General features: G+C 35.5%; 12 protein-coding genes and 3 long non-coding RNA genes across 16 annotated transcripts; 10 read left to right on the top strand and 5 right to left on the bottom strand.

Annotated features, from left to right (window-relative positions):
* Positions 1-1,217: 1,217 nt before the first annotated feature.
* On the top strand, positions 1,218-19,316 carry LOC119074943. Its single transcript, XR_005087277.1, has 4 exons — positions 1,218-1,228; positions 7,732-7,739; positions 10,573-10,825; positions 19,306-19,316. It is a non-coding gene; the product is annotated as an uncharacterized LOC119074943 (long non-coding RNA).
* A 40,588-nt stretch (positions 19,317-59,904) lies between these two features.
* On the top strand, positions 59,905-61,072 carry LOC119074940 (beta-xylosidase-like). The gene is made up of 2 exons (XM_037181331.1): positions 59,905-60,298; positions 60,352-61,072. Exons 1-2 carry the CDS (start codon positions 59,980-59,982, stop codon positions 61,059-61,061), a joined length of 1,029 nt encoding a protein of 342 aa, XP_037037226.1. The 5' UTR covers positions 59,905-59,979; the 3' UTR covers positions 61,062-61,072.
* Positions 61,073-82,598: 21,526 nt separating this feature from the next.
* Positions 82,599-84,400, bottom strand: LOC119074939 (cytochrome P450 3A24-like). Its single transcript, XM_037181330.1, has 3 exons — positions 84,035-84,400; positions 82,901-83,955; positions 82,599-82,840 (listed from the first exon to the last, which is right to left on the bottom strand). Exons 1-3 carry the CDS (start codon positions 84,338-84,340, stop codon positions 82,654-82,656), a joined length of 1,548 nt encoding a protein of 515 aa, XP_037037225.1. The 5' UTR covers positions 84,341-84,400; the 3' UTR covers positions 82,599-82,653.
* Positions 84,401-122,239: 37,839 nt separating this feature from the next.
* LOC119074935 (connectin) lies at positions 122,240-232,202 on the bottom strand. Of its 2 annotated transcripts, XM_037181327.1 has the most exons (7): positions 231,143-232,202; positions 168,756-168,782; positions 134,993-135,205; positions 133,430-134,041; positions 131,646-131,862; positions 122,494-122,894; positions 122,240-122,427 (listed from the first exon to the last, which is right to left on the bottom strand). In XM_037181327.1, exons 3-7 carry the CDS (start codon positions 135,197-135,199, stop codon positions 122,422-122,424), a joined length of 1,443 nt encoding a protein of 480 aa, XP_037037222.1. In that variant the 5' UTR covers positions 135,200-135,205; positions 168,756-168,782; positions 231,143-232,202; the 3' UTR covers positions 122,240-122,421. The 2 variants fall into 2 exon arrangements, with proteins under 2 accessions (XP_037037222.1, XP_037037221.1); XM_037181326.1 differs by having other exon boundaries at positions 122,240-122,894; positions 231,143-232,201.
* LOC119074937 (tubulin polymerization-promoting protein homolog) lies at positions 157,220-157,988 on the top strand. The gene is made up of 3 exons (XM_037181329.1): positions 157,220-157,477; positions 157,548-157,677; positions 157,765-157,988. Exons 1-3 carry the CDS (start codon positions 157,314-157,316, stop codon positions 157,945-157,947), a joined length of 477 nt encoding a protein of 158 aa, XP_037037224.1. The 5' UTR covers positions 157,220-157,313; the 3' UTR covers positions 157,948-157,988.
* LOC119074938 lies at positions 175,492-175,958 on the top strand. The gene is made up of 2 exons (XR_005087275.1): positions 175,492-175,677; positions 175,747-175,958. It is a non-coding gene; the product is annotated as an uncharacterized LOC119074938 (long non-coding RNA).
* Positions 186,944-189,232, top strand: LOC119074997. The gene has a single exon (XM_037181400.1). It carries the CDS (start codon positions 186,944-186,946, stop codon positions 189,230-189,232), a length of 2,289 nt encoding a protein of 762 aa, XP_037037295.1.
* On the top strand, positions 209,066-210,090 carry LOC119074936 (high choriolytic enzyme 1-like). Its single transcript, XM_037181328.1, has 2 exons — positions 209,066-209,475; positions 209,535-210,090. Exons 1-2 carry the CDS (start codon positions 209,211-209,213, stop codon positions 210,056-210,058), a joined length of 789 nt encoding a protein of 262 aa, XP_037037223.1. The 5' UTR covers positions 209,066-209,210; the 3' UTR covers positions 210,059-210,090.
* A 3,210-nt stretch (positions 232,203-235,412) lies between the features above and the next one.
* On the top strand, positions 235,413-239,379 carry LOC119074933 (nuclear RNA export factor 2). The gene is made up of 12 exons (XM_037181323.1): positions 235,413-235,679; positions 235,748-235,881; positions 235,947-236,039; positions 236,093-236,242; positions 236,294-236,599; positions 236,670-236,804; positions 236,862-237,557; positions 237,624-238,157; positions 238,658-238,780; positions 238,842-238,967; positions 239,049-239,131; positions 239,190-239,379. Exons 1-12 carry the CDS (start codon positions 235,619-235,621, stop codon positions 239,302-239,304), a joined length of 2,556 nt encoding a protein of 851 aa, XP_037037218.1. The 5' UTR covers positions 235,413-235,618; the 3' UTR covers positions 239,305-239,379.
* LOC119074934 (membrane-bound alkaline phosphatase-like) lies at positions 239,366-242,030 on the bottom strand. The gene is made up of 4 exons (XM_037181324.1): positions 240,723-242,030; positions 240,102-240,452; positions 239,781-240,026; positions 239,366-239,611 (listed from the first exon to the last, which is right to left on the bottom strand). The coding sequence occupies exons 1-4, from the start codon at positions 241,587-241,589 to the stop codon at positions 239,417-239,419; spliced, it is 1,659 nt and encodes a 552-aa protein (XP_037037219.1). The 5' UTR covers positions 241,590-242,030; the 3' UTR covers positions 239,366-239,416.
* Positions 242,031-243,339: 1,309 nt separating this feature from the next.
* Positions 243,340-248,815, bottom strand: LOC119074924 (odorant receptor 67d-like). Its single transcript, XM_037181318.1, has 8 exons — positions 248,786-248,815; positions 248,478-248,714; positions 247,906-248,420; positions 244,061-244,160; positions 243,913-244,002; positions 243,686-243,841; positions 243,544-243,619; positions 243,340-243,494 (listed from the first exon to the last, which is right to left on the bottom strand). Exons 1-7 carry the CDS (start codon positions 248,813-248,815, stop codon positions 243,563-243,565), a joined length of 1,185 nt encoding a protein of 394 aa, XP_037037213.1. The 3' UTR covers positions 243,340-243,494; positions 243,544-243,562.
* Positions 248,816-250,750: 1,935 nt separating this feature from the next.
* LOC119074919 (60 kDa SS-A/Ro ribonucleoprotein) lies at positions 250,751-259,650 on the bottom strand. Its single transcript, XM_037181310.1, has 7 exons — positions 259,489-259,650; positions 258,840-259,426; positions 258,267-258,780; positions 253,445-253,607; positions 253,196-253,383; positions 252,964-253,130; positions 250,751-251,163 (listed from the first exon to the last, which is right to left on the bottom strand). Exons 2-7 carry the CDS (start codon positions 259,406-259,408, stop codon positions 251,028-251,030), a joined length of 1,737 nt encoding a protein of 578 aa, XP_037037205.1. The 5' UTR covers positions 259,409-259,426; positions 259,489-259,650; the 3' UTR covers positions 250,751-251,027.
* LOC119074930 lies at positions 254,928-255,646 on the top strand. Its single transcript, XR_005087272.1, has 2 exons — positions 254,928-254,981; positions 255,304-255,646. It is a non-coding gene; the product is annotated as an uncharacterized LOC119074930 (long non-coding RNA).
* A 1,386-nt stretch (positions 259,651-261,036) lies between the features above and the next one.
* Positions 261,037-262,965, top strand: LOC119074920 (mitochondrial ribonuclease P catalytic subunit). Its single transcript, XM_037181311.1, has 5 exons — positions 261,037-261,516; positions 261,588-262,019; positions 262,079-262,328; positions 262,384-262,520; positions 262,580-262,965. The coding sequence occupies exons 1-5, from the start codon at positions 261,125-261,127 to the stop codon at positions 262,911-262,913; spliced, it is 1,545 nt and encodes a 514-aa protein (XP_037037206.1). The 5' UTR covers positions 261,037-261,124; the 3' UTR covers positions 262,914-262,965.
* Positions 262,966-278,210: 15,245 nt separating this feature from the next.
* LOC119074921 (protein hunchback) lies at positions 278,211-287,606 on the top strand. Its single transcript, XM_037181312.1, has 2 exons — positions 278,211-278,558; positions 285,539-287,606. The coding sequence occupies exon 2, from the start codon at positions 285,566-285,568 to the stop codon at positions 287,108-287,110; it is 1,545 nt and encodes a 514-aa protein (XP_037037207.1). The 5' UTR covers positions 278,211-278,558; positions 285,539-285,565; the 3' UTR covers positions 287,111-287,606.
* Positions 287,607-288,358: the final 752 nt, after the last annotated feature.

Here is a 288,358-nt window from a genome sequence, read left to right as displayed (position 1 = left end):
TTTTTAAATGCCTAAAATATTAACAAGGGTCAAATGGGAACGTGGGAAAGGGAGTCTGACAATATAATAAGGACACACTGCTACATGTATATGAAATGATACTTAAAAAACAAGGAAAACTCGAAGGCAATATGCTTAATGTTGTACTTACTTTTGAATTATTAAAATGAATTTGTCCTACCAATTTCTATCTATATACCAACCGTGTGCCTACATATCTGTCTATCTGTGTGTATATGGCATACAGGATGAGTTCTAACTCTTATGGAATTCCCTTGATATATTCTATTTTCCATTACTTTCATTCCCATCTCTTTTTTTTCAACTCGAAATATCTTTTATAAATATTTGAGTTATTTTCTTATCATTCTTTAATAATATTTTGTCATACTATTAAGCATGGCGGAGGTGGTTACATAAAACGTAGATATGGAAAGATTATATTTTGTTTGTTTTTTTTGTTCGGTATTTGTGTTGGTTTTATGGGCTATATGGTATGGAGGTATTTTAGATTAGTTTTCTGTTCCTCTTCGTTTTCACGGGTAGAAAAAGATATCCGTGTAACATGAGTGTGTGCTCGATGGAAGGTGGTATACTCGGCAAACGGATAAAAAGAAACGAGAGAAACTTGTTAAAATATAAAAGCAACAGAAAGACGCGACTTCGTTTACATATATGGAACATAATAAAATTGCATAATTTATGGCATGCAAAATTTTCGGAATATATATTGGTAACTAATGTAGTAGGAGCATTATTGATCTCGTCGCCACTTAGCTGGGTAGTTTTTAGATTCAAAAATGTAATTCGTTCATGAATTTTATTTGGACGTCTACTTCTCGAACGACTTTTCGAATACATTATAGAAAGCTGTAAATGTATTTCAGTTAAATGGGATAATATTTCAAATGATTCATTTACGATGAAAGTTGTGCTGACAAATTGCAATAAAACGAAAGACGGGGGAATTATTTAAAATGAATTTACTCTTCTACTTACCATTTCAATTTTCTAATAAATCGTGCAAGTTGATGATGTAGTAAATCACAAATCATATAAACATTACGACTTCCAGTCGAGGCATTCGATAATAAGTAGATTACATCAGTAAAATTCATGTAAACGGCATGAATAAGTGCCAATTATTGCGGTGTCCGAGCCGAAGGCGAAATTTTTAATGTTACCCTTTGATAGGTGTAAAAGGTTTGAGGTGTTAATCGTTTGAGGTGTGCTTGCGGAGTCCACAATGTGGACATGTAATTGAATCGAAAAAAATACCGAAATCACAATCTTCACCTTTCCCGTAAATGCCCTTATCGTGTAAAAGTTTTGTATTTTCGTAGAGACTTACATGGAAATGCATACTCGATGTAAACTCAACACACCGGTGGCCTCACGTTAATTATACGATTTGATTTGATTTGCTTGAAGACCACACTAACAACCTTTAATGGCTAATAACAAGTGTAGTCAGGACCACCAAACCTAACGTGACTTCTTAACCTTCTGAACCACACCTCAAAGTATGCATATCCTCCTCTGAGGAATGTTAGATGCTGCTAATTGACATCTCTTCTAAGTATAGGCTAGACAGACATATTATGAATCAAAAAATATTTATAAAATACGAAAAACGTCTCCATTTGTCAGTCAGATTTTTAAGCAGGCCATGTTTAGTGTCAATTGAATAGTAATTTCAGTGGCTTTGAATCAAGCCCCATCGTGGGGCTGCGACTTCCCTCTGCCCTGTGTTTTGTCAAATTTGATGTCATTTTAAAGCCATGAAAATTACCTTTCTAACAAGCCTAATATCGTTATATACAGTCGTATTTACAGGCAATACAAGACAATTTAATAAAATTTTAAAACATTAAATTTTTTACCAAACAAATAAAATTGGTCATATCTCCTGATGTGTAGACTTGATAAGATAGCGACATTAGAATTGTGAGAAAGGTAATTTTAGAAGCTTTCGATAGACATCAAATTTGACCATATTTCTAACTGCAACTGGACTTGAAGAATAATTTTCGGATGTTAAACCTCTGACTTTGAACGGGCATAAAAAACATAGCTAACGCCGACCCGTACGAAACACCTATTCGTATCAAAAGCCTTTAATGTGAAACTCTTCATTTCTCTTACTTCATTTTATTCTCTGCTGAAAAAATATTCTTCCTTTTAAATCACTTACATTATCCACTCTTTGCCTTGTTATCATATCCAATTAAATTGCCGGAGGCAATATAGACAGCCCCGTACGAAGTCAAATTTCATAAATTCCTATTTAAACAGCTATATACCGCTATATTTACCTATATTTCACTGTAAATAAACATTTCACAGAGGAATATGCTATTATATAGCTCTATATGCCTGTATATAGCTCAATATAGATGTCCATATATGGAATCCCTGAAACCCCTCACACTTAACACATTATTTCCATGTTAACAGAAACTCTCTAAGCATCATTTTTCCCACTTTAATCCACTAAAATCCAATATGGCCGCCGGCAGCCATTTTGTTAGGAGACCGGAAATAGTACTGACGCTTTACATTCGTTAATACCTTTCAAACAAAAAAAAATTCATGAAATTCGGTCAAAATTTACTCGAGATATTGTCAAAATACACCACGTTCACTGTTTTTTTTTTTTTTTTTTTTTTTTAAGTAGCCGTTCTACCGTGGTAGAACACGCACGGGGGCCTCTGTTTGGGCCCATTGTGCTGGCTATGACTTATTAGTGCAGTTGCTGGTTATTGGAACCTTCCTGTACTAGTAATGTAGTTTAGGATGTCCCTTGGGTGAATGTTTTTGATCAGGTTATACCTGATGATGTAGTTGCCTAAGTGCTTTCGCCTTTTCATGATGAAAGCTGGGCAATGGCAGAGGTAATGTTCGGCTGTGTCAGTGTGATGGCCACACAGATCACACCCTGGATCCGTTCGTTTTCCTATAGTTGTGAGGTGTTTGTTAAATCCGTAGTGTCCAGTTGTTACGCCGGTGAAGATTTTCAGTCTTGTTCTGCTTACGTTTAGTAGAAACTTTGAGTTTCTGTCGCATATGTTGATGCAGTTTTTGGATTGTCTGCAGCTTGTAATGCTGTCCCAATAATTTTTGGATCTTTTTGTCCTTATTATTTTAATTATACTTTTACTGTATGAGTGGGGCGTGCCCATTATTGGTTCTGGTCCAATTGGTGTGCTTAGAGCCGCAATTCTGGCTAGCTCGTCTGCGATTTCGTTACCTTCAATACCTTGGTGACCTGGCACCCATATTAGGTTGATGTGGTTGATAGTGGTAGCACTGTTCAAAGTTTCCCAGCATTCTAGCGTTACTGCTGACTTAAAGCTGATTGATGCTAGCGCCTTTAGTGCCGCCTGACTGTCCGAGCAAATAGATACGTCTTGGCCAGTAATATTGTTATCGATGAGAGCGTGACAGCCCTCCATGATTGCTCTTATCTCAGCTAGAAATATTGACGAGCATTTTCCTAGTGGAATAGAATTTTTGATCTTAGGGTGATTGCAGTATACTCCGGCTCCTGCCGATTTCGAGATCAGTGAGCCGTCTGTGTAGAAGACAATTCCTTTTGGTGGTAATTTCCCATTGAACCAGTCCTCCCTTGATGGGATCTGGATGTTGAACCTTCTGTCAAATTTGTGCTTTGTTATGATTTTGTCTGAGGGCATTAATAGATCAGGTTCGTCAATAATCGTGTTGAACCATATGCTTGAATGGTTGGTGTTCTTGAACTGATTGTCTTGTTGCTTGGTTAGCCTGCTCATTGTAATAATGGCTTCGGTTTCTATAAAAATGTGCAATGGAGTGAGGTTCAAAAGTGCCTCCATGGCAGCTGTTGGAGTTGATCTCCAAGATCCTGTTATTGCTTTGCAGGCCATTCTCTGGAATTTATCTAGTTTGTAGCGTACTTGTTGATATTTACATATGTGATTCCAAAGGAAGCATCCGTATGTTAAGATTGGTCTGATGACTGTCGTGTAAATCCAGAACATTACTTTGGGAGAGAGACCCCATGATTTGCCGTACGCTCTCCTACATTGCCACAGAGAGATAGTGGCTTTTTGTATTCGTTCATCCAGATTGTCATTCCAGGACAGCTTGCTGTCCAGGGTAATACCCAGATATCTTACCGAGTTGACCAGAAGTATTGGTGTTCCTTTAATTAGTGGTATATTCATAACTTCTGTTTTCCTTTTATTAGTGAATAATATCATCTTTGTCTTACTCGGGTTAATAGTTAGTTCGTTTCCATCGCACCATTCACTAACAATATCGAGAGCCGTTTGAAGTAAATCACACAGGACGCTGATGAATTTTCCTCTAAGTAGAATTGCTAAATCGTCTGAGAAACCCTCTGTTTGGAAGTTCCTGTCGCTGAGAATGGTTAGAAGTTCATTCAGTACTAGACACCATAGCAGTGGTGGCAGAACTCCTCCTTGTGGGCAACCTTTAGATACTGTCGTTATAATTATTGATGTGCCGAAGTGGACAAAGATTAATCTACTGTGTAACATAGCTAGGATCCACCCTATGATACCCGGATCTATGTTGTGTTTGTAGCAAGCATTTTTTATGGCTAAATACGTTAGGTAGTTGAAAGCGCCAGATATATCTATAAAGCATCCTAGTGCGAATTCACCATAGGCTAATGATAGCTCTATGCTTTGAACGATATTTTGTAGAGCATTTTCGGTAGACTTTCCGCTCTGGTAGGCATGTTGTTTTGGGTGTATTTTAAATTGTCTTAAAGGCTCGTCTCTAAGGTACCTGTCTATTATTTTTTCGAGAGTTTTCAACATAAATGACGACAAGCTTATTGGTCTGTAGTTTTCGGCTAATGAGTAATTACTTTTGCCTGGCTTTTGTATGAAGATTACTTTTACTCTCCTCCAGCTTCTAGGTATGTATTTTAGCCCTAGTGATGCTTTGAATAATCTATTCATGAGATGTAAGACGCCCGTGTTGCTGTTTTGCATCATAGCTGGAAAAATGTTGTCTGGACCTGGTGATTTCAACGGTATGAAAGTTTTCATGGCCCAGTCAATGCGGTCTATTGTTACCATTCTGTTAATCAAATCTGGGTTTGCTTCCCCATCGAATGAGTGTGTGATTCTGCTGTGCTCGTCTTCATTGGTTTCCTTGCAGTTTGGGAAGTGGAAGTCTAGCAGATGCTTATACGTCTCCTCGTGGTTCTTAGTGTATTCTCCGTTTGGCAATAGTAAAGAGCCCGCCATTTGTGTGGGGTCCTTGGATATTATTTTTAGTAACTTTGAAGCATCGTGTACCTTGTTGATAGCGCTGCATTGATTTTGCCAGCCAGCTCTTTCTCTGCTTCTCAGATTTTTGTTATAGATACCTAATTCCTTGTAGTAAGGGTGAAAGTCACCTGTTATTTTACAGTTGTTGAAAAGCCTCCGAACTTTCTGTCTCTGTTTTTTGTCTGCCGTAGAGTAGTAAGGTACTGAGTTGCCTGCCTTGTGTTTTAGAATCGGGCATGATTTTTCATATGCGTTAACTAAGATATTTTGTAGGTAAAGTGCATCTTCATCTAGTTCTTGCTCTGTTAAGATTGGGGAGGAGTGATTATTCCCATCGTCTAATGATTCTAAGAGTATGTTTCTGAATAAAGTCCAATTTGTGGAAGCTGGGTTCCTAAAGAGGAGAGGAGGTATTGGATCTAAAGACATTTTGAATGTGATGCATCTGTGATCAGATGTGAGAATATGATCAGAGACATGCCAGTCAGTAATGTGTGGAAAAAGGTTTTCTGAGCATAGAGAAATATCGAGTACTTCTTGCCTTAGTTTGTTCCTGAATGTTGGTTCGTTCCCTATGTTCACAATTCTCAAGTCTGTTGTTAGAATGAAGTCAAACAGGTTTCCTCCCCGTATGTTTATATTCGTGCTTCCCCATGCAAAGTGGTGAGCGTTAGCATCTATGCTCGCAAGCATTTGTATATTGTTGGATTTACAGTACTCTACCAGGACGATGAATTCAGGGCTAGGAGGACCGTCTGCGGCTTCGTATGGAAAGTAGCTTGAACAGATTATTATATTCTTGTCACTGCAATTCACTTTAACAGTTAGCATTGCCACCGCCTGGTCTGGTGTGCTCAAGTTGTACATTGGGTGCATTGTTAAGTTTTTGGAGCAGTATATCGCAGCTCTAGGTCTACTGTTACCCCCTGAATGGATGACATTACCTATTCTCCTGTTTAAGCCTGTTATTTTACCTAATCTAACTGTTGGTTCCTGTACTAAAGCAATGAAGGATGTTTTGTTACTGACTAGTGTATTCAGTTCTGATGTGGGCGCGTACGCTCTATGTAGATTAATCTGATAAAAATCTAGCTCTTTATCCATGGTCAAAATGGAATTCCTGTTCGATGAGATCTTTAGAGTGGGGCTTGGAGCTCACAGACTTACGTGGTGAGGTGGTTTCTGCTTGGTGCCAAAAGAAACTCAATTTGCTTGTTGATGAAAGTTTATTTATGGAAGTACTTAGAGATTTGTTACATTTTGAATAGCCCAACATCGTAGTAAATTTGCGCACTGAAGCCATTATTTGCTGTTTTTGCTCTCTTCTATGGAGATTCGTATGCGACTACTCCCAAAGTACGGCTTGAAACCGATGGCTTTTAGATCCTTGACTGATTTTTCGTCGATTCCGAAGAAGATGATTGTTCTATCACCTTGGATCTTTTTCTTGTTGAATGGACGCCAGTGGTTTGTGTCGATGCTATCATTCTTCAGCTCAATGTCGTCGAAGAAATCCAAAGTCTCTGGGGCCGGATTCTCAACGATAGTCGTAGCTCGAATTAGACGCGGAACGGCTCCGCAGTCGATTGCTTTTATTTTAGCGTCCTTCCAGAGGTCCTTCAAGATGGGAACAACCATTAGTGCCCATTCCTTTGCAGTTTGATTGGGACAGACGAACTTGTAGTGTCCTCTCTCGAAATCACAATAATCAAATTTGACTTCCGGATCGTCGACCTTTTTCAGTTGATTTTTGACACTGTTGTGTATGATCTTGCCGTGCGCCTTAGAGAACAGGTGAGCTTCATCCATGTCTGGTACCAACTTGACAACGTGCTTAGCTGGTTTTGCTGGCAGTTCCTCAGCCACAGGCGGGCTCATAATGACTCTCCTTATCTTTTTCGTTGGTGGTTGTGTGCCCCCTGTAGACGACGTGGTGCTGGATTCTCGTAACCTTTTAGCGCGTATCTGCTCCTCCTCGTTGATCTCTATGCTAGCTGCTATGGCACTGATGTCGTTGATGTCTTTATCTGATACCGTAATTTGTAGCACCGAATCGATGTTTCCTAGAGCGCTTTCTACAGTTTCCTCGTCGATAGGATCAACTTCGATTGGCTCGTCTACGTCGCTCTTAGTGCTGTCCTCCAGATTGGGTTGAATGTCCTTATCCTTAAGTGTTGAATTGAATAGTTTCAGGCCGAATGCTGCGCGATGCATTACCTTCTTTGAGACCTTAGTATGGTGCGGGCGCCCTTGCCTTACCGGAGAATTGGAATCGATGCGCACTACTAAGAAGTTGTTTTGTTCCAGTTGAGCTACTAGATAGCTGTGATTCTGTGCGCGTACTATTGCTATGAAGTAACCGTAGTTGAGGTTATGAGCTCTGCTGCACTGTGTGATTGAAATTTTTACCCGATCGTTGTGCTCGAGTGCAAATAATGGAATCGAGCTGCTGCAGTGTTGATGACTTCTCGCTGAATGTGAGTCGTCGCTTAGGTTGGCCGATTGTACTACTGAACCACTATGACGGTGTGCCCGTGCTATTGCTACAACATAATAATAGTTGAGGTTAGGAGTACCGATGTATTGCACGCTGTAAGCTTTTACCTGATCGTTGTATTTATGTGCGAATATCTTCCGACACGAGATTATGTTTGCGTGGCGTAGAAGTCTGCCCGATGAACGTGAATCGTTCCTTGTGCTGGCTAATTGTTTTTCTTGTCGAGACCGGTAGCTATCGTGTTGATAGAATGGGTTGGAATCTACAGTTCCGAGCTTCGTTCCGTTTGCAAGATTCGTTGTTCCTTTGATAGCTGTCTGCTTATAATTATACACGGGATCAGTTATATTGTTAGTTGCTGTTGGTGAACTTGTTTTTACCTTAACCCTAATGTGGGCACTGCTTAGTATAGACGTAGAAGTCCAGATGGAAAATATCCTGTTGAGCACGCGGTTTTCGATTGCGGTTTCCTTTATCCAGCGAATAAAGCAGTTTTTTACTGTGTACCAAGTTGTACGCCCAGAATACACCGACACCGATAATCCTGTTAGGTAGGTACGATTCACCAAGCACGATTCTGATAAATTACTGTTGTATGACAGCGTCGGTTTGCAGTTATTGAAAGATCCGGAATGTTCGGGAAATAATGATCGAATGGCGTTGATTTTGCCGGTATGAGATGACGGTAAGAGCTTTACGTAGTCGTTTAATTTTGGGAGCAAATTATTTCCGCGAGAGTTGCCGATAATCGGTTTACAGTCGAATGTTGTTATGCTCTTCTCGGTCAATATTGTAGTGACTGTAGTTGCATTGATTGTATGCTTCTCTATACACTGTGTACTTCTAATGTGTTGCGATAGATCGTGCTGAATGGTCCTATAATGTGTGTGTGATGTCGTGCTTGATGTGTTTAGTTTAAAGAGAGAGCTCGTTGAGCAATATTTAGAGCCAGATGGCAATCGTAAATCTAGAGAGTTCGATATAATCGATCCCAGAGAGCCGTTAGGCGAGAGAGTAATTTCAACGAAATTACTCCTGTGGTTGTGATTTTGATTTACACAACGTTGCTTACAAATTGCCCAATTTACAATTCGTACATGAGATGGGGCGCCATTTTGGTTGCCCTCAGCTATGCTTTTTTTCTTGAATTTTGGTAGATTTGCTGTGTGCTTCATTATCACTACACCCCAGATGGAGTCCTGGGCCTTTATAGAAACACTGACAGGGTTTTTATTTCACCGTTTCACTATTTTACTGTAGGAAAATCTTATTTAAATACGGAGCTATCTTAAGCGCGTCCGTTCGTTCTTCTTCTCTCTCTCTCGCACTGTACTGTACTTCACTGTACTTCCGAGTAGCCAGATAAGAGCTCACTCCAAGAGACCTAGCTCACGCTCCGGAGAACATAATTTCATAAAAAAACATAGCTAACGCCGACCCGTACGAAACACCTATTCGTATCAAAAGCCTTTAATGTGAAACTCTTCATTTCTCTTACTTCATTTTCTTCTCTGCTGAAAAACTATTCTCCCTTTAAAATCACTTACATTATCCACTCTTTGCCTTGTTATCATATACAACTAAATTGCCGGAGGCAATATAGACAGCCCCGTACGAAGACAAATTTCATAAATTCCTATTTAAACAGCTATATACCGCTATATTTAACTATATTTCACTATAAATAAACATTTCACAGATAAATATATGCTATTATATAGCTCTATATGCCTGTATATAGCTCAATATAGCTGTATATAGGTATATATAGATGTCCGTATATGGAATCCCTGAAACCCCACACACATAACAAATTATTTCTATGTTAACAGAAACTCTCTAAGCATCATTTTTCCCACTTTATATCGTTTTACTAAAATCCAATATGGCCGCCGGCAGCCATTTTGTTAGGAGACCGGAAATAGTACCGACGCTTTACATTCGTTAATACCTTTCAAACAAACAAAAATTCATGAAATTCGGTCAAAATTTACTCGAGATATCTGTCTTTTGACATTACCAAACGGGAAAAAAAAGAATTTTCAAAATCGGATGCGTTTTACTCAAGTTATCGTGCAGACAGACAGACGGACATTTTTTTTCGCGGATTTGGCATCTCTAGACAACCACAATAGGTTTCCCCTTACTCAGGGAGTCCAATTCGACGTGTTACAAACGTATGCGTAAACCTATAAGACCCCAGTACTTCGTACGGGTCTAAAAATTTCCCTGATTGGTACGGTCAATACCTATCTAATAAAGCTAAAACAGACGAAATATGTTCAAATGTGGCCGACCTACAAGCAAAAACTGCTTGCCGCCCTGTGCCTGTTCCACACCAAGGGGTCTAACTCACGAGTCGGTCATCCGATTTCCATAAACTTTTTTTTTGTCGATCGGTATTGTAAATACCTTTTATTTGACGTATCACTTACAAGTTTAACGTTTAAATGTCCGGAGATATATTCGAAAAACCGTAAAGCACTTATTGGGCCACAGCTCGGGAGGGGTCGATCCAAAATCACTCATCTTCGAACTTAGCCTGTCTTTTGACATTACCAAACGGGAAAAAAAAGAATTTTCAAAATCGGATGCGTTTTACTCAAGTTATCGTGCAGACAGACAGACGGACAGACGGACATTTTTTTTTTCGCGGATTTGGCATCTCTAGACAACCACAATAGGTTTCCCCTTACTCAGGAAGTCCAATTCGACGTGTTACAAACGTATGCGTAAACCTATAAGACCCCAGTACTTCGTACGAATGCGGCTCGCTTCAAAGCCACTGAGATTACCTTAAAATTGACACTAAACATGACCTGCTTAAAAGTCCGACTGACAAATAGGGACGTTTTTCGTATTTTCTAAATATTTTTTGACTTTGGACCAGTGCCGGCGCTGTGACGTGAAGAGTATGGAACTTCATTGTACTCTATCTTATACTCCCATCTATTCCTTACACAACAACAAAAAGAATCACGAAAATCGGTTGATTTTTCACTGAGATTTTACTCACGCCGTTTTTTCGGATTTTTGAAACACTGTTCAATGCGATACAATCGCTAGAAAAATTCAATGTGGAATTGTCTGACACGGAAATTGAGCCCGGATCATTTTTATGGAAGGATAGTAATTAACCACTGAGCCATGCCGTTTTTTTTACCACAATATAAATTTCAATTAGCTTATTTCCTCAAGCAATCTTACCATTTTTTCCGTTGTCTAAGTTTGTTTACGAATTTTTCGATAAAACTTGTTCGTTCAAGTAAACTTATTCTTCTTGGGCTTCTTGCCACACACTTCCACGCTTGAGTAATTGGTTATCAGAAAACTTGCGTAAAAACTTAACTGATTTTTATACAGTGTGTCCATTCCACTCAACAAAAAGTACTCCGTGAGAGAGCAAGCTGTCAAAAAAAACTAAGAAGAATTCGCTAAGGGATTTTTAAATTTTTTGCCAAAATATCGTAACCTGGAAACACTTTATTGACTGGGAACTTAGACGACTTTCAAAACTCTAAAAAATCTCAAATATGTTCCGAACCAACTCTAAATGGGGTACTGAAACTGGACGTGTGTCATACAACTGTAAAACTGTAATTGTCGACTACAATCACTTTTGCTTGAAGTGCGTTGTCCGAACTAAAAGAAACGCACTGTAATCTAATGCCATTCTAAATTCGAAGTTTAGCAAAATCGTTGGTGGGTCCACAGATAAGGTCAGAAAAGTGCTCCATTATAGGGCTTCAGACGACACCAATCATGTACCATGCAGAGGGTTTTTCTTCAATGAGTAAATTTCACCCAATTTTCCTGAATCCCAAAGGTTGTATGAAATGTTAGGAAAAACGGAATTGTTTGACCCAATATTTTGCTTGATAACTTGAGTAATTATCAACCAATTACTAATTTTCTTTTTCTTTAATCGAGGGATTTAAGATCTGGAAGTTATTCCAGAAAAACAGCATTTTACACTCTTAAAAATTCAATCAATCGAAAAAAATTACTTTGATGAAATTTGATTTATCACATGATAGTCAACTATTACGGTGATAGTCAGCTATCACGGGCAAAAGTAGCAGATTTCACGCCATGGTATAAAAAATGTAGAAAATTTTAAAACTTTAAAACTCACACGAGTTTGAAATTTGCGGCTAGAGCGAAGCGAGGGCCGTAATTCGCACGAGTCGTTATATTTAATTCACGTTTAAAGGTTTTGTGAATGTAGTAAGTTTTGGGTTACTTCCTTTTGTACATAAAAGCAAGAGAAGAACATCTATCGTACTTTTTTATTTTGTATCAAAGTGAAAGAGTCCTCTAATCGTTCTACATTCGCATCACTTACTTCTGATTAACGTTAGCAATAAAACTATGAAACAGAATAATATACAACTCATACGAATGGGAAGTTTGTGGCCAGAGCGAAGCGAGGGCTGTAATTCACACGAGTCATTGTATTTAATTTATGATTTAGGGTCAATTAAAAATCTTGCCGCAAATTTTCAAGAAAATAGAGAACAAAAAAAGTACTTTTCCAAAGAAGTACTCAAGCGAAGGTTTTAATATCAGTTATTTGTGATGTTTCGGAAGTTTAACAACGGAAAATAAAATGAAATTGATTAAAGATATATTAATGAAATTGTCAGTCAATGAACCTGACCAGCCCAATAGGTGGGGCCTAGTTTGTATAAGGTAAGGACTGTAAAGCGTAATAAAATGGTCGACAGCAGCCATATTGGATTTTAGTAAAAATTTAACTTCTCGGTAAAAATGATGCTTAGAGATTAGCTGAAAAAATAGAAGTTAGTGTAGGCCGATCTGACATTTACCTAAACAAAAGTTTAGTTTAGTCCTGGAACGGCTAATGACAATCGTAATAACGTTGATGTTAAATTGACGAAAACAACTAAGAATTCAGCTTCCTCAAAAGCATAGAAAATATTACAACGATTGACCCAGAAATTAATAGTTGTGTTATTCGTACGCTTTGAATGGCATGAGAGTTAAAAAAAAAACTCAAAGACATTGATCACTTTCTTCTAACATCTCCAATATTTCAGATTGTCGGAAACACTTACTACACATGTAGCCCGCATTACCACTAGTAATTTGTCTGATAACTGAAATAATTAATTTTCATGCTTGCCAAGGGAATGATTTCCACAATATGTGTTATCTTAGCAATAAAATATACACTTACCATCATTGGAGCGTTACTCGTCGGTTATGGTGTAGCAAACATATTTCGGGATAGTTCTACTGTATATCGTCTATGGACCGCACACATAGTTAAAGCAACAAATTTAATAATTCACCGAAAACCAAACATAATATATGAACAATGTAAATCGAAGTGCAATATTCCAGGGACATTTAAGTAATTTCGAATGCATTATTGAATAGGGTTACACATAATATCCATGTGCATAAGCATGGCAAAGGTGCATACATTGTACATAGGGACGACACACTATATCTGGCATACACACCAAACGTATTCCAGCTTCAGTTTAGATGCATTTTCGTAATATTCTGGCAAAATATTGTCCATAGTTTGAGATTTATCGTTTTATCACATATACGCTAGCGCTCATTTTTGCATTATATTGCATTAAATGGAAGACAAGGCGATATACATATGTTGCGCTATATGCCAAAACAATTATAATTGCACCATGTGGTTCGTTGAACAAATTGTATAGTTTACAAACACTATATATATACAAGCACCTCCAACCCTGTGCTTCCAACGTATGCAGTGTGTTCAGCTGACGAAATTTAACATTGCTGACCGCAAGAGCGAATAGTTAAGTCCCTTATTCTCACATTATATAGACAAAGCTTGTTACATTGTTCAAGCACACTGTGTAGACTGGGGGCATAGATATGGTGGTAGAATAAACGCCATAATACAGCACAGTTTAACCCATCTAAGTGATAGGACATACTTAATAACAGAAACCAACCAAATGATGTTACGAACAAGATATTTGGTTTGTCGTAGGTCAGACGCTCATGTTTCAGCCAGTATGATGCTGAATTGGATGCAACCGTAAGCCATTTGATTAGGTCGTGAAGTGACAGTGCAGTGAGGATACAATGAAATAATTGCATTTTGTGTGAAATGACCAAGCGTAGATCTTGTGCGAATAATTCGGTTATGTTTTTTAATCCTACTGACTGACGAATTATGAGATAATCAGATCACTGCTGGCTGGCAGCTTATTGCTTGTTTATTTACTGCGTATAATATAGTGGAGTTAAAACAGCTTCATAATACATCATGTCAAAAGTCGACTTTAAATAAACGAAAATTAAATGAATGCATAAATGAATGAATATGCTTTTTGTAATGTCGATTAATTCTATTATCCGATATAAACAACGGATCATTAGAGTATATATGGTGTTCCCGCAAATTTTCAAGTAAAACATTCTTGCCGTCATACTAAACACTCGGGAAATAATTTGATATTTCAGGCTAAAACCCTGGGACACTTTTACTCATCTGGATACGAAATATTAAATTCCTTCCCTTGTATAGGAATATACTATTTCATTCAGGCGGATCAAAAACGTCACCAGATAGAGCACCAAAACAACAACATTTTCTCTCAATATTTCTCTCACTTCTTCTACACTTTTCGTTTGCAATCACGTCACTTTTCGTGTCCAGTTGTGTATTTACGTCACTTTTCGTTCCCAGTTATGTCAACTACATTAGGGAATTTGTTACATTTTATTTTGTTTCTGTACGAAATACAAATTGAACATTGGAACGATTTCGGTTTTCATTTGTTATGAAGAATTGAGTTAACATTTGCGTAACATTGATTAGATTACTTTGATTGACGACGTAATCATATTATAGTGATATCACACTTACTGATCACTAGGTCAAAAACTACTTGTTTCTAGTAGCATAATATATTTTATTACATACGCGCGGTGTTCGTATGTCAAAATTACTTAACTAGAAGATTAGTTCAAAAATTACACTTCAGGTCTATGTTGTTGTCTCGTTTTCGCTTATGTGATAAAATAGAGTACACACTTGTCACTATCAGTCTCGGCAAGCCTCGACTTCTTCGTGACAAGTGTGTAATATATAAGTTCGAACGCACATGTCTCTATATAATCACTACTTTGAACGAACTTTTCAGTGCAGTGACGAAAAACGCAAGGGGGACCGCACTGAAAAGAGTTGCAAAGGGTTGCAATCTGAAAAAAAAAGAGTTGTAAAAGAGTTGCACGCAGAAAAAAGAGTTGTAAAAGAGTTGCACGCGGAGGAAAAAAGTTGCAAAAGAGTTGCACGCGGAAAAAAATAGTTGAGAAAGAGTTGCACGCAAAAATAAAGACTTGCAAAAGAGTTGCACGCGGAAAAAAAGAGTGGCAAAAGAGCTGCATGCCGAAAAAAAGAGTTGCGAAAGAGTTGCACGCAAAAATAAAGAGTTGCAAAAGAGTTACACGCAAAAAAAATAGTTGCAAGGGAGTTGCACGCGCAAAAAAAGAGTTGCAAATCCATTGCGGTCCCCCTCGGAAAAACGTCGAAAAACGTGTCCTACGGCACAAAAAATAATATTGTTTTGAATGAAGCTCTAGAGAATCCTCTTTTTAATTTAAATATTTAAAATGTGACCTCGAAACTTCAAAAACATCCATGGGCTACGGTAGGGAAATTGGTGAATTTTCTGAGGTTGGATCCTTCACTAAAGTAACCAAACAGAAGTCCGTTCCTTTCCTTTTAAAATGACTCCAAACACGTTTTTTTTTTTTAAATTAGTTTCAATTTTTGCAAATCTAATAGTCTTACAAGACACAGCAAGACAAGATCTTTAAATTTGTAAATAAAAAACCAACAAATTCTCCAGAGCTTTATCCACAGCTACAATATTTTGTGGCTAGCTAAACACAAGAACATTTTACGTGTAAAAATTGCGGGAACACCCTTGAGTACGTATCAGTGTAAATGATGGATGCGGTGTGCTAGTGGAGAAATTTGAAATGGAAAATGGCTCGGCAGAGTAAAGTAAGCCAGGCAGCAGCGCTTGATTTGAGTAGGCGCCTGAATTATCTAATAGCCTTACTTCCTGCGAGTAAAATTGATCCAATTTACACACACGGAATTTTAAAAACCGACACATTTTTCTGTGTTTTACTTCAGTTTCTGATTTCTCCATATAAAAATACATGCAAAATTCTCAAAAAACCGGTGAAAAGCGAAACAGAAAATGTGTCGGTTTTCAAAATTCTGAGAGTGTATGTCAGTGTTCACTTGAGTTCATCTTCTTACAGTGTTGGGTTCCTTATTTGACGTTTCAACGATGAACCGCTACTGCCTGGTTAATTTTACTCTGCCGTGAAAATATGGGGACACGTTGGAATCGAACCCACAATCTTCACCTTACCGGCACATGCTCTAAGAAATTGAGTGTACACTTCCCATTTCGAATTATGTTGATCTAGGCCTTAGAAGACGTTTAAACATACTTTGTGAGAGTGAGATCAATGAGATTTAGAAGAAAATCTGTCTTTTGACTTCAATTATTTGAGAGAAAAGCTGGCCCAATTATATTAACAGATATTGGGAGAAGTGATGAAAATAAATTCCAACGCCCTGGGTGAAATGACTTTAAAAAAAATTAGAAACAATCACGCAAAAACGAGGCATGAAATTTTTATTTTTTTAAATTTGGAATGAAGAAAAGCCCATCAACAGACATTTTTTTAGATATATCATCCTATCATCCGTCCATCCATCCACCCACCAAGCAACACCAAGCTCAACATAATATGCACATAACATAGAACAAACAGAAATGTTTCTCCATATTTCTGCAATCAATCTTGTTCACGTCAAAAAATACTTGAATGTATGTAAAAATTTTCTAGTAATGGTTCCGGCCGTGTACAACCAGCGATATGAAAAACTTTTTCGTTTCCTAAACAATGTTTTATCCACAACATAAATACCTACCATATGAGAGTATTATATATGTGGTAACGTATGATGATGTGTGGCTCCGGTCGCATTCACTGCCATGAGACGAACATACGAAATTACTTGAATATTTTATACGGTCTCACAAGTACACAAATACCTTTATTGTATACCATTTTTGCAAAATATTTTATTCCCAGGTGAATGTGGCTATCGTCGTTATGTGGTGTACTGGATGTTAAATTATCCATAATATTTTGCGCGACAGATCATACATGTCGTTCCAAATTTTAAAACATTAGACGCTATACTTAAGTGTGATGCATAACATACCGCTATGTTTGTGTAGCATACAACGTGTTGATTATCTCGTACGATATTGCATGCGAACGTATATATAGAGTGGCAGTGAAATTCTTTGGTCATAGTGGAGTACCTTAATGTATAGTGTGCGGAAAGTGGTGATTCACAATCCCAGTTGCTTGTATTTCGTTGGTACATTTGGGTGAGCGAGGAACTATCCAAAATCGGTAGGTATTTCTAGACATTTGCAGCTCAAAGTTCCCGAATGAAATTTACGAGAAAAGCGTCGTAAAAACATCCCTTATTCAATAGGGGAATGTGTAGACTAACAATGTTTATGGCCGTATATGTCAACAGTCGACATACGTATGGATTATGAGAATGGTAGGGTTATAGCGTCGTAGAGACGTCGTAGATCCTAGTACATAGAAATATGAATTTAGTGGTCTGAGGTGACTACGTGAAATGTTTGGGAAACAGGTAGACGTATAGGGTATACACATACTTGGGACACACGAGCGAAAAAAAAGAGTTTTCCTCATCATTTTATCAAATATGCATGAACGCACGAACGACGAATACGACAAATAGAAATATATCTTTCTATACCTGAGGGACATTTAGTTCCTTTTTTATACAATTTTTTTTTTAAACATTTTGTTGTGTGATGGAGTATGTACGAAAATATGCAGAGTGTGTTGTATTTTCTTAAAAAAACATTACTTGCACGTTTGAACGGTATACACACATGTAAATAGAAAAGCATTCACAATTTCCAAAGTGTTGAATAATATTTTCGCTTTCTAATATATTGTCAAATCATCGAACACATTACTTTAAATGGCAACCCTTACATATACGTATTCTGAATATCCAGTCGTGGAGACATATCTAACGGCTTTGAATAATTGAACAATTCTGTTTTCGAAAAAAAAGCACTTTTAGGATATTGAATCGCGCATATTTTATGATACCAACTCACATAGGTATATGTGCAACATGTACGGTGAAAACTTCCGCAATTCTGAGTCTATTCAATGGTTGCACAAAATACGAAATTCTAACAAGAGCGAAGCGAGGGCGATCGAATTGGAGGTGATTTCTATATTTTCTCCGAGGTATTTGTCGGAAATGTTCCAATGTTCGACGTTTTAGGTGTTTGTCCGATATGTCAGAAAATTTCTTCAAGATTTGACTGAGGTTATATTTCAATCGTAAAAATCGCCTCATATACGAGTTTATATCCACAATTTGTGTCAATAAAATTATTGTCCCGGAGTAATCATGTTCGTTCTTCTTTGAAATACAATTCGAGTTTCCTGAAGCTAAAGCTTAAAACAGATCGTTCAAAATGGGTTTCCTTGAAGCGTAGCTCAGGCAGTTTTACAAAAAAAAACTGGCCACCTTTAAAAACTATTCATTAAAAGCTGCGCGACGAACATTTACGACATAATGGTCGAGTAAATTACTGATATGCGGCCTTGAAATATTCAATAAATAATTTTTGACAAAAATAGTATAAATGTGTCCGAAATATTCGTAGAAAAAGTCCGAAATTTTCGAAATTCGGTCAAGGCAAAATTTTATCATATAGCTGCACGAATGTTTTTCGTATAAATTTGAATTAAAATTATAAATCTCGACTTTTTATCCATAGTTATGTATGCAATAAGTTGCGAAATAGAGCTATATTTAACTAAATGTGATATTACCAAACGAGCGAAGCGAGTGCCAGGCTCATTATGACAACGACCTACTTTTGAGAATTACGAAAAAATTCAAAAACAAAAAGGCATAAGTGCGCTTCAGATTTGATTGAATCAGTGGATGAACAAGTGAATTGAAAAATAAATTTTTACACCTTCAATATTAGAATTAGGGAATGCAATCCCGGACCGTTTTTACAAAACCGGGATTCGGGATTTGATTCAGTATCAATACCGGGAATACCGGTATTTTCGGGATTGGAAAGAAAAATCGAAATGACTTATTTCTTGATAAAAATTTGGATTTCTAAGAAGAAATTTTAAAAAGCAGAATTCAAAAAACTTATCGTCGTTTTGTTTGAAACTTTACAATGTAGTCTGTACTCTGGGTCCTGTAGTCAGGGTGGTTTTACAAGACGGGCTGTGTGCAATATTATGAAACTACATGAGTTTTCAAAAGCAAAGAAATTTTCGTTTCAACTTACACAAATGTTAAGACTAACATTGCTTATTATTAGATTTTCTTTGATTAGTAACTTATGCAAGATAAATGAAGAGTTAGAAATATGCCAGTGAGGCAAGTAAAGAATTTTTTGAATTTAAAAAATTTTTTGGCCTATTAGTTTAAAATTTTTATTTTCTTTCTAAATCCCAAAAGGATCACAGCAAATTTCCTCCTAACTACGGGCTTGACAAATTCTTAAATTTAACGTACAAACCTTAATATACTCATTTCTAATGACATTAGCAACGTCAATTTTCTCTCTGAAAAACGCTCAACGAAAGCACAAGTGTTGCAGCGTCTCACCGTTAAATCTTGAACGACACAAATAACCGCAATCAGAAAAAGCCATCTCTTCTCTACTTTACTCAACTCTACGCACGCTAGTCGGTTTGAGGAGTAGTTTACACTCATGAATATGTATGAACATTAAATCATGTACATTAAGACCATTTCATGATGCGACTTTTTTAAAAAGTGATCCAGTATCTCTGGACTTTATTCCGATGTTTGTATAAGATTCTCAGGACAGAAGGCGTGAATCAATCCTTGTGTAGGCAAATACCTGGAACCTTATCTATTGATATGTACAACATCTGCTCGCTTAAATGTATGTAGCCATGCCAAATCAAAGCTCAGGCACCTTATGATGCGTTGTAAACGCGTAGTTAACACGTTGTCATTTTGTCATATGCTTTTGATCACTAGATTCTCACCATTTTCGAAAAAATTCAACTCCTGTCTAATCATCAAAAGCTGTTGCCAAAATGCTAAAAATCCGACTAAAAATTTTCAATTTATTTAATTTTAATCTTTCGGGATAAATCCCGGTATTTTTTGGTGAAAACCGGTTTTCGGTACTGGAGTTTTCCGGGATTAGTACCGGGATTAATCCCGGGATTGCAGTCCCTAATTAGAATAGGTTTCCTCCAAGGCCATTCGAATTTGTCAACGTTTTGTGAACATTCTGTCATCAATATTTTTTTGGTTATGGCTCTGTGGATAAAATTTGACAATTCTTTGATGCACTTGGAACGAACCAATCAAGGAACCTATATCACGAATCACCCTCAAACTTGCATTTGATTTGTGTTTGACACTTTAAGTTTTGAAGTTTCAGTGGATTTGCGGGGTGAATTTAGTTGTACAAAGTCGATTTTTGTAGCACAATTAAGTAACTTAATGCAACGGGTTGAATGAAACTTTAATCCGTAAAATTCCATAAAATTGAATTGAAAATGTATTCGAACTGTGTGAGGTGCTGAGGTGTGATCATGCCAATCCAATAACGTCAAAGATTTGAGTCTATCTATCTAAAAGATCTATTTTCATTATGATTTCTAAGTTCATCAATCCGTATGTCCTATTTTCGCCCTATGAAGTCCCACAAAAAACTTTACCCTCTGATGCCAGCTGCACCATGCCACGATTAGGATAAATTTATTTTCCATCGTAGAAATGTTTTCGAGAATATTTTACAGTTAATCTACTCCAATTAAGCGGAAAATAGTAGTTTTCACTTGTTGAACGAAAGTGATTTTTCAATTTCACTTCTTTCAATTTCAATTTTCACTGAATCTAAGCATTATTGTTACGTCGAGTTGAAATTAAATGTTGAATATCATTTGGAATGTATATGTGCTTGCGAAACGGACGTTAAATTTAAAATATTACTTAAACGTATACATTAAATTAGCGTGCAACTTTTCTTTTGTTATTCGTGGTTCTTGAAAGAATTTAATGTTTCTAGCGTGATGTGCAGAAATTTTAATTAGAAAGGAAGTTTATTGTCGACAAAATAAAGTTTTTTTTTCGTAAAACGTTTTCTTTATGATTTTTCAGTTTGAATTAATTTTTATTTCGCGGAACTCGAAACATATTGTTTTTTTCGAGCTTTTTAATGTTCGAGTGAAATTAATTAAAATTTACATTCATGCACTAAAACATTCCTTTTCGTTGAGTTTAGCAGAGTGCATATTTAATGCGGCCTTACTCATTCAAAAAAAAAAGAAGTTCGCCATTTCGAAGCAAGATAATTATATAATGGAGGTTTCCTCAGATCACAAGAGGCATACAAAGGATAAGTTTTGCCGTAATTTTCATAAATTTCATTTCAGTTCAGTTGAAATTTTGTAGTTACAAAAATGCTGGAAAAATTGCTTGCATTTTTGTTCGTTTATTTCAAAAGTTATATGGAAATTCTTTCGATTCATTGTTTGTTTCGAACATGCCATTCCAAATACACCTATTTGACGATACAATTTCTCTTTGTATTCCATTTTTCCATATGTAGTTCGAAATTGGAGCGATTTATGTATGGCGACGGTTTGAAACCGATTGGAAAATTATAAATCGGAAACGGAAAATTTTTACATGCATGCATGCATGTGTCGTACTTTCTAGTGGTCTGCATAACCTCATGTATATTATAAAACCAGCGATGTTAATTGGTCGTCTTTTTTTTCAATTATTTATACTCTTAATATATATTAGCTCTTATTGCAAGTCTTGCTGCACCATCACCATCGAGATTTTTTGTAAGAATTTTTAAATTTAGTCCAAAACTTTTCTCTTACCAAATTGTATCAATTGTGTCGGAGCAACGCACTTCAAGCAAAAGTGCTATTTATGACAGCTGCCAAATAGAGTACTTTTTGTATGAAATTTTATCCCCACTATTTTTACAGTGTAAAATTTTGTATGGAGCACTGTCAAGTTTCAGTACCCTATTTAGAGTACCACTTTTGCTGGAAGTGTGTTGGTCCGAGTAAAACGTTTTCATACACGTTGTAAACAACAGAGGTGTGTTTCATAATTCATAATTCATATTCAGTATTGCCTAGAGAATTATTTTTTTCTCATTGTTTTTGAGATGTCTTACTGCAGTCCAGTGTTGCTGAAAATATTCCAATATTCCCATTATGTGCTGAATGGCTTCTTACTTTTGTGATTATATGAACAAAATGCTATTTACTTCACTTGGTGTAACGGTTTCAAATCAAACATACGAAATCATGACCACGCGTTAGTAGGGCGGGCGTGATTCGAGCATTCAAGGTCAATTACAAGAAATTTTTGTCAATGACGCAACCATATGTACAGTAAATTCTTCCCATTTGCTCCAAATGATCCTGGGCCCAAATTGCATTCTGGGCATCAATAACCGGTGAACGAATTATAACTTGTCAAAATCGAAAGCTCTGTGACTAGAGGTGTGCGCCGCCGAGATTTTAGCCGGCGGCGCGGCTGAGCCGAGAAACAACCGACGCCGCCGCTAATACAAAAATGTCAGCCAGCCGCCGACCGCCGCCGATGCTTACCGCTGAGAAATAAAGTGAATTCTACCTGTAACTTGATCAAATTTTGATGATACTACGAGTCGTATCGACTTCTGGGCGGTAATGTCTTGAAGAAAATGATGCATATATTAGAAAATTCAACTAATTCTTAAAAAATTCTGGAAAGTTTCCTTCGTTCAGCTCGCAATCACGCTCGGGAATTGGAACAAATATATATAATTAAAACGAGGATTGTTGGCGTGCGTTAAATGTATAAAAATGGTGCTTAGACCGACCACGGTGCTGGAAATGATAAACCGTGCGAATTGTAAAGTAAGGTCACACTTTTGCGATTCCGTTATTAAATGCTAAAGTTAAATGTTTTCTGAAAACTATACAGAAACACTTTGCAATTTCAGCAACATTTAATTTCTCATTTAGCTCTAAACTATTGCATAGTGAATTTGCAAGAAATATAAAACTAACACTTGTTGATTTTATTTAACTCTTGCTACATTCGGCAGTCTTTTAATGACTTATGTTGAACGTCCAATCTTATTGATAAAACCATTCGCATCCCTAACTAGTGTTTTTCTATTTTATACTGAAAACTATCGGCGCGCCGCGACTGAGCCGCGCCGCCGATAAATGTCTCTGCCGGCGCGCAGCCGCTGGTACTCTGACACTCGGCTGGCCGCCGCCGAAATTTTTCGGTCGGCGCACACCTCTATCTGTGACTGATATAAAAATCTTTAAAGTTACATCCTTTGAATTCCTAATTTTAGAATTCAGAATTTCGAGCGAAATAAAAAATCCTTCGTAACTTTGTGTTCATTTATTTCCAAAAAGGTTCGAAAAAAAAAGATTTTTTTAAATTTTCAGAGTAGGTTCAGGTTCAGGAATATTCAGGTGAGGTCAGGTTTTTGCTTTGAAGCAAAATGACTTGACCTGACCTGACCCTGAATCTCTGAAATGAGGTTTTAGAACATATAGGGTCAGGTCGAAATCCACTTAATCAGGTTTTAAATCAGTCAGATTTCCTGTTCGAACTGCATTGCTGAGGTCAGGAAGAATGGCGAAAAAGTTTTCCTCATCTACCGCTTCCACCTGTAGAACTCTAGGATTTTGAAAGCATTTAACTGGTCTGTCTGGTTTTTTCTTCCCGTATGGACTGTTTATTCAAATGGCAAAAGAGAACAATCAGAGAAACGAAGTAGATACGCTTAATGTCATGTGTGCAAAACAACAGGTTAGTTACTACAATTCTACAGCTCCACATGGTCCATATTTATCCTGTTTTTTTGTCAACTGCTGGACTTATGGGATTATTAATTAGTGGGTTGGTTTATCCAATTCACCACTCATCATGCTCAACCATCTTTCCAGTTCTAGAGCTTTGTGTCCCAATCCTGTTTGGTAAAATGATCTTTTTAAAAGTTTTTCTCGATACAATGTCTGCGTTCAGGGCAGAATTCGTCACCTAAAACTATATTAAGCTGTTTTTTAGGTATACACAAGGACCTGCGTCACATTTCCCCTGATTAGGGATTTTTTAACGGATAGCATTTTGCAGTGGTATCACTCTCCATGTACATCATCTAATTATTAAATTAGATAGTTCAAATATTCCGTTGCCTGTTTACTTTACATTAGCATTCATCACCCTTGTTTGCTTTTCAAATAAATAGAGCAAAACACATGGACCTATGGATTTGAATGTGCAAAGAACATTTTACAAAAGATATTGTTGACTACAGCCATAAGCGAATAGGGTTGCACACCGCACACGTATGAATATGGGTTCCTTTCAACTTACATGACATGACACCAAAAAGTTTTTTTTTTATTTTCTTTTAGCGTGAGAGGGAAAATAATTTTTAATTGGCTTTAGTACAGTAGACGCAAATGAATGGAATGGAAATTAGCATATTGATAATGCTACTCTTTGCATAACAGCTGAAGGAATGGAAACAAAAGAATCTTACAGACACAAATTAGGTCGGCAAAAATCACCATCAATTACGTTAAGCCGTATGCTCTCAGCTGGCAGGCTGAAAGATCTGCTGCTAATTGTCTTATTCACTATATCAGGTCCATTAATATTTTTTGTGCCGACAGTTCACACATTAAACTAGACATAATTTCAGTACCGTCGTCAGATAAATCTGCTGGAGTGTGAGACTGTTATTAGGTTGTCGAGGTAAAACTTATGAAATCGTCAAACCGTTCAAATGCCAAATGTATCTTAGGTCTTAGCACACACATTCTAGGTACACGGTATATATGTGATGTTTGGTTCGGCTTAAGTAAACACCGTAAAATGTGTACCACCGCTCTTCATATGCATTAAAATGGGGTTCCCGAAATAACAATTTAATACACGATGAAACGATGAAGACGAAAATTGTTTGAGAATTTTCGCCTCTGGGGGGATGAGTATATTTGTACATTTAGACATTTATACGTGTACGCATACGTATATGTGACATTCATCTTGTGTATGGAAGCAAATATCTACATTTGTGCGGAATAGAAATTGAAGAACATACAAAAGAGGATCAACAGTCGACCCAAAACAACTTGGGGATGTTTGCGATAGTATAGTAGCTGGGAAATTTGGTTCTGATTTTTGTGAGCATGGAACGGGGGGAGGTTTTATATGAGTGTGGCATTGTTTGTTTTCAGATGTTTTATGTGATGGTGCATAGCAAACAATGGCTTGTCGTAATGGTAAGGAAACCTAGCCATAGATTCTTAAATTTTGTAGAAATTTGTTTCTGAAATGTTTTGAATGGCAGCAAGAATCGTTCAATGTGAAACTATTGGTTACGATAAATTCGGTAGACTTTCATCGCAAATGTTGCTATAACAAATAATCTTAGTCCCTGCGTTCACTTGAGCAGTTCCAGTGAAAGAAAAATTACCGTCCATGGAGAGTAAGTTCAAATTGTGGGTAGAAGTTTTCTTATAATCTAGCTCTTGCTGTTCTTAAGAGTGATATCGCCAAAACTTGAACCAATTTTGGTGAAAATGAATACCATGGTTCGGCGATCCGGGCAAGCTATAGCTCGTTTGAATCGTCTTTCAATTCTGAGAAATAGGGATCTTTTACTTTTTCTGTTAGTTTCCCATTTTCGGAGTGAACACGTGAAAGAAATAGCATGTCAATGGGTCGTGAAAACAGTTTTTCGGTGACAGCTCGAGATAGAAATCTTTCTAAAATGTGAAATGTTGTAGGAATATAGGCCTCTAGCAGACCTTCAAAACGAGTATAATCATCGGTAAGGACAGCTACCCGTTCTGGACTTATGACTCAAAATATGGTGAATGTTTGGACAGTGCTGCTGGCTTGCAACAGAACTTTTCCGCGGAACTGACTATAGGGTGTTGCAGCTGGACTTACCCTCTTTCGTTCCACGTATAATACACCCCAGAAAAATTGTGTTGCAAGCCACAAAGTTAGTCGAAGTAAAATGTCGCTCCAATAGACCCATATTTTTCAGTGTTTTCAACTTGTTTTTGGTGTTCAAACAGGCTGGAGCGATAGGAATGAAATAAACTAAATCAAAATTACATGTTCAGCTCGAAATTGTGCTGAACCGTGCGATCATTGTCCTTGAAAATGTTGCTTTCTTCTTACTTCGTAGTAGGTGGAAAACATCATTTATTTGACTTCATAAAAATATCAGGAACTCAATTGCTTTCACCGAATATGGGCTTATTGTAAAGCAGAGATGCGCATCGTTCATTTGCAGTCAATAAATGGTCACCCAAGATGTAATTTGTACTTCACAAGAGGTCACGACCGTTCCCAGCTATGGAAAATGTATGAAAAATCGAGTAAGTAAAAGTAAAAGTAAAAGATCCCTATTTCTCAGAATTGAATGACGATTCAAACGAGCTATAGCTTGCCCGAATCGCTGAGGCGTTGTTTTGAAATTGGTTCAAGTTTTGGCGATATCACTCTTAAAGACAAATCCATTTTTTTACTAAAGGCTTATAGACTAATAAAACTTGAAGACTTGGTTATTATGCTGTGATGTACAGTGAAAACCGTTCGACTGTCCCGGCGCTGTTGCAGGGCAAAATTCCACTACTAATTCATTTCTTCATTATTGTAGTTGGTGTCGGCAGAGGGTCTCACATCGATAAATAAAAAATGTATTTCCGCAAGTTCTAATATTTAGAGCTGTACAAAGTACAGGCTTATAGGCTTACCACAACGTTTGTAACACGTCTAGTTCGACTGTTTATAAGTGTCCCGAGTTGGCGTTCAATAAGCGCTTTAGGGTTTGTCGACGTTATCTACAATACTGATCGGCAAATAAAAAGTTTGTAGAAATCGGATGACCGATTTGTGAATCAGGTACAGGACGCCAAGCAGTTTTTGCGTAAAGGTCGGCCAAATTTGAACGGATTTTGACTCCTTTCGCGTTATTAGACAGGTATTGCCCGGTACAAATCAGGGAAAAAAAAGTTTATGAAATTCGGTTCACTGGAACATGAGGTCCTTTGGAGTGAGCTCATATCCAACTAATCGGTTGTACACCTTCACTGTACAACCGATTAGTTTTTGTGCCATAATCTCGAAACTTTGACCGAATTTCATGATTTTTTTTTGAAAGGTATGACAACCGTAGAGCGGCCGTACGTCTTTCCATTTCCTAAGAAAATGGCCGCCATTCGCCATATTGGATTTTAGCTGGACTTACAATATGTTGGGGAAATGGTACTTAAAGAGTTTCTGTTAACATGGTATAGGCATGTAGAACTATTTTCAGCTACATGTTAGCATATTTATCTGTAAAATGTTTATTTATAATAGTGAAATATAGAGGTATGCAGCTGCTTATTAAATTTGACCTTGTACAGGGCTGTCGATATTGCCTTCGGCAATTTCGTTGTCCGTGATAACAAGGAAAAGAGTTGATAATGAAAGTGATTTTAAAGGGCTCATATAGTAGAGAAGAGAATGAAGTGAGAGATGAAATGTTCCACTTTAAAGCGGTTTGAAACAAATATAGGTGTTTCATACGGGTCGTCTTGTTTTTTTTTAATGTGTAGGCATCCTGTACGTTGTAATTAGCAATAGGAGAATAAGGTTTAAAAACTAAGGGTAAAATCTATTACAATTTAGTACTTTTCTTCATCAAAAGTCTGCTGTCACTGAATTATTTTTTCATGAATAAACTTCACTGCAGTGACATTTCATGGGAATGAATCAATGTGAAGTTGTTACACAAAAAAAAAATAGTACAGTGAGAATGAAGTACTATAAAAAAATGTGGCGCCTCTACAGGCCAATCGACTAGGCGAATCATGACAAACAGACATTTAAAAATGGATGAAAACCTTAGAAAAATCGACAATTTTTTTACACTATCATATCTGAAATGTGTAAAATGTGTACAATGAAAATATTTTACCGACGAAGTGAACATAGCAAACATTCATTCTAGTACTTATAATAGCGGAGTGTCACAGTTGTGTCGAAATATTTTCTGCGGTTTTGTCGCGACAAAACAAAAAAAATCTTTTTGTTCTTGCATCGAGTAAAAAGTGTTTAGTGTTCAAATATGCCAAATACGGCATTTTCACGGCCGTGCCTTTTTGCCCACAAATGTTCTCAGTGATAGTTTGACCAAAATATCCGATCAATCTTCACCAAACTTTAGAGAATGAAAGTTTCCCACGACTTTTAGCGGTATTCCTCAAAAAAAGTTCAAAAAGTTTTGTTTTTGTTCCCGTACGGACTCTCTCAAAAGGGCAATTGGGGTGCTATATAGCACCCCAATTGCCCTTTTGAGAGAGTTCGTTTTCATAGTAAATATTAACTTTTTGATTTGTTTTTTGGGAATATCGTTAAAAGTCGTGGGGAACTTTCATTCCCTAAAGTTTTGTGAAGATTGATCGGATATTTTGGTCAAAATATCGCTGAGAACATTTGTGGGCAAAAAGGTACGGTCGTAAAAATGCCGCAAAAAGCACTGTGCAATGTATAAATCTGAAACGTTTGGAATGCGCACACTTTAATCATTCAATTTGCATTGTTGGCGCGCATTTTTGTGCATAATTTTGATTTTGAATGATTATTGGTCACAGAATCGAAATTTTGTCTTCTTTATTTAGACTGGCAGCTGGTAGGTTTAATTTTAAATTATTAAAACGAAAAACATTGCGTGATAGGCTCGTATAATAAAATGGATTTTTTGGTTTAATTGCAAAAAGCGCTTGTTACGTAGATGGGAATATTGAGATTTCATATCTCACAGAACTTCGTTCTTATTTTTCGAGTTATCGTTAACAGCATCATTGTACTTAATTCGTTCTTCAAAGAACAACAATGCAAAAAGTTAGCATTGATTCGTGTAATTTTAAATACACTTTCAATGACTGGAATTAGATGTTTTAAGTATTAGCCAAAGATTGTGAGGCCTATCTACGAGCAAATTCCCGCAGCTTCTTGGCGACCTAAAGAAACTTTGCCCGAATACAATCGAAAGCATAAGAGGTGAGTTTCTTTGAATTTTTTCGGGAAACTGTCCTGTCATTTCCCAATGACGGGTCTTAAATTTAGGAGCAACTGTCGCTAGAATTACGATTTGTTTCTTTCAATTGTTTGTTTCTGTGTATCTTCTTGCAATTATTCGTTGCAACTGAATCGTCTACTGTCCGTAATATGGTACATTCATAAATTACGAAGGCACCTAAGTTGTGGGGGGACCTAAGGAAAGAGAAAGACATAGGTTTCAGAAGTCGACCGCATGCGTAATTTATGAACGGCCCCCATGTTGAAAAAGTTGGTTCCTTAGTCCGGTTCCGGTCTCATGTCTCAATATATAATTGATTTTTGGATAAATATATTTGTCCGTTTCATTTTTCTACTCAATGAAATTCGTAATTGAAAAGTAGAAGACAGATTCATTTCTGTGATTGATACTAAGTGCTCTGATTGACAAATCAATGATTGGAAAATAAGTGAATGACAATGACACTCTCAGTCTGTGTGAAAATGGAAATAAAAGAGGAAGCAGAGATCAATAATTTCTCCAGTAGTTTGGTGTTGATTGAAGTAGCCGAATCAACCAATATCTTCTTCTGAAATGAATCGATACCAAGAAGTGAACAAATGGGGACGTAGCCATGAACGTTCAATAATTGATATTTTATGACAACAAATGATGTACGATAGAACCTATCATTATACGAATAGACATTACAGTAGATAAAATTATCGATTTCGATTCGAAATGCTGCAATAAACAATAAATATCAGCGTAAAGTAGGGTCATTGTCAGTATTGAATTCCATTCAACCAACAAGGAATATATAGAAATAGTAATAATAAAAATACAAAAAAAAAACGTCAACCGAAAACCACTATCCAAACATAACATTATTTCCATTCATACAACCGAATCAAACAATACAAATCCAATTTTTTGTCATCACATTCCCTTCAGACTTCTTGAAAATTTATGATCTGAGATATAATGTAAAAATCAATTCATTTCATTCTATACACCATTGAACGGGGGGATGACATGTGTACATTCCAGAAAGAACGAAAGGAAAGAAAAAAAAACAGGCCTTGGCAATGTTATAAAAACATCCACTGAATTAAAACATTATTTTTTATCCCAAACACACGATAGCACCACGCAAATCATGTGGAACGTACTATAAACCAATTCGTTTCTATTTGATCTTTGCATGTTTTTTCCATCACGGGTGATTGGTTGATTTATTTTGGGGATGTTAGAATTTTCAATTTATTCGAATCTGCAATTGATTCTTGATTTTTCTGTGTAGTTGACAAAACACTCTCGCATTGTTATCCTATTACAGAGATGAATAACAGTTGAAGTTGGGTGATAAATTAATGAATTTCATTAACGTAAAAATTGACTGTAACGATTTCCTACAGCAAAATGACTCATCTACATCATGAATGATGACATAAGATTCCAGTACAAATAAAAATTTATCCATAAATAAACACTTGCGTCCATTACCATAATACCACTGTAATACGCCAATTTGTAAATGTTGTTACTCTTTTTTTTTAAGTCCATTTGCATACTAAACTAACAACTAGACAGAGTGCCTCTCATTTGCGTTGAAATTCAAAGACAATACAACAGTGTATTATATGCACGCGATACACACAGGACTCTCGATACAAGAAGAAATAGTACATTAAGGTACCGGTGAATATACCTCGTTACACTCGTGTTTGTGTAATAATACAGAAGAGTATTCGTTCTTGGTATATGCACTGGAACCTTATAATGTTTTATTGTATTGGCGCAAACGATCAACTTATCGACATATTAATGTAGGATTTATTTACCTAGATAAATAATAATGACGTATCAATGGAATAATTGAGAGAAATAATGTTTGGTATAATACTCCGAAAAACAGTGTTTAACGTCGATATATACACGCCAATGCAATAAAGATTGATAAATGAATAAGCGTCAGCTGGTTGAAAATGATTTTCGCTAAATAAATATTGAGCGATCAATCAGGTGAAATGGAAAGTATTGCGATTGTACGTGCCCGAATTGAATGGACATTTTTATTTATTAACCGTGGTTTTTTCGTGTAAAATAGTGAAAGTTTTGAGGTTTTTTTGTGTGTAGGGTAAAAAACGATTTTATTCGACATAAATATCCAGTATTTTGGAACCGTACGAAGTACGTGGTTTTATGCGTTTACTACGACGTTTGTAACACTTCGAGTTCGACTCCCTAAGTAAGGGGAAGTCTATTGTGGTTTCCCAGAGCGGCAAAATCAGCGAAAAAAATGTTTGTCTGCCAACACTAACCGGTGCTGCTTTTTGCCTTTCGGGTGCCATGCCACGGGCACTTTGAAATATGCGCCAAAGTTTTACTTATTTTTCTTCAGTTATCACTTTTTTTAGAATGGAAAAAATAGTTTTTATTACAACTCGGAGCACAAACGTAATTGAACTATCTTTTCCTATTTAATAGCCAATTATAAGGAGCAATCTTCGCTGTGATCCGGAAAAAAACTGTTTGAAAAAGGTAGTAACATTGTTCAATGTCAAAATATATATGGGCTCGCATGGCAACTGTCAACTGTTCGGATTGATGTAGTCGACTCCGAAATAAGTCAAAAGTTCGCATATTAAAATTATCATCGAAATTTTATTCAACATGTACTGTACTGTGAAGATTACGAGCGGAGCGAGCGAAAAATTTAAAAGTCAACGTTGAGAAGTGGGTAAAGGCAAACATATTTTGCGGTTCGTAGATTCTGAACAAGTAGTTTTTTTCATCTAACTCATAGCTTTTGAAACTGGAGTAAGCGATTTTTCTTGTTCTATACGTTTCCAAAGGGTAAAGAACGGAAACGTGTTGTTTTAATACAACAATTTCAAAATTTTTTGTACTAAAATACAACAATGCAACACTTTTGGCTTACCGTTAGTAACCAATGTTTTCCCCAGTGAGTAAAAAAACAAAACAAAAAATGTTTTAATGATAGCCTCAAAGATAATGCGCCAATATTAGATTTCAATGCAAATTCTCTATCACAATTCGACATCCAGCACACAAAAGTTCAGTGAGTGGACATATTTCGATCGAAGTTAAAGTCTATCCTATAGGCAGACGTATTTCATGTGAATATGTATCTCAAAAATCAGTTATTAGATGGCATGAAAATTGTCACGAAGTCGACCAACTCAAAAAGGCGATACATTCGTAGCTAAATAGTAGTTTTTAAAAATTCAAACTTCAAAATTTCATGAAAAGAAAAATTTCGTATGGGAAAGGAACCTGATTGATTTTATTGAATGTTTTTCTGAGCTCCCAATAAGTCCCTGAATCGATGTGCGTTCTTAGTTTTTGAATTTCAGAAAAACTTCTTTTTTGTTGAGGAGAGGTGTGAAAAATTATATATCCAATTCGACGTCTTAATCTTATGACCTCGACTTCATATAGAAATCTCTAACACATTTCACATAGGTACGAATATATTGATTTTGGCTGATTAAGTTGCGCCGGTACTCAAAACATTTAAAATGTTAATTCTAAGAAACATGTTTGAAACGATCGATTATTATCAATATTTCATCCTTACGCCGCGTTGAAGTTAATCTTGTGGGATTCACAGTACATAAAGTGAGTGTTTGTAACAAATATCGATAATAATTAACATTTCGAATTATCATAGTCTTATCACATGAAAACTATGCGTTGAGATCAGCGTAATAGCTGGAGTGAAACAATTTTTTTTTACTTGAATCGTGCCCATATGGAAAAGCCGACACTGCAACACTCTCATTCGAATTCAACCAACACACTTCAAGCAAAAGTGATCAGAGTCGACAACAGGAGAGGAGACCCAGTGCTTTCATAACAACAAGAATTGGAATTTTTAGCCTGTGAAGTCGGCGGTTAGTTGCGTTACACGTTCGTGACCTTTCCAAATATTTTCACCAAATGTAAACTGATTTCGGTTTTTTTCCCTGAAAACTATGGTCAAAACGCGCAGTTTTTAAGCCCAATATGAGATTGGTAGCCCAAAATTTGCGGGAGACATGTCTACAAAAGTGCTATTTTTCGGGGGTCAATAATAGCCAGAAATATATTTTTTCGAAATTGGTGGTTGTTACCCCACAGAAAATGTTTCTTTGGCTCAAAACCATTTAAAAAAATTGTTACAAAATTTTTCGAAATAACCTCGACGAGTTAACATTTGAGGGTGACACTGGGAAGCTGTTTTCATCTAATTCACTCACCCAACTAACCTGATCGACCCAAAGTTATTTTTCTCGTGAAATCATATACTGTAGCTTTCGAATGACACCGATCTTCAGTTTTTATATGCAAAAAAAATGTAATTTCGGTAACGTTTGGGTCGAGGCGATTTCACCTTGCTTCGAAGCAGAATGAACCAAAAATCTTCTAAAAATTTAATTTCGTGTCATTTCGTGCAATTATAGCGTTCGTTTCTACAGGGAAACAAGTTTACAGAAATCATTTGAGATTTATTGAGAATATCTCGGAATGTCGAATACAAACAAACACTTTTTGGTCATATTTCCCCGAAACGTTTTGCCAATGACCAATTTTGGTGTCAAACTACTAGTCTTGTCAATAGCGTTCAGCAAAAAAAAAAGTTTAATGAAATCGGTTCGAAAAGTCTCAAATTAGCTGGAATTACCCATATATGGATACGTATGGTGATAGTATAGCACAAGGCACTGAATTATTGGATTTTATTTATAGACGCTGACATGCAGCACTAAGAGTTAATTTAAGTCCCCTCAAGTGACATTTCTGTTCAACAATTAAAACGGAAGATCTAAATTATGTAACTCACCGCCATATAAATATAAAACAGCGAACGTTCGGATTATTGTAATTAAATAATGTCGCATCGACATTGAAATATATATGTGTGTCCTATATAGTAGTATCACATCCACAATACTACCCATACCCATCCATTCAAGCACATAAAGTAATGTGAACATATAAAGTGCAATTTAATTCAATAGGAAGCAAGCACGAAACGCATAAGCCAGACTAAAATATTTATAATGGCAGTAAAATAAACATGAAATGGTTTAGCTTAGCGTCTGGGGGCTTGTATTGTCTACGTCGCATAACCGGTAAAACTATAACAAAGGAGCTCCGTGTGTATGCACTGCTCGTTGCAAAGAAAATTCAGTTGTACCTATATACTGAGCAGAGTACGTTTTATTGATGTTATATACGGCAGCAACTAATGGCTAAGGAATTTTGCACATTATTATGTTTTTGCAATGTTCCGGCATATCCGCTGGTTTATTTCATATTTTGTAAAACAAATTTGCGATGGAAATGTTTTCCTGACCTCAATTAAATCAAACATTCGATGTTAATTGAGGCATTACTGATAGAACTATATTGTGGGTCCGGTTGTATGCTGGATACAAGTGAAACAATTCTGGGTAGTACACCCATGTAAAGAAGTATGGGACGTTCTGGCATTTCACAAAAATCGTCCGGACTCGACTCCCGTGTCAGACAATTCCACATTGAATTTGTCTACCGATTATATCGGTAACGTCCCAAAGTTCACTCAAGCTTCGTAATTTGGGTAATTGTAGAGAGTTTGGTGACTGTAACGATGTACACTGTGTGACTCGTATGCTGTAACATAAATACGATTAATTTTTGTGCCTACATTTAGGCGATATATCAATTAAGCATTTGAGAGCAATCTTCACATGGCAAATTTGTAGCCTACATTTGGGCACAAAAATGTTACATTTTTGACGATAATATTGCCCTCGCATCCTTTTTGGAAAAATTAAAAACATCGTTTGGTGCTGAAATGTGTTAGCTTTGAATAAAAAATAGAAAGTTTTGTGATGCTGTAACCTAAGTTGGAGAAAACTCAATAGCTCATGAAACTTGACACAAATTTCGAGTTTTCTCGGACCTAGGTTACATCACCACACACCTTTCTATTTTTTATTCAAAGCTAACACATTTCAACACCAAACGATGTTTTTACTTTTTCCAAAAAAGATGCGAGGGTAATATTATCGTCAAAAATGTAATATTTTTGTGCCCAAATGTAGGCTACAAATTTGCAATGTGAAGATTGCTATTAAGTTTCCTCAGAGAGTATTTACATATTTCGTAGGCCCATATTTCGTGGTCCAGATTTAAACTTTGATTTAAAATTAAGAGCGCTCACCCCTTGGCAATTTTCTAGCCTACATTTGTGCGCAAAAATATTCGTTTTTTGATGATTTCTCTGAACGAAAATCTTTTTTTTGAAAAAGTAAAACCATTAAGCATGCAAAAATGTGTTACTTTTAAGGGAAAAATTGGTTTGTGGTCTATAACTTAACCCACTTGGAGAAACCTTTGCAAATGTGTAAATTTATGTGTTTTGCAAGGGTTTCTCCAAGTGTAATAAGTTGTCATCCACAAACCAATTTTTCCCAATTTCAATTTCAATTGACTTTAGTTGAAAATTGCGTTATGATCCACCGACAAAATAATTCTAACCCAAAAATTTTAAAATATTCTGAAAGTTAATAGTAGTCGCCATGTCTAGAGAATCTAGTTATGCAGAAAAAACATATAGGCCATATCTTTTTTGACCATCTCACCACAAAGTTTTAGTGAAAATAGAAGTTTCAAAAGTTCGAAAATAGTACAACCGCTAAACCGAACTGGTGTGCATACATTATTTTGCACCAGCTGGTCCCATTTGGAATTGTATGTGACCAGCTGGTGCAAGATAACGTATGCACACCAGTTCGGTTTAGCACAATAATCCAGTCTTAGCATTCGTACGTTGAAAGGAAAATGTTGCCAACACCTGAGGAAGCTGAGGTTTCCAATTATCCGACCATGAAAAGACTAGCTTAATTTATGGCAAATTACGAGCATAGCGGTTTCAATATTTGTTTAAAAAAAAAAAGTAAAAAATCTTCGACTTTAGCATAATATCAAATATTTATGTCTGAGTTCACTTATTAGGCGCTCATCAAATTGAATGAAGCTCTCAACAGAGTTGGAGATTATTTATATTATTCTCTATTGTATGCCGACACCACAATTACAAATAATGTAACATGTAACGAAAGTAATTGCATGTACTAGCTTACCATTAATGCATATTGCATTACAACGTATCCATATGTACGATATAAACATGAATATCGTTCTAACCGTTTCACATAAACCGTAGCAGACATTTCCTGGAAAGAAAAATGTTTAGATAAAAGCGTTCAGTCAGTCATGTATCATTCGAACGACAGTAAAGGATAGTAACAGTAACCATTGCACCTAAGTGCTTTTATGTCATTTAGTTTTCCGGCTGTTCTACCAATCCATACAGAACCAAGGTTCTGCGAGAAAAAAAAATAATCGTACGTTCGTTGCGGCGCGGCGTACATAGCCATTAAGAAGCGCTATGGCATTGCCTACTCGAACATTTATACGCGTCTACAAACAATTTCGTGTTATTATGTTGCAACATACATGGATGGTGAATGAGGAAGTATTATAATGCATCGCTTCGTACATATCCTTTCTGCATTAACTATGAACCACACAGAACAAGGAGTCGAAAATGTATACCTGGAAAAACATAAAATTCAATTCCTGTGTGAATTGATACGAAAGCATTTTTTCCCCAACATGTTTCCATAAAGTGTTGTTAGTAGGAATATGTATACAATAGGGTGGGTCGTATTTTAATTATTTTTTTGTTTAATTATAAAAAGCCTGACCGGAGGTTGTACTTAGAATTGAACAATCTAAAATCACATTTAACTCTTTATCCAAAAACTTTTTTGCACTGGATTCTCTATGAGATTACTAGTTCAGTCATACCTCACACGACATTTTGTGCCCTGATTACACTAACAGAGCCAATCTGCCCGAGTGAAGACCTCCCGAGTAAAAACAAAAGTCTCAAAGGTTCGAAAAGAGACGTCAAATCCTTTGTATTGTGAGACGTGAGACGTCTCTTTTCTAACCTTTGAGACTTTTATTTTTACTCGGGATAGATCGCAAACGAATTCCTCAGCTATTAACTACAGTTGGCAGTAACGTCTTCTGTTCCCAAAATTCCAGATACATCAGTCAGCAATGTGTATACAACCATCACGCTACGATCAGCCTAGAAGCTTTGGAAAAATCAATTTTTGAGATTTTTTTTTTTGCTGTTTCTTGTTCAATTCTAAGTACAACCTGTGGTCAAGCTTTCTATAACTTAAAAACAAAAGTAAAATACGACCCATCTTAGTATACAACTACAATATTCTACATAAATAGTTCCCCACCTCCCGTAAAATCGTAGGACATCCGAAAACTGTACACACGTAAACGTTGAAAGTAATAGCATATCAAAAAACAGCATCATTGAAATTGACTTTAAGCACCGAATAGGATATGAACTGAATGTAAATGGTGAAAGACATGTGAAATTTATGTTGCATGGTTGAGGTGAAACATTGGACAACATCAAACAGGTAGCATTAAAATATGTTCGGTTACATTATGTGCATTGAACTAAGTGCTGAATAAATTATAACGAAGAAACGATATTGTCATGTATTGGGGAATTATAATGAGCCACAGTCACGCATATAATGGGCCAATGTTTTCAGTTCAATGTAACCGAATAGGATACATACATAGGAGATACGTTGTTGCCACGATATACTACGGTGGATACCATAAATTTTCATTGCTTATTGTGTGTTGTTTGCGACAAAATTTACAGGTCCGTTTGGGAATAGAAAATTGACTCATAAATGCTACATTAAATTTGTCAAAATGTTGCCAGCTATTCGATAAACTATTATTAGCAATATTACATGGCTTTTGTCGTAGTACTCTACTCGAACTCTCCCTCTCTCTTTCTCTCACCCCCTTTTGTCTCCATCAACTAAACATGCACACGCACACATGTTAGGCATATTGTTATAAGCACAGCTACAATAATTCTCACATAACCTGTGTGCACAAAGAGAATCAATTTTCGTAAGTTTTCCTATATGTTATAAAACAAACTTACACAACTCTCTAGCTATATATTTCCATAAAACATTCGTAAAAGCTAGCACACACAGGTAAAAAGCAAACGTGGATATGACAACGTGCTGTTATCATTGCAATTGAAAGATACTTACTTATGTGTGGTTATTCGGGTCATTCCAAAGTTATACTAATATCCGTCGCGAAGTGTTTTAATTTTTAAGTTGCGGTATAAGCGTGACGCCACCGCCGCCTCCATGTAATTTTGTCCTGTAGAATCATTAATGTATTGTATATTATACAATTGAGGACGCCAGCTTTTTTGGACAAAAACGATAATGTCCAACAATAACAATAATTCCCAACAATAATGCCCGTCAAAAATGGCGACCATTGTGAATGTATACACACACATGGACAAGTCAATTTTCTATTTATTTTTGATTTTTATTCTAAAAGTGCGTCCGGATCTGCATTTTATTACTGCAATCCGTAGATCTAATTTGTAGGAAGCTAACGACATTGAGCTGGAAAAAACTGTCGTTAGCTTCCTACAAATTGGATCTACGGATTGCAGTAATAAAATATAGATCCGGCCGCACTTTTAGAATAAAAATCAAAAATAAATAGAAAATTGACTTGTCCATGTGTATGCATTCACAATGGTCGCCATTTTTGACGGGGCATTATTGTTGGGAATTATTGTTATTGTTGGACATTATCGTTTTTGTCCAAAAAAGCTGGCGTCCTCTAATGTATAATACGTTATACGTACAATACCGTAATCAGATTTCATTCATCGTCGGTGGGTATATAGGAAAAGCACCAGCAAAAGAAGTTTCTTTCTTTTTTTTTTTGATGAAAATCCATCTGATAGAATAATAAATTATATATGTGACTCCATGACAGTGAATTATTTCGTTTTTTATTGGTCACGTCGCAACGGTAGAGTATCCGTTCCGTATGCGTTCTGCATATATTCCCATACAACTTAAATATCAAATGGTGAGTATGTTAAATTACCACTTTGCGTGTGCTAGTCGTTCTCCGTTCTTGCTGACCATAAAAAAAAGCCATCTATCCATGTCCTGCCACACAATGTGTGTAGAACATTTTACACATCGCTTTCGTTTGTATCATCAAGACAATGTTAAAAACCTAAAAGACCAGAAAATGTCATTTTAACCACTTTGAGAGATGAGTTCTGTGTGTGTATAAATGCGGAAATTGTTCAGGTTTCCTTTTTTATGTGGATGTGGTGGCTGATTTTGGGTAGAAAATGTAACAATAATGGTTAGATTATTTGTGTTTGTGTCGCTATAAATGGGACATAGTTTCCGGGTTATGTTTTTATTGTTTGTACAAATTTGCCAGCCGCACAAATCTCAAGTATTTGTACTCTCAGCACTTCCAGTGATTGGTATTTTCAGTTTACGATATGAGTATATGCTCACACTTTACCAACGTGAGACCACTACCACACTTGTAATTATTTTAACGAAGCTTAGAACTAGTAGGCTAGAAAACAAAATAAAGATTTCTGGATATTTCAACTTTTCATCTCTAGTTATGCTAAAACGACTGTTGCGGAAAGCCGGAAAAGCAGAAGCGGTAGTATTTGGGGCAAATGTATTCGATGTGACCTTAACTGATCTTAACGTCTAAGACAGCACTAAAAAAGCTTTATTTAATTTTTGAATGAGCACCTACAGCTGCTAATGTAAATTACCTGGAGACAAAGTTACTCGCCCCAGGTAAGATTTTCAACTCTTTTTGTCCTTGTAGCATGCGTCAGGAAAAGTACTGTTTTGCAATTATCATCTCTACAATAGGGAAATACTGTCCCGAAACTAAAGCTCAAGCGTAATAGATTTTCGTATAATACTTTTACGTTTCTAGTACATTTCATCATAAAATTACTAATTTCATAAATCTGTTTTTTTGTCAACCATTTCATTGATATTTTACCAAAGTGAAGTTATATCACCTGAAAATAGAGCGCAAAGAAAGAAAAAATTTGTGGCGCCTCTTCAGGCCATCCGAGGTTTCTCAGAGATACATTCCGAAATATTACTTAAGAGTTTCCATTCCTTTAGTTTTTTCACCCACCAAAATATTCAAATTCACTCTGCCACCTGGCGTTACGTAGCAGAAATTGTGAAAAATTCCATAGAAATCTCAAAATGAACTGACAAAAATGGCTGCCGCCATTTTGAATATTCGCTTCAATAAAAATGGATTTTATTAGTTTGTGCAAATTACAAAACGAAATTTAAAAAAGTGGAACCATTAATTTGTAAGTTTCGACGGCAGAAATGTTTTGTGTGAATATTTATTATAGTGAAAATTATTGTGTGACGAGATAAACGTGCAGTTTGTGGAAAAATTCAGTCAAAAAGACGCACTTTTAAATATCAAAAAAATAACAAATTTAATTGTTTTTTCAAAAATGTGGAACCATTATTTTGAATTAATAGTGTAAATAGGCCATAAGCCGTGTAGTGCGTCCACCGAAGCGCTAGGGCTGCAGTTTTCAGGCCGTTTTTTCGGGTTTTGTGCTAGGAAAAAGGGGTGATTCCTCTTAAATTGAGTTATAACCAAAGCGAAGTACGGATAAGTATCTCAAATAATTGGCGTTGCCGAGGGCGTTGCCGTCGGTTCTGACACTATCGAGAACGGTTCAACGGAAATATCACTTATCATCATTGATATCACAATCTGTCATATTGCAGTTGTCAATTGCAAAAAAATGATTTTTATTCAATTGAAGTGAATATGAACAAGTAGATTTTATGTTCGAACAGTTAATGAGTTCAACAACGTAGATATATTGGATTCTGTGATACGCTAATTAGTTTTGGGGTGGGGGTAGTTACCACAAACAGATTGAATTGGGCTACTATACAAATCAAGCATCAATTAAAGTTTTAGAGTATCTGTTCGAACATATATGTGAGAGCGAACTTTTTTTTTCATTGCTACAATATTCATTATTTGATTGAACCGAAAATCGAAAACTTTTGTTAATTTTTTATTTTAAAATTTATTTAAAAAGGAACCTCTGATGGTCTGTAGAGGCGCCACGATTGTTTTCACTACTTCATTCTTTGCGCTCTTTTTTCTGGTGATAAGAAACTTCACCCTGGTAAAACACCCACGAAATGTCATAGCGTCAAAATATAGAGCGTTAGTGTAATTCTATTCTACAACAATCTATTACATTTGAGTTTCAGTTTCCAAACAGTGCTTCCATACCCCCGTTAAATTGTCTATTTCGGACAAAAGTATGAATTCTGGAAAATCTGGAGACGAGACTGCAATCGTAGTTTTTAAAATGTCGCGCTATTTTTTCAGGATTCTAGTGAATAATCGTCAAAGTCAGATCGCCAAGACAGACTTTGGCGTTTCTTCGTACTTTAGCAGTTTTTCTGTGCCATGTGGAAATGGAGAGTATTTCTGACAAGGCAAGGATTTTGTTAATTTTGTTGAAAATACGAATACTGTATAATGACATCTTGCCTGAAATAGCGACGCGACGGTAGAATAGAAAAAGAAAAGAGTTTGGAACATTGAAAATTTATGCCGCAATACCGCTCTAGACTATACCGCTTCCATGTAGTTATCGTTATAGTAATTTATGAAACTAGTCGCAAAAAGTGGTAGTTTTTGTCACTAGATGTGATGTGACAAAAACTACCACTTTCGCAACGTGTTGCATACAACGCTTTCAGCAACCATCTGCGAAAAATGAAGTTTTCAAATGCAAAACATAACTCTACCCTTAACATGCATTTAACTGTATCAACGAAATATTGTATAAACGATGAAGTAGACTGCAATTGTAATCTTCAAAACTTAGTTCGTTGCGACTATATTTTATGTATCTCAATCGCCGAATGGTTTGAATGGTGTAAATCGATGAGCATTGGGTTTTGGTGTCGGGGGTTCGAAATTTGGTCAGGGCTGAGTCTTTATTTACGGGTAATAGAACAGAAGGAGTGGTGAAAAGTAAATCCATTTCACCACTAAAGACAAAAAGTATATATGAAAATCCATGTCACTAGTGCGAAAAATAAAATATAGAAAAAGGAGAAAAAAAGGCCCTTCGATCGCCACCCAAAGTTCAGTTTTCGCATCGCAGTTGCAGAATAGTTATTTGTGTATCTGTTTTGGACGATTGTTTTTAGGCAATTTCGCTTGTTGTAGCCCGAACGAAGTGAGACTCCCTCATTTTCGGCCCCGCCACATGAAAAAGCACTTTTTTATGCCAAATACTGCGAAAGTTTGTATTTTCGGTCAAATGGTGACCGAAAGTAAAAAAATTCAGGCCTTGGGCCGAAAGTAAATGTCACTGTCATCATTTTACTTTCGCCCCGTGGGCTTGCGTATTTGCGGGCCGAAAGTAAATGTCACTGTCATCATTTTACTTTCGGTCCTCACATGTCTCGAAAACACATGTTCACTTGATTGAAAGTACGCATTGAGTGTAGTGTTGTGTCGACGATAGCCAAATGTTTTGTGAGCAAGTGAATGTATGTTTACAGTAATTTCATTTGTTAAATTGTTTTTATTTTTATACCAGGGGCCTGCCGCCCCCTGGACCCCCGCGCTTTTCGGCATTTTGGTGTTTCTACAGCAAATTTTGTTGATAACTCAACAGTTTAATTAAAATTATGTTTTGTTTCGGACCGAAAATACAGATCTTCCGCAGTATTTGGCATAAAAAATAGTATGCATCACTCGGGGTAAAAGTAAAAAAATTTAAATCGTGTGATTGCCGCCCTTGCCTGCAATTTAGTCGCAAACTTCACACGTTTGAATTTTTTTACTTTCGCCCCTTGTTATGCAAAATACTATTGAATTCTGACAATAGATAAACATTGTTTGATGGATCTCTCCAAATCATCAGTGCACAGCATAGAGATAGACTGCCTAGATGAATTATGACCCGAAATTCATTGAAAAATTATATCAAATACACCACCAACACGAAAACATCATCTTTGCTTTATTTTGACGTTATGAGTCCCTTTACTTTTGACATTAGGAGCCCCTTTTTTCTGTCTGTACACGAAGCTGTCACACACCCATTTAAATTTCATTTTAATTTGTCAGTTTTTTCTATTGAGATGGGGTGCACAGTTCTCGCAGTATCCCTTTCATTCTCTTCAAGAGAAACAATTTTAGGAATTTAGTTCTTAATAATTCCATGAAATTTCTAAAAGTTCTTACAAAATTATGTTAAGCTCCTTAATTTAGGCATTTCATGGAATTTCGAGAATCAAATTCTTAAAAACAGGCTCTGGTTCTATAAGAATTTATTTACAATAAGGACCTAAATAGAAGGATTTGTTGACACCGTCTAGGGCAATTATAGCAGAGCCTGAGGCTTTTCTTGACCATCGCTCCCTAAATTCTCGCCCCTTTTTCTACCACACCACACTCAATTATATCGCATAGAGTGTAAATGTTTCTTCTCTTTAAAGTGTCTCACAATAAAAACGCAAAATTGTGTCAGTGAAAGTTCAATTTCTTTGAAACATCGGATTTCCCATTGAATTATAATTCTTAAGAATTTTCACGATGCAAAAAAAATGTCAACTAAATTCAGTAACTGAAATTTATGGAAATTTAATCAATCATTTAAATGGCTGCAAAAAAATACTTTCTCGATTTAATATTCCCTACATTGAGTGTACACCTACATTTAATATCTAAATTCTTATCACCGTTCGTTATTTATTGAAATTATTTCTTTGCTGGATGCAAAATAAAGAACTTTTCTGTCTAAAAATTTGAAATATTTTATAAAGCATTCGCAAAGTATTGCGAAAAGTACGGTAAAATATGCCAACCTGCATTACATATTATTTAAGTTTCACGAAATGCGGGAAAAAAATTCGCTAAACAAAAAGTGTGTGTGGGTCTGTGTATCGTACAAAATGTATACTAAAATGTGATTCCTAAAGAATATTTTCATCGTTTTCATATTGATTTCACTCCATTTGCTACAACCATCGCTGCAAATAGATTCTCTGTTATAAAATATTTATACAAAAATATGATTTATGTACAATATTTTCAATCTGTGTTTTTGAAATATTTCCTGTACGTGTGTATACCGTCGAATATGTCTAAATCAAAAGCAGTCGTGGAATATGATACCTATCCACTCTATGCTTCTGATTTAGTTTTTCGTTTTTTTTTTCTTCCTTCCTTCTATTTATGAAAATGGCATGACAGAGACTATTGATTTTTCTTAATGTTTTGATATTACTTTTCTTATCTAGATAAAATCAATCTATAATGGATAATATCGGAAATGTGTATTTCCGTCTTGATGTTATTATATGTTTGAAATCATGTTTTGGATTTAGATTTAGTTTGGCGAAGCGAATATAATGCCAAAGTTCATTTAAAAGACACTTTAACTCTCATACGTATCGGAAGCATACCGATGTCGAACTTTACCATAGAGTGTTCAAGTTCGAATTTCGAACAGCTTTCAAAAATGGATGTCACTGGTACGTAGCTGTTAAAAGCAGTACAAACACGGAAAAAGCGTAATAGACAGTTGCGTACCCGCGGCATCCATTTTGTAAAGCTGTTCGAAATTCGAACTGGAATAATCTATTGTTCCATAATGGAACTTCCATTTGTTGGTGGCACTTCTTAGAAACAATGTCAATTGGAAATGTAAGTTCGAAGATATTGCCGGAAAGGTCGATTTAAAGTATAGTTTCCACTTAAAAAGAGCACTCCGTTTAGCCTCCGTCTACATGACAGTTGTAAAATAGAACAAAGGAACTGTCACGTAAACGGAGTAAAAAATTGAAATAAATTCAATTTCCACTTCGTTTGCCTGACAGTTCTTTTGTTCTATTTTACAACTGTCATGTAGACGGAGGCTAAACGGAGTGCTCTTTTTAAGTGGAAACTATACTTAAGAGGACTGGTCTAGAGAACGCGTTTGAGTTTTTTGAAATGAGCACCTGACTCGGACGAGATCGGGTCGGCATTCAATTAAAATTCTCGATTCGGGTTCGATTCAACTTAAATACGGGTTGGACTGGGTATACGTCGGCCAGTGCTTTAAGCTGGTCTGCTGGTCAAGGTTTTTCGCTTATACTAGAGTACTAGAGTTGAACGAGTTGAGCCGTATATAGTTTGTCTGTTGAAAATTTTTTCGAGCCAGAGCCCGTACACGACCCGATATTCTTTTTTCAAACCCAAAAGATTAATACGAATGCATCACTTACTTACTTTACTTTTCCGGCGCTACAGCCACTTGTCGGCCTTGGGCTTGTCGAGAAACCGTTTCTCTATTAGAGAACGTCAATTTTTTTTTTCCATTAAACCGTAAAGAACGTTGTCTAGTGATTAATATTAAATATTTTAAAATTTCAAAGTACATTTCATGCACATACTTTGCCAACAAACTAAAACATTGAAAGCTTCCCATCTTTATCTCTTATAATGTCTGTCGATGCCATAAAACGTGAATTCCCTAACATTGCGTTGCGATGTAATTTATCTGGCGAACGAATTTAAATTATTTGATACACAATCTGTACCATAAAGACGGTAAGTAATTATATCTGAAATTGCATTCTGACGTACTTCAAACACACACATTCGGTCGATACTTTGATATTTAGTGCAGAGGCGTCCAGCTTGAATTTCATCCATGCCGGGATCGAAAATTACGAGTCGAATATTCTTGTTACTTTCTCACTTTTTGCATTTTGCATTTCTGCATTTTGCCCCGTAGAAAGTAAAATTTCTTTTCAAAATCTGAGACAGACGCTGCCCTATATTTAGTCGGCGTCTCTGATTCAATGCATACTTTACTATCGAAGTAAAGTTCATGAATATTTACGTCGATGCCTTTTGATGTTTTATTAAAGATTGAACATTATCAGTTACTCTCTCATTTCAACAGACGCTTGTCGAGACTTGCAGGTCGCATTCGTTCAATAAAATAAAATCAGCATTCCATGAACATACTCTCGTAAATAAACAATCGACGAACCATACGATGACAAATTTTGCCATTGAGTGTACCTTGCCAGTACTAGAACTTATCGTAATTGGTTCTTCCGTTTGCAAGCACCCTTACAACGGATTTTGTAATGCCAATGCTCGCTGTAAATTTTATGTCTCGCCCACCACGTAAACAAATCTACATCGGACAAGTACTACGCAATCCGGAACACATCATCTGACGATATTTAAATTAGATAAATCTGCTGGGCAAGAAGTAATTACAAACGGACATTTTATTCAACGGATCGTAATTAACTTTGCGAATTGGTGACCAAATATTTTTTATGAATCCTTCCAATTATGCCAATAAAATGAATTGAAACTATCAGTTGACAATAGTGTTTTACTCGAGATGTAACATTGGAACGTTTAAAGAAAACCACACAACCATAATGGCAAACCAGGCATGTTAAAATGACAATGCGCCACCGTGTCACCTCTCAAGTGTAACTGTATGCCAGTAACTTCTGGTTTGCTATCCGTTTCTGTATGTTATGCATATAAGGTTTACCTTAAAAATTGATGGCGCGATAAATATTAAATGAAAATCCATTGTGACACTAGTGTGTCTGCCATGCGAAATAGATTTTCCACTTTTTAACTCACAGTCACACTGATGCGGAAAATCGCAGTCGTTGCCAAATTTATGTTTTCAACTTTCTTTTGGTTCGGTTCGGTTCGCCTAATGGGTGGGTCAGGTCCCTTGACTGAAAGGAGTTATCGAAAGACTTTTGGTTTTTATTTTAACTTCAGAACTAGATTCTCTAATTTAATGTCAAAAGGCTTGAACGCCGCTACAATGATTTGAAAATTTATTTACTGTGTCTACTGATGTGAATTTGATGGCTTGAAACACAAAGTGCGAATAGCCAAATAAAGACTATTCGCACAAAGTTCCGTTAGTCTTTATTTGACTATTCGCACAAAGTGCGATTAGTCTTAATTTCACTATTCGCACTTTTCGAGTAAACTGAAAAGCTTCGAATGATGTAGTTAATGAAGCCTGGCATTGACATAAATCATTAAAATGTAACCGTTTTAAAAACATGATTCTCTTCTAAAAACACTTTGTAAAAATAACCATCACTCTCCTCTACAAACACTTTTTAAAAGGAAGTATCAGTCTCCCCTACAAACACTTTGTAAAAAGAAGTAATCACTCTCTTCTACAAACACTTTGTAGAAGGAAGCAACACTCTCTTCTACAAACACTTTGTGAAAGGAAGACACACTCTAATATACAAACACTTTGTAAAGGAAGCAACACTCTCTTCTACAAACATTTTGTAAGAGGAAGCAACATTCTCTTCTACAAACCCTTTGTAAAAGGAAGCAACACTCTGTTCTACAAACACTTTGTAAAAGGAAGTAGCACTCTACTCTACAAACACCTTGTAAAAGAAAGCAATCAGTCTCCCCTACAAACAATTTTTAAAAATGAAGTATTATCAAAGTTCTGAAAGAACAGGTTAAGACAACCAAAAGAAGGCGGGTGACACCAAATTTTATAAACAGATTGTGCGAGAAATCAACTTAAAGAAAATATTTTTCTCGAAAATTCAAAATTTTGTTTTTGTTAAGTTCCATTTTACATATAATCTTCGCAGCCGTTGACGCAATTGTGTGTCACCGCCTCCGTGATCAATTCAGAGTTGTCTGAACCTGTTCTTTCAGAACCTTGAGTATTACCTGCCTTCTTCACAGTGCTTGTAGAAGGAAGTGATACTTCCGTTTACAAAATGTTTGTAGAAGATGACGATGCTACCTCTTACAATATGTCAAAACGTAATACGAAACATTACCAGTTAAATTTTCATGTTTTAAGTTAATGCTGGCTTTATAAATAACATAATAAAAAACTTTTCATTTTAGTGAAAAAGTGCGAATAGACAAAAAAAAGTCTAATCACACTCTCTGCGAATAGTGAAATAAGGACCAATGGCACTTTGTTCGAATAGTCAAATGAAGACTATTCGCACAAAGTGCCATTAGTCTTTATTTGACTATTCGCACAAAGTGCCATTGGTCTTTATTTCACTATTCGCAGAGAGTGTGATTAGTCTTTATTTCACTATTCGCACAAAGTGCGATTAGTCAAATAAAGACTAATCGCACTTTGTGCGAATAGTCTTTTCGTTTAATTAATTAATTAAAAATTGGTTAACCTCAAGTCCTAGACAACACTTTCCACGCTTTTAATGTTCAAATTTTGAAAACTCGTAGATGTGATCTCGGCCGAGGCCGGCGAATTGTCGCAATGTACACGGTATATGTAGGCTGGAGCACAGGCTACTTGATGCTTGACAATTTAATGGCAAACTGTGATCACCACAATCTCAAACTACCTTGCACGTTCGCAAAAGAGCGGTAGTATGTGCATTGCAATTAAACAAAAGGATTCAACTGACTCTCCGTAGCTCAGATAAATCTTTGCTCACTATATCGTACCGTACGCCTGTTCCGACAGTATTACTTCATGATTCTTGTCATAGCAAGCACTAGAACAGATTTTAACGGAAAATTAGCCTCTCTAATATGATCCGCGACAAAATAAACAACATTTTTTGATCCGCCACAAGTATAAATTTAATGAGAGCCTCTAAAGTGGCACAAATTTAAAATGTTTAGTTCACTTTAAAACGCAGGCAAGTTGGTCATTTTAAACAGATTTATAGAAATTCGCACAAATAATTGTCAAATATTGTTATTTGATGAAAATTTGTCAATAAACAATTAGATGAAACATTTATTTATCGAAACCAAAATACTGTCAACAACTAGGGCATGTGTGTCCAAAATATAGTACACCGGCAACTCTCTTCATTTATAATGACAACATAGTAGGGTTGCATACGCAGGCACCTCTTGGAAAATCTGTTCTATGCTATGTTCTTATCGTTGAAACGTTTGGCAGTTATAGCGACACGAAGGAAACGCGAAGGAGATGTGGTATGTGGCCTAGAATGACTGTTGCATAAAGTAAGTCAGACAATGACACTATTTTGATTATGAAGTAATGAGAACACGAAAGTGCAACATAAACGAATATTATTAATTACAATGTTAAACTTCCGTGAAAAGAGTTTTTAAACATGAAAGTGTAACATGAGTTCCACTTGCATAATATCAGAAAAGTTAAGTGTATAAAAGACTGTTTTATTGTAATGATTTTAGTTCCTAATAAAGCGTTGATTGACAACGAAGTCTCCGTTCGGCGTTTTATTATACTCATCAGGATCCCTGGGTAACCAGGCAAATCCCACATGGGGGCTCTAAACCGGTCGAATTCCATACAGGGGTTCGATTGGGCCAAAGTTTTTCGAAAGTAGTGAATAAATTAAAGTAGTTCTGTGATTTTAAGTGTGGTTCCGAGAAAAATGACGTGCAAATTACCGACGGTACGAGAATGACGAGAATATTGTTGGCAATGGTGATATTTACAACAGATTACGATGATTACGATGATGATGGTGGATATTTACCAATTCAAGTGCGAGTCACAAACGCACACAAGATGGAATATCAAAACGGAGATTTTGATGCTAGTTTCTGGCTACACTAAATTCACACGCAACGGGAAAAATTCACAAAAACAACGATGGCAAGATATGAATATGGACATGATTAACATGAACGATTCCATATTGATAAAACTACGAGTACGAGACGGTTTGCAATGAGCTGGGTTTAAAGGATGAAGAGCTGCTCACACGATGGAAATCTCAAAGAACAGTTCAAATGATGAAGAGCTGCTCACACGATGGAAATTTTTGGTGGAATCATGATGATAACGAAGAGCAGACGAATCACAACACAACAAGAACTTCAATGCCAATTCTACATACGACGACACGACTATGGTATTTGAACAACGATGGTGATTCACAACACGGAGCGAGGTAATTGATTCTTATCGTTCTTTGAGTAGAGAAGTGAAAATTTGATTTGATTGAAGAAAAACGATGAATTATAATTTGAATTTATTTGTTTAACGTAAAGTAAAAATATGAACATTGTTTACGAAAATAATTACCACACGATTTATAAAATATTTCTTGTTGACGATGAAATTTTTGATGCAACAACATAACATATTTAATATGTGAAATTGAAATTTGATGAGAAAGAAAATATGACGACGTGATATTGAACTATACAAAGAAAATTTTTTACGAGTGACACAAATTTTAGTTTTTGATGTTTTGATTACGATTATATAATTAATGATGCAAATTTATATGATTATAACGAGTATTGTTTTGCTGAGGTTAATGAGTTCAAAATTTTAATTGAATATTATGAAGTAATTTGAAAATGTTGTAAATGAATTGAGAATTTGATATTATGATGATAGATTTTAGTCTAAATTTGTAAAAAAATTTATGAGGAAATGAGACTTTTGATTGTTTTGATGAATCCCACTTCTGACACCAAAGATGAACGAGAATTTGATTTTGATTTTTTGATTTTATTTTGATGTAATTGATTTTTTGTGTCTGTCGAGGGCGACTACACAGTCGAGTGGCCGAGTGTGGTATGTGGCCTAGAATGACTGTTGCATAAAGTAAGTCAGACAATGACACTATTTTGATTATGAAGTAATGAGAACACGAAAGTGCAACATAAACGAATATTATTAATTACAATGTTAAACTTCCGTGAAAAGAGTTTTTAAACATGAAAGTGTAACATGAGTTCCACTTGCATAATATCAGAAAAGTTAAGTGTATAAAAGACTGTTTTATTGTAATGATTTTAGTTCCTAATAAAGCGTTGATTGACAACGAAGTCTCCGTTCGGCGTTTTATTATACTCATCAGGATCCCTGGGTAACCAGGCAAATCCCACAGAGACCTAATTCAATTTAGGTATTATTCAGATATATATTGTCTTTGACAAAAGAACAAAAGATAAAACTGAATTAGGTCTTCTTTCGCGTCGCTATGTGTGGCTTAGTAACAATCCAATGTAAAGCTACAGTAACTTATAATCCTACCTCGGTAGATGTGTGAAATTCAGCAAATGCAAGATATTCCAAATTTCAACAAAAAAGTTTTTGTTTTTATTTTCGACGGTTCTCACGCCTCAACTAGAAATGATTCATGACATAAAGGATTTGCAAATTAAATACGAGCAGTGGAGTGATGAGTTAAATCTCTTTAGATTAGAAAATGTTTTGTAACTGTTCACACACAGGAGGGGGATGGAAACCAGCATCGTATCTCATTCCACCGTTATAATGCTGTACAAGTGGAATCGTGGGGCAGATATATATCTATCCCCGATTCAACATAATTAATTACAAAAACCGGAAAACCGTGTAAAATCAAATTTGTTTAATTCCCAATTTCAAATTAACAAATTCTACAAGAATGGGATCGCAATATGTTTTTGTACTGTGTGTACATGTACATGGTGATGCGCAGGGATATAGTATGATTTTACGTTTACATCATTTTACTGATTATATTATATACACTCAACAAAATGTACAAAATGAAATTCTAAATTTAATAGAAAATTACATTAGCCCGCAGGTTCAAACACCCATAGCTAAACTAAATTTATATAAATTTCGTTTCCACTCTAGAAGTTATTACACGGAATATACATTGTGAGTTCATGTTCACTTTAAACCTAATATTTCCTGATGGTGTGTTGTGTGTATGTGCGATGATTAACTTAATAAAATTATGGGTTTATTTAGTTTCAGCCACTTTTTTTTAACATGCTGAATTTTCACTGCTTTCTAATTGAGTAACAGTGTTACGGCGCGATAATTTTAATTTTTACAGTACAGTCAATTTCACTGTAGCGAATAACCGTAGGCCATCAATTAAATTTGCATGAACGTTAGCCGTTACATTTCATTAAACAATAAAATAATTTGTTGTGTTGCATTTACAAACAACTCTCTTTTTTTACTGTACTTCACATGCAATTTTCCTTTTAACTCCGGTTCAAATGAATTTGCTAGAAGCTGTAGCTTTTACCAACGTGAAATGGAGCATTATACACTCTGTCGTCCGTATTGTGTGTGCTACAGCATCCACAACAATAACAAAGCCCGCACTGAAAAGAAAATATTTTATAAACAGTCCCCTTTGTATCGTCTCATCAAATTCCAATATAATATGGAAAGTTTTGCTATTACATTCACCCAACAGTCACATAATTTTCGCATAAATATTTAACAATGTTTTTGATCATAAAAATTTATGGTTTTTTGATTCCATTTTTTATGCGTTATTACGGCATGTAGCCACGCACAGACACACAGATTTTCTTTTCTTTTCCCGAAAAAAAGAGAAGAAAGAAAAAATCGTAATAAATATCTAAGTCAGGAAATTGGTTTTTTATAGTAAGACTAAGTAACAATATGAGACACAATAATAGATTTTTTAATTTGATTATGTTGTTAGGATTTAGTCTCGTGCGAAGTATTCGGTTATACAGTGTATTCTATACATGGAATCGATTTGCTATTATTGTTGTAATGTAAGCTGGTGAATAGAAGGGGATGATATTCTTACGGAAATTACTGGGAACGTTGTAGAAAGTCTTTTTGCGTCATGTTTTACGGAGTGGATGTACGTAAACACTATAAATAGAGAAGACGAAGATCATGATAGATAAATCCGATTTTTTTTATGTTTTTCTTTGAAATTCAAGTTCGGTAGCTAGTGCAGATCTACACAGCACTGATTGAAATGGAATAAAACGGTTTTATAGGTATTAGATAGACGTGTGTATAAAAACGGTTCACGTCGACCTGTCGCTGCCGCCGAATGCATTTCTCTAGAAACTCCCATTTTACCGCTTTAAATTTCAATTTTATTCAATGGAAAGTGTTTTTCGTCTACTTGATGCTCAAGAATGCCTAAGACTCGCGAATCTTACATATCGGAACTTTGCTGGTTAGATGGATTGTTAATTAAATTGTGGCATTCCGACAAGTTATTTATAATCGACATAAAACATTCTAACCAAACGAGTGTTCTTCAGTGAGTCTCCGAAATGCGCCGATTTTTTTATAAATTAGCAGGGCAGCTTAAACAAATTTATATTTATCGAGGCTTCAAATGGTCTTAGTCCTATTTAGGACGGACGGCTCTTAGGAGCAAAATATTTTTTTCATAAAAAAATTATTAGGAGCAATAGACCCTTTGCTTTGTAGTCTACATTTAGGCGAAAAAATATTCATGTTATCATTAACGACTTTAACGACGATTTCTTAGTTAAACCATATTCGACTAAGTTCAAGGTGGATGTGATTTGGGTGGGAAATTGGGTGGGAAGTGTGTTTTTCCATTCATACCATTCACACGCGCGACCTTGCACATAAGTTCGATGCCACTGACATCTTTTTTTTAATGGTTGCATACGATTTACTTGTGTTTTACAAAATGTTTTTACTATCCCACAATAGATGGCCCGACTTTCTATACCCTTTTTTGCTTTTGACGAAGGGATGAGATGGCGTTTGCATCGAACTTTCGTGCCACCGCACATCTGATTCGGTTATAGTTGGCATTACCTCCTCACTATATTTACCTTGGGCATTACCTCCATACTATATTTACCTTGAGTTTTTCGTAGATTTTCGTTTTGTAAAATCTTTTAAATATGACAATATTTTAATCGAATGCCCGATGTGCGAAGTTCTTATTTTCCGTATTTCTGCCTGATATTTGACAAAACATCGATTATTCAACTTTGTACTATTCGTTGCTCCGTCAAACTTCCGTTTCAAAGCTTTTCAATTTTGTCTTTCTTTTTGTTTAAATTTTGAATTTTGTTTCCTTTACGTCGACAAATACTTGTCGATTAAAAGTACAAACAAAAATAAGAGCTCATATCCTGTCAGTGCTGCTAAATTCAACAACTGTTAGTTAACGGAGCCGATAAATTTAACTCTATAAATCATCTTCTAGGCCGTTTGAAATGCCATCCACGTTAAGAACCTTAAGAACTGCCATCCACGTTAAAAAATAATATCATTTGAACGAAAAATTTTGAACCGCCGCCTACTGTTCGTTCTCTTTTTTACACAGGATTTTAAATTTAGTGCTCAAATGGCAGCTTCTTTTTGACATAAAATTTTGGGTTAAACAAAACAGAACGAAAAAATCTGAGGTTCACATTTTCGTTTTCAACAGATTCTACATGTTCTACATAATTTCTGGATCCACAGATTTGACAGTCTTGATATTGAATGGTTTTTTGGTGTGTATCCCATTAAACTGGTCGTTACATGTATGCGACAAAAATTTCGACTGGGAAAAAATTCAAATATTTCATTCAATATAACAGCTGTCAGAATGTTTGGGACATGAAATATCAGATCCTACATAAAACAAAAATGTGATAATACCTAATTTTTGATAGCTGTATAGATTGTTAATTTGATCACTATTTCAGAAAGATTTTCGGCCCTTTACATAAAAAATAATGTGCGTATCTGGCTTGGTCGGCGGTTTTTAGGCATTTTCGTTTATAAAAGCCTAAAATCCGACGGCCAAGACACATACGTAAATTACTATTGTAGCTCCGACCTTATGCTAAGTGGGTATTACTATTTAGTCTAAGGCTCCGACCCTTCTTCTTTGATCGGATAAATTTAAATGCTGACGGGAATTGGGCTATAAATATTTTACTTTGCATAAATTTTGTGCATAGAAGTAGAGCGTGCTTGTGTGTTTATATTTGAAGTGTCATTTCAAAATAATCTGCTTTTTGTTTGCAAATGAAACTATTAAGAATAAATTTACCAATTGTACCTTTCGAATTTAAATCGATTCTGAGCTCTGACACAATAAATTTTCAATATTGCTTCAAGAAGTCAACATTCCGATGCAATTTTCGATCCATTCAGATGTAGTGCGGATTGTTGTCAAACACGTTTTTATTATGCAAAAACCAATGTCTTCGAGAACAATATTTCACGTTCGTGTTTATTGACTACATTTTTTGTTGTACAGTTTGTTCATTTTTACACAGTTTCTAAAGATTGTCGATATGTCAGAGTTTTTAATGTACCCAGTCAATTAAGTTCTTCCCAAATTGCGCAATATTTGAATTCGCGATAGAAATTTTAAATTTTGCGCCAAAAATTCATAATTTGGGAAGAACTTAATTGACTGGGTACATTTAAAACTCTGACATATCTAAAACTGTGTAAAAATGAAATGAACAAACTGTAACATTAAACGTTTGAAATATTAGAAACGTGAAACGGTTGAATGTACATAACCTAAAATTTGAATAAATTGAAAGGCTTTTAGGTTATGTAAATTCGACTGTGTGACAGATGACATTCCGAACAACTACACGAAGATTATGCATCCCTAATGGTGCGTCTTCAATTGTATTCCGGTATTTACCACAGGCTAAACAATGCACTTGAACCGATGCAATTATCGATACATCCACAACGGCAGTTTGAAGAAAAAATATTATTGCTTTTAAGGATAAATGATTGTCTAGTACGTAAGAAAAGAAGAAGAATGCGACTACATAACATACAGTTATCACCGGATGTTATATACCTAGCATAATACTCACGAGGAACCTTTATAAAATGAATCAAATACATAATCAGATCGTGTATATAAATTCAACAGCAAAATAAAGTATCGGATTTATGTCTTTGCAAAGCGAATAAAAGTGATTTCATCCTTTTTCGAAGGATATTACACACATAAATTTGTAGAGTCGAGTGGATGGATAATAGTTTATGTGAAGACTACACTTGACTGTGTATACATATACTTCTACGCGTTACGTATGTACAATAGAACAGACAAAGCATAATCGAGTAGATCTATCCATTATACTATACCCTTTTCAGATTTTAAATTTTATATCAAATTTCTCTACGACGATGGAGCGATTGTGGGAGGGTTAAAGGCAAAATCGATTGAATTTACTGTTTATACTGTAATCAGTAATGGCCAATTTCGTTCCACACTTGAAAGTGAATCAGATTTATTTCCTTTAATTATTATCGCCTTACTAGATCTCTATGGGTGACATTAAAGTAATGTAATTTCGGCTGATCGTCTTGTAATGGGACGATACATAAAACACCAAGCTCTATTTAATAATCATATCAACAATACTCAACGCAAGTCATTAAACACGCTATCACTCAATCACTACTCATTTTGTGAACGCCTTTTGCATTTAAGTTTTCGCCGCTGGAAAATATCCCTTAAATGGTTTCATCAATTTAACTACCTGCGAACGTAAATATATTTTGTGGATAAAAGCGCCCTATTTTCTAGAGTCTAATATGTGTGTAAGTGAACTTTAATCACAGCGATTATGTTGCCACGGCAGTTAATCCATACATTTTCGGGGGGTTCACATACGAATCAAGTTGGAATGTGCTCTTGTGTGCAGCATAAACCGTATAGAAATGTTGTAAGCTTAAAAGGATCACAGAAACAAACATTCAGAATGTTCCATAAGATATAAGGCATAATCTCTGGGTATAAATGGCGGAGGTATTCATTTTTGAATTGGGATACAAGTCTATGTATTGTGTATAGATAAAATATACGATTTGGGAACAGGCGGGCGAAATAGTTGGGTGTGGGCAAATAAAAGTAAACGAAGAAGTGATAAAGACGCGATTGAAATTCCCGTTTTATTTTACGCGATTTACCATACCGTTTGAGGTGAGAAGAAATTTACAACCAGAAAAAGAAAACTCACACAATACTCTGGGTATGTGTAAAATTCATAGGAAGGGTATGATATACATCATTGACGTATATGATACATGGACAATGTTTTCCATACGTGCGTGGGACACTTTGAAACCGTAGTTACGTATTTCGATGGTCAGATTTAAATATTCATGTGTTGCGTATTGTATTGATGTACCATGTACGTGTAATACGAATAACTTACGAGTGGGACGGAAGTTAAACACATATCACGTATGTCAAGCGTATAAAGTGGATGTTGGTCTGAACCATTGAATTTGGATCATATTTATATTTCCCAACAAAGTATTTTAGTAAATTAGAAAAGTTCTCGTCAAAATACTTTCATTTTTTATGAAGAGGTTGCATTTCGTAATAATATCAGAAAGTTGTTTAAGTTGAAATTGTCTATAGCGTCAAGTCGTAGCTAATTTCTCGTGCTTTATAAATTTAAATTCAATTATGTCTAAACACGACATATTATTCATTATTTAGGTGCGTTACGTTTTAAAGTGCGCAAATTAACTTATACGCCACACTCGTTTATAGCTTCCAAAGTACGCTTCAACAACAAGAAATGTCAAGCAACACTACTGTACTGCGACATTTGAAAGTTGTTTGGCTCATGATCCAGAGGTCCATGGTTCAATTCCCGAAGAAGTCAGTTTTAAATTTGAAGTATTTTTCACCAATAACTGCTAAAATGTATAATAACTACTATAAATTGGTTAATATGGTGTAATCGTTGGTGAATTCAAAAAAATTCATATTCTTAAATCTATGTCAAAGCGAAATACGTCTCGGACGTATTATATTCGAGCCCACTGTATAACCACCTTACCACACTTTTTAATATGAAGCACGAATGACATACGCATAGCACGTAGGAAATTTCGCTCAGTATAGGTGTCTGTTTCTAATCGGAAAATGATCCCATGATTAAAGAAGGAATATTTAAGTAAATGACACGATTCTACCCTTTCATTCGGAGTACAGTTTTTTTTTGAAGTTCATAGGGTCGATCCACATGTATTGTGCTAGCATGATAGGTTGTAATTTCTGGGGAGCTAAAAATCTCCAGGTTGGTATAGTTGATGAAGTTGTTTACACTGTCTATTCCTTCTGCCAACGGGTGTTCAAAGGAATTTATGTAAATTTCCGTATATTGAGCTGGCATTTGCGGAATTTTTCAGAAAATTCATTCTTCCTGTTCAGATTAAAGACGTCACATGATCACCGAGTCAACGGGGACACGGAAACGTCATATTAGACGAAGGGATAAAAAAATGCTAACGCTCTACACTACAACACATAATAAACTTAGCCCAAAAGAGATGCAAGTTTTGATAGAGAAATGAAATTCTCTCACAAACTCGTACTGTCCTACAACGCAACGCATGATTAGTGCACGATTTTGTAAGAGAATTTCATACGTTTTCTCTATCAAAATTTTGACTTTCTTTTGCACTAAGCTTTTTATGTGTTGTAGCAACGCACTCCAAGAACAGGCAAAAGAATTGATTTTATTATAGTTATTTAGGGTTCCCATTTTTCAATTTTGAAAAAGAGGACATTTCGGCGTCAAAAAAGAGGACAAAAAGAGGACGTCTTTACATTCAAAAAGAGGACGAAAAGTGAATTTCTGACGCGGAATTACAACGACTGTTCATTCACTTTGTGCAACTATTGTGTAATTTACACCACAGTTCATGCTGAAAACAAAAAATTCAAAAATGCTCTGTGCAATATGCACTGAAATAGTCCTGATATTCTTTTGGATTCCTTCTCAGTGATAACATGCACTACATATTACCTGAATACAGAATTCGTTTTACCTTATCATTGCGTGATCTTTGGTATTTCACACAACGATACACTATTTTCTTTCTTGTAAAATTACTAACTTTTGTTTTAATGTAAGGAAAGAATTAGGTAAAGAATGCGAGCGGAGCGAGCGAATTTTTTTTTTATGTAAAGAGTTTGTTGTATTACCTTTTAGAGATTCTCTGACAGAGAAGATGATTAGTTAATGCCGCGCAGCGAAAATTTTTCGTTTTTTAGGTATTAAATTTACTTAAAAAAAAGAAGACCTGAAAAAAGAGGACAAAGAGGACGTTTTCATCAAAAAAGTGATGTTCTTAGAATTTTTGTAAAAAAGAAGAACGAGACGAAAAAAGAGGACATGTCCTCTAAAAAGAGGACGAATGGGAACCCTAAGTTATTTATCTACCAAGGTAGGTATGAAGGTATTTTTTCGCACTAGATGTCGATTGTCGATCCGAGGCGAAGCCGAGGTCGACAGGACGTCGTGTGCGAAAAAATACCGGCATACCTACCGTGGTAGATACAACGTTTTTCGCAATTTCGGGCCATAATCACCTTTCCAATGCAAAATTTTGTACCAAAATTCTTGTGTATACAGAAATTCATTTGAACGATCAAGAAGGCTGCATTATAATACACATTCCAATGTGATGTGAAGAGACGCGTTGAATGAAATCGAGTAGTCAATGCTTAGTATATACGCTTCAACAATACGTTCGGTATAATTGTGTGACTCTATAGCCGAATGGCTATAGTCGCTGCTTTGTGTTCAAAAACCTTTTGGTGTCGGGGGTTCGATTTCTGGTCAATGCAAGATTTTTATTTATAAAAATTTAGCCTTCGTTGAAGGTAATAGGTTCTTTAGCGTGCGAAAAAAAGTTGATATCGCACTGCGTGCGAAAAAAAGTTAATATCGCACTGTGTCCAGAAATACAGTGAAATAAATACCTTCAAAACGACATTAAATGGATGCATGGAAAGGTGATGATTATGGACCGGAATTGCGAAAACTGTCATTTGGCCTCTTTTTTTGTATGAACAGTGGCTTATACAAACATAGAAAGCTGAATTCATGTGAGAGAATTTTGGACTACCACGTCGTGTAGGCCCCCACTGATCTTTTATAATTTACGTATACGTCTTTCATACAAGCTTCGAAACTAATTTTAGATTTCAATACGGTACGAGTACGACACTGTGTTTTTGCTGAGATAACAGTGGTGTTCTGCTAGTCCTAATCTTCGACTAACCTGTAATCATCGTCGATAATTTTATTGTTGTTGCCTGATACTTTACCGAGTGCAAGTTGTTAATACAGTAGACTTTTCAATCGTTTTCGGTTATCACAAACACATAAAATGATTCTAATTTTCCTAATTTTGAGTTGTCTCCAATTCAGCTTCGCAGAGAATCCCGTCTTCCCTGGATATTATGCCGATCCCGAGGGAATTGTGTATGGTGATAAATACTGGATTTTTCCAACATATTCTGCCGAATACGAAGACCAAACGTTTTTCGATGCTTTCTCGTCGTATGACATGGTCAACTGGACTAAACACTCTCGAATCATTGATTCGAATGAGGTTGCTTGGGCCGAAAGGGCCATGTGGGCACCTGCCGTTTTAGAAAAGTCTGGAAAATATTATTTATTTTTCGCAGCCAACGACGTGTATGAAGGTACTATTAAAAAAATATCGAGACCAGCATGATATTGTTACTGCATCATTTAGGTGACATTGGTGGCATTGGAGTGGCCGTTGCCGATCAGCCCGAAGGGCCATATAAGGATCTAATTGGCAAGCCATTAATCAACGACATTGTTAATGGGGCACAACCCATTGATCAATACGTTTTCACAGACATGGATGGTCAAATGTACATGTACTATGGTGGATGGGGACATTGTAACATGGTGAAAATGAATGAAAACCTTACAGCAATCGTACCGTTTCCAGACGGTCAACTGTTCAAAGAAGTAACACCACAAAACTACATCGAAGGTCCGTTCATGTTTATTCGTAACGAAAAATATTACTTCATGTGGTCGGAGGGCGGATGGGGCGGACCTAATTACAAAGTGGCTTATGCAATTGCTACGTCACCATTCGGCCCTTTCGAAAGAATTGCTACGATTTTGGAACAAGATGAAAATATAGCAACTGGAGCTGGTCATCATTCGGTCATTAAAGTGCCCGGTCAAGACAAGTACTATATTGTGTATCATAGGCGGCCGTTAGGTGACAATGGAAGAGACAGCCGTGTTACTTGCGTTGATGAAATGAAGTTCAATGAGGACGGAACGATCATTCCAGTAAAGATGACATTCGATGGTGTCGTCGCTCCGCTTCTTAGTGGAGGATCGAAAATCTATTGGAGCAATTCAATTTGGATATTGTTCATACTTGCGTCATCGACGATTTTTGTTCACTTTACATTATAGAAATCAACTTACAAAACGAGTTTTAATTCGGAAAACCCACATCTAACACAAAAAAGGTGTATTTGACGTTCTTCCCTACTGAAATGTCTTAGGCCTGCCACATCTTCTTCTTTCCCCCATTATTTTAGAGAAATGAAGTAGAAGATTTCAAATCGATTTCGTGAAAATATTGAGCTAAAATGAAGTAATAGATATGATAGTAAAACTGCTGATATGCTTGCGTCCTGTGAAAGATTACCTATAAAATTCATAGACAATCGAAACAAGAAAATTTTATGATTCAGATAGCATTTGTTTCTGAAATCTGATAGGTCAAACTTCAATTATTTATTAGTTTTTTAGGGCAATTAATTCCATGCTTGCATCGACAGTGCGTACTTTGCGTATTGCTTTACAATTCTTGGAAATAATAAGTTGAAAATGTACCGGACACGAATAGCCTGGCTGGTGACCACATTACGAGGAAGGAACAGAAAACCTTTTTTATCAAAATAATTAGAAGTTAAAAGTTGTTTCATCATCCTAACATAATATCATAAGCCTTCAGATATTCATACAGAAATCCGAGTAAGTTGAAAACTTGCGATAAATTAGTATTTTACTGGAACTCTCAACATAGAGAATCATAGGAGTCATATGATATGAAACTTTCTCTTGGGTTGAACATACGGAAATCAAAATGTATGTTTGTCGTAATTGGCTGAAAGATGGTTCAAACATGTAATTGCCTTGACATGTGACATTTGAGCAAAATCTTGATTGGTCGAAAAACCACACAAAATTGTTTTCTAAAATTTAGTTATACAACTGGAAACGATCGATGTGCTACGCAATTTCCTCAAAATTAATAAAGTTTCCTATTAACCATGGCTATCGCTTTTATACGGTTTATTCACGCCGTAAGTTCGCCTAATATTTGAATTTCTAGTGAACGAGTCGATGAAGAAGTGAACTGGAAAATACATTTCAACGCACTTACGGTGTGAATGAATTAACCTGACACAGACGGTATTGATACTATTAAACTATTAATAGTTTTGCTGTTGAAACTATTACTTCCTTTGATCGAAGATTTTCAGAGTTTGATTTCAGAAATCTTTTATTTCGTTTGTTGTAGACATGCTTTTTGCTATATAAAGCCTCATTACTCAGAGCTTGTCGCTTATTATTGCTGTTGTTGTCGATAACAGATGACAGCCGTCTGTAACAGGTTAATATGAAGGAAATTACGTAGCACGTCGATTGTGCCCTGTAGCTCCTAGAAAAAGCCTTAAAAATTTGACGCTTATTAGTTCTGTGTTAATGCTAAGCAGCGCTATGCTTGAATGGGCTAAAAATGGCTGACATAAAATAATCAAATCCACCATCGAGATCAACCAGGACAAATTACGCTAAGCTACAAGAAATATAAACCATGTGCCGCCTATAAATTAATATGAATATGCTGTGGAGAACTAATTGTTCTTTTTCCTTAGTAAAGAATCCTTATGTTCTCTGCTTAATTAAAAACACTGTGTACGATCACAAAACGAAACTAAAATCACTGCATAGTCCGTAAGCATATTACTTATGCATTATACTAATTCAACGCGCCGTTATGTATAGGTCTACTACAACTTTTGTGATATTTCCCTTCTCTGCAAGTATCGTAAACTTTCGTATATAAACCATCACATCGTAAACTACATGAAGAATAAGTGTGGATTGAATGCTTTTCTACATAAAACTTCTCTATTTGTATTATTCGTTTTCGACGAGGAAGTGAAGAAATTCGAAAAAGTTTTCCCATTTTGTCTTTGTTTGGATGGGCAATTTCAGTTATTTTTGCCGAGATGATTCGTATTTATTTAATAAAGTTTTCCAAACGAATATACATACACAATCTGAAGTGAAACGAAATTCTTTACGGGAAAGTCTTAAGGAAAGTGCATACCACACTTTTGTGTATAAATAAATATTTTTCCATTTCATATCACAAACAATAGAGTGCGATATTTACAACAATAAAAATAGAAAAAGCCGAAGACTAGAATAAACAAGTTGTATTGTTTTGCCTTTGATTGTACTCGCTTTATAATGAATAGAATGGAATGAACCCCTTACAAGGCACGTAAATAAAAAAAGGTGTAGCCTTGGAATACATCTCATATATCTACATAATACCTGAACGTACATGGGATACCTGAAATACAACCAACACATAACCAAACGTTTCCATCTTCACAAAAATTCTCTGAGAATCATTTTTAGAGAAATATTTCACGTTTACTATTTGGGCACTGAAAATTAGGACAGTTGTACAGTCTTCATTGTCTTTCAAACAAAAAAAATGAAGAAAATCGGTTAAAATGTCCTCGTGATACAGCCAAATAGGAACTCGACGTGTTAACGTAAGCGTAAATGAATAAGGCAAGACCCTTGTACTTCAAAGGGTCTAAAAAGTCTGAAATAATCAAGTACTAAAATTTCTTCTCCCGTTCGAGTCGTATTGGCTATTTTTCATCTATTAGTTGTATGGAATTACATGTGTAGTGTAGCATCCCCCAATTCATGAGTACAAAAAGAATCGTATAAATGCGGAAATGGTTGAATTTACTGTAGATTTGAGTGATTAGATTTGACCTTTTCATTCAAACATGTTACGCGGTCAAAATTAGACGGAAGCGAATGCCGATAATTCTAAATCGATGGCGAGGTAGTCAGTAGGTCACATAAAATTTTACTATATTTTTAATTGTCCTAGCAATATCACGCCGTTTTTCTTAGTGTGTTTGGTGTTGTGCCGTAAATGTAAAAAACTTGGTAGATACCAGCTCCAATAATTATGGAAGAGCAACAAAAACACTAACCTTTTGACCGGAAAATACAGTCATTGAGTGTAACTCTATGAATACAGTCGTTGATGGCAACATCGGCGGCAAAAACGGCGGCTAACATGTCTGCATTCATTTGTCGTTTTTGATTAAGAACACAACTTTGAAATGGGTTTTCCACTAGTGAAGTAATTATACTGTGCTGTTGAACTACCTGAATGTGTTCCAACCATCGATATAATATACTTTATTGCATTGCGGTCTATATAACGACATTAAACACTGTTTTTCGGAGTATTATACCAAACATTATTTTCTCAATTATTCCATTGATATAACGTCATTATTATTTATCTAGGTAAATATATCCTACATTAATATATCGATAAGTTGATCGTTTCCGCAATACAATAAAACATTATAAGGTACCAGTGAATATACCACGCACTAATACTCTTCTGTATATTACACGTACACTCGTTACACTCGTGTTTGTGCAATATACAGAAGAGTATTAATTCTCGGTATATTCACCGGTACCTTAATGTACTAGTATTATTATTATTTCGTATGGAAGTACACAAATGAATACCAGGTTACATCACGATTTGACAAAGGAAACAAAAAAAAGAAAAACAAACAAGATTCAAAGTGAATCTTTTAGTCAGAAAATCACAAAACACTAAGGACACATCCAGTGTCACAATTCGATATCCAGGTGTTGAAGCCATTGTATCGCAGCGGGGGTAACTTCATGGATTTCTTTGAGGCCGCCAGGAAAGCGTCTCAGGGTACAGTCATTCGCAATGTGGTTGGTTGTTTGTACGACATCACTGCACTCGCATATCGGTGAGATGTTCGCATTCCAGGTATGAAGCGTGCTGGCACAGCGACCGTGACCACTTCTGAGTCGGTTAAGGCGACACCAAATCTGACGTGATTGATCCATGCCGCGAAGTTTTTCCGTCGGGTCGTCGATAATGTGTTTATTCCGGAGGTCATCGGCTCTCCAAGATTCTCTCCATATTTCATTCGGATCATAAGTGTGGGCTGCGTTGGTGAGAAACCGCTCTTTCCAAATTGGATGTCTACTTTTCAGCCTTGAAGTTGATGGAGCGTCATCCAGGTCTGAATGAATTGGAAGGGCTGGATTATCCGATATTTTCGACCACTCCCGAAACAGAGCGCATTCACGACGGATGTGCGACGGCATGATATTCGCTAGGACCGGAAGCCATGGGAGAGGAGTCGATTTCAGCGTGCCTGTGACTGTTCGAAGGCAGGCGTTCAATTGTACGTCGATTTTGTTGACGTGAGGGCTGCGCAGCCATACTGGACAGCAATACTCTGCCGTCGAGTAAACAAGACCGAGAGACGCCGTACGTAGCGTGTTTCCATCGCTGCCCCAAGACGAGCCTGCCAGTTTCGATATGATATTGTTGCGGGACTTCAGTTTTTGAGCGACACTCTCCAAGTGGGCTTTGTGAGTCATCGTACGGTCCATCTTGTAGCCAAGATATTTCGGGTTGGGGTTAAATTTCACCGATTTACCACAGAACGTTACGGTCAGTTTTTCGTTCGCTTCTCTATTAGCTAATGTACTAGTAGATAATGAGACACGACGAACGACATTTCGGAAATATAGAACACATACAAGTGCAAAAAATACGAATCGCAACACAAAACGAAGAGAAAAAGGAAAATGAGAAATGCAGTTTCAATAATTTTCAAATATTTGTATGACATTATTTTGCGCGCTTTCTCAAAACGTCAAAACGTAAGTTACGTTACTCATACATCCATGTGATCTTTCCGCATAAAGTTGCTTTGACATTACTTATCTACCCTATATTATATCGATGGTTCCAACATAATAGTAGAATCAGTATCAGTAGAATTCATTGGACGCGGTCCTACAGAATTATTTATTATAATTCAAAGTTTTTGTCTCAGTTAATTGCAGAATAAAGCAACACTGGCGAAACCCCGTTTCATTCCTTCTTCCGCTTTTACTCCTCAACAATAAATACACACAAAAAACGTAAAACGAGAGAGAAAAGAAAAGATTTCTTTTTATAGACCTACCACATATTGACATTACATAAATAAACAATATCATTGAATAGAACGTGTGATACCAAATGATAAGCACGGAATGTTGTCGTTGTTATAATTAAAATAAATAACAAAACACATGTACAATGCTCGTCGTATCGCTAAAATAAAGCTGGAAAATTTGAAGGGGAAACACACAAAACGCAAACACACTTATTGTGTAAGTGTTGAGTCAAGTTCGAAAGACAAGTGGAAAATTCTGAAGAAATGTGTTCTTATGCATGAGACAATATGGTTTCATATATGTACAGTATAGTCGTTGGGCTTGTCTTTACATTGTGTGTATTGATTTAAGTGGATTATGAATGGAACGTTTGAAAAGATGTTGTCTGTGATAAATCATAAGTCGTTGACTCAGAAACACACTTTTTTCCAACGACTTTGCGTTTATAATATCATTTTAAAGTTGTCGATATGGAATTAGAACAGAGCTGAGCATAAATGCCGACTTGACAGATTTTTTCGAGATAATATTGGCGTTTGTTGATGGTATCGGAAAATGTTGCACGGTAAAAAAGATTGCATACTTCGCAATCACAAAGGAATAATGTCTCAGCCATAAAAAAATGGATATCCAGAAAAAACAATTTTTTCTTTTGGTATTTTCCGATAATATATTGTCATCGAATATAATGACCTGGGGGGCAATCCATCATAATATCATCGGTTCATTTTTCGGTATATTTATTTTGCCATCAATGTATATGTGTGTATAATGCAATGAAAAATGGCAGAAAAAATTGCCAAATTTGTCACAAAAGGAAAACATACGCACACGAAAATCGAAAAGAAACGTTTCATTACATCTTTGACACGTTAATGGATATGACGAAAATACTAAATCAACCATTTTATCGCATGGAAATTTACGGAAATTGATGGGAAAATGAATTTTGTTTTAAAGAAAAAAAAAACAGAGAAAATCTTTCGATTTAAAAATGCAGAATTTTCAGACAGGTTAAGGTTGGAAAATCTGGATGGAATGTGAAGCTATATTCCCTTAAATGTTGTGCAAAATTTTATTGGAGCTATCAAATTTATGTGTTGATCTTTTCAATTAAAAGGAATTCCGAAAGTTGGAATTTATTATTTCCATCATTGTATCAACCTTATGCGAGCTTAGTTTATATGAGAAATTTTTACTACTACGTCGCGTCGCTTCGAGAAGGCCCCCTTGAAAATTCTGTTCTCGTGTTATGCCGAAATCCGACGAAATTGGACGATGACGGTGATGGACATCAAACTTTCGGAAAGAAATGCCTTCATTTTTTATCTTCCGAGAAACGGCTTCGGGAATAAAATTTTAATTTTCTGGACTAGTTTGTTGTGAACGTGTTGTTAACTCGTTCAATTTTTCTTTTCTTTACTTTTGTCCTACAAATATTTATCATTATGTGTCAGAGAAATGATAACAGATGGCGTTGCTGCCGCCTCACCGGAGCCACAAATGGACATATAAAGGCAAAGTGGGAAATTTATATTTAAAAAATGCAATGTCAAGTACCTCCACTCTAGGCAAGTGATAAGTACCTGGTCTTCGGAACTCTTGATCTGATCGACCATAACAGTCTATAGATCGATTTAAAGAGACGATTCGCTCAGTTCCGCTGTATATTTCACTTTTGTCGCTGTAGGGTATTGTTTAAATTTCCATTTAACGCAATGGACCAGAATATTCTTTTTGACGTACATAAGCCGACACGCATGCATATTTACGAAAATAACTCTCTTTTTATCGATCTATAGAGTGTTAACGGAGAGTGAAGATAAATTCTTAAATATTGAATTTTGAATGTTTAGCTTCTTTCGTTTTAACATTGCCCTCGAGCCGAAATTTCCCACTGTTAACACTGTATTGTTTGACGTAATTTTGAGAAGTAATGGCAGATGAATTGCGTCCTGTCTTATATGAATATTTTTAAGGAAATGTTGTTTGAAAACTATACAGCTCAAATGCATAATTGATTAAAATTGATCAACCACCATAAGTAGTAGCTGCTAAAAATGATGAATAGTATAGGAAATTGAAAAAAAAACGCATCCGATGTCATGTTACACCATATGTGACGCTGTACAAATTTTCATATTCTTGTTATCAATGCACTCAACAAGTGTGCAACCAAAGCATATCAGACACGCAAGAACATCTATTTTATGTACTTTTCTAAATTTTCCTTCATATTGTTCCGTCAGATGTTCTCACGTTGCCTTATTATGTCAAAAAGTTCACAAAAACTATAACTACATGACCAAATGGAAATGTGCAAGTACTTGGAGAGATGACATAGCGTTTCATTGCTTTATGGTGATTATCTTGTTCCATTTGAGTACAATTTGCCTTTGTGATATGCAAGTGGGTCAATTTTACTTGTGGACGAAATTTATGTAAATTCCTTAGTTTTTGCACAGTTGATATCTTTTGAACTAAACCGTACAACTTTCGAAAGTTTGTGTTTCATTTATTTGCATAATTATCTGTAACAAACGTTGTCTTTCAACAATTTTAAAACAATTATTGTTCTTTGTCGGTTGGCGTGTACTTCTTTCAATTAGAACGAGTTTCTTTGGACTTGTTTTACAGTCACAGTCACAGAGAGTTTGTTAAAACAGTTTGAGAGATTAATTTAGGTAACGTGATGATTGCTGATAATTACCGTGTTCTTTTAAATAAATAAATCGTAATTCAGGTGTAGCTTCGAGAATAGTACATTCTCTTATTTTCTTTTTCATATTTGGTTAACGTGTGGTCAGGGAAAAAAATGTATCTAAGAACGAGATCATCAGAATTATAAGTCAATTGTGAGTCGCTAATTTTTTTAACAAAATTTTCTACATGAAATCAACTGTTTGCGCGTAGAGCTGAAGTGACACCTCCAGCAATATCATTTATTTTCGAAGTTACGCAAGGCTTCTTCAAAAGTCAAAAATTTGACGAAAAAAATCGAAAATTTGACTTAAGGCCCGTCATTGGGACATGACAGGACAGTTTCCCGAAAATGTATGGAAAATCACAAAAATTTACCGAAAAAATTCAAAGAAACTCACCTCTTATGCTTTCCATTGTATTCGGGCATAGTCTCTTTAATTCGCCTTTAGGCATATTTGAACACTTTTTTGAATGAAAATATTTTACAGACGAAGTGAACACAGCAAACATTCATTCTAGTACTTATAATAGCGGAGTGTCACAGTTGTGTCGAAATATTTTCTGTGTTTTTGTCGCGACAAAACAAAAAAAACTTTTTGTTTTTGCATCGAGTAAAAAGTGTTTAGTGTTCAAATATGCCTTGGCGACCTAAAGAGACTATGCCCGAATACAATGGAAAGCATAAGAGGTGAGTTTCTTTGAATCTTTTGGGTGTATTTTTGTGATAAAATTTTCCATACATTTTCGGCAAACTCTTCTGTCATTTCCCAATGACGGGCCATCGAAAATTAACGAAATTTGACGAAATTCGAAAATTGAACGAAATTATCAAATTTTATACGAAAATTCGTAAAATTCATTTTTTTATACATATAGAGAGCTAAAAAAAATCAAAAATAATAATTGGTTTGGATACGTCAAAGTTTGTAGGGAAATTAAAATGAGTTTGATGGGTGCCACTCTTTTCGACATTCTTTTTATACACTCTATAGGTAAAAACAATAATTGGTGGAGTCTGCTCCCGTCTTCATCCTCTATTCCTGAACCATATGACACTCGATCTCGACTCAGCCAAAATTTAGTGACAACGAAAAGGACATAAAATGATGAAAATTTATTTTGTGATCGCTGTTCATATGTAAGCAAAATGTTTAATATTTTATTAGGGACAATTCATGTTAAGGCAGGGCATTCGTTTTAATCCATCAACAAGAATTATTGTCATAGAAATGAATTTCATGTGTTAACGTCTATACCGAAGTAATGGACATTTGGTAGGATTAAGCAAATGTGCTGAAAAATGATAACACACGCTTATCCACAGCACAAACAATTTTAAATAGTTTATGTTGTCCGTTCAGAATTACAGTTCAACGATAAGCTTTTAGTTTTAGTTTTCATAGATAAATCATAAACAGTAGAAATGTACCACTGTCCTATTGACGCATCATTTGAGATAAAGTGTCAAAGTATCAAAATGAATGTGTGTGTGTATGTCTAAGAAATACGTTACTTTTAGCCTAAAAGTTTTAGGCCAGTCTGGAGAGCAATATCATGAAATCATTTGGACACATGCCATAAAATAAACATTTGAATAAATGAACCGTTACCATAATTCTTAATATTATAACAGTAGTAGAAAACAAGTGAATGTTATTTTTTAGCAATCGTAAAGTTATTCCCTTGAATATTAGGTCGCGGGTCTTACGTCAGAAAATACGACCTACGTTCATTACTATAGTGATCGATTTTGTCAAATGTATGAAATGTTAGCATAAAACGGAAAATACTGAAATGTCTGTATAACGCTTGATAGCACAATAACTTAAGTAATTCTGAACCGATTTTCAAAAATTTTGTTTCAGTAGACTAAAAGAGAAGACCGTTAACAGTCTAATTTGGTTTAGAAGGTCACTTGCTCTATATACAGATAAAATGAAACAGAAACTGAAAAAGAGCATAAATGCAACTCAAAGATCAAGACCGTCGATCGTAGCGCTATTACTGAACATGCTGTTACACTAAATTATGAACCAAAGTGGGACGATGTGTAATAATCCTCGATTTCCACTTTTTAGACATTTTCCTTTGTCCTAACCTCGTTATCCAGAAAATCTCTAAACACTAGAGCTCAACAGTATTCCCAATAATTGTTTCTGACATCAAACCTTGGACCTCGTACATGAAGTCTGTTGCTAGAAAGGAAGTGACTTCGTAGGCGTCTGCCATCTGTAAAGATGTAAAGACAATATTCGCAGGCGCATCGTTGGGAAGGTATTGTAAGTGACTTTCTGACGAGGCAATACACAGTGTGTATTACACACCTAATTCCGAGCTACCGTGTTTACCCTACTTCGCGACCCAATAGTAGCTCTTCAGCCTGAAGAGACACGTTTTTCTAAAAAAGCCTCTTCATATGTGACTTATTGCGATGTAGTTTAGACCTAGCTCTAAAAAACAAGTCCAATGTGATTCCGGTGTTATAAAATAGTCGTGAAATTGACAAAAAAAAATACGTCCTGAAACAAAGGAAAAACGAAAAATCATCCGAATCATCTTTGTGACTTTGTGACGCAAAATTTCGTCAAGAGAACCTATTTTTAGGAATTTAACTCTTAAAAATTCCATTTAATTCTAAAAAAATCCTACAAATTCCAAATTCAGAAATTTTTAGGAATTATTAAAGAATTAAATTCCTAAAAATAGGCCCTCGTTAATTTAGGACCTAGTTTGTGATAATTTAAGAGCAATTTACTCTTTGCAAATTTGTAGCCTACATTTAGGCGGAAAAATGTTTGTTTGAATTTAGACAATCTGCAAAGGTTTCTCTAAGTAGAGGAAGTTATTACCCACAAACCAATTTTTCCTTTAAAAGTAACTCATTTTTGCGTGCTTTAATGGTTTCACTTTTTCAAAGAGAGATTTTGGTTCAGAGAAATCATCAAAATAATATTTTCCGCCTAAATGTGGAATACAAATTTGCAAAGGATCCAATTCTCTTAAATAGAACTTAGTAAAAGAAATAAGAACCGGAGACAAGTTATTTAGAAAATACCAGCAACGCTAAATACCACAATTACAATGTGTTTTGTTGTTTAACAACGAACACAATAGGTTGCTTGGAACCACTTTGATAATCCTATTGTAGGTGCCACAATAGTGCTCCTCATATGAACGATGTAAACCAAGTTTTAGTGAAATTTACTTTCTCGTTCAAATTTTATTTATTTTGGCTGAGAATGTATGTGCTTGTGCCCTACATCAAACGTGTGTATTTATTTACATTAAATCTGTGATGTTTTGACAAATTATTCGACAAATTAAAGGTGTTTCATAGTTTAACATTAGCATAAAACCGAGGCAATTTTAATTAAAGATATATACTAGAGAACGCATGACATGACAATTATCTTAATGTAATGTGGTGGAAAACAATTCCACCTATAGAACGTATCATCCTATTCTAGAGATAATGTTCATTAGAGGGAAGCATACGGTTAATGACAGTCGAGATTCAAATATTAATTTGACTCATTACGTATTATACGCCAGGTAGAGCTTGGTAATGATATACCAACGGAACGGCATTACTTATATGTGGGTAAATATTTTAATGCCAACTTAGCTTCCAAACTTTGTTTAGAAGAGCTTAAAATTAACATTTTGAGTTTAACAATGTTCATACGTAATACTGTTGACGATGTATGCATAATATTCTGTCTGATTCATATAATTTGTACACAATTGATCAATTGAACATTCTCATTATTCGGTATAATTTAACAACAAATACAAAACGATTTACACCAACGGATTATTATTTTTGTTACTATGCTACGCACAGTGAGTCGTTACTTTTGCAATGTATCAAAGTTCAGAAAGCTTAAACATATGTGAAAGAGTGATATATACGACAAAGTCGAATATTCGTGGAACAAAAAAACAAGAATAGACCGGCTATAAGCCTAGTGAGGTATTTTTTCTTTCTCTAAATTTTCTCAATTCTGGAGCTACCAACTACCGAATACGTGAGTTATAAATAGGCAAGCAGGAAGAATAGTTTCATCAGTCAATATCCAGCTGTTGAACAGCAAACATCTCCACCAACTTTCTATCAGTTTCGTAATCAACTACCAGTTTGATAGTCAACTACCAGTTTGGTAGTCAACTACCAGTTTGGTAGTCAACTACCAGTTTGGTAGTCAACTACCAGTTTGGTAGTCAACTACCAGTTTGGTAGTCAACTACCAGTTTGGTAGTCAACTACCAGTTTGGTAGTCAACTACCAGTTTGGTAGTCAACTACCAAAAATTCAAGCTTTAAATAGGCAAGCAGGCAGAATAATCTAGTGAGTCAGTGCGAAGTTCTCGAATAGTAAACATCTCTGCCGAAAGTTACGTTTGGTAGTCAATTATAAATTTTCGATTGCAATGCCAACTATGAGCGATTGGTTATCAGATAACAAATAATTATTATTTGCCTGGTGTTGATTTGCTCATAGTAGCATTGTAATTGGACGGACAGACAGACAGACGGACAGACAGACGGACAGATGAAGTGTCCACAATAGGGTTTTTTTTCTAAAAGAAAAAGACCTAAAAACTGTGTTGGTAACACTGATTTTGAGCTAGTGTTATATGGGGACAATCTAGCGTCATCTAGCGTCGCTTCATTTAACTATGAAATTTAACAAGGAATACTGGCTGAAAATCAGTGTGACCAACTGAGGTTTTTTTGACCTATGTTTTTCTTCTACATGTCATGTCGTATATATCTCTCATTCATATATGGCTTAAACTTAAAAGTCTGCATCAAGTTTGGTACGATATAAATTTCAACCTAAACTCTACAGTCTACAATAATCTTTCCACAACAGTGTGCCATTCAAGATCTTTGCAATAGTTATTTGTTTACCTTGAGAAGAAAATAGGAAATTCAAAAGGGAGCGAAGTTAGAATTTCCTATTTTACCCTTACAGAAAGAACTAACCAAATTTGAGGAATAGAATTTTTATGTACAAATGGTGGTTTAAAGTTCAGAGACTCCAAATATAACATATAAAATGTACTTGTTTCCACTTCGACTGCACCGATTTTTTTCAAATTAAGTTGTATTATGTTTGTTTCAGTCTATTACAGCCTCTGCAGGGCTATCAAATAAGGAAAGGAAAGGAAATACAAGGTGCCTGACAAACCCATTCAAACGAAAAAGTAATGATATAGTTTGTTCACATATGACGTCACGCTATTTTACGGAATTTTCGTCACGCAAAAAGGGTAAAATTTGACCCAAATTTGTTACAACCGTCACGTTTCGCTCCAAAAACTGTTATAAAAAAGTTTGGCTGATTGTAACGAGGCTTCATCATCAGATTATCGTAATACCTCTTCAATTCACGCCGTAAGTGTGCCTAAAATTTGAATTTTGAGTGAACAATTTGATGAAAAAGTGAACCGAAAAATACATTTCAACGCTTCACTGTATGAAAATGACGCTACGTCAGAAAGACATCCGCACTTTCCATTTTGAATTTCGACCGCACTTACGGCGTGAATAGTCAGAATCCGTTAGAAACACAGACGAACGATAATATCAGCAATTTTACTACATTAGAAACGAATTGATTAATTAGCCAAGTAATGCTCCTAAAAATCAAGCTCGTCATTTCACAGAAAATAATTGAATTTTACGATTCTTCACGTAGTTCGAATTCACTTTCTATCAGAACCTAAAACAATGCTCCAAGTGACAACTCACCAAAGTAAAAATGCTAAATATAAAAACTGCACACTTGAATTAGGCTGTGTTCCGCATAATATAGCTGGAGAATTATATTTCGGTAGCAACGCTTCAAAATAAGAACGTGTTAAAGTAAAAGTAAAATTAGCACAACAGCAGTATAGGTAACACAAAATTCATGAAAGTTTACAGCTAAAATATAAAGTACACAGCTATTTTAACGGTATCGGGGAATCTGGCACACGGTGCCAAAAGAACGCACTTTTAAACTACGTAAAAGGTGGACTCGCACACGCAACTTTATTTCTGCAGATGTTATTTAACCATGTCATCGACTTAATGACTCATTTTACAAAATTGAAATCGTATTCCATTTGATTGATTAGATTTTCAGAGAATCGAAGTGACAAAAACTCAAAAAAACAATTGGAGAGATGCAAGGTGTAAAATGTTTAGTTTGTACCGATATATCGTCACTGAATTTCACCAACAAATTCAGTTTTTCCTACAAAATCTCCATTATTCACGAAATCCTGTACAAAACACCGTATCACGGAAATATTTTATTGTCAAGTGCTTTTAAAGGCTAATGAACGCAAATCGGCTCCATTAATTTTGTCTGTTAATTTTTTGCGTGACTGCTGTTTTGCATTTAAATTTTATTACAAACTTTTGCTAAACTCAATCGACAAAAAAAAATCCTTGGAAAAACGAAATTGCAAAATTCCAAAAGCGAAGGGAAAAAAGCACATAAAATCCACAGTAATAAATGGGAAAATTTTGAACGATTTCCTATCCTCTATATATATTCCCTCTTTATTCAAAAAATGCTCTATTTACTTTTAAATTATTAAAATGAATTTTACCTATTAATTCACCATCCTGAACGGCACAAAATCCCAATGGGACGTTTTTCTTCATATTATTTCGCTTCCAGTTTCATTCTTAACATTTTCTTTATAAATATTTGAACACATTTTTTATCATTCTTTTACATTATCTTGTTTTCTGGATTATAGTAAAAAGTTTTTTTCTGTTCACTTGGCTGTAATAATATTACGTTTTTTTTCTTATTCTTTCTTCCTTTTGTGTATCCATGTCGTACTGAAATGAATACGAGAGAAAAAAAACGAGATCAGTAATTCTTAGATGTATTCGCATAGCTCGGCATAGTAAGTGTTAAATATATAATTTTCTTACTGGTGCTATTACACATCCACCTAGCTGCTACAAAAAGGTTATGGCTCACCATTACCCACTAACAAAATAAAGTCTATTTTTCAAGGACATTTTATATGTATGAACGGAATTACGGAGAAGCACTGTGCTTGTTTTTATCCTCTCTATTATCATTCCAATGGATGAATATCACATTGGAATGAAAACATGTAAGACGAATGTAATGAAGTGGGTCTTACATATTGACGACCAGAAACCGCCTCATTTCTTCACCGAATAGTGAACGAAAAATCGCTCTTTTCATCACGCCACATTGAATACTTCCTCCATATCATGACTTATTGCTTACTGCTCGGTTTCTCTGATTTCATTCATTTCGTATGCTTTTTTCAAATGACAAATTAGAGATATCAGAGAAACCAAGAGCCTAAGAAAGTGAGATTTTTTGGCGTGTATAAAACAGTAAAGTTTTTTGTTTCAAACTTGTACAACACTTACACCGCGATGACGTGGATTTGGCTCAGTGCTTATGTACTAATGGGATTTTCTAGCGAATCTATCACATTGGTAACGTCATAAAGTTCAATCGTATGACGTAGCCCAAAAATACGGCGAATTTACGTACACATGCCCAGCCTACATCAACTATGCGCCGCGCCTAACTTTCCGCATAGAGGTTTTGCATATTTCGAGGCGTAGTTATACTCAATCGAAAATGTACGTTTTCAACCCTGTAACATAATTTACTGTTATACGGATGGCTATTTGGCGCTACATGTATAAATACAGTCAAATTGTGAGTTTTGTTTCGTTTTTGGTTTTTCTTTGATGTTTTTTTTTCTGTCGACAAAGTGCTCTATTTGGATTCTGGTTGTCTCATCCCGCTGAACAATGTTACGTTGAGGTAAATCTAAATGGAAAGATGAGTTGTTTTTTTTTGTGAGGAATACATGGAAATGATAATAATTCGAAAATGCTCACAAACGAAATTATAATTTTCTTGCCAATTAGGTTTTGTTTTTGCCTAATATTTTGCGAGGCTTCAAAGTTATATTTTTGATTGGTCAAAATTACGAACTTCATTAGAAGAATTGTTGCTTTTAAGGGCATTTGAAGCAGACAAACCGTGATACTATGTGAAAGTAAATTAAGAGTGAAATCTTGAATGCTTAGAACAATGTCTATGAAGGTTAATTTCATGTCAGGTGCAGGTCTGGAATATTGAAGAGCGTCCTACCAATAGAATACTCGTGGAGCATTCCACGAAGCCACAGCAGCGCTACGACGAAATGCTCTACCTCTGCATTTTATGTTACATACGTTACATACAACCAATCCTTACCAAAAATGTAATGTGGATGACCCTTCAATTACATCATAAAACGTTGAAAGGTTTCTAGTGTTGAATTACGTCAAGAGAATTTAAAATTTTTCATTCATAAATCTACCGAAAATACTGAATTTGCGCTACAACACAAAGTATACGTCGGAAAAATTGAAAAAAAAAAACAATTTTGTCGTTGCGAAAGTGACAACTCACCTGATTTAATGAATGAAATTTAGGAATTACTAGATGTATCAGGTAGTAACGATCAATGAAGATCCCGAAACACGGTCAGATCCCGGTCATCGTGTAAATTATGGTAGCCTTTCTGTCGCCTCTAGGAGGTCCTATTGCAGCAATTTCTGAAGGAACCACCTCGCAGTCTCCCAGCATCCTGCGTCGGAGTTGAAAACAGTTAGGTCAATCACATTTTAGGTGTGCACCCATTTCTTCTGCTAGATCACAGGTTTGCCCGAAAGCCTCAACTTGTTCATGTGCCGATTCAGTCCGCAACGTCCGGTAATCGCTCCTACCTAATGCGACTCAGGAGTTGCCATAACAGAAAACTTTGGCTTCTTTCTTGTTGTTGTGGCGAATTTTTTCGCATACATCGTTGTGTGTAGTCAGTAGTTTGGCTCAGTTTTCATTGCAACAACGAGCAACGCACTCCAATATCAGGCTCAAAAACAGATTTTTTAACGGTCATTTGGCCTATTATTTTGTATGGAACGTCCGTAACGCAGTGGCCTATACCAACATAAAAATAAATAAATTTATATGTGAATTTTATGCTTGATTTCCTTTTACGCCGCGCCGTTTACACTCCGTTTACTCTTTAAACAATAAAAAAGAGGCGTGGTTTAGCTAAACGGAGCATAAACGGCGTAAGAGTAAATCAAGCATTAGACTTCTGCGTCGTGGGGGCCTCTTATTAAATTTTGTTCTCGTGCCTGTTCTTGGAGTGCGTTGAAACGAGTCATTTAATTGAAGAAGAGCATCACAACTTTTGGTAGATAGGTGTAAATCTGACTTATGCGCTTTCCAGAACATGTATTTTTCCAATCGAAGGCGTTAGTTCGTGCTTGATGTGTTAATCTAGTAATAACAAAGCGATTTGCGCCACAGCATTCAAAAAAAAAAAGTATTTTGCAAGGATTTGAAGCAGAGGAAGTTTCTCCCGACAATGTTGTAAGTTCCCCTAAAATTATCTACCAGTTTGATTTTAATAATTAAATGGACGACGAAACTTTGTTCCAGTATAAATTCTTTATGAATTTGAACAGGTACCGTTTGTAGAGGTATACAGCGCGAAAGCATGAAGACAAAGTTAGAGTTGATGAAAATGTTTGCACGAAATGTTGATAGTTTTGCTCCATTTGTGGTTTGTATGAAAAGTTTCGATTTGAATTAGATATTTGCGTTTAACTACAATAAACACCGTAATGTATTCTTGTTGCCGGCATAGTAAGTGCACATCGATGTATAGCTGTACAGATACTTTGAAAATTTGCAAATAAAATTTTTGAATTAAAATTTCAAATTGAAATGCTCTTGGAACGGAAATACTATTTTATTAATGGAAAAGAAATGTTCTATATCCAATCATAACATGCCGTAATAACCGGCTGTATAGCAACATTTTCCTTTCACCCCACAGTTTATCAGAGAGTAATATTTCCTTATCATCTAAGTTGATTGTTTGACCACAGACCACTCCGTTTTGCAGTTTTGCTATGAAACATTAAAACACAATGAATTCAATTTTCTACATCGATAGAAAACCTCAAAACCCCCTCAACGACTTAATTCATTTTGACGTCAATATAATGTGAAAATGTTTTTGTCATCTGAATTGAATTTATATTCCCGGACGTAATTATGAATGGACAGAGCCTCGGCATTGCTGCGGTAATTGATTTTTCAATTTTACATTATTTTGTGTGCAACATTAAGAATGTGTATAAAATGTGAGTAGTGTGGACATCACATCAAGCTATGTCAGGAATTTTTATTTGATTAAAAAATCATGGGAAATATATACGACTCCGGATGTGCAAAATCTAACGAACCTTTGAAAATTTCCATGCATAATTTAATATCAAAAATTTTCCGCACATCGACTCTTCCAAACGATTATATAACTTACTATAACAACGTAACTACTCAATTTTGCTGCAAAGCATAAAACCGTTTCAGAAAATTGAATCATCGCATACTTTGTACACAATGCAATTGCACTGACCGCTACACAACTAATTGCAATTACTGAATGTGGAACACTTGACCAACCATCCTTTCTTACTAATTAGTGACGCATGTAGTAGAGTCCAGTGTACGTTTACGTATTAGGGGCCGTTCATAAAGGACACACATTATGGAAATGGGCGTCTAACGTCTCCCCAAGGCTATTCACTTTGGGGAGGTCACACAGTTCGCCTGTTTTATTGGATACGCGGGAACATACCACGTCTGGTGATTTCACACACAACAAAATTCACCACTCATCACAGCGACGAGAATCATCACGGAAGATGAAATTTTGTATGAAATCCGCCGTTTTATCGTCAAGTGTGGTGTGTCACCCGCGTATCTACATCTGCGTGACCTCCCCAAAGTCTACAGCCTTGCGTCTACCAACGATTAACAAACTCACCACACGAATTGTTTCCATGAAAATTACCGAAATCTACCAAAAATGTACTTGCTCAATTCCTGTCAGTAGTGCCAAATTTAACACCTATCAGTTAAATTTATCCGATCAAAAACGTAGTGTGTAGAAGCTGCAATAAAATTTTAACGATTCATTTAACCGAATTTTACAAAAGAGTTTAATTTGTCAGCTTCGTTAAATGCTGACAGTAATTGGGCTACTGAACCTGCCCAAAATTTATCGAAATTTCAGTAATTCGGTAAATTGCAGTAAATTTTCGATAAATTTCGGAATTTTCATTAATTTTAGTAGAGGAAATCACCAACAATGAACCATGTTCCGAATTTCATTTCAAACCCCTTGGGAAGCTTCATTTTGCTAATTTTTATTCTGATTTTGTAGGAATTTTCAAAGTTAAACTTTCCAAAAATAAGTCCTGACCTTTAGCTTTGATCCACCTCTAAGTGGTTACAACCTTCCCTCCCCTTTTTCAAATGCACGTCATTATTGCATGACCTCTGCACCACTAACTGGTGAAGTTGACGACGGAAACTGGTGTAATAATGAAATTGCAATGAATAATTTAGTGTTGCCAGTGGTTAATGTTTTCATATAAAATATCCTTTTAGCGAAAACAAAATTTAAAAACGCGCTGTGTAATACTTACAAAACGTGATATGTTTGAAGAAGGCAAAAAAAAGCGCGCCCCCATGCATTGTATGTAATACGAGCACATTTTAATAAAATAAACCCATTCATGCATGATTTGATTTTTCTCGAATTTTTTTTTGTTGCTTTTTATCGTTTGTTATTACATGAATGAATGGAAGCATAATAATATTACACATAACACGAAGGAACATATATCGCATTTTTTTCTGTTATAGTAGCAAAGAACGCTGTTCATGTTCATACATATTACCTTGTATCCCGTTGAATGTTTGGAATAAGGTAAAGTTAAAAAGGAACATATGCTTGCTGGATGTAATATTTCCTTCTTATGCTACTTTAGCTGTGATGCCGCACATATATATAAAACTGTTCCGCATGTGAGTATCGAGGGATTGTGCATAAAGTGTGTAAAAGTTTGTTTTGTATTTGGTGTATTTTTTTCTTTCTTTCATTGAAAATTAAATTCATATTACGGGCGCTGCAAAGTGGGGTGTATGAGTGAGTTTTTTTTTATTATTGTTGTTCTTAGAGAAAAAACATCACATTACACATGTATCCTAGATAGAGTATTATGGCAGATACAAAAAGAAACATGAAAGAGAGTTGTAACGAAATTGCTTTTTATAATTTAATATGAAAAGTTATACTCCACTGATGCGGAACAACTTTTAATGTTTAGACGATGTATGCGGGAGCAAATTTTATGAGTTTTTCTATTGTAGTTTTTTGGATCACAAACGGTCTTACATCGACGATATTCGTCATGTGACTCATGCATCACATGTTTGGCTTTGTTTTACACTAAATGCACTCTAAACCTCGTTCATTCATTTTAAATTTAAATTCATTTATTCACCGTAAAATAGTATCAGCTGAATACAGTCGTGAAGTACAGAGTTAAAAATTCAAACTAAAGGTTACAATCATTTTTCCACAGACACCCTCCGTCCTTTTTGATAAAAGTACAAACAAAAAACAAATTAAATCTAATTCCACTCACTCAATTGTTCGTCACCTACGATCTCAGTCTCTTTTCCTTCAGTTTCTTCTTCGCCTTCGTTTTAAATTCATTCCGACTCCATATAAGATCACTGTACTCGCTTCAAACCGACATCAGTACAGCATAACAATGATTTTAAATAATTATTTCTTGAGTAATTGCCGAAAAACTGTTCACGGGACCCTCTGACAAGCCTTCACTTTTGAATGCTTTGCACCGAACTCTCCAACTTCTCTCATTTCTCCATAACGAGTATATGGAGAAATGAGAGAAGTAAGCAAAATAAGAAATGTATAATATGTCGATACTTTTGAATGTTAAAAACTGTAAACAAAATTTATCGAAAAGATTAAAGATGCGTCTTCTCTAGAATTGAAAGACGAATCCAACGACCGATCACTCATTTCAATGGAAGAACCCGTGTTCCCAAAGTTAATGAAATCAATTGAAGTTTTTGCGATATAACGAAACGCTAAAAAATACACTGAAATGTCACTTTGCAATCTGTTGACAAATGAACAATGAAAATTTTATGAAAAGAATCTTGTATATGTCATGTATACCAAGAAGGCGGATCTCAAAAACGGTAGAGATACAGCCGATTGCCATTTGGTTACACAACCTCTTATGATTGGTATTTTACTATTTTCTCCAATTTAAACTCAGAAATCAACATACGTTTTTACCGCTTTTGTTGGTTTTTTTCATTCAATTCGTTCCATTCATACTATACATGCATTTCATTAGCGTTTTACATTTCTCCCATTTCACAAGAACTTGCTTCTCACGTTTGAAAGATCAGAAAAGCATTTGTATTTTACATTTCTTGGGATAAAAAGATGAAAAGTAGAGTTTTCGTGTGAAATTTGTTGATCCGAGGCGCAGCCGAGGTCAATAAACTCACAAAAACGAGACATTTTATCTTTTTATTCCGAGTTATGTAATGGATGTTACATGCTTTGGGCGTCAAAAGTCGTCCGTGAAACATAAAAAGTACGGTTTTCGACGCCTGTAGCACGTAAAATACATATAGTACACAAAAAAATCTCTTCTAAATTGGTTACTGCCTTTGTGATCAAGTCAGATGTGAGCTAAACTGTCCTTACAGAATTTTCATTGACGCTACCTAGTGGTTCTTTAACTGCTTGGACACGCAAAATATATGGTGCAGATAATGAGAACTAACCACTTGTATGTCAATGATGTCAATCCACATAATCAAAAATGAAATTGAATTCGTTGGTTCAATTGAATGTGGGAAGTATGTAGGATGTAAAAGTAATGCAACCTACAATACTATAGTCATAATGTAATTGGTTAACTGTATAATATGTCGATACTTTTGAATGTAGAAAACTGTAGATAATTTTTCTAATATCTAGCTTGTTTTAAAGAAGATTTCAAAGATTGCTTTGCTAGGTGATGCCAGTTCCAATCTCATTTAGAAGCAAATTTATTCTTCGAGTTTAGTTACTTTACAGAATACACCATTCTTCGGTGATAAAGTTGCGTACAATTCCTTAGTCTCAATCTTTTTTTCCGTTGATGGTCCAGGTTCCAATCGATACATTAAGATTAGTTTTGCGAGAGTCAATTGAAGCTCCATATAAGCAAATCGCAATCCAAGGCAATTTTTTGGGCTTGGTAAATGGACAAAAATATCAAACAAAGTTGAAACCAATACTGAGCACACCACTTACCCTATGCCAAATGCCAAAAACGACATTTTTTCGAAAGAACTTTCAAATCTCGCCGGTCGAAATTCTTCGGGATCTGGCCACAATGTCGGATCATTGTGGATTGAAGAAACTGCTATACATACGGGCATTCCTTTCGGTATGACTGTACCTTGATATTCGTAATTCTCATTGGCTACTCTTGTCAAAAACGGTGATACAGGTGGAAACATCCTAAGCGTTTCCATGACAATGCGATTCAGCAGTGGGACTTCAGAAAGAGTAGATAAACTGACGGTTCCATTGACCACAGCTTTTCGAAGTTTGGTTCTCAATTCGTCTTGAATGTTTTGATGATTCACCAAATTGTGCACGCAAAATTGGAAAGTTACTGCTGTTGTTTCATAAGAAGCGAGAAGAAGAACCATTGCATTTGTCACAATCTCTTCGTTTGACAAATTTTCACCATGCAATCCTCGGCTCATTAAATTATTATTTGACTTAACAGCCTCGGATGTCATCTCTAAATCCGAATGACCAGATGCCTTAATTCTCTTTGTTTTCATTAATAATTGCAAAAAATCAAAAGAATGAATTTTTGTAACTTTTCGATTTTGGATTATCCTTTTTGTGAAATCGTAGACAAAACCTTCTGGTGACCATAGCATATAAAAACGGATTTGTTCCCACAAAACCCTCAGCGGATAAGCTATAAATGACAGCGGCGGAAAGAAGATCATTATGCTTGCTAATATTGATCTATCCAAGCGTGGACTAGAAGCTTCGAAGAAGTTTTTAGTTTCATGTTTTAATTTAAGATCAAGCCCAAAAACGCATTTGGTCGCACAAGAAAACATGAACTCATAAATCAAAGATTTCAAATTTATCTCTTCGCCACTGTTCGCTTTATCACCAATTTTGGTGACGAATTTGTCTATTGAATCCATCATCAATGGCTCCATAGCATTCAGTTTGGAGGGTGAAAACAATGGTGTCATCGCGGCACGTATATTTTTCCAAGCGTTGTAATTAGCCCAAATAATCATATTTTGTAATACTGGAACCGGATGAACACCGCCCTTTTGTATTAAAATCAAAGTTATCTGTTAACCAGTTCCTGTAGAAGTGAATTTGTTCATTGAACTGATATGTATTTACCGGTATGAGCTTATTTCTATCCGTGAATTTGTGAAAATCTTTAATCAACACATGGCGTATCAATTCAATGTCGCTGACTAATAATTGAGGTCTGCTACCAAAAAAGAATCCGACGATAGGTCCATATTCCTTAGTCCACTTGGGAAATAAAGAGTGGGACCCTTCACGACTAATATCAATTAAATTGCCAAAAACAAAATTTGGTTCCGGACCGGGAATGCGCAATCTTTTAAATATTGTCAATTGTCGTTGCCGTTGGTAAAATAAAACAAACAACAGAACAAACGCCAAAGTTAAAATCAGCATGTTGCACAAATGATATTAATTTCAGATGTTAAGCTAAAGCAGCTTTTACGTGTAACGAACCGAGCGGCAAACTGAACTTATTATTAAATGTTGAGTATAATATATTCAATCATTGGCAAGTATTTTCAAGTAAAATACACATTCTCTTAGAGGCGATTCATAAACTACAATTTAACTCTTTTATCATTCCCCGTCTACTTATGTTTCACTAATAATTAAACATTGTGTGTCAATCTTGCTTCCATTATAGAGTAAAAGTTCAATTGTGAACGGATGCGGCCTTGACTGTTAATCAACACATCTGGTGCCTAAAAAAGCATTTATGCAACTCAGCTTCATAATGTGCAAAATTTGATAACTTTAGTAGAGGCCTCTGTTGCATAAATCGTTGTATGAATCTCGGTACAAAGTAATTTATAAGGCTCACTTTGTACTTTGCACTCGATGTCATAAATAACCATTATCACTCGGAGGCATAAATATCTATTTTCAATATTAAATAAATTAGGTGCAATTTACTTAAAGAGTAATATTATTAATCATAATGACGTCATTAATCAGCCCATTCATAAATTTCGCATGCTAAAAATTATGAATTTTCGACCACCTTTCCCCGTTACACGCAAAAATGTTTTTAATTTTTTTTTCCAAAATGTACGCCTCACCATCTTTGAAGAGTGCGTTCTTTGTGAATGACCCCTAACAAGAAATTATTATTTTTTTGCGCGAGTAATTTAAGTTTAAACTGCTTGTCTTCTTAAGCTGGTTATGCAAACATGTGTCAATCACCATAAGATTGCAGTAGAAAATTAGAAAATGTAAATTTTTAGTAGACGGATAAAATAACATAATTCATTGCATACACATACAATAAGACCATAGGATCATTAATATTGGATGAGTAACACACAATTCAACCATGAACTAACAATTGGATTATTAATTATAAAAATGTGCATACGAAATCGATTTAATGATAATTACTTGACTTGATTTGCATATTGGCTTTCAATAGCCAATGTAGTCAAAACTGGTGTCAGCTATAGCTGTAGAGTCGATTTTTATCGAAATAATGACATCACCGATCTCATATGGAAAAGCCGATCGAGTAACTTTAGTAGAGTATGAATGATACAACTTTTCTATTCACTTAAGATGGCACTCACTATATTCGGCGAAGAAAAATTTATTTACAAAAATTGTATACGCAATATAAGTTCGTCATATATGGTCAGAGACTGGAAACATACTGCAAACTTATAAGAAACCTTAAGTGAATAAGCTGTTGGTCGTCCCTTGGTATAAAACTTCCATGAATTCCTTTGTTGTGGATAGAAATAAGAAATGTGTTCAACTAGATAATAAAAGTGAAAGTTGTGTAGCAGGTCTTCCCAAGACCGACATCAGTACAGCATAACAATGATTTTAAATAATTATTTCTTGAATAATTGCCGAAAAACTGTTCACGGGACCCTCTGACAAGCCTTCACTTTTGAATGTTTTGCACCGAAAATATAACATACGTTTTTACCAGGGCCTATTTTAAGGAAATTAAATTTCCAAAAATTCTCAAATGTTTCCATCACTTTTAGTCATTTCATCTAAAAACACAACAGATTGCATCGTAAATGTTGTTTTATTGCCTTTTTAGTTGTTTTTCATGTCTTTGAGCTTATCTGATTACTTCGGAATGAGATTTAACAGAAAACAAAATTTGGATTTTTTAAGAATTTTTGTGAACATTTGGAAATTTTTGGAAATTAAATTCCTTAAAATAGGCCCTGGTTTTTACCGCTTTTGTTGGTTTTTTTTCATCCAATTCGTTCCATTCATTCTATACATGTATTTCATTAGCGTTTTACATTTCTCCCATTTCACGCGAACTTGCTTCTCACGTTTGAAAGATCAGAAAAGCATTTGCATTTCACATTTCTTGGGATAAAAAGATGAAAAGTAGAGTTTTCGTGTGAATTTTGTTGATCCAAGGCGCAGCCGAGGTCAATAAACTCACAAAAACGAGACATTTCATCTTTTTATCCCGAGTTATGTAATGGATGTTACATGCTTTGGGCGTCAAAAGTCGTGCGTGAAACATGAAAAGTACGGTTTTCGACGCATGTAGCACGTAAAATACATAAATATAGTACACAAAAAAAATCTCTTCTAAATTGGTTACTGCCTTTGTGATCAAGTCAGATGTGAGCTAAACTGTCCTTTCAGAATTTTCATTGACGCTACCTAGTGCTTCTTTAACTGCTTGAACACGCAAAATATATGGTGCAGATAATGAGAACTAACCACTTGTATGATACAAGTGGTTAGTTCTCATTATATGCACCTCTTGTATGTCAATGATGTCAATCCACATAATCAAAAATGAAATTGAATTCGTTGGTTCAATTGAATGTGGGAAGTGTGTAGGATGTAAAAGTAATGCATCCTACAATCCTATAGTCATAATATAATTGGTTAACTGTAACACATTGATGAAAGAATCTTTTTCATCAAAATAGTATTGTCAATTTACCGTTGTTCATACAGAGTGAAGGTATATACATAGCAACGTGAAAAAGAGCTAATTCAAATTTTTGTGTTATGCTCTTAAACTTGACAGGAGAACAAAAGAAAAATTTGAACTAGGTATCCTTCGAGTGGCATTGTGTAGCTAGACCTATACCTATGGTTGATGAACTTAATAGTGTAAATGAAATTCTTTTTTTTTTTTCGAAATCACCCCAACCCCAGATTTCAGAAATGTTGCAGAACCTTTACACTTGCACGTGTATTATACAAATACTAAGTCAAAAATTCACAACATACCCTAAATTCTTTGCTAAGAATCTCTTTGATAGTGTTTCAGCTACGCTGTAGAATCTGCTTTCATTTGAAAATGAAAATTTAATTTCCCCAGTCCACTTCAGCGTAATTTATGAGCAACTACTTTGTACATTATGTAAATATCAAGTGCTGGGAAGTTTCCCCGAGAAAAGACACCGATATATCCAAATATTACGGTAATCCGATATAAAATTGTATTCACCCTATGATTCGTATAATTAAGTACACTCGTCTCCAATTTAAAGAGTCATACTCCTCTCGAGGGACTTGGAACCGAATTATATCCTTCAATTCATTTAATTTAAATGTAGAAAGCAGGGAATCATTAAGCGAAGCCTTTTAACATTAACTATGTATGTTGCGCTATAAACTTTCATATCAATTTGTGTTCTTGGAGCAGCAACACAAAAAAAAAACATTGGAAATTTGTGAAACCTTTATAAATTTTTCAAAAAGAATGTCAGAACTGTGGCTAAGATATTTTCCGCCGGTTACTGTCTTATAAGAAGTTTTCTATTTTTGTTACCAAGAACATAAAATTCAAAAATTACTTCACTGAAATACATTCTCTTTCACCTGCATGACTTTTTACTTCCCATCGTTTAGATAAAATAAAATAAAAGTCCTCCCTAAGAGCATCCCATATATCCCATATTCAATTTGATATTATACTCCCTTGAGGCAACCATGTCTCAGACAACAGATCTTTACAGCGATGTGTATTGTACAAAATTTTAGTTTTGTGAAAGATTCGAGCATTCGTGTTTAATATCCAGCACATAACCATTTCATAAATCTTTAAATAAACTATACCATTGCTGCAAGGATATTAAATTCGCAGAATGTCAACGAAAATGTGTCTTACATCTTACAACCGTTCAGGTAAATGCAATGCATTTTGATTTTAAATTAATTTGATGTGTTCTATTCTCCGACTATTTGCTTTAAGCCTCTTACGTCCAAACGTCTTGAAATTCGAAGGAAAATTTCAAAGAGATAATAATGTAACAATATCACTTGTAGTATCCATTCCGCTTATATCCAAATGATATAGTATTTTACATGACTAGGGATAAAAAGATGAAAAATAGAGTTTTCGTGTGAATTTTGTTGATCCGAGGCGAAGCCGAGGTCAATAAACACACTAAAACGAGACTTTTCACGTTTATTCCGAGTTATGTAATGGATTTTACGTGTTACGACATGTTTCATTTACATTGCCTAATCACGTAAAGCATTGTACTTACGAGGTTCCAAGTTGTGTATTTGACAAGTGGGGTATACAGCCTTCCCCTTCGGGTCGGGCTGTAACACCACACTTATCAAATACACAACTTGGAACCTCGGAAGTGATATACTATTACATGCTGAGGTCGTCGAAAGACATGCTTCAAACATGAAAAGTACGGTATTCGACGCATGTTGCATGTAAAAGCTATTTTCATAACATTTAATGCTGCACCGTGCATATAATCATAATATCAAAAAATTTAATCAAAACTTCAAATTTCCTCCTAAGATTCTACTAGAAGCTCTATTAACTTCATCTTAAAATATTCTCACTGCTCCCGACATCGAAATAAACTGTATCAGTCCCCTGTGGAATAGCGAATTATGCTTGGTCTTTCTGCACGTGAACCAAAATTTTTGTCTTCTTCTTGTTCACATCCGGTCCACATCTGTATAAATCCCAACGTTGTTTCCGGTACAGGGAGAGAAATTCGACATGTTCTCTGATGTGGTAGTTATTGTGGGTTGTAAATGATTCTATACAAATCTAGATTCCAAAAAATTAATTACAAACAATTACAAACCACAACGACTCCCACATCAGAAACAAGACTTACTATCGGGTTAGACTCGACCAGGTCAATATCGAGTGGAATGTCAATCACAGGCTTTGTTAATCTCAATGACAAGGTCAGTGATTCGGGCGACAATGTTGCCTTAATCATTAGTGTAAGGCCTAAGGGGTGCGATGTAGCTGTCCTCCTAGTGGCTTTTTGGCAATTACATTCTAATGAAGCGAGGTTGACTCCAAACACTCTTTGCTTTCTGTCCTAAATATTAGCTGATCATTTTGGTAACTAATCTTAGGGATCAGTTTGCTCGCCTGGAGTGGCTCATGTAGATAGTAAGGCAATAGGTTGAGAAGGAGATGAGGTCCTGAAAAGGACTTCAAGATTTTAATGATGACAATCCCATGATGATCTCTATGCATTAATCAGGAATGATCAACCTAACTGATGAAATCTGAATTTCAGTTCAGTTTGTAGTCGCTCGAATGAGGTTCCTTCCATCCCTCAGACACAATATTCAGTAGTTAAAATGTGTTACGATGATTGATTTGTAAAAACTAACATCACTCCCAGAACAATTCATCAGTAAATCATGTCATTAGTCCGCTATATTTGTTTGTTCAGCTATTAGACATTGAAGGTGCCAATCGCGAAAATATCCTAGTTCTATGTTGATCTGTATATTTAGCTATGAAAATCAGTGAATCGACTGTTATATTTGTAAGCAAAACAGAATAATTGAACTCTCAGCGCCTCGGAGAGGTACAATTTTCGATCATTTGGCAAGTTACTGTTACGAGTAGAGTAAGAGTAGAAATCGTTTCATATTTTTGTGCTTTGTCTGTTAGGCTGCAATTTGCTACGATCTCCAACCAGTGATTTTGCATTAAAAATGTAAATTTTTTGTATTAGTAATTACCTGAACGAAATAAACTAACACATCAGTTTTGTACTTCACGCGGTTCTGTGTGCTTATTTAAAAATGCCATCAGATTGCAAATGACAATGTCAGTTTTTTATCGCATCGTCCCTGATGATGGAAAAAGTATACACACAAAAAAGTCACAGAAATAAATATAAATATTGCATTAACATTGGCAGTTCTCATTTGAATATTCGTTTATTTTTCAATCTAAGTAAAATTTACTAACACAATGTTTATGGGCAGTGATTTCCAGTTTTATGTTTTATTTTGTGATTTTATTGCATTGTAAAAAATAATGGAAAATGCATTACATATCCCCGGCAAAATGATGCATTTTTCGTAACTGGTATACGCCATTTTATGTATTTTATCTTGTCGGTTGATTTTATGACTTTCGACAACATAAAATAATGGCTAGCAAATGCAATAATTGTATGTGGACTTTACTATGTTTTGACAACATATATTATGTGTACACCTAAAACAGATCACAACCGTCAGCTTTAATTTAAATTAATGGATGGCCTGTAGTACAGTAAATTTTGGGGTAAATTTCCTCTAACATGTAGCGAAATCAGCTTTAACCGACTACAGATACACGTAATTAATGTAAGAAATGCTTCAAATATTTTAAACCACTTATTTATGAAGAATGGATAACAATACCACTCATCTTAAAGGAACGGGCACTTGAAGATGGATGATAAATTGAAAATTTCGTCGTAGAGTGACCTTGCTGCAAACGAAATGTCGTAACAGATACTTGTTGTGAGGCTGGTATGGTAAGTTTGGTATCGTTGTAAAGCTAGGACTGCAGGCATTATTGTTTTGATACAAGAAGGGTCTACCGGTGTATTACAGATGAGTTGAAGTTTCGCCGAGGATGGTGAAAAATTTTTTTTTTCAAATATTGTACAATTCAGACAAATTTTGTAAAATCCATTCATGGCGTTTAATGGAGCATGGAATCCTCTACCATTATCGCCATTCAAAGAGTTTCAAACTTTTTTTGACTTAGACATATCACAATTCAAATATGTCGAAATTTCGACTCTAGCTGGCTGTGGCTCCGTGGCCGGGTTGTTGAGAGAAGCAATTTTTGGCACGAATTAACTTACAATTAGTCCCTCTATCCGTTGCTATAACAATCTGTATTTAAATTGACTCGTGGGTCCCGCACGGCCACGTGTGCCGGTTCTCCGAAACGGCTGGACAGATACGGAAACTGAATACAGTTTCGTGTAATACCCTCAACCAGAACATGAAAAAAAAATCATAGGTGGTGTCGCGACTCTATTTAAGTTTTGTTCAACTCCACCGTGTAATGGTTAAAATTTGCTCAACAGAACATTTAAAAATTTTAAAAATCTGAGGAGCTTGTTAATGTGGTGAGGGGACATAGAAATATATCCTAATAGTAGGTGAATAAAAACAGACAAAGATATGTTCTACTAATATCCATTCATTGTAAAACTTTTAGAAACCGAAAATTTGATTAAAATCTATTACCTATTTTATTCAAAGTGTAACCAATTGAGTGTTTGACATAAAATCTATAACGTCATTAGTATAAATATACAAAAAATAATACTATTTGCACCTCCGTAAATATGATCTTAGAAATACACTCGGTTCTAAATAGCCTAAAATGCCCAAATGTGCACACTTTTCACAGAAGGTTGCAAATAGTCTATGAATCTCTGAATTTTCGAGAAAAATATTTTCTTTAAGTTGATTCGAGTTGATTTCTCACACTATCTGTTTGGTGTCACCCGCCTTCGTGGTTGTCTTAACCTGTTCTTTCAGAACTTTGATAACAAGCATGAAAAACTTGATACGTCACGCGAAAGTGAACGGTCTTTGTGACGTTAATAACAATTTCATTGTACAAAGTGACCTGACTATTGCGTGCTTCTTTATTGTCAAAAGAAACTTAAATCTGTCTTGCACCATACTATCCTATCAATTCGGTGTTTCGAAAATAGCAGATTGAAACTTCCTTGTACAAACTGGCCTAGCAATATTGGATTTTTCGATAGTGTAAATAGCGTTATCCGGGTGCAAATAGCCTTCATCTACTGCAAGTTGAAAATATGTATAATTTTCAGCAACATTCTAGTTAGTAAAGGCAGTTTTCGTGCGCAAATATATGTAACACCAACGCACTTCAAGCAAAAGTGATACTCTAAATAGGGTACTGAAACCTGACAGTGCTCCATACAAAATTTTACACTGTAAAAATAGTGGGGATAAAATTTCATACGAATTAGTACTCTATTTGGCAGCTGTCATTAATAGCACTTTTGCTTGAAGTGCGTTGGTAACACACATAACCAATATGTGGCAATTTCCACTGTTTGCTACCCACGGTACATTATTTTCAAACTTTGATAACTTTAGATCCCAGACACCTCTATCAGAGATAACACAACGTTTTTCATGCAACACATATATACCAACATTTTAAAACATGCAAAAAGCTCTAGAAAGCGAAGGAACCGAGAAAAACCTGGTAAACAGAGAGATACTAATATGACGGTTGGGACGTCGAAACAGCTTCCCAGCCGTCCTATTAGCATCTCTCTGCTGGTGAAGTGAATGTAATGTGTACAGCAATTTCCACTTTTCGCCTGGAATTGTCCATATAATTTTTTGCGCACGCAATTGATAGAATCTTACTGTGATCATGTGTTGAAGGATTCTGTGTTAGTTACGGGTTGATGCCGTTTTGCATGAAAATTTCGAATATTTTCACTGCCAGTAGATAAAATCTTGTTGCTGACATGTTAGTAAATGGTGGTTTTGTGCTCGCTTCGCTCATATCGGAAAACTCACATCTAGTGCGCAAAACAACTCAATTTACTAACTAGTTAGCAATATAGCTATTGTGCAGCTCCAGAATAGTAGAATCAATTGAAGAAGCTACAAAAGCAGCATTATTTGAAAACATTATTTGAAAAATTAACTGAATAGAAACATTTATAGAAACAAACAGCCGGCTCATAAAAATTAAATTTCGAAAAATGAAGAAAAAAACTCAAGACAATAAATAATATTGGAAAAAATTAACCTGTTACAGACGGAAAGCATATAACCAGTATGATTATCTGGTCTATTACTTCCATCGATCAAAGTATTTTTAATCGGTTGCCTTCAAATCTTGTACTTCAATTTTTTTAACATATATTTTACTACATATATAACTATATTACCCAGATTGTTTCGTTTTTGTCGTCGTTATCGATAACAGTAACAGATGAATAAACGTATGTAAAAGTAAAAGCAAGGATGAGGAATGAAGGATGGATCGTGCGAGATTTATAATTAAACAAATAGGAAGTCAAAAATTGACAATATGTGCTCAGTTACAATCAATCGTAGTAAAAGGTTTCTAATGCAATTAAGCTCTACCAGGGTCAACACACAAATAATAAAAATAAATTAAAATACAAATTAAGTTAAAACGACCAATCATCCAAAGGTCAACTAGTTAAAGTCATTTGAAATTGTTCCGATGCAAAACAAATAAATCCTAAGCTAGCGCGAGAGCTAGGGTGTACTAAATAGCGTACTTGAGTGCAAGTAACATCTACCATCTAACATCTTTTTGTGAAAACATAGGGCAATTTTTTCCGAAAAACAAAAAAACGCTTTCCGGAAAATGTTTTCCCAAAAATAGTCCATGCAGTATTAGCGTCCACCTTTAACAATATTTTCTTTCTCTGAATTGAATACATTGTCTCTGTGTGCTAAATAAAATTTCGTCGGGTTACCAGTTGTTACGCGTAAAGAGTTTGTATACACTATACAAGTTGCGGTTCAGTGACGTGACAGTTGCATTGTTTTTAAGCTATTTTTTCTTAGCTTAAAAAATTGTCCGTCCCTACAATTTCCAAAAAAAGTATTTCCGTCGTTAAGAAAATATGTTAAGCGCGTCAGCTGAATACCGGCACATGTTTTCGATATTCAATATTCGCTTTATTTAACAACAAAAATTCTTTCGAAAAATGAACGATTTCAACGAACACCGTTCCTAATCTTATCCCCTTATGCCGATCGATGTATTTATGTGTTCATGAAATATTTATGTCGAAATGATTTATTTAGAGATATTTCAATCTGTGCGTTTGCAATATATTTTGCGAACGTGAACCAGCCGAAATCTGAGCTACGCAGCCAACCCATTTTTTATAAAAACGATGGAAACTTTTGTGAATAAATTCGGTTTCATTGATAGTTCTGAATGGAAATCGAAGAAAATGCGTTATTCATTTAAATGTTAATACGATACAATACAATGCATACGTAGTTCGTTATCAAGTCAGTGCACGGCTTTAGGGATTTTTTTCTTGTTTTACTCGATTTTATTTTTTCGCCGAATTTCATCTTTATCTCCAGCCCTACGTTAAATTGTTCGATGAGGTGCGTGTAAAATCGCATTTTTGCCAGTGAATGTACACAAATTGATTCGAATTATGACATCCGCAAACATTGAGTTTACGTTTCTGTTTATAAATACGTGTTTCTGTATAAGGTCTGCCAGACAGCTATACGCCCATTCAATTATATTTCGGTAACAACAGTGCCAATAACTGTGTTCTACAAATCCCTGCGTAGATTTTCATACTCACAGTTTTTAATGTGAAATAAACCGCGAGAACCGTATTGTGAAAGAGCCGGGTATGTTGCTTTGGAGTCGCTCGGTCCGTGATCTACGTTACTCGTTCCAAAAGGACTTCGCTGGCCATTCAGAGGGGTAATGCAATTTTTGTCAACCTAGCATTCCGCGCTGGACGAGATCTACCAATCATGTCCGGAGCGATAGCGGAGGACTTGACGCAGTCTAACTTCCAAAAAAAGGACGAAGAAATTTTTTTGAGACGCGGCAACTATATTAGGCGAGAATTTAAGTTTCTTTCCTTTGGCCTGTATCACCACAAATCCTCTTCTATCTTATTCGCGCTTCAAATACGAGCTATCACTCGACTATGTAACTTTAAAATTGCCGGAGATACATCGTTTTGAAATTGGTCACTTTTCATACAAAATACACCAAATTGACTTTTCCCAAACAATCAAAATCTTTCAACTTACTCTGTATGTTTCTATCTATCTGTCTATCTATCTGTCTATCTATCTGTCTATCTATCTGTCTATCTATCTGTCTATCTATCTGTCTATCTATCGACGGTCGATCTCGGAAACTAGTCAGCCAATCTCCATGAAATTTTGCAGGAACCTCAGGGTGGGCATAAAAATGAAAATGTGATACGCCATTACCCCAGGAAAAACCAGAATTTTGTTTTATTGGCCTCGAAGTGGTTTCTGAGTGTGGTTTTCGAGGGTCGGGAACGCGTTTTCGGCTGTAGCTTAGCTGTATTGAAACCTACAGAGGCGTGCGACCCATCAAAAGAAAGGTATTCGTAACACGATTCGAACAAAAAAATAATTTAAAAAATCGGGGCAGATTCGTCTGAGCTAGAGTGATTAGAGTGACCAAATTTTGAGCTACTCGAGCGTAGGATGAAAGGACTAATATTTTTTTGGGTTATGAGAGATAGAAAGTTTACTTTCTTCGGCAAAGTCTCAGAGTTTTACAAGTAGAACAGAGGGGCATATGTGAAAAATGTCGAAAGTTGGAAATGGGTGGGTCAATTATGTTTTTAGAGGTATTTCTTGAATGGTGACAGATAGAGAGTTACTTTCTTCGGCAAAGTCTCAGAGTTTTACGAGTAGAACAGAGGGGCGTGAAAAATGTCGAAAGTTGGAAATGGGTGGGTCAATTAGGGTTTTAGAGATATTTCTTGAATGGTGGCAGATAGAGAATTACTTTCGTCAAATTTCCGATTTTCGTCAAATTTTATGAATTTCGTCAGATTTTGGAATTTCGTCAAATTTTCGATTTTCGTCAAATTTTCGAATTTCGTCAAATTTCGTCAAATTTCGTCAAATTTTCGAATTTCGTCAAATTTTCGAATTTCGTCAAATTTCGTCAAATTTTCGAATTGCGTCAAATTTTCGAATTTCGTCAAATTTTCGAATTTCGTCAAATTTTCGAATTTCGTCAAATTTTCGAATTTCGTCAAATTTTTGAATTAAAACTGTAAACTGTTATAAAAAGCAGTGTTGACTACACTTCTAAAACGACTGATATCCCAACAAAAATCTCTTCGAGAAAAGTGTGACGCAGTCTTTGAAATACAATTTCTAAAATGAATGATATCGCTAGAGTTGACCAAAAAAATCTGCGTCGCATGTGGCAGATAAATTTTCTTGCTGGTCTGTTCCTGAACATCTGCCACTTTGCGACGCAGATTTTTTTGGTAAAATTTTGGGTGTTTCCAGTCTAATTTTTTTTTGAAAAAATTATTTGGCAGATGATGAGAAAACCTAAGCCAGCGTGTTTGAACTAATTGGGTGTAAAATTTAATTTTTGCGTAACGAAGCTGAAAGCGTCAACTCAAGCGATATCATTCATTTTAGAAATTGTATTTCAAAGACTGCGTCACACTTTTCTCGAAGAGATTTTTGTTGGGATCTGTATTAATGTGATTTTTCGTTTCCTTTTTATCTTTCTACATGTTTTAGCACTTTGGTGCTATGTAACGGAATAAATCCCCCTTCAATTGTGACTTCTGATTTTCTTTGCCTCAACATTCAAACTGAACTCATTTAAGTCGACCGAGGGGCAAATAACAACAAAAAAAACCTGTCCCATCATTAGCCTATCACTCATATTCTCAAATTATCCAGTCATTCGCTCACATTCTCTCTTCATTGGCTCCATTCATTCGCTTATATTTTCCTATCATTTGCTCATATTTCCCTTCATTCGCTCCAACGGCGAATGGGAAATTTAAAGGGAACTGCTGCTTCCTTTTACAAACTGTTGTGAAAAGTATCCGCTTCTTACTTTTAAACTTTTACATTGTCGGCGAATAATGTCTTTATAATACTTCGGCTATTCGCGAACAGCACTAACCCTATATTTATGACAGGGAATAAGACTGATATTCACAATACGCACATGCTATATCGAGATACAGTAAGACGGAATAAATCGAAGTAAAACTTCTTATTCGATTCTAAAACACACTCCAATTGGATTAGAATATTGACTACACTACAATCTTGCTTCGTACGCTTTGGGAGTATGGAGTAGGCAACCAAATAATTTCTTAAAAGTTTTTCTTTTATCACCAGTAGATACGATGGTGTTTATTAGACTAATCTAATACGAAATAAAAGTGCAGGAAATCCCATAAATTGCACACACAATGTGGTGTACATAAGTAACATTATACCTACCGACATAAAATTGTTAGAATCGAACGAACACCTTTTATTTGACACAAATTGTTTCTTTTTGTACTTTCTTTTTTGTACATATTTTATCGACTCTTTCAAGTGCGAAACAAAATGTTGTGTACAATACTAAATTGATGTACTCCAGTGGAGTATGTAGAGAGAACGAAAAAGAAACGAAACTACAACAACTTCCACAAAGAGACACCTAGTGTTGGTACGGTTGAGAAAACATTCAACGTAATCGTTTCAATTCTGTAGCAAAGACCGTTTGGGAGACAAAGTGAAAATAAAAATTGCTCAAAGAAACAGATAAATATGCGGAAATGCAGGAAACATTTAAAGGATATTAAAACTGGGTTTTTGTATGGATATTCGAGCTATACATACATGGTTGTTGATAGTGTGACGCCATTACGTAAATGAAAATTGTTTTTCATTGGAGTCTGGTTCTATTCAGGAAATGTTTTTGTTAGACTATTGAAAGTGAAGTTTTTTTTGCTTGGATTTTGCCAAGGTACCAGGGCCTATTTTAGAGAAATTTAATTCCCGAAATTCACTAATTTTTTCGTCTCGTTTAATCTGTTTCTCTAAAATGACAAAAGATCGAAGTGCATCCAATATAACCTTTTCAATTGAAACAAAAATAACTTTTTCTACCCTGCATCTCGTCGTTTCGCCTCCGCTAACTGTTTTAACCAATTTGAGATAAAATACTCGATGCGCTTACCGAAAATATTCATAAAGGAAACAAATAGGCCACCTTTGAATTCTTACTCATTGCAAATATGTTAATAGCTAACCTAATCTATGTATCTCATTAAGAAGACAAAATGTATGCTTCTGTACAGTGTAGCTTTCAAAATAATTCATAAAAGCAAACATTTTACAAGTTAAAAGCCTCGCTAATTGCATCAGACGATATTTGATATTTTAATAGACTTTGAAATGCACATTTTGCTGTGTAAACAACAAGGAACCAAGATTTTTTTTAGAAGGAAAAGCAGTACTGAACATCGCTGCTGTGGAACTTAAAATGGTTTTTAGCTAGCACTATGATAATTAGAGTGGTCCACAGTTTGATTCACTTTCTTCTTAGGTGCCCTAGCGATTCTAACAGGGCTGGAAGAGAGTTTTCTTGAAATTTGTGGCAAATGATGGTCAATGTCGATTGGAGATTTTATTAATAGTTTTTAAACACTTTTATAGTTCTCAGTGAACCTGTAGTTCTGAGTGAATTTAGTGTCAGCAGTGGTGTATGATTGCTTCCAAATGTTATCTTCTGGTGAGCGATACTAAGTTCTACTCACTTAAACACGTCCACACAAAACGAGATATTTATTGAGAATATAATGCATTGACACTCTTCTACATGATTGAATCTGAATTGAATGGAATTCAATGACTCATTGACTCTAATTTTTAGTATAGATTGTCGTTAGCTGTAGCTTAAGATATCACCCAGCGTAGGTAGATAGATTGTTTTAAAAAGAATTACTGTAAAGTACCTTCACCACAAATTTCGAGGATATTTTTTGGAGGACATTTCTCTTACCACATTCTGCGCTACCCTAACAGACCGCTTACTTTAATTTTTTTTTTTTTTTTGCAATCTTCGTTTCTCTTCAAACCCTTTCAGACTCGCTAGGGGACCAAACAAAGTTAATTTAGATAGTGAAGTACTGCCGTAAATATAAAAAAGCGCTTGCGCCAGCAAATTCTTTGTCCCCCTAGACAAGGCCTTAATTACTCGATTACGTCGTGGAATTGGTCGAATGAAACACCAATACATACAAATTGGGACCACCCTAATCCATCAGCCAAAGAAAGTTAAGAATACTTCGAAATATAAGCGTCATGAAATTTCTATGATCTCATCAGAATTGAAAGTGGCCTAATTACGCACGCATTAATAGTCATACTGAAATGTAATGTATACCGTCAACCGTTGCATATATATCCGTATAAGAACCAGATCTCAAACCGAATAATTGAAAGCACTAACAATCTCCGCACAACCCCAAGCATTTATTTATGTGTTATATATACAGAGTGTCGGACCTGTAATTAAGGATTAAATAAATAATTCACTAATTAACAACCATTTGTTTATCAAAATAATTCCTCCGATGAAACACAAAGAGTTTGGGAGAAACTTCTCAACACAATTCGTTTCATGGGTCCCAGATAAACACAATGTTGGGTTTTTGCTAAGGGTCGACTTTAATGAGCTGGCTGAAACTTCAAATAAGGTGTGAGTAATTGGTTTTGCCGCACCTTTAACGGGATTTCTTTTCACGTGTACCGGATTATTTGGGACGGTATGATTAAACACTAGGAAATACATCAAAGTTATCTTCCCAAATTTTGTTATTTCATTTATGTGCTTGCGGCCAGTAAATCCGCGTGGTTACTGTCAGAGTTTTGATTTAAATGAAGCAAATCTTTACATGATTCTGTTATAAGAGCTGGATTAACGAGCAAGGAGTTGCGGGAAGTAGTGCAATCATCAGACCAAAATTATTTCCTGTAGGACAATAACAGTAGAGTACAACAAAAATCACGTTCATCCTACAAATTCCGAAACAAAATATGGAAATTACAAACTTTAATAAACATGTTCGTGCAAGTAAATGTACGGGAAACGATTCCCGCAACTCCCAAAGTCTGAAAGGCATTAAATTCAACTGTAATAACATCAAAGGATGATGTTGATTAGGGTGTAGTAATTTTTCGAAAATGACAAGCTGGGCCACAGGATCCACCTTGTCCAAGTCTACAAGCTCTATCGAGAATTTTAAGGCCAAAATAGTCATCAGTCTCATCGCGTTTTGTAATGGATTTTACTTGAACTTCAAGAAATAACTTCATCAAGTTGAAAATCCACACCCAGCTATGTTCGTAGCTTGGAAAGAAGCTAGTTGGATCAATTTCGATGTCAAGCGACGTTGATCGTTGTTTGTAATTAATTCCACTGCATCTCGAGTAGCGGGATAGGGGGAATCAAGGAAATACAATTTGATTTTTAGGAAAAGAGTAAGGAATTTGTTTTTTCGTTGTTCGTTCGTCAAGCGAGTCGCCACCGGTCAGCGAAGTGTTTTGATTTTTCATTTCTACAAGTGGGCACACATGCGTACCCACTTTATGAATGGCCCCTAAGCCCATTAAGGCCAGATTAAAGCTGTTTACTATAGCAATGTTTACATGCGATGTAAGGCGTTTTAACCTAGCCTTTAAATACAGCAATCAAAATGATGGTTCAACCCAAAAATGAACATTACAATTTGGAATGGCAATTGTGAATGACCGTGACCGATGCTTATTTTGTTTTTATTAATTATTATTGGTGTTGTACGATTGCACTCGGCTATGAAATTAGCTCGTTATGATATCGGTTCCATTTCACACGCTTATATTAATTGATGTAATTGACTAGATATATTAGTGTGTCTGGCATTATATGGTTAAAATACACGATTCGCATGACATGCACGGAAATATTTTTATCATCCGAAAATCACAACACAGAACATATCCACCTAATTTGTCGTATCCGCATAAATCTCCATGCCATTATTTTCCACCTACCACATCGACGTGTGGCCTACAAGAATACATTAGACGAACATATACATATATTTCACCTCTCCGTTTGCGTTAAGCAACAACAATGTCGGTGTAAACATACGGCTGCCGTTGCAAAAACCAATTACTCATTCCACATTCATCATCAGTTTAAGGGCTCATTAAAAATCTTCCGAAAATATGGTATAGGAAAGGGTGCGCTTTAATTCATAGCTCAATGTGTAGTAACTTAAATATAATGTTAAATGATGACAGAATGTAGTTACATTATTAAGACGGGACTCACATCTTACACTTGGCAAACATATTATATTATAATGTCATCCATTTCAATACACACCGTGCAGCCGTGTACACATTTATATATAGATATATGGGTTGGCATGAATATACATATAGTACGGTATATAAATGGTGGCTCCTTCGTTTTGTTGTTCCGTTACACACCAGAATTCATAACGTAAGACAGTTGCGAAAATCTTTGCAACGGTAAAAGGAGAAGACATAACACACAGAAGAAGATATATCCTACAATTCTGGAGAGAATGATTTTTATTATTCATCCGTTGTGCTATGTTTCTTGCATGTATCTAGGACATCTTAATGATGATGATGACAACTTGAAATCTCTCTGAAGGATTGCGTTGCCAACTTTATATGTCATGCTTAAAATGGGAATGATAAATGGTGAAGTGGACATAAGTTAAATATTAAATACGTTACGGGGCGGAAACTGGATGTATTCGTTGAGCCTTTATGGGGATTTGTGATGAGGAAGAAGAAATGGTTAGCACTTTGCATCGTATACGTTTCATTATTTTGTTTAAAAAAAGGTGTTTTCAAGAGGCCTCATTTATCTATTTTCTAGTCCTTTGGACTTAGCATTTTAGAATTATTGTTTGAAATCAAAAACCAGTCAACCTTTTCCGGGGCTTGTCGTTTTTAAAATTGTATTATATAGAGGTCCCGTTTCGCTGAGCATTTACGGATTAACGCATGATCGAATTTCGAATATTAAATTTATTTTATGCAAATCAGATGCACGGTCGAACCATATTTTTGAAACGGATATCCGAGACTCAGAAGGACATTAGCGTGGACATACATTATTCACAAACCAATAAATGCACGATTTTAATGAAATGCAAACACTGTCCACTCCGCGTATTTAATTCGTATAACGAATACATATCAAACAATAAATATGCTGATTATGATTGAATTTATGGCCATCATGTTTGAGCTTAGCCCAATTTGAAATTGTGTAAGCGGGAAAAATTATTCTCGATTCCAATTTAGCTCTTTAGTCGAATAATTTTCATAAATTCTGTCAAACAATTTGTACCGAAAAGGGTTCACGACATTATTGCAACGCTCTTCCTTATATCACGTTGCAAAATGGGCCTAAACATTAATGCTATCATCATAATAACAGATACACTGATGGCGGCAAAATAAATGCTTTTTTTATACGCGTGACCACCGAAATTACGTTTGTGGTCGCATGCAATCGTTGGTAACATCGAACTAAGAATATTAAACTATGTAGGCACAGTACATATTGCTAATTATCGATACGCACGACGGAAGAGAACGTAGATTTTGGTTGGTTGGTTTATTATGGAAACTTTGATCTAACATTTTACAATTATTATTAACTAACAAAATTCAAATACCGATAAGCAAAATTGAACAATGTCTTAATTGGAAAATCTTGTGATCAAAAACACCGAGGACAGTCTTTGTTGGGCCCATTGTGTTACATCTCCGTTTTATTACATTTTTATATACCCTCTTCAGGTCCGAGTAGCCACTTGCTTCCTGTAATAAAAGAAAGCACGTTAGCCAAGTCTAGCTTTAACTGTTCTTCAGGAGTCAAATAAAAGTCTCCTAGATATTTCGTCCTCAAATTTTTTAGAGCTGGGCAAGTGCATATGAAATGTCTTGCAGTTTCCGGTTCTAGACCACATCCTCTACAAGTTGGATCATTTATGATACCTATCTTGTTGAGGTGATAACCCAGGCTGTTGTATCCTGTTAGGATTCCAATCAGCCCTCGCAACTTCTCTCTACCGAGACTTAAAAGAAATTTGGTGTTATTTGCGTTGCATCCCGCCAAAAATTCTTTTGACTGTCTACAGGTTGTAAGCGAATCCCATCTTTCCTGATGGTATCGTTTCGTCCTGTCCTTCACCAAAGATTTGATCAGACCAGCGTACCTACCTACGGCGGGCTCTGGTCCGATAAAATCTGAACTACTACCGTCTCTCGCTAGTTCATCGGCCTTCTCGTTACCCAGTATTCCGGAATGGCCTGGCACCCAAATCAATGCGACTTCATTGTCTCTTGACAGGGTTTCAAGCATCTCGAAGCACTGGAGAACTATCCTGGACGAGATTTTCACTGAAGACAGTGATCCGATAGAGGATTCACTGTCTGAACAGATCAAAATCCTCTTATTTCTGATGCCATCTCGTAGCATCTCTCTCGAGCTTTCACAGACAGCAACTACTTCCGACTGAAAAACGGTGGTATGTACGCCCAAAGGTATGGATATTTTATAATCCAGATCCTCTGAGTATACTCCCGAACCCGTTCCCTCATTCGTTTTCGATCCATCTGTGTAACATCTGCCACTATCGGCGGTACACCCAGTTCCCAGTCAGACCTCTTTGGCAGACATGTTTCAAAGTTTCTTTTAAAACAGAAACATGCCTGCATATTGTCTTCCGGCATTTCTACTTCGCTGAACTCCTCTTTGAGTCGCATCAAAATCTTCGCATGACCAAAATTTCGGTCTTGCCCCATCCAATATCCTCCTTTGTACAGCCGGTAAGCTATCAACTCGGCTTCTTGTCTTACGAACAGATCTAGCGGTGGCAGTGACAGTAGAATTTCCATCGTCGCCGTTGGCGTCGAGGTCATAACTCCCGTTATGCTTAGACACGCTAGTCGTTGGACTCTGTCGACCCGTTTTCGCATTGTGTTCAGTTCCAATCGTGTTGCCCACACCATACATCCGTAGATAAGTACAGGCCTAATAATGGCTCTGTACATCCAATACAGAACAGATGGTTTGAGACCCCACTTTTTACCGAACGTAGTGCGACATTGCCAGAAGACCCTTAGTGCTTTTTTGGTTCTTTCTTCAATATGCTCTCTCCAGTCTAGCTTACTGTCGAGAATGACTCCGAGGTATTTAACCTTGTCTGTCAGCTTGAGATGAACCCCAAAAAGCACCGGCATCCTTAGTGCAACCAATTTCCGCTTTCTCGTGAAGAGAATAAGCCCGGTCTTATCCGGATTAACGGACAGCCCGGGAACGTAGATTTTACTGTTGGTAGTGGCATACGGGTTAAAAAGACGAAAATTTAGTAATTCCTTTATTAAGTAAAGCGGGTCCTTATTAACCAAACTTTCTAGTTATATAAGCCGCTAGTGATGTATGTGTCTTGTGTGCAAAAAATTTCCAAACAAGGACGAATGACGTAATCTAGCATTTTATCCAACAGCCGAAGATAATTCACACAAATGAAGTAATAGATTTATAGTACATTACTGCTATAAGGCTGTATATAAGAGACGTGTACGTATACGAGCGCTTGCGCGAGTTTTAGTACGAGTAAACAAGAAACTTCTGCTGATTTCAATCTTCGTTGTATTAAGTTGTTGAAGTTTCGATGTCGTGGTAGTGTTCCTGAAGCTTTGGAGCAAGATAAACCATGTCTACCGTATTTGTCTACTTTCTATCCATACCACATACACATTTATGGGGCTGTACTATTGGCAAACCAAGACGTAATGCGATAGCTGCTCTAAATTCGTCGTTGTTTAAATGTGTACAATTTACTGATGAGTGGTTTTGGGAGTTTTATCCGTACATCGATGTACACTTGATCCGAGCACTGCTGTACGATTAACCCGTACTTATCAGGTGGCAGCTGTGATTTCTATATTTGACACGTAAGACGCCTACGACACTGTATATCCTCAAACAAGTTAATTTTGATAGGGTTAGATAATGCTTACATTTGTTAAGTAAAAACTATTTGCTGGCGGAAGACTGCCAAAACGATACATAGTGTCGTGTCAGTTATCAATATGAACGTTCCTTTTTATAGATTTGGCCGACCTCGATCGGAAATTATATGTTTGATTAGTTGGGAAAAATTCAATTGCAGATCGACGAACATTTTGATAACTATAATTAGGAATTGAAACTTAAAAAACACAACCATGTTACTGGCTCAATCAATGGTTAACTTTGCTTTTCAACCGTACATTATAAGCTGTTCGAAATTACATTCACTCTTCTCAGCAGCCAGTTAGTTCAGCTAGTACGCCTGAGACTGGCAAGTAGGAGGCGCCGGGTTCAAATCTAGTGCAAACCATTTTTTTTGCTTGTTTTCTCGTCAAAAACCATAAAAGCAGATGATGTGATATCATTGTATCATTACGAATCATCAATTAAGTTGCATTTATTCTTAAATAAACATTTAAACGTCATTGCCTGTCTGACATTTACTGCACGTTTTAAATGTACATAGTGTACGGATGTCTTATCGTGTTTTTGGGCGATTGAAACGTAGAACTTTTTTTTGGGTGCAGGAAGAAAATATGCACTTCCTATCAGCCAGTTAGAGATTGAGCTATTTTCTAGCTTAAGGAAAAAAGTCACAATCGAAATTTTGGTGCATGATATGGATGGTAATGTGGTGAAAGGTGTGTTGTTTTTGGATGTGTTTCTTGTTGGAAATTGTGTGGATTATTAAATATTAACTTCCACCAGGTCGATTCCCAAATTTTAGGATGACAGATGATTTCTCTGGTACTTTCTAACTTCCAACTAACTAACTTGATGGATTTGGGGTATTTCCGATATAAGTGAGTTGTTCCAAGGTTGATTCCTAAATTTTGGGATGAGAGATGATTCCTCTGGCACTTCCTAATTTCCATCGGATTTTTCGATGGATTTGGGTTATTTTCGATATAAATGAGATGTTCCAAGGTTGGTTCCAAAATTTTGGTATGACAGATGATTCCTCTGGCACTTCCTAAGTTCCCTCGGATTTTTCGATGGATTTGGTTTATTTTCTGGCACTTCCTAACTTCCATCAGATTTTTTTATTGATTTGGGTTATTTTCGACATGAGTGGGATGTTCCAAGGTTGAGGAACGGATTTTTAGGAAAATGGTTGAAAAATGTACTGAAAGAATTTAAACGGAAAAAACCGAATCATCTGCCACTTGTGACGCAAACTTCTTTTTGTTAATTTTTTTTTTCACAAATTTTTTGTCGATAAAACTTTTGCGTACGACGCACAATGCGTCACCCTCAGCGATATCAGTTATTTTGTAAGTAAAATAAAGGACTTGCGTCACATTTACCCTTTAAGGGTTTTTTGACTGATTGCACAATAACGGTGTTAACGATAACTCGAAAAATTAAAACGAAGTTCTGTGAGATATGAAGTCTCAATATTCCCATTTGCGTAACAAGAGCTTCTTGCAAGAACATTGTACTTAATTCGTTCTTCAAACAACAACAATGTAAAAAGTTAGCATTGATTTCGTGGAATTTTAGATACACTTTCAATGACTGAAATTAGATGTTTTGAGTATTAGCCAAAAATTCCATTAAGCTGTTTGGTTGTGAGGCATATCTAAGAGCAAATTCCCGCAGCTTCCTGGAATACAGTCAAGTACTATAACGACTGCACTACGTTCATCCGTAGATAGACGAAAATTTGCTACAAGGTTCGTAAAAGTATTTATTTTATGAACTTCGAAGATAAGATAAATATGATTTGCTTATGTTTGACGTTGATGAGAGAATATAAATACAATCTTTGACATAAGGGAGTGAGTATGGAACTGATGCGCAATTTGATGTAAACTCATCTTAAAATAATTTATTCGAAAACTTAGTATAAATCAAGTAATATCATAATTATTCAACGTGTGTGTGTGTATAACGTGTTCGAACGAAAAACTATTCCGCATACACAGCAAACACACTCTCATATTACATGCCATATGCTTCAAAGTACACAATTCTATTTAATATTAATGCTTCCTCGTACCACCATTATTTCTGTTAGATAACATTATTCGAAATATTCCGTGTATAGTTTTATGAGCTCAAACGTGTGGTGGATGAAATATATATTGAAACAAGTTTGTATAGATGGGTGGTTTGTTACTGCCTGGTGGTAATAATTTTCAATTGCATGCGCAACAGTTGATAATATTTTAATAGCTAGGACCGGAGAAATATTAAGGCGTGATAGTATACAGCTAGCAAACTATACAATAATAACCCTTTGTACGAGGAAAATAATGGGTTTTAAGGTGGCACAGGTTCAGATATTGAGGATATGCGGTGTGTGGAGGCTTCCAGAGAAACCAATTTAATACACACTTTTCTAACGAACTAATTCCCTCTTGATAATCATTCCGATTTTGTGTTATATAACCTATAAATACATAGTCTGTCACAATGTGCTAAGTATAGTTATGTGAGCAAAGTTGAAACTTGAAATCGGTTTTTGCATTCACAAACATTGAATATACTCCCAACCCCATATATAATACACAACGTCCATTCATGCGAATGTATATAAGTACGAAAACTTTAATATTATATTGGAGTCATTCATTTGAATACCACTGAACTGGTATATATATCAGAGGGACTTCAACACAGTACCAGTCTGTCACAGTTTGTGTGTCTGGCGCACATATTTTCCATAAGCTTATCGGAAAAGTTTTACGATATGGGAATGTTGTAAATTTCAAATTAATTTCCAAATATTTTGTTTGGCTCTGGATGATTCAATGATGCACACATGTTGCAACGCAAAAGAATTAACTTTACCAAACAGTAAATATTGATATCGATTGAATTCGCTGCAAATTAAACGATGCTAAATAAATATTGATGACATTGCAGGCAAATTGATTAAGTTGTCGATGTGGGGCTGCAGATAAACTACATTGAACTGTTAGAACAACAAAATTTAGTCGTTTTTTAGCGCTATTTTCTCAAAATATTAAATGAAAAATGTGAAAATGTGAAAGTACTTAAAAATCTATTAAAAAGTTTTTCCTTGCTTTGACAAAATCCTGACATTTTGCTAAAGCCCAAATGTCAGCCCTTCCAAGTGAATGCGATAATGTTGTCGGTTTCCAACTACATTTCCATTTCATCGCTTCAGTTTTATTTAGCACAAAGAAAATCAGAGTTGGATCGGTTATCCGAAAAACCGAAAATTTCGGTTCGGATTGAACCGAACCGAGAATTTCGGTTCGGATTGAACCGAACCGAAATTTTCGGTTCGGTTTGGACGGAACCGAAAACTTTGGTTTTGTCGTAAAACAATATGAAATGAAGGCAGACTCGTCAAAATTGATTGATTTCATTATGAACTAACCAAAAAGAAGTAAATGAAGCAATTGCATGTGATATTTACTGAGAATTGAAAATCTCATAAGCTCTTGTCAAATTCGTTTTCTCACAAAAATCGCATGCAATTGCTTCATTTACCTCTTTTTGGTTAGTTCATAATGAAATCAATCAATTTTGACGAGTCTGCCTTCATTTCATATTGTTTTACGACAAAACCAAAGTTTTCGGTTCGGTCCAAACCGAACCGAAAATTTCGGTTCGGTTCAATCCGAACCGAAATTCTCGGTTCGGTTCAATCCGAACCGAAATTTTCGGTTTTTCGGATAACCGATCCAACTCTGAAGAAAATTATATCGAAATGGACTTCTTGGATGTCTAAAACTTGCTACGGCAACCGTGACAAAAGACGACGAAGTTAAATATATATTTTGTCAGAAATTAAAAACAGAAACTATAAAAGGAAAAAGCGGAATATGGCAACAAGTTCCTTTGTGAAAAACAAAAAAAAGATTTCGCAAACCACGTGTACACCATCACCATCACCTCACCATTAACATTTTCGTATTTTTTTCCACCCCCGAAAACAATGGCAAAATTTATTCAACTTGAGTAAAAGTTTTCTTTCAAAAAAACATTATCGTACACCCCGTCATATTTTCGAAATCAAAGTGGGTTTTTAAATAGAAAGAATCGCATTTCCCGAAGAGAAAAATTTCTGTTGCATTACTCCAGTGAAACTGGATGTGAAGCTGATGCGAATATTTATGATGGTATAAAGAAGAACTTCAACTTTTGTCATTGTGCTCTACAACACTTCAACTTTATTCCATTGAATATATCATCAATTTTATTTTTGTTCAGGAAAATGTAAATTACGGCCATATCAACCAATGAACGTCAACACAAGACATGGTCGAATGTCAAACTTTGTATGAACAGACCATACCTGGTTTCATTGCTATCAACCAATATTCGAATGGGCTAGTTTTGTAGACTGTCTAGTTTAAAATGTAGCATTTTCGAATATTTTATTGGAGCATAAATGTAAATATAAAATTATCGAGAAGCCAGCACAATTCAGAAAAGTTTTTCTTAATCGATTCATTTTTATGTTTCTCTTAATCTACTATTCGTATTCACTGAGCCTCGACGTGTTTTTAATTATTTATTTCTCGCTTAAAAAACACATTTTACTTCAACGAAAATCTCAAGAAAAGGAAGGCTTTGCAATAGATTAAGATTGGCTCGTTACGTACGGGTTTTGTATGTATATGGAAGCACGGAGTTTCGGTGGGTTTTGAAATTCAGTCTCTCTATGTTGCCCACGCCACAACATTGCAATGTCAAACATATGTCCAAGGTCTGTAATTTGTGCTAGGTGAAGTTCTTTTTCACCAAGCGATCAGCGTAACCTCCCAACTAAAATATCTTGAAATTTTCAGTAACGTGTGGCAACGTATAAAAAAAAATGAAAACACACCAGAAACCGATGGCGATCCACTTGTCAACGAACATTACATAACAAATGAGCACTCACTACTGCTGTGTCGCCTAGTTGAGCTTTCACCATTCTTGTTTGGCTAAGTGTCGCTCAAGCACTTCTTTTTGTTTACAAATTCCTTAATCTATTCACAAATAAAGAGAGCGCAGTATATAAGCCAGTATATAACGCAGTTCACTTGATTTCATTTTATTCGTCGAAACGATCACTTTACCATCGAAAAATTCATTTTGTCGTAGAAATGAAAAAGTACATAAGCCTGAGTTACATTAGATTTGTATGATTGAAATGCGATGTGTTTTGTTCGTAAAATGCGTGTTTAAGCGTGTTCAAAAAATTGGGAGGGGTTTTTTCAATTTTTTCAAAAAATCTTAAAGAACTTTCTTACGGGTGCCCAAATTCCTGAGATTTTTGAATGGAAATGCATGGAAAGTTCGACTAAAAATGAAATAAATTGCTTTTTGTGGTTGTTTCTGGTCTACCAAACAATTATATGCACTCACAAGAAATTTAAAATTTTTACTTTGTGAATGTGAACAACTTTCACTGATTTCTTCACCATCGGGAAGCTTTCTGGTCATGTCTAGCTCATCCACTGACGGGTAGAGTTTCAGTTGCTACTATATCGCATAGCCTGAGACCGCACCTTTCCAAAAATACCAAACCTATTCGCTATCTGGCTTGTATTCTTTTCGATGTCAAATACGTGGGTAAGTCAACCTACTCGAAAGATTTTTGAGGCAGTTTTTTATTTCCAATTTTAACCGAATACAAATTATGTCAAATAAGGTGATATTTTTTGCCAAAGTTAAGGTCTATAGACATACAGATCATTGAGTACTTCTGGTCACCGAATGACTACTCATAGTGTTAAGTCTGACAACACTGTAGTCAAGGCTATATTTTAGGCTAAATACTTTTTTTGCAACTACTTAATACAACTGCTTCAGGATTTGGACTACAAATCTGAAGTAGCTGCAAAAAGATGTATTTGCCACTACTTTTGTAACTAGTCTTACAACAATTTTTTCAACTAATTTTGCTGAAGTAGTTCAGAAAGCAGCTCTAAAAGTTTCACAGATACTTTTGCAATTACTTTTACAACTAATTGGGTCGGTACTCCGGGATTTCGCATGGCGTGACACGTTCGTACAATTGTATATTTGAATCAACCATCACAACACGTTGGTCAGGCAGTAAAGCAAGCAGAAATCCCAACAAAAATCTCTTCGAGAAAAGTGTGACGCAGTCTTTGAAATACAATTTCTAAAATGAATGATATCGCTAGAGTTGACGCTTTCAGCTTCGTTACGAAAAAATTAAATTTTACACCCAATTAGTTCAAACAAGCTGGCTTAGGTTTTCTCATCATCTGCCAAATAATTTTTACAAAAAAAAATTTGACTTGAAACAACCAAAATTTTACCAAAAAAATCTGCGTCGCAAAGTGGCAGATAAATTTTCTTGCAGGTCTGTTCCTGAACATCTGCCACTTTGCGACGCAGATTTTTTTGGTAAAATTTTGGTTGTTTCCAGTCAAATTTTTTTTGTAAAAATTATTTGGCAGATGATGAGAAAACCTAAGCCAGCTTGTTTGAACTAATTGGGTGTAAAATTTAATTTTTTCGTAACGAAGCTGAAAGCGTCAACTCTAGCGATATCATTCATTTTAGAAATTGTATTTCAAAGACTGCGTCACACTTTTCTCGAAGAGATTTTTGTTGGGATATCAGTTGTTTTAGAAGTGTAGTCAACACTGCTTTTTATAACAGTTTACAGTTTTAATTCAAAAATTTTACGAAAATCGAAAATTTGACAAAATTCGAAAATTTGACGATATTTGACAAAATTCGAAAATTTGACGAAATTTGACTAAATTCGAAAATTTGACGAAATTTGACGAAATTCGAAAATTTGACAAAATTGGAAAATTTGACGAAATTGGAAAATTTGACGAAATTTAACGAAATTCGAAAATTTGACGAAATTTGACGAAATTCGAAAATTTGACGAAATTTGACGAAATTCGAAAATTTGACGAAATTCGAAAATTTGTCGAAATTCGAAAATTTGTCGAAATTCGAAAATTTGACGAAATTCAAAAATTTGACGAAATTTGAAAATTTGACGAAATTCGAAAATTTGACGAAATTCGAAAATTTGACAAAATTTGACGAAATTCGAAAATTTGACGAAATTTGACGAAATTCGAAAATTTGACAAAATTCAAAAATTTGACAAAATTGGACGAAATTAGAAAATTTGACGAAATTAGAAAATTTGACGAAATTCGAAAATTTAACGAAATTTGACGAAATTAGAAAATTTGACGAAATTCGAAAATTTGACGAAATTTGACGAAATTCGAAAATTTGACGAAATTTGACGAAATTCGAAAATTTGACGAAATTCGAAAATTTGACGAAATTTGACGAAATTCGAAAATTTGACGAAATTCGAAAATTTGACGAAATTTGACGAAATTCGAAAATTTGACGAAATTCGAAAATTTGACGAAATTCGAAAATTTGACGAAATTCGAAAATTTGACGAAATTTGACGAAAATCGAAAATTTGACGAAATTCGAAATTTGACGAAATTCGAAAATTTGACGAAATTCGAAAATTTGACGAAGAAAGTAATTCTCTATCTGCCAGCATTCAAGAAATATCTCCAAAATCCCAATTTACCCACCCATTTCCAACTTTCGACATTTTTCACAAATGCCCTTCTTTTCTACTCGTAAAACTCTAAGACTTTGCCGAAGAAAATAACTCTCTATCTGCCACCATTCACAAAATAACTCTAAAAACATAATTGACCCACCCATTTCCAACTTTCGACATTTTTCACATATGCCCCTCTGTTCTACTCGTAAAACTCTGAGACTTTGCCGAAGAAAGTAATTCTCTATCTCTCATAACCCAAAAAAATATTAGTCCTTTCATCCTACGCTCGAGTAACTCAAAATTTGGTCACTCTAATCACTCTAGCTCAAACGAACCTGCCCCGATTTTTTTAATTATTTTTTTGTTCGAATCGTGTTACGAATACCTTTCATTTGATGGGTCGCACGCCTCTGTAGGTATCAATACAGCTAAGCTACAGCCGAAAACGCGTTCCCGACCCTCGAAAACCACACTCAGAAACCACTTCGAGGCCAATAAAACAAAATTCTGGTTTTTCCTGGGGTAATGGCGTATCACATTTTCATTTTTATGCCCACCCTGAGGTTCCTGCAAAATTTCATGGAGATTGGCTGACTAGTTTCCGAGATCGACCGTCGATAGATAGACAGATAGACAGATAGACAGATAGACAGATAGACAGATAGGCAGATAGACAGGTAGACAGATAGACAGATAGAAACATACAGAGTAAGTTGAAAGATTTTGATTGTTTGGAAAACGTTAATTTGGTGCATTTTCTATCAAAATGACCAACTTCAAAACGATGTATCTCCGGCAATTTTAAAGTTACGCAGTCGAGTGATAGCTCGTTTTGCTCGTATTTGAAGCGCGAATAAGATAGAATAGGATTTGTGGTGATAAAGGCCAAAGGAAAGAAACTTAAATTCTCGCCTATATATAGTTGCCGAGTCTCAAAAAAATTTCTTCGTTCTTTTTTTGGAAGTTAGACTGCGTCAAGTCCTCCGCTATCGCTCCGGACATGATTCTCGCCTATATATAGTTGCCGAGTCTCAAAAAAATTTCTTCGTTCTTTTTTTGGAAGTTAGACTGCGTCAAGTCCTCCGCTATCGCTCCGGACATGATAAAGGAAATTTGCCAATGCAGTGAAACACCTGGGGTAATTTAAAATTTCATTAAAAATAGGCAGCTGCGGAGGTAACAAACGAAAAGCCTTCAAAGGCATAGTTGATACAGTGGATAAGTGTAGCTATCCGTAAGGGTAACGTCGCAACGATCATGGGAAGAAGTTCCCATTGGGATACCTCCATCCACAAATTTAAATAATAAGTTTAATTTCTAAAAAACAATCACTCTGTTAACACTGTCCTAATTTCATGAAGTAAATAATCAAACAAATGTTACAACTACTTTTCACAATACTTTTGTAATTTGTTGAACCAAAGGGAATCCATTCCGTTACGAAATGCATCGTACGAAGCGAACTGTTCAACCTTACGGAATTCACCCTTTTACGAAATGTTTCGAGATGTGTACGTACGCGCAGTCGAAGACCAAGCGAAAGGCCACATCGAGTGTGTGTTGGGGTATCATGAACGATATTTTACTGTAATAGCTGATAGTGCCTAGAGATGGGAAAGTTACACCAACACACTATCAGCAGCACAGTAAAATTACTGTGAATATAAACTCTGTAAACGTTTAAAATAAATTATTTTTGTGCCTTAGAATCATAATTCGACGTTTTTTGTCACTGGACCTACGAAAGTAACTTTGTCGGCCGATAAACAGAGCCAACAATGGAATTTCATAATAATTTTTTTCGGACTCAATCGAGTATGCCAAGTAAAAGTAAAATTGTTGTAGAGTGATTTCCTTGTTATTGTTTGTGTGTTCCGTCTCATTATGATTCTTACGGCACATAAAACGTAGTTCGTCACTCGTGATGTAAGCAGAACTTTTCAGAACACGTCGACTAGACCTGAAAAATTCAACTTTCATCACTCGTAACGAGTAATACTATTTTGGAACAGCATCTCTTCATTTAATTTCACATCTCACAAAGAAGTACAATACAGAAAACCACACTCATATCCGTCGAAACTTCACTTAAAGTTATCGCGGTTTCGAAACTCATGACAGTTTCATTTTCCGTGTTTGATTACGGGAACGTTAATTAAAATCTTTTATGAGTATGTTACAATGATGATGTGTTCAACAAGGATGTAACCGGATACATTGATTAAGTTTGCATCAGCATCTTATCTTCAAACTAACTAATTTATTCTTGATTAAAGCGTCTAAACGAATCAAATTTAGGAGGCACGATAATGAGATGATCAAAGGTAAATAGTGTCAAGAGTCTTGACTCAAGTCAAACTGCCATCAGCCCGTTGCAACGTCGTATTTATAGTGTAAAAGATTTGTATTATTGCAGAACAAATTTGAACGGCGTAACATGAAAATCGCTTACCACCTACCATCACACAAAATTATATGTTTAGCATAAACAGACTTCAATGATAATTGTTACATTCCACTTCATACAGTATCTCAAATCATAAATAATATTGAATAAAGAAGTAAATTGTTGCCACGCCAACTAAAAAGCTCAATCAACTCTAAAAAGTCTCCTTTTTGTGTGTTTATTGACCTCGGCTTCGCCTCGGATCAAGAGACTTCACACGAAAATCTACTTTTCAACTTTTTATCCATAGTCATGTAATAGTATTTTACATGACTAGGGATAAAAAGATGAAAAGTAGAGTTTTCGTGTGAATTTTGTTGATCCGAGGCGAAGCCGAGGTCAATAAACACACGAAAACGAGACTTTTCATTTTTATCCTGAGTTATGTAATGGATTTTACGTGCTGAGGGCGTCGAAAGAAGTGCTTAAAACACGAAAAGTACGGTTTTCGACGCATGTAGCATGTAAAATACTATTTCTTAGTTCCACATTTCCTTTATGTGTGTGTAACGTAACATGCTGTGAGAATTGGAATTTAAGACGAATTGACGCAGCGCTAAATTGAAGCCTAAATATATGGGCAAAAATAATATATTTATCTACTGTAATGTCGTAATATTCACAATTTGGTGGCACTTTTAGAATCGAAATGAGCGAGATTTAAACACGCACTCTCAGAACGTCAATTTATGAACTGAAAATTTCGATAATGTTTCATTTGCGTACGGCTACAGTCGAAGAAAAAAAGATTTCGGGATTTTACGAGACATCATCGTTTTCATCATTTTTCTGTATTCTCTCATTTCGCATGTTATGGCAAATGGCAATTGAGAGAATTAGAGAAATGATGATATCTCTTAAAAAAACGAAATCTATATTTCTCCGACTGTAACTTCGATAATTTCTCATTTATTCACGGCGAACTTCGATAATTTTACATTTATTCACTGAAAATTGGCAGATTCTTGACTGTGTACTAGATCTGAGATTTGTTTGTGGGGAATATGAATATTTAACGGTGTCATGGCGTGTCGATGTTTCAGTTCGATTTTTTAAATTAGTTTTTAATTGTGATTAAGACATTACAGTAGATAAAACCTTGTTCCTAACACGGTAGTAACACGCTTCGCTCGTATCGGCAATCTCACATCTTGTGCGCAAAACACTCCCATTTACTCCCTTATTATGAAAATAGCTATTTCAATATCCGCGTCCTTTCTGGAAAAAGGATGATCATCGTTTTGTGTCAAGAAGGGTTGGCTTTCAGTAACGATAACAACTGTTTGTGGTGATGTGGCCTTATATGAGAAAACTCTGCATTTGTGCAAATTTTAGTGAAATATTTCGTTTTCTCACCACCACAAACATTTATTATTTTTACTTAAAGCCAACACATTTTCACAAGAAACGATGGTCCTATATTTTCCAGAAAGGACGCGGATACGAAGTTATCATGGAAAATATATTATTTAAATTTAAATTTTTTGTATTCGTCTTAAGAAAAACCGCCAAATACATGAGTTTATTGCTAACTATTTTGAGGTTATTGTAGGTACTACTATTATGTAACACTGAGAGAAATGGGTCCATAAATAATTTCATTACTCACCTTAATTCACTTGCCTCGGACGCCAAAATGTCTATACTATTTCCGATTTATATACGTAGATGGCTGGACTCCGCAAACATTAAAGGTTTTGTTGCATTTGATTTTCAGATGACTAATGAAGAATTTTGGTTTTCACATTTATTGAGCAAGTCTAGTTTTCGTGTGTTTATTGACCTCGACTTCGCCTCGGATCAACACAAAAACTCAACTTTTCATCTTTTTATCCCTAGTATAACTGTGAAACAGTATGGAGAATGGAGAATGAAGATGGAGCTTTCGCAGTAAAAGACGAAAATTTTCACTGAATTTTATTTTTATTTTTTAAGAAATTCATTTCCGGTGATACTTCAAAGCAAAAGTTTTCTTTTTGTTTCTGTTCCATGTTTATCCTTTCCTTCTTTTTTTTCTTTAATATTTATTTAAATATTTAAACATATATTTTATATTGAATCACTTATATAGAGTAAAAACAGTCATTCCCTTACATTTATTTTATATGGAAAAGAAAAATGTTTATTAAAATTGCAAAAAGTGAACCAACTATGAACTATCTAAAAAAAAATTATTTACTTCTACAACCAATCTTCTTGTTTGTAGTTGTTGAAAATGTTGAATATTTCAATGAAATAAAAAATGGAGTCAAAAACTTACGTAAAAGCATTCTGTATACCAAACGAACATAAGAAAATGTTTTTTTTTAAATGAAAATATTTATGTAATGCAAAATGGTGTATAAATAGTAAAAATGATAAAAAAAAGAAAACTGTGTCTGAATTCATGAAAATAGAAAACACTTTAGATTCATTTTTTTATATATTCTGTTTTCATAGACATAAGAAATCTTTTAGGTACATTCATATAATTTTTATTTTATTTTTTATTTATTTAGGTTTCATTATATAGTTTTATCATTTTGGTTTATTTATTTATTTTAGAGCAAGAGTTTGGTAAGAAATCGGAAAGTTTTATTTTTGTATCTTAAAAATTTTTCATTTCCTTTTTCACTTCTTTCATTTTATTTTATTTTTTGTTTAATTTCGTAAAATATCATAAACTGGAAAAGTTTGTCTTTCTTTTAATTTTCTTAATTTATTTACACTAAATGGTTAAACTTGAAACTATATTATAAAATGGTAGAGATATTTTTCTTATATAGTTCTTACTTATTAAAACAGTTTTTTTTTTACAGCAGCCGAACACAGCGGACAAACCAAAAATAATATAGGAAAATTCAGACAGCAAATTTCTTTTTAATTAGCTTCTCGTTTCACCTCAATCTCAGCGAATGGACTTCGTATTCAAATGGAATCATTCTTTTATGTTTAAATGAAATACAAGAAGGCTTGATGTACCAAGTTATTGAAGCATTTTCTTTCAAAACAAATCAACAATGAGGAAAACTTGACGAGTTTGTCTAAATAAACTATGAGTTGTCGTGACCACTTTTCGAAATTTAAATAAAAGCTGCGGCTGTGGAAAGTTCGTCAGACTAAACACAATTGAAAAATCTTATAAAATATATCAAATAATTGTGACGTTAAACACTACTCTTCGGGGATGAAAAAATGCTAGAAATTGTGCATCACTTTCAGTCGTAAGAGATCTTATATAACAATAATCCGCCTTAAAAACCCATGAGACAATGAGGCTAGATTATTTTACTGCATTCCCACAGAATATGTCTCTACTCTTTGAAATGCTTTGGTTACAGGAAAGTTCTTATCAATCCAGTCAGTAGTAAGCTCCGCGACTAGGAGCGAAGCAAGTAGATTTTGAGACTCGAAAACATTGTACTCTATCTAGTACTAGCTCAAACTCTGAAACAGTTCCAAAACATTACTAAAAAAAATCGAAACTGTCGACCAGTGCCAATTTTTAGAAAATAATATTTTTGAACTTCAAGGACGTTCGAGAATTCTCACAGCTTTTCAAGAATTTCAATACTTGAAAATGTACACTGAAAACAACTCAATCGTTTATTATCAACCCCACGTGTTAAATAAATTCTGCCATGGTGCAACATCTCATTTATATCTGATTTCCAAACGACTTAGCACCGAGTTGAAACGCTAAGTAAAAAAAAAAGTTTCCCGTTAATGTACTCGCAATATCATGCAAAAATATTTGAGTTGCATCCATAAATAATTGAAAAAAATATTTTCTTCTTCAATTTTCTTTGAACTTAACGTCGGAGTGGGAAATGAGGTCACGTCCCATTTTCAAGTGGATAAATGGTATGGGCAAAAAAAAATTAATTCAACCATTGAAGGAGGCCTTTCATTCAGATGGAGTGTAATTGTGTAGTGCAATTGAGAGGAGAACGAAGTGATTCGAAATTTTCACCCATTATTAGAGTTTGCAATTTGTTAATGGAAATTTGAAATCAAAGGAAGTAAAAATCATGTTATTTGCTTACAACCTTCAATACCCTAACTAGAATACTGGGATTGTTTAGTTAGAACATTATTTACTATTACTGTTAAATGATGTCTTATTCCGTCATAAACTTTATGTCAACGATCGAAAACTTCCTTATTTTGAGCGTCTGAATGGGATGGAAAGAAATTAGCTCATACTGCACTGCACACACACAATCAATTAAAAATTGAATGACCAGATGTCTGCTAACTTTTCAGAAATTCATGATATTCAATGATGCACACATGGAAGTATAGAAGGTGAGGAATGTCGATGAACGAATTTTTCTACGGAAGTTCATTTGCACAATACTTAATAATCATAAACATTAGGTTAAATCTATCTAGATAAGGACCACTTTCAGAGCCTCTTTGAGCGCGAAATTTCGAATTTCAATATAAAACAAAAACAGTGAGCGTCGGTTTGTTCATTTGTCGAATGAATTTTTGAGTGAACTATTTATGTCGGAACATAAACAAATGGTTCATCGGCATTCATCACCTCCCATTTCAATGGATACATGTTCTAGAGAAATTCTAACTGAGCTCGCTCAAATAATTATCTTGTCAGTTTACAGTGACTCCAATTCACGCTGTAATCACGCCTAAAATTTAAACGTGAGAAGGGCTTAACTAAAGCAGCTTTGAATCAAGTCTGCTCTCGTGTAAAAGGAAGAGTTCACAATTATTTCTCGTTCTATTTGTTCACCCAGTCATTCATTCGAAATTCTGAGGCGCATTTACAGCTTGAATTAAGACTATGTGGGTACGCCTTACAACTTCACTTCGATGACTATGTTCTCTCAGTATAAATTATGTTACAGACTCTCGAAATGTCCATATATAGTCATTGTAAATAGTCCATTTCATTGCAATTTTTTTTTTTTTTTGATGTAATCGAATTGTGAAACTGCGAAAGTATTATATGGGTTAAGACTTACCACGACAAAACTTTGCCAAATTGTTGAACAAAAGTTTAGAAGAATCGATGAACTTTCGCTACTAGCTTTTTGTCGAATGAATTTATTTAGTCCCGGCATTGCACGTTTTTGTTTATTTTCTTTTCTTTTCTTCACAAAATGAAATTGATTTTCGATCAAAAAATATCACTAAAAACTTCCAACATGGTAGATGTCGGCGGATACTGATGACTTAATTCCTTTACGATAATAAATGGTGTAATAAAAATATTTTTCTTTTCATTTTTCACTTCAATTTTATCAATATTTATCAAGCTATCACAAGCTCATTTCGTTAATAACTACAAAAAATTTGTCAATTTTTTTTAAAACGCGTTTTCATTGCTATTTACACAATAGTCTTAAATTTAGTTGAATTCTTTTTTTAATTAATTAATTAATTAACTTTCCGATTTCATACCAATTGGTCGCAGAAATACTTAATCGTTACATTTATAAAACTAAGCCATTTATTCCCCATTAACGATAACTATATGTTTTTTTAGAGTGCCATCTACTGGTTTTTTTTTAATTTATTTTTTTTCCTGTTCTAATTTTTAGTTTTTTTTTTCTTAACATCTTACATCAATATTCCGTTTAATATTAATTCATTAAACATTACGAAAATAGTGTAAGCCATTTATAATATATATCCTTATAGCAATATTCGCATCTTTGAGAGATGTTTCAATAAATTCTTAATATTTTTTTTTGGTTTCACAACATTTTTCAAACTCATTTTATTCCGAATAATTCTGTAAAAAGCAACCATTCATTTGTCCAATTAATTTTTAAGAAAAATTCGGAACACTATTCAATAAAATGGGTGCACATTAATTGATATTATTCATTGTGAATGTATTAATGGGTGGTTTTGTGATGGAGTATGAGTGTTTGTTTGTGTGAGTGTATGTCTTTCAATTTTTTTAAAAATATGAATGTAATAATAACCTAGCTAATGATTGATCGTCCACAACGTGTGCACAGTGAAATTAAAAATCCATCAAATCGCTGACTTCATTTTTTTTTTCATTTTTTATCGCGATCATTTTGACTGATCGGCAAAATGTTTCCGGTGAAAATTTTAATCGTATTCGCGATCTGCTGGTATATACGTAAGCTTAAATAATGTGTGCATATAATCAACTAAATAACTTTTCTTGCCGCAGTCTGCGAAAATGAAATTTTCGCAAGGGGCACACCCTTGACACTTGCGATAATTTTCATTTTCGCAGGGCCTCGCAAGTAAAGTACTTTATGTAATGGTTTGGAGATTGTTATTTTGCCACGAAGGATTATAGCCCTCGCCTTCGGCTCCCTATCGGCAAAATAAAAAACTCCAAACAAGGACGTAATGTACTATTAATTGGGAATCTTTCCATAAGTTATTATTAATCGACGTAAAATACTTATTTGAAAAAATAAATAAATTTTTACTCGAAACAGACAGCCGCCGAACATTTTACGGGGCCCAAATGTATTATCAACAAACATCAATGCTCTTACAAGTTGACGACGTAAATTTATTGCTAAATAATAAGCTGGCAGAGCAATTAAAATTATTGCAATGATCGAAAAACTGAATCTTTCTCACCACCCCTGTTTAATATTTCAATTTTAACGGCTGAACTGTCTACATTTTAAAGAGTTTTCTTTTGTTCAGAATGTTTTACGGCGATTAAAAATACCCTGGAAAAATTTCAATCTTAAAACCCCCCTTCCCCTCCCTTTGGAATAATAATTTTGCGTACAGTCTCACAATAATTGCAAAAAATATTAAACAATTTTCGTGAGACATCGCGACAAACTAAATAAAAAAAAAAAAAAACCAACACTGTTGTGGTGTTAGATAAGTTCTATCGAAAATGTATTTATTCATAGCACTCTCAAGCAACAGTACTATGATTTGATCCAATTCATTCCGACATGGAATATCAATAGACCTGTTATAGAATGAATTGGATTGAAATCGATGGAACTTATACATCCCACAGCAGTGTCACTTATCGATTTATATTTTGAACGGAGCTTAAATGATTGAATCAGCTGAACCCGGTATTGTATTGTATGTGTGCATAGGTTTTGTATGTCATGTCATGATATGCTCTTCAACCTTTCATTAAAAAGACAAACAAAGTTCAACTGAATCAGATGATTGAAACTTTGTCCAAAATAAAGATTCCGCGTCAGTTATTCAATTTCGTTCGTTTTTCGTCAATTTTTCATTTTGGAAATGCTCAACGCAAAGCACTGCACCACAATGAAAGTAGATAAGTAGGTATGGCCAGTCCATACAAGTCGGAGCACATACGGATTTGCATGACGCCACCTCAAACGAACTCATTTCTAGTGCAAATTTCCACTAGAAATGAGTTCGTTTGAGGTGGCGTCATGCAAATCCGTATGTGCTCCGGCTAGAACAAATTTGAACGTTTGGCCATACCTATCTATTTACTTTCATTGCTGCACCAAGCACTAGAACAGATTTTTTTTAAACAGAAAACCGGCTACTTGTCATTTATAAAATTGCGACGCAATACAATCCTTACAAACCTAATGACAAATTTTGAGAGTTGCGTCGAGTAGACTCATCTTGAAAATTCGGTCCTAGTGGTTGGTTCAGTGCTATGTTAAACCGCGTTTATATATTTACGCGACCAATAAGCAAACCGTAAGTCCGACAATACTAACCCATAATCCAAAATCACAAGTTCCTGCGCCAGACAACCAGCTCAAATCCATGCCAATCGATTCTCGTGACAACGGCAATTCAGTCGGATCACTCAGGTCTTCAGTGCACGGCAAATGTTCAACGTTAATGTTACGCAATTCAATCATAGCATTTCCATCAATTGATTTCTGTAGATCGTCGAAGGGGCCCAGTTCATTTTCATAGTTGTCCGAATCGTCATTGTAGTTGCGGTGATTGAAGTTGTATTTGTTATTGGAGCGAGTATGCTTGCTTGGGTCGTATTGCGATTTGTCCAATGAACAGACCATTTTGTCGAGGGAACGGCGTAAATCGATGTTTTTGGTGCGGTTGCGTAGATCGTACATCCAGTTCAAGCGGCAGTCACAAACAAAGGTATTTCCTGGAACGGATGAATAAAAGAATGAAGTTTCAATAAGCGCAACGAATCGGATTATAGAGTCCTTGTGTCAAGCGAACGGCTTAAGTTGAACAACAACCGGTTCTATGCACCAGACAAATTCTATTGTTAATACAAAATCTGCGATAGCTCAATAACAGGATGGTATGGATGAAAATACATAATCAGATCAACAATATCCGGGCCTATATTAATATATGTATTAATATACAGAGCCGTTGGTCCAGCTAATAAATTTTCAAGATAAATCCCGACCAAAAGTTTTCATTTTTCATAATCGGTTTTTATGAGTTCAGTTTATTCGGCCATAGAAAGTGGATTTGCTTAATTTCCTACAAACTTCCTGACTTTCCAAATAATTCGAAATTCAACAAGAGCAATCGTCAAGTGCACTTTAAAGCACAATCGACGGAATTTTTATACGAATTTTCAATATTTTCATTGCGACAAGTGGCTTTAGCATCAACAATAAAACAACGGTATGTATACCTATACCAGACAAAGCCATTTTTTCTCTATCGACAATTGGATAACCAATTGAGAGTTAATAGAACTTTTTATTTCGTAAATCAAGAGTAATGTTCCAGGTTAGTATTTAATACTTTAATCTACATTTTCTATCTCGTGAACGGTTATAGCATCAGATATGTATATATATGGGAACGGTATTACACGACCCCGGGAACAAGCATCATTAAAAAAAATATATTTAGTTTTGTTGTTGGGATTAACCTGTTGCATTAATACTAGAAATCCCTTGGGACTTATTTTATGTTCGAAGCGCTATTAATATATTAAATTAATCTTTAAGAAAATTCGAAGAAGATGGAAATGAAGATGAAGAGGCACATTAAATAATTATGAAAAAGATAGATACACACGTCGAACTGGCGAACGAATTGTAAACATTATTAGAATATTCTAATTCTAATTATTAGAATTTAGAACATTATTACCGAGTGCGAGTAGCCAAAATACTGTAAAAAGACCTCGAAAAAGACTATTCGCACACATATTTAGTCTTGTTTATCACACGAAAGATCTTGCTTCGTGTATTTTTGATGCGAGATTTGGGTGTAATGCTCGACACTAAGTTGGACTTTTCAATTCATATAGAACACAGAAAAAGCAAAGCATCAGCAATGCTCGGCTTTTTGAAACGAATTTGCTACGAATTCCATTCCGTCAAAGCTTTAAAAAGTATATACTGCGCTCATGTAGGGTCGTATTCAGAATATGCCAGCACCGTTTGGCTACCACACTGTACCACGAAAATGCACGAGATCGAGTCCATACAAAAGCAATTCATACTTTATGCCTTTAGACGAACTGTACGACGCGACAGCACCTTCAGACTGCCGTCATATGAATCGCGATCAACATAACTGTTCGTCAACCTACCTCTTCAGTTTTTTTTGCAAATTAATAGACATCGAACTGACCGATCGACCGATCAGTGTCTAGGGGCGCATTTCGCAGCGGTGTTCGTTCCGTCGAGATACCTGAGAACTATTCATTTGCAAATTACAGAACTTACTGAGTTTTAAAGTTTTCCTTATTCTGTTTTTGTTGCTTCGCTTTTCGTTCTTTTTTCTTCTTTTTCTTTTTAATTTTTCAATCTTCTTTGGTTTTTTCTTTGACCGCTGATAAATAATAAAGGAATAAATACATTTTTCACACATTCATATCGGCGGAGGAATGTTTGGCCAGAAGTTACTGATTATATAAAAGAATTATTGTTAATTCTACGTGATTTCGTAAGTTCTATAATGGAAAACTGAACAACTTTTCAGCTTTTTGCAACAACGGATGAAAGGCGGAGACTATTCATCCATTAATGTGGAATGGAAATTAGTCCATACAAATCCCTTACTTCTGGTACCTAAAGCAGTTCCGACCAATGACCATAATTGATTGAGATTTCGTCTTTACAACCCCCTTCACTCTACTTGTACTAAACTTAAACGACTGACTGACTGAACTTAAACGACTGACTGGCTGAACTTAAACGACTGACTGACCAAAGATTTTTATGAATGCATTGGACTACAATTATTAAAAAATTTGTATGTGCAGAATAAGCACACCAGCTAAATATCAGCTGGTGTACAAACAAAAACACTTTGTATTGTAAACAATTCAAAATCAACCTACACGCAGGGTATATTTCTACGTGAACGTCATCAATGCGCGCACATAACACGTATGATTGAAGTAAACACATCGTTAAGAACGTGTGTTGATTGTTAATACAAGAAGTGTGTGTTAGTAGATCTGCTGTTGATATTCAGCTGGTGCTTATTCTGCACATAAAAATCTTTTAATAATTGTAGCACAATAAAAAGTTACATTTTCTGATATAAAACGTTCAAAGTTTTCCGATTATATTTGTTGGAATTACAAGAATGTGTACGCTATATTGGATAAGGCATCACGAACACACTTTTGAAAAATGCAAAGCTTTTTTTCCCCTTTGAACTTATCAAGATCTCAGAAAAATTGATGAAGTGCAATGAATTTTATTCATTTTTTTTTACATTCCATTCAATCATTACGTCTTATGAAGTTTTCCAATCTTTCATTCACATTGCATGCAATCGAAAACGGGAAATTAGAAAAGAAAAATTGTAATAATTTGAAAGGGAAAAATAAAAAAAACGTAAGAGAATTTCCTGGCCCGTCTACCATACTAGCCATATCTTACATTCCATAGGCATACTGGCATACTATGAAGTATACACGCTAATACAGGCATACACGCTAATTTAAAATTTAGTTTCATTTTCTATTGAAATGCTTCTGTGTGGTATTGAATACAAATATGTTTAACCGCACTAAACAGGCTGAACACGAAGGTGGTCTAAGTCCATTTGAGTAAAAACCATAATAAATAACAACCCTTTCAGCTAGTTGATTAGAAATATGCAAATATTTTTATTAAAGGGAAAAGGAAATTGCAAGATGTATTGTTTGGTTATATGTTTTATGAAAGCACACCATACTTTCCTCTATAATATTAAACATACACCGATTACTTTCAAAGATTTATGAGCCTATAACGCATTATGCTGGGGAGATTTTGTAAGCAATTTTTATTGCATTGACGGTCGCTGAAGGCTTAAGCACAATGCCACAAATTTACTTATATTTCGTACGATTACTTCGTTCGAAAACGGGCATAGTCGAAATCGGACATATCGGCCTCAGGGTTGATTTATCTATGCCTGGTTCTGGTTAGGTCTCAGAACCGACTTCGAAGGTTAAAGCTTGTTAGGTCGCTAGTGATGTGCCTTCAAATTTTGACAACGCCGCAAACCTGAACGTGAAAGTCTGTTATGTGCCTGTTGTTTTATAACTTATTTCAAGAGCTTTTTTCGTAGAGCCATGATTTGAATGACCGACGAGAACCACACGAACGTGTTCCTGTATCAGAAGGAGCGTTTTATGACTGGGACAAACTTCTTTCAAATCGAAAATCATTTACATCTATGGTAACAAACTTATCGTTGAGTTAAAGTCATTCAGATTTGGTCAAAATCTCTAATTCTCCGCAGAAGCTATCGTACCTTGCCATCAATTTGAAAGACTTGAAGAAATTTATCAAAAAATGTATCCTGCAGACCTTTGACAAAAATTTCATTCCAAACATTCGATTCGAGGTGGGAAACGTATTTAATGAAAGCTACGTATTGTCCTGTCTTATAGGTAACATTTCATCGTTTTACTTTGGCGTGCTATAACACTGCTCCTAGCATGGAACAATTTTATTTTAAATAAGTCAAAAACCCTTTCAAATATTTGTATTCGCTTGCGTGTATCCGCTTAAATTCGTTGTGTGCTTTCATTCACTAACTGCAAGAAAACATTACTCCTGTCTTCACAAAAAAGGGCAAAACCTGTTTTTCTTGCACAACTTTCCGATTATTTATTCTTATTCTTGCTTATGCGAGGAGAAGTGTTTTATGCTTCCGACGATCTATCTCTGTAATCAATCTAATACGAAATCGAACTTTTTATTGATTCTGTATAGAAGCTGTACAGGAAAAGTTTAACGCATTCACTTGGAAGGGCTGACATTTGGGGTCTAGCAAAATGTCAGGATTTCGCCCATTTCAAGGGAATGCGTAAAGAGAAAGACTTTGATGACATTGAGGCAAGAAAGGAAGTCGTTGCCGCTTTCCGCAGATTCCGGGATGCCAAATCTAAACAGCCAAAATAAAAATTGCACTTTTGAAGTTGATTGAAATAAAAATGAACGAATTGAGATCTTATTGTATTTCTTTTCAAGATACAACGCTAATTTGTAGGTCAGAGGAATTTGCAATCGGTTTTAAAGTGTAATGGAATCAGATGCGATTCTGTTCAAAACCGATTCTGTGAAGAATCAGCTACGATTCTGTTCAGAATCAGCTGCGATTCCGTTCAGAATCAGCTGGGATTCCGTTCATAATCAGCTGCGATTCTGTTAAGATACAGCTGCGATTCTGTTCAGAATCAGCTGCGATTCTGTTCAGAATCTGATGCGATTTTGGATTTGATCGTAGTTGACTACTTATAGTGAGAAGTCAAACAAAATTTTCTAAATTATCATTGATGTGATGCTTTAATAAACCTGTTATTCCAATTAAATACAAAAAATCAGGCGGCGAACTAATTAAATAACAAATTTGGTCTTACTTTGCTATCTCTATTTAGCCGCTCCGCGAGTTAAGACATACATACGTTTTAAACGTGGCTCCTAACCTCAATCTAAGACTCAATTGTTCGAACGAATTAGCCGGCTAGTAAATTACAATTTGTTTAAACGTTTTACCTCAGCACTATTGCATGCTCAGCTTTTCCCTGGATGGAGCTTAGATCAAAGATTCAGGTGCATGGAAGTCTAAATGAACAAATTTACGATAATGAGAACCACCTGTCACACAGATGCGAAAATGTGCACATTTTTACCACAACAAATGATACCAGGGCCTTCAACATTCACGTATGCTCAACACTTATAACTAAACGATTTTACTATGAATTACAATAAGAAACTTCTTTAAATGAACTTATTCGAATTGACGCTGACCTGTCACTTCAGTTGCTCGAGCCGATTGGCCCGATCGAAATACAGGTTGAATTAACGTTTGATTCTATACAATTGACAAGAGTTGTGGCGCCAACAGTTGGTCGTCAAATTCTGAATTTACAAGTTGTCTGTTTTAGCACCATTTCCAACCTAAGGGTAGAGACTTTTCGTAGATTTTTACTTCTGATAAATTAGCATTGGAGGACATCATAAATTACATCCGCAATTCAGAGTTCCATACATACGTATGACCGACGCCCAAATACCTCCTAAACGGGTAACAGATTATAAAGATATTTTCCAAAAATGCATGCTTCTCGAGTTAGAGCCCTGTCTGACAACACTGAATTGCGAACGTCCCTCTTGTTTAATACAGATTTTTTTTTCTTCAGAAATTTCTCCGCGTAAGCTTATTATATTTGACTAAACCAAATTCTTTGGGGATTTCAACATCTCGTGGAATCCGTGAACTTTTGCAACTGGTTTCATCCACAACTGAAAAATAATGAATGAAAATCAATCTACCCATTTCCAACCACATAATGAGGTAGATATGAATTTATGATTTCAGTTGAATAAAGTGGAGTTAAGTTGAAATTAACAATTTTGGAAAATGATAAAATGAATTCGACCGACATTCGAGTCATGGTTTTATTCAGTCGAAATTTATGTGGTATTGCGGTGGGTACGGTTAACAGATTATAATTAATAAATAAATGTTCCATCAAATGAATTTGTAGGGAAAAAATGTGGGTGGTTGTTGGTTGTCCAAATAACCCTCACATAGTTCTTGTACAGTGCACACAGCCATAAATAGATATCTCGTGTGCATAAAGCACCATGGTCTGAGCTATCTAAAATTTAGATTCTAAATTCACAACCAAATAAAAATCTATTTCTTCAACACCATATAAAATCCGAATTGTGTCGATCGAGTCCTCCGAAGTCGTCCCTCACTGCAGATACGTAACATAATTCGATAAGTAGATGACTTCAAAGTTTTATTGCCGCATTATACAACAAGCAAAATTGGAAAATTCTTTGAAATTGCGTCGAGTCATCCTTGTTCAGAAATGCGATTTCATTCACCTAATACTTAGCTTTAGCTCTGCAGTTGTTCCAACCACAAAAAAATTCTTAATTCTTCTGTTTACATAAAGCACGACGATTTGTGGAAACATCTTTAACAATAGAACTTGCATGCGAAACGTTTGCTGTAAGACGGCAGACAAATCATAAGCCGCAAAATTTACTCATTTCAGACGTCTTGGCACTTATATTATGTCCCGTACACAAAATAGATTTATACGTATGTAATACGTGTGCTACGCAAATCAATTTGTGGAACTATGCTTTTCGCAACTATACACCAGACAACTACTGAAGTATATAAAAAATAAAGATAAAATTGAGACGCAATCACCGCAAATGTCATTTAGATTGCTGACAGCAAGGTTGACAGCCCCGTACGAATTCAATAGATTCCTTAAAGGGACCATTCATAAACGTAACACAATATGAAGGAGGGGTTCTAACAGCCCATAGATAGTTTTGGAAAGTCTCATTTTGTGTCAGATGGATGGGGGTCAAGCAAATTGACAATTGGGCGCTACGCAATTTATGAACGATCCCTAAATGGGATTACCAATAACTTCGCCCTTAGCAGCAACTCTGTTAGTATCATTTTTACAGAGTAATTTTATTCTTACTAAAATCCAATATGGCACCTGGTGGCCATTTTGTTAGAGAACTGAAAATATTACGGTCGTCCCTTTGACATTACAGTCAGAGGCAGTGAAATTTCATCATGAATTTGCTTCAGCTGTTTTTTTTAGCTGATCCACACAAACATTCAAGACTGTTTATACATCTTTATACGGTTTTGATTTAATGTTCGGATCAGATGAACATTGATGCTGAAATTTCACTGCCTCTGACTGTACAGGGAAAAACATTAATTATAGATGACAGTTGAGTTTAACACAAGTTGAGTGCGAACAGATGAACCAGGCAAACTTTTCCAACGTTGATTTCACATCCACGACGTGCTAAAACGTAGTTGTATAAACGTATAAGACCCCTGTACTTCGTTGATTTGAACTTAACTAAAAGTCGCAATTACATGCACCTCGTAACAAACCCTTGAGGGATTCTTTTGAAAAACAGCCTACCGAAATCGGGCGTGTTTTCTAGTGGAACTTTTTATAGGTACCTAGAAAGGACTTCGACCCTCAGAAGGAGACTCATTGGTTTTAAAATTAATCCACATTAAAATATGTGCAGTTGAAGTTTTCAACAGAAAACTTGCACTTTCCTTACCAATATTTCTCCAGTTACACGAGCCGTACATGGTGGTGTGGTGTATCATTTGAAAGGTAATTTTATGTGCTTTTGGGCCAAATAGGGTCTTATTGGGTTTGGATGCATCTACGATGAAATATGGGCACTTAAACATTTCAACTTCTCATATTTGATCGTAGATGCTTTCAAACCCCCATAAGACCATATTTGGCCCAGAAGCACATAAAATTACCTTTCAAATGATACCCCACACCACCATGTACGGCTCGTGTAACTGGAGAAATATTGGTAAGAAAAGTGCAAGTTTTCGGTTGAAAACTTCAACTGCACATATTTTAATGTGGATTAATTTTAAAACCAATGAGTCTCTATTCGGCTCAATAGTACATGTGATTACCTTTCTAATGACACCCCACACGACCCTGTACGGCTCGTGTACCCGGAGAAATTTTGGTAAGAAAAGTGCAAGTTTTCGGTTTTTGATCACCTTTCACCAGTCACAAAAGCTTCGAAGAATTTTTTTGAAAGTGGTTTTGGGTTCTACGGTCGAAGTCCTTTCTAGGCACATATAAAAAAGTCCACTGAAAAATGAGTCCGATTTCGGTAGGCTGTCTTTCAAAAGAATCCCTCTCAGTTATTAAATCGAATTTCCATCGAAACATTTCTTGAAGTTAATTAATCGAATATATTTGAAGATCTTCAAACCAAGGTTGTGACCAGAAATGTTATTACAGGGAAACAACTGTATTCAACATATTCGTCTAACCTCTGAAAATGTAATATACTGAAGATCGTTCGGCATATTTGATGAAAGCCAAGTGCAACGGAAGCTTTTAATATAATCGAAATTCTATATCAACGTCAACATTAACCTTATCAAATATTCAATGGAAAAGTTAGGTACACAGAAAATGTATTGCATGGAAATGAGAATATATTAGTATAATGGGTATAGGAAATATGAACAGCTCGCTGTATTTTCTATACATACAAGTTCGCGCTGATGGAATGAACTATAAAAGACGTGAATTTGAATAAGACCGTCTGGATTTAAAATGAATATGTGGAATGAATGGCATGTTTGTGCGGTGTACGAACTTAATATACGAACATATAATAATACTCGACAAAAGTAATTGATGGCTATTATATGTCAATGAAAGGGAAAGAACGTTTCATAATTACATTCAAGTGACAAACAACTTAACGATATAACACAAGTCACATTTATCACCGCCCCAATACCAATTATAGTTCTATCACCTTCTTCGCACTAATAATTTTCCCGTCTGAAGTACACACTTCACACCTAAAATGCCTACCAATGAACTTAAGTACGTGTATAACGGTGTACAACTCACCGGACAATGATAGAATGCTGGTGTGGTTGACTAAGTTATCCATAAGCGGCAATACATTGCTGTAGGTCAAGGTATCAAGCAAATTGTTGTCCAAATACAATGAAGTGACTGCAGGTGCACCGGTAAATACACCACTTTCCAACGTCTCCAGTTTATTATTTTTCAGATTTAGTGTTCGGAGATTGTTTAGTCCATCGAAAGCACGTTCGGATAGTCTCTGGAAATTTAGAGAAAAATTTTTTTTGTGTTGAATCAACCTGGAATTTATTAGTTGGTTTGAGGATTAAAGTAGCAGGTCAGGATTCCTGGCTCAGTGTAAGGAATGTCGATGTAGGTATTGTTTTGTGGCGAAACATTAAACGTTTGATGGACGACACCGTTTCATTTAAATAAGATTTTCTTTTTCTGGCATAATCAATCATTATGAAAATGCAGTTTTTATGGTTTGAGCAAAATTTTACATTTACTACGCAAGGTTCTAAAAGAACAATTTAAAACACACGTGAAGTCAGCTGGCTTCAAACGGTTCTGTGGATATTTTCCATCTATCTATACAGTTCTTAGTGTTTTCAGGAAAGAATGTTGGTAATTTTTGGATCCTTGGAATACTTAGGCGAACCAGCGTCTTGAAGTTCGGCATTTACAAAAATCACTAAAACCTACAGTTTTATGCTTACGTGTAAAACCAACGCACTTCAAGCAAAAGTGCTATTAATAACAGCTGCCAAATAGAGTACTATTTTGTATGAAATTTTATCCCCACTCTTTTTACAGTGTAAAATTTTGTATGGAGCACTGTCAAGTTTCAGTACCCTATTTAGAGTACCACTTTTGCTTGAAGTGCGTTGGTAAAACAGAAAATTTTACTTGGCCACTTGGTTACTCAGGTCACCTTGAAAAATGTCTTCTAAAACGTATCCGTTTCATACTATTCAAAAAGATCTTTTGTTCCTAATTGTCCCTGCTATCTCAACCATTAAAAAATAATACAAAATTTCATGCACGCGTTGTGCTTTGCCCTATTTTCTCCCCTCAGTAGATCATTGTCAATGTCGTTTGGGATGTCAAATGAGCTGTCATTTTCACAAAGCTAACCACAATGTTACAAAAATTTATATGAAGCTGTCATTGTTTGAGGTTAGCTTTGTGAAATTGACAACTAATTTGACACTATTTTGAGAGAAGAAACCGTTATTTGACACTGATACGAAAACGATGGTTTTGCTTGAAGTTTGTTTGTTTGACGTTTTTTCAGGTTTTCATCCACTTACATGAAAAGTTGTATACGCATCTATTGTGAACGGTAGATTTTATGCACTCGCGAAATTGCCTAAAATCTACCGTCCACAAAAGATCCATAAATAACTATTTCTTGACGACTGGTCGAATGAGATTTCTAGTGAGAAAAGTGCAACACTTTCTCTCCCATGAGTCGAAAATAGAACTTTTCTCATTCAAACTGTCACTTTGTTTATGTTTTCGAAAATCGCATTTCGTTGTATTTAACTCTTGAAGAAATAGGAAATTTCAACTCGAACGAAATTGAGGCCCTCGCTTCGCTCTGGCCGCAAACATTGCTCTTGTTGGAATTTCCTATTTTCTGCCCTCGGTAAACAACTAACAATTGTTCAATGTACATTTCACCCCACATTGCCAACGAGACCGACTCTGTAGACTCTGTATTACTATTTAAATACATTATTCGATTCTCATGTTCCTCCGCTGTGGCATGAATACCGCTTGCAGCTATATGAAAACAATCAATAAACAGTTACATTATTTACCTCAATTGAATTCGATTCCAAATCAAGTTCTTGTAGGCTCCATAATTCAGCAAACACAGCATCGCCAATATACTTTACATTGTTTATCGACAAATCCAACTGTCTCAGATTTCCTAATCCCTTAAACATTTCCTTTGTCAAAATCGATATTAAATTTTCATTGAGCTTCAATTTTGCCAAATTCCCCAAATCGGCAAACATTTCATCGTGCAACGTTGTTAGGTTATTCTTTGTCAGTAGCAGCTCTTGCAATTCGGGCAAATTGGTAAATGCATATCGATCAATATCAACAATTTGATTCTCTTCCAGATTTAAACCTCGCAACGATTCATGATTTGCAAACGAGTGCATATCAAGCACTTCGATTTGACTTCTGATCAACGTTATATTTTCCAATTTCGTTAAATTTCCAAATGCATAGGTGGGAATTTCTCTTATATCCGCATACGTTATTGTTATAGTTCGCAATTCCTTTTGATATTTTAAAATGTCGGATGGCAAATAGCTCATATATCCGTTGCGATGCACAGTTAATATAAAATGCTTTAGATTTGGATGTTGCCGAAACGATTGCCAAGCTGGATCTGATTGTGGGAATTCCTCGTGCAGCACCTAGTCGAAATAAGGGAATAAATTGAAAACTTTTTGAATTTTATATTACATTTTTGTTGCTATTTCCCGAACGAGCTCTGTGTCTGGGAACATTGAAGCAGACTGTGATCATTTATGATGGGAAAATAGCAATGGATTACTGTTGGCATGTCCCATTTCATTGATAAAATGAACACAACTGAAGTATCCTGCTGCAATCTTTATACACTAGCCAATGGCTTGTAAAGTCATTTCCAATTTTCATCTTATGCCTCATCTGCTCATCATGTAACAACACAGACAAAGATGATTGAAGTCATCAATTGATAATAACCACTTGAATTTGCAAGATATGGCTGATTCCACTGTAATTTCATCATACATTTGTTAATAGGGAACGTAAGATTTTCTGAACAGAAAATTGAAACGCAAACAGAAAGAGAAACGCAAACGGAAGTGGCAGTTTGACAGATTCTTTGACAAATAATTAAGAGCTGACTGCAATGATTTTAATCAAACAAAATTGCACTGTGCGCATGATCTCAGAAGTCCGGTAAACTAATTGTTTTCTTAATCAGACCAATATTATGCCCAAGCGATAATCACTTGAAAGTGTGATGTTTGTATTAATGATATCAAAGGCCTTTTCAGGCCCTAATTTGAATTTCCGATAACCAGCTTTCGAGAGCACTTTTATAGGGAGACTTCGAAAAACGTTTAATCCCTGTAAACCCAAGAGTGACTTACCTATCGAGAGGGAACTCAATAAACGCCATTAATTTTAGAGCGTTTTTAAGTCAGTCTACTGACCTGAAGCAGTATGTTCCAACTCGTCTATTTCTAGCTAGCAACTCTTGCTAGTGTAATTATATTTCAAATCAATCTTGTCACAAGTTACGTAGAATTGCAGATACAGAGACACAGTGATCTAGGTACTTTGTTAATAACATTGTCCAAAATTTACTAACTCACCAAACAATCAACTTCCATGACCGTTCGTCTGTTATCTTCATGCGAACAATGACAGGCCAATTTCATATCGATATCCTTTGAGCATAGATTTATATTTGATTTTTCGCGTCGTTTATTTGTTGTTATTCGGGCAAGAGTTTCCATGGCACAAACCATACATAATATCATGAGCACCAGACCAATATTTCGTGTTGATGGCGGCGTCATTATGGCCTGAAACAAAACAAACAAATAAATGAGAATTATAACACTAAGTAAGTGATTGATGATGTGTTGAATGGAATAATAATAATAATCATAATTAGTGACGGGAGAGGCTTTATTGACGAAATTCCAATTTAATTGTCCACCAAAAAATATTATCGACATAGGGTGGAACTGTTGTACGTACAGTCATTTATTATTTATACTATTAGCACGAGTATGAGTAAGTATATGTGTTTAATGCAATTTTATTGTTTTCGGGAAGCATTGCATATAATAATAAATTATAAATGAAATGAGAGAGCCCAATACCCAACAGCACTTTAAAAGTCTCAATAGACTGTTATGATCAGAGCGAGAGATCCGAAGACTAGTTAATTTAACTTGCCTTGGGGTACTTGTCAAAATATTGCTTTCTCTTTCAACGTGTTACGTTGAGAGCGAGAGGACCGAAGACCAGTTTATTATAAGTTGCCTTGGGGTACTTAGTTAGTTTAGTTAGTTTATTTATTTATGTCATAATATGAGTAAGGCCTGTGAGCCTTTTTTAGTACATATTACAGTAGGATGTCAATCAACGCAAGATTAATAATTAAATATAAGGAAAAATTCGGACTGCAAGTTCACAACTACAGGCAGTAAATCTAGTCAAAGTACGATAACAAACCGCTTAAGTCAAATAATAATAAACACAGTTGGGAAAGAGCTACAATAGAATCACATACAAGCATCGACACATTATTCGTGGACGTAGGCAAATAACTCAGTCACTGAAACGATGAAATAACGAAATGGGTACAACACATGAATCTTAGACACAAAAATGGTCCCTGCATGCAACCTTAAAGCCAGTTAACGATTTAATTTTTTTAATATTCGGTGGCAATGAGTTATAAGTCGAGACCCCACCCGCGAAAAAAGACCGCGACATTATGTCTCCTCTCACTCTCTTGTACTTGTCAAAATATTTCTATCTCTTTCATCATAACACTCTATATGCCAACGCCAAGGCTTGGAAACTTAACCGATACGAAATACATTACTCTTGTCAACGCACTTCAAGCAAAAGTGGTACTCTAAATAGGGTACTGAAACTTGACAGTGCCCCATACAAAATTTTACGCTGTAAAAAGAGTGCGTTGCTCTTGGTCTACGATCTGTTCTATTTTATCAGTCATCATGTCAACGAGCGTTCCCTTTTTAATTTGACGAAAAAATTATGAATTATCACATTCATTTGTTTCAGTTTTGTTTCATGTAGGCTCTGGGCGCCGATTCTCATGAATTCCAGAATTCGTAACTTTACAGTTGTAATCTTGATGCTAAGAGCTACGATTCGCAACTTTTAAGGTGACAACTGTCAAGATACGAATTCTCAAATTCACCAGAATTATTGCACTGGGCCTTGATTCTTATGAGTTCGTAACTCCAAATATTCATAAGTTGACATTTGAGTGTGTAAAATCCTATAAGAACTGTCAAGTTACGAACGTATGAGAATTGAGAGCCTGGAATTTTATTCATGCAACTGTCAAGTAAGGAATTCTTATCGTTACAAACCGCATGAGAATTTATGCAATGATATTTCTAGACCCACTGATTCTGACAGCTGTTATTTATTAGACAGTTTTCGCAAATGACGTATAACTTATAAGTTGGAAATTATAAATGGCATACAAGAAGTTCTGGAGGTTACTCGTAATTTCCAACTTATAAGTTAATTTGTACCACGGCAGAGAAAAATAAACGAGGCAGGAGCGGCTCATTTTCGAAACGTCAAATAAGGGACCTAATACACTGTATGAAAATGAACTCAAATGTACACTGACAAAAATTAAAATAATTTTATTCGCAAAAAATATATGGCTACTGGAATATTCAGGTCCATAGTCAAATCAGTGTTCCTGCCTGGTTAACTTTACTCTGTCGTGCTTGTACGTTATGTCCAAAAACTGTCTATTATATGAAACTTTTGAAATTTTTTTTCAAGTAAAATTTTTTGCCGCACACTTATAACGATTAGTTTGGGTCTAGAACTCTGTAGAATCTGTTGAAAACTATGTGGCGAAAATTCCTGATTTTTTGCAATTGTAAGCAGCATTTTAATCGCTTATGAATTAATGATGGCCTGTGATTTAAATCTCGATATTATCAATTTTGAAATGCACTCAACATTTAATTAATAACAAACAAATACCTGTCTGTTTGAGCGAACCTCATGATTGTATATAAATTTTAATAGTTTCGGCAGTAAAATAGTCACCTCCATCGGCTGAGAAGGAATATATATTTTTTGGAAATTTGTATTATGACTTTTAGCCATTTATTAAATCACAATCCATTTCGCCAGTTTCCATTATGCACAACAATCCATTAAACGAAAAAAAAACGTATTCCATTCACATTCCATTAAATAATTCATTCCACCAGTCAGTATATAAAATGCATTTTAAACACGGAATATTGCTCTATTCGATCAGCGAACAGAAAAGAGAGAACAAAAAGGAAACTCCGACCAGAATATCCGAAGAAGAAAATAAAGTTTTTAAAAAGTTTTTAGATTTTACTTCAATGATATTACCCTCTCAATATAGATAGATCCCCGAAGAGGGAGTTTTGCATTTTAATAAACCGTGTCTGTGTGTCGCCTATATGGTGTGCCTTACACAATACATTTCGGCTATATGTGTACAATATAGAGATATATGTGCAGATAGAAATCAGTTCACTTTACTGTATAACGAAGTGATATTAAATGAATCTACAAAATATGTGCTCGAGCACTGTCAACCGCAAAGTAAAAGCGACAAGTATGGGGCTGGCTGTTCGAGCGAATAGACAAACTTTTTGAAAACGATACTTAACATTCTATCAGTGTGAGACAAACTAGTACCAGACTTCTTTTTTATAAAATTCAATTCGTCGTTTTTTTCAGTAAAATTTTACTATCCACAATGTCCACAACTCACAGCACAAATGTGTATAACCTAGCGCCATCTTTACTTTAGGTAACCTAAGGATTTCTTGCTTAAGTGGATTCGATACGATGATTACGTTGCATCCTTTGCTATGGTCCTCTTAGTACGTACAAAATATGTGTGCGTTATACAGTCACGTTCTTACATTATGTTCTTGATAGTTGTTCCAGGACTGTGTTATATTCTATGCAGCTTTCAATTCAATATTCCCATAGTTATAAAAAGAAGCGCAAATCTTCGTTGTTGGCATTGCCATACTCTGTGTTATATATCCGACACAATGGCACGATAAAGATGTACATTGGGGGAAAATTTATCGACTATTGAATTACTAAATTTAATTTTTCTCGTTCATGTTTTGTAGATTGCATTCCGTTGAAGAAGTTTACGCTTTTTACATGGACGATAGATAGTAAATTGCGGATTAATTTGAATAAATTGTGACGACGTGATGCAGATGAGAAAAATGATGAGAGTTAAATTGGACGAAGGATTTCTTCTTTCTTTATTATTTCGTTTAAAATGCATTATGGTGGGAATGTGTGGACAGAAAGATTTAAATTTATGCGGTGTCGAAGCACCACATTTTTAGAAAAGCAATTTTTCTCTCGAGTAAATAAACGATACATTCGATTACGAACTCATAGGAGGTTAGTAGAAAAACATAACCGCATGTTGAATAGCAGCTGTGTAACACTTTACTATGCAAACGAAATTGGGTTATTGGTAACTCGAACATTGGTCTGCTTGCTGTTATTTTGCCACAATCGAAGCATTGCTTGTTTTAACATTTAACAGATTTACAACTTTAATTCGCTGAGTGTATATTAAACGGTCAGTTCCACATACAAACGTCACATCTTTCCAGTTATGTATACATTCATGCTTTGCACTTCACATAGATTAATGTTTCCGTGAATTTTGCATCATAAATTTGGCGAGATAAACAAATTACATGATAACACCATGATTAGAGTGTCAAAACTCAACATATCAGTCTGGCATAAGAGTATAATTCCAGCTGGTTCATAAAATAGAGCAAAAAGTAACGAGAAGTATGAAATTACCACAATATTGTATTCTGTGATGGAGCCAATGTAATTTCGGCATGATGTTTCATCCCAACCATGATGTATGTATATATGTTCGTACAAATACGAAGCAAACTGCTTAAGGGTAATTAAGTATAATAAGACATGTTCTTTTATATCACATGTTTAATGTACAATACACACACATCCCCGGGGAAATGTGAATAGGGAGACAGGAAATTATATATATATATTGAATGGTCTGTGTAGCGTAATATGCAGCCTGGAATAGTAAACGTGTTATAAATTCTCTCTGTGTATAAAAACACAGCACAATTCGCATGATTATATAGATTCGTCACTGATGAAACTTTTAACATATTACATTACCGTCTATAAATGGGTTTAATGGACGTCGAGCGCCGAGCCTGAATTCACATATGTACGATTTCGTTAATATGTTCGATATTATAAAAAGGGCTTAAGTTGTTGTGATCCTTCCGTCGTCTCTCTGAAAATTAATTCCATTAGAGAGACATAAAGGTGTTGCCCTAAAGCCATATACGCTTTTTCAATGGTTGCGTTACTTCATGTATGTGTCCTGAGTATTGACGTTATTATTTATAAAATTAAATACAAATAGCATTAACGTATAGTAGCGTGAGTGGTAAAGTTCACTGTATATGGTCGAAACTATACTACATGCACACATATATAGTATTGATATACCGGTCATATTGTGACTGTGATGCATTCAAAGTATATTTCAGTATGTATTTATGTATGCCAAGCTCACAGAGTCACTTTAATATTAAATCAAATGGATTTATTATAATGCAACGCGACCCATTCACAACATTATTTTCGAATTTCGTATGTGCACATTCTATGTGTAGACCATGTTTTGTGCATGGCCGTGTTTTATGGAATAGAATTAATGTTTGTGGAAAGTGTCATGCAGATTGTAGTTTTGTTCGTGCAACAAACTGTACTATACTACATCTGAACACAACTCTCTGCCTTGCTGTTTTTTTTTTCAAAAATGGGGGTCCGTACCCCGTTAATTTACAAAATGTATACTATACATGCGCTGCAGTCCTAGGATACCAATACCTGGCTGAAGCTGAATATTATTGTGTGCACATCACCACGGAAAATGGTAATGTGAACCATTTCCTCGTCTAGTAACAGCCAAATTGGTTTTATTTTCGTAAAATCATCGGAGGGAGGTTGTGTGGGCAATGTTAAAACACATACGCTGCAGATTTGTTTCGTAAATGTGTTAAAGACAAAAAGTACAACGAAAACGAAATGAAAAGAATCATTCGGCGAACTTGTATGCAGTATTGCAGACATGACGAGGATTTCAATTAATGGGAAAGTTTTGCTTTGAGGTTTTTTGCTTGTAAAAAAAAACCCGTACGTAACAAAACGGTAGAATTTATCAACAAATTGTTGACAGTGGGGTAATAAAGTTTTGATCTAAAAAATAAAGGTTGTAAGTTCGGAACTTATTGGATTTGCTTAAACTCAAGCATGATTGTTGAAAGCTCATAAATTGTAAAACAAAACGGAACAAAATTACGAGTATTCTATGTCGATTCCAAACAAATATAATTGAAAACTTTACATGGAAGAAATTTCCTTTGAATCATACACATCTTTGGAGGTAAATAGAGACTATCATTTCCTTTACATTCTACTTTGTTCTGTCAGAATACTACAAAATTTTATACGAAAGTTCGGATGAAAACCGTGCTGTATACGAGTAAAACATTCACAGAATAGGATGCACTTTTGCAATCATCTTACTTATTGTCTGAACTGAATATTCAAGCCATGAATTTTGAAATTTTCATTTTAAATTTTTATGTCTGTCAGTTACTCGGAACAAGAAATTAATAAAATTGGCTTTTGGTTTGAAACTTTGAGTTAGAAGCCAGTATAAATGGGGACGTTCATAAATCACGTCGGCATTTTTCACGAATTTTCAGAACCTTTTTTCCCCACGTTAAACAGTAAAAAAATTCACTTTTTGACAGTATAGTCCGACCCTCTCGACTCTAGTGACATCATGCAAGTAGCGGTAATTGTTGGAATTTTTCTCAAACCCACAAAAACTTAACAAATTCTTCAAATTATTATACAATGTAAAATGGTGGAATTTTAGGAACTAACGTAATATAACCCCAACAATTCCAAGAGTCCAGAAGGGTACCTAATAAAACCTTAGAAATCCTTCATGATACTTACGTTCTAGAGCTGGGAACATATTGTGCATGTGCAGTGACATAATTTTAAGAACTGACCTACTACCACCTCAACAGTTCAATAAATCCTGAGGAGATTCCAAAAAAAAGAACTCAGAGATCCTTAAAAATCCTTAAATTCTAAAACAGGGAGCATGTTTCCGTGTAAATATGAAACCCAGTTACGCCTTGAGTTACTAAAATTAACAGAAAATACAATTGCTAAAAGTTTCCTATATGCAGAATGAGCACCAGCTGATGTAAAAACAAAAACACTTTGTATTGTAAACAATTCAAAGACAACCAACACACAGCGCATTTCTACGTTAACGTCATCTATGCGCGCACATAACACGTATGAATGAAGTAAACACATTGTTAAGAATGTGTTTTGATTGTTTAGCATGCAATAAGTGTGTGTTTGTAGATCCAGCTGGTGATATTCAGCTGGTGCTCATTCTGCACATAGGAAACTTTTAACAATTGTACAACTTTAAGTCGATTGTCATAGAAATACGTGTAATTATTTATTCTAAATAAACAATAATTTCGATGTATTTTTACATGAAGTACATGTAGTGACTTCACTGTTACTGATATTTCTCCGGAACGAGCTGCCCGATTTCAATAAATAAAAAACGAAAACGTAGCTCTTTAAATTCTCTATAAACCTTACAAAGAAAATTTTTGCGAATTTACAGTCTTTCTATCGGTTTCAAAGATTTTCCTTTGAGAAATAGTATGTTGTGTTACAAGTATTGTAATGTTGAATTTTTCAGCACTAGACTCAAGTTTTCCTTCGAGCGGAGCGAATAAGGAAAATTTGGTCGTGTGCTGAAAAAATCTCATTACAATACGTGTAACACATCATGCTTTGGATTTAAATGTCAAAAAAAAATTCCACAAAAAAAAAAATTAGACTTTTCTCTATAACTTATCTTTTGGAAGTGGATTCTCGCTTACGAATGAAAAATCATAGAAAACGAGCCGTCAGAACAGTCGGAGCGTTTGCTGCGACTGAGCCCCGTACAAACCCGTACATCTATCGCGCACGTGACCCTACTTCGTCCGTCGCCCTACTCTTACCGTAAGCCTATTGCGCCCGTAAACGTCGTAAAATTCTTATGCAATGTGTACGTCTTAAAAATTGCGCATAGCGCAATTACGAAGCCCCGTACGACGTTCCTTTCAAAAGTAACACAAAGTACACTTCCCACTGATCAGTGATTTTGGAATTATCATTTTCACCTATTTATATTGATTTTACAAAAATCCAAAATGGCGGCCGACGGCCATTTTGTTAGGAGGTGGAAAGTACAACGGCTGCTTTACATTCGTTAGTACCTTTCAAACAAAAAAAAATTCATGAAATTCGGTTAAATTTTACTCGAGATATTAACAAAAAACACCACCTTCACTGTACGGCCGAGTAGCCACATATAAGCTCACTCCAAGAGACCTAGCTCACGCTCCGGTAAACCGAATTTCATAAACTTTTTTTTCCCTGATTGGGATATACCTATCAATACCTATCTAATAAATCAAAATCCATCTAAATCCGTTCAAATATGACTAACCTACAAGCAAAAACGGCCTGCCTCCCTGTACCTAGTTCACACCAAGGGGTCTAACTCACGAGTCGGTCATCCAATTTCCATAAACTTTTTTTTTGTGGATAGGTATTGTAAATACCTTTCATTTGATGTATCATTTACAAGTGTAGCCTTTAAATGGCCAGAGAAATCTTTGGAAAACGTTAAAGCACTTATGGGGCCCCAGCTCTGGAGGGGTCGACCCAAAATCGACCCATCTTCGAACTTAGCCTCACTATTTCAACTACCTTTCAGGGAAAAAAAAAATTTTTGAAATCGGATTTGATTTACTCAAGATATCGACGTGACAGACGGACAGACGGACAGACGGACAGAAGGACAGACGGACAGACGGACAGACAAAATTTTTATTGTGGATTCGTTATCTATGAACATAGGCAAACACTTTGCCCTTACCGTCTGCTTCGAATTCCATCAATTACACACGGCATCGTAATCCTATAAGCCCCTTCGTACTTCGTACGGGGCTAAAAAGTGACATAACGGCCGCTCACCAGAGAACCATTAAGCTGCCGTCTTAGCCCCACATCTATTTAGAATCAGGAATCGATACGGAACAACCTATAATCATCGTTATAACGATTTTGTAATATGCACGATTTTTTGCCGAAGCAGGTCCACTAGTCGCTACATTTTACAAAGTGTTTGTAGAAGAGAGTGATTTTATCTTTACAGTTTTTTAACATTCAAAAGTATCGACATATTATACATTTCTTATTTCTCCAATTTCTCTCATTTCTCCATAACGAGTATATGGAGAAATAAAATGATAGAAGTAAGCAAAATAAGAAATGTATGATATGTCGATAATCGATACTATTGAATGTTAAAAACTGTAACAAAGTGTTTGTAGAAAATAGTGATGCTTCGTTTACAAAATGTTTGTACAAGACTGTGATGTCTCACTTTACAAAATTTTTGTAGAAAACAGTGAGCCTTCAATTTTCAAAGTGTCTGGAGAAAAGGTTGATGCTTCTCTTTACAAAATGTAAAACCATAATATGAAGCGTTAAAGGTAACATTTTAATCATTTAAGTAAATGTCAGCTTCATTAATTACGTCCTAAAAACCTTTTCCACAACACAGGCGAGAAAATAGTTATTTTCTCGCCTCAGCTGACATTTTGGAAGCCTGTTTTACGGTTTGTGCAAATAGTATACCTACCTACAGAAACCAAAAATTTTCAATGACATCAGAGAAATATTACGATCATTCCGAGAGTGGGACGGAACCTGAAGGACAGTAATTTTGTTGGCATGTGGTAAGAGCTTCGCTGCGTTCTTTTTTTGTTTAAATTACGTTTCCCGCGGTAACGGTTAACCTAAATTGCTATACATTCTACCACTCAACGAAACGTAAAACCATATTCGTAATACAGAAAAACAGTCAATGACACATTTTAGTCCCCATCAGGAATTTGTATGACTCCATTTCCACTGTACATTAATTTATGCTCCCTTAATGTTCAATAAAACCGAAATAATTCAAAAACAAAACACATACCGAACATTAAGTAAATCATAAAACAAACAATAACATGGAGTACAGGTGTGCAGTTTTATAGCCTCCCATAATCGTCTTTGCATAAAGCAAAAATATGTATTAATATTCAACGGCAGTATGTTGTGTTGTACGTTGTGGAAAACAGCCATAATGATGCTTAGCAAAAAAAAAACAAAGAAAATATGTGAAGAGAGCGAGCGGTATGTATGAAGAAAATGGCATAAGCATATCGCCCAAAAAGAAGCTAAACCCCATAAAAACACACGGCGTCAATAAATAATTTCAAATTAGCTTCCAACTTCTAAAACCTATAACAAGACTATGTTGTACCGTTCATATTATAAAATATACAAAACCCTACTCTTTCATACACCTGATTGATCACTCAATAATTCATTTGGCTACAATGGAAATTGTTATGCAAACAGCTGACGGGCACATTTATCAAAAAAAAAAATCCCAATTCTAAATAGGTTATTGTCTTCAGAACAGAAGCTATATGTATAAGGGACCATAAACGCCTCAAAATTTGATTTGTTTTATTATTTTATGCGTTGCCAGATGATTTACCTCTAATATGATAATCGGTTCGCCTGGTTGGTATATATATTATACACACAATTCTATATCTCCATCATGTACAACGTAAACAGCAGTTCGATTCGTCTTTGAACCGGAAGCAATGTGTTGTTATCTGATTTCACATAATGTGACGGGTTGAGATATTTACGCAACATCTGGTATCCTAATTGTTAATCAGGCGAATGATACAGACAAAAAGAATGTGTGGATACGCAAAGCTATATACGAAGTGAACATTTTACATGAGTTACGAGTTATAAATCTCGTCTTTCAATCTCCGCTTCAGGTAGCATATATAAAATGCTGGCTGGAGGTTTCTTTATCGAAATGTATATATCAACATCACTCTTGTGTGAATTGTATTACAGGTACAACATTGATTATACACGAATTGGTTTTCCGCTTGTATAAATTTCCATATTATAGTTGAATTGGGTAAGAAGCAAAAAAAAAGCACCGACGAAAAACGGATTTTCATCAATACACAAAAATTTTATATGTTTCCAGAGCCATATACAATATACTTATACATTCCCATCGAATATTCAACCCTAAAAACGAAATTTGCACGAATTTGCATTGTTGTGTCGACGATTTCCAAACGTAAAAAAAAATAATTCTAAATAAATCTCTGTAAATTGTTATCAACGGGAAATAAGACACGAGAATGGTCGCATTCTAATGTTGTTTATTTTTTCTATGGGAATAATTTTTCTTTTTGATTTTTTTTTGCTCCATCTCTTTCTCACTTCCCACATTGTTCCCTTGACTGTAGAGTCAAGGGTCTTTCGTCAGAAAGTACGTTCTCTCTGATCGATTTTGTGAATTATATGAAATGTTACCCAAAAAAACAGAAAATCTATAAATGTCGGTAACGCATGATGGGACGATTCTTTGAGTAGTTTCAATTGACGATGAATAAAATTTCTGAGATCAAGTCCGTAGATGGACATTATCCGTCTAATGATCTGGAAATAATTTCCAAAATAATTTTCTTCTTGTTTTTCGATGGCACAATAACTTGCGAAATCCGAAACCAATTTTAGAATCTTTGGCTTCATTCGGCGAGGAGTAACATTTTTGGAGTCAAGTTCGTAGCTGAACAATATCAGACTAACAACGGAGTCCGAGTTTTTCCTCAAAGAATTTCTGCCTGTGATAATGTCAAAATAGTATGCACAACGGTTTTGTTAACCAGGAAACGTCACGTTGAGGGCCTCTTCATACCGAAAATCAAAGGCATACCTATAAAATTAGCCGATTGGGTTAAGTATCTAGGAATGATTCTCAACTGCAAACGACTGTGGATACTACGGGACCAGATGGGGCTTATCCCCTAAAGTGATGCATTGGATTTACACTGTGGTCATCAGACTCATTTGTCTGGCTGGAACCACTAACTGGGGGTATGTGCAAAAAAAGCTGAAGAAATTCCAAAGACTAGCATATTACTGTACTCACAATATAGTTCAGAATGTACTTGAGTTGCATATGTTTGATCGCCTGGTATTTTATGATGTAACTGCCAAGATGCTTGTATCTGTCTATAATGTAAGCCGGACAGTCACTCACACAGAAAATTCTCAGCTGTGTCTGAGTGGTCCCCACACTGATCACAGTTGGCTCGAGTTGGATCTATAAGTAGTCCGATGTCCTGTAAAGAAGCTCATTCCTGTAGTTATTGTCCAATACTCTTATGACAATCAGCCGTGATCGCGCTGAATTCAGCAAGAAATATGCTGGCATAACTGCCGAGTGGGACGGAAATATCCATATTAGGCTTGGAACAGTAGATGCCTGCTCCAGCAGAGCCATTTATAACGAAGCTATATAGAACCATCCCTTGCTTGGATGGAAGATCACCATTTAACCAGTCATATCTATCAGAATGACAACTTCAAAATTGGTGTCCAAAGTGAAAGTTGCACTGATCTTGTACGAAGACATAGACAATATCGGAAGTGACTTCTTCGCCTCAAACCAGGCTTCAGGATGCCTTATGGGATACTCTTCCTGTGATGTTAGTCTGTCTATAACCTTAACTGCTTCCAATTGAATCAAAATGTGCAGCGGAGAAAAATTAAGGATAACCTCCAAAGCGTCTGAAGGTTCTAAGATTCTACATAAGTTGCCCTAAGAATCATGGAAAAGTCTTCGAAATACTCACTTTTTTCCAACTTTTTCATAGAAAAACCAACCATTTTTACCACCTTTTTCCCGTTATTTCCTCACTTTATTACTTTTTTAGTCCTAATTTTGCGTAGGAATGACTGTATAGATTATACGGGCTCACTGAAGTAGAAGAATGTTTCAGCGTCTTTTCATAAGTAAAGTTCATAAGTCACGGGTACCTGACCCAACCATAAGACGGGACCTAGTTAATATCCATATACATGTATCTGTGACGTTCAACATTATGGTGAATTACTATTAAAAAAGGATACGATAAAAGGATAGAATAGAAGAAAAAAAAAACGAAAATATCATTTCCACTTTTGCTTCAATATATTTATTCCCCGATTTTCCTTTTGTTGAACGTGATTCGGATTATTTTTGTGGCTTTTTTTTGTGTGTATGTGCTTTACATTTAATGAGTTGGGGGAGGCTTTCGAAATATGTCCTTCACTTAATATACATAATTGAAAAATCGATGAAAAGATTTTTATTCGTAGATAAATTCGTAATGATGGAAGTTTTGTTTCATAATCATTTTGTGAACATTACGTTCCAAATTGTTTATGATATCTTTGCGTACCACCGCGGACACGGTTGCGTATATATATTGCCAGTAATGACAAACATAATTTCTGAAATACTAATGTAACATCATATATTGTGCCATTTAATTAGTGTGTTTAATATTCCTTCCGTAATAAACTTTTGAATTCATTCAGATGCGATCAAATTCAAAGAGCTTTCGCTTATAGTTCAAACGTACACATTCAAACTTGTATATTAAACCAAACTCTAGTTTAATGCAAAGCTCCTTCACTTCTGTGCAACTGTAACGCATTTAATTAATTTTGAAAGTGAAGCTTAATTGAAAGTGAAATGAAGCATTCTGAGTTGAAAGCTATTAGTACATATGATGTATGGAAACCATACGCTGAAAATGATGTATTTACAGTAATGGAAGTTATGGTAGAAATATAGAGAGATATGATAAGAAAAATGTGTTTTCTCCGAAACGGAAGTTTTAACTTAGAAATTAATAAACTTTTCGGTTACATACTCTCTAATAGTTGCTTTAAGCCGGCTTAGAAGAAGTCGTTTGCACAATTTCCGTAAAATTGCCATGGAATTAATCGTAAACGAAGTACCATTTTGAGCTTAATTTGAGCTTCGATGTATCTAAGCGAAAAAATAGAAACATAGGAGCACCAGGTTTCCTCAATCTGAAACTGAAAAATTTAACCTGGTGGATTCAAATCATGTTCTAAAACAATAAATTAGAAAACCGGATATGAGAAAACCCTAACCTGACCAGACCTGACCTGAGTTTAATATGATTTTTTTCAGTGTAAAATGGTAAAATTGTTCCTAAAAAATAAATTAAGCCAGACTTAGTCTTGTCAAGCTATCTATTTCATACCGAATCAGGTTGACAGTAAAGCGGCGACAGCTGACAGTTAGATCAAAGAAACTTTGCACGGATAAAACGTTCGTCAGTCGGTTAGGGGCCATTAGGGTGTGACAAAAGCGTATGAAATCATCCATTTTCGAAACATTCTCGTTTCATCTTTGCGTAAGCACAAGCAAGTAGTCGTTTGACCTACCTTTTTCGAATTTTTTCCCTATAATGTCATAATGAAAAGCTGAGGAATCAAATTTCTTTCTTTTTGAACGAGACAGCATTTTCAAAAGCTAGTATTTTCCTTGGAAGATTGATCAGGTATCATTCCGTGGAACGTCTTCAATAAAACAGAATGGACAATTCCTAAACTTTTCAAACACTCTTTTGAGCTTTTGTAGAATAACATGAAATTTAAATTTTAGAATTGAATCTTGGTCACAAGAATAGCTTATGATTCCGTGGATTCAACAGCTATATGTGAATTAATACGTCATTATGATCATCATTGTTGCACCTAAATTCTTTTATTTCGATGTTTCAATGCGAAAATTTCATTCTATGAAATATAGTGTAACCCATCGTGCTGATCTTCCCTCGTCTTCCCAGCTGTAGAACCTAATGATTTTACGCGTTATAATCGGATTTTTTTTCGTCCTTTTCTTTTATGTCATTCTTGAGGTAATTAGACGTCGATGTTACACTATTCCCTAATGTTATTTTTACTTCATAGATAGTTGACTTATAACTAGTTACTAATGATTATAGTGACCAAATTAGTTATAACTGACTTACTTTTAACTTATAAGTTCGGATTTATAAGTTGACTTATAATTTAAACGTCATCCGCACAAACTCTCTAAAAATTGAACTAATCATATACGCAAAATATAAGGTTACTAGATAATTCAGGTCTACAGTCAAATTAAGCGCTTCTGACCAATGAAAGTAAATGGATAGGTATGGCCAAACGTTCAAATTTGTTCTAGCCGGAGCACATACGGATTTGCATGGCTCCACCTCAAACGAACTCAGTTCTAGTGCAAATTTCCACTAGAAATGAGTTCGTTTGAGGTGGCGCCATGCAAATCCGTATGTGCTCCGACTTGTATGGACTGGCCATACCTATTTATCTACTTTCATTGCTTCTGACTGGTTTATTTTACCCTGCCTTGCTAAATAAATTATCATAAAAGTATTGCTGATACAGACGAGAGGACGTACGATGCCTTTACGTATTTGATTATTTTTATCAGTAATAGTGACTGAAATAATCTAGAACTTAGAACTTGAAGTGAAATTATAAGTGAAATTGAATCAATGAAATGAAATCTGAAATAAAATTTTGGTGCCACGACTGGGACCCGAACCCAGAATCTCCACCTTGCCGGGGTTTTGCTCTGAGCGCATTGTGTACCTCTAAACAAAGTTATCAGTTAATTAGATCTAATATAACTTCATATACTTGATTAGTCGGTCTGTGGCCCCAATTATTTTCATCGATTAAAATGGTTATAATGCAAACCGTAATACATAACCATATTAGGCATTACTAATGCAAACAGTATTATTGGTGGTTAATCACATCAACACTGTAACTCTATCAAAAAATCGTATACAAAAAATGTAATTGAGGTCAGATTTCATTTTGGCGGCTTCTGTAAATATTTTAATTCTATCAGGAATTCGAATGAAAACATTTTTTTCAGTTTCGTATTATTAGATTCAAAACTTTGTTAGTCCTCGAACTATTAACTTTTAATTCGACTCTTAACTTACAATCTTGACGGATTTTCAATTATTGTTAATGATTAGATAACTGACAATGAGACAAATTTCGAAACTAATTACGTGCATTCAAAGTTAGAAAAGTCTCATCATTTATTCATTAAAACAATTTTTCTTAAAACTTCATTTAAACTAAAATTCTTAGTAAAATTCATTACAAAATAATTTATCCAATTATCGAAGCATGAGTGGTATACTCTAAAAATAGGGTACTGAGCCAGAGCCTTGACAGTGTGACAGTGTGCCTTGACACAACTGTAAAACACTGTAAAAAAACAATTTCATACAAAATAGTAGATCTGTTTAGCAACTGTCGACTATGATCACCTTTGCTTGGAGTTAGTTGCTTCGAATGAACAGCGAGACTTAAGAACAGTTTGATAATCTTTCAATGTATCAGACTGTACCGCTCTAAATTTGATCGAGGCTGAGCACAACTGTCTCAAAAATGTGATAAATAAAATTTGTGAGTCATTTATCTGTTCCCAGAGAGGGTATTGCAATAATCTATTCCCGACCGAAAAATTTGGAGCCAATCGCCGGTGACGTATTTTACACAATAATAGTATATTTTGCCCAGTGTGGAGTTTGCGCGTCGAGGTGAAGGTGGGGGATGCAACCACACAAGGAAAAATACAATGTTCCAAACAATAACGTAAGCTATGTTACTCACTCAGCCAACGGCCGCGTGTACAAATAATGTGTATCCTAGGTATCTGGGATACCGGGAAATTTTTTCGCTGAAAACCGGGTTACCGGGAAATCCACCAAAATAAGACGTAGAAAAAAATTTGGCGAAGGCTCGAACTCCCCGAGAAATCGAACTCACCGGGAAATTCAACTCACCGGTAAATCGAACTCACCGGGAAATCGAACTCACCTGGAAATTGAAATTGACGGGAAATCGAATTGATGAGAAATCATACTGACCGAGAAATCGAACTCACCGGGAAATCGAAATTGACTGGAAATCGCAATTGATGGGAAATCATACTGACCGAGAAATTGAACGCACCGGGAAATCAAACTCACCGGGAAATCGCAATAGACTGGAAATCGAGAAAAAACGGGAAGTCGAACTCACCGGAAAATTCGAAGAGACGGGAAATCGATAACCAGGAAGTCGATAAAAACGAGACATCGAAAAAGACGAGAAATCAAAGCCGGGAAATTGAAAAAAAAAACAACAGGAAATCGATTAAAACGGGAAATCGATTCGAAATGGCTGAGAAGTCAGAAATGGAAAGTTTTAAAATTATAAATTCGCCAAATTTTCTCTCTCGCTCCGCTCGCGAGCATCCTCTTTCTTCTAAAATTTCACAGGCGCTGAGCTGTGACAAATATTTCGCTGAGAAGTCCGAAATAGAATGTACAAAGCAGAAAATTGACAATTGAACAAGACGTTGAACTTCATAAATATAGGGTTACTACTAGATCAAACTTAATTGAAAAACAAAATAAATATTACATTCACCGGGAAATGAGAAAATTTTTAACGGGTAATCAGAACTATTTATCGGGAAATCTAGCTAAATTTTAATGATACCGGGAAATTCGATTTTGGGTACCAGGAAAAAAACGTTATTTGCACACGCGCCCCGGCTGAAATGAGTTTTCAACGCTCATGTGAATGTAGTAACAATGAGTCGATTCCCGGGAACATCAGGATTAGATTGTGCTGTTTTGCACAGTCAATAATAACAGGGTGTCGTCTTTATCGACGTCGACGACAATAAACACTGGGTGATTGTGCAATGGGTGTAAAAGTGAGCGACAGATTCTCTAACTCAATAATTATACCAATAACGAAAGTCTTTGTTTACACACAGACTATACCTTCAAAGCAAAATTTTTCGATCGATAACACTGTTGGAAACTATGAACGAATGTTGAAAGATGCAATGTTATAATTATCGACTGACCTGCTGTGCTATCTCGTTTAAATAAATTGTGGATTTGAGCACGACTTCACAGGACCGTCAATGATAGACGCTGTCGGCAAATCGGTCTTCTTCGGAGTGATCCCTGCACAACCCTCGCCAAATTAACAACAGGGTACGAAATAGTTGTTTATACAACCGAGTGACAATACACATCGTGTGCCTAAAAAAGCATTTATCATCGACTTGTACACAACGTTTTTCGCAATTAAGGCAAAGGAAAGTGCTACTTTTCGTCACTTGTTGCGAAAAGTGTTAATACGACACCGTGTAGACACCGCGAACATCATGCGCAAATTGTGCGAGTATATACTGTACGTTTTATTAGCAAACAGCAACATGTTCTCTGAAAAGATCTCACTGAGAAAGTTACAATGTTAAATGTTCGGATGCGGTAAGCATAAAATGGTGAAATTGGAAACTTTATTAACTCGTCTTTTTAAAGCCACCAAATTGGTCGTTTTATTGCATCGTGATTCCAGTCTTTTGCCGTATAAATGAAATATACGCGGGAATGGAAATCTTCTCTTCACAAACGAGAGCTTCCCAATCATAACGTTTAACGATAAATTACTTTGTCAATAAAACATTTCCATCCATGCTGTGTGACTTATTTTTCGTCAATTGTCTTGACAAACTGCCGTCATCGACAGAATAAAAAGTAAAATGATAAAAGTGATGAATACAATTTTTCGCTTCTGTTTCCATTTTATTCTCGAACATAAAAAGGAAAGAAAAAGTAACGAAATCTGCACCGTGTTGTTGGTATAGGTATAATATTAATTCAAAGAAAAACATAAAATTCACTCCCCCAAAAAAGTTTCTTGTTTTGTGTGTTCGTCGACAATATGTTCAATAATATTGTTCAATTTATTCCAACTATGTACTGTGAATGTATACATTTTCAATTCTGCCGTTACGTTACTGAGAGTATGTTGTAGACATTTTTCAAAAGAATTGATGTTGCATATTGAGTATCGATTTAATGTTTGAAAGAATAGCTTAAGTCGACAGTGAAATTAAAGCCGTAAGTTCGCTGAAAATTTAAATTTAAAAATGTCAAAGCCAGACCAAACGTAGCGTTGTATATTCAATTCAATTCAATTCAAAATTATCAAAATTATTCGATCATTTACAGTTTTCAGTGCAAATTGCTAAACTTAGAGATGGCGCCGAAAATGGAAATGATAGCGGACTTTCACGAAAGATGGCGTACAAGAAAGTTTTGATCCTTAATAGTTAAAGAAAATTTTGTGATATTTTAGTTTTTCCAAAGGTCTACAACTTTGCTCCCGAACTATAGATACCTACACTATTTCCCGATATTTCAACGAAAATTTTTTGCCATTTGGTTACCAGTATACCGCATTTTTTCCATGCGTCCATGGATTATAGATTGGTAACATCCTAAAATTTACTCAAGCGTCATAATTTGGTCAGTTGCAGTGTGTTTGTACCACACACTGTATGACTCGTAGTGAGGTCTCTGAACAAACACAACAAATTGCATGAATGGCTTTTACTAAAACATGTAGTCAGTCAACGCACTTCAATCAAAAGTGATCACAGTCGATAGCTGCCAAAGAAGGTACTATTTTGAAAAGTTGTGAATGAACAGATTAAGACAACCACGAAGGCTGGTGACACCAAATTTTATAAACAGATAGTGATCAACTTGAAGAAAATATTTTTCTCTAAAATTCTGAATTTTGTTTTTGTTAAATTCCATTTTACATATAAACTTCGCAGCCGTTGACGCAATTGTGTGTCACCGCCTTCGTGATCAACTCAAAGTTGTCTTAACCTGTTCTTTCAGAACCTTGTTATTTTGTATGAAATTGTTTTTTACAGTGTTTTACAGTTGTGTGACACACTGGCAAGTTTCAGTACCCAATTTAGAGGACCACTCATGCTTGAAGTGCGTTGAGTCAGCTTATTGCGGAAAATTATTTCGATAAGATTGAAGTCGTACTTTAGTAGCTATATGATTGACGACGACAAGCCGCACATTTTTTGTCTGCTCGTTTCATGTGTACACTCTGGTGTTTTTTTTAAACAATTTTTTTGTTTGCTTCATCATTTATTGCACACATTTTTAATGTTGCAAAATGTTTCAAACACAAAAGAATACGTTAAAATGAAACGTAGAAACAATATCATTGGCGTATTTAGTTGGAAAACAAAATATCAATTGCGAAAAAGTATCAGGTGGAAAATGGAAAAATATAATTTCGTTTATAGCAACACACAAAAAAATCATTTAGTCGAGAAAAAAAATTCTATTTATTGAATAATATAAAGAGATTGTTTATCTTTATTACCCCCTGTAGCCTGTAGGTTGGTTCGAATTTACATTTTAGTATCTTTAAATTCTACTGACGGATTTTTTTTACTAATTTTTCCCGTGAATAGTAAGAGTGAGGTTAGGTCGCATATATCGCTAAGTGATTTTTCTGATTTATGTTAGGGAAAACCATTACTAATGCATGCAGCTGAATAATGTAGTTTCAAATTGACACTATCATGTTGGAGATCGAAGTCTCCATTCGGACAATAAGTTTTCTCGACCATGATTTATTGACAAAATATTTCGACTGCAGGATAAAATCTAGAAATGATGATAAATAAAGTATAGTATGAGGTATGCCTCAACATGCTAGTGTCGTTTATTATTGAGCTATTAACTCCAGTCGGTAGTAATGCTTTCAATTCACATATGTCAGAAAAATCATTCAGCAATATTCGCTTAGTCGGTTGGCCTGTAGAGGCGCCACATTTTTTTAATAGTACTTCATTCTCATTGTACTATTTTTTTGTGTAACAACTTCACATTGATTCATTCCCATGAAATGTCACTGCAGTTAAGTTTGTTCATGAAAAAATAATTCAGTGAAAGCAGATTTTTGATGAAGAAAAGTACTAAATTGTAATAGATTTTACCCTTAGTTTCTAAACTTCACTCTATGAAAATGTAAAAGATTCTCAGGACTGTCTTGAGTGCAACCATCAGGGGCGAAACGTGTTTTATTTAAATATAAAATTCGATCCACCCTATATTTCGTGGCTTTGGGCTTTGGTTCACATAATATCTAATGTATTAAAAACGATAATAGCTGAGCACTGACTGCTGGTATGTAGGCAGGTACATTAACATTGTATAACATTTTAAAAGGGTTTCCTAAGTAATTATTATGATAATCAAAGATTTGCAACGGGCAGTAAAAAATGTTTTAAAATTACGAACATAGGCCGAAGTGTTTTTCAGATTTAAAGGATTTTTTTATGGTACGGATGAGGATTGAACAATGAGCTTGCATAAGGTATTCTAGCACAATATTCCCGGTTTTATAGTGGCTCCTGCAAGATTTATATATGTGTGTGGTGTGCCGGCAGTATCCATTGTAAATAGTAAAAATGCTGGCAAAAGTATGGTATTTTAATGGTACCCTTTCTAAACGACATAAAGACGATTATGTTTTCTTTTTTTAACGTTGAAGCTCTTTCGGCAAGCCTTTAATAACTCGGTTGTTGTTTGCTATTTTTGATACCGCCAGGTATTTTTATTTTTCGATAAGCAATAAAGATTTTAAGAGGACGGGGAGAAGAAGGAGTTCCTAAACCGTAAAAAAAACGATAAAATACATAAAATGTCTATTGACAAAAAAAAACGGAATTTATTCTTTTTGATCAGACTCTAGATGGTTTTTAAGTCGCATATTCCCGTTCTACTTATGCCTTTGCCTCTCAAACACATCACACGCACATATAAATATTGATTTAAGCTTACCGACATAAGTTTCAACAACACAAATAAATTCTAATCTCAGCCCATTTGCCCCCATGTTTGTTCTCGATGTATGGATTATTGGTTTTGAACTTTCCATTTCGCTTGAACTACTTCTGTTCAAAAAGAAAAATAGGAAAAGGAAAAACAGAATCACACGGACAGAAATATTTATTCCACCATATTTCAAGCTTTCATAAGCTGCTACAGTAACCAGCTTAAGTTTTACACTTCTCCTTCCCGATGAATACAATGTTACGTAAAACTTAAAGTTTCGATTCGACGAACCGGATGAGGCTTTATTTATTACATAAATTGAGAAAATAGTTTGTGACTAACAAATATGTGCGGGACTGGGTATACACACACTGCCTAAAGGAATAGACGATTTAGAATGTTGGGCGATAAAATATGAACTGGAGAGAGAGTAAGTTTCGGTCGAAAACTTTCGGGAACTTTAAACTTTAGGTTGCACAATGTTGTTGAAAGAGCGCCACATAGTTTGTTTATACTTGGACTTTCCGGTTCGGCGTATAGGCGAAGTAGAATCAATATAGAACAACATTGAGTTTATTAACATAAAACTAATAGACCTCGCACACATGTTACAGAATTTGCTAAATATTCCTGTAAACCAATTTAATGGATGGTATCGGAAACATTGATGAGATGTCAAAGGCAAGATAGAGACATCATTAAATATCTCATTAAAGTCAATGCCATAGAATATTCTGTTTTAAAGTTTTGATTTACTTTCACATCATATTTAGTGGTTAACATTTTCCATAGCATAAAAGAATTTTCAAAGAATGATGCTGTACTGATGCAGACAGTTTCAGTTGCTTTCACGTTCTCATTTTTAACTAGGAGCAGAAAATGTTTGTCGTTGTGCGAAAACTGCGGTTTTATAAGAAATTTAAAAGAAAACTCTGAAGTCTAAGCAAACTGATACTTTCTTTTTGTAACAGAGTAGACGTAGATCATCAAAGTTTGCGAAGATATTTTATTAGAAAGCTGTCGTTCAAAGTTGTCGTACGTAAAAATTCTTCGCTTAAAATTTGAAAAAAGTTTTTCGAAAATGGTTGATTCAAACACATTCAAAGTGTTCTCGCAATTTGGTGACACTCAATCCGATGGTACAACAATTACGTTGAAAAATTCCGACAAATGGATGAAAGAAGCAAAATTGTTCACCAGAACGTTTACGACAACGGACACCGGCATTGCTTTCTCCAAATTCAAGTAAATCACCCAGATATTTCTACCAAAATGGATAATTTCCCTTCAGCCACACCTTAATCCACTTTCGCAGAGTAAAGAAAATGCCCTTCAATACCTTCCAAGACTACATCAAAGACCTGTGCAAATCGAAAAAAATGAGCGTCGACAATTTTGTGAAAAAGTTGAACGACTGCAATGTGCCCGGTGTCTCCAGTGCAACGGTAACGAATCTTTGCTAAAGATTTTCATTTATAAATGTGCTGACTAACCGTATGGCATTGTTAACATATTTCGGTGTATCCATACAGAAAGCACTGCCAATGGGCGTAACCGACCGATTAACAGACACTACAAAATATACCGGTGCACATAAGGCAAGATTCGGCGAAGATGGTAAAGGCAAAGGTATGGAGGGCCGAGAAGATGTGCACGATAACGAGGGATACGTACAGGCGTACAAAGGAAAAGATACATTCGACAAAACTCATTAACTAAATGCTTCCATTTTCCAATAAAATTTAATTGAAAAATCTTTTCCGTTTGTGAACAATCTTAATCACGGACGCGTTGATTGAAGTAACTTTATGCTTAATAGAGTGTATCATTACGTATTATACACAGAAAGCAGAAATAGTATAATACTTACCAATAATGGGACAAATGATGGATACGGTACTTGTGTGAAGTTTTCCGATTCGAGGCGAAAAAAGTGAGGTAAAGTGAGGAATTTAAATTACGTGGAGACAAAATTACCCGCTACAGGTGACATTTCACACACTTTTTTTTGCACTACTTTTACTCAAAAGCTTGAGTTAAGGTTTCACTGCTTTAAAGTTAACTTTACCTCATGATGTTGTTCATGCTACATGTACTATTTTCCTAATGCATGCTATTTTAGCGAATGAGCCTCCGGCTCGAGGTGGAATAAAAAAATCCTTTTTAGCATAAAGAACAACGTTTCTCTAATTGACGTAGGAAATAAGCGACAAAGTTAGGAAAAATCAATTTTTATGCAGAATTTTATAAGTCACGTTTTCGGCTTCGCCTCGGCTCTACAACACAAAAACTCGACCTTTTGTACCTATTTGTGTAAAATACTACTGCTCAATAAAAGTTGGAAGTTGCATTTCGATGATGTTGTTTGTAGGGAGGGCAACAAGTCACCCAAGAAAATGTCACTTCCAACTTTTTTACCGAGTTAAATACGTTTCCTATGCTGGTGCATGTAATAAGGCTGTTACATGTATAGGCAATAGCCTTTACATCACTCGCATAGGAAAACGTTATACTACACACGGGAAATAAAGTGATATCTCGTATCACGATGAGTAAATGTACCTCGGGCTAAAGCCCTCGGTTACTTTTACTCATCTGGATACGAGATATCACTTTACTTCCCTTGCATAGTAATGTACTATTTTCAAAGCAAACGCATCCGAAGTTTCAGCTGAGATAAGAAAATAAGTATTTTCTCGCCGTGTGTTGTCAAAATGATCTTTTCCATATGAGCCAGGCTATCGCTATTTTTAATTAATTTAGACAGACGATCTTTTATTTATTTACAAACAAAAGAAAGTTTTCATCTCTGGTCGACAATAACTTTGTATTATCATACCTGCTGCCTGCACACATAAAGGGAACATGTCTGTTTGAAGTTGTGTTGTTAAAGCAGAAAAAAAAGACCTAATAATAAAACATGCTGAGTAAACAGAAATGGTGGAACCACACCATATTGTATCACAATGTAGTAAACGAAACAATTTTTTTGGTTTCCTTTTTTTCAAATCAGGTTCTCTATAAATATAACCAAATGCTTAAACAAACAAAATCCACACGACTAAATAAACATTTGCGATGTTTGTTATTCAGTCGGGTTCATTTTCATTGTATGTACGGTTTTTATCACCTAAAATTATGTGATATGTTGGTTTATCTCACATTATTTATTTGAAGGATTTTTCGTTATATTTAATAACAAGGTACATTAACCCTAAAAATTTTAAAGACGACCCAAGGGACGAGAATATTATTCAACCGAAATTCTGACTCTGATTTTGTAACTCATAATAATAAAATGTAAGTGAAAGTCTTCTTCGCCTGGATGTTTTATTGGTGTTTGTGCAACGTTATAATGTTAATTGGCTTAGAGTTTTATTTAATTTCCCTAAGTTTTATTTTCGCTTCCTTCGTGCAACTGAACCTGTTACAGAATCAAATAACTTAAACAAAAAATCCATGCCACTAAGTCAACTGTAGAACTTGTGCCGCATTAAAGGGGATGAATATTTTATTTGGATTTTTTAATGCAAACGACAATATACAACCCCAAAGCAAGTAAGAAGAAAACATTACTTTGTGATGAAACCATGAAGAAAATTGTTTGAATCACCCCCTCTAGTGATGTTGTTGTTTCGTTATGGGCATACATGTCAGACGAAATTGAAATACGCCCAGGATATTGAAAGATCAACAATGGTAAAAGCAAACTGAACGTCGTATATTATTTGATATTATTCAATATGTGAAACGGAGGGAAGCTGAACAAACGTTTACATCTACTACAACATGAAAATATTGAAGTCTTTTGTCTCAAATATGACAATACAAAATGAATCTATCGATGTACTATACCGTTGTCATTAGTAGGAAATCAGCAGATAGTTCAATAGTTCAATCAATTTACTAAAATTCAAAGTTGATGAAATACATAGAGTAATAGAGTATACAGCTCGGTAAAATAGTATGTGAGCTAACTGAGTCTAAGTTTTCAATTTGTTCGCTGTTCCATCCGAAAAGTTGTCATTACAGTGTTAGTCCACCCCCGCATATGTATGTGCTACCGCACGGAAAACGGATTCTACGTTTACATGTTTACTGACCCTAAGTATGTTATATTTACTCGGGTGTTTTACATAGCAATTGTGTTCATTTATTCACCTCGTTTCGAGAGCTGTTATTTCGATTTTCGACACAGTTATGCAAACTCAACATTTGTTAAAATAGCAGTTTGCAGTTTCCAAAACAAGTTGATTAAATAAACACCTGTGAGATGTTGATCCTTCATGTAATGAATAAGTTCCGCTGCATCCATCAACGTAATCTGTATTCACATTAGCACCAGAAAAGGAGGTATTACTTCATTCATATGAGCGGTAATAGTACATTACTTGAGTGATTCTTCTGAAAAACAGAAGACCGAAATCGGACGCATTCTCTATTGGAATTTTTTATATGCGCCCAGTAAGGTATTCGACCCCAGAAGCCAAAACCACTTTCAAAAAAATTCTTCGAAGTTTGTGTGACTGGTGAAAGGTGATCAAAAACCGAAAACTTGCACTTTTCTTACGAAAATTCCTACAGTTACACGAGCCGTACAGGGTCGTGTGGGGTGTCATTAGAAAGGTAATTGCATGTACTTCCGGGGCAAATTGAGTCTTATTGGGTTTAAAATTCATCCACACTAAGATATGTACAGTTGAAGTTTTCAATCGAAAAAAGAATGAAAACTTACACTTTTCTTACAGAAATTTCTCGATGTACACGAAACGTGCATGGTCATGTGGGGTTTCATTAGAAAGGAAATTGCATATACTTTCAGGGCAAGTAGGGTCCTATTGGGGTTTGGAAGCATCTATGACGAATTATGAGAATTTGAAATGTTTAAGTGCTTATATTGAATCGTAGATGCTACCAAACTTCCGTAAGCTCTATTTGCCCTGAAAGTAAATACAATTACCTTTCTAATGACACCCCACACGACCACACATGTTTCGTGTATATCGAGAAATTTCTGTAAGAAAAGTGTAAGTTTTCAGTCTTTTTTCGATTGAAAACTTCAACTGTACATATCTCAAGGTGGATGAATATTAAGCCCAATAAGACCCTATTTGCCCCGGAAGTACATGCAATTACCTATCTAGAAAAATGCAAGTTTTCGGTTTTTGATGACCTCTCACCAGCCAACACAAGATTCGAAGAATTTATTTGAAAGTGGTTTTGGCTTCCGGTGTCGAATACTGTAAGGCTTACAGGGCACATATAAAAAATTTCAATAGAAAATGCGTCCGATTTCGGTCTTCTGTTTTTGAGAAGAATCCCTCCTTATAAATGGTGGAAATGGTACTTCTTGTGTGAAATTTGCCGATCGAGGCGTAGCCAGGGTCGGTAAACACACAAGAAGTATCATTTCCATCATGTACCCCATTGCTAAGTAAGGTATTTTATTCAAAAACTTGAGGTGAAGTTTTAGATTCGTGTAGTAAAGTTAACTTTACCCCACGTTTTTGAATGAAACTAATTTTTTGGGGCTAAATCAGTAATAGGACATTACTTGTCAATGGTCAAAACCTTGAGGTAAAGATTACTTACAGCGTCCACGGAGTCATTAATTCATTCGTGAGTACGTAATTGTTTGTAACTTTGTATTTGGCTCTGCGTGATTCACACAACCTTCACAGAACGCAGGTCAGGCAACATAAAAAGTTCAAAACAAGGCCGTAATCTACTACTACCTCACCTTGTTGAGTAAAGCATTATGTCCGATATAAATAGACAATTATGTTAGCTTTTTTAACGGCTATTAAAAAATCCAATTTAATTGACTCCAACTACGTCCGTCCTGATGTAATAATTTCTAATGTTTCCTGCATATAGATAATTACTTGACTTGGACATGAGCCAAAATTTTTATCAGGTAAGAACTCACATATTCGCAATTGTTTGCTAGCAGACGGACTGAATCAACTTATCCATTCAATGATAGACCGTAATGAATATATTCACAGAAGCACCGACTAATTGTAAAGGAATCTGTTGCAGAAAACTGTAATTAAACAAATTTCACCAAGCGTCTCGCTGTCTTGCAACGTTTCCTTTAATTTCTCGTATAGTCGAATTCTGGTTTTCACGATATATGTTTAGAAGTTGACGAAAACTCCGCTCCTCATCTCATAATATCGAAATAGAAGTCAGATGTATTTTCAGTCCAATAACCTCGGCAGTCGAATAACTTAGGCACTCCGATTAGTTAGGACTAAGCTGCCCGAATTCTTCATTCGCCTAAACATACAACTCTGATAAAACGTTCTCCTCACTGAACTGCTTGTATACATGATTTCTGGTGGTTTTCTCCCAGTTTTTTTTTTTAAATTGAGTGAACAAGTTACTGGAACCGTATAGCACGTTCTCATATATAAGCCCCACCAAGATGTGTGGTGCAACAAAGAGCATTGCAGTGATATAAATTTATATCAAAGGCTTAACCCAAACACATTTTTAAGAGTTGAATTCAAAACAGAAGAAAATCTTTTAAGCATATCAAATGTACGGTATAAGTAATGTTGCAGAGATTAAAGTTACGTTGCACTCGAAAACAACACTATATCACTATATGCGGAGAGATAGAGAGTGTGGATGTGGAACTGTTTATAATGTTAGGGTGCGAGAGCTAAATCACATAATATTAAATATTTTATGTCATCAACTCAACACGGCAAAAATATCATCTGTTGGGGAAATAGAAAGGAATAAAGTAGAAGAAAAAAAAACAGTTTGCATTAGATAGGGTGATTTCCACTTTGATATCCTTATCCATTTCATGTGCGAGAACACACACACATATATATATATATATATTTATACTTCAATATCCTCTGCACGGATAAAATCACTTTTATATGCTTTCCAAAGACATAAATCCGATACCTTATTTTGCAGTCGGATTTTTATATTCCTTCTTTATGTATGCGCTTTCACATTTTTAAAAGTAGACAGAAGCTTGAAGTGTATGAAAAATTCGTTATATTCACCTCGATGCCACGATATGTCTCTTCCATTTTCTTGTCTTACTTTTATATGTGTTAATAACGTCCCCATTTTTATGTGTACATCCATATATAAACAGATATATCCAGTTAAAGGTAGATGAATAGCTCCAGTAATTCATATTTTCCCAGAACATTATTTTTTCACCGTTGAGTTCTACAATAATAAAACAAATATCGTGTCTTCGACGTGTATACACGACGAATTTTAGATGGAAAAAAATTGTTTTCATTTTTTATGTTTATTAAAAAAGAACATAATCAAAATGACAAAGTGTATCCGTTGCAGGCTAGCCGACTACACGACGCCCCCCACGATGTCATATCGATAGAGTAAGGATCTTAAAAGACTGAAGTCAATTTTTATTGAAAAACTATCCATGGGAAAGCCTCAAAACTCTCCAAACAATCAGTTGCTATAGAAATTGTGTTTTACGTAAAGGCAGTCCGTACCGTTTACAATTTAATTTAGTCACAAAGTGGGTTGGTCTGCAGAGTCTCGACATTTTCATGGCACTTCGTTCGCTGCAGGTTTTATTTATAATATGAGCAAAATACATTAAGGGTATTCACGGTTGCGACTTATACTCGAGTTTATCCCTTAATAAGGGATTCCCTTATATAACGACAACTGTCACCTAAAAAAAAATCGAGTCGACGTATTTTGGGCAAACAAAATGACAGTGTGTAGTGCGCGATCTCAGGACCCTGGTGAAGCAATTAGTTTTTGAATCGGTCCAATATCTCCCGAGCGATACCTCCTTAAAAACGTGATGTGAGGAACATGCAATGGAAAACATTTTTTCAAAGTCTTCTCGCCTCGCAGATATTGGTCCGATTGAAAAACTAATTGCTTCACCGGGATCCTGAGATCGCGCACTACACACTGTGGGGTAAATCACTGATTTTTTGACAAGGATTATATGGGATTTTACGCATTTTCTGGTCGCAAGACAACTGTACTGTCTTGCTGGGCCATTTTTTGTTGAGAACTTGTGGGATGTATTCCGTGCCTTCGGTTCGAAATACAACCTTCTCACAGGCCTCAAGAAAAGAAATGTCCAAGCATAAGACTGTAATGTATGTACAAACAGCAAGAAATAAAATCGGAATAGCTCAATGCACTGTACTTCGGATGGGCCAAAAATATTTTGCAGTTCGAAATTAAGTGTCTTATACGATGAGCTCGTCATTACGTTTCAACTGAAAATAGGTGGAATGTTCAGTACACCAGGGACTATTTCTTAGAAATTGTTCGACGTTTTACATGCTTTTTGATATATAATGTCGATAATCTCTACATTGGATCCCCATAAAACACATTTCTCTGTTGTTTTATTTAATATATTATAGCTTTATGAGGGTACTTTCCCTAAGTCGAAAATGACATTCACTCGCATTCACTGAAAATGATGTTTTGAGTGCGTTGAAGTATTTCTTCGCAATCTTTGAACATAATCCCAATATAATATCCACATATAATGTCTTGTAAACCTCGGATTTGAATTATCTGACCGGTAATGCAGTGAAATGTCTTTGGCAGATTTGACAACTATTCGCGTTGAGTTGCGTAAAGCGTTTATCATTGTCGATCCGTCAACATTTTCAGGTCGTGTTGAAAAATGTTATGAGAATTTCAATTCACGGACTTGTAGTATATAGGGTAGGCGTACCAATCCAAGGCCAAGAATGAGTCCTCGGACACCTATTGTTCTTTTATTTGGAAACCTTTTTTATGAATATGAGAACAATAGGTGTCCGACGATTTATTTTTGTCCGAGGATTGGTACGCTATTTTGGTTCTAATTAACTTAAGACGAAAGTAACCATTATGTGTATAAGAAAGTAGCGGTAGCGTTTTTCGGTGGGAAATAAGTTTTACCGACGACTCATCGACGTATCAGCGTTTCCATAAAGTAGCTACTCAATTACTGTAAGTAGCCTGCAATAACTAATACCATTCGTGACCATTTTTCTAACATTATTAAATAACTCAGCCATGAACTCTTTAAGCCCCCTTGATTGTCTATGATTCCGACGAACTTATAGCAAAATTCAAATTTAAACTTTAAACAGTTGGTGGTCGCTCGAGATATTGTTTTCAATGTAATCAACAGCTCACAGATATAGTTGCTCAGTTTTGTAAGCATTATATTTATATTATATGTACTATACGATTTAATAGCCAATTTATTCGAAAATCGAATAAATTGATTAATGTTTGTATCGCATTTGCTTTCCATATCCTTGCTGGCTTATAGTAAAAACATTATTATTACAACTGAGTATCACTTTTCCAACTACAATTAGGTGTAAAGTATCTTTTGGTAATGTAAAACAAAAAAAAAACTTTGTTTCACAGTAATTACCTGGCATATAGTTTATTACTGGTGTGGCTGGTAGGGTTTGCTGTGTATATTTGAAGGGTGAAATTTCATTAAACTAATTAGTTCGGTCGAAGTAATGTTTTTGTTTTCGCTACTTGATCGTCATATATATCTGATTTCCCTTCTCTGTTTATCGTTATTGTTACAGTTGTTGTTGTTGTTGGTAGAGTGAATTGGAATCGAAAATAAAAACTTAGATGAAAACCATGCTATAATAAGCGGAAAATTTACTAATACAAACAGCATTTATTACCGATTATGGTTATAGTGTATAACGCTATATGTGTCTTGAGTAGAATTATTCAAAGTCATTGCAACATCTACAACAGTCGATAAAGGCAATAGAAGTTAAACCTTTTTATCGGTCACGTAGTTTTGTTTAACGAGCTATATGCGGTTAAAAAGACATTTTTTTTATGGCCATGGCAAAACGTGAGTTCAATTTACTAAGTTTCCATTACTTGAAATGGGGAAATTAAAAACTGTGTTGGGTAAAAATTGATTAAATCTAAATGAATGTTTCTAGGAGTTGTATTATATTTGGATCAACCGATTTCCGTAATGGAAATCAAAGGATTGTATTCAAAATAGAGTTCGCTTTAAGAATGGCTGGGTCAGTTCAAAGGTCTTACGTGCGGTAGGCTACACAGATCGCAACAGTAAATTCGATTAAGAAATTACTTAAACCAGCTTTCTATGGTACCCATCTAGGCACTTGTTGATAACAATAGTTTCTCGAGCACCAAGTTTTGCAATGTTGACTTTTTCAGCACCAGTGAAGATTGTTCAAATAAACTGACCAAAACAGTGCGGGATAAAAACGGAAAAGCAGTGTGGGAAGAGAAAAGCAGTGTGGGAAGAGAAAAGCAGTGTGGAAAAATCTTACAAAATATGTCATATTGTGACACAGTGACACTCGGTTGCAGAAATATTTTTCTTACGGCAGTGAACTGAAGTACAAAAGTTTAAACCAGATATAGGAGAATCAGTATCGATTTGTAGCGGTCCAATGCAGGATGCGTGAGCATGATAGGAACGTTTCCGGATAAAACAAAAGCCTGGGCGATGTATTCTCATTTAGGGAACGTCAGATTGTTCGAACGATTTTTATTTGGCCAAGGTACATTGTCCCAAAGAAAAAACGTTTTTATTTCCGTCTGTGTTAGACATTCCGTTTCTGTTCGAACAATCTGTCGTTCCCTATTATAATTGTAAAAGACGGTCTCTGTACATCAATAAAGTAAACATTTCACAAGATGGAAATTCACTGCATGAGAACAAATTCGGAAATTGCACAAATTATTTACAAACGTCATCCGGAAGCTGACTGTTAGAGATGCACATTTGCCCTGAAGCAAACGGATTTTTGTTTTGTTTAAACAATGAACATCCCCGCTCAATGTAGCAGATTATTGACTGAATTTTGCAGTACAATAAAGTTTCCCTCTACATATTTCATCCATGCATTTAATGAACTAAGTCAAAAACGAGTATGTTATATGATGCGATGAATAATTACAACAATGTTGAGGAACTATGACCTAGAACTTTATAGAGAGTGGTTTATCATTCAGGTTTCGAACGGTTTCCTGGACGAGCAATGAAACAATATATTATGCTAGGTGCTACGCTGAAAGTTTCAACTGCTATGTATAACTTTGATCTACAATTGCTGCCACACCCAATACAAAATATACATCTGTGACAGATAATATAGAATACCTGGAGAAATGCCTCTGAGGGATTCTTTTGAAAAACAGCCTACCGAAATCGGACGCATTTCCCTGTGGACTTTTTTATATGTATGTGCCTAGAAAGGTATTCGACCCTAGAAGCCAAGACCACTTTCTAAAAAACTTCTTCGAAGTTTGTGTGGCTGGTGAAAGGTGATCAAAAACCGAAAACTTGCACTTTTCTTACCAAAATTTCTCTGGTTACACAGGGTTGTGTGGGGTGTCATTAGAAAGGTAATCACACGTACTATTGAGCCGAATAGGGACTTATTGTGTTTAAAATTCATCTACACAGAAACATGTGCAGTGAAAGTTTTCAACCGAAGACTTACACTGTTCTTACTGAAATTTCTCGAGATACACAAAACGTAGATGGTCGTGTAGGGTGTCATTTGACAGGTAATGTAATGTGCTTTTGGGCCAAATAGGGTCTTACGTGGTTTGGATGCATCTACGGTGAAATAGAAGTTGAAATGTTTAGGTGTACATATTTCATCATAGATGCATCCAAACTTCATAAGACCCTATTTGGCCCAGAAGCACATTAAATTACCTTTCAAATGATACCCCACACGACCATGTACGTTTTGTGTACCTAGAGAAATGTCAGTAAGAACAGTGTAAATCTTTGGTTGAAAACTTCAACTACACATAATATGTGCCACATATTTCAGTGTCAATGAATTTTAAACCCAATAAGTCCCTATTCGGCTCAATAGTACATGTGATTACCTTTCTAATGATACTACACAGGACCCTGTACGGCTCGCGTAACTGGAGAATTTTTTGTAAGAAAAGTCCAAGTTTTCGGTTTTTGATCACCTTTCACCAGTCACACAAACTTCGAAGAATTTTTTTGAAAGTGGTTTTGGCTTCTAGGGTCGAATACCTTTCTAGGTAAATTGCACTCGAAAATGCATCCGATTTCGGTAGGATGTTTTTCAAAAGAATCCCTCTCTGCGTCTCGGAGATACGAATAGATGGATGGAATCCATTCAGCACCGTGAATTTCCTAGATTTTCTCGAAACGTTTCGAAACAATTCAAGACATTTTATCGAAAATAGATCCTGCTATAGAATTTTGTCATCTGATGAGAGATGAAAGAAGTGACTGAACTAATGTCGTTGCAAAGATCCGAGCCTATGGCGAGTGATGCAACCACACCATACAAGTTATAATATCAATATCGAAACCATTTCGTAGTGTATTACTTAGATGGGCCTGTTGTGCACCCCACGAAGTATGCACAGCACAGCACGTAGTATGTCTTACAAAATTCTTCGTTTATAAATATATCTCCAAATAACTAGGTACTAGGTATCTTATCAATTGTTATAAATAAATTGAAGTACTTACAGATTTCTGGTTTCTCTCCGGAATTATCTGAAAAAGATAATTGAATTAGATTTTTAAGAAATTGATAGCTCATTCCACTGTTATAAATCTTTACTGATAATCTTAGTCGGATAATCAAAATTTCCGTGCTTAATACATAATCGACAATGATTTCATTCAAATACAAATTGTCCTACGCTGACTGTGTTTTGTATATAAAAGTACCTCGACTAAACATAAAATGTTAGTGTGCGCAACGTTCGTTTCTGCAAACCTTCATGCGGATAGTATTGGGCAGCATGATAAAATCTCAAAAGAACAACAAAAACTTAGACTAGACGTCCTGATTGCAACATGCACATGTGCACAATAGCTCAATCGAATTGTATGCTAACCTCAGCCAGCCTGAATTTGTGCTCATTCAGTGTGTTCTTTGAAACCATGCTTTGCGACTTATTCTTTTGTCCATCATTTCATACTGCGATTTAGGGATGCACGTAATTGTGTATAATTGCGAACATCCCATGCACGCTGTTTCAATGGAATGTACATTTTCTGTATTGCGACGACCCCGGTATTCTTGATATTACATTAGAGGTGTGCGGGCCGGGCGGAGTTTCCGACATAACCTGGGGTACGGTTTCAAGTAGTTAGAAACGAAACTTCATATTTTTTGTCGGGTTCGGGTTTTCCAAACGTGGGTCGGATCGCACATCTCTAATATCACGCAGCGTACCAACTGCATTCCATAGGAAACGACACACAATTAACGTAGAATTACAATTTCATTGATAAAAATGAAACACAAGAATCTCAAAATCAGCTTTTGTCAACAAAGAAAGATCACGAATGAAATGGAACCTTTACCTCTCATCTAATATATATGTCAAACATATCAAATCGGATAAGAGCTACATGCCACCTTCATAGTCTCTAAAATCCATTACCTTTATGTATCGTCTTACAATACTCACGGGTATATTATAAGGAAATGGATTTATTGCTATTAAAAATATGAAAAAAAAATTAGTATGTTACATTGGGTGCTGCGGAGGTAGTTCATTACATGAGGGATCAATTTGTGATATGAGCGGAACTCACAAGTGTGTGTTTAAGCACCAAGGTTTGAAAACTGTTATTTTGACGAGGGTAGAGTTTGCATATCCGAGCCGAAGGTTATTGTGCATTCAATGTAGAAAATTTTTTAGGATCATAACTAAAGCAACAAAAACTGTTTTTGTTTCAGTGTTTGAAAAGTATAATGATGATAATCTTGTAAGATGTAGGTAATGTACTATTATTACCTCTCTAGTGAGGTAATAAACTTTCCCGAACGGACACAAAATGTGTCCATAGATAATAAACGATTTCCGATGGGGGTATACATACATGTAATGTTTATTTTCCGGAGCGGACATGCATTAAAAAATCTCTAACAAAACCACATACACCGCTTAGTATAAAACCATTGAAATGTTAAAATTTATTATTTTTCATTTGCCAATATATACCACACAGCACGGTTGGTTCTTTTAACATTGTGACAGGCGGATTGAATCTAATTTTTGCGTTTGAAAAGGGGAATGATATATCAACACAATAAAGGATTTCAGTGGGATGATATTAAACATTTAGCGGGGGAGTCACACACTCATACAGACGGCTTTTAAAATTAAAATACAATTTTCTAAAAAGCCATATTGATGTTGTATGTGAGCATTCAATTTCATACAATATTCTATTGGTAAGTTTCAACATACATAATATTTGTCAGCAGCATTAAAATGATGCGAATGTTTGTTTTGTATGAACCAACATTCAATAATATTAATAATTTTATATATATTCAGGTAAATATCATGTTAACTTTGTGTACAAACACAATGTAACTTCATTAGAGTCATATTATATTACTGGTTGATAAACAAACCGAGCAAAATTCATTTATAATAACGGAATTAACAACTCAAATCGATAATTATTATCCGTAATAATTGGGCAACTATCGACTGCATAATAATTCCGTCCATGATATAACATAATGATGTCGTTTTCTATATTGGCATCGAGTGGCTGTAACTATGCCGGGATGGACATTAGAAATATGTATCTGATTAACTCTTCAACTAAATATTTGGTTAATTTTCACATTTTCGCAGCTATTATAGCGACGAGCGATAATTTATCAAATTAACTACACATCAATCCACCAATGTAGATATGACTGAAGGGAAATACCTATACCGCATTTTCATAAAAGTTCAAATTGACTGAATTTGCGGCACATTAATTAGTGTTGCCTAGTCGGGCTGCATAGTGGTTGTGTTTCACTATTTAAACGGAATGAATCAATAAATGTATGTGCTGCATTTCAGGAAAATGGTGTCACTTGCAATGAACTGTTTAGTTTTTATTGCATTAGCACGGATTAATGAATGGCTTGAATAGGAGTTGTGCTTTTACGTTCGGTAAAATGGCTGAATACCAACACACGCTATTGCACATACAAAAATGATGATTTTCGCAAAAGGCTAGTATGAAAAATGTTGTATACACCTTAGAGATGAGTGGGCATAGCAAATTTTTGTGCCCACATGCCCACTATGCCCATGGGCACTGGCCCAGCCCACAAACTATGTGTGCACAAATCGTCGAATTGTAAAGTTTTGAACGGTTATTTTAATTTTTTTCGCTTCATATTGCACGTTGTTCTGCTGATATGAACAATGAGTTTCAAAGTGTGGTGATGTAGACGGCATACAATAATAATAACATGATAAATTCAATGTACCAAAAGAACGCTGTACATATCGCACACACTCTTCACTCACTGCTCCTGCTCCCTGTGAAATTTCAGGCGAACTATTAAAAACGATACATTCACGACAGCTAAAATTCGATGAATCGCTATTGATGAATCTATTTTATACCTGAAATTCCTAACAAATTTAAAATAAAATCAAATAAGGCTTGCCGTAGATAATTAAGGCTTGCCATAGATAAAGCTCGTCAGAAAAGAAAATCTCTTAAAAACTCTTCCCTTACCCAGTCTATCATCACGTAGTGTGAACTTTGATAGCTTGGCTATCGGACAGAGACCTTTATCTATGGCAGGCCTTATTTGATTTTATTTTAAATTTGTTAGGCATTTCAGGTATAAAATAAGAAAGAAGGAGACTCGGGTAAACCCTCAACATTCTTCATATGAGAATTTTGAGTGAATTGAAAATGTTTAGTATTCGTTGAAAATTCATCAATTTTATTTATGATTGTGTTCACAATTTTGAATTGAAGGAAGTACGATGAAAAGTCCTAGTTTGGTGGGCGCCCACGTTTTATGAAAGTGCTCATTCCTTGCCCACCACCCGTGAGTTTTGAAGCCCATAACGCTTATGCCCATGGGCATGAGGCATGGGCTGCGGGCAGCCCACTCATCTCTAATACAACCCCGGGAAGAAATAAGAACTTCCGCCTTGAGCGTCTTGATTAACCAATAATGTGAATATATTTGCTTGTCTGTTTTGAGACCTTACTAACACCCTTGTATGCAACTATTTTCCGAGGAAAATTAGGCGCGTAAGTGATATATTGCCTTAATGTAGGCTAGATATATGTAGAATTTGTTTGCCACAAGAATCGAGCCTGGATCATTTTGGTGGAAGACCCGTACGTCTAAGCCATCCACCGTCTGTAACAGCGACAACACCGATTAAATTTGTCAATGCTTGAATTAATATTTTATTGTCTATCTCCTTCGAAAAGTTGTTGTTATATGTACATTTGTCCTCCTCGGAAGTGAGGACACATTTTGAAGGAAAATTTATCATCTAAAAAATTGTTCTGAATTACTTCACAACACTGAAACGAAAACAATTTTTGTCAATAACGATCTTGGCTTGAATTGAATGTACACTGATACTGACAAACGTAAGCAAACACATTGAAATTTTCAGAAAATAGATTAAAAACGAGCCGTTTGCCGCGACTGAGCCCCGTACGAACCCGAATATCTATTACGTATGTGACCCTAGTGTGTCTGTCGGCGACTCTGTCGCACTACTTTACCGTAAGCCTATTGCGCCCGTAAACGTAGTTAAAGTGAAATTATTATGAAGTGTGTACATCTTAGAAATTGCGCATCGCATCCCCGTACGACGTTTCTTTCTAGTGTAGCACAAATATCAAATTGACATTAAATTTTAAAAAAAATTAACAACATTCTATTCGGCGTTCGATTACCTTTCAAATAAAACAAAAATTAGGAAAATCAGTCTGCTTCGATTTCCATTAATCACACGGCACCGTAATCCTATAAGCCCCTTTGTACTTCGTACGGGGCTAAGAACACAATCACCACACGATAATTATGCCCGATTGATAATTTGGGAGATTTGAGATCAATTTTTTGTTCGTTTAAGAAATGTGAGCTGATATCATTAGTGAACTAGATTCGTTTCTATACGTATAAACGATTTAAAACGCAATAACAGTTTTGTTTTGTTTTTGTTACTTCATAAACAAACCATTTTATTTACATTTCTGCAAATATAATGATATAGCGTATTGAAGGCGAAGCAATTCAATTAGAAATAATTTTATGATGCTCACTCTTTGATCCATATTTTCGCAAACACTTTCTGCTGTTACGACCTCGTGGGGAAAATGTATTATAAAAACAATTTTCCATAATAAAACGAACTAATAAAACAGCGTACATTGATGCAGTTACGTAATTCATTGCACTTGGAATAAACTCGGTTTGGAAACTGTTATTTTGACTCGTGTAGTTAGATACCTCGCATGCGGTTCGGATATGAAAACTCTACACGTGTCAAAATAACATTATAAACTGTTGCTTAAAAACACACTTGTGAGTTCATCTTTTATCACAAATTGATCCCTCATGTATTGAATTACTTCCGCCGCATCCAATGTAATCTACTATAGATCTCTTCGTTTGGTGAAACTGATGACGGAAACGTGAGGAATGGTGGGGAAAAGTGTGCAAACTAATTGAAACCAACTTCACAATTTCACATAGTAATGAATAAGTGAGTGCGTCCAATTCTTTGAAATGAATGTAAATGAACTAAATACGGGGAATTCCCTTAGAAGCAAAGTTGGTTGTCATTAGTTTGCACACAAAACCGAACCGTCGATCGTCACGCCAGCGGTCATTTTAGTGCAAGGCTGTATACTTTGGGGAGGTCACGCAGATCGCCATTTTATTAGATACGCGGGAACACACCTTTTCCATACAAACAAATTCACCAAAATTAAATTTGTATGGCGTGGTGAATTTTTTGTATGAAACGTGGTGTGTAACCCGCATATCTGCATCTGCGTGACCTCCCCAAAGTATACAGCCTTGATTTTAGTGATCTATTCCACCACAAATCCTTTTATTTGAGTGTGAGTAAGAAAGTAGGGCCCATTAACATTTTTAATTCACCTCAAATACTAAATAGAAATATCACGGCTGTTGGATTTGTTGAAAGCGTTAATTGCTCTTCCCCCTATTATAGACGCGGACCGCCATTTTATTCGCTTCTAGTACATCACAGATTGTTACATTACACTGCACCACATCACAGAAAAATAATTCCCAGCAGACATTTGACGAAAAACCTATAGCAACAAGGCTGTATAAACTTTGAGGGCATCAGCGCGACCATACCACCTCTCGAGCATAGCTCTAGGTTTTTTTTGTATAGAAAAATGATGTTTGGAAACTAAGGCTTAAATGTAATAGATTTTTCTAGTATGTATAATTTGTCATAAAATTGGTAGTGTCAGCTTGATTTTTTGTGATCTTACTTCACTGCTATGACATTTCATTGTTAATAAACAAAAGTGAAGTTGCATCACGGAAAAATAGAGCGTAAGTAATTAAGCACTGAAAAAAATCGTAGCGCCTCTACAGGCCAACCCAAAATCGTGTGTTATATACTACTAATAAAATTGCGATCAGTAAAAAGAGGGATGAGCAGTCGAGGCAAATACAATCAAAGAAGGGATCTAGATTCCAGTAAATTCGTTATTCCCACATCCCGCGGTGTCGGGGAATCTCGCACACGCGATCATAGTATGCGTCCTTTTACGACATGTAACGAAAAGTCATGACTGTGCGAGATTCACCACTTAGAGGTGAATCTCCCACACCATGAATTTGTGTGGTGTGCGAGATTATCCTACCCCCATCCCGCCTATATTTCCTATATTTTTGCTATCGTTAAACATTTTGGACTCATTTTTATTATTTGATTAATTAATCTCGTATTCTCAACTTTCCCCTTTCGTCGACAATAATATCAACAGTATTGGAGAGAGTAACTTTTTTCAATCTAAACTAGGTTCCATAGATAACAATATTAAAGGTTGTTCCCGACCGGAGTTCAATTTTTTATACTCGAGTATAACAGAATAAAAGATTAAAAATTAATATTTTGACAATTATTGCCGATCAATCAATAGATCAAAATTTTGACCACTGGTAGTGTAATGGCATGCCAAATTTTGTGTGCTAACTTACTAACAGCAAACTTCACGAAACGGGGTAATATTTGAATGCTTTGTTGCGAAAACGAATAAACTGAAAATTCTAACTAAAAAGTTATTGATCAATTTGATGTAACCAAGAAATCGAAATCGTAAAACAAGCAACACAACTTCTCAAGAAGTGTTTACGAGCAGCAAAACAACATTAACACAATTACTATTTCTGTACTGACCTTCACAAATGAATGTTATATAAATAGGATGCTCTTAGATTGTTGAGTTAATCGCAGAGCTGCGTTAATACATCAAACACCACCAAAGTGTAGTATAATTTCTTCAGTGTTAAGAAGACCTAGCGTTTATAACAATGAGCAAATTATTTATCTTCGTCATTTTTTTCCTGTTGATGGCGACCGTTTTGGCAAACTGTCCACGCGAAAGTTTTGTAAGAATTTGACGTTCAATTTGAGTTAGTTACAATACTGTACGAGTCAATTTTTCGCTTAATTTGCAGTGTGATACCGATACTGATTGCTGCGAAGATGAAACTTGTGACACATTTGGTAAATGTAGTATTCGATTCACGTAGAATTGGAATAAATCTACTATGGGGAATACCGCATTCGATTTTGGATTGATTTGCTTGATTTTGATGCATTTCGAGTTTTTATTTATAATGAATGAATAATAAATTTGAACAGAGTCTTGTACAATCAACAGAAAGAAGTGCTCGCTTTTTTTTGCAGAACATGGAATTCTACTTAGGTCTGAATTTAGACGAGATATTGAAAGAAGAGATGCGATAATTCTCTGTCTCTTTCCCAAAGTTAGTTAAACACATCCAGACTACATCCATCTAGACTACTATTTTGTATGAAATTTTATCCCCACTATTTTTACAGTGTAAAATTTCGTATGGAGCACTGTCAAGTTTCAGTATCCTATTTAGAGTACCACTTTTGCTTGAAGTGCGTTGCATAGTTTCAACGGAATGATTTTGTCTGTTTATAATGGCCTTGTCGAAAATGCTAGTGAAAATAAAAAGTTGAACTTGAAGTTCAAAACTGACCTAATTTATCTAATCCTAATCTATTTCTATGGCCTTGCTACAAACAATATGTATACGCTCGTGTTAAATGCTGAACAAAAAAATAATATTCAATGAATCGGAATTGCAGATAGCCTGAAATGGTTTTGTTGTAAAAAAAAAGTTCTATCAAAATTCGTCGAATATCTATCCTACCCATATAACCAACCTATCAATATGGTACATAGTGCGATGAACAAAAAAAAAGTCTGTCTGCTTGTTCCGCATATTTAGCGAGGTGCAAATGCATCACAATTAATATTGATTCCCCACGAGATATGTCCAACAACGAATCAATATCGCAATTTTTCGAGTGACCCATATAAAAAAAGTGGTTCATTGTTGTGTTCGTTCCAATAGCCTAGGGGATAACACTAGTGTTCGAATGTTTTTTATTGCACAAAATGTCGTATAATACTTCACGTTGTTCATATCAAAAATTCCCATTATTTTCTGCTTTGATGATACCATCAATATATTGCTCTATCGTTCAACTTAGCAGGTTTTTGCAGATATGTGTGTTCTTGTTTTGAATTTTTTTTTTAGGAACTGCAGTACTGATGGTAATATTGAACTACGATTCTTTTCAGTAAAAAAAGGTAGAGGAAAAGCATGCATCATTAGCTGAAGAATCCCTTTTCAGTCGTTTATTGTTGAGGACATGAAATTTCAAATAAATGTCGGAGATTTATATTTTTAAAGAGACTGTTCCGTTTTAGTTGTCCTATGAGCTTTTGTTGCAAATTTTTTTTTTGAATATCAGATTGCATTTACTACGTGGACCGTAAACAAACAACATCTACCATGTTACAAAACGGTACGGATTTCACTATTCAAAGCGAAAATTAATTAATTTCCGGAAACATTTTTAATGCCAGCGTCGATTCGTTCTAATCCGTTAATAATGCAGGTGTAAAGCTTCAAATAATGATACCAATCCAACAAAAGAAAACATGGATTGTGAGTGGAACTGAGGATAACTAGTCGGCCCTAAGTTTCATTTGATAGATATGACAGGTAGGTTTGGACACATATGAACAAGAAGCTGTTAAAAAAGTTTTAAATTTGGGTTCTTCGGTTCGGTTCGCCTCCTTTGCTGCATCTAAAACAATTTCAATTTTGAATACATACATCAAAATACAGACATTGTCATTATAGTGAAGTTGGTACACAAGTGAAGCATTGCAGCCCGGTGATATTCGAAATTTTTCGACGAAATGTACTAAACTAAAGATTACAGGAGAGGGACTTCTTTCCTTTCTTAGAAGTTCTTTATTTCCAAAATTCCGACAACAACGATCATTTTTTCCATTATAAATACGCTGAAATTTCTACGAACCTTGCCAATTATAATAATTACAATCGTAAGTAGACATTCTTCCTTGATTTTTCTATAATAAATTGTTGGAAAATTTATGATAAATCGGTATTGAAAGCATAAAGCTGCATAACGAGATGAAAAACACAAAATATATCATTGTTAATGTTTTTGATGCTTTCTACCAGAAAATAGCATTAAATTTTTTATATATTTCTCGCTTAAAAACGCATTTTATCTGACCGCAAACCTCGATATAAAGAAGACTTTGCGATTCGCGTATAAACATCAAATACATAAGCCAATACATAAGCGTATATAAGTTTTATAATTGAACTGTAAAGGTACATAGATGACGCGTTTACATACACATTGCAGAATAATGCGCATGCTGGAACTTTAGACACCCTGGAAAGTAGTAAAGGTATTAAAGTTTATTTTTTAATTTTTAGATATTTATTTGGAGGTATTCCTCGACTTCGTCTCGAACCATTTACAATTCCTCAACATAAAACACCCTTTACAGTTCTTGTAGTATAAATAACTATTACATTATTAGTAAGTATTGTCGACGCAAATTTGAATGTGTTTAAAATTCCAATATAAGAATAAAGGCAGAACGGAGGACGAAAACCACTTTTATTGTTTAGTTTCCATAAAATTCCATATTGCAAGTAGCAGTCAACGAAAAGGATATAAACGTTTGATATATGAGGATCGAAAGGTCAATCAGGGAAAGGGTAAAGAAAAACTGACCATAATATAAATTCACCATTTTCGATATTAAATTTTTAATGACTTTTCCCTTCAAGCGGATAGACACTGAATTGTTTTGAAAATATTAAAGATTGAAAGCGAACTAGAAAAAAAAACCTGAATCGCAAAATAGAGTTGAAAAAAGCGAATCAACCGAATTTTAATTATTTCCTGTCGGTTGCACTGTACACTGGCACATTCATGTAAACACAGTTTAATCAAAAAAAAAAAAAAATTGAAAACTTCATTTGATGCAAGAGAAGCTCATAAGTACGACGTTAGTATATTCAACAAGAAATAAATTTACAAAAAATACCGCCAACCAATACCCTTTAACAACAACCATCTTGTGATTGAATTCTTTTTGTATTTTTTTTGCATTTACTAGAGAAAAAAGGGCCACAAGCGTTCCATCGAGTTTTCTTGTCGTTAGGTTGTATGTAAAAACGCTATTAAAGACCAGATTTCTATCCTTCTTTCGCAAATTTCTGACAAACACAAAATGGCTTCAGTAATATTCAAATGAACTTTGTGTTGTTTATGGAAAGTTGTTGTGCGATTTACCGTAAACAGAAAACAGCTGAGAAAGAAAGGAAAACCAAACGTTTCGTAATTTAGTTTATGACTTTTACAGTAAGAAAAAGCAATTCATAAACCTGTAATTCCATTTTAAACTTATATTGGGGATGTATATTCGGAATCTTTACAGTCCGAACCGAAATATTAGGAAATAGCATAAATGAATGCAATTGTATCCGGTTTAGTCATTTACGATCGGTAAGAGAGCATTTCTCATTTCTGTCGCCTGACGACTTTAAAAAATGTTTTTGCCATAGTTCGACCTTCCTTATATCCAACTTGATAGATAAATAACTATTGTGATCATTACTACCATTTAGTCTAGTGGAGGCATCCATTGGTTTATTGAGGAATATGGACCAACATAGTACTAATGAAACCGTGACGTTTAATGGCGTAACGATTCATTTTCAATTTACACGTAACACACAACGGAAATTAATCATTACCTGATAATTTTCGTTTTCGCGGGGTAAGACAACTTCGGATCTTCCCATAAGAGACGTGTGTACTTTATTGTAATTTTTGCCAAATGACAGTGATTTGATTATGTGCTTTTCTCACTCATACCCTCGAGCTTATGACAAGGACAGCCGTGGTAAATTATCGTGCTTTGACAACATTAAAAACTGTAAAAAATATCGAAAAACTAAAATTTCTTAGATTGGCTCGCTGTAGAAAATTAGTCACTGTAGCTTCGACATCGTCATTTTGATAGTTCATGTTAGATGCTTTAGTTCTCCACGAATTGAATGCATCAATTCGCTAACAGCTTATATTGAGAACAATCGTTCAGCAAAATACTTTCTAAACTTTACATCATGATTTCAGTGTTTTTTGTTTTTGTCAAATTTTCACATTATTAATATTTCCAGTTGTTCATTTATTGCTTTTTCGATGCACTTTCTTTGAGTTCAAACGTAGAGTTAATTAGGTTGCTTTGACAAAATCACTTTTACATTTATGAAGCCAGAAATGTTTACTGAAACAGCGTTCATAGCATTTAACTTGTGGAAAGTATTTTAAAAGTATTCGAATGCTTTCAATTTTCTCGTTATTGATTCATTTTAACATTTCCAGCATAGTAATAGTACGACGAATATTGTCACTTAGTTCATGGGGAAAAAAGTAGTCTCACGACTGAAAAGACAACACATTTGATCAAAACCTATTATTGGTGAAATTACCGAATATTTCCTGAATTTATCGAAACATAAATTCGGTAAATTTTGGAAGATTTCAGTAAATTCGGAAAAATTGTTACTAATTTGAGACCGTGAGACGACGTTACGCACAAAGGCCCTTGTCACGTATTAACTTTTGACATTTTCGTTTTTTTTTTACTATGGCAAACAATATCAAAACTTGACTTTCCGATGCACAATATTAAGTAGTTCAGAAGAACAGGTCAATCCTCTTTCCGCTTTTAAAAAGATTTTCCTTCTCGTATTGAGAAAGTGCATTGTTAAATCAACACAATTGAAATATAACTATACTCTATAGTGCATCATGTTTTCAAGTCTAGCGAACGACTAAACAAAAGTAATGCTTTTGTAAGAAAACAACATTCGTTAGAGAGCAAACGAAATTAAAATATTAAATGACTATGCCAACCATTCTGTGACTCTGTTATACTTATTTACACGTCTTGAACTGAAATCTTCTACCGCCTCTATTGTAAAAATATTGACATGCAAATTAAGTTGTAAAATTATTTTTTTTAAACTTAGAATTGAGTCTATTCATTCTGTCACTCTTTTGTTTGCAAAATGTTGAAAGAAAAATACAGAAAAAAATAACCGAGAACATAGTAACTGTACTTCACATCCTGATATATACATAGTGAGAGAAAAGGAATGTTGTTTTGTTGTTCTGTTTAATAAAATTTACCCTCTTTTGACTTGAATTCCACCTCAACTCTTTTGCTTTTTATAACTATAGGTAGTTTACGTATAATTCGTTTTTTTCTTTTCTTCGTCTTGTGTTCGAATTAACATTGCTCCGAATTTTTTTTCTTTTTCACTTTTTCGAACCGAAAAAATTTATTTGAATTCTATTTCGTTTCCTTTTTATTTTATTTTATTTGTTAACATCAATTTATTTTACTGCTATAAATATATATTGCTTTATATCATGAGGAGAAAAAAAAATGGTTGTGCCTGGAGGGTAGTGTTGATATATATATGTATATGTAAATCTGTATGCGCTTTCCGTTCAATTGTGATGTAATACTCTGTGTGTACGCTACATACACTCGAAATTGGTACCAATTTCCCCACGGCTGCAGGAAGAGTGAGTTCATTTTTAAATTAAATTTAATTTAATTTGCAATTTATTTTATTTATTTTTTATGTGAAGGGTTGTTTTCCAATTTATTGTCATGCTGGTATATTCCTTTATGCTATTTCTGTTTACAGTTGTTCAATAACAGATAAAACAAAATATATTTTTCGAAAATTTGTTATTTTTCATTACGACAAAAGATAGAAAAAGAAATGACTTGTTGTGAGCATCAAATCAGCTAAATGTAAAACGAAAGATGACTAACTGTGACGATAGTGCTATGTTTGCGATTGTTGACTTGTTTACGAATATGACTTAGCACTTTTCGATGCTTAGCTAAAATTGTAGCCTACATTTGCGTCTCGTATTTCATTTTTGATGATATCTTTTCGTCAGAGTCCTTTTTGAAAAATGTACGACCACAAATGTGTTAATTAAAAATTAGTTTTTGTGGAAGATATGTCTAAAAAAAGTGATATTTTTCGGTGGTCATTAATATAGCCAGAAATATTTTTTTTTGGAAATTGATGGTCCTTGCCCCACAGAAAATGTTGCTTTGACTCAAAACCGTTTAAAGAAATGGTTACAAAAATTTTTCGAGAGAATTTTTCGACGTGTCGAAATTCGAGGATGACACTTATCACCACAGGAAGCTGATTTCGTAATATATTGAATATCCCTTTGTCGAGAAATCAATAACATTTTGCAAACATTTTACGCTAATTAGTCCAGGGAAAGCAGAAATGTTCTGTTATCCGAAGGATTCAAGGACGTTAAGAAATGTCATCCACGTTAAAAAAAATCATAGAAATAAGTGAGGTTACGTCTGAATATACACAAAAGGCAACCTAACCTCAACTTTCAGGTTGACGAAAATTGTAACGAAAGATTTACAAGAAATTTTTTGACATTTAGGTTAAGTTCATCTCTGTGGATGAAATCGTTGTCGTTCGTGTATTCATGACAAAAATAGACTCACTCCAAGGGCCTATTTTTGGTAAATTTGTTTGGAATTTTTTGTTGTACCATGACTTTGTATGAAGTATTTGTATAATGACTTTTCTGAGCCCTGTACCATGACTTTCCGGAGCAGTTTTCCCCTCGGCTATTTTTTAACGGAGAGATTGCCAGTCCAGCTTCCACAGCAATGACACCTTCACCCTTTAAGGGTTTTTTTGCATTTGTATATAATATTGCAAACAAAGTGTCACGGTCTATTGTGTAGTTATACACATCCATGGGTAAATGTACTTCGTTCAACTTTTCGGATTCTCACAACATATCAGAGTGATTTCACCTACTTCACTCACCCAACTAACCTGATCGAGCCAAAGTTATTTTTCTCGTGAAATCATATGCTGTAGCTTACAAATGACACCGATCTTCAGTTTTTTTTATGAAAAAATGAAATTTCGGCAACGTTTGGGTCGAGGCGATTTCACCTTACTTCGAAGCAGAATGAACCAAAAATCTTCTAAAAATTTAATTTCGTGTCATTGGTCCAATTGTGGAATTATAGCGTTCGTTTCTACAGGGAAAGAACTTTACAGAAATCATTTGAGATTTATTGAGAATATCTTGGAAAGTGCAATACAAACAAACACTTTTTGGTTACATCTCCGCGAGACGTTATGCCAATGACCTCATATTGGTGTCAGACTACGCGTCTTGTCAATATCTTTCAGCAAAAAACAAGGCATCAGAACAGTCGGAGCGTTTGCTGCGACTTAGCCCCGTACGACCCGTAATCCTATTTCGTCCGTAACCATAATACGTCCGTAGCCGTAATACGCCCGGAACCTTAATACGTCTACAACCCTCTAATGCGTCTGTTACCAAAATGCATGGTCAAATTTACTGAAAGTATTCATTTTTAAAATTGCGCATTGCGCAATTACGAAAGCCCGTACGAAGTACCTCTAAAAACAAGGCATCAGAACAGTCGGAGCGTTTGCTGCGACTTAGCCCCGTACAACCCGTAATCCTATTTCGTCCGCAACCATAATACGTCCGTAGCCCTAATAAGCCCGGAACCCTAATACGTCTACAACCATCTAATGCGTCTGTTACCAAAATGCAAGTCAAGTTGGGCATTGTCAAATTTACTAAAACTGTTCATTTTTAAAATTGCGCATAGCGCAATTACGAAAGCCCGTACGAAGTACCTCTCAAATAAAACCAACAATTTACGACATTATTTTAGAAACCCAAAATTTTTTGCCAACTTTCCATTGGGTATTCAATTACCTCTCAAATGAAACAAAAACTAGCAAAATCGGATGAGATTTACTCGATTTATGTGCAAAAAGCACTTAGGGCCGAGTAGCGGCCTTAGTGCAAGGGCCCAAATTTGAAACTTTTTTTGCCACGTTCTATTCGGCATTCAATTATCTCTCAAATGAAACAAAAACTAGCAAAACCGGATGAGATATACTCGATTTATGTGCAAAAAACACTTAGGGCCGAGTACCGACCTTTGAGCCCTCCCAACAAGCCCACGTTGCATCTTACCCAAAAACAATGTTCAGCAACTTTGTTCTACTCGTCAATACCTTTCATTTGAAATATCACAAGCAGCTATTGCGTGCGTATTTCGGTAGATATCGTCGAAAGACTGAAAAACATCTATAGGGCCCTAGCTCTGGAGGGGCCGCCCCACCATGCCCATTTTCGAACTTGACCTTACTTTTGTCGATACCAATCGGGGAAAAAAAGGTTGTGATTTACTCAAGCTAGAGGGGTCACGGACGGACGGACGGATGGACGGACGGACGGACGGACATTTTTTTTATTGCGGATTCGTCATCTATGAACATAATCAAATGCTTTGCCCTTACTGTCTGCTTCCAATTCGACGTGTTACAAACGGCATATTAATCTTATAAGCCCCCAGTACTTCGTACGGGGCTAAAAAGTTTAGTGAAATCGGTTCAAGTTTCGTGAAATAAACTAGAATTTTCAAAAATTTGCTAAAAACAAGCATACATTTTTATGGTGGTATCTCCCCGAGATTTTCGGCCACCGACCTAATATGTTAATCGACGCGTCTGGTCAACAGCTTTCAAGGAAAAAAAAGTTTACTGAAATCGGTTTTCATTTGGTGAAAATATTTCGAAAAGTCTCAAATTAGCTGGAATTACCCATATAAACATGAATTCCGGAGCGGACAAAAAATAAACCAAATTAATTATTACCCAGCATCCGCTACCGTTACGTTCATGAACTAAAATATTCGATAAAACAATTTTTCTCCAATGTGATTTTTAATCGGAGATTTAATTAAATTTGGAAAGTATATCCGGTAGTTCCTGTAATAAGATTTTTTCATGACTAACACAATAACACCAAATGTTCAGTATAAACTATTATACACTCTCCTGGTGTTACGGAAGAACATTAATGGCAAAGGTGGAATTTCCACCTACACAATTTTAACACAGTAATGAGTGTAGTATAGGCATCGTTGTAGTATCCTCAGCTATACATTTAATTCCTACGCATGTTCGATAGGAAAAGAATCTAATTTTAGTTATAATGAACTTCGATTCTCGTCCGAATATTTGTGCTTATGAAATTATTCAACAAAGCATTTCCACGTCAAAATAAACAGAAAATCGTCGATACTTCTTAGATAGGGCGCATTCCAAGTCTGGTTCTTCCCGGCTAAACGTGTATTCGGAACAACCCCGCGAAGTATGTAAATACCTAATGGCTATCTCGTCTAATTGTATACACCTTATGTTTTGATCCCTAACTTAAATTTAGCAAATGCTCCCTGCCTATTTTGTCATATAAGGTAAAATATCTCAATAGAGGCCGACTTCTTGTTACTCATTAATTCTAATCTTATCGCCCATTTTCTTTTTAATTTGGGTAGGGCACTATAAATAAGTGCTCTCTCAGTTTTATATTCTTTCCTAATTGTGATTTCAGATGCTTAAGCTAAAATCAATATATCAAGGAATATTGTATTGGATACAGTATACTACCATAGTACACAAAAGCACTTAGCAAAAAAAGGAAGAAAAAAAAAACTTCAAATATAAGAGACCTCCTCATCCAAAATTCATTATCACTGATTGAAATTGTATGATTAAGCTTATTATTTACAACTTGAAAGCGATTTTGATTTTATTCCTAAAAATATTCTTGATTCTCGAAAATATATGAACATTTTGATGGCATCGAAATTTAGGTGAATCTTTAGTCTGGCCAAATAATTGGACGTTCAGAAAGGAACGTTCAACGATCATAAATTTTGTTAAATATAATTTTCCACTTTCGTTGTTTCATTTCTCTCAGAAATTGATTTGTGATTTTATGTTTATTGATAGTAAAATAAGTTGGAGCGAAAAAATTATCAATAGTCAAGAGGAACAATTTGAAGACGGTTTATTGAAATGAAAGACAATAAACCGTCGCATTCGGTGTTTGTTTATTTTTTGTTCTATTATAAATGAAAATTTTCTTACTTTTCTTTCCTTCCATTTACACTTTGCGCAAGACTTTGTGTAAAGTTTTGTGAAAAATGTTGTTAAGAGGCATCGATGCTTTACTGCAAAGCATATATTCGGGCGTCTTTTAAATCAATGAAAGTCTAGAACAGGTATGGTCGATCGGCGAATTCGTCTTAAACGCACTTACATTTTATGTCAAAATAATATAAAAATGAGTGCGTTTAAGTACGAAAATCAAAAAATGAGTGCATTTTACACTGTTTTACACTTTCATTGTTTTAAATGCTTGATTTTAATTTAATTTTAATGATATCTTTCCACCAGAATTCATTTTCAAAAATGTTCGACCGCAATAACGACCACGAATGTGTTAGCTTTCCAAAGAAAACAGATTTGGTTGCAGCAGTTCGACTACAACCAAAACTAATTTTTATTTAAAGCTAGTCACACAGTCGTGGTCGTTATTGCGATGGTACATATTTCGAAAAGGATTCTGATGAAAAGAGGTCATCAAAAATGAAATACGATACAAGCAAATGTAGGTTACAGCTTTAGCTAAGTACCGATGCCTCGTAAGAGTTGCTGTCGTAGAAATCATTCAGAAAAGATTATACACGGCAGAAAATATGGGCTACTAAAAAGCAAAAAATTGAGTTCAAGTGTAGTGTAGAAGGAATAGAAAATGATTTAGGTCTTTGCTTTGTGTAGTCGAAGAGAAGTGTGTGCAGTGAAAAAGTACAGTCACAGAGAAATGTTAATGTCTAGAAGAAATTAACAGAAAAAAAAGAGAAAAGGAAATTGTTCAGTAAATCAAAAATTCAGCGAGTGAATGCGCAGGGCACAAGTCTGACCATTACGCTGCAAACTTGGGGAACCGTAAATTTCAATAGTTACGGCTACGAACATACCATTAAGTCTTTGATTAAGGGCGCTTCTGGATCTGTTCTTCGCTCAAACTCTTTATGTGAAGTCTGAGTATTAAAAGATTTCCCAATGATTCACTGTCCACAGTCAATTCTCTAGATATTTTGAGATATTCCCTAGGGCAGACAATCCACCTACTGCTTACTGCGGCTAATACGCTCCCAGCCGCTGATTTCTACTCGATCTACTGCGCACACCTTAATCAATGCTTGAGGTAGAGAGTAGGAATGCTTTAATTTTTATGAATGTGAATGTGAGCGGCGCCATCCGCATTTTGTCATCCACCGACTCAATCGCGGCAGCCAATATGGAAACGTATCAAAAATTATTGGAAAAACATCCGACCAGCGCCATTCCAATCGACATCGAAGAACAACCAGCTCTCGACATCCAGCCAGTGTCGGTAACGGAAACGATGAAAGCCATCATGGGATTCGCCGCTGGCAGCTCGGGAGGTATGGATGGAATTAGGCCACAGCATATGAAGGACATCGTGGGAAAGGAGACCGGCGATCACGGTGTTAAGTTCTTGGAGAGTCTAAGCAGTTTCGGCGATTTTTGTCTGGCCGGGTCAGTTCCAGATTACGTGACTCATTTCTTATATGGAGCCACACTGTGCGGTTTGAACAAGAAGGACAACAACATTAGACCGATTGCAATCGGGAATACGATTAGAAGGCTAGTAGCGAGAATCGGAAGTTCTAGGATTGCCGACCGAACGGGAGAACAGTTACGCCCCAAACAACTAGGTTTCGGTACCCGCGGAGGCGCGGAAGCTGGAGTACACGCTGCGAGGCATTTCGTGAACTACAGACACCAATCGACTAAAATCTTCGTCAAACTTGACTATAAGAATGCGTACAACGAAATGGAGCGCCAGCCCATGCTGCAAGCAGTTAAAGCAAATTGTCCGGACATCTACTTGTTCATGAAACAGTGCTACGGCCTGCCAACCTGGCTATCATTCGGCGATTTCACCATGCTCTCCCAAAGAGGCTGTCAACAAGGAGATCCGTGCGGCCCGGCGGCTTTTTGCATGGGAATACACCACATGGTCAACTGTTTGGAATCGGAATTCAACATTTGGTATATCGACGACGGAACGATTGGAGGTGAACCAGATGTAGTGATCAACGACTTGGAAACTATCATAGCAAAATCATCCGAGGTTGGACTGGAACTAAATTTCGGCAAGTGCGAGATCAAAATACTGGGAGTCGTCCGTCCGGAAGAACGAGCCCACATTCTGCAAAAAATCAACCAAGTCGCTCCAGGTATCGTGGAACGTCAAGACGACATTGAACTGCTGGGCTCACCATTGACATTGTCGGGAATCAAATCAGCAATTAATAAGAAACTGCGCAAATTGAAAATCATGGTTGGCCGAATGGACAAATTGAATGCGCATCACTCCTACTGCCTGCTCCGAAGTTCACTGTCAATTCCTCAATTAAGCTACCTGCTTCGAACCACACCTTGTTGGAATGCTATGGACGAACTAGAAGAATACGATCGGGTACTGAAGGATGCAATGGAAAGTATCGTGAATTGCCGCTTCACAGAAAATTCATGGAACGAAGCCACTTTGCCAGTCAAGTTGGGTGGATTGGGACTAAGAAACGCCACAAACCTCTGCTACTCCAGTTTTTTGGGCTCAATTCATTCATTCGCCGGTATGGTACGCAACATCGTTCCTTCTTTCTCATTGGAAGCTGATCCGTCAACACTCGAAGCTTTGGATGCATGGTCGTCACTAGCCTTGCAAGAAATCCCGGACGCTTCAGAACAAAAGTTCCAGCACGTGTGGGATTTGGCTTTGTGTACTAAACTGCAACGAGACATTTCCGAACAGTCAACAAGCATAACATCAAAGGCTCGATTGCTAGCAAACAATAACAAGGAGACAGGTGCCTGGCTGAACGCATTTCCATTCGCTTCATTGGGCACACTACTGGACAACCAATCGTTTCGGATCGCCGTTTCACTTCGTCTAGGGCTCCCATTGTGCGTCCCACACACATGTATCTGCGGCAAGGAGGTTGATGAATTGGGCCTTCACGGATTATGTTGTAAAAACAGTGCTGGCCGGTGGGCAAGACACGCAATCGCCAACGACTTGTTAAAACGGTCTCTCGTGACCAGCAAAATCCCAGCCCTCCTGGAACCAACAGGATGCAACAGGTCGGATGGAAAGAAACCGGACGGGCTTACCTTGGTCCCGTGGCAAAATGGAAAGCCCTTGGTTTGGGATTTCACGTGTGCCGACACCCTAGCACCATCATATGTCAAAGGTAACTCACGGACGGCTGGTTTCGCTGCTCGAACACGAGAGGCTTACAAACTACGGCTGTATAGGAATCTAACTCCCACATATCACGTCGTGCCAATTTGCATCGAAACTCTGGGAACCATCGGTGAGAGAGGCTTGAAGCTTATCCGACGCATTGGGGAACTGCTACAAAATGTTACAGGTGAGAAACGATCAACTAGTTTTCTAATCCAACGCCTCAGTATTGCCATCCAGAGAGGAAACGCAGCAGCTGTTCTAGGCACGATACCATCGGATACCAATCTTGAAGAGATCTACTACCTCTGATTATATACCGATGCCAATTCGCTGTTAGCATTCCCGCGTTTTTCGCTAGTCATTACTATTTGTCATTTTTCTCTTATTTTCGTCTTGTTCGGTTGTGAGACTTTGCGATTTGATCGCGTAACTATGTGATATTTGTAATGTGATTTTTATGTGATTAATTTTTGTAAACTGATTGTAAATTAGCATCACAAGTGTTTTTCGAAAATTGTTTAATTAGACCTAACGCAATAACATAATTATAAAAGAGTCACCGCTTAAAATAAAATTTCATAATAAATGTGGAAATTGGAAATACAAAAAAAAAAAAAAAAATTAATAAAAATGAAATGAAAGAAGCAACAAAGTGAATTTAAGTTTAGTAATTGAATTAAGAATTTTATGAAAATGTCAGATCTCTTTGTAAAACAAGCATGGTTCAGATGGACAAAGGTATCACATGTAAAAAACGCCACCCAATTCTCTTTTCATTGAAGCGAATACGCAACATCAAACAAAGAAGAGGTTTTAAAAGAATGGTTCGTTAAAAATTAATCTAACTATATTCTCGTTCATATTGTTAGCCCTTATTATACGAAATCCGACTGCTGACAACGATTTCAAATCAAAATTTCCATTGTTTAATTAAACTCGTATTGTGTAACATAAACATTCTCATGTTTAGTTTATATGTTCGGTGAACATTGTTCAGACGTGCGTCACACATGCACACGGTTACATGCCTCATTTTCCACCATCCACAATTCAAAATGTGGCTGTTATATTTATTTATGATTAAAATAAAAAAAAATTATTTTTACTTGAAGCTGTCACTTCATATATTGCTTTTACGGTGTAAAATGGAAAATATAAAACAAAAAAAAAATCATTATGAGTTTTTCCTCTATGGGATGCATTATATGTTTTCTATTCATGCAGACAAAATTGTATATTTTAGTAAACATTTTGTTTTTTCTGTATGCATGCAGGTTTCAAAATATACACAAAGCCATTTAAAAACAAATTGTTAATTAAAAATTTTGTTTGTAATTTCGTTTGAATATTTTTAACTCGTTTACTCCAATTTGCTTTAATGACATTGTTTCGAATAAAATTTTAACGAGATACACACAATTCGTAATATATTGAATATCCCTTTGTCGAGAAATCAATAACATTTTGCAAACATTTTACGCTAATTAGTCCAGGGAAAGCAGAAATGTTCTGTTATCCGAAGGATTCAAGGACGTTAAGAAATGTCATCCACGTTAAAAAAAATTCATAGAAATAAGTGAGGTTACGTCTGAATATACACAAAAGGCAACCTAACCTCAACTTTCAGGTTGACGAAAATGTAACGAAAGATTTACAAAGAAATTTTTTGACATTTAGGTTAAGTTCATCTCTGTGGATGAAATCGTTGTCGTTCGTGTATTCTTGACAAAAATAGACTCACACCAAGTGCCTATTTTTGGTAAATTTATTTGGAATTTTTTGTTGTACCATGACTTTGTATGAAGTATTTGTATAATGACTTTTCTGAGCCCTGTACCATGACTTTCCGGAGCAGTTTTCCCCTCGGCTATTTTTTAACGGAGTGATTGCCAGTCCAGCTTTCACATCCACAGCAATGACACCTTCATCCTTTAAGGGTTTTTTTTTGCACGTGTATGTAATATTAGTTATTTATCTACCAAGGTAGGTATGAAGGTATTTTTTCGCACTAGATGTCGATTGTCGACCCGAGGCAAAGCCGAGGTCGACAAGACTTCGTGTGCGTAAAAATACCGGCATATCTACCGTGGTAGATACGACGTTTTTCGCAATTTCGGGCCATAATCACCTTTCCAATGCAAAACATGTCCTACATTTTGTTCCAAAATTCTTGTGTATACAGAAATTCATTTGAACGATCAAGAAGGCTGCATTATAATATACATTGCAATGTGATGTAAAGAGACGCGTTGAATGAAATCGAGAAGTCAATGCTTAGTACATACGCTTCAACAATACGTTCGGTACAATTGTGTGACTCTTTAGCCGAATGGGTATAGTCGCTGTTTTGTGTTCAAAAACATTTTGGTGTCGGGGGTTCGATTTCTGGTCAATGCAAGATTTTTATTTGTAAAAATTTAGCCTTCGTTGAATGAATAAAACTCAAAACTGAAGAACATTTGGGTCCGACCCAAATTCAAGGCAGTCATAAGTACTGAACATATTGGTCCGACCCAAATGTATAAAACTCAAAACTGAAGAATATTTGGGTCCGACCAATATTCGAGGCAGTCATAATTACCGAACATATTGGTCCAACCCAAATGTATAAAACTCAAAACTGAAGAATATTTGGGTCCGACCCAAATTCAAGGTAGTCATAAGTACTGAACATATTGGTCCGACCCAAATGTATAAAACTCAAAACTGAAGAACATTTGGGTCCGACCAATATTCGAGGCAGTCATAATTACCGAACATATTGGTCCGACCCAAATGTATAAAACTCAAAACTGAAGAATATTTGGGTCCGACCCAAATTCAAGGCAGTCATAAGTACTGAAATATTGGTCCGACCCAAATGTATAAAACTCAAAACTGAAGAACATTTGGGTCCGACCCAAATTCGAGGCAGTCATAAGAGCTGAACATATTGGGCCGACCCAAATGTATACAATTTAAAGTTAAAGAACATTTGGGTCCGACCCAAATTCGAGGCCGGCATAAGTACATAATAGCGATAGCATAACTCTTTATGTAATATGATTTGTTATGTACAGTGTACACACATACACATGCATCTTATGTACTTATAAGCATATTTGTTACTAGTCATAATTTTGGCGTTGGGCTAACTTCAGCCCGATGGAATTTCTTCTCAGACAAAATTTTACCATGACACACCACTAACCCAAGCACAATAATATGCTCCTCTTACACATCATAATCACAAATAAAACCGTTGACCCATAGGAATTAAATTTCACTTTTCTGAAAGACAACTTTTTTTCAACTTTTTAATTAACAGAATTTATGCGAAGACGAAGAAATTCCGTTTCATTTAAAAATTATTTCTCGTAAATTGAATGGAATTTAAGCTGTGACTCACAATATTGCTAACATTGCCTTTGAAAACACAGAAAGATTAGTCGATCGCGATTTCGTATCAGCGAGTCGCATGACAAATTAATCTTCATTTTGTGTAATGAAATGTGAGTAAATTTGAAGCTGGAATATTATTATAGAAAAAGAAATTAAAAGCAATAAAAAGAATTACTTTCGGTCGATGTCAACTAAGTTCTAGCGAATTAATCAAATGAGAATTTGTATCAGCGTTTCGTACAAAACGGTTGGTCGGTTGGTTAGGACAAAATTACTCACTCTAACAGGGTATTTGAACAGAAAATTGAACGCGATTAGCATAATTAATTAATTGTCCAACGTATATTACTAATTCGTTATCTAAATTGATCAATAAAATCTTTAATTCGTTCATTTTATTTAATTAAATTTATTTGTTTTCGAAAATTCCACTCTCCTACTCCCTTTCATTTTATATACCAATTAAAGTCGTGTTTAATGACGATTAATGGTTAAGCGATTTTGTTAATGAATTTAGGATCTGAACGAAAACGAATGAATATTTCGGGTGTGTTTGACAATCGGTGAAATAAATTTGATTATTTAATTGAGTTTGATCATTGTAGCCTATCCACAACAGAAAACCAATTAGACAAAACATGAAAATTATTATGATATACCAGGAAGAAAACAGAGCGGAAACATTTTGGGCGTATAAAGGAAACGTTTTAAGGATAATTAGAGTTTTCCCATTAAAAAGTTTAATTTGTGGCCAGAATCTCTGTCGATTTCTGATGAATTATTGGAAATATTCATAAAACTATTAGACCCGTACGGAGTACTTGGCCTCATAAGTTAACTATCTAGTGTGTCCAAAGGACTGTTAAGATTTTTCTCATATATCTGTGGAACTATGGAACAAAAAGAAATTTACAAAATTGATAATGAAGTCTATTTTGCCGTACCACGTCATAAGCCTCCCTTCAACTTAAACTTCGGAAGCCTTTGTTGTGAAAAACGTTGTGTATACCTCTAGAAAAAAGATGGAAACTCGGGTGAATTGTAGCCCTCGCTCTGGCCACAAACAACATCCCAGAAATACAACTTTCAACTTTTCTTCCCTTGTTAAACAAACAACTATTGTTGGGAGGTGTTCACATATAATCTTTTCTCCCTTTCCTTTCAAATGTTGTACGGCAGTATTAACCAATCAGGGTCAAAAAATGTAAAAAAGTCGGTTTACTCAAACAAAATTTAGTGTGCTGGCACTGGGACCTGAAAGTCCAGTTTTCTTGTGAATCACACGACAATGTGACAATGGACTAGGGATAAAAAGATGAAAAGTAGAGTTTTCGTGTGAATTTTGTGGTTACGAGACGAAACCGAGGTCAATAACCACACAAAAACGAGTTATGTAATGGATTTTGTGCCACCGAGAATTGAAATACGACGGATTTCAATATCGATAACTAGATTGAAATGTCCAAAATTACAACACCCGTTTTCATGGCTTATTACAACACTCAAACCAGTGTTGAAATGAAATTCGTATGAGTTATTACAGCATTCGTTTTAAAAAAATGCAAAGCAACGTGATCGATCAAATTCGAAGAGTGATTGTTTACAATGAAAATTCTGAATTTTTGTACATTTGTCTATTTCAATTCTCGGTTGGCACAAAGCATGATGTGTTACACGTATTGTAATGAGATTTTTTCAGCACACGACCCAATTTTCAATTTCAACATTACAATACTTGTAACACAACATACTATTTCCTAACCAGTTTTGAAATGTCGCGACTTTCCAGTGTCGTTTAGGAAAAACGTTGTTCCTAAGTTATGCTAAAAGTGTTTTTTAAGTGAATTTACCTCCAGCTCGTGCTGGAAACCTCTCATTCGCTAACGAAGCCTTTTAGCATGTGTTTGTAAAATAACTATTACATGCTGATAGCGTCGAAAAAAGTGGTTGAAACATGAAATGGTATGTTGTGTTACAAGTATTGTAATGCTGATTTTTGCAGCACTAGCTGAACTAGCACTCGCTCCGCTCGTAAGGAAAACTTGGGTCGTGTGCTGAAAAAATCTCATTGCAATACGTGTAACACATCATGCTTTGTGCCAACCGAGAATTGAAATAGACAAGAGCACAAAAAATCATAATTTTCACATTGCTTTACATTTTCTCAAACGAATGCTGTAACAACAACTCATACAAATTCCATATCAACACTGCTTTGAGTGTTGTAATGTCACATCAAACGGGTGCTGAAATAAGTCACTTTACAACACTAAAATGAGTGCTGAAAAGAGTCGTATTTCAATTCTCGGTGGCACAAAGTATGGTTTTCAACGCATAACGCATATATAATACTATTATATACTGTGAGCAACTAAACCTGTTCAACTGTTGTTCTTAGTGAAGTGATGGAGTAAGAAGAGAAGTTTAAATGGAGAGTTGAAAAGGATGCTGTCGAGTTTCAAGACAGAGAACTTTTATGGACAACTAATGCGTACAATCTTTGAATGGTTCGATTTTTCTGATTTACATGTTTTGTGTGAACAATTGTCATACGATAACGATATAACAGCATCTGACACAAGATGCTGACTTTTTATCGTTTTACTTGCTTCACCCTATAAATTCCAAACTTTTTCACAAAAAATGAACAACAAATAATTGATCAAAATCCTTGCTCAAGTATGTGGCATTTAGCAACGTTCCAGGTTATAACAACTCGTCTGCTTCTTATGTGGATTTGTTGAACAGGAAAAAAAAACTTTAACAGCAACGAAACATTTTCGCTACATTACACAGATACAGAACTGAAATCATATGTTTCTTGGCATTGTTTCCGTCAGTTTTTGAATATAAATATACCAAGCAAACATAAACAGACAAAAATAATCTGCCAAATTTTATAGAAACAACTTTGATCGGAAAATCGGAAAACTGAGCGAAAAACATATTTGTCCAAGATATTTGTGTCAGATATGAAAACCGGAAAGCGTTACAAGAAAGAATGGAAGAATAAACTGTCATCTGGCCTTTTTCGTTCAATAACCAATGTCCAATCACATAAAAAGTAATATGTCGCAAGCGACAAAAAAAAACTGTCATCTTCCAGGAAACCATTTATTTGCCAAAATCAATATCCATGTTAATAAATGGACAGGTACGTCGTTGTGCCTTTTTTTTCCCGCCAGAACCATAACCGAAAGAAAACAAGAACAGAAAAAAATACCCACAAAAGTGTCAGTCCATTGTATAATACCTTTTAGCACCTACGGTTTTTAAAATCCATTTTATAAAACAAACAAAATTCACAAACCCGAACCCACATTCCACCTGTTATTTTTTTAAGATTTTTTTCTCTTCTTTTTTATTTATTTTCTGTTTTATCTATATTGCTGTGTGTATACACTTATCCTTCCATACCTGCGGAATAATATATAAATAAAACGACATGGTCACCGTATCTAAATGAATTTTTTGTAACTAATTTTAATGAAGTTTAAGTCCAAAAAAGGATCAAGATATTTGGTTAATCCGACAATCAGGCACCTGTGCCCGTGGTATGTGTATGCATATATAGAAACCGTTGGGGTAATAACTTATATTTTGCACCGAGAGGATACGCTTAGTATTTTATTTTCTATGTACATATGACAGAGAGACAGAGAGAGATTCAGCAGTGCTTTTGAAAAGTAAGTTTAAATTATGTAGAACCCAATGAGTTGGGGTGGCTTTTCAAAAAATATTTAGATAAAACACAACAGAGTTGGATAGGTTGCTAAAATAGTAATGTGGTTATAAATAAGGTTGGTAAAAGAGACAAATTGAAAAAAAAATGAAATACATGCAGACCCAGATGGGAGGTTTTATATTTTTTGGTTTGGATTTATTTTGGGCTCTTGGCTTATGCAGATTTTCTGAGTTATTTAACCGTTAAATTGAAACTCTAAATCAAATCCAGGAAAATGGTAAACAATTTTTGAACTTCGAATGGTAGCAACGTTTGAAATTTAATTTTTATCTGATGGTCATTTAGCTTTGAATTAAATTTAGCCAAGTCCGAATATAAACCACTCTTTATTAGGGTGTGTCGATTTCAATTTTTATTTTTAGAGATTCCGAATTCCGACCTACCGCGATTCACCATCGTACTAGCAATAATAATCAGCAAAATTTTTTTTTTAGAAGTCAATTTATGCTTGCATCATTGTATTTTCAAAAATTTTCGAGCTAAACGAGGTAGCTGGATTGTGGGTTGGAACCAAAAAAAATCTACAGATGCTTGTGCAGAGTTTTCACTCTGTACGGCATCTAGAGGGTCTACCAGAACATACAAAAATTAAAAAAAAGTTAAAAAAATGTTTTACTGTCGTTTTGGTGTAGCACCAAGTTTCACCGAGATGCAATTTTCAAGAAGAAGCATGGGGCATTTCATCGAGTATGGAGACAATTAACATTTTAAATACAGTGAGTAAATGAAAAATTTTGACAGAAATTTGAATATTATTCATGAATAACACATTTAAAAGCTGAAAATAGTAAAATTTCGTTTTTTAGGAGAAGCCAATTTGTTATGTTTTCGAAAATACCCGAAAAAATGCCCCATTTTTTGGGCTTTCCAACAGCGAAACCAAAAAATATTTAAATTTACCTACCTAAACTGTATGTTTGCTGGATGCGCTATTGAAATACCTACAAAATGAGCTATCACAACAATAGCTTGAAAAAAATTCACCCAAAAGAGATGACTTTTTCACTTACAAGTTTCTTGAAAATTGCATCTCGGTGAAACTTGGTGCTACACCAAAACCACGGTAAAGCATTTTTTTAACTTTTTTTTAATTTTTGTATGGTCTAGTAGACCCTCCTAGATGCCGTACAGAGTGAAAACTCTGCAAAAGCATCTGTAGATTTTTTTTGGTTCCGACCCACAATCCAACTACCTCGTTTAGCTCGAAATTTTTTGAAAAAACAATGGTGCAAGCTTATATTGACTTCTAAAAAAAACTTTTTGCTGATTATTATTGCTAGTGCGATGGTGAATCGCGGTAGGTCGGTATCCGGAATCACTAAAAATAAAAATTGAAATCGACACACCCTACTCTTTATGCGGAAAAATCGTTGGAAATCGGTTAAGCGATTTATGTTCTGTAAATGGTACTCAGAAGTAAAAATTGGTTCGAAAAAAAAACACTTTTCCGCGTTGAATTTATGTCGCAAACGAAAGCGTATTAAATGTTCCGAAAATTTAACTCATTGCATACAGTTTCTATTATTTAAATTTTCCTTCGAAGCCATCGTCCTAATGGACATATTACCATGGTAATTAATCTAATGAAAGGATTCAAACAATGAGTTTGATTTATCACATATGTTTCACTTTATTTTTGTAAACCACGACTTATGTACGGTTTCCTCATCAAAAATCCATTCAACATAGACAAGTCGAGCTAATGAAGTAGAAAATATGTTAAACATATTTGAAAATCTACTATTCAAAAGAAATTTTTTTTATAAAAATAATTTTTCTCTTTCCATATGCTCGGCTTGCAACCAAGCCATTCAAAGGTAAATTAATGAAAACAAACCTTCATTCCATGCGCATTAAGTTCTGGTTGCAAACCAAAACTTCTAATTAATTCGACAAAGTAATCATACAGCTCACGTTTAAAAGAAGAGAGCGAAGAAAAAACTGGTAGAAAAATATGGTCCCTACTGAAATGGCGCCACCCAAGTAGCTGGGAATGTAGATAGAGGCACAATTTTTCGTATATGTAAAATGTATGTTATTATGTTGAATGAATATGATGTTTATTAATGAGGAAAATTGTTATTCAAAAATAGTTTTTCCCTTTTTTTCTTTGCTTGAGTAATAGCTTCATTATATATGATGAATTTTCTGGGGAGTTTTATTTTCCTATTATACGAAAATAAAAAACCGAAAACATATTGAATACACGTTATACACGTTCGATGAAAATACGAAAAATAATACACAAAAAATAAGAATTGTCGATCAGCGATTTTAAATTGATCATTATTTTGTTATTTGAATAATTTTCTTTTTCTCTAAATAACTTTGATAAAAAGGTCTAACTACAATAAGTGCATACCGAATGTAGCAAATAGATAGGAAAATAGAGAAAGTAATTGATGACGAACATATGCTTTTGAATAGAAATCCTTATTGTGTAGGAAGTTTATAGCTCAGGTCGAAGACAAGACATTTCTAGTTTGTTCCAAATACTCTTGAAATAAAAGATCTTATTTTGGGACTTGTGTCCCGTACGAATTATTAAATGCGACCGTTCGTATATTTTCTTCGGTATTTAAGGTCCAAGGTTTCTAAGATCACATTTCATTCAATTGGCCTTCTTGCTTTGATTCAATTTCTATACATATTTAGAGTGAATTACATCGCAGAGTGTCTAGATGTAACTATTCTTAACATAGTTAATCAAGTTCATAGGAAGAGTTATACGTACGCACTTTATTTTATATCCACTTTTGGCTACCGGGAACTTTTTACTCGGATACCGGGAATTTGCACACGCATCTCCCCCATTCCACAATATGCACCCAGAAAAAGAAAACTCAGGCAATACTCCGGGTATGTGTAAAATTCATCGGAACGGTATGATATACATCATTAACGTATATGATACACAGACAATGTTTCCTATAGTTGAGACGCGTTGAAACCGTAGTTACGTATTTCGATTGTCAGATTAGAATATTCATGTTTTGCGTATTGTGTTGATGTACGTGGAATGTGAATAACTTACGAGTGGGACGGAAGTTAAACGCAAATCACGTATGTTAAACGTATATAGTGGATATATAGTGGGCATATTTCTCCACAAATTATTTTAGTAAATTAGAAAAATTCTCGTCAAAATACTTTCATTTTTTATGAAGAGGCTGCATTTCGTAATCATATCATAAAGTTGTTTAAGTTGAAATTATAATTCAATTATGTTAAAAAACGACACATCATTGTGAGTTACGTTATAAAGTGCACTGCGTAACTTAATAACTTATACGCCATGCCACATACGTTTATGGCTTTCAAAGTACGCTTCAACAATAAGACGTTAACTTGGAATGAGTCAAATCCTGACATTTTTCTAAATGCTAAATGGCATTTCTTCCAAGTGAGGGTCATAAGAAATGTCAACCAACAATACTGTACTGCAACATTAGAAAGATGGTTTGCTTATGACTCAGAGGTCCCCGGCTCAATTCCCGAAGAAGACAGTTTTTAATTTGAAGTATTTGTCACCAATAACTGCTAAAATGTATAACAACTACTATAAAGTGGTTAATATGGTGTATATCCTAGGTGAATTTAATAAAATTCATATTTTTAAATCTGTGTCAAAGCGAAATACGTCTTGGACGTATTATATTCGAGCCCGCTGTATAACTACCTTAGCACACTTTTTAACAGGGGGCACGAATGATATACGCATAGCACGCAGGAAATTTCGCTCAATGTGGGCAAACAACCAATGTAATATTTATGAAGCGCACGCTTTCTTCTAACTCCTCCTCCTCGCCTAATAAGCTTGCGCTTCCGTGGGACTGCTGTTTTATTAATTAGCGTAAACACAATTTTGTCTTGGTGGTCGTTTATGCTACCTCTCTACAACTAATACGCTGTTAGGCTTCCTGCAACACACACATTTACAGGAAATTCCCTCCGCGATAAAGAGTATAATAAATATTAAATTAGCCATTTATTGTACGTCAGTTTAAAGACATAATATTTGGTTGTGATGAATAATATGCATTGTGATTCCTATTGTTAAATTATATAGTAACGGCGTTGTACTAATAAATGCAATATTTATTGATTTTCCTTTACTATGTATAGCCAAAGCTATCGTTTCGACAATTGGGCAGGTATCGAACAATAGTATATTTCAACATACCCCAATACACACAAGATGTGTGTGCACGCGCGGGCGAAAGATGTTTTTCTATAATAGTGAGAGTGTGTTGGTGCATTCCTTCCCAACCGTTACTTTCCTTCTCGACCGTTTGCTTTCCCTACCGACCGATTCATATCATAGCTCACCAATACACTCTCACGTATACAGAAAAATATATGTCATGCACTTGGTTGCTGAACCGTTTATATTGCATAAATAGACATAAGAAAAATATAGTGTGTCAGTCAATATGGTACCATTGCTGTCTCGATGGTTGAGAAATCGTCGTGTCCAGACGTCCGAATCTATTGTCATAAACTAAATCGAAAAATGAAAGAAATGGCCCTTGACGAAGAGAACACTTGTCAATTTCAGTCTTCAATTTAATTTTTTCTTTAAATATAATTTTCCTAGAAATTCATACAAATGTGGGTCTTTGGAACGATGGTACTCATGAATTTTTCAAATGAGATTTTATTGTGCTTGAAGTGGTATAAATTCAGCATAATTTTTCCACAGAATATCCCACCAATTGAAAGCATTAACAAAGTGAAAATATTTCTGCAAAATTCTGTCGATTATGAGTGTTATCCCGTCAAAATGTTGACTAATTTCAGTTCATTAACATCGAAGAGCGAGCGCACGTTTCATCTGAAAGTTTTTTTTTTTTTTTTCTTCCTTCTTTTGTACGAACTTCTATAAAAGGCCATAAATTGCGTTCTTTATATTTGTTTTATCGAAACAGCAAAAGTCACGTTTTCAAAGTCAGTGAAAATTTGAAAATATTATTTGAATTTAACAGCGGCCATAGAACAAGTATATATTATGTGCCCCGTTGTAACACTGTTGTTGAATATATTCAGAGAAAATTTAAACGGAACGAATAATAGGAATACAAAAGTGTTATTCATGGAAACATCGACAGCATTTACCTGTGATTGTTATGATAAATACGAGGATAAATGTAACAAACGTAATCAGCAAATCCTGCCATGATTAACCATGATCGTTTAAACGGCTATTTCGGCACGAATCAAATGATTTCTAAAATTGAAAGTGAATCAGAATAGTTATTTATCTACCAAGGTAGGTATGAAGGTATTTTTTCGCACTAGATGTCGATTGTCGACCCGAGGCAAAGGCGTATGCCTAACGTTTTTCGCAATTTCGGGCCATAATCATCTTTCCAATGCAAAACATGTCCTACATTTTGTTCCAAAATTCTTGTGTATACAGAAATTCATTTGAACGATCAAGAAGGCTGCATTATGATACACATTGCAATGTGATGTAAAGAGACGCGTTGAATGAAATCGAGTAGTCAATGCTTAGTATATACGCTTCAACAATACGTTCGGCATAATTGTGTGACTCTATAGCCGAATGGCTATAGTCGCTGCTTTGTGTTCAAAAACCTTTTGGTGTCGGGGGTTCGATTTCTGGTCAATGCAAGATTTTTATTTATAAAAATTTTGCCTTCGCTGAAGGTAATAGGTTCTTTAGCGTGCGAAAAAAAGTTAATATCGCACTGTGTCCAGAAATACAGTGAAATAAATACCTTCAAAACGACATTAAATGGATGCATGGAAAGGTGATGATTATGGACCGGAATTGCGAAAAAACTTATTTCGAAATTCCGGACCATAATCATCACCTTTCCATGCATCCATTTAATGTCGTTTTGAAGGTATTTATTTCACAGTGCGTTTTTGATTTTTTTTTCGCACTTGGGCTTTTTCACCTTTTTTTCGCACGCTACAGAGCTTAGTACCTTTAAGAAAGGCTAAATTTTATAAATAAAAGCTTTGCACAAACCAGGATTTGAACACCCAACACCAAAATTCTTCCAAACACCAAGCAACGACCATAGCCATTCGGCTACAGAGTCACGCAATTATTCAGTACATTCTAAGCATTGACTACTTGATTTTATTTAGCGCGTCTCTATACATCACATTGCAATGTGTATATAGTGCAGGTTGCTTGATCGTTCAAATGAATTCATGTTTGCATGTGAATGTTTGGTAGAAATTTTGGTAATATTTTGCATTGGAAAGGTGTTTATGGCCCGAAATTGCGAAAAACGTTGTATCTACCACGGTAGGTATGCCGGTATTTCTTCGCACTAGATGTCGATTGTCGACCCGAGGCGAAGCCGAAAAAATACCTTCACACCTACCTTTGTAGATAAATAACTATTCCATGCTACATGCGTCGAAAACAGTACTTTTCATGTTTGAAGCACGTCTTTCGACGACCTCAGCATGTAATGTATATTATCTGTCTAGAACGATAATCTCGAGCTTATCCCTCTAGGGAGTTTTTGTTTATCTCGATATATCTGTTCTCGACAGATAAAATATGATATGCACCTATTGCCAGACTGTTATTTTGACGTGTAGGCAATATGGCCCACGCCTTCGGCTAGGGCAATAATGTCCTACACGTCAAAATATCAATCTTGGCAACAGATTCATAATATATATTACACACTTGTCTAGAAGAAGGCTTGCCGAGACTGATAGTGACAAGTGTGTACTCTATTTTATCACATAAGCGAAAACGATACAACAACATAGAACTGAAGTGTAATTTTTGAATTATTCTTCTAGTCAAGTAATTTTGACATCCGAACATCGCGCGTATGTGATCACGGTGAGCTTGAAAAAACTTTTAGTCGAAAGTATTTACACATGGGATTTTTTTCCTGAAATGAGTCTATCGAGGTCACAGCATTCTATTTATGTGGAAATTAAAATCGCCGAACTGTATCTTTTTTGATGAAGTGCTATTTTTCTGATGAAAATGTACCCCGGCGAACTCTGGCGACTTTTGCCGCCTGTGAATTAAATGTTTTTCGATACAATCAATCATTTTTAGTTAGTCCGAGGCCAGAGCTCTCCAACCATACCATGTACGACACATACCGAGTGGAAAAGGTTGATCTGATACCTCTTTAAATGTGTTGAATACGCCCTACTCGAAAGTACGAGAAAACCATCAAAATTCTAGTGTTTTCTCGGTTAAATTGTTAATTTTATTATCTTAAAACTTACACAAGTAACGAGCCCTAAAATAAAATTGAATGAAATGATTGTTTTACCTGAAAAGAATGTTATAAAGTGTTTAAAAAGGTACAAAAATCATAAAATATCTCTCAGCACAACAATTGTATATCGAAAATTATGACCACAATGGCTGTATTTTATCATGTGCCGGAATTTTGTTTAAAACACCAGAGAGCTCTAGGCTTTTATTCTGAACAAGCTATGGAGTCCGTACATTATGAGTTTAAAGTTGTGTGGAGTAAATATAAAGTACATGAAAGTCACTCAGCTTACCCTAAAAAATTATTACAGTCTATTTGTGAATTCAATTCTTTACACATCTGAACCAGTGAACTGTTATACTTTGATTTTTGTTTTGTAGTTAAGAAATATGATTTTTTATATTTTGTTTTTCGTTACTTTCTGGAAAATATATTATCCTTGTTGGAATTGAATTGTTAGTTTGCATTGCATATCCAATAAATTTTCATTTAGAAACTGAGTTCGTCCCCTGATATAATCATATTTCAACTATAGTCTCTCAAAACCAATCATAGAGCACATAATCAACCTAAACCATTAACAATTTAACCGAGAAAACACTAGAATTTTGATGGTTTTCTCGTACTTTCGAGTAGGGCGTATTCAACACATTTAAAGAGGTATCAGATCAACCTTTTCCACTCGGTATGTGTCGTACATGGTATGGTTGGAGAGCTCTGGCCTCGGACTAACTAAAAATGATTGATTGTATCGAAAAACATTTAATTCACAGGCGGCAAAAGTCGCCAAAGTTCGTCGGGGTACATTTTCATCAGAAAAATAGCACTTCATCAAAAAAGATACAGTTCGGCGATTTTAATTTCCACATAAATAGAATGCTGGGACCTTCGTTAGACTCATTTCAGGAAAAAAATCCCATGTGTAAATACTTTCGACTAAAAGTTTTTTCAAGCTCACCGTGTGATAATAGTATGTTGTGTTACAAGTATTGTAATGTTGATTTTTTCAGCACTAGCTGAACTAGCACTCGCTCCGCTCGTAAGGAAAACTTGGGTCGTGTGCTGAAAAAATCGCATTACAATACGTGTAACACATCATGTTTTGTGCCAACCGAGAATTGAAATAGACAAATGCCCAAAAAATCATAATTTTCGAATGCTGTAATAAATCATACAAATTCTATAACAACACTGCTTTGAGTGTTGAAATATACCATCAAACGGGTGCTGAAATAAGTCACTTTACAACACTAAAATTAGTGCTGAAAAGAGTCGTATTTCAATTCTCGGTGGCACAAAGCACTTTTTCATTTTAGAATATTGAGAATAAAATTGCTGCATTGGTTCTGAACAAAGTTTGTTTCCTTCAATTACAAATTGAAGAAATGAAGAACAATGTTGATAGAGAAATTCACGAGATTTATTTGTTCAAGTTGCCTGATATTGAACATCCTCCACTCTGACGTACATCCACTAGACAGTTAATGTGTGTTTTGCCTTTGTTAGTAATAATAATTCAATATGGGCCTCATTTATAAGAACCACTCAAATATGAATTTATCGATCAACACTCACTACGTGTAATAAATTATTGGTTAAACGATTGGTATACTCGATTTTAATTGAAGTGGAATTCATCCAATCATTTCCGATAGTAAGTATGTGAACCGGAAATAGTGTTGGGATTTGTCGACTATGTAAATACGAATTTACAACTGATGTCATTGAAAAGTGGTAAAATTTACATACAGCAAAGTACTATGCTCATTTCTGGTTGAAAATCAAACACTATCATCGTGATGGTGGTGGTTCGGCTGTTTGGAATTAAATATGTGCAAATGGGATTGTCCGTAAAACACAAAGAATTTTCCTTTTGTAAAGCAATCTGCTAAATCTTGATTTTCTTCTACACACGAAAAGACATAATGTCATTGGTGTCTTTCAATCCATTGAATTGAAAAGGTTGGAAAATTAATTTGAATTTCATGAGCAGGAAAACATTAATTTTCAATTGAGAAATTCATCTATTGAAATGACTCTACGCTGACATCTTTATAAACAGCATTCCTTCTCCTCCCAGGCTCTTCTCGTAGCCATAGAAATATGGAGAATATAAAATCGAGTTGATGGTGTCTGAAGTATTCATAAAAACTGAACAATATTGGCCTGTGTTGAAATTCATTAAATGTAAATATCGAAAGGCAGCCAGCTTCATTTACATCTCGTACGATTTGCCAAAGAACACTCCATTTTTTTCGTTTTACTGCACCCATTCAATGATATTTGATCGTAAAACAAAAGAAACCCTAAATCCTTAACCCTTTCGCTCTCCTCGAAGCGATATTATACAATCCCTTTTTCGCATTTCTTTTCTTCTTCCGTATTTTAATCATTTTCTTCTACCGTACTCGAGGGAGTTATTGTCGTTGAAAATTTAAATTTTTTCAGATAACATTTTACGTTCCTTTTCCTTAGCAGAATGTTATTTTATTTTGATGCGAAGAACTGGGTTCTTTTTTCCTCGAACAAACACACAGCCCGGAATGATTTAAAATTCTATTATGTGAGAATGGCTTTTTATTTTTATATAAACGATGCACATAAATACAAGATGTTAGTCAAAGACATGATGCAAAACTAGGCTGTTTGCTATTTTTAGATCAACACTGGCTGTTAAGACTAAAAGTGTTTTATGTAATTATTGTGCAGTTAAGGGTGGAATGGAAAATGTGTTCCGATTCTATTATAAAGGCGATGAGTGGTTGAGTGTGGGTTGGAACACTGCAAATAATAGCGACGATATTGTATGCACAGCTAATTATGTCAACATTTTGCTGTATAGTGTCGATTCAATTAAAGTTTTCTTCGTTTCATAGCGCCAATTAAAGTAGATGGTGGTTTGAGAGCATAGATTGATATCATTAAAGTCAGGGACTATTTGTGGGAAAACATTTTCCCATATTTTCACAAATTGTCTCAGACGATCATCCTGTCTCTTAATAAAAAAAAATAATGGAAAAATATGTGGGAAAATTTAAGAAAATAGTCCCTGATTAAAATGCAGTAAAATCAACGATAGAAGCGTTGGTTGCAACGAGGCCACACGAATGGTTAGATAATCTTTAGATGATTTCAAAATCTCGGGGGTATAATGCATTTACGCGTACATTTGTGTACGATCTGAAATTTGGACGGTTGAGTAGGTGGCTTAGATTCCGTGATTCGTCTAAAAAGTTGGTTCGTAAAGACGGCGAAATTAATGAAATTTTTCCGAAATGATGGCTGGAGAAATGGTATTTGTAACAGTTGATTGAAATTCCTTTTCTGAATACGAACGCCTGTAAAACGTACTTCTAATGTTATATAAGTTTGTCCGAACTTAAATGATTTTCTGGCTCTGACTTCTGCAAATACTTTTTTTTTTGTTTTCTGCAAGAACTTTTCCTACATACTCAATCACAATTTATTAAGTGAATTAAATCGAATACGAGCCATTCGTCAAAACCAATTTTCTTTATATCGCGCCGTTTGAACAACGTAATTTAGTTGATTTCGCTAGAGAATTCCAGCTATAGACAAATTAAACATTAAAACAAATCAATTTACTATGATTAGTTGTTGTGGAGGCGAACAATCCACTCACAGCTCGTTAATAAAGATCATATAATTAATAAGACAAATCAAAATCCATTAGACAAAACAAAACAAAAATCATTCAACCAGAAACATCCTGTCACATTCACGGTCTGAATTGTAGATATTTATTTCTTCTTTCGGTATTTTTCTCGAGTATTCGTTTTAATTATCGCTGCGAGATAAAATGCTGCTATATACATGCTCATCCTCATTTATAATGTTTCGTGTGGATAATTATATACTTCCCACCCCGTTTAATTGAGGATTGTTTGTTATTGTTATACAGCAAAATTAGAGCATTGTTACACAGTGTTACGGATGTATAAGTGATAACCAACTAACAAACTAAAGAAGTTTCATCTTCTTCCGAATTCAATTAAAAAATAAAGTAGAAAATGAGACAAAGTAAACCGATAAATTAGTCACTGGTGTATTTTCAGGGCAATATAAATTGGTAAAGTTTTTAATGAATTCATTGAGGTGTCCCATTGATTTTTGAAAAATAATAATCTTTGATTAATTAACTCGAGATTGAGCCGGAGAAGTGGGTCAAAATTATAATGGAAAGAAGAAAAGGATTTCTTATTAATTTTAATAGATTCAAGTTGCACACAAAATTAATTCGCCAAGAATATGCCAAAGAATGGTAAGTACTTTTTCTCAGTCGTATAAAGAACGAGATTCAAGTTGCACACAAAATTAATTCGCCAAGAATATGCCAAAGAATGGTAAGTACTTTTTCTCAGTCGTATAAAGAACGAGAATTATTATTAAAACTCAATAAATATGCATAATTGGCAATGAGAAGGTAATTATACAATTGACCTAGATATTTGTCTGTTTCAAAAAGATATTAATGCAAGTGGCAAAGAAAGAAAATGATTTCCATAAACTTTTAAGTGTACTCAACCCTTTCTGGCTTCTGGCGATATCGAAGAATTTCAAGAAAACCACTTACTAAAAGTGAAACATTTTTTTACGAGCTATTTGTGACCGACACTTACCTCAAAACAGTTAGCAATAAATTAATATCTTTGGTTGTTCTTTTTTTAAATCCAATCGTAACACTTGTCTACGCATGCGCGTGTATGCAGTAAATCCGATTATAAGGGAAGCATATGTGGGACGCATGAATATTGCTAATTATTTTGAGGTGAGTGTAATTTTGAACTTCTTGTGCTACCAACAACCGAAAAAGTTGTCAATAAAAGAACTTTGGATCCAGTAGTTATTGTAGAACATAACTAGACTGGAAAATACGTACAGAATTAGGCAAAAAATGTGTCGCCCGACTCGAAATACGTAATGTTTGGCAGTATGAGTTTTCTCTATTGTTTTTTCTTAAAATTTATTGTTGTTTTAATGCAAAACAACAACATTACATCATTGAAAGCGATATATGTTGTAATGTATTCGTATTGGTGGCAATAGTTATTTTCATCATAAGGAGAGAAACCACGAAATTATAGTATACGTGTGAATCCGTATGCCGAGAGAACTATTTTCCATAAGTATGTATATTTCATCGAGACGAAGTCGAGACGCAACATACATAGCGTATGCAAAAAAAATTCTCGTGGCATACGAATTCACACACATACTGTGATTGAGTGTGTTCTCTCCATATGATGAACACAATTTTACACGCTTTTTGATACGAAAAACAGAGAAAACAAAAAGAGCAAAAGAAAGTGAGATAGTTAGCTCCGCCTTCGTATACATCAATTCAAAACAGGTCGCATGCGAGTAAAACATCATCTATATCCCTAGACCTATTTACAAGGTCTGCTCAGAGAGAACTAAAAAACTATGGTTTCCGATAACTTTCGGCGCGTGACTTCGTCTGCTTTCGTATCATGAAGCGTGTAAAATCTTTAATAAAGTACCGATTGAGGCGCGCATACACTGTCCAACTTCATTCCCTTATTTTCTTACATTTCAGTTGTTAGTGCCAATAGTGCGTTGATCGTCAAGAACAATCAAAAACATGGAAACGATGTTCCAGAAAAATGTCTTTTCATCCGAAAAAGATTCAGCCAAACCGTACATTGTGCTCTGTGTAAATGAATTCAGTTTTATCTCGCATTGTCTTTTAATCTTCGAAATGAGCGAAAAATAAATTTCTGTTGATTAAACGTATTTTGAATTTCCGTATCATAAAAGAAGATAATTCCTGTACTGGTGACAGGTCTACCTCCTACTACATCTAATAAAATTTTCAATTTACAAATTCTGAAACTAAGTCAATTTGAGCCTTTGTTCCCGAAACAATTGGTGATTCATTTTTAGCAAAATGAAAATTTGGATACTGTTGTTCGGATTTTTCGTAAGCCATGGAGCTTCTATCCCAATTGGAACATCGACAATTGGAATGTTTGGTGATAAGTATCAGGGTGACATCAAATTGAACGAAGCTCAGAAAATCATTTTTGGGAACAATCATTCAATAAGTCAAAGTGAAATAAGAACTGGTTGGACATGGGAAGGATTTCGGTGGCCAACTAATGCTAATGGTTTAGTGATAGTTCCATACACAATCAGCTATACACAAGGGTTTTGTATGACGCATATGTTTCAATTTAATTACAGTTATTACGTTCCACATCAACACTTTCAGCACAACGAGAAATTGAAACGATAGAAAAAGAGCTAACGATCATTGAGCACGCAACCTGCATTCGTTTCGTCCATCGAACAACAGAAGACGATTACGTTGACATTATTGATGGTAATGGTTGTTGGTCGTGGTTAGGAAGAGTGGGAGGGCGACAGGAACTGTCTTTGGATAGAGCCGGGTGTGTAGAACAAGGTATTCCAATTCATGAAATGATACATGCTCTAGGCTACGACCATATGCACAATCATATTGATCGAGACGATTACGTGACAATTCATTGGGAAAATATTTTGTCGGATTTCTACGCAAACTTTGACAAAGTTGATCCGCAATGGTTCGACAACTTTGGCACACCGTACGATCTAATGTCAGTGATGCACTATCCAAAATGGGCGTTTTCCTATAACGGCGAAGATGTGATCGTGCCACATAATGCATACTACACCGAGAAAATTGGTTCGCCGTATTTGAGCGAAAATGATGCCTTACGATTAAATCGAATGTACAATTGTCATAAGAACTAACTGATGGAAATAGAAATTGCTTTGAATTCAGGTAAAGATTCCTGTTTAGTTATATGATATGAATGGATAAACCCAAGACAAAATGTTGTGCCATTATCTTATGTCGTTGGTTCGATTAACCGAAGGTATGCTTACCATGGCTCCGATGAGATGGAATTTTCAATAATGTTCATCTTAATAAAATGTAACATGCATTCGTCTATCAGATAGGAATAGCAGCAGAAACTATTCGTTATGTGATTGGGACACCTATCAGATGTGTTAACGAATAATATCAAATATTCGCAATAGAATCAATTGTCTTTAGAGTACGGAAGACGCTTATGAATGTATTTTCTGTTGTTATCTAATCTTGTATTTTGAAATTGAGACATTCTGATATAGTACGTACTTGTTGCGGTCTCTATGCTAAGATGTAAATACATGGCACTGAACGATTTTGATTGAAAATCATTTCTTTTTAAGTTTATAGCATGTGCAGAAGACAAACCAAATTAGACAAATTTTTCAAACTTCATATTTTGAGTATGTTGATCCTTATCCTTATCCTGATATGAAGTGTGTGTATGGACATGTACATAGCTCGGAGTTTTAGGTCTAAAATTTTTTTTAATTCTATGAAATTTCTAAAAAAAATTCTGAGTCATCTAATTTTTGGAATTTTAAGAATATTTAAGAATCATTGACCTACGTTAGTGAAGGGCCGTGACGCAAGTCAGTTCACACTGAAAAATTTGTCAAAAAAATTTTTTTCCGCAGGACTGAGGAACATATACACAACTTTTTTGACTTTTCCCCCTCCGCTCCTACTACCTCCCACTTATTTTATTCTAGGCGTCCATACGAGTTCAACGAGCTATCACAAGCCCCATAGGGTTAAGATTTGGCCGAGATATTAAATTTCAAAACTTGAATATTTGTATGAAGAAATTGATTTCCATACATTTTGAAATAGATGAATTTCACCAACCTTTGTCCCTTTGTTCCTTTGTCACTTTGTTACAACGAAACTTTTGAATTTACCGGTGGATTTGGCTGAAATTTTCTGGGTATGTCAAGGACGTAATTCTAAGAAGCTATTTTGAAGGAATTTTCATAAAGCTTATAATTTCGGAGCTATGAGGGTTTTAAGCTGTTGAAAATATGGCAGATAGAAAGTTCGTTTAAAAGACAAAGTTATAGAGTTATAGATCATAGTCGACGCGTGTTTCATGGTTTTCCTAAAAAGTTGCTTATCTTGGAGCTATGAGCATTTTAAGTGCGTTAAATATTTGAATTTCGTCAAATTTTCTATTTTCGTCAAATTTTCGATTTTCATCAACTTATTGATTTTCGTCAAATTTTCAATTTTCGTTAAATTTTTAAATTTCGTCAAATTTTCTATTTTCGTCAAATTTTTATTTTCGTCAAATTTTTGAATTTAGTAAAATTTTCGATTTTCGTCAAATGAAAGCTGGAAGGTTGAGATGAAAGACAGTGTTATAGTTTTGTAAGAAGAATATTTTCGTTCAAACTGCTCAATATGATTGTATATTATCTGCGATCAAATTCTAAAAAATCAAAACTTACAAAAGTACTAATATTGCCCAAAAACACTTACTTTTTTGGCACTTTTTTTTAAAATAATTTTCTTTCTAAAATTTTTCGGCTAAAATTTTTATTGATCGCGTGCTTTCCTCGTCAACTGCACTTACACCGATATCAGTTCTTTTGTAAGTGGACAACAGGCCTTGCGTCACACCTCCACTGTAAGTGGTTTTGGGCGATTTAGTCTCCAAAAATTCCTAAATTTAAGAATTTTTAGGAATTCTAAGAATTATCTGTAAAAATTCTTTGAAATTTTCAAAAATTAATTTAAAAAAAAATGAAAATCGAGTCCTGGTCTACCATAATTTGGATTAAAAAAAATAACAAAAGACTTTCCAGTAATTCTCGGTAATTCCTTTGTTATTTCATTGGAAATTGTTTTTCTTTCGAATTACGGCAGTAGTACATTGTACTTCATACAAAGGTGACTCCAGCTCTGCCGTAATTCGGAAGAAAAACAATTTCATCCAATGACATAGCGAAAGAATTACTGGAAATTCTTTTGTTTTTTCCACTGGAAATTCTTTTTTATCCAAATTACGGCATTTTGAGCGTTTTCGTTTGACGCTGGAATGTTCATGTTCACTAGAAAATCTATATATACAAATCCAAAAACAGAGAAAATGTTCAGTACTAAAATACCTCGATTCTGTTATTGATATCGAATAACAAAATAATTAATTGGAACCGTATGAGAATGAACACATGGTCAAACATTTGTTTTTACCATAATATCAATGTGAGTATTAAACGAAAATATTTAGGGCTCTAATTAATCAACACATCGTTAAAAATTCAAAATTGTTTCATAACAAGCTAAGCTGCTAGCAATTATTGGATATCGTGACACACAGGTTGTAAAATTTAGCGGTTTTAAATGGAACAAACCCATCAATTGTGTGAGGGTCAGTACGCGTAATCATGCGATAAATCTCCAATTTGAAACAGATTTTAGTGTGTTAATAGCCCCCCTTCAGTTTGCAATGAATAATTAACGAGACACGTTTAATTTCGTCGAAAATAATTGAAGTAATGCACGAAAAAGAATATTTAATTCGAATCAAAACGAAATCTTTCAAGATTACAGTCAACTTCGTGTACCCATTGAACTCAAATTTTAATTGATCGTTTTAGTTAACTGAGCAGCCACGGAAAATAAATTTTGTCTATCTTTAAGTCACACAAAAACATCTTTAAAGAGAAAGGGGTGGCGCAAGTCCTTCATTTCCTACCTATAAAAATATTGGTACCGTGGAAGGGTGACGCTGATAGCTCCGATATGTTACAGCTCATACAGCTCATTGTTCCTTATTCCTTAAACAATTTCTAAATTTTTTGCCTTGCGTCAATGTTCCTTACTAAGGCAATGATTCCCAGGTGTAAGAATCGATGAATTCATTCTGGCTAAAAATATACTCACAAGCTAAATTGCAATTTCATTGTTTTTGGAGGTTGAATGTTTGTCCATTCTTTTCGTAAGCTCGGAGTCTTTTTCAAACCTCCATTGAGTCATACATTTTTTTCTCCACTTAAATGAGGTGAGAAGATGGAGATTTGTTAACGCTCTATCTGATGACAGTCCAGGTGAGAAAATTTTGATTTTCTCACCTCTTGTTCCTTCCATGTAGTGAACAAGAGTTTTTTTTCTCTTTGCAACTGTCACTTTGTTTTGATTTTGAAAATTGGTGAAACAAATTGATGTTTCGCTTCGCTCTGACCGCAAACTACCGCTTTTGTTGGAATTTCTTATTTTCTCCCTTTGGTATACAAGTAGCCATTTCGACCTTTTTTCACCTGATACTTCCTGAAGCTTTTCCGAATGTACTTATTTTAGAACTTTTAATTGCGAAAAATGTCTTCAGGAGTTGTATCAAGAAAATGTGTAAAAATCCGATCATTGTCATTTACTCATACAAAAAATTAAAAGTTATCGCTCGAATGTACAGGACCAATCCGGGCCTGTTAAATTCGCATGGAGTACGTTACTAAAAAAGCATTGGTAATTCTGTTTCTCTTTCTCTGTAGACATAGGATATTCAACGAATATCTTGTCCAAATAAACCTTAACTTTATTTGATGAATGGATCAAGACAAAAGATTTGATTTCATGTATTCGTCAGGCTTTCCATATCAACGAAGACAGCTTTAACAGAACGTGTACTAAATGTACATGTATGAACGAACATATAATGCCGATTTATAACATTTACAATCAATCAAACTTTATCTTAACCACATACATGAGGTGTACGTACAATACACGTACGCATGTTACGATAATAATTTATTAAATAAATCAACCATTAACTTCATCGAAAATACATTAAGGAAATTACGGCTGCACTGAATAATTAATACTCTTACAGGGATAATTTACATATATAGGAAAATATATAAATTCATAAAATTGATTTGTACCGGTTCAGTTCATATATGTTCGACTTGAGAATATTTAATGGTTCATTTTATATGTATGAACAAAAACACCGAACAGCATTATGTGTTGAATGTACATACATATTGTTACCATTATGATTTGCGATAGCCTGCATTATTTAAATCGAAATTATAATTTAATTAGCGCATTAACCTCAATTTTATCCTCTATTAGCGCTTTATCTATCCTAAACAACTTTTTCTTTTAAAAAAAATGAAGAGAAAAGGGGTAGATGCAAATAAACTGAATCACAAGCAATAATTTGTAGCAATAACAAATAGTTCATATTTGTAACCATCAAGTAATTGCTATGAAAATGAGTTGATACCTCCAATTTGAAGTCGACAACTCTTTAATACAATTTCAATAATGAGGCCACTTACGGTTAGGTTCTGAAAACATTTTGTTTTACAATTATGATAAAACTTTCCTATCTACATTTGGGTTCACCTAGCTTTACTTCCGTTCTACTGGAGCTAGACCCATAATTTACGATTAACCACAATTCGTCTAGAGTCGTGGTTCCGGGAGAAATGTAATTCTAAGAGATATTCCTAAAAATCGTCATTCTAGGTCATACACATTTTAATTCTAGTGGAACCAAATCAAAGCTAATTCGAAATTGCATTGTGTTTCAAGTGGACAGGAATCATGATCCCTGTTGGCAGGGCGATTTGGGGTATTGGTACGATTTGGAGTATTTGAACGTTTCAGGTGTCACGACATGTCATTACGATTTTGAAAGAACATTTGGGGTAAAAATACGACAATTTGTAGTGTCAGTATAGTTAGGGTTTCTCTAATTTTTCCACGTTATCTCTAATTTTTCTATCTTTTACCATGTTTTCTTTCTCAAAAACTTTTTTTTAATCGACGAAGTATTGAAATCCTCAGGTCAAGTTCGAAAATGGGCGGTATCGGTTCAACCATCTGGTGGTAGGTCTCGAAAGAAGCCTTTTCTGCTCTTTGTCAACAAGATAACTGGAGCAAAGTCCAACAGATTTTCAAAAACTTTTTTTATTTGACGAAGTATTGAAATTCTCAGGTCAAGTTCGAACATGGGTGGTATAGGTTCAACCATCTAGTGGTAGTTCTCGAAGGAAGCCTTTTCTGCTCTTTGTTAACACGATAACTGGAGCAAAGGTCAACCGATTAAAAAAAAATGTTTGACGCAGAATTGAATTAATTCCTGAGGTTAGGTTCTAAGATAGATTTTGTTGGTCTAACGAACAAGCTGATGTTGTTTACAGAATTTTATTTAAATAGTATTTTTCTTGTTATGTGACTTTGCCTTGCAAACAAAACCGAATAAATAGAACAAAAATTAACGAGTGTGAAGTCTACGGCCAGAGTGAAGCGAGTGCCGCAATCCACACGAGTTCAAATTTTATTGAAAACATACGCTCATTTTACCGGAGTATTTTATATACAAAGTCTCGAAGATTTTCAGTGAAACTAAACAGAATTAAATCATCAATGAGAGATTTATTAGACGGTGTTCTAGGAGTTCTTCTTCTAAATGCATTTTTGTGGCCATCAACATACAAAATTACATTTCATTCAAATAAATCAATAAATCATTGCCAATAGAAATACTATTGAGACTGAAATGAAACTGAAAAACATTATCTTGAATAAGCGAGGTTTCATTAGGCTACCGATTCTTTCAGCCGAAGGTAATTCATCCTTTTCAGCCTCTCACTCATTGACAGATGAAACTAAAAAATGCGTTCTAGGACGATAAGGCTTCCTTTTCGTTCCGTCAATGAGTGAAAAAGGCAAAAACTCAGTATTTCTCACTGTAAAGTGAAAAATGGAATCGAGCTATTCCATCCCTCTTATTATCGTCTAATTAATTTCCCTTAATTTCATTCGACTTCTGAAGAATTCTCGTAACAGATATTATATCCTTATGATAAACGAAAGCTTTCAAGTTCCTGTGATCAAATTTATGAATATTTCGAAATGAAATGTGCGACTCCCGTCTGTAAAATTATTCAGAACGTTTTATGACGGAAGGAGAATTAAGGCGGTGAAGTGAATAAATTGTATAGGTACGTATATCGATCGACACTTTGTGTACCAACATCGTATTTATAATACGTAAACGAATTCGGTGAAAATTTTGTATAATGACGAAACGCACTCCAGCTGTGAGTTCGGTATATTTTCTTTTAACAAAGTAATAATTTCATTTTTTTTTCAACAGCTTTATAATCACCTAAGGTAGACTGATTTCGTTTCATAACAAAAAAAAAAACCGAACATAAAAAGTCGCACGATCCCCATATAATTTATTTAAACAACAAAAAATCAGTTTATAATCCCCAGAAATTGTGACAAAACAACATGCACACCCAAAAAAAAAACTTTCATTTTTTATCCACTTTGTTGACACTTTTCACTGAGCACACACAATGGAATCATTTTCACCATAAATAATACAACAAAGATTTAGCATTATTTTTCTTCGCTCTTTATATTCCCGAAAATTTATTTTTAATTCCATCAACTGAGCGACGAGAAAATAAAATGTTTTTTTTTTACTCCTCTATATAAATCTCCCTTCGTGCACGCTATTGCCTAACAACACTAAACAAAACGAAAAAAAAAATGTTCCTGAACTAACAAGCCAAGATAATTGTTTGTATCTACTTTGTGTTATATATCATCTAGGGACCGAACGAGGGACTATGTGTCGATTCGGCGGTTGTATGTCAATGTGGTCTGCGGGAGCTGCGGGAATCTACAGCTCTTACCAATGAAACTTAAAATATAATTCCATCATTGGTACATCACCAAAAGTCAAAAACGCTCGTAAAGAAACGAAAATCGAACCATCTATAACTATGAATGGAACACATCCATAACGTCGCAAATGTCAAAAATTACGATGTGTCAAAAGTTAAGTAGAATTTTATTTCGAAACGTAGTTCATTCAATCTGTCCGAAACTGTGATTTCCCGCACTTTCCACTGTAACATTGATATACGATATACGATGTTGTGTTCCCTCTCAGTGATATGGGTATTGGGTAAATTTTACACAGCGTGACCGGTAAATGGATAGGTTTTTGGTTGTGTCAACGCAGTGTATTAGTTTATTTACATTTCGGTGTCGAGGGAAATTAATCAATTTTGGTTAATTGCAAGAAAACATTAAATCGAAAGGTGTACCGTAATATGTGTGTGTTTGCTGACCTCAAACTTTGCCTATGATTATGAGAAGGAGGAAGGAGCCGAATTTTGTTTTGTCTCTAAGGAATAGCTTGAGCTTACACTCTCCAATTGATGGAGAACTGTTTCTGGCAATATTTTAATAAAATTTTCAACCAGATTCGTGGGCTTTCATTTAATTAAGTTCTTTTGACAAGAATCCGAAACCAATTCAGAGCTTCATGACCCAGGAAGTATCGAGAGAAGCTTGAAAAATGTTCTTGAATGTCAGGCTGTACATTCATGTGGAATAAACTTTAAGTAAGGTATTTCAATTGTATATATAGATTATGAAGGCGAAGGGCCATTCATAAATGATGTTCTCTAATGGCACTCCTCTCCCCCATCGTCTTATGTGGTCCGATTTCGCTTACCCTCTTCAAAAGAGAATCTACAAGTGACGTCAGCCGAATTTATTTACCAAATTTACTGACATTTACCAAAATATACCGAAATTTACCAAAATTAACTGAAGTTTACCGAATTTATGTTGCGATAAATTCAGTAAATATTCGGTAAATTTCAATGAACTTTGGTAAATTAAATTCGGTAAATTAATTTACCAGTAATAGCCCCTGAGGGACAGATCAACTTAGTTTTTCAATTGACAATGCTTTAATTTGTTGCTGGACGTTCTATACTGTTTAATTCCTCCAACTGCATCTGATTTTTGTTTATACCCTCCCTCTCCAACGTTCGATGTCATTTATGAATAGCCCCTAGGACTATATGAACGAACAATCAAACAACAAACTAAACGTTCAAAGTAGCGTAATTTCTTAAGCCAATTAAGATTCCATCAAATATTTAACCTTTCAACACTTGAATTTCGCCAGACTTAACAACATGAATGTTCAACAAACCTAAAAGTGTTGCGTGACCGCACTCCTAACTACCCTCCATTAAACGTAATCCATTGAACATAACACGGTTAATATTTAACATTTGTTTTAATGCGTAGGAAAACAAAAATTCTTAATCGCTAAAACAAAGCTTAATGGTTCACAAACAACGAAAAAGTCACCTTGGCTTTTAATTGAATTATGTAGGTGTACAAATACGGCAAAAGTGATTACTTATGCGTTTATTGTGAGCCGAGAACCGCTTTCAAAAATTAAATAAATGGATTCCATCTTCGTTACCGACAAATGAAAAGATTTTCCTTTCGTTTTTCGTTTGGTTTGAGTTTTCAAATACGGGATGCTTTCCGAAATCATTCCGCTGGATAAGTTTGTATGACCATATCGTAGATATAAAAGCGAAATTGTAAATGGTGAAATAAACTTTTTAAGAGCTTTGCTGCCATTATGTGGTCTAAGAGCCACTCATCGCAGCTGAGTAATAAATTCGAACATCAAAAAAAAAATCCAATTCAAAGGAACTTTTTGAAAGGGATGACCATTTTCAGATATAAACCGAATAAGAAACTAATTTCTCAGATTTTGTGTGTTATTCAATACATGGTAAGGTGAACGGAAAAGTTCGATGGCATGGCTCTGAAAGCTACTTTATTTTTAAAATTGTAAACGTGAGTTTGATTTTGTGTGTTCCACCATGTATTGAGTTATTTCCGTCGTTCTGAAGGCCAGTTCGTGAACTCGAAGTTATTTTCATTATATTTTTGCGTACCATTCCGTTCATTTTGTTTGACTTTTATTGAGGGTTGACGCTCTAATGACTTCAAGCATGGGTTCAATGGAATTGAATGGGTAAGGTGAGGCCGAAATTAATTCGTTTTTCATTACCACTTTCTCATCTACCTCGTCTTTAGTCCATTGAACTCGAATGTAATAGATTTTCCATTTACCTTCATTTTTCAGTAAAAAATTCTTTAAAAATCACTTGTAGCATGCAGATACTGCTCGTAAGTGGCGATTTATTACTGTTGATATCGAACCATTGAGGAGAGGAATAATTTATGTTTCACAGTTCTTAGTACCATACGTAACGTTATATTCTGCACAGTTTGATTGGTAAACTATTAAACGTATTCAACAGTTCCGCTAGCGGCGGTCAACACAATTATTTTATCAAAAACCAAGAGTGTTGTATCGCATGAATTGCAAGTTTACTCATTAAACTAAATTAAACTTTGCAGCGCCTTTGCAACAACGTATATAATACGATGGAGCATGTGAACTAATATTTTCTTTATATCAACTACGCACACCGGCTATTCGTGTTTACCCGCTGATCAAAGTCCCAATTGTTGAAGAATGATTATTCAAATAATTTCACTCAACGTACACCATCACTGACTCCTTCGGTGTACTTCTCTCTGATAGTATTGGTGTCAATGCACTTAATAAATTTCATTCGATGAATATTTTCATTAGATTAAGTTTGTTGTGTCTCAACGTTTATACTGCCATAGCACAATTTAAATGAATTTAAGCTGAAAATGATTTAATGTTATGGAACACAGCAGCAGTGAATAAACGACCGAACTATGTGCGGGTAACATTTTATTGTAGAGGCTATATTGCGGTGGTTGGCTTTTAATATGAAATTGTGGTAGAGAACAAGTATTAACAACAACTAATATTCGGAATTGTTATACATATTATAATAATTGAAATATGCTGCAGTTTGAGAACTTGTATTTCATTTATTTATTTTCGGGTAAATTTCGGAAAATTATAGGTTCAGTGTAACGGCAGATGGGCAAATGATGCACTTTAAATGTTATGTCAGTAATTCAATTAAAGTTGTCTTTTTTTATGGTGCACGGAAATAAAACTAAAAAAAATGGTTTGTACAATGTGACCCCTATTATGCAGGCGTATTTCTGGTGATTTAGAAATTTGTCAGAAAAATAGTTTAGGAAAACCACGTCACTCAAAGTGAAACATGCCGTCGACCCATTTTACCTTAACACGTCTGCCAGCTGACATAATACGGGTCAAGCCGACTGAAAGGTTTACACAAACCTGACCATAAACTTTTGACTTTTAGGAAATTTTCCGGTATCTTACTAGATCGTCTTTGCAGCCTTTGCAGATGGACACTTTATTTTTATCACACTTTCGCTCCTAGATCTTCCTGTCAAGTCAAACAGAAAATGGTCGGATCAGATTGTAACCTGAATTACCTGAACCCGGAACCTGAACAGCGTCCTCATATTGATGCATTGAATTGAATGCATAGAAGTGTCGGTGGGAGCACTGTTTTTTTTGTTTATAAATTTTATGTTTGATTGATTAACCACAAACAATTCTCGGAATATGACTGTTCGGGGCTGTGCATAAATTATGCATCAGAAAATGGTGTTTTTTTGACTTTGTCATCCATTAAAATCAATCAAATAACGAAAAAAAAACAATTAACAAAAACAAACCGCAAAAAAATTATATTTTTCCCAACAATTATATCGATGTTCAATTACACTTTATCAGCGGAAGGGAGCGAAAGGAAAAACTTCGTGCAATATAGACTAATTGAGCGTTTATAAATATCAATGAAACAATTGCAACAAAAAAATAATAATTGGACAGCAGTGTTCTCTGTTGAAAATTGACAATGGGAAACATACCGAATTGAAATAAGTTCATGCACGAATGTACATTTGTGAAATTACTACTTGCGAAAAAATGTGTTGAGTCAGATTCATTTGCATAAATTTTGGGTAAGTTTCATTGCAAGCAATGAAATCACATCCATTTTTTTTAGTAATTTTTTACAATCGTTCTGGTGCTATTCAAACAGCACTCTCAAAATTTTTGGGAGATTGGGGGGTCAAGCGATAGAGTTAGTTATTATTATTATTTTAAACTTTGCAATGCAAGAGGTGAGTATTTTTTTCAGACACATTTTTTAGCGCTCATACCTCAGCCTCGATGTGTGCCCGAAAATGTCGGACTGTCCAAGTTTTCATAAAACAAATTTTTTATTAGAATTTTTAATCTTCGCGCCCTTCGTTTTAAAATACCTCGGCCCACACAACTCTGATTATATTCCACAGTCTCAACCCACAGTATATGTCTCTTAGACTTCGATGCACTATATTTGTCATGCATTTCCGGAGAATGACAACATTTATCTCGACATTAAGTTGATTGGGGGGGTTAAAGAGACATCGAATCAGCACCAAGTTTCTAACTTTGTTCGTTTTACTTGAATCTCCCCTTACATTTTTCTCAATTTTTTTTTTGTCTCCGGGATTGTTGCAGACACCATTATCATAATTAATATGAAAAAATTGCGAAAATTAAAAAGTTTTTACAGAAATTTTTATGAAAATGTTTTTTTGAATGAAAAATATTTAAACTTAAACAGGATAATCGTCTCTCGAAACTGTTTTTTTTTTCTGCTGCAATTTTAAACATTGCAATAAAGAATATATTGCCGCATACCATCAGACTTTTTACAGTGCTTATCGCTGGTTTCAGCTATAAAAAACACTAAAGTTTGTCCGTATTTTCCGAAAAGAAGAAAATATTTTAAAATAAAAAGTATAATTTCCACGTTACCTCACATCTTAGCTTCCGCCGCGCCGCCGGTATTAAATATGTTGGGAAAATTGTTAGCAAGTTTTCTATTTAACAAGTTCTCTCCTTCCTCTACCACTTTTTTTTTTAATTAAATTAAATTTGCAAGCAAAGGATATTATGTGTATTGTTGATTCTGTACCAGGGATATATGATACTATTTACACCACAATTGCTTTGTGTATGGAAGTGATCTGGCTATGTGCAAAAGTTACAAATATATGTTCGGAACGGTTCAGAAGGGTCGGTAGTTTATTACACAACATCCGTAAAATAGCTTACATAAAACACCATTAAGCGGCATATTTTATATTATTGTTTCAAGTTTTAGTACAATGTTTAGGTAACGGGGAAGCTATTTGGTATGGCAGTGGCATGGAAAATGTATACGGAATTGTACGTTGTTTATACGCTTTGGAGGTAAAAGTATATACGAATAAATTGTAGAAATTTCAAGTAGAATATAGTTTCGTTATGTGTTATTTGTGTGTAATAAGATATGAAAGTAGTTTTTTACACCTTCAGGTATATGTGAATTGTATGTATATATATATGTACGTACGTAACAGCCGAAAACGTGGAAATGGAGTACATTTTATGGTAAGCAATTTACATATAAATAAGTATCAAATGTCTTAACTTTTCGAAGTTTAGTGTAGATGTTACAACCGGTGTGTGTATATACGAGAAGAGATTAGATAAAGCGAAGATAATAAATCCTCGAATTATTTATAAGATATTACGATGATGGCATAGAGCTTTGCTGCGAGCTGCTAAAAGTTTTCGGTTTTATAATAAGTATTTGCACTGACTTAATATTTATTTTCGTTTATAATTTGAGCGCCAGAATCAGTTTACATTTAATTATCAGAATTGTGCTTTTCGTTTGAAGTTAATTATACCAGAAATGAGGCGGAAAGTTCCACATATTCAACATTATTTGGAAATCACACTCAGTTTAATGTTTTCAATTAACGTACCTATCTCATAGTTTCCGTTTCTATGCTAATTTTATCAATTGGTGCACTGTACCGAAAGCGTGTCACAGTGCTATTGCTTTGCTTTATACCATCTAACGATTGATATCATTTAATAATTTCGGTACACTTAAGCAATTCGAGCATACAGTAAAACAGCATAACGAACTAATTGGAAATAAGTGCACAGATAAAAATATGGGATTACAATTTTTAGGCCCGAGAGGATTACTTTCAAAAAGTAATTCTTTTGGGATTAGATTTTTAATCTTCGCCAGAAATTGAAAAAATTTAATTCTTTCAGGGATTAAAAGTAGGACTAAACAATAATATTGAGGATTGAACGATGATACTGCTGCTTAGAATTTTCCGTCTATAATTTAATCGTCTTGAAATCACACTTTTGTGTTAATTTAGTTCGAACACGATTTACGAACAAGATATGGTTATGTGAGAAAAATTAATTGAAACGGACATTTATTTGGTGTTAAAATGTTTCAATGGTACTACCGATGGTTTATTCTGCCTTACAATACCAGGCTCAGAATAGAAATTTTCAGTCGGTTTGTATAGATACAATTAGAACTATTTCACATTACTATGGGAAAACAGACATTTTTGAATTTAAATGGTTAAATACTTATAAAGAATGGTAAGGAAACTACAGGAGAATATAAAAATGAAAATCATGAAAAAATATCGAGGTTTAAAGTGACGATCTTGCCATATGGCAATTTGCATTTTAATCACAATTTTAATCCCACGAGGAATTAGTTTCTTTGAAACAACGGTTCACAATAAGCCACGTTGGGATTAAGAACAAATTGCAGCAGTGGTAAGATCGTAGACTGAAGTGCACTGCAAAAAACATTTTGATCAGATTAAAATGAGATTTTCGTTTCAACACATAGTAAACAAGCGTCAAACGTTAGGGCCTCCAAGATTAAAATTTAATTCCTCTAGGGATTAATTATTTGGGGATAAGTTCAAGTAATCCCTGAGGGGATTAAATTTAAATTCTAAAAAAGATTCGGTCGCGTACTGGTAATCCCAAAAAGATTTAGATCTAGGTCCATATTTTTATCTGTGTGTCTATACAGTCGATTCATTTTAATTGTGAATTAACATGTTCAGTAGGTATGGGCGATAATCATAATTATCAAGATATCGATAATTCTATATATTGATATTTTGGTCCGAAAAGCGGATATTTATCGATGTATTCCGATATATCGGTAAATTATCATGAATTTTCAGATAAATATCAAAATATCGATATTTTGATAATTATCGATAATTATCAAATTATCGATAACGATATGATTAATCGATTATCGATAATTTCTTTTGATTGATATTATCGATAATTTTGAACGTCTCCCGTCCCTTATCCCAATCCTTTGTTGGTACATGGGAACGGACAACAAGTTTCATTAAATCGTCCAAACAAAAAAAGTAAAACTTTAGAACCTTTAAATCATCAATAAATAATTCACTCTTAAGGTATTTCATTTTTTTAAAATGTCAACAGTGTCAAAAATGTCAAAGAACATACGATGCATACGATGAAGAGTCATCCGAAATTAAATAAGAGGCTTGCTCGACGTAGTTGTCAGACTTGCTCATATAAATTTTCACCTTTGCACGCAAAATAAGGGGCCAAATTACTGTTAAAGAAATCGGTTCCAATTGCCTTAAATTGTTTGAACGGATCATAATATTAGACCTTAGATTCAACAATGAATTAAAAGTTGGAACTAAGTAATTAATAATCTGTACAAGCTAAAACGGAAAATATGTTCCTGGTCATTTCCCGCAACTCACATTCCAATGTAAAAACTTACCAAGTAATGGTCAAATTTATCGCACAACACTCCACAACACTGACATCTAATGTTAATTTAGTTTCAACAATGGAATCCAAGTTATTAAGCTATATGTTTCAGGAATACTCGAAGGCGTCATGCCTCTGCCAGATAAAATACTCTTTTCATAAGACATCGATATTACCGACGTCAATATCTCATATATCCAGAATGTCGGTACGATGATTGTATGATATCCTTTATTATACGACAAGCTCATACACAACAGATTAATCTTGATGACATGGTACATTGTACACAATAGCCGCAACTTTGACAGCAATTTGCTACAAAGTTCGAATATCAAAAACGTTAATCCTGGCCAGCAAACCAGCAAAATATATGTCCCCTCTCTGCACTTGTGAATGATACTGCACTTTATATGTCTAATTCCCATACCTGTTTTTCACATCGAGCAGCTTCGTCTTAAGTTGCATGAATGCTGGGAACAATAAAGGACGTCTTGTACGTATCGTGTATCGTATATAAAATAACAAATTCGTATTAATAGGTGAAGTCGAGTAATTTGAGGTATATTGGTCTTATATGACGACAATGGCTCTTAAGTTGTTTAAGTTTATAAAAGAGGAAAACAAAACTTAATTGTTTCGTCCAACTAATGGAACGTCTTTAGTTCAACATCTTTGTGAATGAGTAAAACCTGATCCCAACGATATTTCTGTTATACAATAGCGCCAGTTATGTACATCCATTCCAATGTTCAGAAACTTGTCCAAAATGATTCATGATCCCTTCCGGTTTGCATTGATGAATATTATATCGTTTATTTTGCTAACCAAGCTAACTAAAATGCTTAAATCCCCTTTTTACCTCTAGGTGTAAATATAGTCCCAATTGTGCCTGTATAAACACAGAATCCAACGACTACAACAACGGAATATATATACAAAAACCATAGAACAGAACAGAAACATTGGAAACCATCAAAACCCCAAAATATCAGTCATCCATATCTTCCAACTTAAACCGCATTGTTTAACCGAACCACCCATTCCACCAGACATATTTATACTCTAAAGGATATGACACAAAGACGACGACTCTTGTTTAATTTTCTATATGCGGTGTGCTGAAGGACCTTATTTTGATCACACGTTATCAATTAAATAAATCTTATTTGATGGTTGATGGGCTGTCGTATTGTGTAAATGGTGTGTCTTATAAGAAGAAAAGCACTGCGTATATAAATAGAAGTGATGATTTGGGTATAATATCTGCCTAAAAGCGATATCATTGAAATGGCTCTGATATGGTGAAAGTGTTTGGTTTTGTTATTATGAACAATGTCTTATTTTGTGTTAAGTAATGATGATTGACAAAGACCGAATGACCAATACTTTTCATCATCCGGCATTCTATTCTACCGGATCTATCTTCGATATTACACAATCTTTTGTGTCGTATAAATTTTTAATCAGAATTATGTGGCCTAAGTATATTACCCTGAAAGTGCCCTCAAAAAAAGAATCTCTCTGATTTTCAGTGTTATACTTTTCATTCGAAACTTAATGCCGCATTGACGAAGTTGTGTGCATGAATCAGTATACGGGTTCGGTATAGAAACTGTTTTCTATTTTAAAGCAATGATGGTGGCGCGTATCGTTGGGTTGGGATTTACTTTATTCGCTACTGTTGAAGCTCATAAATCGTTTGAATATTTTATGTTGGATTTTATGCGACAATATGAAATTGCATTCCATTTTTTTAAGTATGTCGTTTCGACTAACCGCCTTTGGGCAATGAAAGATTTTGAAAATTTAATGATACAGTTTATATTGGCTTACGTTAATCAGTATGTCGTGACGGCAATTAAATGATCTGAAGATTTTTTTTTTAATTTTCCAATTACAATGTCTGTAAAGTATTTGGCAACACATAGTCGACCATTCTAAGTAATAGTAAACGGAAGGTAATGCTCGAACGTTATTTTTTATCATTTTACCACTGTATTTAACAGAGTTGCCGTTATATTGGTCGAAATTTATTGCAGGGCATTGTAATTCGAAATTTCCTTAAATTAAGGGTATTTTCCAACAAAAACGATCTGATGAGGAACAAGATAAAATATTCAAAACTCTAGCCCTTAAAATCAATTGAAATTCTTTAATTTTTGAATTTTGAAGAATTTTAAGTGTTTAGTTCTTAAAGTCCCTTAAAAATCTTGAAATTTCTCAAAAATTGCTAAATATTTTAAAAAGTTCTTCTTATCCCAATAACAAAAATCCGTGAAAACTTTAGTGACATAACGTTAAATTGCTCTAAAATATTTGTAAAAGGAAACTTTACATTGGTAAACCAAGAGACTCAGTCGCTGGAATATATTTTAATAAAAAAAACACAAAAAAATCACGAGTAATACCGGCAACCCACCAGCTAAAACTAACGTTTTTCTTACTGGGAAAATATAATTTTTGGTTGTCAATCTTCAACAGATCCTCTTATGCCTGATTGAAACCACAAAAAAACGACTCGAACCATAGAAATGTTTAAACAAAAGCTCTACCCTACTTACCAAGACAGGACAAATTAGAATGGCGTTGGCGCTTATGTATTTGAACAATGTAGATAGCTTATCGCCAATTATTGTTCGAATGTTATTTATTCAAAGAGAATAATTAATTTAAAGATTATCTGAAGGGAAAATTAGTTGTCCTATAAATGTGCGGAAGAAATGTTGTTCTTTGCCGTCAGTGGTATACGAACTCAATTATGGGAAACATATTAAACGTTCCAGTTCCCAGAACATTTCTTCATTTTAAACAATTTGCTGAAGTTCTTGTGGCCATCAGTTTTGTTATATGAACGGAAAATATGCTGAAAATGTCACTTAACTTTGTATAACAAAATGTAATATTGAAACATCGAAAACATCGTCGACAAATGGAATTTCTGCTCGTCTAGCATTACTGTTAGTTGATTCCAACATAGCCGTAGGTGTACGTACTTACCTTGTGTATATTGAACTATTTTCAAGTATATTTTACTGCAGCAATTTTGAGTGAGCTGGTGCGCATGTAAGTGTGAAAATACCTGACGGAATCCCTTTCCAATCGATTTATTACTTCACACCAACACACTCTTATCGTATGCAGCTAAACCACCAATTTGAAATTGCATGCATCCAAATTAAGACCTTATCAATTATGTTATGCAAATAACCAATCATGCATCGGTGCATTTGATGGTAAATTGATAGTATATAAACGAAGTGACCATTCACATTCAACTACATTTTCCGATATTTTATTTAACAGAACCTCATTTTTCCTTACACAAATGGTCACTGTACAGCACAGGTCATTTTTATGCCGTGTGACGACTAATGGTACAAATTCACAGTGTTAAAGAAGAAAGTAATTAATGTTCCGCGTAATGGCTGGAAAGTCACTGACTCAAAATGGAATAGCATATTACTTCCGAGGTTATAAGTTGTGTATTTGATAAGTGGGGTGTTCTACACCTATTAATTTCTATCTGAAGAAGGGACGTAACGAGTGTAGGCCTAATCACTAGTGAACATCTTGGTCATAGGAAATCCGAGTTAATAACAAAATGAAGGGTAGGCGTACCTATCCTCTGGCGATTAACTTATTTTTCGACTTTGCTTAAATTGTTTAAATTTAATTAAGATTCGTTTTATTTACACTAATTAAACTATTGTAAAATTATTTCCGAATTATTTTTAACTAGGCCCCACCTTTCGGTCAATTTAATTTTATTTTCCGTTGTTAAACTTCCGAAACATCAAGTAACTGATATAGAAACCTTCGCTTGAGTACAAATTCTTTGGAAATGTACTTTCCCTGTTCTCTATTTCATTGTAAATTTGCAGACAGATTTTTAATCAACAATAAATCATAAATAGACAAGGACTCGTGTGAATTACGGCCCTCGCTCCGCTCTGGCCGCAAACTTCCCACTCGTGTAAGTTGTCTATTATTCAGTTTCATAGTCTTATTGCTAACGCTAATCAAAAGTAAAAGATGCGAATGTGGAACGATAAGAGGACTCTTTCACTTTGGTACAATATAAAGTAGTACGGTAGACGGTCGACGTTCTTCCCTTACACTTATGTACAAAATGGAAGCCCCCGGTACTTACTACATTCACAAAACCTTTAATCATGAATAAAGTAGCACGACTCGTGTAATTTACGGCTCTCGCTTCGCTCTGGTCGCAAATTTCACACTCGTGCGAGTTTTGAAGTTTTCTGTTTGATTGTTTTTTATTGTCATTCCATACATTTGAATTACGATTCAGAAAATGGTTTTTCATAAAATTTTATAAATATTTTATGTCATGGCGTGTGATAGATGGATAACTAAACGACAAAATATAATTCCATCAAAGTAATCTTTTTCGATTGATTGAATTTCCAACAGTGGAAAATACTGTTTTTCTGGAATAACTTCCAGATCCTTAATCACACATGGCCCATATTCGAACTTAAACTCAGGAATTCAATTTTGCGTCGATTAAAAAATAAAATTAGTAATTAGTTGATAATTACTCAAGTTATCGTGTTTACAAGCAAAATATTGGGACAAATAATTCCGTTTTTCTTAGCATTTCATACAAACTTTGGGACAAACATTTTAGGGTATTTTCCGGCATAAGATCCTGACTTGCAGTGTAGGGAATTAACACTTTCATTCGACGTGACATGAAAATCCAATAGTCGGACACTTTTTTCCAATGCCCGGACATTTCTTTTTCAATGTTCGGACGCTAGTTAAGTTAAAAAATTTCACAGATTTTTCTTAAGACGCTAACTTGGAATGAGTCAAATCCTGACATTTTTCTAAATGCTAAATGACATTTATTCCAAGTGAGGGTCCTAATAAAATATGAAAAGTCAATGGTAATCATTGAAATACCGTAAAATTAAGTGAAAACACTAAATTGAATAGATAAAACCATTGCAATTCCAATTGACAAAGCATTTTTGGGTCACACAATTTTGGTATCATTTTTGCTGTATTTAACATGGGATATGTTGAATTTGACAGTTAATATGTTTTCCATATAGTGCGACTACTGAATCAAAACCAAATATCCGGTTTGTATCAACCGGACACCCGAAAATATAAGTAATTTTCAAATAGAAAAGGGAGGGGTTTTGATCACCTCACAAACTATTTTTGAGGTAGAAAATTACACTTTCCTGTACGAGGTGTCACTGTTTCAACGATCAAAATTTTAGGATCAATCGATAGTGAAAACTACAAATTACAAATGAAGGATAGTCATCCACAATATTGTTGAGCTAAGAAGTTAATGTCAAAGTGTCCGAGCATTTGGGCGTGTCTGAGGATTGGTACGCTTACCCTACTGAACGGGGCTTCTCCTATATTTTTTTCAAGAAATATTATTTAGGAAAATTTTAAGGAAAATCTAGGAACATTCAAGTAAATATCGGAATAATATTGCCCAAAATTGTCCCTGGATGTAATTTAATATCCAAGATATACACTCGGCCTAGTCTCTTTAAGTGCCCTTATGCGACTTAAAAATAAAAGCCAAGAAAGATTTTGTTTTCCTTTTGTAACGTGGCACAGGTTTTAAAACGTATGCCTTTATAAAGAACTCAAAGTGAGGTGGGTCTATATTAAGAAAAGAGTATTGAGTGACTGTAGCGAAGGATGAAACGAGATTATGTTAATAAATTGTAATTATGGAAAATAACATCGAGTGTTACGAGATGTGTGTATAATCGATCTGGTGTTCAATTTCATTTTATACAGACAGGAAACTCCTTTTTTGTGCCACCGAGAATTGAAATACGACGGATTTCCATATCGATAACAAGATTGAAATGTCCACTGTTTCGACACCAGTTTGATGGGATGTTTTAACACTCAAAGCAGTGTTGATATGGAATTCGTTTGAGTTGACATTCGTTTTAGAAAATGTAAATCAATGTGATTGATCAAATTTGAAGAGTGATTGTTCACAACGAAAAAACTATGATTTTTTGTGCCTTTGTCTATTTCTCGGTTGGCACAAAGCATGTTGTGTTACAAGTATTGTAATGAGATTTTTTCAGCACACGAGCCAATTTTCCTGTCGACTTATGTCTAATGCTGAAAAAATCAACATTACAATACTTGTAACACAACATAATCAAGTCCTTAGAGATGTGACAATACATTATCATGTGTCTGAAAAAAATCATTTCGTCACTGAGTTGAGAAAAAAATACTAATTCCGGATCCGAGTGACAGCCAGCATAAATGTCAGTACGAGATTATTCACTTCAAACTTCGCTACAAAATTTAATTTATTAAAGTTTGGTCAAAGTTACATAGTTCAAAAATCCGCAAAAATCAACATAATTCATTGACCAAACTTATGAATGATTCAAACTTTTTGCAGATAAAGTTTCTCATAATGGCAAACAATTTGAGAATAATTATACATTTCCAATAGTGTACGTTAATTAAATGAAATCGTAGTTTAAACGTTCATTCCATTTATTCCAATAAATAGACTTACCTCAAAAATCGTTTATCCAAACACTCTTCATAAACTCGTAGGCGACTGGCTGACCCAAATGGAAAAATGCTGCAAATTATCCCTTTTTCTGCCAATGGCAGAAAAAAAATTACCAACAGCAAAACTAAAGAATTCTTTCGGATAATCTCACACTGCTTTAATCCTTACAATTTTCAATTTTCGCACTGGCACTTTGCGTATACAATAAATCTCTAGTGTTTCATAAATCTTTCGACTCACATACACCGTTCAACATAGGCAGTAACATCCAACATGAATATTTTAAACAGCAAAAAACCCTCCTCTTCCGTTTCTGGGGTACAAGTTATATTGTAATGCCTTTTTACAACGACAGAACAATACCAAACACACTCTGCCTCACAGCCAGGATAATTAATTAGACTAATGAAAACAGAGCACAATCACACAAAAAAGGTGCAAAAAAAATATCACACAACTCGCACAAAATGATGATTATAAATTACTCAACTTCTTCTATTCAAGGTATATATATTATGAGCATACAATGCTAGTTATTTTGCGGAAAAATGTTCTGTGTAGCACCAATTTTTTCGCATTCAACAAAAAAAAAATTTGTAACGACGAAAACGAACAAAAAGGTCAAAAATGCCACAACGAGCGAAATAAATTAAATTAACCGAAATCACTCCATTAATAATTCATTATCATTATTATTACGCAAGAAATGGTATGTTAGGGGGCGAGCACCACTCAAACAATTATTACATATTTCGCATAAAAAATTATTGTTTATTGAAAGCGACTAATTGCAGAGAATTGGATATCTTGTCCAAAAAATCAACCCCTGCCTCGTACGTTATAAGAATATAAATCAGCCACCACCGGTGTATCAAAACAACCAAGCTGTATAACACACACAATTTGTCGAATTTGTCTACAAAATTTATTTATTGGTACAACCGGAACACACGTTTATTTTCATTCAAAATTTTTGTTTAAACTGGAGCGCTTATCGCATCAATCTCTTGCAACATATCTACGACGACTGAACCATCTTTCACAATATTATTTCGTTATAATGATTGAGCTGGGTTGAATGTTATTTGTTTAGTCTCGTGTTCTACCTTTTTCCGTTGCGTTCTACCTTCTCATCGAATCACTCTCTCCTCATATAGAATGAGAGCAGAAAAGGGAAACGAGAACTGCATCGAGAGCGCAGATCTGCGTGCTTTCGTTTCGAACAGGGAAATGGTAAAGGAGGACATATACACAGCATTACAATAATGCACACGATACGGAAAAACATCCTGTTGATTGAATGAACATGGAACCGCATATATAGTCACTGGATGTTTCGTTTACTACTTTGACTTAATAAAATGATGTCGTCATCATTTTTTGGAGAGTATAACTTTACCATGAGTGAAAAATGTTAGTCATTTTGACTCCCACCGAAATGGCTCTCGCAACATTGATTTGTTGGTGCTGTTGCTCCTGCTGCTCTGAATTCAACAAGTCGAGGCATAACATTTCATTTTACGAATGTAGCTCTCTAATATTATACTTGTGTCGGACACACTAGTCAATGTTATTGGCTTAGAGGTAGGTCGACTGGAATTTAAAACGAACTTTGTTTTAGAGGTACATCTGCATTCACATGAACAAATTTAATAATGTATTGTTTGGATATATTTATTATATTTAACTAATCAAAGTTTATAAAATGCTACGTATAATATGGTCGCTAATGAGTGCAAAAATCGGAAAGTTGCTACGTACTATACCTTGGATAAGTATATCACGATTCTTTTTTTTAGTCTGTCTACTGTCTACTTTCAAAATGTATGGAAACAATGGGACACAAATGGTATCGCCTGTTATTTGACTGTACTGGTGCAATTGTTAAATATTGCATAAAACAAGCTCGTCGTGAACAAAGAATTACTCTAATATATGTGGGACTCGTTCGCGCTGGAGCTGTTTAATTTGAGCTTGATTTATGCAGACGAATGGCTTACAATTGGTTCTGCTATGATTAACGAAATTAAGACTGTTTGTCTGTTGTCAGCATCAAATTTTTATTTTTCTATCATCCCAATCAGAGCCATCAGAGCCTATATTAAGGAATTTAAAATAGTTGCTGTATTGGAAATTCAGGAAGTTGCGGGAAATTACAAAAAGATGTCATAACATTACCGAAATTATACGTTGATAATATTGCGAGTTCTCACGATAAACTCTTTAATATAATTTAAAATTATCAAAAAATCAAAAATTCGAAGCATTACGTTTAGAGCATCAAACTTAATGTGGATGTACATGTACATAAGTCTAATTGTTTGCTCGATGAACGACACGATCCACGCCGGGTAAGCATTAAAAAACACCAATACAACAGAAACATGGAGCAATTTTTTTTCTAGTGAACTGGCGTGTACTTGATTTCTCTTCTATGTCAGCCTTTAAATCATTACAGGTCGATATTCAGTTCATGTTTGAAAATGACGCCCAAGAATGGCAGTACCTGGATGCTTATCAAACTGCCAAACGCATTGTCGATTCATTTCATGTTGTAAATGATTGTGCTGAGCGTACCCTGAAGCTCATGACGGCCTGACTTCAAACGAAACGAAAATGCAACAGGTAATTCAGGTGGTGGAAGACAAAAAATCAGTTCTGGCGTCATATCGGAAATTGTGAATCAGTTTGTGATAAGTTTTTAATTTTTTTCTAACCAAAATCAATTTTCATGGAATTTTAATAATTTTTTTTATTATTATAAGAACCTAAGAATGTTACGTTGACCTAGTCAAAAAATGAATAAAGATATAAAAACAATTTAATTAATTTGAATTCATTTAAAAATAAATAAATGTGATTTGCTTGTTGCTTAACACGGCTTTTTCCTCATATTAACGTCAGAAGAAAATATGGCAAAAAAGAAAATTTTATTTTCAAGGAAAATTAAGACCAGTCGTGCGGTGCGCAACATAGGTATTTTGGAAAAATTTCTGCAAAATAAATTCATAGATCAAGCTCTCAGCTATCAAAAAAAAAAAGATCCGCAAGAAGAAAATAAATGTTGGACCAAAAAAAATGAAACGGTCTCGCATACACCCTTGGTTTCGGTGAGTTTTGAAATTAAGTTTCTCTATGTTGCCCACATTGCAATGTCAAATATAGAGTGTTATGATGAAATAGAAGAAGATATTTTGACAAGTACCCCAAGGCAAGTTAAAATAAACTGGTCTTCGGTCCTCTCGCTCCCAAGGCAAGTTATAATAACTAGTCTTCGGTTTTCTCGCTCTGATCATAACAGTCTATATGTGCAAGGCCTTTAATTACTAGGTATCCTTTTTCATCAAGCAATCTACGTAGCCTCCGAATCGAAATATCTTGAAATTGACAAAAACGTGTGGCAACGTTTTAGCAATGAAAGTAGATAAGTAGGTATGGCCAGTCCATACAAGTCGGAGCACATACGGATTTACATGGCGCCACCTCAAACGAACTCATTTCTAGTGGAAATTTGCACTAGAAATGAGTTCGTTTGAGGTGGCGCCATGAAAATCCGTATGTGGTCCGAACAAATTTGAACGTTTGGCCATACCTATCTTTTTACTTTCATTGCGTTTTAGAGCCAAACCACATCGAAAGTTTCTGTTTCGAAATGACAGTTTTGACATTGACATTTTAGACGTTGTCATTTTTGACATCTGAAAAATTCCGTCATAACCTCAAACAATAATACTGTAATGTTATTCAAAATTAATTGTTTTAATACAAGTTTTGTGTCCAATTCACGTTTTAAATTGAGGTTATGACGAAATTTTTCAGATGTCAAAAATGACAACGTCGAAAATGTTAATGTCAAAACTGTCACTTCATGACAGAAAATTTCGATGTTTGACCGTAAAAAACAAAATTCAATACCCACCAGAAACCGGGGGCGATCTACTTGTCAAATACATAAACAAATTCCTTAATCTATCGTCACCGTGATTGTTCAATAAAATAAAAATCAGCAAAAGTGGTGTGTGCCCGCATATCTAATAAAATGCATCTGCGTGATTTCCCCAACAAGATACAGACTTGCATAATATATTATCGTGAAAATGTCTTCACGAATTTTCATTAATTTTCACGATTTTTGAGATTCATGAAAATCGTGAAAATGCATGAAGATTCGCGAAACGTTTTAATTTTTCGCGCCGTCATTCAGTCGGAAATTAATGACAAATTGCAAATTTTGAAACGGTTTCATTTTCGATATGTCATGTTGGTATACACTGTTAAAATGACATTGACAGCAAAGATACGAACAACAGTTTGTTGTGTTTTGTTTTGATAACAATAATAATTTGCAATTGTTAGCACTCCATTAAAATGTAGTTAAACAAGAAGACAGAATTCAGTTTCATTTCATAAGTCGCATTTGCATTCATTTTAAAATAACATTCCGAACGAAACAGCACTATATTTGAACTTGAAATAATGAGTAGCTCAAGAAGCTCGGATCGATCAGTGAGTCAACAAGTGCCACCGGTACAACATGGTTAGGACTATTATGGAAATGGACATAATAACCGATCTGAAACTGACTCAATCAATTATTTCTCGTAGATAAAGTCGAAGTAATTGAATTCAGTACCGGCGAGGGTAGAATTCGCATCAATAAGAAGAACACCAAAACTTACTACAACCAAACGAAATATGATCAGACTGATAATGCGGACAATGTCTGGCACATGGTGGTGGTAATGGACAGAATTTAAAGATGAATATTGAGTGCGTTACATTCTCTGAACATTTTTCGTCACAGGTCCATCACGAGGGAAAGTATAAGAAAGCTGAGATCGTTGAAAAACTGTTCGCAATTGCCGATCATACCGATTTTTATGTCGTCGCTTACAGGGTAACATTTCCATCGATTTTCACTTCTCGTTTTGCTCATTTCACCAATTCTAGCAATGCGCCCGAGAAGATTATTTCTTGATTCGACTCTGCCGGCAGTTCATTGCAAAGCTGTTCCACCAATGTCTGAAAGTCAAAATGGGAAGTGGCCCGTTAATGTACTTCAGCGTTAAAATGAATGTTGCCGACTATAAGTCAGACCAGGTAAGCACTACTGTCTAGCTTCTAACTAGCACCTAACTGTTCGATTCTTAGATCCATCATCTGTCAACGTTTGAGAAGGCATTCACTGAACGGTGCAATCATTACGAACTGTTCGAAGATGTGGAAAAGGTGCTGAATCTGGATAAGTTCGCCCAGAGTCCGGAATTCGCTGAATTGATCTTTACATTGGGGAACAAATCGAGCCTCACATTGCTCTGTTCGACATTGACGAAGCACTGTGATATTTTCAAAATGGTGAACGGTATTCGGTTGTCCAACAATCAAATATCAGATCTCAGCCCATTCGAAATGCTTCCAGCTGTTGACATTGCGATGATTGATTTGAGAAACAATAAGGTAAGTGGACACGCTGGTGGAGCTTTCTGCTGGTGATGTGGATGTTCTGACGTTCTGATTTGTCTTACAGATCACCGACGTTTCTCAACTGAAACATTTGAAGAAAATGAACCTAACGGAACTGTTCATTGCCAACAATCCCATTACGCAAACAGACGGATTAATGGCACAAATTCAAGAGACTCTTCCAAACATCGTCAAAGTTGTAAGCGAACACTTCACTCCTTGTTAGACCCCAGTTGATAATTTGAACAATTTTCAGGACGGTGTGTACACTCGCAATGTGCTTCCATCATTGAGACACTTAGGTTCGGGTGTCAATGTGATCGAAGTAATTTTCCAAGGTGATACCATACAATCGGCCGAATCGCTGCCGCCGCATATTTTCCTTAAATACAAGACCAGCGACATGTGGCATCAAGTGATTATCAACCATAACGGAAAATATGGAAAAACGGAACTGCTGATGGCCATATTCACCTTACTACCCAGCCACGAATTCTATCCGTGCCACTATCAGATCGGCGACAAATGCGACAGTTTCTTCATTCGAAATTGTTTCGAGCAAATGGAATTCCTGTACAGGGAAAAGCTGCGAGTGCCGATACCGTGCACGAACGATTCCGTTACGGTGACGTACAAAATGAACGTGGCCAATTTCAAGAAGGAACAAATCGATCCACCCGAATGCATTCTGAATGCGATTGAGTCGTCGTTTCATTTGAAGGACAAATGTTTGAATCTCGAGCGATTCTCTGGCCGACCTGAATTGAGCCACATTGAACTTGTTCTGGCAGCGCCACGGACCATGATGCATATATTGTTGAAGGGAGCACGGTCTTTTATGACGAATATTGAGAAAGTCGTACTTCGGGACAATGATCTCGATTCGTCTAAAGGAATGGGTCCGCTGACATGGATGAAAAGTTTGAATTCAATTGACCTGAGCAAAAACAAGGTGACGTTTCGTGTGTCTGAATGGTTCCCTGAATTCACTTAACAAATTACCTTTCCATTCGAACAGATTAAAAACATTGCCGACCTTGAGAAGTTCCCGAAAGTTGGTGTCATCACTAGCATTAAACTACACGACAATCCACTTTGTGCCAAATATAAATCGCCAATCGAATACATTTCCGCCGTCAAAAAAATGTTTCCCGACATTCAAAGCCTAGACGGCCGACTGCTGAGTCCGGACAGATGTTGTGTGGCTCAGAAAAACTATTTGTGTTCCCTAGACACATATGACCTGACTGCGCAGTTCATTCATCACTACTTCAATGTATACGATTCGAACACACGAAGTACCCTGAGCGGACTGTACAGCAAAAAGGCGATTTTGTCGATAAGCTCGAATTTGAGTGGTGTCGCCGGCAAAGCTTCCAGCAATCGTCTTCAAGTGTACCAATCGAAAAGTCGAAATGCTCTCAGAATGCCTAAAGCTGCGTTGACAAAGAGCATCATTTACGGTTCTGAAGACATCAAACAGCTGTGGAAGGAATGGCCTGCAACGCAGCATGATTTTCAGAGCTTTACAATCGATGTGACATACAATTCGGTAAGTGAACTCGTCGAATATGTTCAATGTTAGATGAAGATGGTCGGATAAAAACGAGGAGCTGCGGGAATGGGTCAGGTTTTCCCGGTGCCGGAATGGCCCTATGGGCGTTCGGGCTATTCCCGAAGGGCCTTTTGATTTTTGTATGGATGAAGGGCAACGATGGGCCTTATGAAAAATTTCTCCATATAACGCCCGAAGGGCTTTTTTGAGCCAGTCCGGCACTGGGTTTTCCATCATTATTTCAATATTATCGTAATTTATCATAATTCCTTCAACTTGAAGTGTACTGGAGAATCTCCAGTGGAGCTGAACGTGAAAGGTATTTTCTCCTCTTTCACCAACAAGAGTGTGTGGTATTCAAAGACTGTTCTTGTACCAGAGCTATATTTGGATGGTTTTCTTGGCCCATTCCCGCAGCTCCCGGATCTCATAAACCAATAATTGTGAACATTAGGAGTTATACGACGAAATTGTAACAGAACATTTCCATATTACAGCCGTTGATAGTGGTGCTAACTGTGAGCGGAGTATTCAAAGAACAGGGATCCACGTTGAACGAAGAAGATGTGTTGTTGGGCTTCACTCGAACGTTTGTGTTGAAACGGGTTGCTGAGGGTGCTGTATGTACATCTACGTTAAACACAAAAATGGTCAAACATCTGACGGCTTTGTCAATTTCAGGGTTTTTTCGGTCACAGCGTTCAGTATTCGATCATTAATGAAATGCTGTTCGTACACCGACCATCCGTCTATCAAACCAAAAATTCTTTTCGACGTGTCGATAACATGCTAATGGATACGGACGATGTAAGTACCGCAATTGATCGTTTAGCACATCGAGCGATGTCTGGAATCAATATTCTAAACTAATAATTTACTGTCTGTCAGGAACGACTGTCATCTGACGAAAAAGAGGGTATGGTGATCATGTTCCAAGAACTAACGTGTCTGGTTCCATTGTGGTGCATTAAGTAAATATTACGGTTTCCTAGCCTTTATTCTTCCCTCACTAACTGCCATTGTTTCCAGATGCCTCGATCAATCATCTTGGAACTTTAAGAACGCAATCGATTTGTTTACGCATCTGTGCGACGAAAATAAAGTTCCAGACTGTGCATTCAATTTCGATGCAAACGCTACATGATATTGTTCTGCTCGCTTAGTAACGAGTGGCGAAGTTGAATTTACGACGAATAAAATTTTCATTTTTCTATTACAATGAAACGTTTAGCCTCTATAAGTCAATGTTGCAACGGTTACATTAAATTTAACTTAAATGTCACGATGAAACAGAGCAGAACGGAGAACATCCACACCGATGTACATTTCATCGAAGAACTGTCCACAGAGTCGGTGCATTGCGGATTCTTTTTGTAGCTTTTTGGACCAACACATGTAGCATACACCATCGCATGGTTGATGTAACTTTGTTCATAGACACCAGTGAAAAGCTGAAACATTTGGTCACAACGAAACTCTCAGCCAATTTGTTATTAGGGGTCATCCATAAAGGATTTACCAACACGTTCAACATGGTGTGTCACACTTTGCCAGTTTGCCTTCTCTAGTGTGAAGGTCCTTTATGGATGATCTCTAACTAAAACGCAGGACAATTCTTACATGAGCATACGGCCCGCTAGCAAAAACACCGACATCCTCACCAGCGTGTGTCTCCTCGTCCTCCGGCACTGTTGCTGGCCGACGGAAATATGGATCGAAATATCGTTGCCCTTGTGGATTCACTCTTCCACCGGTTGCTTGAAAATGATCAGAATGACCGGGACCATTAGCATAGCTCAAAGTGTAGAACCACATGCGATCGTTTCTTGAATAATCGCCAGGACCAAGAATGTTGTACCCGCGAGGCTATAAAGCGATAGAAAAAGAAGCGGATGGTAGTTCCTGGCATCGATGATCTCATCCATGTTTCGCTTAAATTACCATATAACCTCCCACAGTCATGACCGTACTATGATCCGATGTGACCACAATCAGCGTATTATCCTCGTCGGTGTTACTTCGCACGAAGTCAACTGTTTTATGAAATTCTACGGTCTCATGAAGAGCTAACTGTGCCAATGTGTCATGGTGGGCTGTATCAATGCGACCACCTTCGACGACGAGTACGAAGCCATTTTCATTTTTCTTCAGAATTTGCAGGGCTTTTGTGGTCATTTCCATCAGTGTTGGCTGGTCTATAGAATCTGATAGGAGTTTATATTCCAAGTGACTGTGGGCAAAAATGCCGAGAATTTTGTCGGTGCTCGCTTCGTCGATAGCTAACAGGTCTGTCTATAAAGGAAAAGAAAGAAATTTGACTATACCTCGGGCATTATTCGACTCTTCGTGAAGTAACGGAATACGACCTTTGAGACCTTGCCTTTGCTATTAATCTAATCTACAAATGCACTTTTGAAGCAACCGCCAATCTATCCATTAATCACATCTAATCCGTTAAAGATTCAATCAAACAATCAATTACGTTCATCCATCATTGATGCAGGCTTGCCCATTTCTCATCCTATTAATTAGCGGACAATAGATAGTCAACGGATCACTTACTCTATTTTCGACATAGCGAGCCATTTTATTGTTATTTTGTTGAATCTGCAAATACTCGTTGATAAGAGTCCGATTATCAGTACGATAACCGCCTTGCGTGTCTGGTAGAAAGTGTCGTCTACCACCGCCCATGATAACGTCTAACCTTGATCCGATTTCTCCATGAATTAGTTGATGAGCAATGTCTTCGCATTCGCTCGGAGTGTTTTCATTCGATTCCCAATAACGCGATGCAGTTTTTGCGTACGTTGATGCTGGAGTGGCATGGGTTATACGGGTTGTAGTGATGATCCCTGTTGATTTTCCAGCATCTTGAGCGTATTTTAACAGTGAATGCAAATGAGTGCTACTGTCCAGCTGAGCGGTACAATTTCGCAGATTTACATTTCCATCAACGGCGATTGTGCCGTAGTTATTCTTAACGCCAGTCATCAAAGCGGTTCCTGTGCATGCCGAATCTGGCACTTGGTAGTTTATGCAATACGGTTTCGCTAATCCGGAGTAGGGGAACTTTTCAAATGATAGCTCAGTTTGAACATCATCTATGTAGGATCTGGTTGCCATTAACGTTGAGAGTCCCATACCATCACCAATGAATAAAATCAGATTTTTGGCTTTATTCAAGTTCTGTTTCTGGCTAATTTTTTGCTCCAACACATTTTGGCCAAATTCAGTCCAAAATTCACCAGCTCGTTCTTCGATCGGTCCGACAGGTGGAATAAAAGTATCCTCTTCCCACCAGTTTGGAATTCGAGTTTCCCATCGCGGATCGTTTTCCGACCATTCAACGTCTCTTTGATCTTCGTTTTGCGATTTGATTTCGGTAAATATTTGCACAAATGCAAGGAACACTAGAATCGCACGCATAGCGACAACACACACTATTGTAAGTCTGAGCAACAATTTATTGTCTGATAAGAAAGCACCGACGAGCCAACAATTAAAACTTTATTTCTGATAATTCACAGAACGTAATACGAGAGAAAAATGTTCCGCTCGGGAATTAAATTTCCACTCAATGTAAACATTACCGCATTCGGATATGAACTGATCTGGAAAGACGAGTCACTTATAGCAATGTCTTACACATCCACAAATTCATGCAATCTATTAATCGATAGTATAATGTCGCTTGACAAGACCATTATGACATTATGATTTCGTCATCAATCTCTTCATTCATCAATCATCAATAATTAAAAATAGAGTTTACATGAATACACAGTCACATCGGCAGATGGTGTAATTTGTGAAATTTATTTTAAATGAAAACAAATTATTTAACAAAATCCTGAATACAGTGGACGTCAGCGAAATTTTTAGACATACTTTTCAGCTGGTCCACTCACACAAACAAAAGTGATTATTCGACTTTACACGAGTTACACGCACGTGGTTGCGGTGTGAGTGGACCAACTGGAAAACAGTGCCTAAATTTCACTGACTCTCACTGTAGAAAATAGAAAAACCTTCAATCCTAGATAGCACTCGAACCGAAAGTTAGTGATGCAAGCGCACAAATCAAAATGACAATCTCCAAATCCGTATATTTTATTCGCAGAAAGCCCCGGAAAGCCTCCAGGGTGCAGCGAGTACAAGTGCATTGTATGTGTGAGCTATTGTTATTGCAATGAAATTGCATAGAGGTAGACTACCTAGACTAGAGTGAAATGGTGTGTAGTGTCGTTGACTGAGCAACAGCGGTTGCAGTGTCTGCACTGGCACACCCTGAACGACTCAAATACACTTAAATGGTCCATTGAAAAAAAAAAATAATGAAAAATATTGGTTGGTCAGGCGATAAATTTTGAAGCTCTTCCGAGACCCAGTTCCATTTCTAACTATGAATTGGTTTCTTGGTTCCGTAGTTCTCTTTAAAATTAAAATCAATGATTTGCACCTCACAGTCGACTTTACAATACATATTACACTGATAAACATAATGATTACAAATTGTCGATAAGTAACGCGTGTGAAAGTTCATTTTTAACGATTGCTAATACTTTGATGTGTTAGTTTAGAATTTTCAAACGTAAAAAATTGCATTATAACAATTATGATGAAAGTATTTACTGGGTCTACATCAAATATTGATCGTGACAGGCCCATGTGTCGGGGGCCGTTTATAAATTACGCAAATAATCAGCATTTTCAAGACCCTATTTTTCCTCATGTGCTACGTAATTTATGAAGGGCCCCTTGTGGAAGATGACGAACTATCGAATGTACCTGACATTGATGATTTAGAGAAATAGCTAAATTGTCTAGCTATGGTTTGATCATGCTGGCTGATTATCCACATAGGGTAATCATTTAACCATTTAATCATTATCAGATCAGATTAATAAGTTGTTAAGACTGCGTATCACCTGAAGTTTGAATGGTAGTGGATCGCTACTTGCCATTAGAAAAAACTTTTTAAGAATCCTACCTTGGCTATCATCGCTGGTCGAAGGTATTCTTCAACCAAAAAATAAATTTGAATAATTCGGTAATCGGTTTCTGGTGAATTGACAAAGCGTGTGTGTTAGTCAGCTGAATTGCGATTTACCAAATTCAATTTGACATACTTTTCACATTTCCAAATTTCGCTCCGCTCATTTTAAAAACTTTGAACTAGAGCTCCAAAAATCGACATTGTGTATCGCGGTGCACAATCATTTATTTTCTGGTGCGACAAAAATGTGAACATTCAAACGAATTTTGTTGAATGAATAATTGGTAATTGATTGATGTCCCTTTATAGTGCAATCAGTAATTTAATGTTCTCGTTTTTGATGATGGCGACCTTTTGATTCTGTTTGATTCAATTTAGTCTAAGGTTTGGATAACAAAATGTCCTATTTATCTAAAAATTCCAATATAATCATCAAAGACGAATAGATGTTGTTGACCACCTGAAATTTATTGTACAAGATATGATTATGCTGTAGGAGTGTTGCGTAGTACACGCTAGAAATAACCTGTAAACCAGTTTCAAAGTTCAACGGATACAGACTTGCAACGCTTATTGGTTGAAGGTCTTGAAAAATGAGCAGGGCAAACAATATGTCCTTCTGATACGCAACGTCATAAGTATACCACTTTGTGTCATACAAAACCATCAAAATCCGATCATTCTGAAAAGGTAATTTGATGAAAATGAATCCAGATGGACAGAAATGATCCAAATGAGAATTATTATGTCTACCGTGTTTTGCAGCAACTGTCCGATGAAACAAAACATCAGTAATTCAGTAATGAAGTATGCAGCGGCACCAATACCACCGATATAGTCATTCTAAAAGTGGTAGCATGTAAAAACGTTTTTCGGTAATAAGAGAAATCGGTTGGTATACTGCTAAATATCCGAAAAGCACCACTACGATCCCATAAAAGCAACACACAATCTCTACAGTTGCGCAGTCGTCGAACAATTCCCTCATTGCGAAGTTGAATCTATTACATCAGTAGTATATTATGTAACAGTGGAATAATGTGTGTATTTTTGAGGAAAAGGTTTGTGTCCAATAACATGCACAAGAAACGATTTTTTTAACGGTCATTTAACGATCATCTTCAAGGTTGTTTGAAATGCCATCCACATCCACGTTAAGAAATGCCATCTTCGTTAAACAAATTCATACAATTGAATGAATGAACAAAACATTTAACGAAACTTAAGTGGATTACGTCTGAAAATACCGTAACTTGAAGATGATCTATATTGTGTGGAAAGTCCGTAACGCAGTGGCATAATATTAACCAATATAAACGAGCCATCAGAACAGTCGGAGCGTCTGCTGCGACTGAGCCCCGTACAAACCCGTATATCTATTGCGTACGTGACCCTAGTGCGTCTGTCACCCTACTTTGACCGTAGACCTATTGCACCCGTAAACGTAGTTGAAGTCAAATTATTATGAAATGTGTACATCTTAGAAATTGCGCATAGCGCAATTACGAAGCCCCGTACGACGTTCCTTTCAAATAAAACAAAAATTTCAAATAGCCCTAAAATTTTAATTTATTTAGTATAAATACACATAGGGCCTAGTATCGGCCTCAGTCCGAGGATCCAAATTTAATTTTTTTTTAACTACATTCTATTCGGCCTTTGATTACCTTCCAAATGAAACAAAAAATACGAAAAACGGATGAAATTTGCTCGAGTTATATTCAAAATACACATAGGGCCCTAGTAGCGGCCTTAGTCCGAGGACCCAAATTTAATTTTTTTTCAACAACATTCTATTCGGCCTTTGATTACCTTCCAAATGAAACACAAATTACGAAAAACGGATGAAATTTGCTCGAGTTATATGTAAAATACACATAGGGCCCTAGTAGCGGCCTTAGTCCAAGGACCCAATTTTTTTTTTTTTCAACAACATTCTATTCGGTGTTCGATTATCTTTCAAATGAAACAAAAATTACGAAAAACGGATGAAATTTACTCGAGTTGTATGTAAAATACGCATAGGGCCCTAGTAGCGGCCTTAGTCCGAGGACCCAAATTTAATTTTTTTTTCAACAACATTCTATTCGGTGTTCGATTATCTTTCAAATGAAACAAAAATTACGAAAAACGAATGAAATTTACTCGAGTTCAATGTAAAATACACATAGGGCCCTAGTAGTGGCCTTAGTCCAAGGACCCAAATTTAATTTTTTTTCAACAACTTTCTATTCGGCGTTCGATTACCTTCCAAATGAAACAAAAATTACGAAAAACGAATGAAATTTACTCGAGTTCAATGTAAAATACACATAGGGCCCTAGTAGTGGCCTTAGTCCAAGGACCCAAATTTAATTTTTTTTCAACAACTTTCTATTCGGCGTTCGATTACCTTCCAAATGAAACAAAAATTACGAAAAACGAATGAAATTTACTCGAGTTCAATGTAAAATACACATAGGGCCCTAGTAGTGGCCTTAGTCCAAGGACCCAAATTTAATTTTTTTTCAACAACTTTCTATTCGGCGTTCGATTACCTTCCAAATGAAACAAAAATTACGAAAAACGGATTAAATTTACTTGAGTTCTATGTAAAATACACATAGGGCCCTAGTAGCTTTTCACTTCTAAGGCCCTAACTCACGGTCCACTCACCCGATTTTAAAAAACTTTTTTTTCCTGGATTGGTATTGACAATACCTATCATTTGCCGTGTCATTTACATTTCCATCGTTTATTTTGCCATAAATATCACCAAAAGACCTTAAATCACTTAGGTGGCCCTAACTCACGAAGGGCCGACCCGAATATGCCCATCTTCGAACTTAGCCTCACTATTTTGACTATCTTTCAGGGAAAAAAAAAATTTTTGAAATCGGATTTGATTTACTCAAGATATCGACGTGACGGACAGACGGACAGACGGCCCAAATTTGTATTGCGGATTCGTCATCTATGAACATAGGCAAACACTTTGCCCTTACCGTCTGCTTCGAATTCCATCAATTGCACACGGCATCGTAATCCTATAAGCCCCTTCGTACTTCGTACGGGGCTAAAAACTGAATTTATATGACAATTTTGGACTACTGTGTCGTCGAGGCCCCTTATTTAATAGTATATTACTTCCGAGGTTCCAAGTTGTGTATTTGATAAGTGGGGTGTTACAGCCCGCCCCAATGGTGTCAAAATTAGGGATGGGAGACGTTCAAAATTATCGATAATATCAATCGAAAGAAATTATCGATAATTGATTAATCATATCGTTATCGATAATTTAATAATTATCGATAATTATCAAAATATCGAAATTCGATAATTATCAAAATATCGATATTTTGATATTTATCTGAAAATTCATGATAATATACCGATATATCGGAATTATTCCGACGGAATACATCGATAAATATCGGATTTTCGGACCGAAATATCAATATATAGAATTATCGATATCTTGATGATTATCAAAATATCAATAATTATCGATTATCGATATTTTTTTTGATAATTTTAGATAAAAAAAAGTCGATAATTATCGATTATCGCCCATGCCTAGTCAAAATAACAGAATCAAAAGCAAGTTGCTTTGAACCACACGAGAGTTCGTTTATTCACAAAATTGATTCTGAGTGTAATGTGAATTACACAGGGAAAGTCTTTGAATAAACAGCCTCGATGAAGCGGGTAACAGTGGCAGAGACAAAAATATGTGACATGAGAAAATGCGACAAAGTGGATCTGTCGTAAAATTTGGATTTTTTTAGCGCAACATTTTTGAATGTTAATTTTCAAGAATTCGATTTAAATTGATTGAACACAAGAAATAATAAATATTTTCATAATTAATGCTCGCAACAGGTCAAACCTGTCAAGTCTAATTAAAATCATGTTGGGTTGAGGCTTTTAATTGATTGATCACAGGAATTTAATCAGAGAAAATCTCTTCACATAAACTGAATCAGAAAAAATCTCAGATCTAGAATCTAGTTGGAGTGCTTTCCTAGGTTCAAACCAATTTTAATGTTTATGAGAACGAGAACATTGGCCATGGAATTTTTCGTTTTTGAAAACATTGAACACCGATTTTATTATTTATGAGAACACTGTCACGGGTGGCACATTATTAATCAATTAATAAATCATTAATATAATAAAATCATAATTTTGCACACTTTTTCACACGCAAAACGAAAAATCATCACAATCAACCACATCAAAACAAAAAAATCTAATTTAGAATTTTCACAACTGTCACTTTTTCGTTGAACCACTTTGTCGCAAAATGACGCAACGACAAAACGACTCTGCCACTGTTACCCGCTTCATCGAGGCTGTTTATCTTTGAACACTCACTCACTCACTGGAACACTCACTTCCGAGGGGGGCAAATGTACGTGTAACAACGAACTTTCGTAGGACACAGGCACTCAATCTCACTATCAACAAAGCGTAAAGAATATGGAAATTATTTTGTCAGCCGAGATAATTCGCATTTCGCATCTACATCACTTAGAGGAACGTCAATTATTTTGTATGTGATGGAATCACGCGAAAACATTAGCTTATTCTTTGAAACTTGACCCTAATCCGAATTACGGCGAGTTCGCTCTCATTTAAAATTCATTGCGATTAAGCTACCTGGTGGCAGGTTATTAAGATTACAACATACAAGTGAACCACTACTGTCTGCACTGTCTGGTTTGCTTCAGTCTGTGTCGTGCATGAAACTCGTATTTTTCATACCTGGCCATATCCATCAGTTCCACCATTGTATTTCTGAATATACACGCGCACTCTGGGCGAAATTGACTCCTCTTATCGTGCATTCGGTCAAACAAGCCAAAGTCATCCACAACTAACGATAATAGACCATCATAGACGTCCACGTAGCTTAAGAAAATGCAACTGTATGTATATGTGCCGAAAACAGCAACACTCGCGGCAAAGATATTTACAAATGTTAGAATCAAATATCCTTTAAATGTTGTCTCATCTACAAATGGCATCCTCAATGGCGAAACCAATGTATAGTTTCCGTTGATGAAAAAGTCATAACACGGCCAACAAGAATATAGAGCTAAACCGGAGACTATGCCACCAAAAACGAATTTACAGTGACGAACAACTGTTGCCGTTGTATTTCGAAGGATGATCTCTCTATATCCTGATTGATTTATGTCGCACACGTTTTCAATAAACTTCATCAATTGTGCAAATTTTGCGGGATTGAGAACAAAAGTTACGTATTTGGCAGCGCTCTAGCAATGGACAAAAATATGTGTCACAAGGATTATGTGCAAAGATTTTAAATTTACCGAAAGTAATAGGGCTGAGCCACCAAGCAGTTCAACGCATGATAAAGATGGAAACTGCGCATAAAGTGTGTAACCGATAAGCCACGTCACTATAAAAATCAGAAGCAGGGTGAACGTTGATCTGTTATTCATTTGCCAATTCAATTTAATTTCGACTCCAACGAAATATCCGAAAAAATTGATGAAGTCCATAATTGCGGACATCCTTTTAGTTATCGTGGGTAGCTCGTCAAATTTCTTCATTCGAAAATAGAAATACAAACTTGCTCTGCGTCGTTCAGTTGTCGCATATTGTTAGCTGAATTTACCTTTGTCAGTAGATTTTCAAGTTTCTCCATTTTTTTGTACAAAACCTCCAGAGGCTTAGCAATTCCGTTTGAATTAAAAACATAATGCGCTCCGCTATATGTATACTACCTCAGAAGGTCAATGTAGATTGATTTGCGCATCGGCCAATTCGTAATTCTTTTGGTGTAAATAAACAAAGTGTTAGGAATGAATAAATCATCCACTGAATATATAATTGCATAACACAATCGTCTTGCTGAAAGCTCGGCAATGGATGGAAGATAGTACGATGGCAATTCTCTTTATATATAATTGTTACTGTTCCCTATTGAGGCACAATACGATACAAACTGTGACGTAGAACACGAAAAAAACTAATGATTTAGTTAGCTACGAATATAGGGCTGCTGCTGCTGGGCGTGGATTTTCAAGTTAATAAAATCCATCCACCCTAATCTAAAATAGACACAGCCTAATAACGAAAATCGATTGGAATAAATTATTTCGTTTAAATGTAATTATAATAACATCGAATGTATGCAATGGGTGTAATTATAATAATTTAAAACTCCCATGTCGGACGTCGGTGTAGCTACAACATCGCGTCATGTAATCGCCCGGATTTTATTTTTAATTTTTATAAGCCAAGTAAATAATCGGACGATTTTCTTACATTTCTGTACTGCCACAGAGAAAAATCCTGTACTGTTTCCAATTATATCCACATAATAAATCATTAGTTCGTTTACGTTATACGACAATGTAAATGGCGCTTCTCATATGGTTACACTCCTTCGTACATACCAATTTTGCTTAACCTGAGACGAAAAGCTCAGCAGATGGTAATGTCTCAATGCAAACTGTCCTACAGTTGTTCATGGAACGTTTTGCTGCTGTCTTGTGTAAGAGGCTAGCGGAAGCAACTGAAGATGGTCAGTCCACTCTGACCTGTGACCGCCGCTAGTTCTCGAGGTCGAAACAGCTTTTCTTTTTTTTTTCGCCACTTTACGTGATGTGCGGGAAAGGGAAGAGCTATAGCTCTGTTTGTCGTTCCAAAGGATGTCTCTCCGAAGGATGTTTCCTTGAAGTTCAATAAATGCGAAAAAGAGTCTTGTTTTGGTTTTCTGTGTACGGAAATTCGGTTATTGCAATTTGCGCCCCTGAGCTTTTCGTCGTATGTACGAAAAAGAGTATAACTGTATGGCGCTTCTTCTTCTTTTTTTTCAGCCTGTTTCTATCCACTGCTGGACGTAGGCCTCCCCAATTCTCTTCCAATCCGAACGATCCATTGCCACTTGTTGAAAATTTGTGCTCTTTATACCATTATTCCATCTCTTGTTTGCTGTCGGATCCATTGATTTGTCATTCTATCTCTGAGCGTAATTCCAAGCATCCTCCGTTCCATGACTCTTTGTGCCACTCTTAATTTATTTTCAGAAGCTTCTGTTAACGTTACGGTTTCCACTTCGCTCAGATGAAATATACATTTATATTGCCTATTCACTGTACGTACGAGGTTCCAAATTTTTATTTTAACGAGTTATTTTGTCTTAACTTTCGGGTCGGGCCATAACGTCCCACTCGTCAAAATAAACAGTGTTAAATATCGGACTGTGATTTGTCACTTGTATTTTGTATGACATTTTTACTGTGACCGGAATTCATGAAGATGAAAATGATTAACCTTTAGGCAAATTGACCGATTTGTTTGCAATAAAGATTACCGGTCATTCATTAATTGGACAGAACAAATTTTCTTTTTATTTTCGTTGTCGTTTGCAAATAGTCTTGTCTTGTACATCTCAATCTCGTAGATAAGATTCTGTATCAATCTGGCAGAACTGTTTAATTGATGGAAGGTCTTTTTTCTGATGATTTCTAATTCAAAAATGTTCTGAATTCAGCAGGTACATGCGAAGCGAGAGACAGTTAGCAAATTTTTTTGGGTATTCGAAACAGGCACCATACAAAATTCAAATTAAACATAAGAGAATTCGTTTTATTTACGTAATATGGATGATTATAATAATTCAAATAAATTTTTTAACATTAGTTCAGTAATAACGCTACCGATAAAATCTAGAATAAACATAAACCGATAAATAATCGTAAATGATTTGTTTCGAATTCTAAGAAGGCATTACAATATCTTTGCTTTGTGAGTGAATCCGTAAAAAAAAAAATTAAAATAAATAAAAATGGTAAAAAAGGGATAATTTCAATAATGATTCGTAATGGAAAATTTGTAGAAGATTGCGATATCTAAGCGAACGAATTGGTAGCGAACGCATTTATAATTTTCCATGTATCTGGCGTGAGTCCACATATCTCGAGAAATCCTTTCTCATAAGAAAATTGAAGATCGCCATCACTTCTCTGCAAATTTAATACGATGAATCTGAAACAAAGCACAGATTTACTTGCAGCGCCAAAATCAGCTGAATTAAGTCAAGTATTCAACCCGTCGGTGAAATATAATATTATCGTACATTTTTGACGCACGGCCCATAAATTTTGTGTCAAAATTTAATATCATCGACTGGTTGTATACTTGGTCTTACTCAGAAAAACTGTCATTCTAATGCAATCATTATCTATAAACAGCCTCGATGAAGCGGCTGTAAGGCTGTAACATTTCGAACATTTCGTTTTTTACTTGCTAGCCGTGTTATGGTCTAAGAATATATTTTCTTTTGGAGATAAACACTTTGGGAACAAGAACACTAATTTAAGAGCCAGAAACTTGATTTCACAACGTGTGGTTCATCTTCGTTCCAGATTTGCGTTCGAGCAAATTGAAGAGAACAGAAAGCATACTAACAGGGCGAAAAGCTCTTCCCTTACCCATGGGTCGCGTGAAGCGAGAGGGAGACAAGGTTACTGTTTCGACCTCTGGTTCCAGTGGCGGTCAGAGACTAGCGTGGTCAAGTCACCTTCTGTTGTTTCCACTGGGCCGTTACACGAGATAGCTGTAAATTTCCTGAAAAAAGTTTTGCCCTCTCTCGATGGAAATTTCGAAATTTAGTGAGAAGCTACTATGAAAATATACCCACAAAACGTAGTACAACATATGGTCCTGGTAATGGCAAGTAAAAGGCTCGATTTGAATGAATGTTTACAAACTGACACGCTGACTCGATGCTGTTTAATAATCTAGACTAAACAGCCTCGCTTCATCGAGGCTGTTTAATCTAGACTGGTGAGCTTTTTAAAACCGACAGCACCTCATTACAAATTAACATTTGACAATCTCTCAAATCATCGAAAAGATGACCAAAAAATCATGTCCAACTGGCACTAAACACAAAACAATTTTATCACAGACACGTCAGTCGGCATGGCGTCGACAGGATTTGTCATAAAAAATTAGATCATTTCGTTCATGAAATTACAAATTTCATGAAAATGTGAGACGCTGAACACTTAAGACGTTAACTTGGAATGACATTTTTCCAAATGCTAAATGACATTTCTTCCAAGTGAGGGTCTTAATGACCATTTTAAAGTAGCGACGATCGAAAAATTTTGAACGGCTGATGGGTCAGTACTCTCTTTACCTGTTAAAATCGAAAGATGAGTTTTCAGACTCGTGGTACGAAAGCCAGAAGACTATTGAATCTGTTACGCAGTTTCCAACATTTCTAGAGGGATTCTTTTGAAAAACGACCTGCCGAAATCGGAAGCATTTTCCAGCGGACTTTTTATTTGTGCCAAGATAGGTATTGGTCCCTAGAAATATTTTTTTTTGAAAATTCGTCGATGCTTATGCGCCCAGCGAGAGGTGATCGAAAGTCGAAAACATGCACTTTTCGTATGGAAATTTCTCCGGCTACACGACACGTACAAGGTCGTGTGAGGTGTCATTAAAAAGGTAGTTGTATGTACTTTCGGAGGAAATAGTCGATCATGGGGGGTCGAACGCAACCCTGACGAGTTACGAGCAGTTGAAAGTAAGTGTAAAAGTTTGATTATTTAGGCGAACTTAACATTGAAATCACGAAGTCTAAGAAAAACTTCGAAATTGAGCGAACAACTATTTCTAATTTTTGGAATTTTTTGGTAAATTGCACTTGTCTTGTATACGTCATATATACGTCCATTAAAACAAATTTTCGAAAGGCGATGTCAGCAGTCGAAACAATAATTTACATCAGGCGTGTGAGATGTCAATTTTAAATCACCGTCATTTAAAACTTACTTGGAATGAGTGTGCGTCTTCCTATACAATCGAAATTGATCAATCGGCGCTTCTCCACTTTGGCAAAATCTAGCCACCGAATCAACAATGGTAATGAAAATCGTATTCTTGAACTTCTTGTCAACATACTGCATCGGTAGAGAGAGCTTCGGTTTGGTTCTTTTCACCTGAAAACGAGCAAAACGAAAAAAATATATTTTGAACCATCCACCAAAGGATTAAATGTTCAAACCACTAGCTTTTCACAGTAGGTCAAGGCCTGCTCGAATGTCATGTCCGTGGTGAATGGAATCGGCATCAATACATCTTCGTGTGGAGTGAACGAAAAAATGCTGGTGTTTCGTTCGCGCTTCTGAAATGTTAAGGCAAACAAGACCATCGCTTCCAAACAAGTTACTTGCTTCATGCGCAGCACAGCACCTAGAAGAGCAATTGGTGAAAATGTCAGCCAGAAACCAAAATTCCATAAACCGGAAATTACGTTTTTTCGCTGATTCTCTCAAATCCAATGTAATGCAAAAATCGCATCCAGTTTGCGGACTACTGTTAGTTGCATGGTTAACTCCGACTAACAATCGTTCGGTGATGGTCGGGCTGGTAACCAGTCCTAGTTTTTTCACTTTTTTCTTCTGGTACCATTTATTCTGCGTGAGAAGAAATCATTTTTTTTTGTTAGTTCAAAGGGGTTATAAAGGTCACGTCGGTGCAGGGCCTATTTTTGGAAATTTTTTCCGAAATATCCAAAAAATTGCCAAATATTTCCAAAAACTGCGAACGTCCAAAAACCGAATTTTTCCATCATTTCGAACTGTTTTGCCAACTCCTGAACTCAGCCTTGTGTTTTAGCCGGCTCTCAATGATTTTGTTTGATTATTGACGCTCTCATCTCATTAATTAATCATGCTCGACTACATTTGAAAGCTGATAGTGCCAAGAATCAAACAAAATAATTGAGAGTCAGCTAAAACGCAAGGCTCGGTTTTTGGACGTTCGCAGTTTTTGGAAATTCTTTGCAATTTTTTGGAAATTTTATAAAAAATTTCCAAAAAAAATTCCAAAAATAGGCCCTGCGTCGATGACGTAACACCAAAAATGGAATTTCCAACAGAACTGGCAAAGAAATTATCGTCCACGGGTACCTTTTGCGTATCACAGTTGTTCCCTAATTGCCCGTACAAACAATACGGTTCAATCACAATGTAAAAAGTGTGTGTAAGGGCAGAGAGGGTCAGAAGGAAGCGTGGCATTTTCAAAAATTTTGTCAGTCCCTTTTTTGTGCCATTGGAGAGTGGATATAACATTCGTCATTTTTTCAGGTGCACTTTTCTGAATATCCTTTAGTTCTTTTGGTTCCTTGGTTTCAATCTACACTGCTTCAGGTGTGGCTTTGCGACACCTAGTAATTTTGTTGAGATATCAAGCGATACCTGCTACAGAAGGTTTCCATTGCGATTCAACGAAGAAATTCTAGTTGCATTTTAGGGACCTTGGGACGTAATGGAATTGATGATTTTTAATTATTGTAAATATTTGTTTTTTGAAAAGATCGTTTTTTTACCGGTTGCGATTTGCAGCCTTTTTTTCGCTTTTAATAAAGAAAAAGAAATATTAATGATAGCCCATTTTGTGGACATATAAAGTGGTTGATATCTTTGGAGACATAGGTTCCACGCTGGAAGTGGATTTTAGCACAAACAATTCGAAAATCTGTGAACTTGAGTCACAAACATTCAAATTTCCCGATTTGTTCTATCACCTATGTCGAAGGCACGTTTTGTAGGGCATGTCATAGATTCAACTCGTCGGTTTTTACGAATCTCTCACAGTACAATGGGATAATCCCATGTTATCAGTATTACGCGATACTTCCCGTCTATCTGTACAGATGTTTTGCAAAGAAAAAGGTGAAAGTTCATATCGTGCACGATTAGCGAACCAAAAAATTATTTAAATTCGAATAGTCAGCAGTGTGATGAATTAGTTGCATATTCGCAACACATCAAATAAGATCGTACGTGGTGAGTAGAATTCGTAGGTTGACTGGTTGATAAATCGACAGTTGGGATATTCCTATTGTATGTTGACCAATTTAGATTTAGGCTTGATTTCCAAAAAAGTACTATGTGTGAGAGACAAAATTGAATTCTTTAAATTTTAGCTTTGTTTACTTGACAGTTCGCTCTCTCACGGCTCTCACACGGAGTACTTTTTGTTAAGTGGAAACCATACTTTAGTTTGACTTGAATCCAATCCTTTTATTGGTGTAACGTTATAGTCTACTCGCAGCCACCAGCACTTCAGGACGACGCAGAAAAAAAATTTCTAAAAATTTCATTTCAGAATCCAACATGAATCAACGAATCGTGTTCGTTCTTGTCTTCGCTGTGGTCATGCTCGCAGTTATTTCCTCGACTAGCGGTCACAATCATTTCGAGTGGAACGGATGTCAGTGCCAAGCTGGAGGTGAAAGAGGCGGTCATTGTCATTGTGCGTGGGACAATAAGCCGGCCGGTGTTTACTGTCGCGAAGGCAGCAATCATTGGATTTGCTTCCCATCGATTTTCTGAGAAATTTGGCCGGAACTTTGATCCATTTTGCTGGATTGTTTTTGAAGTGAGATTCATTAGAAACTGTATTTAAATGGATCGACCATGGCAGAATAAACGTGAAGTAAATACTTTGATTTGTCCAATTTTCTGTGAACGTTATACTGATATTTTGTACGATTGTGAACAAGCTCAGGCAACGGACTATTAGAATATCTACGAGTACGTGTTGCAAAGAAAGCTAGTCGCACATCCCTGTATGTTTCAACATTATTCAAATACATACACAACACGTCCGTTTGGTTCATTGCATAGAAACACCCCAGCTCTCAAACAAATGGATACAATGGAGAGGACAACGACATTTGATTTACTTTGTCAGTGTCGCCTAACACTTTCGATGAACTTTTTTGTCCGTAACTGTATCAAATCATTTTTAGCCCCGTACGAAGTACTGGGGGCTTATAAGATTAATATGCCGTTTGTAACACGTCGAATTGGAAGCAGACAGTAAGGGCAAAGCATTTGGTTATGTTCATAGATGACGAATCCGCAATAAAAACAAGGCATCAGAACAGTCGGAGCGTTTGCTGCGACTTAGCCCCGTACAACCCGTAATCCTATTTCGTCCGCAACCATAATACGTCCGTAGCCCTAATAAGCCCGGAACCCTAATACGTCTACAACCCTCTAATGCGTCTGTTACCAAAATGCAAGTCAAGTTGGGCATTGTCAAATTTACTGAAACTGTTCATTTTTAAAATTGCGCATAGCGCAATTACGAAAGCCCGTACGAAGTACCTTTCAAATAAAACCAACAATTTCCGACATTATTTTAGAAACTCAAAATTTTTTGCCAACTTTCCATTGGGTATTCAATTACCTCTCAAATGAAACAAAAACTAGCAAAATCGGATGAGATTTACTCGATTTATGTGCAAAAAGCACTTAGGGCCGAGTAGCGGCCTTAGTGCAAGGGCCCAAATTTGAAACTTTTTTTTGCCATCATTCTATTCGGCATTCAATTATCTCTCAAATGAAACAAAAACTAGCAAAATCGGATGAGATTTACTCGATTTATGTGCAAAAAGCACTTAGGGCCGAGTAGCGGCCTTAGTCCAAGGGCCCAAATTTGAAACTTTTTTCGCCACGTTCTTTTCGGTATTCAATTACCTTCCATAAAAAACTAAATCTAGCAAAATCGGATGAGATTTACTCGATTTATGTGCAAAAAACACTTAGGGCCGAGTAACGACCTTTGAGCCCTCCCAACAAGCCCACGTTACATCTTACCCAAAAACAATGTTCAGCAACTTTGTTCTACTCGTCAATACCTTTCATTTGATATATCACAAGCAGCTATTGCGTGCGTATTTCGGTAGATATCGTCGAAAGACTGAAAAACACCTATAGGGCCCTAGCTCTGAAAGGGCCGACCCTACCATGCCCATTTTCGAACTTGACCTTACTTTTGTCGATACCAATCGGGGAAAAAAAGAATTTTGAAAAAAGGTTGTGATTTACTCTAGCTAGAGGGGTCACGGACGGACGGACGGACGGACGGACGGACGGACGGACGGACGGACGGACGGACATTTTTTTTATTGCGGATTCGTCATCTATGAACATAACCAAATGCTTTGCCCTTACTGTCTGCTTCCAATTCGACGTGTTACAAACGGCATATTAATCTTATAAGCCCCCAGTACTTCGTACGGGGCTAAAAATGTCCGTCCGTCCGTCCGTCCGTGACCCCTCTAGCTTGAGCAAATCACAACCTTTTTTCAAAATTCTTTTTTTCCCCGATTGGTATCGACAAAAGTAAGGTCAAGTTCGAAAATGGGCATGGTAGGGTCAGCCCTTCCAGAGCTAGGGCCCTATAGGTGTTTTTCAGTCTTTCGACGATATCTACGCACGCAATAGCTGCTTGAGATATATAAAATGAAAGGTATTGACGAGTAGAACAAAGTTGCTGAACATTGTTTTTGGGTAAGATGCAACGTGGGCTTGTTGGGAGGGCTCAAAGGTCGGTACTCGGCCCTAAGTGTTTTTTGCACATAAATCGAGTAAATCTCATCCGGTTTTGCTAGTTTTTGTTTCATTTGAGAGATAATTGAATGCCGAATAGAATGATGGCAAAAAAAGTTTCAAATTTGGGCCCTTGCACTAAGGCCGCTACTCGGCCCTAAGTGCTTTTTGCACATAAATCGAGTAAATCTCATCCGATTTTGCTAGTTTTTGTTTCATTTGAGAGGTAATTGAATACCCAATGGAAAGTTGGCAAAAAATTTTGGGTTTCTAAAATAATGTCGTAAATTGTTGGTTTTTTTTGAAAGGTACTTCGTACGGGCTTTCGTAATTGCGCTATGCGCAATTTTAAAAATGAACAGTTTCAGTAAATTTGACAATGCCCAACTTGACTTGCATTTTGGTAACAGACGCATTAGAGGGTTGTAGACGTATTAGGGTTCCGGGCTTATTAGGGCTACGGACGTATTATGGTTGCGGACGAAATAGGATTACGGGTTGTACGGGGCTAAGTCGCAGCAAACGCTCCGACTGTTCTGATGCCTTGTTTTTAAATAATTTCGCTACAGAGACGGCCGGGAAGGGCTGGTGCGTTTTGATAAAGAGTTAGAACGGACATCTGGTCAACAAAGTCGAGACAAATCCAAAATTGAATTCATTGCCGCGAAACGTTAAACCGAATGCCTTAATAGTACGCGTCCAGCGTTAATTATATATCAGCGCACTCACCTTGACCGTTTCGTTGTACCGCTCATTCTTTTCATACGATTTGCAAATTGAATAAATTTCCAGCGGATGCATATTGGATGCCTTGATTAGGTTGCTGTTACCAAGTGGTCCGCTCATCTTTTTCAATAATGCATCGTCCGGTTTCAGCATATTTAACGAGTGTAACGTTTGCAAGACTTTCAACACATCACGGTAGCTCATCGTCGGTATCAAAATGTCCCAAATTTCAATTTGTGATATCAAATGAATCGGCAACTGTTCGATATCGAAATTGTACAATCGAATCATTTCGGCGGCGTCCGATGCACTTTCGTTGACCTTCAACGAACATATTTGATAGATTCGTTTTATTGCCTCCGGCCAATTTTCGTCCGGAACGGTTGCCTGCTGTGCTTTCAGATCGGTAATGGTTGCTGTGGACCGCTTGAACAGTGTAGCAATGACTTTCGCTTTGTCATTTTCTGTGGTTTCGTCAAATTTCAAGTGGCACATCCGGATGATGTCACAATGAGTCCTGAAATTAATCCGCTTTACACGAAAGGCGAACAGTTTAAACATTCATCAGAAGCATACCATCCGTGCATCCCACGATTCCGACCGAATATATCAGCCAGCTCTTTTGCCGTTCGCTGTTCATACCACAGACGGATCGCGGTTTTCATTCCTCGACCAAAACTCGTTTTATTGTAAACCTTACAGTTCAGCGAAACGAACAAAAACAAATCGCTATCGGTCTTCAGTAGATCTGGAACTGCTCGATAAATCTCGGCCTGCATTTTGGGTATGTCCACTGCTGCGATATTGGTAACTCGACGAAGACAATACGCAATAGCCAAAATAGCCTCATCATTACGGCGTAGAGTGTCGCTCAGCATGACTTTCTTAATGATACCGAACGGCAAGCTAAATCGCAAAGCAGCCATGTCTTTGATGAAACTTAAGCGGTTATCCAGATCATCAAGTGAAATGGGATTGCATCTCTGGCTAACCATAACATTTCGATCGTTACCGATGTAAAGGAAACGCATCAGTCTTGCCGTCGGCTCAAGAGTAACCTCACCCTTATTAAAGACTTTCGGCTCTTTCTTCTCCAGTTTTGCGGGTCTCAATTGACCCATTTTCACTTCCAACTGCGAATCCATTGTGAAGGTTATGTCGAGCTGTGGACAAGTACACAAGAAAATCATACAATCGCTTAGGTTGAAATGATCACAGCGCCTACATTTCGATCGATTCAATCGGGTACTCTAATGAACAATTTAATGGTATAATGGTGTAAGCGTTCGTAATTCCTATTCAATTGCTTGGGAAAATGTTAAACAAATTTTTCTTTTGTTTTTAATAAAATGTCGATATGGCAGTTTAGTGGTGCCACATCAAAGTGTCATCATAAATCCCTCAGACCAAGGTTGCGCTTACAAGGGTGTGTAACGTGTTTTTGGACGATTTACTACAGTTATTTTTAACAAACATATAAAACTGTAGAATGTCAAATGCAGAACGCAGACTTCACATCTGAGCTATGGTCTAGTCCCCTGATTCAAGTGGAGACTCGCTGAGAGAACGATCAGTCACCTGTTTATCCTGATTTCAAGATTGGCCATGTAACTGATGAGTTCTCGAAAGAAAAATCAGAAAAACTGTATTTTCCACAAAGTATGGATCGTGGAAGCTTATCATCAATACCTGTTGCCAGTTACATTTTTATTTTTTGTATTTTGATATTAAGAAGCCGAGATTTTGCAAAGAACACGATTTTGGAGGGGTTAGACAGTAATAAACTTGGATCCAGCAGAGTTCGCGGAGTTCACAGCAAAACACAGCCTTTTAGTTGAATGCTTGGTACGACAGTGACGTTTATTTTGTTCTCTTATATAGATCGAACCATAGAGTTAGACTCGAGAGTTGGCGAGATGGCGTTTTGTCGTTTTATCATCTACCCTTGTGGCCTGTACATGGACAACCCTATTCTTGAAATATTTAGTAACCCTGACTTGTATGTCAAATTGTCATACCTGACACGTCATGTAAAATATTTTGTTTTGATGTGATGCACAAAACAAAAATGTTTTTAATAAAAAGATTGCAGCGTAATCAAGCGAAAAAATTTAATTTCGTTTAAAATGGATAAGTTCATTCATTCATTCTGTTGGATCAATTTTGATTAATTTGTCCTCGCCGGTCAACTGTTCAATGTGAAAATGAACATTTATAAACATAACAAAAGTTGCATCTAAATTTGCACTGATCGTTTCACTAATATCACTAATACAAAAACCACAAAATAATAAACAAAATTATGCACAAAACATAAACAAAAAAATATTAAATCAGCAACACAACACAACTTTGCTAAGAAAAATGGCTACTGGCCGCACAGAATGCTGTTTTAAGGAGCATCAGCACCCAAAATGCTGGTTTCCTCTTAGAACTAGCATTTCCATAGAAAAGCGCCATCTTGCCAACTCTCGAGTAGAACTCTATGGATCGAACAATACAGTCTTAACTACGTTGGCCATACGACCAGTTAGATATTACAGTATTTCAACAGACTCGACAAAAATCGACAAATTCACCCGACCGTAGATAATTCCACGTCGATTAAAACTTGCAAACTCTCTCGACATACTCGTCCCTACGGCTTCCTCTACAGCGGTTGTGTTATTAGTAAATTCAGCTAGATTAGTACTGAATATTTGAATAGCCCGCCATTAATCCATGACAGTTCATGTATGTCTTTAAATATAATGGATCTACTTTACCGACTTTACCCATGTACCATATGTTCTTGCTGTCATTCAACTGTCATTACAATTTTCAAAAAATCTTGCAACTTAAGTTCGTTTTCCCTCATAAAAATGCTCAAATCGTACAAGTTTGTAAAGTGTTTCGTAAGGCCCATCAATGTTCGCTATGCGAGCAACCTATTTAAGGAAGGTACGGTGGAGCACTCTGTAATCCGACAAACACTGGACCAAAATAACAAGCTGACAACAAATGAATGGCATGACCTAAGAGAAAAAGTTTTGCAGTATGTGCCCAAACGGTCAACGATTAACGTTGACCAAACTATTTTAGAAAATTGTCTTCCTAACCAGTTACACGTTGGAAAGTCATACGTAGATTATTTGAAACAATCCGGTCAGGAGCTGAAAATGGGCACATTGGTGAACCTTCTGAAACTCTATTACAGAGCAAACAAACATGGAACAGAGATAACTGCTAAGGATCAACAGGAGATCATTGACTTGTTAGTGACTGACAACCCTGACAACGCAATGAACAATCAGTACAATCAGGCTAACTGATATTTCTTTGCAGGTACCAATATTTCCTCGAAAAGTATCAAGTTTTTGACGCTAACTTAGGTTCAGCTGTTGTTCAGGGTCTCGTGTTAACTGCCGATTGGCGTAAATCTCTAGAAGTTTTAGATTCAATTAAAATCTATTCAAAACCATCAATGATTGCATATAGTGCTGTTGTTCAACGAGCCATTCACGAGGAGGACGAACATCTTGTGTGGAATTTACTAAATGTTATGGCTACCGAATGCACTGTTCTTGACAACGAAGTGTTCACAACCTACATTGGCTATTGTGAGAAGGATGAAAGTTCATTCACGGAAAGGATCAACAAATTGTTGACGTTCATCGGAGACAAACAAATATTGGTTTCGACGAAAGTGGTAAATGAGATCCAGCGTGTCTTCCTCAGATTTAACCATAGCTGTCACTTTACCACTGTTAGCAAACAGTAAATTTTTCGAAATCCTTGAACGTGTGGAAAGCATTATGTCACTTGTGATGTTTCAGAGGAAAATGTCATGCATGTCGCAAGCGGCTCCGTGGTGCCGATGTAACCGACGACGAATTCAACAGTTTAAGAATCCACTTCCTCGACAAGGCCTTGATTGGACACAACGTTTTTACTAAATCAACACCACAAGAACTGGAGGCATTCAATGCATTTATCGACAGAACGATGCCGTATGATTGCGTCATTGATGGACTGAATACAGCGTTCTTGGCACACGCTTCCAATCATACGGCTCAGGCGACTATGGTAAACAACATTAAAATTGCAAGTAGTGGACACTGAACAAATAAAATCGTTTCAGCTGGCCAGTGTCGTCAAACATTTCGTGGATCGTAATAAGACTGTACTTGTCGTTGGCCGGAAGCATATGGAACGTTGGCCGAAAGCTCAAATGAATTACATTCGCTCCAATGCGAATGTATTTCTAACCGAAAATTTGTACGTGCCAGACCTTCTGATCGGATTCATGTCGGATTTGAACGATAAATTCTTTCCAGATCAACAGACGATCCATTTTTCCTATATTCGGCTCTGAAAAGCGGTCCCAACACAGATTTCGTGACACGTGACCTAATCCGAGATCATGCCTTCAAAATGGATGACAAATTGAAAATAGTCTTCCGGCGATGGCAACAGCAACATCAGTACATGGTCAAATTCGTCAACGATGGTGGACGTGTTGGATTTGAAGATCGGATAGATTTCGATATGAATGCACAGCAAGTGGATGAGGGTGGCTGGCATATTCCGTTTGAAGACAGTTCGCATTGTACGTTTCACCAAACTTATTTTGAATTGCGGAAGAACTGGTTGTGCGTGTCGACAAATTAAAGAAAATTGACGTTGCGCTGTTTGAATCAAAATGAATTTTTATTGGAGTTGGGACGCAAGTCGTTATGCTGTTACGGTAAGCGAACAAATATTCTAGGACAGCGAAAATCTAATTAGAAACCCAGAGCCTAATATTTGGGAATTAATTCTCTAAATTCCCAAAATTCCCAAAAATTCCCAAAAATTCCCTAAATTCCCAAAAATTCCCGAAAATTCCCTAAAATTCCCAAAAATTCCAACAAAAAAAAAACAAAAAATATTTCCGAACATATTGAATATAATATATTGAGTAAATTGAGCTTAAGCGGCATATCGCCAAAACTGGAGGTGATGGTTATAGGGGAACAAGTGGTCTCCGATTTTAATGAGTGATAGATTCGTCTTCAATTCTAGAGAATCGTATCTTTCATTTTTTTCGAACATTTTTTTAAATTTTCGGTTAAAGTGTTCAAAGGGCATGTCAGAGGGTACCGAAAACCCTTTTTCGGCTATAACTCAAAAATAATTATTTTAAGGGCAATCTACACTCCGACCTTCTATGAAAAACATTTTCGATGATAACTTCTTATTAGAATATTTTTTGAAAAAAATTGGTTTCATCGTTTGGTGCCACAACATATAAAGTTTCGATAGCCACCAGAATAAACCGCGAGCCTTTTTTAATAAAAGTTTATTTTTGTTATAAACACTTTTTATATTTTTTTATAGAAATTAATTAAAAAAATCACTGCCATGATGAACTCACGTACGGAAACTCTAAAGAATCGAAATGGGATATTAGGTATCTGTCAGCTGATAGGAATATTTTGTTTGTTAGTGTTGGTTTTCTGGTTATCTCGGTGATCACAATTGAAAAAAACTGTCAACAAATAAAACATCCCAATTTGTTAAGTCACGAAATTGTTTTTTTTTTCAAGCGAGCGATTTTTTGAAAATTGGAGCGGCTTTTTAAACTGAAATTAAAAATTTCAAATTCCACTTTTCCAATATCAATATACATTTTCAGTGTGTTTTTGATGTGTTCATTGAAATAAAAATAATATGGACTAACGCTCGCGGTTTATTGTAAAAATTGATGCAGTCTACGTCGAGAAAACTCAAAAGTTCAAAATATATCATAAAAACACAAATTTTAGGAGTTTTGAGATTTTTCGCATCAATCTGGACAATTCCAGTGGCTATCGAAACCTTATATGTTCTCTGGCACCAAACGATGAGGCCACTTTTTTCAAAAATAATTCGAATAAAAAGTTATCATCAAAAATGTATTTCATAGGGGGTCGGAGTGTAGATTGCTCTTAAATTATTGTGGTGTTGTACTAATGTCGGCTTTGGAGAGACCTACAAGTAGAGTATACGCCCTGGCTGGTGCGAGTACATCGACGAGAATTATATCCTTCAGAGCATAATATTTGGGAACCAATTCTCAAAAGTTCACTAAAATTCCAAAAAAAATCCAAATTTTTTTTTTGCTTGTTCATAGTTTTTAAAGGTTTTTGAACTTTTCCTGATCTTTTACGAGCATTTAATTATAAAAATGCAAAGAAAAGAAATTTTTTGGGAATTTTAGGGAATTTTTGGGAATTAATTCCCAAAACTCCCAAAAACTCCCAAAAATTCCCAAAAATTCCCTAAATTCCCAAAAATTCTCAAAAACGATTCCAAAATATTAGGCTCTAGAAACCATTCATGAATTACTCACGCCCGTTACCTATTTTTTTTAGGAAGACGTCACAAATCACTAGAGATTACTGACGTCACTAAAATCATCGGTGATTAAAGCCAAGGCTGTATACTTTGGGGAGGTCACGCAGATGCAGATACGCGGGTTACACACCACGTTTCATACAAAAAATTCACCACGCCATACAAATTCAATTTTGGTGAATTTGTTTGTATGGAAAAGGTGTGTTCCCGCGTATCTAATAAAATGGCGATCTGCGTGACCTCCCCAAAGTATACAGCCTTGGATTAAAGCGTCGTCACTAATCCACGGGGATTAGTGACGGTGTACACCATATACACTGACAATTACTTTTCTGTCCCGTTCCTCCGACGACTGTGTACGCTTTTAGTATGAACACCCCTCCATCTCTCGTTTTCAAATGATTTTCGAGCCCATCACCTCACCCTTTGATGCGTGCGTAATTTATGAATGGCCCCTTTTCTTCTCTATTCCTACCAATCATTCAAATTGTGCTTCACCCGTCAGTAGAACGGTTTAAGTTTCAATGAAAATTCCTGCTCCAGAAATTTTGTCTCGTCGAATCATTATTCTTTCCCTTTCTCCCAGTGAAAACCTCAAGTGCCTGTGCTCGAATTTCAGTAGTTAAAAACTGAGTCTACAACGATAGTTCAAGCCAGGGTCTTTTTTTGGTAATTTTAATTTTCGATAATTTTTGGTAAATTTTGTTACTTTCCTTAAATCTGGTAATCTGGTAATTACCTAAAATAGGACCTGGTTCAAGTGAACACAACAAAACTTGTTTAAAGTTACGACCAACTCAAGTCTAAGAAAATCAACCATAAACTATCCAAATTAAATTTTGGTTAAATTTCGTGTTTCTGTGCACATACTAAGTAAACAGAATCATGCCCGCACGTTAGTAAGCGGAAGTGTCGCAAGTCCACTACCAAAAATGTTTTAACAAAAATTTTTTGAGGAAAGCGGAACATATTTACAGCAACTTTTTGAGTTCTCACCTTTAACTCCAACGACCCCAAAATATTTGGAATCTAGGCATCAATACGAGCTCAACGAGATATCACACGTTACTGCAGCTTCAAAATTGGTCGAGATATTCAACTTTCAAATATTGATGTTTGTATGAAAATAAGCAAAATTTCGTTTTTTCATATAATGAAAATCGCCTACGTTACTTAGTTAGTTAGTTAGTTAGTTAGTTCCTATGGAAAAGTGGATCCAGCAACTCCCAAACGTTTCTATAGATTTTCCTGAAATTTTGGTTGTAAGCTAATAATGGCCCAAAAATAAGAATGGAATTTTCAAAAGTTGGAAAAAACCCATATCTTGGTAGCTGGAGCTCCCCAAAGTCTCCATACAAATGCCATATAAAAGCCAATTTGTATGTGTGTGTGAGTTGTATATTTTGTTGCATGATATTGATGGTAATGTGGTGAATGGTGTGTGTTGTTTTGGGATGTATTTCTTCTAGGGGATCATTGAGTATTAACTTCCACTAGGTCGGTTCCTAAATTTTGGAATGACAGGAGATTCCTCTGGTGCTACCTAACTTCCATTGGATTTTTTTATGGATTTGGGTTATTTTCGACATGAGTTTGATGTTCCAAGGTTGGTTCCTAAATTTTGGGATGACAGATGATTCCTCTGGCACTTCCTAACTTCCATCGGATTTTTCGATGGATTTTGGTTATATTCGACATGAGTAAGGTGTTCCAAGGTTGGTTCCTAAATTTTGGGATGACAGATGATTCCTCTGGCACTTCCTACTTTCCATCAAACTTTTTGATGGATTTGGTTTATTTTCGACAAGAGTGAGGTGCTCCAAGGTTGGTTCCTAAATTTTGGGATGACAGATGATTCCTCTAGCACTTTCTAACTTCCATCGGATTTTTCGATGGATTTGGGTTATTTTCGACATAAGTGAGGTTGACCAAGATTGGTTTCTAGATTTTGGGATTCAGACTGATTTATCTAGAATTTTTTTAATTTCCATAAGGTTTTTTGATGTTGTCGAAATTACATACTTATCGGTCAAAAACCCATAAAGGGTAAATGTGACGCAAGTCCTTTATCTTACTTACAAAATAACTGATATCTCTGAGGGTGACGCATTGTCCGCATTGTGCGTCGTACGCAAAAGTTTTATCAACAAAAAATTGACTCAAAAAATTTGTGAAAGAAAATTTTACCACAAGAAATTTGCTTCACAAGTGGCAGATGTTGAGGAACGTATTGATAGGAAAATGGTTGAAAAATGTACTGAAAAAATGTAAACGAAAGAAAACCGAATCGAACGAATTTCTTCTCTGGCAGCTGACTCACCCATTGTTCCCAAAGCCTACTACTACTTAAAATTGTGGAATAGTAAGAACATCAAGCCTAGAAAAAGTGAAACTTCCTATGTACATTGGAGACGTTGGCATTGTACGTATGAAACACACATTTTACTTCTGCTACGTACTTTGTACATCTAACACATAGAATTTTAGGCGTAACATATATAATTTACGGATGAGTGTGCCATTTGGTCTTATCTTCACTTCACCAACGAAGAAGCATACTGGAGCTAGGCTGTTATTTTGTCAATTCGATGAGTGAAATAAAGAGACTAATGCTTCACTTATCCGTAAATTGTAAATGTTACACGTAAAAATCTACGTGTAAGATGTACAAACTACTTATCAGAAGTAAAATGTTTGTTTCACACGTAATATCAACGCACTCCAAGCAAAAGTGCTTCGATTGACATCTGACAAATAGAGTACCATTTTGTATGAAATTTTATTTCCACTCTTTTTACAGTGTAAAATTTTGTATGGAGCACTGTCAAGTTTCAGTTCCCTACTTAGAGTACCACTTTTGCTTGAAGTGCGTTGGTAACATACTTACAACTACAATGTACATCCAATGATTCACTTTTTTGCGTAAAGAACTATTGGTAATCGGACGAGAAGCAATTGTCATCAGTTCTCCACAGATCGATATATTTTAGGTATACAAATACGTGCGATAAAGCTTTTCATCCGTGAAATAAAACAAAATTTACCTAAACTTGTATACAGTAGGTAAATAACGAACTTTGTTCGAAAATGTGTTGTTTCGAGGGGTGCACGCCAAAGATAACAAGTAATAATCCCATCCTCAAAACAACAATCAAAGTAATTACGCAGGTAACAAGTACCATATAAGACGCAGAAACGATCAAAACACGTTTTTCAGTATTACGAAAGGCGAGTAAGGAGGATTTATAAATTATGTCGCTCTTTGAGCGGATGAGGGATTTCTATGTGAAGGTCTGAACATTTTTGTGGGATGGGTGGGTCAGAAAAACGTCGTCCTAACAACGTCATTCATTTTAAATATGTATGATCAAATGGTAGAAGAGACTCATCAGTTGTTAATTTCAAGTGAATCACAATCACATAATTGCGAATGTTGTTCATAAAATTGGATTTGAAAATGTGTGCTGTTCCGGTGCATATTATTCAGCATAAACTCATATAATAGTTTTGCGAATTCGTCCGAAAACTCATCAAAATTACATTATGATGCCTTGAACTGAACATTTACACGCAAAATCGCTTAGTTCTGAAAAGAAATTGAGATTATTTATCAATTTTTATTTTTCAATTACGTTACATTGGAATTTCGTTTCGTATGCGAACCAGGCGAACCGTTAGAAACATTTCGGTTTTTTGATTGGTTTAAAGAAAAATATTTGCATGTAAAAATGCCTACGTTGGCGTACGTTCCATTATCATATTCGTCACAACCGTATCTGCTTTTGGATATTTTTGCTGCAATTTGGTGTTTGTAACCGTTGTGTGTAATATAAAGTAATATACAGTGCCGGACTGGCTCAAAAAAGCCCTTCGGGCGTTGTATGGAGAAATTTTTCAAAAAGCCATTCGTCGTCATTTATCCATACAAAAATCAAAAGGCCCTTCGGGAATCGCCCAAACGCCCATAGGGCCAGTCCGGCACTGGTAATATAGTCAAGACGACAATCAGTATTACCTGTTTTTTCCTCACACCCTTCCATCATTTCTCTATATTTTACAGATTACAATGCTTGTTTGTTTCTGAGCACAAGACCATAAATATGAAGCCAGACTGTAATTTTGACTGGGCGTGTATGGTAATTATGGCACTTTAGATAAGCTAATTAACGTAGGGTAGGCTTAGAAGTCATCGAGAAAGATAAGATCGTCTTAACGAGTTTCTCATCAGTCCAATTTTTTAAAACGTTGTAATGGATGGAACAAAATTGTATGACTCAATGAGTAGCATGCATGATTTATTTGTACCGTACACAACACTGTAATAGTACATGCTCAGGAGGTCGAAAGTTCACGAAATTCGATGAAAAGAACGACCATGAAGGTGGAAATTTATTTTTGACACCTGAAAGCATGTTTACTCTTGAAATGGATCTTTCAGTACTAGTCGTCATTCGTCTTGTTACGATTAGTTCTATAAAATTCCACTTTTTATCACTCATAGCGAAAAATACTATTCTACTATATTTCAAAAGTTACAAGTTACATTCTTCAATAACTCTTACTTTACGTAAAATTACCTTCATCATATGGAAGTATCAAATTGTGTGCTCTATGCGAACTGCGACCTTCAACTACATGATGGACAGGGATGTCTTATAAAGGTCAACATCAGTCTAACCTTTAATGATTACTTAATTTTGGCGATTACCTATTTATTCAATTAATTAGTTCAATTGAACGGTCGTATTGTCTACAAAGAACGGCTACTCGCTATATACTTGAAAATGGACTGAAGTGATGAAATGGAAGAAAAAGTTTTTCCAAATGTTTTCTGTTTGAAGCCCAGTCCGATTATGCAGAATAAATAGATCGCACAAAAAACCGCTTACAGTGGAAGAGTGACGCAAGTCTCCTTGTCCACTTACAAAAGAACTGATATCGGCGAAGGTGATGCCCACAGCTTTGACACGTCACAAATGGCGGATTATGAAGATAGTGTAAACAATTGATTCAAAAAAATTGATTATTAAAAATAAGTTACCATTTCATTAGGTGCGTCACACATTGTCAGATGATTCGACTATAAATATATTTCTTCAATTTTCTTTACAGCGATATTTCGTATAATTTGTAATTAAACCTTAAATACGTTGACGACACAGAACCGTATAATGTTCAATGGAAAGCTGTAGCGGTTAACTAAATCTCATGCTAAATTCGATCTATTGTCTACGCGATCATCTATAAACGATTGAGTTGATTTTGCATGACCTGAACTTGCATGACCTGTTCTGAACCTTTACCATTGAGGTAATAACACATTTCCCGAGGCGAAATATTACCTTTCACAAATGACCCGAAGACATTTTTCCCGCTTTTTTAACTATGAAGGGATTCGGAACCGAAATCTCAACTTATCTTATACCGAACCCAATCATGAACAATTTTGTCTATTGTACGTAGTGTGTATTGTGTACGAATTTTTGGAAATCGAACAATTTTTACAATGCGAATTCGAGAATGCGTTACTTTTAATTTGAAATGGAATGAAAAATGTTATTTTTCATTGAATAATGGAAATTGAGAGCATTTTATTTTCGACCGAAAATTTATATAAATGCATCGGCCATCCAATGATATAACGGAGGAGATTAGCATTTCATTTAAAGAAAATCCGTATCGAATATTGTATGAACGTTGCAATCGTTATATGACCAAAGCGGCGTACAGCATAATAGCAACAATATAATGAATTTTTCGATAATTTATTGTTATTTACCATCATTCGATGAAAATGTTTGTTACCAAAATAAAATCGCCCTTCGTGACAGATGCGGGTCAAATTCAGACAATAGAATAGGTGTCGCCGGTCAGGGTGACTTTTTTTCTCTCTCTCTGTTCCTTTCTTTCCGTAAACCTTATATGTGACCAACGGTCAAATGTCAACAATAGTTTAATGTGTATCGATTGGGAGCACCCATTATTATAATTTTAAAGGTCATAAATAACATGGAACTGAAAAAAAAATCTCCTTTCACACAGTATACGGTTAAAAATTTCAATCAACGTCTGCATTCACGCAAAATACTTTATTAATAACAAAAATTGTATCCAGGACATTTGGATGTGATTGCATGAGAATTGTGCGGTGCAGACTGAATTGGCGAATTCTGATTTTCTTCGAATTTAAATAGAGTGCGAGGTTTTGGACATGTGTAGATTGCAGAGCATATTTTTATTAATTTCATTCAGTAAAATTTGTTGAAATTAAAAAAAAAATTTAAAGGATTTTTAGGAATTTCGAAGAACTTTAAGGAATTAAATTACCAAAAATACGTTAGGACAGGTAAGGACTTCTTTTAGAAAAATATTTTCCCGCATTTTTCCGAATTTTTTCCAAAAAAATCTTTGCTAAATTTACAGCCGATGAAAAATAAGAAGTTACAATTACAATCCAATTCCCCTTATTCAATCCACAATGTGGATTCCAAATGCGTTACTAATGGCATATCGTGTATATCGCATGGGGATTGAACAACTTCATAAATTAACAAAAAAGAAAAAAAAATGGAAAATTATGGAAAACTTTTTCCAAAAATAGCCCATCCCATGTGGACAGATGATGGTTGAGACCTTTGTCAACATGGAGACCACATGGACCATGGTCAATGAAGTTCATAAAAAAACGTTTTTTCACGCAACCCGAAAAGATTAAACCTTTCACGACATTTTTTGTAATTCCTAACTAATGCTGGTCCATCGGACTGAGAAGGTTAGACACATAATTCAGTTAGTTGAAACACGAATATAGGACCAAAGAGCTATCGAATACGTGAACCTGGCGAAATGTTGTCTCTGATAAGGTGATTCGTTGATTCGTTGATAACTAATTTTTTCGTTGAAAATATGGCAAAAGAAACAATTTCGGTGATTGAGTGTAGCCCCGTGAGCGATGGAAATTCGGGTAGACAGTCGATAGTTGTTAAATTGATTTTATTTGATTGGTGTGTGGTTCAAAGGGCGAAGGGCTATAGTTCTCATCAAAGGGGAATGTTGGATATATTTTGTATTTGGCCATGGTCGTGCTACAATGGTCAGTTTTTAGATATAAATTATTTTTGTTGCACACACAATAAAAAAAGATTACGTAAAATAAATCTTATGTTCATTGTATGATATATGAATGTGGATATTGATTGTGTCTTGGTATAAGAACTTATGTAGCAGCATTGACGTTAAACGGAATATATATATATACGTTACGCTTGTTATAATTTATGAGCACATGCGGAATTTAATTGTAGAAAAAAAGTTTGGAAATTTTGTAGATTCGTCGTTATATAAGTATGGTGAGAGCAGGAGCTCGTCGTTGAAGCAGGGTACATTTTCGTGAAATTTATTCTGGAAAATTCTCGAAATTCATGAAAATTTGCAAATTAATAATTTTGAGAATTTTGAAGCATTTGATGAATTTAAAACCTTTAAATTCTTGCAACTACTCAAAATTCAAAAATTTGTGAAAATTTAAAGAAATTCAAAAATTGACAAAATCTTCAAAAAATTTCAAAAAAGTCAAAAATTTTCAAAAATCTCAAAAATTAAAAAAAAATCAAAAAATTCAAGGATTTTAAGAATTCTCGGTGTTTTTGGGACTAAACCTACCTTGCCCGTTTCTCTTCTATATACTCTTGAAGTTCCTGAAATTCTTAAAAATCCTCAGAAATTACCAAAGTTTTTGAAAACTCGCAATTATTTAAAAAAAATCCAGAAAATAGGCTGATTGAATTTGTCTAGCCCACATTTAGGCGAGATATCAATTAAGAAATCTTTATTTTCTTTGAGAGTATTTGCATACTTCGAGGCGTAGTTCGGAATTCACGTCAAGCCGGTGGTCCAGGCTGAACTTGGTATTGATCGTGAAACGGCTTTTAGTGACGTCTCTGAATCTATAGTATCGTTTTAAAGTTTTAATGTACAATGGACCAAACTTTCAGCAACACGCAACATTCGGAAACTCACTTTGATACAACTGGATAGGCCAGTCACCACACCATTAGAATTTCGGTATCCTCGGTACCCTTAACTTTCCTTCCTTAATAATGACCAAATGCCTCTATTTACAATGATAGACTTGTACAATCGGTGATCATGAGGAGTTTATCTCTTGGCCGCGTAAATAAAAAATTTCATTGATTTTAGAATTTTGAGGAATCGTTCCTGTAATTGCTGCGACGTTTCCACGTTGAATTGCCAATCTTATCTTTTGAACGAAAAAAGATTTTGCGTGAACAGTTCCATATTTAGAATTGGAAAAAAATTAAAAAGTTAAATTATAATTATAATTAGTTAAAAAATGACTTTGCTGGTTCACTGGAAAGTGCCGAAAGTTTCTACAGCAAATGGTAAAACATGGTAGTTCTTCATAATTTCCTTATATAAATGTTCCTACTTTGAACAAGCAAAGTTGGCTGCTGCACCAGCGTTTTTCGATGACATATCTATATAACTGAGAGCAATGGTCTCGACACATGTCGCATCCCATACCAAACTCTTTCCGTTCATCCAAGATGTGATTCTCATTCCATCCGGTCGTTTATTGTCTTTACGGATCAAACCTGGCGGTTCCAAAATAGAAGGAAAACATGCTGTTACCAAGACTTTCAAAATTAGATCGTTTAAGAGGATGTGTTCGAAAAACGTTCCCTTCTTTTTGATGCAAGACAACCCGTATGTGTCACATGAATCCACAGGGTATCCACATATACAAGTGTACGGTTGGCATATGTGTGATCCAAGTGGGATACCGGCAATAATTCTCAATGAGTCCAAATCCAGTAATGTCACCTAATGTGGCGATGGAAGCGCTTGTAACCAAGCAACTGATTCCCTGCTAGAATTCTCGCACTTGTCTTAGAGTCAGTATTTGAAACCGATTCAAAAGTCTCATGGATGAATGGCAGATCCAATAACTCTTGCAAATTTCCGTTTACTGGGACATCGGCGATTGGATGTAAAGATTTCCAAAAAGATTCAAATCAAAATCGTTGTAATTATTTATAATCGATTCAGGAAGTTTAATAATTGTCTTTTAAATAAGAAGTCACTTGCGTACCATAAGCGATAGCCACAAACTATATTCTTGTGCCATCCTAAAATTGTCTTTTATACGAAATCTACAGTCGAGTTACAATTACGTATCGATCGATTACTGTTGCATATATTCTACATGGGTTGCATACGGAAGAAAATTGATTGAAACTTTTCAACATAAATTGAAAATTGATCAACAAGAACTTCAAGCAACAATCGAAAAAAGTTTTCTTTCTTTTTTTTGTTCATTTTAAATTAAATATTTCCAAACGACAACAATGAAGTCATTTTCCTTAAAAAAAAATGTTATATAAAGCTCTATCCCTCCACTACACATACCGAATCCACAAATCTTGTCGCACACAAAAAAAATAGGGGCGCAAAAAACCACGAACATTTCGTTCTACTTATATACTATTATATGCAACGTGTTTTTTATTAACAGCAACCGGTTACATAAGATAAAATATACCATGCTATGCTATATAGTATACACACATTGTACAGCCATACCGCTCGCTTTTATTATATGGTCGAGTATTAGGCAATTCTGTTGGGTGTGGTTTCCGTTTTTTATGATTACGTTTTATGTTATTTAAAGCTAAAAAATGTTTTCATTGGTTCGCATATATAAATTTTAGATTGGATTCAAAATGGCTAGCGCGCTACAGCGTATACATTCAACACAATGTTAAGATAAGAAAATCGTTTTATATTCGCATCTTAATGAATTCATGTAAAAGCTAAGGTGGTTTTGAAGATAGTAAAGTTGATTTAACGTTTGAATTATATTAGGAGTAAAATGACGATATAGTGGAGGTGATTTTCTATCAAATATCTTTTCTCTACAGTTCGCGCGAAGTGTACTTGTTAAAGGAATTGATAAATCAGGTAAAACAACCTTTTGAAACCTGGTTTTTATCCCTTAATATAATCATTGAGAATTGTTTTAATTCATTCAGTTCTGAATGTTTTACTACTTGCTGATACTCAATGTATTTTTCTAAGAATTTTTTTTTAGGGATGGGGATGAAAATTGTCTGTTGTTCAGAATTACCGAAACCGATTTTATTCTTTCATGTTTCTGCTTTTCATTTTCTGCACATTTAATGAATGTCTCCAACATGAGGTGCTCAATATGCCCTGCGAAAAACCGTTCGTAAACAAATATAAAAACATTTTTAGTAGTCGACATGAATTTTTCATGAATTCTCATATTTCGTATACATAAAAAACTGCGATGGGAAAACGAAATGGCGCCAGCATAATACAGCCTGTATAATATACGAACATTTCCACATTTATGTTCACAATTGCGAAAATAGCTAAAAAGAAAAATACTGAGAAAGCAGAAAAAAAAAATTCATCCCAATACCAAAGCAGATTTTTATGTCCTTTTTTATGTTTATAAAAATCGATTAAAGTACTATGCTCGCAAATCCTCCCCTACGTGTACATTTCTATATATATATATGTGTAACGGAACAGCAGAAAAATATGTCCCCAAACCATATCAAAAACCCCGTTCCATATTGGGTTCGGTTGGAAATGGGCAATAATAACTGCCGTTGCTATGGGAACCCCTTTTTCTGTTTTCCAGGATGTTATTTTTTAGGATCAGTATAATAAAACACTGGGGGAGAATTTTTCTATTCGATGTTCTCTGTATATATGGTAAAAGACACGATTGTGCCGTTTTTTTCCTTCCTTTCCTCTTTTTTTTTTCATTACAACTTTTAGCCAAAGCGAAAAATTTATCTTTTGCTGTAATGTAGTTTTGCTGTAGAAGAATCGTATAGCACATGATATAGATACGTGTGTTATAGATGGCAACTCATACTCTGGTCCACCAAACCATCCGAATGTATAACCATTATGTACCGTACTCGTATGGTTTATACACATTCAGATAATTCGTTATTGAGATTGGGGTGCCATTTCAGAAGGGGATTGTGAGGGTGGACAATCATTTCATTTATAATAAATATAGTCCATTATTTTCTGTGGGTCGTTATTGATACAGGGGTTGAGGACGAGCATTTAAAAAAAAATTAATGGGCAGTTTTATTATTACCAAAAGTTTTTGTTAAAGAAAAGTTTTTTTATTGCACGAAATTTACCTTCACTTCACAAAGGGAAAAAACCGAATTCGGAATTTTTGCAAATTGCTTTTTAATGTTACCATTCTCCATCTGAACGTTCCCTTATTCAAATAAACCGAATAAATTCACGAACAGATAGAAAGGATTAGAGATAAATGCGTTCAGAAACATTTAATACCTTTCCTTATAGTCATAAAATAGGTTTGACGGGCAACAATAAAAAAAATCGTTTCAAAGGTCTTTTTTCGGCTATGTCAGCCCTTTTTTCGACTTATTTCTATAGATGATTTAAAACAATAACGTAAAATGGCACAACATTACCGCTTTCAACCTGTTTGAGATCAAGATTATGTTATCTGCTCAGCTTGACACCAGGTCTTATTAAAAAAATGTGTATTCAGGGCGTGGAAGGGAAATTAAGTTGCAAACTTGATAACGTAGTATAATAGTGACAGGTTTAAAAATATGAATTTTATGACGAGGAATTTTTTGAAACCACGCTCCGTCAGAGCTGTTTTAAGATTCCAAACAGCTTTTAATAGCCGCTGTTCCCTAATTCTTTTATTGTCCTGTGGTGAAGGTTTAAAGGTTGAGAATAGTATGTTACATACCAAGGATCAAAAAGGTGTGTTTTAGACCCAGGTGGTGAAAACGTCCAGGGATGGAGCGACGCGAAGCGGAGCGGAGACTAAGGACGTTTTCACCACCTGGGTCTAAAACACACCTTTTTGATCCGTGGTTTGTATACTATTTTTCTTCCTGGAGTACCAAAGTCACATTCCGAACAAAACATAACAACAAAACTGAACAACATACCGGTGCAAAAGCATTCCATATTAATGCCGAAAGTAATCCGTATGAATGCCTAAAGAAGTCCGTTCCGTGTGCATGTATTCTCACAAATGTCGAAAAATAAGCAATCTGTAGGAATGCCGAAAGACATCCGAATGAATGCCGAAAGCAGTCCGTATGAATGCTGAAAGCAATCCTTATGAATGCATTGTCACAAAACACTAAAAACATTACATTCGCGTACATACAACAACTTGACACATTTGGGAAAGAATAAAGATAGGATCGAAAATGACATAAGCGGGAATGAAAATTGAGAGAAAATAGTAGGGGAGAATGTTGCTCTTTCGGTACTAAATTTGGTGAGTGAATGTGACGGTTTTGGTACTACAGGAAGAAAAATGTTTTTTTGTCAGAGTGAGTGTGAGGAGGGGGACAGGAGATATTGAACAAGGACCATATATGAGGAGAGTTATGCACTAACGGTCACAAAAAGACATTTTCCAAATGAAAACATTTCGGTTCATGTATAATATCTCTCCTCATATATCCTGTATGTTTTATACCATTGTTAAAAAATCGCTGAAAGTGTGTTTAGATCTGTAGATGTCCTGATAGAGCCTTAAGGCAGCTTAGTAGCTTTACAATGATACCTCACATGCCGTAGTAGTGACAGGCCTAGATTAACTTTATTTTGGTAGGAACTGGATAATGTCCATCTACTCGAAATCATTCTTAGAAAATCCAAAAACTATGAATGTAGCGAAAATCGCTTGTAAAATTTAAGATTTTTTTAATTCTCTTAAAATAGGCTATAATTTCCATAGATGGTGGTTCTCATTGTTTATCCTCTAATCAGAATATATATAAGTAAAACAAAACAATCGTAGAATAGGCCAGGTTATGGCGTCTTACAGCGCAATGTAAACATGTGCGATAGTAAATCGCCGTAACATGGCCCTAAGTAAAATCAAGTTTGCTATCCATCAATATCATGGGTGCATTCTAATGTGAACACTTCAATGAAATACAACAGTATGTGAGCAGTGTTAAAAAACTGTGAAACAGTTTTCAAGGATGTACAAATGAAACAAGAGAAAATGTTTCCAAAGTTTCATAAATTGGAAATGTGCCAACGAACAAATTTTCATAACGCAATCCCTTGATTCTGCAACATTCTTCGTTTTTCTTTTCTCAACAGTAGCAGGCAATTTCAACCCTTAATCTTCCAAGCGATCATTGACTATAACACAAGAACGCATACGATTAGTAATTGTAGCTAGCTTTCCGAAGCTTTTCCAAATCTACTCATTATATAGTCTCTCTGTGACAATACTCATACATGGACACAACTTACCACATTCAAAATCATTGCATTGAACATTTAAAAAAATATATATTTTATTTTAATGTTTGTTAATAAACGACCTTTGACAATGATTTTTTTCAATACACGTTGGTATATTGAGGCCCTATATTACACAGTATATAGCAATCATCCCACGAAATATGTATATGTGTTCGGTTTGTGAAAGAAGAAAAAGAAGGAGCATATACAATGACGATGTATGAGTCCAATGCGAGAGTATATAAAAACACATTTAACAGTGGTGGTAGTATATGTGGTAAAAAGAGGCTAGAAATTAAAAAGTTTCAAACAAATCCTACAGTCTTCAATGATATCTGTATCGTGAAAGTTGTGGTTCGTTTTTTTGTTTCGACGATAAAGTATTTTTTTCGTAGTTTGTATGCAAATAAATTTTTGTTTTTTGTTTTTTTAAATTATTGGTTAAAAGAACGATACGTTGGACATCATGAACATATTGTGGGCATAGAATCAGTGAAAGATACTTGCTATATCATAGTGAACTATTTATGTGTGAATAATTGACAATAATAATTGTTGATCTGGTGAAAATTGCACACATTTTTTGGAATTATAATTCAGAATTTGGTGAGTTTTGTTTGATAAAAAATTTCTTTGTTTTTTTTTAGAATTTCAAAACAGATTTTTATTTAAAATGTTTCAAACTCAAGCTTGAGTACACAGCATTGCGGTTTTTGCTACTAATGACTTCTGTTCTTTTGTCATTATAGGCAATAAACTGAAATTACAATTTTATACTTTTAACTGGTAAAATGCACCGAACATCTTCAGGATTTTATAAAACAAACTCTCGTTGTTGTCGACATATGATAATTTTGTTGAACGTTCCTCGTTCATCTGTAATTATTTTTTGTTCTACATAACGGTCCACTGTACGTTTTGTTTTATTTCGATGATTGAAAATATCGAACGGAATTTCAACGACTAAATTGAACGACAATATCGAACGAATAATGTGAGATCAACTGCCCTAATTTTTTGACAAAGTTTTTTTTTTTACAAATTAAGGCAGTCAACACCTTGAGTGATTTTTGTCAGTTAATGAGATAAATCAACGCGATCTAATAACAGGCACAAGAACGTTATTGGAGTGCGTTGGATAAATCTGTATAGGTAGTCGGTTTGGCTGACTAGACATCGTCAATTTGTACTAAAAAAGCGCAAATTTTACATGTTTTTTGAAATTTAAAGAATTCTTCTGCTATCAGTCTATATACGTTCTTTCGTCACTGACTGTTCAAACCTTTTTTTAATTTCATCAGCCATAAAGGTCATTATTCCCGTTACTCGTTGTATGACTGTTGTATATTTGTCTGAATATTTACTGAATTTATCGAAACATACATTTGGCAAATTTTCTGTAAATTTCGGTAAATTTCAATAATTGCGATGCAAAATTTTACCAATAATAGGCCCTGATATGTGAAAAAAAAATTTCTACGAACATTCTGAATCCATTTTTTTAACAAATCGGTAAAATTCTGAAGCAATTCACGCACTTACACCATTTAGTTCGCGGCGAGCTGCTCGCCGTTTACGATCAAACAATGAAAACTCCTCCCACTTTCCATTGTTTCCATTGCAAATGGAAAGCTAAACGAAGTGACTGCAACTTAGCACATTTCGCATATGTTTATTTGTTGATGAACAAAAACACGTAAAACGTAAGACGTGAAAAGTGTTGGTGATTTTGTCAGAGATGCATCAACATTCAGAATTTTGTCGATTCTAAAGTAGATGAGGTTGAGTTACACATTGAAACGTTTTTCGATTTTGAGTCGATTAATTAAAATCCGAGTATATCCTAGACCATCGGGTCACTGAAAGCAATATACTCGGATAAAAAAAAAAACACTTGCTCTTACATCCCTCCCTGCTAGATTTTCCTTTTATATATTTTTGGCAAAACCTCTTATTTGTTGCAAAAACATACCTAAGTCGGAGAAATATAGATTTCGTTTTTTTTTTAGAGATATCATCATTTCACTAATTCTCTCAATTGCCATTTGAAATAACATGCGAAATGAGAAAATACAGAAAAACGATGAAAACGATGATGTCTCTTAAAATCTTGAAATCTATATTCCTCCGACTGTATCTTATCCACATAAAATAAGAAGCTTCCTCGAATATCCACCTCACTGGTACAATGGTCAAAATTACCATTTTTCGTGATAGTTCAAAAAAATTTAATTTCTTAAACCGATTTTCGAAATGGCATCTAGGCAAAAAAGCGAAGTCACAAATTAATTTCTTACTAAAAGTCGTAGACCATGGACTCATAATGATTTCGTCATACTTCTTGGTAATGAATGATCCGCATTCTCTTATACTTACCTTAAAACGATAAATTTTGGTTAAAGTATTAATAAAAAAAAAACAGCAACGTTTGCATATGCATAATGATATTGGCAACGTGTCCACACACATCACGTATGCACATACTCATTGTGGCTAATGACACCGTTTCGAAGCTCTTATTAGCTGGACAACTAGACAAAAATTCCAATAACATTACAAGTAATATTTTTACCAAAAAAAATGTATTTTTCCGTTCACAAAATACAAATTTCTAGCCACCAATCATTACCTTCTGCGGTAATTAAACATACGAACACACAAAGTTATTAAATTCGAATACAAAAATAATTAAAAAAAAAAGAAAAAGATCGAACCACTAATGGGCACATAATATATATTCGTATACCTAAGGGCACCTAATAAGTTTTTAATAAATTATTTTCACAAAATACCTTTTAAACATCATTTGCTTGTTTGTTATAAAATCAGGTTTTCACTTTGTCCGTGTACGTTGCAGTCAAATCAAAAACAATTATTTTTTTTGCTGACCATGAACAAAAAATTATAAATAAAATTTCAATTAGTGGTGACTGTTGGTTTTTGACAATTTTTTGTTGCCGTTATCAGTAACCGCCTCGGGGCTATCTTTACAATTTATTAGCGACAAGCGTCAAGTTAGAGTCGAGGGTAAGCAAGTGGGGATTAACCAATGTCTCAATTGCAATAATTATTGAATAGGAATTGGATTATAGAAGCTGTTAAAGCTAACAAAACTGCAGTGAATTCTAAAAAACAATCCATTTTTTTAAGTCTGTAAGGTAGCTAATGCTTTAGAATTTGAATGGCTAGATTTGGCATTTATTTAGAACAGCGCGCGATATTCACCTAAATTTGGAGCTCTATAGAGGCCACATTAAATGGTTTATGGATCAGTCTACGCGTATAACACTTTTTGCCCAACCGTTCGTATAACACCAAAGAGTCGTAATTGCAAAAAACTACAATTTATGACAAAAAAAAATAAAATTTGCCCTTCTTTCCCATCTGCCATTCTTAGTTTTACTGTTATAAATTCTTAATTTATAATTTTTGCAAGAGGACTTCAGGTTGGACAAAACAAGTGATATACGCGTTGTCTGAACCTTATACATTTGTGGTTTTTCCGTGGAGTGCAAGATATATATGTTATGTTCATTAACAACACCAATTGTAAATATTAATCCCTTTGATCATCCTTCTAAGGTACCTCTCTAAAATTTGAATATTTTCAACTTAAATTGCTGAACTTCAAAAAGTGCCTAAGTATGAAGTAAGCGTCACGGTATTTTGTTACAGAGAAAAACAAACTTTCTCACTCATGTCCGTTTCACATTTCGGCTTAGGTATTACTTAACCTTGCCTCACAACATTATTCTTGCAAAAATTTCCTTATTTTGCATACACAATTTGCTGTGTCGTTTTTTTTTATTGTAACATTTCCAGAATCTTTTCTCTTCATATTGATTTTATCTGAAATATACCCAAATAAGTGACCCAGTCCAGGTCATAAACAAATAAAAATAATTTTTCTTTAACCAAAAAAGGGTAGTTGAAAAACGGTTAAAAGGACAAACAAATGTTAAATGGAATTGTCAGTCTATAGAAGATTCGAAAGACCAAAAGAGAAACGTTCGTACAAATGGGTGATTTGTTAAATTGAAGAATGCTGGTCGTTGTATTGGTCGAGGATTTGTTAAGTTGTCTCTTCATTCTCGAATCATTTCTTCGTTTCGGCGACCAATACATGTCTGTTCAATCTATATACTGGATTGTTTCCCTGACGAGATACCAGAGAGTACAAATAAAAAACAAGAAAAAAGTTTTTAAAAAAATCCAAATTTACAGTAATGTTTTCTTTGCGAACATGCTTTTATGGCTGGCGTAATAAAAAATAACATAAACAGGATTAACCGTTTTTCTCGTTAAAATTAAGAACATTTTTCAATGACCGTCGAAAAAAATGTAACAAAAACTGAAGGAAAGGTTTCATAACAATCACATAACACTAAGCCTTGCCAGTCTTATGTAAATTTCTTCTGTACACTTTATGCTTTCGAACTGTTTCCTTTTTTTTGAAAGTTTTGTTTTCATCTTCTACCTCTTCCAAAAGTAGACTGCAATTGAATTGAAACCGACAGCAATCCATATCACGACATGTTTGAATGTTGTTTAATTTTGTTGTAGCTATTTTGTGTGTTGGGCCAATAAACACCAACACTCACCCCTGCCCTGTTATGCACGAAAAGTTATATATATTCAAATTCGATATGCAAGAAGCTGTTGATGGATGAGAACGAGTTTTTTTGTCCCCGTTTTATACCTTTCAAATGACTTAACTAATTGGGGTTCAAGTCGGTAAAATTTAAGAATATTTTACACATTTCGACTCGTTTTTTTCTGTTAAATCAGATGGTAATGAGCTCTAAAAAGTATTGCGATTACGATAATTACGAACCCATTTCTAAGGAAGTGAACTGAGGCAAACCGGCAACGTGTAAAGATTTTTTTTTACAAAAAAGTGAAGAATTCGTAGTAAGAAAGAATATGGTTATACACATGTACGTCGTCCACTGTATTTTTTCTATCAAATTTAATGGTTGACCGACCAGTCGTCTAGTTGTAATTGGATGACGAATTGTTTCAAAGATGTGACATAAGTTAGATGGCACTTCGATGGCTACAGATGGCTATAAAAATTATGTTTCCTTGCGGTATCCAAATCAAAATTCATTAGTAAACAAAATAGTTATTTACATGAATAGGGATAAAAAGATGAAAATTAGAGTTTTCGTGTTGATCCGAGGCGAAGCCAAGGTTAATAAACACACGAAAACAAGACTTTTCATTTTTAGCTTGAGTTACGTAATGGATTTTACATGCTTAGGACGTCGAAAGAAATGCTTGAAAGTTACGGTTTTCGACGCATGTAGCATGTAAATGACTATTACATTCTATTACATTAGTTATTTACATGGCAAGTGATAAAAAGTTGAAAAGTAGAGTTTTTGTGTGAATTTTGTTGATCCTAGGCGAATCCGAGGTCAATAAACACGAAAACAAGTTTTTTCAACTTTTATCCCGAGTTAGGTAATGGATTTTACATGCTATTACATGCGTCGAAAACCGTACTTTTCATGTTTTACGCCCTCAGCATGTAAAATCCATTACATAACTCGGGATAAAAGTGAAGAGTCTCGTTTTCGTGTGTTTATTGACCTCGGCTTCGCCTCGGATCAACAAAATTCACACGAAAACTCTACTTTTCAACTTTTTATCCCTAGTCATGTAAAATACTATTACATGCTTTTGAAACTTAAACCAATTTTCTTGTTTTCCCTAGGTGTGTAATAAGCCACTTTTGGACCCTATAGAAAACAAAAGCATGTAAAATACTATTACATGACGATAGATAATTAGTTGAAAAGTAGAGTTTTCGTGTGATTTCTGTTGGACCTGAGGCGAAGCTTGAGCTCGAGTTATCAACTCTTATCCCGAGTATTGTAATGTTCGAAAGTTCGTGAAATTTAACGAAAAGAACGATTCTCGACCCGCAAGCAAGACAATAGATTTGAGACCGTGAGACTACGTTTTTCGAACTTTTGAGACTTTCACTTTCACCTGGGAATATAAATTTTACTCTCACTACATACATTTGACCATACCACTCGACTTCCCAGTTACCGAAATGTTCATCAAACAATTGCCTTCGATATCTCAGATACACAAAATTTGCACAAGCTCTACAGATCCCCGAGCTTCATAATATGCTACAACTGACTGTCGAGGGGCAAAGAGTCAGATGCGAAAGAATAGAGATGCAAATGAGTTTCAAATCGAGTGGTTTGCCTTTCATTCACTGACTGTATCCATTTTACCATTACTTCTCCCGAGAGTAATTCACGGAAAATTGAAAAAAAGTGACATGATTAGAGTTTCATTTACATATTTTTACCATCGCGTCCGTTCAACTTTTGTTTGCTTTGAAATGATGTTATACGATAACTGGGTGTGTGTAGAAGTTAGTCTGGAAAACTAATTATTTTGATGGCGTTTTCGTTTTGCATAACCATAAAAAAATGCCAAATACAAACAAACTGAGACAGAGTCGTAAAGAGTCATATTGATTAAATTAATTACACAAATTTATTAGGCTTAAAGCAGCCTAAAGTTGGAAGAATGGGTTTTCGATTTGGGTTATATTTTGTCATCAGTACATGTTTGGAAATAAACCGAGGGGCTACACGAGAGAAATATTCTTCCTTTGACTTGTGTCTTTGAGAGCTAGGTTAAGGGAATGTTTGGAGTTTACGTCATTCATCTTAAATTATCTAAAGCGATTCTTTACGCGGACTAATTGAAAATTGATTGATCTTACTCTAGGTCTAGTCTACCCTCGTTTGGGTCTTCTAGCGCCGCGCCGATGTCTTTCTTCGTCTAAATTTACTTGTAATACCTTTCCCAGATCCCATTCTTTTCAGTACAGATGAACGGATGAACCATCAAATGGTTAAATACTACACACTCCCATTATTTACTTTGTGTCATCAGTCACCATTTTGTTGTTTTTTTTTTTTCATTTTCGTTTTTTATATATTCGATAAAACAACATTTCTCCATACCAATTTAGATCTAACGCTATACACCGCATAAAAATAACATGAGCGCCATTTAACAGGGAAAAAAGTATCTACAAAACACATTTAGATGAATTCTATTCCATATACATAAAAGAGTCGAGTACATAAGCTCACCCCACGAAAAGAGTATTATATTTTTAGCACGCAAGCGTATTCACACCCTAAATTTTCAATAAGAAACATAAAAATCTATCCCCCCATCCATAATGTGTGTGTGCTGTGCTAGGACTTTATTTCAAATATTTAGGTTCACATAAAAAAATCTCGCCATGAGGAGAGTGCGAGTATTAAAGATGGAAAAAAATGGAAATCCATTTATTAAATGGCATGCGACTTGACGTGTCACCCCTCAGTACCCTCATTTCACTTCAATAATCATTCAATGTGATTGTAGTACATCAGATTGGTTACATATTTACCCTTTTTTTATTTTGGTTGTGAGTCTCGTGTTACATTTCTAGATCAATGCACGAAACAAAAATATATTTTTTTCCTCGATGAATTCGAGAATAATTTTAAATTTTAACAAAATTTGCCGTCCAATTAACGAAAGGAAAATCTTCTTTTCAGAAATCAAAATCCACACACACACTCAAAATGCGTGATTGTGATGTACAACCACCGGTCAACGTGGAAGGACAGACACAGAGTCTTCATCCACCTGCCGGATTTCCTCATATGCTGACTCCACCTGGCTACCCAAAAGCAATGGTTCCGAACACAAACGGATTCGCACAATCCCATGCCGATGGACTGCAACAAAGTTCATCGACGCCTTACCGTTTCTTCCGAAACGAACACAACTCAATGCGATCACTTCCGGCACTGTCACCGTGCCACACACCGCCAGCCGATGAAACGCCACCAAAGTCGCCGAAATCATTGGACGAAACGCCCGAGAAAGATGGTGATACGAATTCGGTTTCGGGTGGCGATTCCCGATCCATTGACGATGATTTCGAGGAAGACATTCGAAAGCCAAAAGTGAATTCACACGGAAGAATCAAACAGAACAAATGCAAGCAGTGCGATTTCGTGGGCGATACTAAATTGAGCTTTTGGGATCATATCAGAATACATATAAAGCCGGAGAAGATGTTATTGTGTCCAAAATGCCCGTTCGTGACGGAATACAAACACCATTTGGAATATCACATTTTGAAGCATAACGGTTCGAAACCGATCCGTTGCCCTGAGTGCAACTATACGTGCGTGAATCGGTCGATGTTGACGTCTCACATGAAATCACATTCAAACACCTATCCGTATCGGTGTTTGGACTGTAATTATGCCACCAAGTATTGCCATTCGCTGAAACTCCATTTGCGTAAATTAAGCCATCAACCAGCGATGGTACTGAATGCAGACGGTACACCGAGCCCGTCGCCAATTATTGATGTGTACGGAACGAGACGTGGACCGAAAAATCGTTCTGGCCAAAAGCCGAAACAGAAGTCGGCATCAGTACACAATGTCCAACAAACTGTCAAACTGGTTAAGCCGACCAGTCCAGTTCATCAGAATTTTTTACAACAACAGCAACAGCATCATCAACAGCAACAGCAACATTTCTTTCATCAGCAGCAGCAACAGTACCAACAGCAGCAACAGCAACAACAACACGAACAACAGCCTTATCAACAACACCTCCAGAATATATTTCATTCTTCGTATCCATTCGATCTGCTCAAGTTTCCATACCTCAATTTGCAAATTCTCGCTGCTCAACGGCAAGTGGCATTAGCTCGAAGCAGTTCACAGCACGAAGACTCAAAATCCGATAGCTCAATCGAAGAATTAAATGGAGACCAATGTGATACAGAGAGAGAACGGATGGACGATAACGATTACAGCGAAAAAGATCATGACACCGATGAAGAGGAACACGAAGATGATGTCCGAATGCACGAACAAAACAACAACGATCAACGTAACCGGAGCCGGGATGCAAGTGAACCGCGAATCAGTGAAAAGTATTCGGAATGCAAGCATTGTGAAATAATATTCAAGGATCCCATACTGCACACAATTCATATGGGCTATCATGGCTACGACAATGTATTCAAGTGTAACATGTGTGGTGAATTTTGCGATGATCGAGTGTCCTTTTTCACTCACATTGCTCGAAATCCACATTCATAAAATGTGTTGAACAATGAAGTGGCAAGCCGTGTAGACGTAGCAATCAAATTTATTTAAAACAAAAATCATTTTCTGCTCTTACTTTGAATTCTTCCAGGCAGGAGCCTCAGATACTTAGGGTTAATGCGCACAGACACTAGCAATTACCACTTGGCCGCTTACTGAAACAAGTGACAAAATTTAATCGTGTACGTAAATGGTACCACATTCCTACTTAAAAAGACAATTTATTTACTCGGCTCATTTGTGTATCTGTTGATGGATAACAAATAGAATTCGAAATGTTTAGTTGGCGAATTTCGAAACAGAATCTTCCCACCTACGTTTACACGGAAAAATTGCAATTTACTCTTACAAGTTGTATCGATATGATTATCGTTTTTTGCTATTCCACAACTGGTTATTGGCCGATGATACGTACAGTTTTCGTGCGTCAATTTGACGAATTATCAGTTTTGTTAGGACAATAAATTTTTATGTTTTTTTAAAATTAAATTAAAAATTGCAATTGATTGAGCGATGCTGTGATTATTCTGAGATTACGGTGATATTAATACTCAGCTCAGTCATCCAAATAGCCACACATTGTGTTTGCACTTCTGAACATTTATGGATTTTTGTATGAAAACTGAAAATTTACAATAAAATAGTCCAATCTGCGTTACGTTTATAATTCATAAAATAAGAAGTGAAAAGTGATCGTTCGTTTTTGTGTTAAATAAAAGAGAAATTAATCTAAATCATAGAAGGATGTGAAAGCGAGAGGGTGCACATAAATATAAAAAATTGTTTGCCACTCAAGAAAACCCATTGGAAAATCAGAGTTATTTCAGAGAAAATCATCAAGTTCAAAGAAAATATTGTACCAACAAAAGCTTAAAGAAAATCCTTATAAATTCTGAAGAAACTCTTAGAAATCGGTATAAATTTACAAGACATTCAGGAAAATCATTTGACCATAAAAGACACCTCTCATAAGTATTTGTTTGTTAAAGATTTATTCTTAAAAGTTTATGATTGGTTTTTCCTTCAGAAGGCTGAAGCACGACACAGTAACGTAAACAGGGCAGAAGCAGTTATTTTTATAAAAAGTCAAATTGAATTCAAATGAACCACTGCTCATAAATTACAACCCGGCTCACTTTACAAGGTCGTGTTTCATCCACTGTCAGTAAATTTAATTTAATTCCTATGAAATACACTTCATGTTAACAAAATTTGGGTCTAACGTTGCTTCAGCTGGTAATA

Source organism: Bradysia coprophila, unplaced genomic scaffold (genome assembly GCF_014529535.1).
Source record: "Bradysia coprophila strain Holo2 unplaced genomic scaffold, BU_Bcop_v1 contig_151, whole genome shotgun sequence".
Lineage (NCBI taxonomy): Eukaryota > Metazoa > Arthropoda > Insecta > Diptera > Sciaridae > Bradysia > Bradysia coprophila.
Note: the sequence above shows the minus strand (reverse complement) of the source record. Positions and strands in the feature narration are given on the sequence as shown.

What these genes read in the sequence shown, in the direction of transcription:
- LOC119074940 (XM_037181331.1), top strand. Translation starts at nt 59,980, where the DNA reads ATGATTCTAATTTTCCTAATTTTGAGTTGTCTCCAATTCAGCTTCGCA. An exon ending in AGCCAACGACGTGTATGAAG is followed by an intron (nt 60,299 to 60,351) that starts GTACTATTAAAA and finishes TGCATCATTTAG; the next exon opens with GTGACATTGGTGGCATTGGA.
- LOC119074939 (XM_037181330.1), bottom strand. Translation starts at nt 84,340, where the DNA reads ATGCTGATTTTAACTTTGGCGTTTGTTCTGTTGTTTGTTTTATTTTAC. An exon ending in ATAGAAATAAGCTCATACCG is followed by an intron (nt 83,956 to 84,034) that starts GTAAATACATAT and finishes TTAATACAAAAG; the next exon opens with GGCGGTGTTCATCCGGTTCC. An exon ending in TTTTTGGCATTTGGCATAGG is followed by an intron (nt 82,841 to 82,900) that starts GTAAGTGGTGTG and finishes CCATTTACCAAG; the next exon opens with CCCAAAAAATTGCCTTGGAT.
- LOC119074935 (XM_037181326.1), bottom strand. Translation starts at nt 135,199, where the DNA reads ATGACGCCGCCATCAACACGAAATATTGGTCTGGTGCTCATGATATTA. An exon ending in TCATGGAAGTTGATTGTTTG is followed by an intron (nt 134,042 to 134,992) that starts GTGAGTTAGTAA and finishes TATTTCGACTAG; the next exon opens with GTGCTGCACGAGGAATTCCC. An exon ending in CAGCATTCTATCATTGTCCG is followed by an intron (nt 122,895 to 131,645) that starts GTGAGTTGTACA and finishes CATCCGTTCCAG; the next exon opens with GAAATACCTTTGTTTGTGAC.
- LOC119074937 (XM_037181329.1), top strand. Translation starts at nt 157,314, where the DNA reads ATGGTTGATTCAAACACATTCAAAGTGTTCTCGCAATTTGGTGACACT. An exon ending in ATTGCTTTCTCCAAATTCAA is followed by an intron (nt 157,478 to 157,547) that starts GTAAATCACCCA and finishes CCACTTTCGCAG; the next exon opens with AGTAAAGAAAATGCCCTTCA. An exon ending in CCGGTGTCTCCAGTGCAACG is followed by an intron (nt 157,678 to 157,764) that starts GTAACGAATCTT and finishes GTATCCATACAG; the next exon opens with AAAGCACTGCCAATGGGCGT.
- LOC119074997 (XM_037181400.1), top strand. Translation starts at nt 186,944, where the DNA reads ATGGAAACGTATCAAAAATTATTGGAAAAACATCCGACCAGCGCCATT.
- LOC119074936 (XM_037181328.1), top strand. Translation starts at nt 209,211, where the DNA reads ATGAAAATTTGGATACTGTTGTTCGGATTTTTCGTAAGCCATGGAGCT. An exon ending in CAGCTATACACAAGGGTTTT is followed by an intron (nt 209,476 to 209,534) that starts GTATGACGCATA and finishes CAACACTTTCAG; the next exon opens with CACAACGAGAAATTGAAACG.
- LOC119074933 (XM_037181323.1), top strand. Translation starts at nt 235,619, where the DNA reads ATGAGTAGCTCAAGAAGCTCGGATCGATCAGTGAGTCAACAAGTGCCA. An exon ending in AGTGCCACCGGTACAACATG is followed by an intron (nt 235,680 to 235,747) that starts GTTAGGACTATT and finishes TATTTCTCGTAG; the next exon opens with ATAAAGTCGAAGTAATTGAA. An exon ending in CCGACTATAAGTCAGACCAG is followed by an intron (nt 236,243 to 236,293) that starts GTAAGCACTACT and finishes TTCGATTCTTAG; the next exon opens with ATCCATCATCTGTCAACGTT.
- LOC119074934 (XM_037181324.1), bottom strand. Translation starts at nt 241,589, where the DNA reads ATGCGTGCGATTCTAGTGTTCCTTGCATTTGTGCAAATATTTACCGAA. An exon ending in TGACTGTGGGAGGTTATATG is followed by an intron (nt 240,027 to 240,101) that starts GTAATTTAAGCG and finishes ATCGCTTTATAG; the next exon opens with CCTCGCGGGTACAACATTCT. An exon ending in CTAGCGGGCCGTATGCTCAT is followed by an intron (nt 239,612 to 239,780) that starts GTAAGAATTGTC and finishes CAAATGTTTCAG; the next exon opens with CTTTTCACTGGTGTCTATGA.
- LOC119074924 (XM_037181318.1), bottom strand. Translation starts at nt 248,815, where the DNA reads ATGGAGAAACTTGAAAATCTACTGACAAAG. An exon ending in TTGAAAATCTACTGACAAAG is followed by an intron (nt 248,715 to 248,785) that starts GTAAATTCAGCT and finishes TTTCGAATGAAG; the next exon opens with AAATTTGACGAGCTACCCAC. An exon ending in GCTCAGCCCTATTACTTTCG is followed by an intron (nt 248,421 to 248,477) that starts GTAAATTTAAAA and finishes GTCCATTGCTAG; the next exon opens with AGCGCTGCCAAATACGTAAC.
- LOC119074919 (XM_037181310.1), bottom strand. Translation starts at nt 259,408, where the DNA reads ATGGATTCGCAGTTGGAAGTGAAAATGGGTCAATTGAGACCCGCAAAA. An exon ending in AATCGTGGGATGCACGGATG is followed by an intron (nt 258,781 to 258,839) that starts GTATGCTTCTGA and finishes GATTAATTTCAG; the next exon opens with GACTCATTGTGACATCATCC. An exon ending in GAGAGAATCAGCGAAAAAAC is followed by an intron (nt 253,384 to 253,444) that starts GTAATTTCCGGT and finishes TTGCTCTTCTAG; the next exon opens with GTGCTGTGCTGCGCATGAAG.
- LOC119074920 (XM_037181311.1), top strand. Translation starts at nt 261,125, where the DNA reads ATGCTCAAATCGTACAAGTTTGTAAAGTGTTTCGTAAGGCCCATCAAT. An exon ending in CAACAGGAGATCATTGACTT is followed by an intron (nt 261,517 to 261,587) that starts GTTAGTGACTGA and finishes ATTTCTTTGCAG; the next exon opens with GTACCAATATTTCCTCGAAA. An exon ending in ATACGGCTCAGGCGACTATG is followed by an intron (nt 262,329 to 262,383) that starts GTAAACAACATT and finishes AAATCGTTTCAG; the next exon opens with CTGGCCAGTGTCGTCAAACA.
- LOC119074921 (XM_037181312.1), top strand. Translation starts at nt 285,566, where the DNA reads ATGCGTGATTGTGATGTACAACCACCGGTCAACGTGGAAGGACAGACA.